We start from the raw sequence: 288,358 nt of genomic DNA, 5'->3' as shown, positions 1-288,358 counted from the left end.
AACTGTATTTTCTGATCAGTAGCTGCAGCAGTAGAGCTCCAGAAGATGAAGAAACTACAAATATATTTAAATATATGTATTTTTAAATTAAAAAAAATTAAATATATATATTTAAAACAAATGCTCCTGAGGTAATCATGAATTGAAACTAGAGACAATGAAACACAAAGTGTTATAACTTGAAATATATCTGCAAGGTTTTGTGCAACATCTTATAAAAACCAAAACTCTTTTCCTCTCTGTTATTTATATTCCACGTGGTACCAAAAGTGAGGGAGAAGAATTTGGTCCCATAAAGCCAGAAAGGCAAAATAACAAATCCTCTTACCTGCATCCTTGTCTCTCCAGAAAAATCAGACCAAAGGACCAAATATATTTATAAAATGTTTATTTTTTCAATAATGTATTAGAAATGCTTTAAAAAAAAAAAGCATTTTCCTCTGGAAAGAAGAAAATCTAAAAGTTGACTCAATTCAGAGGGAAACATGAGTCACTCAGCATCACCAAATCTACATTAATTGGGACCTTTTAGTACTTAGCTCTACTGGGAGCCATCAAACACATTTGCTACTCATAATCCACAAGAAAAATCCAGTGAAAGGAGGTACAAAGAAAGGGAAATGAGAATAGATAAATAAATAGATAAATAGATAAATCTGCCCCAGAGCAATGAATTAGCCCCAGATCCAGAAAACCAAGTTGCAATTTAGGATAACACCAAGGAGTAAAGGGTTGCCTTGAACTCCCTGTTCCAGGAGGTGTAACAGGTCCTGGGAATTGCAAATACGCCAGGCTAAAATAATTTAGACTCTTAATAGAGATAAGAATTATTTGCTTTGCTTTTGACTTCAATCTTGTCATAAAATCCTGACACTGAATACTGCCCCAGCAATGCCTGGAGCTGGGGACAAGGACAAACAAGTAAAACAACAAAAATAAACCTCCACAATGTATCATTTCAATAGAAAATGGAACAAAAGAGAGCAAAAACTACAAGTTGCTGTGATAGAGGTAAACATTTGCTGCAGTAAATTGCTGGGGCTTTCAGAGCAGCAATTTTCAGGCTACAGAAGGACAATGTCACATCCTTTCAGATACAAGTGTTGGAGAAAAAGGCTTTTCTTGCCAAGCAGAGAAATGTTTTGTTTGAGAGGCAGGAGAGGCATCCCCAGCCCTCAGCCACGACCTGACATTGCTCTGGGAGATTGCTCTGAATGTAGCTCTGCACTCACAGCCAGAGCCAGTCCTGCCTTTAATTATTTGTTTTTCCATCTCCCACACCCAGGAAAGAACATCGCTGAGAATCCAGCCTGAAAAAGTATTTACATCTCAAAGGTGCAATTTTTTTAAAAAAAATACTTTCAAGAAAACTTCCCCATTATTTCACATTTGGTTTCCAAAATGTTGCATTTTCTGCCTCCTCTATCCACAGCTGAGTCTTCTTTATTTACATGTGTAAAAAAACTGAGACAAACACCTCGGTGGCTATTCAGATATTATGAGGAGGAGAATTTACCTCCCAATCCCCAATTTAGTAATTTAGTCATTCTTGAGGCCTGACCAAAGCTCTTAAAAGTAAAGAAATACCATTAATAAGTTGTTTAAGAGTTTAAGAGTAACATTTCACTGTCAATGGTGTCAAAGCCTTAGGTACTGAGAGCCTTACACTAAGGAAAGAAATTCTGATGGCCATAATTTTACTCAAAACTCCAGGAAATTTTGAGCTCTGCTTTCACCTGGCTCCCAAACATTTGAACTCCTCTAACTCAATATTGACTCTTTAAACCAAAGCCTGAAGTTTTGTTTCTCACTCCTGTTCTGAAATTCATGGAAATTACAGCAAATCAACACTTTTTTTTTTAATTTTGACTGATATCCAAGAAAAGCTAAACGCACAGAGAATATTTCTACAGCGTATTTTGAATTTTTTTTTTCCAAACTAGTTGCTGAATATGCAGTGAAGAGATAAAAGTTTATTAATAAGCTTAATAAAACTGCTTTCTAACTCAAAAAGTCAGAATCTTATAATGCCCATCTTTCATGGCACTTTGATCAGAGAAAAACAATTCTCTCACACTTTCTTAATTTAAAAAATGTTGTGTTTTAAGTGAAAGACTTGCAGAATAAACTTTCTTATTGGGTAGTTCCTGATGCCTTGAAATTACTGTCCTAATTCAAGAGACTACACAGCACTTCTTAATTTTATGGGGTTACTGTTGTCACAAGAGGAAAAAACCCTTTCTTCCCCAGGCTAAATAACAACTTCAACAATACATGATATGATATAATAATAATATACATAATGATATAATAGATAACATACAACAATTGTTCCTGTTTGAAGGATTCCAGGTTGTTCATTCCTTGCTCTGTTTCTGCAGACTTTGCTAAAGCCACATAAAATTGTTGGTATTTCATAATATTTACTTATTTAATATAATAAATATTTATAGTATTTTCTATTCCATTTACTTTATATACGCATATATATAGATATGTATTATATATTTTTGCTGTAATATTTACTATTTAATATTTACTGCCACTAAGAGTAAGCTGGACCACCTAAATAACTTTATTTATGAGCGTAGAAACAATTTTAATTTTTGTAATTCTTCTATTCTTCTTTCCCTTAAGACCCTTTTATCATGTGTGATAATAATCTGCACATTAAGAGACCAAAATATTCAGCTCATGCACCCAACACATAGTTAGGAATTCTGTCTCAGGAACTGTAATAATTAAAGTTGGAAGTTCTTGCTTGTCTTATCTCAGCTGACAAATATTGAATTCCTCATTTCCCTGGTCTTTAACTTCAGATACGTGGGAAATAAATGAAGAAATAAACCTTTTTCTAATTTAAACATTAAGGATATTGTGGAGAGTGCATTGATTGCACTGTGGCAGTAATTAAAAATTACATTGTTTAGGGTAAGCCATCACAAAACAGACGTGGGTTTAAAAAAAACGAGTTTAACTCACTTTGTAGGGCCAATGCACAGTGAAGTTCTCACCCCATTGTTCGAGGTAAAATGCAGAGAAATCACGGGCCAAGCATCACCCTTTCTTCTCTAGCTCGAATGGATCAATAGGGAAAAAGAAAAGGCCATTTTCAATGAGTCTGGCTCAATGTAATTCTGAGGCAAACCCAACCTTTTCTCCTTCACATTCACTATCCAGGACTGCCATATTTGTCTTTTCCTTTTTCAAATCATGCCTTATTCTACTATTATTTTAGCATTAACTGTGACATTTGATCATATTATAAGCCTCTTTTTTTCCATTTATGCTGATAAAACGTTGCAAAAGCAGAGGAATTATGTACCTTTAGTAATGAGAGCTGGCTCTCCTCAGCAGAACATCACCCCATTGCAACCTTTAATACAAAATCAGTGTATTTTGGGTTCTGATTGGAACTCTTAATAGAGCTTAAAACATAGCCAACAAAACAAGGTAACAAAATTTAAAGAAAAAGCAAAGCCCAACAAAATACACACTAAGGAATTTTCAAAACCTGTGATTTTTGCCTATAGTCCAGCAAAACTGGAAAAGTAGTGGCAAATGACACTTGTTCTTACTCTCTGAGATATAATCTTCCATATTATTTGTGGTTTAAGCTGTTTGACAGCTGAAGAGCCAAGAAAAAGATTCCTGGGCAGGTACTAGTGTGCTACAATGTTTGGAGAGGAGTAGGGATTGTGTTTCTAAAGTAATCACAGGACTCACAGATTGCACTATTCCGGTATTTTTATTTTTTTTTAGGTGTTTTTTTCATTAAGATATTTAATGCTCTCTGCACTTATTGAGAGGAATTTCAAAGAAACACAAAGTAGAATTGGTAAAAGCGCCCTGTTACTGATGAAGTGCAGCAGTGAGCAACGCTTTGTGAAGGTTCAGTCTGATTTTTATTCTGTGCAGAAGACACAAAAGGTCAAAATGGATTGCCTGGAGGCATATCAGCAGCACAAATTGTGTGCCTTCTGTTGCCTAGACATCACAGGGCTTCCCAAGTTAGTCTGCCTAAGAACAGAGCACCTCCTCTGGTTTAAAAACCCACACCATGGCATTATTGGCCCAACAATCAGAGGAAGAGGATAAATTGCAGCTTTTCCCTCCATATTCTACTGGTTTCTAGTGGTGGTCATGAGCACTGGCAAACTCTCCCAAGATGTGACCCAGTTCAATGCTGGGAGCTCAAAGATTTTTTAGTTTGTTGTTCTGTGCAGTATCTGTGTTAGAACACCTGGATTTTAGGATTGCTGTGTCTAACACTACATTGAAATCACAGAGCTAAAGCACTACTGCACTCTTTCTCTGAAATTAAATTTATTTAGTGAGGACACAGACCAGAGGAAATTGGAACTGCTGGTTATGGAGCCAGTCCACAATACTTTTTAACATCTCATCCTCATTGAAGAAAAGACGTAGTCATGTGGAATTAATGCCCGGCATTAATAACAATGTGGATTTGTAAAAGGGAAGATGCAGGAGAAAGGATCTCCATTCATTTCCTTTTATAATGTCTTCAGTTTGGAAGTGTGGTATTTTTTTATTTCAGTGATAAATCTAGAAACACTTAAGCTATTACAAAGAATTACATCCTATTGATGAAATGCTGCAGAGCTGTTCTATTGCAGTCTAATGGGAAAAAGACACAGTGAACAATAAGAAATTATATCAAGACAAACATCTTAATTAGCTAGATTCTATTATAATTCTATTGTAAATTTTGTAGCACTATTACAAACTGTTTCATTTAACATAGGAATTCAAAATACAGTTATCCAGTATCTGCTACAATAATTCAAAATGTAGAACCCTGATCCTATTCCTTTTTAAGTCTCACTGACTGTAGAAAGAACCCAGTATGAAAATCAGCTTTGATTATTCTTTGTACCTTTACCTCTGGGAGATGAGGAATAGCTGGGAACCTGCCATGCATAACAAAAGTTACCTCCCATTCACCTCATTTCCCTACTTCACTTTGTCCCATCCCTTAACAATCAGCAATAAAAATCTGTGGAAAATGGGAATATCTTAAGCACTAAATTTTTGAGATTTTCTGGAGCTGTTCCTTTGAGCAATCTCTATCTCTGCCTGTCTCTTGGCCAAAAGTTTTATAGACTTGTTTCCATGCCTGAATTTTGTTAAAATTTCCAGTATTCAGAAATGCCCATAATACTGAGCAGCTGGAAGAGGAGGGAGAAACAGCTCATTATGTAAAAAATTTATAAAGAACAGGAGGAGTTTCCTGGTCCCCAATAATAAAGGAAAATAACAGCTGCATTTTATTTCCAATTTCTAAACCTTTTAATAAGAGGTGAACAAGTCACCTTTTTATAAAAATGATGAAAAGTTTGGTTTTCTTCTTTGTTTTGTTTTGGTTTTTTTTGTGAAGGATTTTCATTATTCTTTTTTATATTTCTTTACAATTATTTTTTTCAAACCTTATTTTGCATTCTGTCCTATTACTTCTAGACCAAAAATTCCAACAAGCCAAAATACCTGAAGCAAACCAGCTGGCAGGAACACTACATTTGCCTTTTTTCCCTTTGAACTCCATTTCTGATATCATACAAGCAACAGAAAGGATAATCTCCATAAGAATGTGTTTTACATCCAACCCAGTTCAGCAGTTTGTTGATAAGTATTTAATGCAAGCTGACTGATCTGCCAAGGAAAAGACTGAACAGCAAAAGTATTGCAAAGTCTGGCTCCTCTCTCACCCTAAACTGTGCTGCTTAAGCACATTTATTCCAATTAAAATCCTTGCAGATATCTGGGAATCTGATTTTAATTCACTGATTTTTTTTTTAATTCTTGGTAAAAAAAGATCTCTCTCTGGGATCCACTGCTGCCACCTGTGCTCCCCAAGGTGACCAGAGACTGCTTCTGAACTTAAAACAAATGAGATTTCACTTTTTGTGTGTGCATGTGCCCCACAAAGATTTCTTAATTTTTTTTTTCTCTTTTCCTTAAAAACATTAATTTTTAATCTCAGAAGTGAATGTCAAAGTAAGTGATTGAAAGGCCACAATACAGAATATGTGATGCTGTTAAAATGCATTTTTGCTTTAAAATCTCTGTTCAAAACTAATATTTAACGATTATTTGCTTCATTAACATATTAATTCTTACTAAATGTATGTTATGCATATATAGAAATCTGAAGTTGCATTTTGGAGCCTTGTCCCTGTGGCAGGGAAGGTTTCCATGCACACACAACCTGTGACATGTCAGGCCTCAAATATTGGGAAAAAACTGGTCCAAGATCTGTAACAAAACCTGCCCAGGGTGCCACTTCCAGATTCCTTCTGCATCATTTCTATTCATATTTAATGGCTTCAGCACCTTAGGATTTGGTAAATAATTCTGTTACTTGTAGGTAGAGAAATGATGACCCCTATTGCTCTTTGGTTAAAGAGAGTTCATCTCAGCTTCTTGTGACACAGAGATGCCTCAGAGTTGAATTTTTCTCTTTATGCTGATGATCAATAGAGAGAACACTCACAGCTGGGAGAGGAAAACCTGTGATCTTGGAGTGACCTCCAGCAAGAAAAAAAACCAACAAAAAACACCAAAAAAAACCCCCAAAAAACAAAACAAAAAGCCAAAAACAAACAAACAAACAAAAACAAAAAACAAAAAGAGAGAGAAGAAATTAAAGTTGATCATATCACCAAACTCAGTGATAAAGTCAGCTTGGATCTCAGAGGTGCAGCTCTGAGGTTTGGGAAGGCAGCTCAGCCCCTGCCAGAGCCAGGGAACACATTTCTGGGAGAGCTTGGCATGGCAGGGAATTCCAGGGAAAATCCAGAGAAGCAAAGCACACACTGGGAAAGGAACACAAAATAGCCCTCCTTTATATTGAAAAAAAAATATCTTAATACAGAAAAACCAAGAAACAGCACATGGCTGAGAGGATAAATACAACCTAAACAGGGAATTCACCACTGGAATGGAGGTTGGATGGGGAAGATCAAGGAATGAGTGCCTCATTCACACAATATCTCCTTTTATTCTCTGAAAATATTGACAGATTGCCTTGTTGGAAGCAGATATTTCCCCCCTGTGATAAACACAAAAGTAAGAAAGGCATGCATTGCAACAATTTCATTTTCAGCTACCAAAAAGCCCCAGGGAAACACTGAAAGGTCCAAAAGACAGCAGCAACACTGAATTCCTGTGCTTTGTTTTAATTGTGGGGTCTCTATATCTAAGCAGGACCACCGGCTGTAAAAACAGATTTGGGGTTAGGAGTTTAAAGAGATTTTTTGGTATTTTTTTGTAAAATGTAAAACTCTATAAAAATTACTTTTTTTCCTGAGTTCTACTAATTTTCCATATGAAATACAGAATGTGCTGGAAAGCCCAAGCATACATCAAACCAAATTTTAACCTTTCTTATCTATCTACAACACTTTTGGTTTTTTTTTTGAGAGGTGCTGTCATTTTAACATTCTTAGAAACATCAAATACTGGTTTGATACTTTTGTTAGGATTGTTTTATTCAACAACATTATTATCCAGGCAGTGATGTACAGAAATCAATGCCACAAAGTGGAGGTGTTAAACAGGAAATTGTCAGATCAAACAGAATATTTCATTACCTTTCCCAGATGCATGTTTTTGTTTTGTTTTTAATCTGCTCCACTAATGACCAAAAATATCAGAATCACAGTCTGTGGCTTGAATTTTAAACTACAATTATCAAAGAGTGCTTTCTTGAACATCATTATTTTCCTGTACTTTGTAGGAATTTGCAGCCTGTCACGTCCTTGGATTAAGTATTTCCCAATATGCAAGGTGAATCCAAGAAATACTATTAAGGTAAATAAAATAAACCCAGAATTTTCTTTGTCTTTAAGAGGATTTTGACATCATCCATCCATTTCTGCTGCAATCTTTCTGCCTTCAGAACTGAAGAGAATATACGCTCAAAAGCTCTGGAAAATTTACCTGTAAACAGGTTCATGAGGAAATAAATATCTGATTTCTCTGCCCAAAAATTGAAGTCCAAAGCAAAGTAAAACTCCTGACCTCTGGAAATGTGAGGTGGTAAGAGGTAGTGGAAGCCAAACCTCCAGTGAAATGAAAGTCCCAGCCCTGTTTAACCACAGCTGTAATTTTGTGAACTGATATTTTTACACCCAGAAACAGAACAGAATAAGGGCAAAATAAAGGGAAGATGCATTCAGAGACTCAATCTGTGTTAGTTTTTACTGCCTTAAATGTAAATAGAAGAAAGAGCACTCAAAATTTCCTTGGAGAGGAAAAAAAATAAATGAAGATATAGAAGACATGAGGCCTTCTAGGTTATTTTTGCTCACTAGCTAACTAAAAGCCAGCCTTAGTGAAAGTTTTTCCCCTAGAAAGTACCAATTACAAGAGAGAAACTACAGTTACTTTCAAGCCACAGCACTCTAGAACTCTTGGCTCCTACATATTAACATTTCTTAGAAATTCTATTGCATTTTTTAACTTTTCAGGGAGTTTAAATGTCTAAGTTAGATTATATGAATAATGTAGGATTGTTAAATTGTCCTTCTCTCTATACTGACTGGAGAGGAAATCTAAATGAATTACACATCAGTGATTTATCTAGAGACCACGGTCTGAATACCCAACCACTTTAAGTACTACTTTGGTTCATAAAGATGTGAGAATGTCTGGTTTTAGTCTGTTAGGCCATGGAGAACTAGATCCTGAGCAAATTCTGCCTTATTTTCACCACAAAAACAGAGAGCTCAGTGAAAGCTTGTGCATGTTTAAATCTGACCTCCTTTGGCTGCTCCACTTCTCAAATATTTACTTACAGAGCACAACACCCACGTGCCCTCAAGCTGGGAGAGCACACTAAGGAAATAACCAGCCATAAATTCCACATGCACACTGTTTTTATCAGGGGAAGTAGAGGAGCAGTGCAGAATTAGCCAGAATAACTGGCCCGGGTGATGGAAGGCAAGGCACTGAGGTGGGGCTGTGTGTGTGCAGCTGGCAGGGGCTACTGCAAGGAAGCATCAGAACTTTTTAGAGAAATGGTGATAAAGTCCTGGAATTTTCTGCCTAATGAGGTGGTGGAGTCACCATCCCTGAATGTGTTTAAAAAAACAGTGGATGTGGCACTCAGTGCCGTGGTTTAGTTGGGGTGTCAGGGATGGGTTGGAGTCGATCTTAAAGGTCTTTTCCAGCCTGGTGCTTCTGTTCTGAAGTGGCAGAGAGCCTCAGAGCAGGGGCTGACAGATCTCTGCCCTGCAGCCCAAGACACCAAGCAGATGCACTTTTGATGTGCCATCAGATTCTCTTTTGCATTTACTCATTGGAAATCAAAGCATTGACACAGGGGATGAAAAATTGCTGGATCTGTTCTAGCACAGGGGTTCTTTGATCAGAGGCTACACTTAAAATAAAATCAATTTCTTTATTGTGCCTCAGTGCACTTATTGGATCCAAAAATCTCTAGCTGGATGCTTTGCCAGCTGCCACAAGCAGTGTTGGATCCTCGTTTGCACCTTGATTAGATTTTCTCTGGACATTGGCATGGAATCACTGACTATGAAAATAGCTGCTGTAATCTAAATTTGCAAAGGTGGTAAATCTGGTGTCTATGAAACAGCACAGAGCCACAAGAATTCCTCAGCCTGCTTTGCTAGGTCTGTACAAATTCAAGAATTAATGTTCTTACCACCTCCTGGCCTGTAATGGTCAAAGACTGGAGTTTTAGAAGAATGCATTGTGAGGAAAGTTTTCCAGTGCTCCACAAAGATAACACCTAAAAATGGGAAGCACTTCTGGAAGTCACAAATTATTAAAATTTTCTATTAACAGATATGGCTTAAAGTAGACAAGATCTACAGGTGGAAATGCTGTCTGCCCTTCAAGAGACACTAATTCCTGCCTTGTCCTTCAGCCAAGGTGGTTCAATATTAATGACAAAATAATCATAATAGTATTTGAAAATTCCAGCTTTAAGTTTTAATTTCGATTCTTATCCAAAACCTGCTTATTTTAACAACATCAGGAAAAATCAGGATGCAACATTTAAATTAAAAAGAGAAATTAAAATCACTAACTGCAGCTTCCCCCCTCCACTGCCCTAGTCATGGCATTGGGATGTAGAGTGGGATGTAAAATTATTGGGAAGGTTTGATTTGTTTTCCCCTCAACTTCTGTGAGCAAAACACAAGCTGTGATTCTTGATCCTCTCCTTACACTGGTTGTGTTCTCAGTAATAATGGCTCTTGCTGTGCTAAATATAAGAAATGTTTAGCAGTGCAGTCTCCTCAATACTGGGCAGCGAGTAAAAGTTTTACCTGTGATATGCAAAAATCCCAAAGTGAGGCAACGCCTCCTGGTTTATCTTTTTGTGTTCAAACTCAGGACATTTTTCTGTTTTAGCTCCAATTGCTCAGGAGTGCTGTACGAGTTCCAAAGGAGCAGAGCTGTGCTGAGGGCCCAGCAGCAGCCGCGGCCTGTGGGCAAGCTGGGACCTGGAGCCCACAATAAACAGCACTGAGGACTCAGACAGCTCAATTCTGACATTCACCTCCTCCAAGAGAAAAACAAACAGACATCATTTACTCTGCAAGCAAAGAGAGCCACAAGCAACAGCTGTACAGCTCAGAAAAAGAACTCCTGCCTTGCTGCTTTCCACTCCTTGGGAGCCTCCCACAGCCCGAAGGGCTGCTGGGCACACACCAGGAGTTGGGCTTCCCCTCTGAGTGGAATGCCATTTTTATCATTCCCCCACCATAGATATTCTCTCAGATTATTTACCAAATTCAGAGGGGTTATTTGAAGCTCTGAGATCTACATGGGGTCAAGGAAGGAGACACTTGCATTACCATTTATGCATTCCAGTTTTGTGTTGTGCTAACACAGTGTCCAAAGCACAGCACAGAGGTCAGCCAAACCTTTTCCCCCTAAATCAAGGTCTCCCCTTTGATTCTTCTCTCCCTTCACACACTGAATTCAAGATTTCAGTATCCAAGTACTCCTAGTTGTAGGAGGTACAACCAGTTTTATCTGTATCCTTGGTCCCTCGCTCTTTTAATCTTTTTTTTTTCTCCTCCAGATCTGTGACTCAGGAGAGTCCTTTCATTAAGCAGTGCTTAGATGTAGGTGGCTTAGTGCTTAACAAGTAAATTCATGGTGGTGGTGTGATCTGTACCACTGATCAATAAAAGAACAAGTGAATCTTTATTAATAAACCCCTGTGCATCTCTGAAAGTACTTCAAACCAGGATCAAACTGTAGGGTATTGACAATACCAGCATATCCCACTCTGTCAGACACTGAACTGAGCTCAAAAGTGACCTGACTTCAATATCACGGGTTCCAGCAAGATTACAGCATTAACATCCTAATTTTTACTTACTTCAAACTCGCATTGAATTGCTGTTGCACGGAAAAGATCAATATACATAACTGGTAGAACAGTTTTAAGGAAATTATACTTCTTATTTTAATAACTACCTGATGCTTGTTACAGGGAAGTTCCACAGAAGGCTTTGAATTAAGAAGGGACCTTAAAGATCACCTTGTTTCAAGCCCCTGCCATGGGCAGGGACACCATCCACTTCCAAGAGACCAGGTTGCTCCAAACCCCACCCAAAAGTGCTGTTTCTTCCTTTTTCTCACTCTTTCCCCCTCCTGAGAATAATTTCATCACCATTCCAGTGCTTCTGGGTCACACCAGCCAAACCTGAAGTGTTTTTAGCTACGAGCATACACAGCCCTGCTGTGCAAATATTGCATTCACAGATCCCTTTGCTTCTGTACTTCTACTGCTTTCAGCTCTGCTTTATGGTCATGGTGCTCAGAGAGAGACAAGAAAGGCAGGAATCCTGCTACATTTAACTCTAAACTCCACAGAAATTATTGTTTTCCTGACTAACTTACTTGATATAAAGAGGCAGAAGCGATGAGCTACTGTAGCCAGCACATTATAATTAACAAAATATTTTACTTTTTTAGGATGCTGTGTCTGAATGGCAAGAAAAAATATAAATTCAGAAGCTTGTCCCCTTTAATCCTGACTGGAATCTAAGTTCTAAATTGACACAGGCTTATAAAGTCAGCAGACAAAAGGCCAAACACTGACTGCACTTGCAACAGGAAAATAAAGACAATAAATTCAATGTCTGAATCCAAGTGTAATTGTATTCAGTGGTGGCATTAATAAGTCATGTAATAGGGTGTTTAGAAAATGTAAGAGGATTTGAGACTACATCCAAATATTTAATATCAATTTTAATCCAGATGGCAAACAACACATTTATAAGAATAAAACTAAACTGATGCTCAGGGTGCAGGCACCCTCAGATGAGTTCCAGCTGTTCGGCTGCTGCAGTTTTGTGCTCATTTGGAACACTCCTGCCTATGAAGAACATGGACCACGAGGATTTTTACTGTCAGGTAGGTGCTGCAAATTTCTGTGAGGATGTTTAAAGTGTCATAATCTAAAAGGAAATACGGCCACAAACACATGGAACACATGCACTAACAGCCCAACTGCAGGGAAGTGAAGTGACAAATATCATTGCTGACTTAATTCATTAGGTTTTTCTATTGCAAATTCCACTTGTGTCGTGAATCAGAGCCATGCACAAGGTTCAACTTCCTAAACAGTCCAAGCACTCTCCTGTTCCTAAGTCAGGGCTAAAAAAGCCTTTAATCATTTATGAGGAACAGAGCAGCTCTAACAGGGGAAGCTGTTAGCAAGAATCCCTGTTCATCCTGAAATAAGCAAAAGCAAAGTGTTTGTGAAACCCTCCTGGGAAATGCTCAAGTTCGAGGTGAAGGAGTGAGTTACACGTGAGATACTCAAGAGGAATGCAAGAATATTCACCACAAATAGCAGTAAATTAAAAATACCCATCATCCAAGCTGCCAGCTGCTGTTCAGAAAATATTTATCTTTGCCACTATCAGTGACTTTCAGAAGCAAATCGTATTATTAGACTTAGCAAAAAAAAAAAAAAATGCAGTTCAGTGATGTTAAATAAATTAGATAACAGTAATGAAAGAACTCTCTCTTATCCCATAATTGTTTACATTTAATAATTGTCAAGGCTCGTACAAACTACCAGATAATCTTTACTTGCAGAATGTCCAACCCTCCACAGTATTTTAAGTATTCAGAAGGTTATACACCTGACAGAAACTTGCAAAAATACTCCTGTCTTTAGAGGGAGCACAAGGTCATCTTCTTGAAATATTGTATCTTCAGTGATTGTGAAATTATAATCTATAAATACATAAATAAATGCATTAGGAAGGCATGGTGCTTTTTAAGGACCAGTTTTTAGTCTTTCAGGAAGCTTTGACATTGAAGCTTTCATGACAACCTGGTGTAAAGCACATGTAAATAACATCTTATCTGTAATCAGTATTATTTTATTGTTTAACTCTTCACCTTGCCTTCTATTCCATTCAGAACATGCATGTCCCCAGGGAAAAGGCTTTGATAGATAAAAGTAATTTTTAATTTCTCCAGGCAAAGCAACCTTTGGACAAAGTGAAAATGGCACAAGCAATGTTATATTTTGGTAAATACTATAATCTTATTCACAATGAAAATATCCTTTCAAGAACAATTCAGATCAAAGTTAATATAAAGATTACTGCACCAGCTCCAGGTAGCCTGAGACACAAAAAGAAGAAATGTGTCACTAAACTAGAAATGAAACATTTGTAAATGTTCCAAAAACTAGCAAGCAATAGGTACATTATTTGTGTATTATAGACACAGAACACGTGTACAGAATAAACAGAATTTTTCTAAAAGCTGCAATTCTTAAAATCTGGGGTTGACCCAACCTGGCTTTTATATATGAAGGTGTCATATATGAATCTTTAATTATTAGTAAGACCATCAACAGAAACAATTGCAGGCAGCCCAGGATAATAATAATAATTGCAGGAACTCGTGTGTGTGCAGGGCAAGGAGAAGACCCAGGAGCCCTCTGGGGAAGGGAATGCACCTGAGCTGGGCTGAGCTGCCTGGGACACTCTGGCCAAGCTCTCGTCCTTCCAACACTGCTGGAAACAATTTGGGTTTGATGTGGAGGCAAAAAATTGAGTTTTATATGGAGACAGCACAGGCCAGAGTCACTCAGCCCCTGCTCAACAGATGGTGTTGACACACCATATTATGAGAACATGCTCACAAAGCCAGAGCAGATGCTAGCCCTGAGCAGGAGTTTCTGCCATCCCCTTTCTCCTGTATATGTTTCTCCAAAGTCTATAAACTGTTTAAATATCAGCATTCACATCCAGAAAAAACAGTATTTTCATACCCAGATCTAACCCTCCTCAGACATAGAGATATTTTTATTAAAGATGTTTTGAATATTTTGATACATCTAATTGAAAACATCACAGTTTTCTCCTTGTTGTTCCTTTACCTTGGCAAGTTTTTCCCCTCCTAATCTTAGCACGAGTTCTGTAAATCAAGAACAGCTGCCCTACAGCAAGTGAATCACACAAGTAAAAGTAGAATTAAAAAACCCCTCAAGATTTAGTTGTGTGGTTTGGGTTATTTTAAGCAAGACCGTGAATAATTCAGTTTTACACATTGTTCAAATAAGGAAAAACAACACAAAACAGCTGAAAAAAATCTAAAATTCATCTGAAAAAAAAAAAACAAACTATGCTCTTCTACTTGAAACACTTTCAGCAGCATTATGTAAGGACACAAATGTTTATTTGGTTTTAGATTTAAAAGACTATCATCATCATCATCTCGAGAGCATGTAGAGAAGCAAACAAAAAGAAATCTCAGTTCTTTAATGCCTGCATTATGCATTTTAGAATCACAGAGGAGGCAGGAGATCTACCAATATCTAATTCTTAAAGAAATAATAGGAAAGCAATGAGGCTCGATGGTTTCAGTAGATATAAACCAACAAGCTCTACAGATAGAAATGGTGTTGCTGTCTTGGTTTTTAACCATTTGGTTTGTAGGTAAATATTTCTGCTGCAAATACAGAGGGAAAGTGGAGCAGGAGAGGACAGGAGCTTCCTCAGCTTCACCCATGCAGCACATCATCAGTGCTGTGGGGAGACACTCATCCCCACTCCTCATCCTCAGCCACATTCATCAACCATCCTCATTTTTATCATTTTTGAGGTGTAAGCCGTTTTTTGGACACACAGCAGGAGATTTGTTTGCATGAGAAAGGTGATGGTGGTTCAGTAATTGCAAAATCCTCTCTGGCAAGAAAAGCTGAGAGCTGGTTGTGGTAACAAGGTTACAGCAAACACCACATCCAGCTCTCTTCCTGGGTAACTCCAGCTAATTCCTGGCTCCTTCCATGGGAATTGTGTGTGCCCAGCTCCTCCTCACAGTTCCCATATGTCTGGCAGCTCTGGTGAGCAGAAGCCACAGAATCCTCTTAGCACTCAACATGATCAGCATCACTTAAATTGTTTCTTTCTGAGACACTGGGGAAGTTCAGCAGCTAAAATGTAATATCACAGGCAGATTCATAGTGGGAGTCCTGCAGTTACTTAGATTCTGAAAAATTCTACAGTGCCCTTTCTTTTCCAAATGATTCTCAGACTTGGCTCTGCACGTTCTGGCCATACCTGTCATAATTCAGTGAGTTACAGCACAGTAGGTCTTATGCATAAAAACCTCACTTATAGACATTTTCTGCTGTGCAGAGTTTGGTTTTGTGATCTAGACACTTCTTTTACACACAATTTACATGAAAAATAGCAGTTATTTTTGATGTTATTTATATTACAGCTCCCACCTACTGCAATTTTTTTGTCCCAACTCACCTGTAAACTAGGATTTTTTCCCCACATAAAATCCTAAGATTCCCTCTCTGGGATGCCTGTTCCTACTGGCCATCATTTTAATGATATATAATAGTAACCTGTCTTGAGAGAAGGGTCCCTAATGATATATAACACTAAAATAGCTTCTCACAGCACACTGATGACAGGTTGCAACCATCCATCACCAGAGGAGCAGTCAGCGAGATGAGGAGTTCAGGGGATACACGTGAGCAGAGCACAGCCACAAAGAAAATATCAGACAGAACCACAAAGCTGGTTCTGGTGCTTCTGCCTGTCTGTGGCTGAAGGCATCCCCAGAGCTTCAAACATCCCAAGAATTCTGGAACAGGCCTAAGTGACAGATTATTGCTGATTTAAAAAAAAAGCCCAGCAACCAAAATATTTCCTTTTAGTAGCTGCAATGAGTTAATTCTCTTCTGTTCCTATTGCAACTTTCACTCCCCAGCACACAGAACACATTTTCAAGTGCAGGAGTTCTGAAGTGCTCAGGTTTTGTGCAGGGAGGTAAAGAGAGAGCTTCTAGCCAATTCCATATTCAAACTGAACCAGAGCAAGGAAAACGACCATGGTGCAGACTGAAAACGTAAAATAAGAACTTCCATGGCACACATGAGAAGCCTGAAGCTTCTTGCAGAAGGAATTAGAGGAATTCTGCAGAATGTGAAGCAGAGTTCTCACCTGATTGTTTTACCTTCTGCCATTAGTAAGAGTATGCAAATTTCTGCAGTACCACAGGAAAGGTGAGAAGTGATAAATACATCAGCAAGAAAAAGGAATTAAAAAAATGTGCTATTTATGTTGTGAACATTTATAGACAAGCTCAAAGGTGCTATACATGCAGATATTTAAACTTGAAGAGACTCATAAAAACAGATGATATGATCTTATCTCCTAAAAATCCTGGGAAAATCCTGGGATCTCACACTACTTTGTTTCAATAGTAAATATTCCTATTACAGTATCTGGCTTTCCCCATGGTGCACCTCCACATTTCAAAAAAGAGCAAATATCTTAATTACTTGCAAACAGAGAAATCAAAAGCTCATCATTTCACTGAATCAGGAGAGCATTATTTAGACATCTCCAAAGAGAATTTAGTTTATGTTTTGTTTTTTTGATTAAGAGCTATTTGTCTTCACGTGGCATGGACTTCCTCTACTGACAGTCAAAGTAGCTTGAACAGCAAACATTTTTCTCTCCTTTTTTTCTCTTTGGGACCAGAAGGAGAAAAGGAAATCAACAAATCTACAAGACACAATTGACCCAATTCTGTGATTATCAGAGTGATTTTTTTTTTGCCAAGCCATTCTTACTTAAATGATAATGATCCCTTTATGTGATTTTCTGCTCTAGTTGCATAATGAAATTTGGTGTTGATATGACTCTTCCTACATAGATCTGATTTCAGAAGAAAACTTTAAGGACTTAAAAGTGGTTTCTTTTTCAAAGAAAATCATCATTCACCATTCTCTCTGAAGCTAAAGACCTGCAAGTAACTCAACTAAAATTAGTTTTTATTGAAGAAAGGAAGATATTTAGATACCTTTCTCACACTGATACTTTCCACCACCTTCATAAGCTTGCACTAGGCAAACAATTATGATGAAATTTGAGATATCATTTCAAATTAAAAACCAATTATCAGTGAAGATCAACATCTTGCTACTAGAATATTCCACTTTGTGCTCATTTCTTGAAAGCATTTGATTTTGCTACAACAAAAGCACAGGATATTGTCTTTTATGTAGGAAATTATTTTCTTCTGGTTAATCTTCTCTCTGTGTCTCTTTATTGTTCTTCTACTTAAAGGATGACTCCACTTATAAGCTGCTTTATTCTCATTTTTATAACTCTCTCTCTATATATATTTAACATATATATGTTTAACAGTACACTGTTCCAGATGTATTAGTGAGTCACTGACAGAAGGAGCAATCAATTCTGATTTAAATTCTTTTTCTTTCCTTTCTTCATCCAACAGCCTTTAATCTATGATGCCATAATTTTGAGCAACTAAAAATATCTGATATTTCAGGTATTTCAGCAATGTCACAGCATTTTGAAGAAGATGGGATTATTGGAATTTCAGGAGGCCAAGGGCACTCCAAGGCTTTCCATATAGTTTTCAAAACTTCTACATGAAGCACACACTAATGGAACTTGAATTTTTTTCTTTGTGAATCACTCTGCATTCCAGGAACCTAACAGGAATTTCAAGCTTTTTAAATATCATGAAGAATCTTGCCAAATATGCATTATAAATTAGGCAAAGGATCTTTCAGACTTGTCAAAGAATTACAGCTCGTCCACTTTTTCCTTCTTCCCAGGTCTGTGGCCGTATCAGAAACCTAGATTTCCTGAAGTGTTCAGATCTGTGAGTAATTATTTGTTGTCCTTCCCAGGGGATTTGGCCTTTGGTGAGTTAAATCTCATTTATGACTATTGTGAAACATAGAAACATAATGAAAAGCTGTTCTTTATCAGCCAAGTATCATTTTTCTGTGGATGACCATAATATTTTGCCTCATAAAACCAAACCCAAACATATTTTAGGAAATTCATAAAACATATCTTACTCAAAAGCCATTTTACACCCAAATCACATAAACAGAATTATTTCAAAACCTATTAACACAAAGGACATTTTGTTAAAATAAATTTTGTTTATAGAAGATCTCTTAAAGTGTGGAAGCATTTAGAGAGAGAACCAAGAAAGACCGTGTACATAAGAAAATAATTGTTCAGCTGACTGGTTTTATGACTGCGAATCTTGTTTAAATTGACTTATTAACTATAATTTATTAAAACCAGCTGCAAGCTGACCTCACACCAAGAGCAGCCTTCAGTCAAATAAGAGTCTCTGTATGGACAATTTCTGCTCCTCTTGAAGCAAAAACCAGGCAGAATCAAAAAAATGTGGCTATGGCTAATTGATTGACAATTTTTTTTTTCTCCACTAGACCCAAAGCAAAGAGCTCTCATCCAGCCCCCAATTCATTTGGGGTACTAAATGAATAAATAATAAAGAGTACAAACTGTTCTGAGGTAGTGCAGCCACACTTCAGAATAGAGTGACAAGTTGAAAACCTTATTGTGGTTCCCATATCTCCACATTCCCAGTGCAGCTTTGCTGTGGATAAACAAGTTTATTTTCCTAAACAGAGGAAGAAACATTTAATCCCACATTTTCCACCCCCCCACCTTTGGGAACACCCAAAAGGACAATTAAGCTGCCTATTCACAGCACACCAGTGTCAAATTAAAAATACACTCCACAGTTACAAAAGGCTGTTTATGGTCTACCAGGTTATTTTTGATTTATACCACTGTGGCCACATTCCAGCTCAGACAAATTACTTCCACCTACCAACACCACCAAGCATATTTTTCCCACAGGGCACAGCACTATAAACACTTGACCTCTAAATTTGACAGTATTTGCACTGCTCGTTGTTATCTTCCAGGAGGAAGCTTGGCTGTCTTTGCTCCTTTTCTACCACCCATTTAACAAAAAGGGAAATATATTAAAATATCTGGTTTTTTGTGTTTTTTTTTTTTTTTAATTCTGCAAACATGAATAAAAGTGAAGGAGTTTCGTAGTTAGATGAAGTAAAAATTCAGATAATTTAAATGTTTGCAGAAAAATATTACATATTTTTATACAAATTACATAGCCCAAGTACAACTCAGATTTCATGCAAACGTTTGTTTCACTTCTGTTCATGTCTGGCCTAGAGTTCAACCTGAATATTTCACAGCAGAATCTGGTTCTGGAGCCCAAGATGATTACCTTGGCACTGCCATATTTCCATTCTCTTTAATAGGACAGCTTAAAAGATGGAAAAATTGGAAGTTCTAAAGCTGCAAAGTCTTTGGTTTAGACTCAGATTTTGACAGTGTTCAAGGTGTGTTTTATTTTGCTGGACTGGTTTGTTTGATAAGGATATCCCTCAGCACAGAAAAGTCCCTTTATTTAATAGCCACTGCACCTGGCAGAAGGGACGTAGAGAATCAGCCTCTAAGCTGCTGGGTAACTTCTCATTTCAGCCAGAAGAAAAATAGGAATTAGAGATATTATATACTATGTAGACACAATGAGAAAAATCACATGATAAAAAAGGATGGTTTATTAGGAGCTGGGATTTGGGATGTTAACATGTGAAATATATACAATGAAAGCTCTCAGTTACCATCCTCCTCAGAAAGACTTGTAACATTTCATCTCTGGGGAGGGTTTGCTTTGATTATTATAATAATATTATGTTGTGCAAATAGAGTTTGATATAGAAGGTAAAGACCACAGTATCTGCAAAGGATAATTTCCATAATGTTCTCAGGGCTTGGATTTTTTTTCCCCTCCTTTCTTCATTCACATGACACACTACCATAAATATTGCACAAAACCGATAACACTATATTTTCTAAATTATTGAAATGAAACTTTGCAGAAAGAACATAGACATTCCTGAGGAAATAGCTACTTATTAATTCCTAATACATTTAACCTACCTCCATTTACAGCAGACACTTAAGCACATCTGTGATGAAAACCTCCAGCAAGGCTGTTAGTTCAGTGCCAGTTCAGTTTAAATTGGGCTGGGGAGGGGTGTGAAGGAAGCAGCACACACTCCTCAATCCTCATCTCAGAGGCAGTGAAGCCACAGTTCCTCCACAACCTTCTCTTGTCCGACTTCCTAATTGTCAAAATAAAGTGAAATTAAATGTAAAGGGAGGAATTATGCCCTGCCTGTGATGTAGGCACAGCTGGCAGGGGCTTTGGTGGCATCTGCTTCCAACCAGAACTTGTGCCACGGGCAGACCGTGGCTTCCAGAGCACTCCAGTGTGGCTCTGCTTCCCTGTCCTCACAAACCATAATCCACATGAAGGAGTTACAGAAACGAGCCTCATCTGCAGCAGTTCATTATAAATAACTCCTTTATAACTTCTGCCTTGCTGGAGCACACGAATCCCCCAAATGCAGCGAGCAGCTCGGGGAATGGGTGAGCTGCAGACGACTCTCAGCAGTAATTTCTGTGATTGCTAACCTGGATCACAATCAGACACCAGGAGCAGCAGGGCCTGAAACAATTTCCCATCTATTACCTGGGCATTGTAGCAATTCTATCACATGGACAGGATGCACGGCAGGAAAATGAGAATATGCTTAATCAACCTATTTTCATTTCCTGCACAAAACATTTAGCTTCAAATACTCACAAGAGCTCAAGCTAAAAGGCTGGTTTGCTGAAATCATCTAGAGTGGTAAATAATTTCCAAATCTACTCCTTTCCACCTCATGGTGCTTTTCTCTCACACTTTTTTAGGCAAAGATTTTTCCATTTTACCATTGGAGGAAACCACTCTTTTTCTACTTTGATGTACTGATGTTCCCAATAAGTGTTATTTTCATAAAAACCTTTGTCTTTAACTCCATGGTGGAACTCAGAGGTGGTGAGGAGGAAACAGAGGCCCATACCCAGAGATCCCAGGCTTGCAGAGTTTACTTCCATTCCTTCTTGATGAGAGCAATAGCAATAATGCTTTAGCAGCATTAGCTAATTTGATAGTATCTCTGAATTTGGGGTTTATCTTACATTAAGCACTGCTTTCCATTTGTTTAAGTTTTGCTTAATTTAAAAAATTTAAATTTTAAATTTAATTTTCAAATATTTTAAATTCCACATTAGAGTCTCACAGTAAGTCAGATCAGGTCAATCAGCCACTAAACCACTAAAGAGGGATTCTCTGGGACACTCCTGGTAATTCCTGCCAGGAGCCAGACACACAGAACTAAATATCTCTAAAGGGTGGAAATTACTCTGAATACATTTTGGGGGCATATGGGGATTTTCCTGTAGAGTTATGGCAGAATTTCCTGTGCTTCCCACTACCCATGGGAATAATGCTGCACATAGAGCTGATACAGAAGGATACCATAGAAGGGAGAGATAAATGATTGCTGCAATATCAATTAATGCAAAAGGACATTAATTAATCAATGTTTTTCCCACCACCAGGCAGCTGCACTTTTCCTCTGTGGATTCCCCACTGGCCAAGGACCAGGAATTCCTGTTAGGTTTTCTCCCACTGGAATGATAAATAACTCATCTGTTGTTCTTCCCTCGTCCCTCCAGCCCTGGTAACGTTTCCTAATGTGACTCCCAATAATTCTTTGAGATTTCTGCAAAGGGAGAGAACCCAGAGGATGTGCAGGAAAACACCCTGAACACACAAGGGCTGGGCCCAGCCCAAAGAGTGGATATTTGCATTCCCCAAGTAGGAAGAAAGCAACAACATCAGGCTAAAATTATAAAAATCAAATATTCCTTGCTGAGCGCGTGCAAGACAAGCTCAAACTGAGCACTGTGGTATTAGAGAGAAATTCCAGCTAAGAAATGCACATTAACATTATTTCTTCTTTTTCTTTCTCTTTCCTTCTTTTTCTCTCTTGGTGTCCCCTTCTGAAAGTGCAAAGTGGAATTTGTGTGTGTTTGATGGTTTTTGATCTCCAACTCCATGACAACATGAAAACTCTCTCTGAACATTGAAATATTCCACTTTAGTAGCTGGATCCAAATCTGAATACATATCTATGGCTTGGCCCCCTGCTGCTTAAAGTAATTTTCTCTCAGATCAAATTGTGAACCCCAGAAATAGAAGTATTTATATTGAAAGAGAACTGAATATTTACAAAGATATTGTTACAAACCAGAAAATTATGATATAAATATGACTACACTGTATAAACCAGATAAAATCTACACAATTTTTTCTTTAAAGAAACCCAAAATTATTTTGTTTCTGAAGTACACTTTAAAAGAATTTCAATAGCATTGTATTTTCAGACCTTATTGTTAAAGGATCCAAGGAAAGTTTTTCCCTAGTATTTTCTTTATAAAAGCTGTATTTCAGACAAAGTAAGCTTGGATCATTTAAAGTCCCCACAAGGGACAGATACTTTGTGAATGGTATTTTGAATAGTTTTGATATCCCAGTTTTTGAGTTTTTGAGATCCCTGTGTGGCTTTATTTTCTGGACAATTCAGTTATTCTCTCATGCTCTGACCTTATTATGATATTGTTTTTCCCTTCTCTTCCCTGTTCTGTGAGAGAACTCTCTATAAATTTGATATAAATATAGTTCACATACAATATCTATAACTTAGTAACTTCACAAGGCATAAAAATAGCAATTTCTTTTCCTTCACTCCTCAGTTCTTATTTTTGCACAGTATTATCCATACACTACGAATTCCCCTACAGCAAACTTAAAAAACCCCGACCAAACTGCAACAGCAAATAAACCAGCCCTGAAAATCCATTCTATCCACATCTACTATAGGTTAATTTTTTTGTTTCCTGGGTTGGTTTGTGCCCTTTCATGCAATATATCAATTTAAATGCAGATGGCCAAGGAGAAAATCTATTTCTCCTCATGCTGCTCATGTGCCCAGGATGTTGAGATGGATGTGCCAAGTGGAAGGTTCCTTCTTTGCCAAGGGACACATCCCCCAGAGCAGGGTGCTCAGAGCTCCATCCAAGCTGCCCTTAACCACAGGTCTCAAATGCTTCTCTTGTGTGCAGATTGCTGGCACAAAACCAGGGTTCTGCAGCACCTTGGGGATGGTGGGTACCCCACTGCCACGCACGTGCTCAGGGCAGAGCTGCAGTGCCACGGCTGAGTCTGGACACTGCATTTCTCTGGGGGAATTCAATTAGTTCCCTGGCTCTCTTTTTTGGCAAAAGTCAGCTCAGTGTCCTGAGGAGTTTGTCAGAACTCCTTGATCTGCACACCTCGCTCGGTCACTCCTTGGTGTAACTCATCTTGGTGCCATGATGGACAGAGGGGGCTGAATGTGCTAAAAACCCAGGGGACATACACAGAGAGCTCTCCAGAAACCCTAAATATCTATTTTCAGTGATCTCAGAGAGTTGTGAGCAAAGCTGCTTATAGGACTGCATTGTTCTACAGCCAAGAGGTCAAACAAAGCTTGAAGAATTCCATGAGTCTGGATGGGATATCTTCTCACAACCTTGTCCTGCTGGTTTTGCCACTAGCAGAGTGGATTTACCTCTTCACAAAGCCCTGACAATAAAAGGCAGCAGGGCTGAATACAAGTGACACTGTTGGATCTATTGTGAGCGCATTAGTATTTTCAGCAGGTCTCTCCTATGTGAGGAGGAAGATGACAACAACCCCAAGGCATTAACAGTCTAAATTAGACAGACAATGTGGCTGAAAAATTGAATATCTTACATAAAACAGGGGAGGTCAAAACTCAGCATGGTGATGATAAGTTATCTTACTTGGCTGGTAGACTTCATGGAAGAAATAAGTTTATGTATGGGCTGCCTACTCTAATTCTGAATTCTCAGAGCTTAGGAATGATTGTTTATCTGCTAACAGCCTGCAGGGATTTGGTAAAATAGCTACAGCATAAAACTGAAAAATAATTGAAATAAATAAAGTGCTACCTGGCACCATCCTTGTTTATTCTGTGCATCTGATATTAACATTCAGATGTCTTGTGCTGGTAATACATAATAAGAAATGAAAATGTCATAAAATCAATACCTTCTAACAGCAGAGGGAAATGTCACAAATTATCTCATTCTCATTATAGTTTTCAGACAGTAATTTCACAAGCCTCCAAGGGATTAGGAAAGCTGAGCATATTTTTGCTCTACCCTCAGATGTCAGTTTTATTGTACATGATCTAGGCAGCGAAGGTTCTCTGCTCTAGAAGTTAGAAATCAATTGTTTTGCCAATGAGATTCTTTTGCAAGGCTGTTAGCTGCCTTTGTAAGTGTGAAACTACCAAATTCCGTGTCCCTGCTTAAATTACTTTGCAATACAAAATTACTCTCCAAGCCCTGATGTGGCACAGACTCCTGCTGGGTGCACATATGGAACCCAGAGCTGCCTTCTTAATAAATAAAGTTTGCACTTTCTGAAGAAAAGAGATTTATGAAATCTGCTCTATATATTTAATTACTATCCCATGTTTTACTAGGAGGGGTTTTTTTAATGAGGGAATAAAGTCTGCTTGACCCTGCCTAGATAAGAATGAGCCAGGAGGAATGGGTCTGCCATAATCCCAGTGGTGGCATTTGCAAATCTCGTATGAGGGATGCTCCAGGTAGATCGAGGTGAACCTCAGACCTGTGGTGCCATCTGTGCACATTTCACCAAGCTGATTCACCCCACTGCTGATCCTAATCCTCTGCAAACGTGGCAGCCTGCACTCGAACTGCTCTGGAGAGCAGGCAGCCACAAACCACCGTGACCTGCAGGGTCTGCTCTCACCCACCACGGGCAGGGCCAGGGGTGCATCACTCGGCTCTCCTCGTCCATCAGATGAGGCTGTTCCTGCCACAGCAGCCAGAACCACGAGACGGTTTCACAGAACACCCCCAGTTCCCATGAGGATCCGAGTCCATCCCCTGACCCTGCACAGGACACCCCAGGAGTCTCTGGGAGTGCTGCCCAAACCCTTCTGGGACTCTGCCAGGCTCACTGTTCTGAATTTACATCACCTCAGGAAATCCTAGAAAGGAGCTTTTGTAGGAGTCAAATGGGTATTTTGGGAACACCACTCACACCAAGGTTTCTTGAACCCAGGAAGGTGAACCATACCAATAAAAACCCCCCAAAACCCAAACAGCAAACACCACACAAACCCCCAGCGGCAGCGACAGAAGAGCCAGGCTTTGGGGACAGCTCCAAAAACAAACTGTCATTGCAGTGGTCTGGAAAAGGATAACACCTTCTGCCTAAACCTGAGATGTCTCTCGTTATGAAACCTCTCCAGTTTTGACAGAGATTGCAAAGCAGGAAGTTTCACCAATAACAATGTTATCCCCTACCTCCTCATCAAAATGTAAAGCATTGTACAATAGCTAAAGGAATATCACTGGGACAGATATGGAAAGGCTGTGGCTTGTAATGGAATCTCTTGCCTAACAAAACTTTAACCAGAGAATTTAGTACTTATTAGATTGTAGGACTCTGGAAGTTCAGATGGTTACGTGGTGTTAAAAAAAAAAAGGAAAAAAAAGTGGCTGGGATCAAAGACTGTCTGCAAGAGAAAGGCTCAATGTGTTTCTACAGAGATAATTCACAATTTATCTGAGACCTCTAAGTACCTCTGAAGCTCAACACAGCATATCATTCCTTTGAAAAGCTCAGTTTTCAAATAAAGCCTGTATTAATAAAATATACATTAGATTATATAATTTAAAAAAATAAACATTGATGCGTTTTGGAAACTGGAGCCAAATTCAATACCAGGTCCTTACTGTGCATTATCCATTTATTACAAAGGCTCTGAACTTTAACTATGAAAGAGTAGCAAAGGTCAATTAATTAAATAATGTTCCAGTATTTAATATAGCCATTTGTCAGCACAGAATATTGTGGAAACAAATTCTAGTCTCAGTCCAGCCACTCTAAGGCCCTAAGATGAAAAACATCATAGTCAATACCTTGGACTTCAAATATGAGAATAAAGAATAAACTCTCCCCCTGCACTCAAAGAGCTGAGATTCCCCAACCCCAAAATAAAAAAATAAAACAACCCTTTTTTCCAATAACAGATGTGAAAAATATATTTAGCAATCCTTTCTGAGATTGTGCATTTTGAATGCACAAAAGAGAAACATGTTAGATAAACATAGACAACTGTAGGAGAGAGGAGAATGGCTCACAGGATGAATATCAGATGAAAATGACAGCTGTTACAATTAAATTCAGTATTTATGTTTTCCTAGTTGAAAATGACAACTTATTTACAAACAGAACTCTCTCACCATCTGAGGAAATAAAACAACTACTTTTTTTTTTCTTTAAAATAAAAATTGTAAAAAAAGCTGCTTTCAATTTTAGATTCTTCCTTGTTTTTACTAGTTTCAGATCACTCTCTTCTGTTTTAATTTCCACATAAGTTCTTTGCAGGCTGGTGTGTTTGCAAGGATTTATGTGTCACTACACATAAAAAAGGTCAACAGGTGCATTCCACTCCAGCCCTGTGCTTTTTTCCCCCTGAGAGATGAGTGTGTGTTATTGAAATAACCCAGGAGGGAACCCAGCTGGTGGTGCTGAATTTTGGTGTGTCCTATTGAGCATTTCACCCATCAAAACCTTCCTGGGGAGTGGCACAGAGCAGAACAGGACACATTCCTCTGTCTCATCATGGATATCTCCCAGATGCAGGTGGGTGAAATCCAGATCAGCCCAGAGTTTTGCCCCTGGCTTTAAATTTCACATGCTCTTCTTGCCCTCAATTTCTGCTGCTGGAGAATTCAGTCCTGTTGATGTGATTAGAGGGATATGGCACATAACAGAGCTGGCTTGCACTACAAGGACATTTTTATGCCATAAATTCCTTCAGAGTGTGGCAGAGCTACCTCAGGGCAAAGCTGTTCCATCCTTCAGGACTGCTGGATTTTTTAAAAATATTATTTTTTTTTTCCTTTAATCTCAAGGTTTGGGTTGCTTGGGGATTTTTTTTTCCTTTCAGGCACTTGGCAATGCATCAGCTCCAGAAATCACACCATTTTTCTGACCTTTAGACTCTAAACTAAGTAAAGTTTGAATCTCTTGGTTTTCTCATTTCTCTGTATTAGTTTCTTTCCCTTCTTTTGATTCTATTAGAGCTATTAGAGTTTTCCTTTCACACTATAACCCCTGGATTTATCAAATTAAATGCTATTTGGAGGGCTTGGGATTTGAGTTCTGAATCTTGTTGTTGTATTCCAGCTGAAAGCTCAGTTATGAATCATTAGGAATCACTTATGTCTTAATGATGTCAAGCAATTAATGAACAAAAAGATACAGCACAACATTCGAGTAGATGCACACAGTAATAAGGAAAATGTGCTTTCCTCCAAGTAGGAGGACTTGATAGCCCAGAAGTGACTTTGAATAAGCTTGTCATTGTTTCCACTGATTTTGTTTTTGAATATGACTTCTGCTAGACATTAAAACACGTAATTAGTGTTTATTTTCAATGTGACTGACACCTGTAGAACACGGACAGACTGGCTGTGCAATTATGTCAACACTGTGCAATGACCTTGAATTTTGAGAGAGCCAGCTGCCAGAAAAAGAAACCTTTAATTTCATTGACTCATTAAATTAAAATCATTTTTAGCAAAAATAATCATGGGTGAATTGCCATATGTTCTTGAAACTTAGGAGACTGGGGAGATTTTTAAATAATCAGGCTGCAGAGCTGTTCTTTTGAACTAAAATGTTTTCAGCATTTCTATTTCAGCTACATTTACAATCCAGTTGAACATAAAGTTCTGGAACAGCAGGCAAAACTAAGTAAAGAAATGAATGATGCTGGGAGTTGCATGCTGTTCACCAAGAGAAATAAGTGAGAAGTCTGTAGATGAATAAAATATTAAAATACTAATGTAAATCTGTAAGAAAAACTTAACAGATTGCAGAAATAATTTTTTTACTTTTATACTGACGATGTTTCCCTGAATTTAATGTAATGAAAGTTTTAGAGTTGTTGAATATGATTCAAGATGGAAAGATGAGCAACAGAATCTGCTTGGAGAGTACAAAAATCTTGGTTGGAAGAAAATCCAGATGAACAGGGGCACCATCTGTTCTCTCCCAATTGTTCCTACATTCATCACTACACAAATTATGGCCACTGAGGCACAGACACACCAATCACAGCGCTGGGAAAAATGAGGCACCTTTGATCCCAACCAGAATGTTTCTCTGTGCACAAATCCTCCCTTGAGCCTCCTGGAACACATAAAGAGACTCATGGGATTTAAGAAGGCTGTAACATTATTTGTGCATTTCTATCAAAGTGAGTTCAGACTGCAATTTAATGAAATTATAAAAAATTGATGACACTTAGATAACAAAAACTGAAAATCTTAACCCAGGAATAGACTTTTGAGATAAAAAGAGTTATATCAAATAGACAAAGACTTTCAGGAAGTTCAGCATTTTCTTCTGCTTTTATTGCCCACTGAGTTATTCTTTCCTTAGCATTAATTTGTATCATAAGCAACTACATTGTACCAACTGCTAGGACTCATCCATCCCTGTTTTGAGTTCTGTATTCAAACCTTGGTTTTTGCCTCATCCAAAGACAATTAGTGATCCATAATTAGCAAAGTTTCCTGAAAACCTGTCACACTGCTCTTCTAAAATGAGGCGACTTCTTAGATGTTAAATGTGGCATCACTAGAGATGTTTTATGGAAAACTTAAATCTGGATCCTACATTCACTCCTAATCAGGATCATTTCTGACCACAACCTCTCTCTGAACTGTATTTTCTGGGGATTGTTTCTGCTCTTATTCCAAGGCATTGCCTTGAAGGAGAAGCAGCAGCGAGATGTGTTTGGCACTTCCCAAAGAACAGCCCCAGTGCCCCCCTGGCACAGACCCCCCAGCTGAGCAGGGCTCCAGGGGAAGGGGCTGCTTTTGTTCCATTAAAAACCCCCTGATTTGAGGGGGCTCAGCTTTTCCAGGCTGGGTTTGCACACCCATTGTTCATTTGGAGGGAATCTCTACCCCCATTGAGCATTTCTTTATGATCACTAGAGGTTTTCCTGAGAGCACTGCAAGTCCTGTTGCTGGCTGATTTCTGATAAAATAAAAGTGCAGTGAGCTGCATTGGGAAAAAAAAGAATAGGTGATAAAGAAAATAGTATGTTTCATTAGATGGTAAGAAGATATGTCAGCTTCAAAGATGAAACCAAGATCATTATGTGAGCTTCTTTTGTTAAATAAAAGATGCTTAGAAGAACAGATATGGAAATCAGGATTTAAAAGTAGATAGGATAAAAATCTGGTAATTTGATACAGAAATATATTATATAAAACTCTATATTATTTATTTCTTTAAAAATTCAAACTGGGTAAATGGAATATTTGGGGAAAATAAATTGTGCCTTCTAGATTGAAGTCCATGTGCAAACTATTGGCCTGAGCTTCTTTGATCTACCTTCACCCTCAGCCAGCACCTTTTATTTTAGTCAGGAGTTATCAGCTTCAGCTATATTGCTGTATGGATTTCTTAATTTCTTTTTCAAAAACAAAAATTGCCTACACAGATATTTGCAAAATACAATTGACAGCTGACCTATCGACAGCTGCTTCTCTCATTGTGTTGGGAAGTTCCTGGCAGAGAGAGTGACTAAGGAAAGTGATGCCTGAACATAAGGAAGGTCAGCAAATCCACACAGTTCTTTCAATGAAAATCAAATAAGTCTTACTAGGAGTTAATGAAAACCATGTATGTTGTATATGTACATCTCTATACATGCAAATATACAGGTAAAATATTAAATAATAGATGAAAGCAACACCTGGCACTGAAGTGATTCATTTAAGAGAAACTTGTATGAATTTGTTTTGAAAAGGAAATATAAAATTGATATTTAAAATTCCAACAGTATTCAGAACTCCAGGATAAGCCAGAGCTCTGTCCCTCCTGCACAGGGAAGGGAAGGTAGGAATTAGCCACACTGACAAAAACAACCAATATTTTTTTTTTTTCCTGCTGAGCTCTGTATGAGCTGGAAGGATGAGAGTGTCCCCAATTAATTTTGCCCTTCTTTCCCTGACAGAAGGTCCCGTGCTCTCATTCCAGCTGATCAGCTGCTTAATGTTCTGCATCAGAACCTGGAGCTGCCATCAGCACCATGGAGGGCCTCAAATAGCTTTGGTCAATCAATGTAAAACATGACCAAATATTAATTACTGCAGTTAGCCTGCCTAAAATGTACAAAGCTCAGAGGAAGAAAATTGTATTTTGCTATTATTATTGATGTGCTGGTTTAGAGCTCTCAAAGGCTAACTCAGTGATTTTTAGAACCAGATTGAATTCTTGAACACCACATCATTTAAAATATGCCAGATTTCTCTCTTTGGAAACTGGATTCACCTAAAATAAAAACCTACAGGTGTGCCCTCAATACCTTTAAAATTATTTCTAAACGCATCTTGAAAATCAAGTTATAGCACACCAGATTTCCTGCTAGAAGAAATCCAAACTAAACCCCAGAACTGCAACAAAAATCAGAACAAGCCTGTAGACAGATAAGGTTCAGTAGAGCAAAACTTAATCTAAAGAAGTATCTGTTTACCCTGACAGTTTCTTTCTTCTCTTGCTGTTTTTTTTCTCCTATTTTTCTATTATTTTAGAAACTATCTTCCTCAGTCTTGTCAGAAAAACCACTCCTATCAAAGCAGTATTTCTATGCCTGCATATTCCTGTGTAGTTATATTTGGTACCTCTCCATATGACAGCTTGTGTTTCATCATTATTAAAAGTGTAATAAGAATTGTCAATGGTTTGTTAATTAGTTGTTGCTGAAATTCAGTATGGCATTTTATTTTATTTGAGATTCACACCTCTCAAACTCAGATTCTGCACCGAGTTTGGCAAATGGGAAAACAAGATCACCTCTTCTCACCTTTGCACTAATTATCTTCTGTTTAATACCATCTAATCCGCAGGAAGGTTTTTAACAGTTTCCTGTTTTATTTGGTGTCAGGTACAGGTAATTAGGAGTATAATTGTACCTTGATTTCTTTTCCATGTTGGCCCAAACTTCCAGGGAAAACACATACAAAAGAATGTTATTGAAACCAGGCAATTTCTGCTGGGTTGTGATGACCTGGGTAACCTTCCCAAATTATTCAGAACTTGGGATCTGATGGATATGGCTGAATGCAAGCAAAGATTAAGGGGAAAAACTGAATGTGAAGTGCTGATAAAATGCAAAATCTGAATGGCCAAAGGATCCTTTCCCTCTGATGCAAGATCTGTAAGGGCAAATTTTGTGAATTTTTCTTGAATTGAGGAAGAAAAAAGAAGGTGAAGCAGCTGGAACTATTCTTTGTGCCAGCAAACTCCTAAATACCACCCACTTCAGCAAGGACAATTCACTCTGTTACCTCTGAATAATCCACATTAGAGCTGTAATACAGAAAAATCCACAGTATGCAACAAAAGCAGCAGAACTACGTTTGAAACCTTTATCTAAACGTGCCAGGGATTTCACAAAATTGAAAAAAAAACATAATTTTTAAAAAGGGGTTTCTTACTGGTTGGGAAATATTGACAGAAATAGTGATAATTTTAAAATAATTTGTCCCTTCAAGAAAAAAAAAAAAAACAACAAAAACAATCACCAAAAATAAGTTAGGCTTATTCTGTTTTTTGGGCTTAACTGGGTAGATAATGTAGGTTGCAAAAATAAAAAGCAAGCTGAAATCCATGTTCAACACAAATCCCCATGAGGGAAAAATAAAAAAAAAAAAAGCCATAAAAGAGCTTAAAGCATGTAAAGTGTGACTTAGTCTGCTTTTAGGTATTTTAATTGTAAAACCTTGCTCAGCAGCTCTCTAGACATCTGAAGTTCATAAGTCATTTTCCTAGGAAATTACAGTTTTTCCCCTGCAAATACATAAATAAACCTGAGCCTGGAGCAGACTTGGCTCCTCGGTTTTTGCCAAATCCTTGGCGTGGCTGTTCCTGACTCAGTGAAGGAGCAGTGGCTGCACTTCAGCCACAGATTTTGTGTCTGAATTTGTTAAACCTGTCCTCCAGCTGAGTTTGAGCTGGATCTCCATCCCCAGCCCAGCCGGGGAAGAGTCGAAGGTGAAGATTTCAAAGGAAAGGGAAAGCGCGAAAAGCTCTCACAATTTCTGCTCTCGCACACGCGCCTTCCCACCGGGCTGGAAAACATCCCTGCAGCCCAAGAGAGCAAAACTGCTGCCACAAACGATGTGAACTGTGTCTGGGGAGAGGAGAGAGGTGTTTTTTCATCTCAGCTGGTGAGTGTTCTCATCTCTGGCTGAAAAGAGAAGCAGAAAAGGAAGAGACCGTGCTATGACACAGTCCGAGATGTTGCGTTCCACACGTGGCTTTGGAAATATTGAAGGAATTCAAGCACAGACTCCTGGCATCCTGCACATATTTCAGGCATGCTTAGTTTGCAGACAGGAGTTAGAAACCCATGGGATGGGTGAAATGGAGAATTCCCTTGACTCTTGTAATCTGTTAACTCTTGCCCTTGTAAATTGACAGAAAATTTTATCAGGGGCCGATAGTTTATTAAAAGTTAGCTAGTCCACAGTCTAATAGCCAAGAGGAATCACTGGGCAAACTGAGTTTCTGTGCTTTTCAGAAGGCAAAGAAAATAAAATCACTTCTCATAAACAATTCAGCAAGAACAGAACATTTTCCTGTTGCCTCAAGTTACCCACTGAACAAAACCACACTCTGTGACTTCTTTAACACATCTCAATTCTGGTGTTTGCCTTCAGAAAACAGATTAGATGCATGCATATTTTTCAGAAGCTGAATCTTGTTATCATTTTTATAAGGTCACATACTGAACACAGGAAATTGAAAACCCTGTGGAGGAAAATATTCTTGCAGGTGTGCTGATTCTAATGTAGGTTTTGTTTGGTTCTTTTTTTTGTTTGTTATTTCAGAATTGATTCGACTTTCTCTTAATACTTTATTCTTGAAAATATAACCTTTTTCTTTGGAGTTGTTGATATTTGAGTTGCTTGATAACTTACAAACCACACTCAGATTTGTTGCATCTGATGTTCAGATTCAAATAGAGAGAATTTTATCTAACTCTGAGCCCTGTAATGCCTCTGATACAACAATATCTCCACTGCTAAAGCTGGATGAGACTCAGGATTACAATTTTTCTCCAAAAAGCTTGTCAAAAGACAAAGAATATTTTAATATGTTTTGCTTTAGATTTATTGTTTCACTGCTTTTTTTCCTCTTCATGATTTCAAAAATTACTCTGACAGAACTTCAGTTTTCTGCAAAATGGGCTTGCTATATATATATATATATATATATATATATATATATATATATATATTACAAAACTATTTACATTCATTTATAGCCACTGAGGAGACTTGATAAGTGTCTTTCACTTACAACCAAGAACCATGCATTTCTCCCAAAATTGCAGTGGTTGCTTGGATATTTTTGTTAGCCATATTTCAGCCATGTTATTTGAAGTATCCCAGCTAAACTGGTGACCCTAATGTGATTGAACTTGTATGAGTTACCAGAGACAGAACACAGTTCTTAACAACAAAAAAATATAGACAAATAAATATCATAATTAAATGTTTCTAACTTTTAATGGAGTGCTTGCTTTTCCTTTTATAAATGCAAATTAATTTCTTTCTGGAATGGGATAACATCTTTTCATCTTGGGATCAGGCCTGGAGAGTGAGGGTCTGATACCATTTTCCAGCACCTAAAGGGAACTGAACACATCCTATATCCCTTTCTAACAACACAAAAATTACTCAGCCTAATTTAATGTCCATTTCTTACCCCCTCCATAACTGTGCAAGGAGCGTGAACTAACAGAAAGGGGATTTATAATGGATGATAAAGTTATGATCAATACTAATGCAAAATTTAACATCTGATTTAAAACTGTTTGATAGAATGCAAAAAAAGGTGAATAATACATGAAGTTCCTCCTCCATGAGTGCTGCTTCACACCCTTGAAGATGTAAAATGTGTTCATTTAAAACATAACCCACAAGAACTGCAAAGATTTTAGCCTTAAAGAGTTTAGCTAAAGTGAGAAACCAGCCAGCCCAGAAGCAGAGTTAAAAGGAATTAGAATCCCACACAGAAAGGAAATGTGTTTATGCTCTTCCATGAGAAACCTTTGGTTTTAAATACATAGAATTGGGACTGAGCACAGGAATCCTGCTCTTCTGCAGGTTCTGAAATTATTAATGAGCTGCAGGACTCAGTCTGTTATTGAATTAATTATAATTAATCAAATTTGCCTGACTCCATTGAAAGGCAACCAATATCTGGATGGGCACAGTTGTTTTTCTCTTTGATGTGCAGTTTGGGTTTTCTACTCCTTTGGGACATTCAGCTGACCCAGTCCTAGTCATCTAACCATTAGATAGTTATTTTTAGGCATTTTCTCTAGTTACTGGAGAGACAAAATCCTCTCTAGAAGCCAGGTTTGCTCCCTGCATTAGGTTATTAATTTTGGACCCTCTGGAGTGAGCTCTCTTCTAGATTTTCATCAGTCCTACATGAGCTATTAAGAAGGAGCTTAGACAAGTCTCAGACTAGTTCAGGTGATTTGTATGAGGTGAGAAAATACAACACCAGAGTGTTAGACATGTGAAACAAATAGAATTTGTCAAGGTATTTTAAACAAAACCTTTTCTCACACTTTAATTTTAAAATAAACTGTATTCAGTATAAATCCCACAACATTCATATAATAATTGGATAATTCCAGCATTTTTTTCCTCTCCCTTTTCACAGTCCTTTATGAACATCAATCATTTGAAACACAGGAAGCAAAAATAAAACAAAAGAGACAAAAAGGGAACTGGTCTTGATTTAGACACTGCCTTGGAGAAAGTTCTTCAGAGTCACAGACTGCCAGAAAATACATCCTGTAAGTGGTTTTTCAGGTTAGACAGAGTGAGTCCATTTTATCCTTTCAATATAATGCTATTTCTTCCAATAATGATAGCTGCAGCAATTTTTATCTTCCATCCTGTTATTGAGGGAGGATTAAGATATTTCTAATGTCATACAAGTACTCTTCGGGAAAGAGTGATGGTTATTAAAGAGTAGTGCTCTAAAATTAGTTGATTCAAAGGTGTCAGGATCCACATTTAACAGACAAGTTTAGCAGGCAAGGACTGGGGGATGCTGAGGTGATGCTGCTCCAGACATCCCCTCAAATGGAAGCAATTTTCTTTGAGGACAGAAAAAAGAAATCATTATGGAACAAAAATACCACAGAATATTGACCTTCAGCTCTCTGTCAGCTTTGGCTGATTGGAAGAATGTAGTCCAGGAAAGGCTTAACAAAATCTTACATTCCATATTCTTTACCACAGGGAAGACAGTGGAGTGACAATTTCACCATTTTGCCAGTTTTTGCAGCTGCAATCCCTTGGGTTTTTGGTTTTTTTTTTTGTATGGAAATGGAGAGGCCTTATTTTTAATTTTTTCTTTTGTTTTATTGTGATAAAGTGAAAGCTGGTGCATCTTCCTGAAAGGGGACAACATTACAAAGAGCTAAAAATTAAGTTTGTGGTACTTCAGATGCTAAATAAATGACATTCGTATGGCTCCAATGAACACTGAGCTTTCTGCCAGCGCCACCATTCAGCTTTTATTAATGTCAGTCAATTTTTGGAAAGCTGCTGAGAAATTCAATTGTCTTCTGGAAGCTGGGAGGTGCATCTTGTAGAGGTGAGAACGCCAAGGTTGCTGTCAACACGCTCTGGAAGCACATTTTGAAGGACGTGCTCAGCCTGGGGACAGAGGGCAGAGCTGCTGCCTTTCTTTCCATGGCTCAAAATGTGGATCAGGAGGGCAGGAGCACTCCTGGCACATCCCCTGCTAAGCTGGAAACCAGCAGGGGACAGGGAGAGGTGTGAGCTGCTCAGTCTGGTGCTCTGAGTGAGGGACCCTCGAGAATTCCCAGGGGCTGCTTTGTTTTCATGGACAGATTTGATTGTAGGAGAGCACAAGGGAGAGCCCCTGGTGCTCAAGGGAAGGGTTTGTCACACGGATTTAAGTGCTTTGGGCTGAGCCTTGACATTTCCAGAGAGGTACAGTTCTCCTGGAGCTCGGTGTCTTGGCTCAGGACTGGACTCTGCACTGATATCGGTTTTATGGATACAAACCCTGCTGCCCCAGAGCAGCTCCAGTGTGATCTTCACACACCCCACCACACAGTTCACATTTACAACAAAGTGTTATCAACAGCCCTGAGAAACACAGCAACCCCCCACCAGGTCATACACAACTTCTAATCACACAACAGCACCCAAAGATTCACAGGAGCTTCTGTTTCATGGGCACAGAATAATGGAATATCAACAGTCACAGTAGAAATGTGTGCATAATGATGTTTTATCTTTTGTGTACAGCAAGGCTTCATTCATTATCTCTCCACAAACATTTCTGATTATACAGCCTGACTAACGCATTCCTCCAGCAATGCTGCAAGAGATTTGCATGCAGAAGTGTGTTTCTTGCAGAAAGAGAATCTCTCAGGCTTTTTCAAAAGCAAAAGACTCACTTCAATTCACTAGAAGAAGCTAACTCAGGTTTAATAAACACTTAGATACCTGAGCACCAGGTTCAGTTCAAGTTCTCTGTAGCTACAGCCTGAAATATTTATAGCTCATATTCAGAATTTTCCCCACATTTATATCCTGCTCTTTGAAAGATGTTTGCATTTTCAAAGAAAACAGTACTACCTGTGTTGAAGATCTATTCAACACATAAAAGAGTAAATTTCCCAAGCTGCTGCTAGAAATATGACTGAGAGAAGAACAAGTACATTCTGGAAATCTAAAGAGGCAAATTTTCATAGAACTATTCAAGAAGCAAAATGAGTGACTAGAATTATATATATATATGTATTTTTTTTTTTTTACAGAGGTAATCTTTGCAAGCTTTCCTTAGCTACAAATGAAATAGCAGAATACCAAGACCAACAGAGGTATATAGGATTAAATAATGTATCTCTAGTTTTATTAAAACCAGATTTTTTTAAATGTTGCCCAGACAAATTGAACATATGAATCCATGCTAACAGTTTCTCACTTGTAAAGCTTTAGCTGTTATACCTTGAGATTTGCAATGCAAACTTGGACTTTCAAAGCAGCACAGAGATGATTAAAAATAAAAACAATAAACACAAACCAAGATTTTCCCTCTCCTACCCTTCATTGACCAAATTTGCTCTGTAGTGACTTCCTGAGATGGAATCAACACAAGGGTGGAACTCTGATCACACACAAGCAATTCTGACAGGTACAAGGCCTTGCCTTTCTCCATCTCTCATTTCCCCTCTCTTCTGCCCAGCACTCATTTGATTTCCCCACGTCCTGTGTTAATCACAGCTTTTCACTGCACTTTGTTTCTTTTACCCTTCCAACCACACAAGTCTGTAAATACCATCATTTCCCCATTGTTCCTGCAATTTGATCAAAAGCATTGATCCCACGAGCCAAAAATTCAATCTGATCAGATCCTTTTATTCCTCCTCTACTGAAATCAACTCCTATCACTCCAGAGCTCCTCAATTTCTCCCAGAAATTTTGTCTTTTTTCCAGCTAAATTGGCATTTACTACTTTTTTCCTGATGTTCAAACAGCCACATGACACATGAAATTGGCTAATAAATAGTATTTGAACTGATGCTAAATAGGGGAGAGAACACCTTGTACAAACATCTGTTTTCTGTAGTTTTTCGATGAATTTGAATTTTGATGAATTTTTCGATGAATATTTTGTCACATTACAGTAATGGGAAACATGAAAAATCAAATATTTTCCTTACTAGGACAGTTGTAGAAGTGGGCTTGATGATTTTTTCCCCCATCTCCATGTATAATGTACTGCATTTTGCATTTAATGTAAACTAAATTTTTAAAGAAATTATAGTTTTTATGGAATTGCAGCTTCTTATTAATCAAATTAATTTGTCAATCCCCTTCCACTAAGCAGTGTTTGCTAATCAGTGCAAGTGAACTCGGTCACATTGTATGTTAAACTTGAAAAAGTGAATGCTTTCAAAACAATATTTGATTTAGTAAGGAGAATCCCCATGAACCCACCAAGACATTTCCTGTGTACTCACAACTCCAAGATAAAAGGATTAGGAACTAGAATCTAAAGGAATGAAAGGAAACCTTCCATGAAAGGATATTTTATAAGATGTGCACATCACCCTCAGCCTGGCAGACCTTGTCCTTCACCTGCTCAGGAGGGTTGAGGGCCGGACCCCACAGATTCCCCTCTAAGGAGGAAAGTCCCTTTCAAGGGCTGCCTGTGCTGGGGGACCATTCATTATCCTTTTTCTCTCCCTGCTCTCCTGCTGGAGGACAAGTTGAAGGAGAGCAGGAGGCTTCAGAGAGCTCCCTGCTCCCTCCCAAAGCTGTTTCCTTTGTTCCCTCACTCATCCTGCTCCTCCATCCCCTCCAGGGAGGAGCCAGGAGCTGCAGGAGCTGATGTCCCTAATTTCATCAGACACTTCTCACTGACACTCAGAGCTTCCCTTCCCAGTTGTGCAATGAGAAGGGTTGGTGGAGCTCACAGGACCAGTAAGATTCTCTAGAGGGACTGATTTACATATATATAAATATATGTTCTTAACAAACCCAAAATTTCACAGTCTACACTAAAATATAAATAAAATCAGTGCCACAGAGTACTCATGAATTGTGTTATTAAAGACACATAGCTAAGTAACATATTTACTCATTCTTCTAACGAGAGTAAAATTGAGATTTACTGCATGGATCCTACATGCAAAACTCTCATATAGCCTCAAAATAGCCTTTTCTAAACAAATGCTAAGAACATTTTAACAGCAATAACTATAAAGAAGTTCAATCCACTTTGAATCCCAATTCCATTTCCACCCTAATTTATCTTTCTTCATCTATTTCTTTCTCCTTCATGCTCCTTCATAGCTTCATGCTATTCCCTAAAAGAGGAAAACCCAGAAATCCTAAAAACCTTAAAAGTCAGAAAAACAACCAAATAAAAACATACAAGTGCACCCAGCTGGAAATTTTCAGGTTTAAAAGACAAAAAAAAAAAAAAAACCAAAAATTAACTTTCTGTTTTCCTCTAGAATTAATCTATCAGGATAAACACAGAGAGGTCCTGCCTAGTCAGTCCTAGCAGAGAACACTCACTCAGACTTAAGAAATCCTCAGTAAAAAAATACATCTTGATTAAACCAGAGTCTTAAAAGACATGGAAATGTCCATTCTCTTGTAAAACAGGGTTTCTACAGCACAAAATTCCTTAATTTTAAATAGGAATAAGAGCTCTAGATCAAGATATATTATAAAGAAATACCTGGGAAAGGACCACTGGAAATTTGCTTACCCACACTGGAGCTGCAGGAAATATTCCCCACACCACTCCCTCTCCTTGAGGGATTTTTATGGGATTTGAGCAGGTATTTGGGGTTCATACTCAGGTGAGGGGAATATTCTTGTATTGTTGTAAAACAAATGCAATCACAGAGATTGTGAGAGTCTGGAGCTCCCAGAAACTGCAACCTAATAATGCTTGAATTTAACATTAATTATTTCAAATTAAGTGTTAAAATAATATTACATTGACAAAAAGGTGTCCCAGTGAAATTAAAAGAAAACCTGCATGGAGTTACTTTGAATATTGTCAATAATAAAAGGGATTTCTCAAAAAACCTTCCTAAGCCATCTAACCACCTTAGCTAACTTAATTATTGGAGCAGATGTGGAGAAAAGTTATTAGAAAAAAGAAAAGAGAGCACTTTAGATGGGTCTTTTTTCTCTTCTTTTTTCTTGCTCTTTTTTTAAAATCTAGAATTTTTTAGCTCTACAAATTAATTTAGATGGTAGAAGGTTTTTAATTTCTTTGACAATATTATCTAAATGAAACAGATCAATATCTTAAAAATGAAATTAAATGAAATGAAATAAAATAAAATAAAATAAATAAAATAAAATAAATAAAATTATTTTCCAGCCATCTCTGCCTTGCTGTGAGTAGGTGTCTCAGAATTTGCTGCAAGCTTTCCACTCTCAAATGAAATATTTAGTTTTAGGGTTTGTACTGTCAAGCATCAGATCTCGTGGTAAAATTCCTTATGAGAGAAATAATCTGGATCCCTTTTGACAAGGAGCAAACAGCCCAGACACAGAACATGGTATCACATCCCAAAGGGATGACAAACTTATTCTCTGTGTATTTCTCTTTTAAATTTATTTCTATCAAGAATTCCAATTTCCAAATCATTTATCTGAATAGAAAAGTTAATAAAAAAACAACATAAAGTAAAATCAATATGAAAAAAAACCCTTTCTAAAAAATCACCCAAAAAAAAAAAAGCTGTATAATTTTATATTGTGTTTAGTACCTTTTGTAGGCCAGAGCAAAGCAATGGAAGATGTTCTGGGGGGAAAAACAACGGTGTGAATAAAACATGTTGAATATGAGAAAAGGCCATGGAGCCTGAAGAGGATTGGCCTCCCTGTGCTGCTGCTCCCCCAGGATGGTTCCTCTGCTCACTGCCCGCCCCAGCCCCGAGCAGGGCACGGCTCAGATCTCCTCAAATTCTCATTCCTCTGCTCCAGTTCGCGCCCCATCCCTCGGGTTTGCAGCCTGGTTACCCAGGCCAAGGGGGCTCATTTCACACACGCTGCTCAGCCTTTGATAAACTTCAGTTGGCTTCTTGTTTTCCATCCAGATCTACTGCAAGTTCATCTTTCCCTGCTCTTCCCTCTCAGGTTTATCCCTCTGCTCGAAGAATTCTTCGAAAGCTGCTCTTTCTTGGGGTCATAATGGACCTTGACTCCTCTTCAGTTTTCCTTAGGTGCTGCTGGAATTAAAACTGGAATAATCCCACTGTCTGTGATAGGAAATTGTGGATTATATTCAGTGTATTCCCCAGTGCCTGCAGGTTCATGCAGTCAAAGCACTGGCTTTTGGCAGATCTATTACAAGAAAAGAAACATTTCCCCATCTCCATGGCAGAGATTGCTCTCTTCTGGGTGAGCACATACTACTGCAGCTTCTTCATTTTATAATAACTCATTTGTAGAGCTAAGTCTGAAATGGTCAAAACATTACATGTAAATATAAGGGAGATACATAAAATTACTTTTCCCTCTCTGCTTCAGCTGGGAATTTCATGCCAATCTCCTGCTGGCCAATATCCTCCCACAGATTGCATTTGTGGTAAAGTGGATCTTATATTTCCACAGCTGCAATAAATTGGTTTTGTCCAAGCCATTTTCTATATCTTTAAACTCTCCCAAAACATCCCAACCAACTGCATCTGTGGTTTTCCCTTGCAACTTAAAATAATAATAATAATAATAGTAATAAAAATATGAGTAACAGCTTGAACTAAAAAAAGAACCGAATTTTAATCTAAACAGGTGTTTTTTGAATTATAAACTGTGAAAGAAAACTTAGCAATGTAATTAAATCCACATTATCCAATTTCATGCCAATTAATACTATGAAGTCGAATTGTTTCTTAATCTACTTTGAAGGGTTGTTTTGATATTCAAATTGCCACTACAGAAAAAATGTGGGTGTTTACTAAGATATCAAGTGGACTTCTGCTGAGCTACCAGAACCCAGAGGCATCTTGTGATTGTGCATGTGGAATACTCAGCATTTTGTAGGGAGCTTGGATTCCTCAAAGCATTTCTCAGCTGATGAGACTGTAATGAAAATAATAAATATTTAGAGCATGCATATAGGAAGAATTTTTATAAATATAGCCCAGTGATTAAAGGCAAGATGTTTGTACTTCTTTGACAGCTGAAACTTCCTGCTCTGTGTGCAGCCTTTGGAAGTCAGATGTGGCTGTAATAACAGTCATTGGTTTATTTTAGAAATAGTAGTGGCTAAATAGGCTGCAATACCAGTTTAGTCACATTTTTAAATGTGGATTTTGACTTAACAAAAATGTCTTCAAAGAGAAATAACTGGATAAAATTTGTGAAGGGCAGAAAGAAGATTTTATGGCCTTTGGCTCTATTACATTAAACTTTCTAATAATAAACAGAATGCAGGGAGTTGTCCTGTGCAGCCACAAGCACCCAGGGTACCAAAGGGATGGGCTGCAGGAGCCCTGACCTCCTTTAAAGCTCAGCTATCCTTAACTTTTTAAATGATTGAATTGTTCACCTTCCAGCATCTTGAAAATTCTGTGGAATAAACAAATTGCTTTAAAGCTGCAGCACCCACCACGGACCTGGGAGGGCTTTGCACAAGTACTCAACACCAGCACACATTTTCTTTGTGCAGGAAATTCTGTGTGCATTACAAAAACCCAGCAATTTTAATTCTTAAAATTTGATTTTTTAATTTTTTTTTCCTACAGGAGAAGTAAATTTTCAGTTTTAAAAATGAATGATGCTGCAAGAGTGAGATCCATCATCTGGGTAAACTACATCTGACCAAGATTAACTTCTGATTTAATTTAAGATTTGCAGCTTGAGACAAGTGCAATACCCTTATCTGCAGTACTGTAGTATATCCAGTACTTTTATTAAGGAATTCAGTCAACTCAACACCTCCTAAAAAGTAAACTAAAATTTCCATTCTCAGCTGGGGTATGTATCAGGAAAGCAAACATCCTTGCCTGTATAATTTGACTTTTTGTTCCTTATGTTTCAAGTCTCAAAGGTTATTCAAATTCTATTTATCTTCAGAATACCCATCTAGATAGGTAAAATAGAAATGTTTAATTTATTGTGCTGTCATTTCATTACAGTACCAAAGCTGACAGTACTGGAGGAGCACAAGTCTGGAGCAGACGAGCAAGTAGGAAAAATAAAGATTTATTGCTTTAACCCAAGTTAGAGTTATAAGGTTAAAAGGAGAATAATGGAGAATGAGGAGAGCCACAGAATGAGGAAAAAGTTACATGGTAAGTTTTCAGAATGCTTTGAAGGTGATGCTGTCATTCCTACTGTTCTTTTTTGTCGTGTGACCGAGGGCACAGGGAATGTCAGGCCACACCTTTGAAATCACAGGATCCAGATGCTGCTCAGGACACTTCTGATGCCTAAATTCTCAGAGGAAAACCAGTTTACTCCTGATTTAAAGCTCTCTCTCAAGATGCTTCTTTTTACAGCTGTAATGAAATTAACCACAATCCCTATTTTTTTTTAAAAACATTTTGCTTGAAAGCCAAAAAAACCCCTCCATGCTGATAAAAGGCACTGCTAGCACAAGGGCTGCCACAGGAGAAACTCATCATGGACAGGAAATGAAATGAAGAGGGACAGAGGGATATTCCACATTCCAGGATGGACCTGATAGTCCATAATTAGCCCATTGCAGTGGCAATTAAGCCACCATCTCTGATGTAATTTATGGCCCCTTGAGTATTGAACTCCTCCTTGGATTTATAGAGACAGCTCAGCTCTGTCCTAAACTAGATTCAGGTTTACCTCTGCATTTTCTTGCCGATTTTTGACCTCAACAGAGTTGAAAATACTGTCCCAGTGATTGTGGGATGCTCAGCAGGCTCTGGAAATCACCCAGGTGCCACTGAATGAAATGGGAGCTGTGTGGACACATTTCCACCGAGGCACTTAGGGAGCTGCAGAGAACATCTTTGGAGTGGGAGCAAGATGCCCAAATGCCTTGTATAACTCAGCTGGAGGCATCTTTCATAGCTGTGGGCTCCCAGCTACATCAAAGCAGTCTGGCAAAATTTACTGCCTGGTGAGCAACATCCACCCCTCAGATAAGGTGAGTTGTTTTAAATTTCACATCTCTGTGAAGTGGATTGGGAGGGGGGGAGCTTCAGGTGGGCTGGGCCAGGTGCAGGTGGAGGCTGTGGGCACCAAATCCTCCTGGTTAAGCCCAGGGACAGGAGCCCCTCTCCTGAGCCACCCCCAGAGCAGCGTCAGCATCTTCCACATTTCACCTCCCTCCCTCCCATCCCAAGGTTTAATGGCTCTACATGACCTATGTTTCAACAGGAAAAAATAAAAGGAGCTTCTGAGAAATAAACAAGTGAAGATCTACAGCGCATTGTCTGGAATGAGATAAATTTCATTGAGTTTAGCAGAATTACAGCGCTGCAGAGACCGGGGGAATATATCCAAACGTACTGCAGGTTACATTATAAAAGCTGGATTTAAAATTCTTCAGAGATGAAACTGTTCCTACTTAGTGAATAGCAGCTGCTCTAAATTAATCTATATTGATTAAATTTCCTCTTGCTTCACAAAAAAAAATATTCAAAGAAATGCTTTTAATTTAGAACATCACTGTAACATCTCAATTGAAACAATTGCCAGATGAAAGCAACTGCATGATGTCAGCAAATATTATCACCTCCCTAAATCACACTGAAATTAGTCCTCTAGAAACCCAAATGTTCTCTCTCCATCACTTCCTCTGGTGGCTCTCGATGTTCTCTGATCTCTGTCTCCAAAGCCAGGCCCATTTTTGGTTGTGTTATCCCTGTGGAACACAGCCCTTCCAGCCCTCGTCTTCCCACTTCCCACACCCTGTCCTTCCTCTGCTTGCTCTTTGTAAGCTTCAAAAGAAGGCTCCAGATGAGTTGTGCCCACCCTGAATAGTGAAATGGATTATTCAGGACACAATCACAGTATCCCTGCAGGTAAAGGATGGATTTCCTGCACACCCTGAGCTGGAAATGGCTCTAAAAGGCCCCAGCACCTGGATCTGAGCTGGATCTGAGCTGGCACGGTCACACACAGCATGCAGGGACTGTTTGCATCTGAGCTGCTGGACAAAACAACCAGCAAAACAACCCTAGGAGTAGATTTATCTTATTTAACATAAGATCTTATTTAAGTTTATTTAAGATCTTATCTTATTTAAGATTAAGATAAGATCTTATTTATCTTTTTTAAAAGTGGTTTTAACAACTTGAACAAAAAGAGTGTCAGCACAGAAATTATTTTGACTGCGGTCCAATTAGAAGCTAACAGGTATTGCTTATACATTCAATTATAATTTCTATTTTTGATGGCTTCAAAGGTGTTTTGGGCTTATTATGTTTGATTTTTAAAGAGATCTGCTCACCTGAGTAAAGCAAAGAGGATTTGGCTGCTCATTTCTTAGGCCCTCAGAATGGAATTGCAGCAAGAAGAGTTTTCATCCTACAAAACAGAGACATTTTCATCTAGAACTGATTTATCCTCTTTTTATAGTCACATTCATACGCTTTTGTTTACACATAATATAGCACTTTGAAATTAAAAATGTTGATTATTCTCATTTTGCATTCAGATGTTCTTAATGTTTTATTTTGCAGTATCTTGGGCGAGTTGATGTATATATTCTGAATGCGAAATAAATAAACGAGCAGACTTGCAGAATTTTCTTTTTATTGCTTTTTGCTTTTATTTGTTTATATTTTGTTGTGTATAATTCTGTATATTTGACATCAAACTGTACTTGATATCTCTTTGAAGCTTTAATTGTCAGCTTTTTTTTTTTCCCCTCCAGTTTTTCTGTACCTCATATAGAGTTCATTTTTCTAAACCAGGAACTCCCACTTGCCAAATTTAATATTGTTTTCTAGAAACATAAAATCATGTCCCAGTTACCCCCTTTCAACAATATACAGCTCTATTTTCCTATCATCTGCAATAAAACAGTGAGAGATAACACATAAATAACTATATTAACACTAAGCACGTTCATTAAGTGCCTCATTCTGAAAATGTGTTACAGCTGGCCACTTATACTTGGCTGGAAATCAAATAATACAGGACCAGCAGAAAATAAATAGATGACTCTGATATGATACTTGGATGAATTATCCCAGGCTAATTTTTGGACTATTCCCATGCCTGAGATGAGAGAGGCAAAGCCCTCACTCACTGAGCTCAGCCCCAAAAGCCTCGTTCCTGGTGCTTAAGTCAGGTGTAGAGTGCAGAGTATTAAAAATATTGTGGAAAATGGTGCGACAGGTGAAGAATTGCACAATCAAGCTGGACAATGGCAGCAGTTTTTGTACATCCTGGGACATCTCTGTTACATACTGCAGGTATCCCTTTCAGCTTGTAGCTGAATTTTCTAGCTAAAACCAAACGCTGACAAAACCTTTTTTAACCCTGCTCTGTCACTTGCGCTGTTGGAGCAGCAGTGAAAATCACTCCTCTCTGTGGCAATTTGGAGCTTATTTACCCAAGACTTCACAGCTCAATGCACTATGGTTTTGTTTCAAAACTAAGAAAGCTTTGTAATGATTTTCCAGTTTAAGAGACTTAGGGTAGAATAAGAATGTTTAAAGAGGGGGATAAATTCCAGAGGAACAGGTGGAAGAAAAATTATCTAGAGGCTTCCAAGCCTGTGATTGTAATATTTAGTTTTCTTATTTCTGACTTAGTTTGCAGGTGCAATACAGTCAATACTGTTCTTATATCACTATTTTTTAACTCTTTTTTATTTTTCAAATCCCAATCTCCATGTTTTATATTTAAGCAGTTCTGTTTTCACTTCTGCCTTTCAGCTTACAGTGCTGTAGATCCTTCTTGGCCTCCTTATTAGTTAAATTGAACAATTTCTTAATTACTTCTTTGTTCTTTCAGAAAGCAACATAGCTCCAATGCTGGAGTGGACCCTAAACTCTGAAGCTGAAGCATCAGATACAGATTATTCTCACATTTTAACCTTTGTGCACTATGTAGTGCCATCTAATTGATGTTTTCATAGGTCTAGATTTATTTATAGCTTTCATGTATTGCATGATTAGCAAGTTGGGGCCTCATTTTTTATTCATTTTACTCTAATTTTAGTACAATTAATTTCATTGGCATCAATGGTGTTACTTCCTCACATATCAATATTAGATGCTGTATTATTAATGCATACATAAATATTGCAGGGATTATTTAATGCATCCAGGGCCAATTTCAGATATGTGCTTCTCATTTGCATGAGAGAAAAATCACTCCTCAAGTGTTTTCAGCATCTCTGTTTTTATTGCTTTAAGGTGAAAAGATTTTGTTGTGCTTGTGAGTTTATTTGTCTCATTAAAATAATCACTTGGTATAAAAAAAAAAAAAACCCAAAAACAAACCACCTCAAAACTGTATTTCTTAATGGGCTGAATTCACATAAACAATTTGCTTCATTAGACATACCTGTTACTAGATCACTGCAGATATTAAACCATCTAAATCAATTTCTTAAGAAATTCCACATCATATCCTCTTTCAAAGGTTAGTGCTTGACTAAATTACCAATCTGAGAGCACGAGGCTGAGGGGTAGATTCTAATAACACACAAATGCTTCTGCACTCTGTTGCTCTATCAATTTGAGTCTCCAAGGCTGTGGCACTTTTTTATCTGATTGCCTTTATTTACTGTATTCATGTAAATACATAATCAGGGCAGGTCTGCTGGTTGCAAGAAAAAGCTTTATATTTATGTTTTGTATAGAAATTCTACCCCAAAAATAAAGGCATATAAATAGGCTTTCAATCTCTGTTGTGATATTTATACACACTTATCTTTCTTTGCTTTCATACCTCTAATTAGTTGTAGTAATCTTACTTTCAGTAAGTAGACAAGTGATAATTATAAGAATTCATAACTTGATTCTAATCTAACATTTGTCAGTTTTACACCAGGTTTCATCACTGACATACCCAGCATTAATTCAGGAAACCAAGATCAGGAATTTGTTACTTTATCTACATTGTAATCTCAACTCCCACATTAAAAAAAAAAATAAAAATTATAAATATTTCTTTGAACTAAAGAGATGTGAAATCATCTCCCCTGTTTTAGAATAACATCATTGCTCACTTTGTTGTTCAATATTAGTTATGCTGAGTATAATTAATGAGCTTTCAGTGTCTCCAGGAGAAGATCCCCTCTGTGATGTCTGTTCCTGTAAATTATCCAGTGCCAGGAAAAGCTGCCTAGCCTTGAAGTCAAGTGGCATGGCCTGCTCATAAAAGTCTTTCTCCCCACCACTCCTCTATGCATGATCATATTCAAACTGCTTTTTAGGATCAACCTCTGGTGCTAATTCACAATTGTTCACATGAGGTTTATTTTGAGGCTCTTGGTGCAGGTCACTGCAGAGCAGGCAGCGAGTTCCAGTCAGCTGAACCCAGCCTGGCAGCTTTTTTTATTTATCAACATAAATATCAACTGCAAACCAAAAATACAGGTGAAAAACTCAATGGGAGCCACAGAAATATGTCAGAAATAGCCCATAACTACATCAAAGGAATTCCACTGAGTTCATTCTAGTCCAGCCCTAAGGATGACACAGTTTCATTTTCCAGAAAATTGAGAACTTCCCTTTTTATTTCTTCTTTCTCACCCCACATTTGTCCCTGTGTGGTTAAATTGTCTTTGGCCCCTTCTGAATACCCCTGTATAAAGCAACAAAAAGTCAAAATTAGATCCAAAGTCACTTCTTTCTCAGAGGGAACCTTATACATTAAGACCTATCAAGGATGTTGAAAAAGTTGCTTGGTTTGCAAGGTCCCATCTCTTTTCCTTTCCATTTTGGCTGTGCAGATGCTCCTCAGGGCTTGTGTCATCCTTGTGGGGAGAGGCGATGGGCAGGTCACAGAGCTCTGCTTCTGAGATCTGTCAGGCTCTACTTGTCAAATTTCATCCTGGGATTGTGCCTTCCAACTCTGCCTTTTTGCTTTGTGCTCTTGTGAGTACAAGTGCTTTGTCTTCTGTCTGCAAAATTCAAACCTCTTTAAAAAAAAAAAAAAAAAAGAAGAGAAAGAAAAAGAAAAAGAAAGAAAAGAAATAAGGTTCCCATTTTCCTCCTACCACCACTGATTTAGCATGTCATGAAGGGTTATTTTTTCTCACCTTTGGAAGAAGGCTGAATGACCAGAGATGAAGGAAAAGTCATTAATTCTTAAAGGCCAATCACCCTCTGGCAATTCCATCATTTATTGCTCTTCCTTATTTCTCTCTATTCTCTCTTTTGTGTGGTTTCTTCTCTTGCTTCTTTAACTCTTTTCCTGTCCATTATTTGGGTTTTAAAAAAAACCCCAAAACAAACCCAACATGTTTATACAAAGCTCTCTGGCTCCTGTAAAATACAAATCTATGGTTTGCACAGACTAAAATCATGGAAATTGTATTATTTCACTTGCAGGAAATTGAGTTTTGTATCAGAGCTGTCGGTGCAAAGGCTGCTGCTTTTTTGAGCCACAGCAAGGAAGTGAACATCCTAAAAATGTGACACTCCTTAAACATCCTTTCCTGGAGGAATGGCATCATCTGCTTTGGTGTCCTGCTGGTCTCATTCCCCTTGGCGAGGGCATTGCTGCTCAATAAACGAGCTGGGGGAAGGGGGCACAGGGGCTGCTGCCCTGGCAGGGCCTGGCCCTCACTGATGTGGGACAAAAAGGGGATGCAGCAGCCAGGACCTGCCAGCCAGGTCTGCTCTGTGCCCCCGACAGCCACAGGGGTGCTGGGCCAACAGCTGGGCTCAGTGGTCTTAGAGGTCTTTTCCAAATTTGATTCTATTTAAGTCTAATAATTCTCTGGTTACTCTATGCTAATAAGGTCACTGATTAGCTAAAGAATCCCATTTATGCTAATCCAGGAGGACTTGGTTATTCCTTTCCCACTCTCCTATCACTGCAATCATTAATTGATTAATTCATCCCAGGATTGCCATGCTCTTGATTTAGATAAACCAGGGAAGTCTCTTTAACTTTCTTCCTCCTTTCCTCCACAGCAAAGACTATGGGATCCAAAGCCTGTTCTCCTCAACTTTTTTATCCTAAACTGAAATGTCACAGGGCCCCAGCAGAGTGGAATCTGTGCTTTCAGATGGGTGCTCACAGTATTGGTTTTATCACTACTTTGCAAAGCTCCAACGGGGTCACATGTAGTGGGATTAAGCGGTGGCAGCACATTTAATCTGTTTTTTGAGCAATTTTTCTGAACTTTCTTTAGCCCCTTCACAGCCAGCACAAACTCACGTGGACTGGTGGGGTTTTTTCATGGATGGGTTCTCATCCTCTTCCACGGGGTTTGTGTCCCAGATTTGTGCTGATATCCAGTGGCTCCACCTGCTCTGGGAAGTTCCTGCTCTTCACTGAGGTGGCAGAGGAATAATTTCAGTGTTCTCTGAGCAAACACTGGCTCCTGATCAGGAAAAGCTCCTGTTCCTCCCCCCTCTGGACACAGCTCCCGTACCTGGGAGTGAGTCAAAGCCATTTCTGGGGCAATTCCACACTCCCTGCCTTCTGAAGGAACAAACACCTCAAACCTCTTCCTGCTCTAATGAAATGCACACAGCCAGGCAATTACAACACTTGGTTAAACAACCCACTGAAGGCAGCTTTTATTAAGCAAATCTTAATGCTGAAAGCAGATACTAAAGGGAATTAAATATTTCCTTTAACAGAATTCCATTTAACAATTTCCCCCCATTAGTTACCATAAGACAGTTCAAGTGTGCTAACTAAAGTGATTTATATTTTTACTTCAGGATCTTCTAATTATTTATCCTCTATTGTAAATTTATAAACTTCTTACTGATATTAACATTCTATCCATAAAGTTTTAACCACTCAGTCCCAACTCCTATTTAGTACTGAAAACACTTCCAAAGGACTTTTTTAGATGTTTAATGAGCTACTGCAATATAAAAGGTATTTAGTAGGAAAATATTTAGTGTTTTCAACTCCCCCTGTTGAAAACATTAAACCACTACAGGTTTAAGAATTCGGAATAATAAATACAATATTCCCCTCTTCTATGTTTCCACAATAAGGAATTCAGTCCATATCAGCTCTCAGAGCACATACAAATCTATCATAACTGAAAAATACCTCATTTGTTCAACCTGTCAGCTGAACAAGAAGCTTTATGAAACCATTCTCTAATTGTTATTGTTTAATCTATTAAAACTGCTGTGTCAAGGTGCTTCTTTTTTCCCTCAACAATGAGAAACTCTGAAATATTGATACCTTGGTTACTCCTCAGTGGGTTGGCTTTCAGGGAAACTCTTGGTATTTCTTCTGTTATTAATTTTTGAAACAGGAGGACTATTAATTATGCATTCCTTTTATATCAGAATATGAATTTAACACTATTTTTTGGTAAAAAAGTAAAAACTGGCAGACAAATAACTCATAAATGACACTAATGAGTGCTGGGAGATGGAGTGGAAAGGCTTTAAATGTGTCCCATTATTTAGCAGGATAATTAAGAGCACAGCTCTACCATGGCATTTTATTACAGAAATAGATAAGATCCCATCTTATTGCAAGCAGGTGTTGTAATGAAGCAAAGTGAGATCATTTTTATGATGTTCTTCTGGTCCAAAAAAAGATTGCAAATTTATGTTATGCTTCCTAAATTTGCAAAAGGAACCACACAGATCTTTGGAAACAAAGGGAACAGAAAATAAAATGTGCAAAACCTCTTATTCAGGTGACCCACACAGGAAAAATAACATTTATTCTCCCTAAATCTTACAAAGGAATTTTGACTTCTCACAGATAATGGTTGGTATAACTGATTTCAAATGGAATTTACTGTACACAAATGGCGTCACAATTCCATATAAACTATACATTAGACCTGTTAAAAACAGGGTTTCTGCTATTTTGATTCCTTATGAAGGTGGAATCCTCCATAAACACCAACACCAAACTTTCCTGACATGTTTGAAATAATTTCATGCTTTTTTTCATTAGTATTTAATATCAAGTGTTGCAAAATACAAATAACCCCACATTAATCTACAAAAGGTCTGGAATTAAATTGAGACTGTATTTAAAGTGTTGTAACTGGAAGAAGATTTTGGGTACTGTTCACTGATTATAAACTTCAAGCATGTACACAGAGCTCACAGGGTAGAAAAATACAATATTTGATTACCCAGACTACAAGCTGTGCTTCTTTCATCTATCATTGTGCAAAAACATTCCAGTGAAACTGAGAAGCTGAATGTTTTTGGAGGTTGGGTTTTTCTATCTTAAAATGAAGATGAAAAGACGCTTCAGGTTAAAATAAATGGATATAGATATGACAGAATGCGATTTCTGACTTTCAAATATAACATCTTGGAGAAAGTTGTCCAGGGAAAAGAAAGCCTTTGTGTCCAGAAAATTTTCCAATTCCTTTTTTATGAATAAACACTACTTTGTGTGGCATAGAGATGCTAAACATCATCTTTCCCTGGTAGCCACCAACATCTCTTAGAACAGATTAAAGTTTCAAGGTCATTCTTAGCAATTAATCAAAAATAAACCTGTCTCAGCCTGGAGACACTAAACAAGGTCCACGAGATTTATGCCAACAGTTTGGGCTAAAATTAAGCAGAAATACAAATGGTTTCATCTGATTCCAGCTCTGTGCAGTGAAAGCACTTTGAACCTGGTGGTGGCAACAATTTTACAAATCCCTTTGGGGAAGCAGAACCTGTACTTGTTATCAATTTATAGGGTTTGTGATTTTCCACTTCTGCTGCTGAATCCTCCAGGGTCAGCAACTATTGATGGGCAGGCAGAAAGATTGTGTAGGGTACCAAAATCAGTAATAACTGTACAAATGGCTGGATATCATCAAACCCCAGAACACTTTCTGAACCTGCCAAGCACAAATTCAGAGGTTCCTGATGGTTTCCTCTTTTTTCTCTTCCCCTTTATGCACAGAGTTTGAGATTCGTTACACTTGAAATCTGAGGAAGTTAGGTGGTGAGATGAAAAAAGGAGCGAGATACAGAACGAAAGAAGTGTGGAAATTGAAATTTAAAGCATAGCTAATGTCATTTGGCTGATTTTGCTGCAAACCTATGGGGGAAAGGCAAAAAAAAAAAAGAAGAGTAAAGTTCTGCAATATGTAAGAAACTGCTTCTTGAGATGGTCTTGATTTTCTACTCCCCTGCATGGTGAACACTCTGTAGTTGAAAGAGTTGGAAATTAATCACCTTTATATGGAGATTAAAGAGGAAGTGATGAGGCGTGATAACCTACAACTTCTTCTGCTTCTTTTTATAGCTGGGGAAATCTCTGCTACAAAGGCTGCAGAGATGGGGGGAGTTCCAGTGGATCGAACGCTTCCCCTTTCATCTCACATTTCAAACAGATATTCTGGTGTCAGATTTGCCCACTTCTTCCTCTTACACTCACTGTAAATTATTGTTTCTGATTGTCAGCTTAGCTTTTATTAATGTTCTACAGGGAAAGCTGCCAGTGGCTTGACTATTTCAGATGTGGAACAGACCTGGCACTGAATTGGGATGGAAAAGGCTCAATAATTTTGTTAAGTATGGAAAAGTTTTGGTCCTTTTGAAATCATTTTACACTTTATGCCTCTTTACAGACTGAACTTCTCCGAGTCATTTCAGTGTGGCAGATGCTGGTCTAGGAGATATTATAATAGAGGAATTTTAAATTTATTTCCTTTTTTTGGAGCAAAGACTCACTTGGAGCCCGTGGAGAGAGCACAGAGGAACAGTTATTTCCAATTCTGACTGTGATGACAATTGACAATTGCCATAATCTCATAAATAAATAATCTCCCTGCCTTTGTCTCAGCCCATGAGATTCTGATTTTTCCTTTTCTCCCCCTGTCCTGCTGGGGAGGAAGACCAGGAGCTGCCCAAGGTCAGCCCACCACACCTTCCCTCTCTTGACTGCCCTGCCGTGGCAAAATGTTTCATTTTGATAAATTCACATTGCTTTCAAACCATAACCTCATTTTTTAATTGATAGATCCCAATGAACTCTTGTTTTCAGCTGTTTAGTGCATGCAGATCCTCAGACCATAAGGAGAAGCTTTTATCTGTTGAGGGTGAGAGAGAACCCAGGACCAGAGCTCTTAATTCTGCTCTCACTGCACAAAAACATCAACCTTCTGTTTAAATCTTAGGAGTATCATGAAATACATGTGTTTAACACCGCAGATTTAGGGTGAGTTTTAAAGACCTTACACCCTTAATTGCTATTATAATATAAATTTGGCTTGCCATGCCATTTGAAAACTTGAAACTCTAATAACTGAGGAGAAATTTTATTGTTTATTTGCAGTTAATTTCTTGCTTCATACTTTATTGCACACCGTCCTCTCTCTGTATCCATTAAACTTGTAGTGAGCCACAGAGAAAATACCAATTTTTGTCTGTGGGGAATAAAGTAGTCTCAAATTTTACACTTATTAAATTACCACATATCCTATGTGGTCATTCATTCTTAAAGTAATACTTAGCAATAATGACTTTTTACTAATAAACACCTAATGATTGCCTGAATTAGAAAATTATCCAAATTATCCAGCCTTGGTAGTACAGTAAATTTTCTGGAAGGCATTAACTATTTAAAGGATCAAAGCATAATAGAAAACTGAGTGGTGGTTTGTGCAATCCCTGCTTTTTTATGAAAACTCCTTGCAGTAATAAGAGTGGACTAAATTTTCTTAATTTCCTATAGGAAGAGTATTATGGTTCTCAATTTGCCAGGTTTGTGTAAATTACTGAGAATGATTCGCTGCATAATTTGTACTTAATTTCTTTGATTGCAAAAGAGTTTTACCTTTGTTTTCTTATTCATAGTTTGAATTCTTCCAGTTCTTCTGAGATCAAGTCAAACTATACCAGAGTTACAAGTCAGGATGGGTATGATTCTATATACTGGAATATTAGAAAGATATATATAAATATGCATGTCACAAACAAGGAAAAGAAGGAAGAGAACAATCCTATACTTCTGTATACTGTCACTACTTTTAAATAAAAAACAGGTATTTTTTGAGGGAATCAAACAGAGCTGACTCCCACTGTTACCTAACATTAAGGGCCAATCCATTAGCAGGTTCCTCAGCTGTGGCTCATTTCAAACTTCTTTTCCTGCACACCCTCCTTCCACATCAGTGCCATTATTCCAGCTGATTTATGCACTGAGGAGACTTCATCAGCTCAGATTAATGCCCAGCTCCTGGGGGACACGAGAGGCAGCTCCTGGCTCTGTGCATTTCGGAGAGCCAGCAAAGGTGACGTGACAGAGATGGAATCTCTGGACTTCAGCACACTTTTTATCCCATGGGCAGGAGTAGAGGAAGAGAACACACAGAAAAAAACTCAGGTCCTAAACTCACAGGAGTAAATCTGGGTTTTCCTTGGTTTCACCTTAATGAGAATTGAAATTCCTAGCCTGTACGAATAAAGGGGGTAATTTCTCCTGTTGCCTCTGAAATCTGCAATGAGCAGAAATGCAGCTCTGGGGAGTCTGAGGGTTCTCAAGGATGTTCTGTTGCATTGTCCAGGTGCAGCAAACCAATCACCTGATATATTACAGCACTGCCAAGCCTTCCCTCACAGCTATCAATAGTGCTTCGCCAGATGGCACAGCTCTGTAAAAATAGGTTTTTTTTTTTTAAAGCAACCCTGATTTCAATGCTGAGTAACTCAACCAACTCAATAAGTTAATGAGAAGTTACAATAAAGACTGATGAAGATGTTAGCATTGCTGTAATCACCACACCTCATGGAAATTTTGCTTTTCAATGACTCCTCTAAAAGGTCTGTGAGAACTCTGGCAAGGTTCTTGATGAAAATAATATGATAGGAACAATCTATGACTGATACAAATACCTGATTCAGTAACTCTGCAAATTGCTTCAGTAGAGATAAAACATATTTTGATGAATCTCTAAAGATATTTCAGAAATATTCCCCAACTATTGTAGTGGAAATGTTCTTTCAGCGCACAAAAGACAGGGCATTTGTATATTAAAAAAAATCAATATTTATCCATAATTAAGAAGACAGCAAGTGATCATGTTCTGGTTCAAAATGGAATTGTGAAATCATGCTCATTTATATCCTTGTTAATTTTTTAACCCTAATTTTACATTATTTTTCTCTATAGCTGGCAGAACTCTTGTGTACAAAAATGGCAAATAACATCTTCTGTAATACTCTATTTCTGCAACACTCTATTTCAGAGGCTCCTAGTTAGGTTTGGAGGATATAAATCAGTGCCATCAATGGGTTAAAAAAGAGTTAGTGATGGAACCAGCAGGAATATATTTGAAAACATTGAATTTCATTCTTTGGCTTCCCTGTCACGAGGGTGACCGTCTGGAAGTGTTTTAGGCAAATTCATATTTTACTACAACACCAACAGAACCTGCTGACAGAGTTCAGTGTTTCTAACAGCTTTGAACTTTGTTCTTATGTTTAGATTTCAGTACATTAACATCTTTGAGGTTAATGGATTGCCAAAATAAAATGCTAAATTTGGTCATATTCAGTCTGAGGTTGTTAATTCTGCATTGAATTGCTCCCTCTTCACCCATGTTCCAGAACAGAGCTTCTCTCTACAAGTAACCCCCTCATCACTCTAGTCCAAGATGCCAGAAATTATATATTTTACACAGAAATCCCCCACATTTTCTTGAATTCTTTCAAGTTTTAGTACAATGTCTGTGTTTACAACAAATTTAATAAACAGCCTGATTTATTTTTATTTTCTCCAGTTTCCAAAGATGCCTGACCATACCTTTCATCTGCAGAATTCCCTCTGGAATAACAAGTCACCAGTGAAGAGCCTCCACCACATCTCCTCGCTGCTGTTCCATTCTGTGTCATTCTCATGTGCATTTCTTGGATAATTCCTTTTCCCCCACTCTGTCCTGAGGATTCTCATTTCCACTTTTTCTCAGGGGGTTCCTTTCCATTACTATCTTTAAGAAATCTGTTCAGTACAGACAAGCAGATGCTTTGTGATTGCCATAATTATGTGTGCAAAGCTCATTTTCCACTTTGTCCAGGTTTCTTTACTCTAGACTGTATTTTAGTCTTTTTCCAGAATACTCAGTATTTTCCCCATCCAGCAGTGGGAAGGGATTTGCTTCCAGCTGTTATTTTTCTCTGATTAGTCACTCCACACCTTCTAACTCTTGATTAATGAGAACTGTTTCACTATCACCCTTTTCAATAAACCATGAAAAGCTAAATATAAGCAACAAAATAGAAAACTTTGCAATATTTATTAGTGAGACAAAAAACTTTCACTCTCTGCTGTATATATATATATATTTGACCATCACACAACACCTTAGGAAAAGATTGTGTATTTAATTGTATATTTTAATATATTTTATAGAAACCAGGGCTTGTAAGAAAGTTGACAGCTGTAAGATGATCACCCCAAGATGATGACAAAATGAGAAAAAGCAACCATAGCTTGGGTGAATTTAACCACAACTAAAAGGAACCGAAGGACTCTTGAGAAGAAAATATGGCCACAATTATTTTTAAGCACTGCATTTTTTTGTGATTTGAGTAAGACAGAGTGTTTGGAAGATGGAGTTTTATGTGATCCCCTACTGGGAATAGTCCCATGCAAAGCTGCCCAGTGCTTTGTGAAGTGTATGCACAGGGTGACAGCTTACAGCTACATTTAAGGGAGAAAATGTCAACTTAAGCTTAAATGCTTTAAAGCTCATTACTTACAAGATTTTTGTGTGATACATCCTTAGCTGAGATCAATGGAAATTGAAAGTTCCCTCATTACAGAAGAGGAATTGCTCTTGGTACATTATTTTTCATTAAAATCTCCCTAAACTGGAGTGTGTATCCTTCCCAACAGCCTTGCCAGAATATTTATGACACCCCAGTTGAGCTGTGGTTATTGTTATTTTTTTGCCCATGACTTGTGTTGAGAATTAAAAATGAGGAGTTTCCACTCTCCCATGACTATTTTTGGGGAATTCTGTTCAGAGTTCAGTAATTCCAACTGTATGAAAAACTATAAGACAATTTGAGGGTGTTCCTAAAATTACTGATGGTTCACCTGAAGTTTTACAGGAAGGGAGGTGACACATCAGGGCAGTGCAGGGTACCAGAAAGTTGCATTATGTATGGATTTCCACCAGGAAAGCCCATGGAACAGAAATGCTGCAGTCCCCAAGCCTGAAGTGCTGATCTCTTCTCCCATTCCCAACAGACTGGGAGATGGTGACACTGGGTCAACTTATATTTTTATATGTGCTAAAGAAGAGGATTATAAGTGTGTCTGGGCCACTGCATAGACGTTTTTATAAATTAAAAAGTCTGTGAGTATGAAGTGTTCTTCCTGCTTGACAGCACAATATTCTTTTTGGGATCCGCTAAATGAATTTTCTCACCTTCTCTGTTGCTAAAATAAACTGCTCTTTACACCTACTACACACTTTCCACTCCTCTTAGTTTCTCACTGTGCTGTGGTTCTCCCCCAGCCTGGATCAGAGCCTTTCCTCACACTCCCTCCTCTCTGGGGTTGTGGTTTCACCAAGCACAGGGCACCACCAACCCTTGGAGTCTGTAATTCCATGTGGATCAAATGTTGATTCCAACATTTCCTGCCATTAGGAGAGAGAATTTCCCTGTTTGTGTTACCTAATAACTCTGACCTGTCAGCACTTGCTGCCATCAGGAGTAAATTCTGTTTGCACTCACTCCTACCCCTGGTAAGTCTGGAGCAGCACAGAGCACAGGAGCTCAGCCATGGAGAGATCATTCACAGAGATCAGCCAAAATCAGCTTTCATGGCAATATTTACCCACAACACCTACCCATACATTCCATGGGAATATTTATCCATATAATCCTGATCCCTTGGGCTGCTCTGTGAACTCAGGTCCTTGCAGTGGGGTCTGCTGAGGTTCCCCTGGGTTATGGCCTTGGTGATGGCAGACAGAATTTGAGTGCCTGAGAAACAGGAGCTGCTCCATCCCACGCCCATTCCCAAGGATTTTCCATGTTCTCCCAGGATGGGACTTTACCGTGCTGCAAGCTTGGAAATTGGGAGCAAACCAGAGCAGCCCCCATATTCCTCAATCTATCAATATTAGGACTAAAATGCAAATCAAATCCAACTGCTCTCTGTATTTTATTTTATTTGTTACAGATGTAGGAATTCACAATTGGTTTGAAGTTGGTTATTGGATCATTCTTGTCTTCTGCCTTTCACAGTTCTCAGCTATTTTCATGAGGCACAAAGTATCTCTAGAACATGAGATAGATAAGTGCAATATCCTGCACTTGGATGGAGACCTAAATGAAAAAAACTAAAAAAAAAAAGGTTTAATAAAATAATGATGTCAGGAAGCAGACACTGAAGTAGATAAAGATATAAGGAAGTGAAAACTTCTATTCTAAAACTTCAATTCTTCTTCTTCTAAACTAAATTTTGCTGCCAAAGACAACATAAAATGTAACTGGACTCTAAAAGTTTTGTGTCTTGGTCCAGATTTTCCGTCAATGCTCTGAAGAGAATCATTTAGATCAGCTTGTTTGTAATCTGTTCCTCATTTTTTCCCCAAAAATTTCATCAAACAGTACCTATAACTTCCTCTAAAACCCAGAAGATTTTGGTGATATTCAGCATCTCAAATTCTAGCTGAGGTCTGAAAGATCTCACAGTCCCCTGGATATCGTGATAAGCTCTTTTGGTGATTTGAAAATCTATGTTATGAATAAAATTTAAATTTAATACAGCAAATCTTAAAATTGAAACTTTAATACAGAATTGTACTGAGTGTCACACTGTGTTGCCTTCTCAACACTGGCTACTTCATCCCAAAAAGTGATTTCTGCATAAAAAGTGAATCAATTTTAGATATCCTGTAGAATTGTGTGTTTCATTTATCTATAGACATAACTTTGATGATTTGCTTTTCAAAAAGACAACAGAACTAAAATACAACAGAAATTAAAATACACATCAATTGCACAAATATCTTTGGGAAGACCAGAGTGCAACAAAGTGCTTTATCTTATTCTCATTTTACACAGAAACATAAATAGCTGAAAACTGAATAAACTGAGTTTCAGACACACAAGACCAGCATGAATTAATTCTACAAATATGTTTTCATGAGCAATAAATTCAAAACATTTCATTACCCAGTTCTGATTTTTGAGGCTCTGTCATTGTGTGTTGGGTGGTTCAGGGAAGAGTTTTATCATCTTAACATTCTGTACATTTTTCTAAGACCAAATTTTACAAAGCGTATAAGAAAATTCCAGAGCACCAAACAAATACATGTAAATACCTTTTAAAACTATTTTGAAATAATTATATTTGAAATTATATTTTCATCTTGAACATTTAAAGAAGCTATTATTGGTCAAAATATTGTATTGAATTTCAATGGGAAGAGTCTATTTAGAGAAGAACAACATAAAAGTTTTGAAGCAAATGGTATTTTTCAAACTCTCTCTGAGTTTCAATACTCACCTTATTAAATCTCACATTAAGAGTTCAATTTCAGTAAATCTATTTTTTTTTTTAATAATTAAAAGCAGTAGCTTTAATGGAAACTAATTTGAATTTCTAAAAATAACTGTTTCCATGAAATGACTATCAATCAATCAATCCCTGGGAGAGATGAGCCCTACTTTGTCCTGATAGCATTTCTGGGTTTGTGGCATCCTCAGCTGGCTGACTTTGTTTCCTTAAAGAGCTGCTGGTCAATTATGGAAAACCTTTTAAAACTGATATTTTCAGTATATTGGCCTCTCCAAAAGGCACCCTGTTCAAAGAGTGGTTTTCACGTGCCTGATTTTATTCAGCAGCATATTTACACAGAATCCCTAAAGCCTGGACACAATGGTCTGCTCCGAATTATTAACATTACACTGGCATCTTCTGCTTTCAAAGATCACAGATAACCTCATTTCTAGAAAATTCTTAAAATGGAATCTCTACAGATAAAGTCTGGATACAATATTCAAACAAAAACTGGACTGTGTACCTACAATAATGGATTATTTGTCTTTCCTGTTAGAGATTCCTGTGGAATGCAAGGAAATTTATATTTATATATATTATAAATATAAATTATAAAAATTAATTATTATAATTATAATAATATCATTAAAATTATAATTATAAAAATTATAATTAAATTAATTTTTATATAAACATATATTATAAAGATAATATAATATAAATATTTATATATTTATATAAAATATATATTATAAAGATAATATAATATAAATATATTGTATAAATAATAAATTTATATATAATATAAAATTTTACATAAATATATAATAGATGTAATATAAATTATTTATTATAAAATATACAATAATAATATTATATAATGTAATATAATATAATATAATGTAATGTAATGTAATGTAATGTAATATAATATAATATAATATAATGTAATGTAATATAATGTAATATAATATAATATAATATAATATAATATAATATAATATAATATAATACGATATAATATAATATAATACGATATAATATAATATAATATAATATAATATAATATAATATAATATAATATAATATAATATAATATAATATAATATAATGTAATGTAATATAATATAATATAATATAAATGATTTTTAATTTCCACAAAAACACCTCCAAGTCACAGCTGGCCAATGTGATGGTGAGGGCACTGGAGGAGCTCACTGAGTGATGCTCAGAGAGAGCTGGACCAGGCAGGAAAATCCACCAGGATGCTCAGGGTACCTGAGCCAACCACCTGCAGAGGGTGAAAAGGGTTCCAGCTCTCCCCAGGTTTGATTGCTGCTGTAAATGGAGCTCATCTCATCGATATTCATATCTGAAAATTTAATGGAAGTTAAAACAAGAAAAAGGAGGAAACCTTCCTTTCAGACTTGTTCTGGATCTGGGTATTAATTACCTGCTGGAGGCAAGAGGAATTCACATTACTGCCTTCATTTCACTGCTTAAGTTTCAGGAGAGGGAAGAGTTTGACCTTGTCTGGGGCAAAAGGGGGTGACCTCAGTGAGTAATTTGATATTTTACAGCTGGATTTACACAGAGCAATGTCTGAGGCAAATCAGAATGGTGATTTCATACCCAAATGGACCGAGAAAAGCTGAGGAGAGAGTCACAGACTGAGCTATAAAACTGGGGAATTCACTTTATAGGTGGGTGCTGAGTTAGGTGAAGTTCTGACTGATCCATCCCTGAGTCACCAAGGTCACCACAGGCTTCAGCTTGGCTTCAGAATAGAGCTGCACAGTGAAAACAAAGATTTCCTGCAACTGCCTAAAACTCTTTTGTGTCAAAAATCTTCAAAAAATCACATTAAGGGTCTTCAAGATCACATTAAGGGTCCTCAAAATGTAAGATTCTCCCACCAGATGACATTAGATGTGATTAGTTGCAAGTCCCAAACATGTCTGTATCAGAGGCAGCTGCAAGAAAATACTAAAGGTCAAAATATCTGTACAGTGGGGATAAGACAGGGTATTTTTGCTTCTCAAATTCAACTTCTGGACATGGTCCTTGGTGAATCTAAATAAATTGTTGTTGAATTTCTCAGAAATAAGAAAAAATAAAAGGAGAATAATCAGACACAGCTAGAGATGGAATGCTGTACATTAATGCTGTAATCCCAAAAGTTATTAAAGTCTCTTAGCAATGGAGTCAGTCTGCTCCATCCTTTTATAAGTGTGTACTAACTGTGTCTTGCTACAGACAAGACTATTATGTTTCAAATGCACAATATTTATTCTAATCAACATCAGCAGCCAGACATTATTAAAGTGTTCTAGATTTAAACTGAATTAATTTGCTTAAAGCATCTTTTCCAAACAAAATATGGTTAAAATGAGTATTTGGCTTTGGGCTCTGTGTTTGGAAGGCTGCCAGAGACAGTAAAAAGGATTTCAGAATTTTCCATTTCATTTCCCTACCTCTAAACAGTATTTAAGGCCAGCTTCAAAATAAGGCATGAGATTTTGAGGGAAACTAATTTACTTTTATTTTTTAATTACGTTAAATCAAGGGCATACCTATTATTTCGGGCTTTCAAATAGTCTTTAGGGTCATTAAATAGCTTAATTACAAGGCAAGGGTTGCTGAGGACGCTCTTGACTAAGAACAGACGTGTTTGGAGTGAGGAAAAGGTTGTGGCTTTATGACCTGTAAGTGCTGAGATGGGATCGAGCCCAGCAAAGCTCAGCTGAGAGCAGCTCTGGAGCCTGAGCACAGCTCAGCAGATGCCACAGAAACACAAACCCACTGAGACCACCCCTAAAATCCCAATCCCACCATCAATCCCTGGGAAGCCTGGCTGGATCAGCTCTCTGATGCACAGAGCTCATTTTTTGTGCAGAAAGACAATCTGTGCTTGCTGAGGAATTTCCACCTGATTTGGACCAAGTTGGTTGTTGGGGCTCAGAGGTGGAATGCTTCCTTATATTCCTTATTTTCTCCTCTGATCCTGGAAAAGTTCAGCACATTCCTCCCCAGAGGAACGCAGCTCTTTTGTTTTCCCTGTGAGGAGCAGGGTGGAAGCTCCAGAGATATCAGTCCAGACAATTCCCACAATCTACACACATTAAAAGCCAAATGAGGCCATAAATAATGCATGTGACGCTAACTCCCCCATGCTTGGATGTGTGTATCTTGTAAGATCTGCTGCTGCATTTCACATACAAATGAATATTAGCCAGTTTCACAGGACAAATTGGGATATATCCCTGATGCCATCTCCAAGAGCATTATCAAACTCCAGCTTATTATAATGGGATTCACCTTAAGAAAAAGGAAAAGAATAAAAGAAAAATCTTGTTCCTGGCAGTTCCATTTATTACAATCGTTTCTGCTCCTGTCTCTGGTGGCTAGACACCTCATGTAGTTACTTTGCATAATGCCAGCAAGATTCTAATAATAATAATAATAATATTAATTTATTCACGTTAAGTAACATACTTCTGGTTCTATAATAATCAGGTGGTATCAGATAGTAGGTGTTAAACCTGGGAAAATTTTCATGTAACAGCAATATTAGCTGTTACTGTCATGTATAGAATAAGCTTTGGCTCATTATGACTCTGCTGCGAGTAAAAAGATGTCAGGTTCTTGTTTTAGAGAAAAAAAAGCTTCAGAATGAATTTATTACCTGATGCTGCAGTCAACAGCTGTGAAAGGACAGAGAATCCCAAAGTTTCACTTATAAAACAACCAAGTTTACTCAAAGAATAGAGCAAAAAATTGGATCTTGGAGTTGCTCTTCCAAATTCTTCTCTGTCAGGAGATCTGTCCTCTCGTTTTCCCTCCCTGTCTTTTCCTAAAGACACAAGGAATTAAAAATGGCAAAGAAACTGAAGGGAAATTTGTCTTCATTTCATGTGCACGGTGGTGGCTTGGGGACATCCTGAATGGTGCCACCAGAGCCAAACCCCACAGATTTCTCTCACTGCCTCCTTGTTCAGCTCTCGTGAGTGTGTAAAAAGCCTGTACAGGGCAGCTCTGCTGGGGATTTTGCTCTAAACCGAAGCAATAAAGCAAAGGAAATATTAATATTAATGTAATATTAATGCTGAAGGTGTGAGTCAAAGTCTGGCAAGTAAAGAACTCGTCACTGGTAAAGGTATTTATGTGGTACATGATGGGCTTCTTCTGGACAAGATCAAGGAAAGGTTTTTGGCTTCTGAGAGTAATTTGGTTGATTTGTGTGGGATTTCAGAGTGGAGCAGAGAAATGGCAGATTTCCTGATTTTAACACATAAAGGTTGGCAAGGTTAAGAGCGAGAGGGAGGTGAGAGTGAATGAGTTCCATAAATACACATTTCTCTTAGATTTTCAGCCCTAATTTTGTTTGGGGTTATTTAGTAAGTATTCGGTACCCAATAATCAACCCAATGCACACAGTGAAAGGGTCATTCTAAAAATCAGACAAAAGATCTCTCTCCTGATTTACAGGACACCACAAAAATTCATTTCTCCCTCTGTAATAATACATTATCCACCTGCAGGGAAGATGTCCTCACATAATCAGAGCAATTGACTGATGAACACCAGTAAATATGCATTTCCTAGAGACAAGATCCCTCTTGTCTTTTCCCTGGCCTCTCCTGGTAATAGCAATAACTCCATGTACTTGAACAAAGCTGAAATGAAACTATTTCAAGGAGATAATTAGTTGCTCTGTATTACTTTTAGGAGATCATTAGAGACCTTTAATATCCTCCAGAACAAAAATGCAATGAATTCTCTCTAAGGAAAACCCACATTGCTCCCAAGAACTGTTTGCAGTGGTAAAATATCCAAACCATCCCTTTTTTTCAGCAATTAAAAGGTGGATGAAACTTTGCAAATTAAAAACAGGGGGAGTTTCCATGGTCTGGCAGATTCCTGTGATAACTTCCAGACCATTTACACACTTCAGATTTAAATAAAACATGAGTTACAACCCAACACCTGAGCACACATGGAATTTATTCTATACAAAACGAGAGCTAAGAAGGCCTTTTGGAGATGTAGATCTCAGTGAACAATTGCTAATATGTAGTTACACAATATTATTTACATAGTGCAGAGAACTTTGCTGCAAGGTAAAAGACTATATAAGAAAAACAGATAGGTGGAAGATTTAGTAACTCATTGGACTTCTATTTTTCAGAGTCCAAAGTTTCTTGCTAAAAACACTATTCTTCTTGCTTTCAGGGAAAGAAAAAATCCTTCTTTACTTCTTAAATAAGATAGCCAGAAAAACAGATGAGGAATGGGATAGAGGGGAAAAAAAAGCACTATTAAATGGATGCATTCTTCCTTCTATAAAAGTTAGAAGGAATAAATTAAATAACCCAGAAGATTATCCAAGCAGAGAAAAGCCAAAGGGAAAATTGTCCTGTAGGGATTGATGTCACACAGTGGTAAGAGCAGACTTGCCCAGAGAAGGATCTGTTCACACACACATGAGATCACAGCTGTGCTTCCCTCGTCACCTGCTGCTCACAGATATTATTCCATTTACAAGAAATTTCAGCTGAGGAACACCAGGATGATAAATTTATTATGCAAGAGTTTTTATTTAATGCATAAACCTACTTGTATTCGCCAACGGAAGGAATATGTTCCTGTCCTTTTAAACAAGCAGCTAAAACCCTAAAAGAGGAGTCACTACAATAAAAATATCTTGCAAATCCTCTCTAGCATGAACCTCTCTCACCTGCTCCATGGCTATTTCAGTGTCTATTAATTCCCATTCATTTTTTAAAGACAATTACTTCACCCTTCTGTCTGTTCAAACACGGGGTTGGGACATTTGTGAGAATGAAACAGGAATTATCAAGAGAAATGTAGCAGAAGAAAATCCTAAATCTGCTGCTGTGTTTTCTTTACTGGTTCAGTAATGCTGGTGGTGAGAGGGAATTGAAACAGTTTGGGGGGAGACCTTGGAGGGACCCCAAATGAAACAGAGCTCCTGTCTGAAAGCTTTTTGGCATGGGAAGGTACAGAGGAATGAAGAGGTTCTCAGAAATATGATTTTTTAGAAAGTAAAAGATAAATATTGAGTAAAGCAGTGCCAGAAATCAAAAGTAGAGTCATTATTTTAGTAAGAGCTATGCAGTGTAAAAGGAAAAAAAGAAGATGCAAGTTTAAACACCAAATAGTTTTGTGTTTCTACTGCCTGGTTCTCTCTCTCCAGTTCATTCTTTTATTTTTGGAACAAACAGGCATCTTTTTATATTTATCATTCTCCTTAGACTTACTGAGTCCCATGAATCAAAGCAGCAAAAAATTTTTAAGGTGACGAGAATCTGTGAATGTGTAACACAAAGCTGCCTAATAGGAATCAAAGAGGAAAACTTCCTTTTCCAAAAAAAAAAGTCTCAAAACTTCGATATAACTGTCTCTTAATGAAAATAACAGGCTCTCCTTTTGATTCCTCACCACAGCACCTTCAGTTGTAAAAGTCAAAGATTTCATGTGTGGAACCACTTCCAAACACTGCTGAGAGCTCCCTGGCCCTAAGGATGGAGCTGATCCCACCCATCCATGGCAGGAAAAGCTCCTGGTGATCCAGGAGGCCACAGCCAGCACCCCACACCAGCAGTGCTCACTCTTCATTGATACCTGCCCAGAAATCTGATGGAACACGCCAAGGATAGCCCAGAATTGGCTCAGTGTGGAGCTGGGTGAGAATCCCAAGGTAACACTGCCCAGCTCTCCCTGATGCCTTCAGTTTGAGCTTTCACATCCTCCAGGTTCTGCACTGCACTGGTTCCTAGCTCTGAGCTTCAGATAAAGTGTCAGCCAGTTCTCTCCCAGCTCAGGCACACACAACAATCCTTTCCCAGCCCAGAACCGAGGACAAAAAGCACAACCAGCCCCGGATTGAGGAGAGCAACCTGGGAGGATGGGACTGCATCACCTGAGGCTGGAACTGCACAATTCACCCCAAGGTGGAAATGGACCAAAACTTACAAAAGTGTGAAACTCGTGAGCCCTGGCCAGGCTCTTGCACTGCCCAAGGTGCAGCCTTTGAAGGGCTTTTTAATCAATTTTAATCCTTTAACTCCATCCAGCCTCTGCTCTGGTAGCTTCCCAAGGCATCAATCCAGCTGGGAGAACAAAGTGCATTCCCAGCACAGTTTAGTGGACCTGCTCACCCTCTACTTTTTAAAAATGCTTTAAACTAAACTACATTTCAGCTGTTTAAGCCTAATAAAAATACAGCACTAGTAATTTATTAGCTGTCACTTCCCTGTAAATAATTCTCACAAAAAAAGTCAAATTTAAGATTCTCTGCAAATAAATCCTTTCTGGCTTGATGGTCTTATTACTTTAAAATTTAAATGACATATTCAGAGACATTCAGTGCTGTACACCTTGGATCCAAGGAAATGGAAATCAAATGCAGTGATTAAAAAAAACTCCAATAGAAAACAGGGCCCAGCTGTCAATAGTTTTCAATAGGGATTTGCATCAAGCCACTTTAAACTCTCATAATTCTTCAAGCACTTTGTTATAAATCAGATCAAAATGTAATCCTAGTCAAGTCCCCTTTTCCTCTAACATTTGATGTGTCTGTGGGATGAATCTCAGAAATTATTTACAGAAACACTCCACAAGTGTGAGACTAAAGGTAGAAAGAGTTCACTAAACCTGCCAAAGACCATCCACCTGAGGTGGGTCACCTCTGCAGCCACGAGGTTTTCTCTTGGTAGAAGAGGAAAGGTTTTGTTAGAAGCTATTCGATGAGAATGAACTCTGTAGGTTGTCAGATCACTTCTCGCAGCTTTTACCAGACTATAAATGGGTTTGTGTGACCTGATTTGGATTCTGGGGTGGTGAAAAGAAAAAGATTTCCAATGCCAGGCCACGCTGTGGGGTTCGTCTGATTTCCCAGACTGGTTTAGGGAGAAGCTCTGGTGAGAGCTTGCGAGGGCTAGGAGAATGTTTTATGGTTTTGACTTAACTCCTGCAGCCAGAATCCCCAGAATAGACTGGCTCTGTGTTATCATTTTTAATAAAATCAGTGAGAATCTGCAGAAAACAAGTGAGAACTGTGTTGCTGTCCAGAAAAACTGTAAATTTAGGAGAGAAAAAACCCAAACCTGACCCGAATCACATTTGTTCACTTCAAGCAACAGAGCTGGGTGGGGAATGATGCTCCTGGCACCACTCCAGGTGCACGTCCACAACAGATTTGCATCTGTCATATATCAGTGGAACAGCAAATGAGGATTGTGTACATTTATCTGAGATATCTCTATGGTACCATAAAGGCACAGCTTGAGAAGAAGCATCTTTTTAAATCATGAGGGAGTTAGTTTATTCTTGTGTAAAGAAGAGTCTCTCGTTCTACCCCTACCTCAGCAGTCATTGCAGTAAAAGCACATCCTAAAATATTCCTTGCATCTCTGTAGGTTTCTTGAAATAAGAGGATTCTTTAGCACGAGGCAATATATCCTTTGGAAATGAAGTCAGCTTTAGATATGAGATAGTGGGGCCTGATGGGACGAGTTTCATCAGTTCAGAGTCCTATTTATTCCTCCTGAAATATGATGCCACCAGGTACTGCACCTGCTCCTTGCATGTTGATAAACTGTTTAGCATTGCGTGTGTAGGCAGGAATATTTACTATTTCTGGGGGTAGGAAAATAGGAGGAGGCAAGCAGGATGTTCAACTAACAGCAGCTTCTTTGTGGAATCTCAGTATCTTCCAAATGCAGGGCCTTTGTTGTACCAAAATCACATGTTGAGCAGGTGATCTTTCTGGGCTTCAGTTCAAGAAGCTTCTTCAAGTAAATTGGTAGGTATTTCTGTTAATATAATTAAGACAAAAGAGATGCAAAGTTATCCCTCACTGCAGCCTCGAAATTCTTTCTCCATTCCATTTTGGCAAAATCCCCACTTCCTTCTGGTAGGAGACCAAGCTTGGAGAGTGAAGATAGCTTATTCTGCATGCACATCTGTGGAGGGAGGCAAAGAATTCTTCAGTTCAGGTGGATAAATTGTCAACTTTCATGTTTGACAGATCATTTAACGCCCAGTGAAACAACCACTGTGGCTATTCCTTGCTGCTAAATATATCAGCAAATGCTGTCTGTGGCAGAGAGGCAGCAGAGAAACACACACAGTGTGGGCAGATGTCCACAGTGCATTAAAAAGAAATCTGTGTCCTCTTAGATTTAAGGAAACAACTGTATTTACATGATTTACTGTAATTTACCTGATCTTCAGCAGGTTCTATCTGAATAAAGCTCATATAATAACAGATGCATATCTATTCTTTTTCATGCTTTAAGAGTCCATTTAGCTGTTGAATGAAGGGAAAGAGCACTTAGAGGAGCAGTCACTGATGACAGACTATTGTTAAAAAGCCATCATATATTCAGATCCATCTGGTGCTATCCTGGGAGCAGCGTGTTTCAAACTAATAAAAGTACTGCAGAGGTAGGAAAATCAGCTCAGGTAATATATAAAAAAAAAAAAAAGAAAAAAAAGGATGTTTATTTTATATACAGAAGAATTATGTTGTTTTATGTCACAAAAAACACTTTTACAAACACCATTTTGGTAAAATGATCTTGATTCCAAAAGGCTGCAGTCACATCCAGATTCATATTACCAATTGCCTAAATATTCCATAAAAAATGATTACAAAAATATCTGCTAGACAATGATCAGACATTTCTGAAAGGTGAGAATAAGCCTGAAATATGTTTTCACATTTCTGAAATGTAAGGCAATAATAAAAGTGATATAAACATGGAGTTAGTCATATTATTAGGACAATGAATACATTAAAAATATTCTGACTGGTTATAATCATTTATTCATCCTATCATCTGTTAAATACTGCTTAACTTTTTAACACTTCCTTAGCCCCTTCAAGTGCAGCATTAGAAAGGAATCCCAGTAGATATTGAGAGGAATGATGGATTTGTCTTTCCAAACAAGCTGTGGGTTTGCTGGTAGATCAAACAAGCACTGAGAGATAAAAGAAACAATGGGAAGGATTCCACCGATTGATGAATGGAAAAAAGATATTTGCCTTTACAGGCAAACTGTAGGTTTGCTGGTAAATGAAACTGGATATTGAAAGATGAAAGAAACAATGGGGAAACACCAGAATTCCATAAGAATTAAAAGTTAAGAGGGAGGGTTCTACATTAGAGGGGAATTTTAGGTATCAGACATTCCAGGAAGTCTGTACCTCTCAAGTACCTCAGCCAGTGGAAAGAGAGAGGGACATGTGGCCAGGAAATTGGGATAAAAAGGAGGCTGCGTCCTCCAAACATTTGAGAGACCCCAGGGGAATGTCCCATGGCCTCTCCCTTTATTCAAATAAGGGACTCCTCTGTCTCCCTTTTGGACATAAATCTCTGCTGTTTGTGGAATAATTTTCCTGACAATATGAGTATGGCCAGGAATTGTTCCCTGGGAGGGTGGGCAGGCCCTGGCACAGGTGCCCAGAGCAGCTGGGGCTGCCCCTGGATCCCTGGCAGTGCCCAAGGCCAGGCTGGATGGGGCTCTGATCATCCTGGGACAGTGGGAGGTGTCCCTGCCATGGCAGGGGTGGAATGGGATGATCCTTAAGGTCTCTTCCATCCCAAACCATTCTATGGTAATTTTAACCATTCTTATAAATCACTTCAAAAAAGCTTTTTGCCCAGCTCCAAGTTTTCCCAGCCATAAGCACTTATTCCCCTCCGTGAAGAGAAGCAATCATGGGGAAAACACACAGCAAAATGTGAACCCAGCCGTGTAAAGCTTTGTTTTCCTGGAGTTTGTTTGAATGGTTTATATTTAATTGATGAATCCCAGGGTGTGTGTCTGAATGACTTTCAGCTCCCCAGGGCCTCAATCAGCGCAGTGCAGACACACAAACCACGGGTGGGCTTCCTCACACTGCTCTGCTGATGGAGCTTCCCTCTTCATCTTAAATGACCACCTGAGCTGAATGTGATAGACATTTTTATCTGGGAGCTGATGCAGGCTTTGGCCTTTTCTGAGCCAGGCTGGCAGTCTCCTCCCTGTGCATCACACACAAAGACCAAAAGTTCAAAGTGTAATTTTTATTTATTTGGTTTCCTTTTTTTTTTTCTTTTCTACACTGATTAAGGACAGGTTCATATCTGATCTCCAAGAAAGAGAAATTCTGTACATGAAATATACAATATAAATGTCAAAGGTTACAGATGTTTGCTGCCAAGACATATGGATGGTAGAAAAAAAGCAAAATTGCATTAACACATTTTATATGTAACTCTTCCTTTTAAATATGGTCTTATTACAAAATACACCAGGGCATTTGTGTTAGACACTGAGACATATGGCTGGTACAAAAATATAAATCCATTAGCAGATCTTGTATGCAATTCCACTCTTTTCAAATGATCTCAGACCTGCAAACAAGCTATCTTTCCTTTATTCCTTTCAGAGCAGTGATCAGAGGGACAGGAGATTCATTAATACACACATTAACATCAACAGGCAGGGAATGCAATCAGCAGTGTCATGGCTCAGGTGTTTTGTGAGTGCAGCTGTAGGATCAATTCATATCACACTAATATAAATTGCAATGAAGCTTTCCACTGGATTTTCCTGTTATTTGAGTGTTAAACCTGTTTTGTCACAGATCTGTGAAGGACACTGACAATAGTAAACCAACCTTCATTATCATCATCATCATCTTCTCCTCCCCTTTTTTTTTTTTTAATCACTAATCAAGCTGTCATGGCCTATTTGCTGCAGAATGGATTCTTTACAGTCAGAGCTGTGCAAAAGGCATCTGACAGAAATATTAACTACTTGGGATTTTCTAATAGAGCCTCAGGTAATGAGTCAGCAGTGACACCCTCCATCCCCCCAAAAAACAACATCAAAAACCAGGGAAGAAAATATTACATCCTTATTAGTTATACAGAGAGCATTCTTAAAGCAAAATGATAAAAAAATGTCTTTAACTGACTTCAGAGTGTAATCACACAATTTTGTGCTTAGAAAAATATTGAATATTTCTGGCCTAGTAGATTTTGTGCTGGTTTTTATGCTTGCTTTTACTTGCTGTTGGACTGAATGCTATTTAATATAATCATAAATTAATAAAGGGAACCCAGTTATTTAAGATGAGATCTAAGTATGTAGATTCTAGGGAAGAAAAACATTAGAAAGATCCACATTTGGTGTCATTGCTATTATATTTATATCACAATTTAGCAAAACCATCAAATCTTTCCAGAAAAAGTGTTTTCTGTGATAAAACCTTTTCCCCCCTCCAGTCTAACTTTTCATCTGCAGTCCAAAATTTCAGCTACTCTTGGTGGTAGTTCCAACTGGAATTGGCACTAAACTTGCCTCCAGTACTTAAAGAAATATCTTAAGTTTCACTTGGTGAGAAAACTCCTATCAAAGTGCCTGAGCACCCTTGAAGTTTAAATGACCTCATTTACACACATCTTGTTCTGACAGAATTATATATTATCATTCTGTCCCATGGGGAGAAAGTAGCTCACAATTTTGTCACTTGTGTATATCAAATTAGCATACCAAAGGTTTACTCACAACGTGAAAACAGCCTCCTGTGTTTCTAGACCCTTCTGTTGAATGCAAAGCGTCTCCATAAATTGTTTCCTGTAGCCAGACATTTACCTGGCAATGAATCCACAGTTTAAAATTCTTGAGGCATGAGCTGTCTTGAGTGACTACCTTGGCACGTGGCACCTAAGAGTTCACAAATCTAAAAATTCAGAATTCCCTTTAGTGTCAAAGGAAAATTCAGACATCCTTGGAATGACTGAGCTGAGGAAATTCAGAAGTGTTTTCATGACTGCTAATCAGAGATCTGGACTGGGAGAAGCCTGCACTGAGCTGAACCAAAACATGGCTCAGAAAATCTCAAAGAAATGCAATTTTTGCAGGAACTCAGCAGTAATAAGGATTATAGAAGGAAGGCCCGTGTGTTTGGCAGCAGGGATTTAAGGGGATCAGATGGACACTGCAGCATCCCTGGCTCCAATCTCCTCTGACAAACAGAGAACTTCAGCAGGGCAATGCAGGGAGCAAAACTCTGCACGCTGCTCAGGCAGCAAGAAAAACAAGTGCTAGCACAGAAATGCTGCAGAAGGTGAGAGAGACTGGAGGCATTCCAAGAAATCTTTTGAGAACACACTGGTAAGAAGTAGGAAGAGCACTAACTCCAACACAAAAGGTTTTGTGAGCTGTGAAGTTTCCTTAACAGAGATAAAGCAGTAGAGAAAACCAAGGAGCAGCACCCAAACCTGACCATCAGCTGGGGAAGGTGAACAAATGGCCTGCATTTCTTTGGGATCTCAGAGGAGGAAGTCTGCAGGAATTTCAGGTTCACAATGCCACGTATCAGCACCATCTGTGGGGGGAGATTCCCAACCTCAGAACAGTTTTTGATCACTGCAATCAAGCTCCAGCATCCAAATTAGGGCCTTCTCCAAGCCGCTTTTCACACTCTAAGCACCATGGAAGGTTCTGGAAGTTCCTTCTGGGCAGAGGTTGTGTTGATATTCAAATGATATTAACAGCACAAAACCAAGAGACTAAAATCCACAACCAGATACGATGGTCTGTATTATTGAAGATATATGGAAATCATTCTTGCCTTTTCTTGTTCTTACCAATAAATTCACGACCAGCTGGGCCAAAAAAGTATCCTCAGAATACAGGAAATCCATTGGTGAATTTCCAATGAGGTTTCTCTCAAACTTTTTGCCTCCATTCTTCAGAAAAAGGGGCGTTATCTGCTATAATGTCAGACACAAGGTTCTAAAAGTTTCTTTAAGATCAGAGAGACAAGAGGCAAACTGAAAAACCCAGCTGAAGAGGCGGCTGTGTGCTCTGTGCTGCTGGAGCTGCTCTCTCCCATGGCCCTGGGTAATTGGTGCCCACTCTGCACACACAGCTTGGGACCAGTCAGGAGCAAAAATCACCCAGGGAATGAGAGCATGGAAAAGCTGGATGCCCCTCTGCTGAGGGGAGGGAGTAGAGAGCATAAGCCTCAGCTCATAATTAATCAATTTTCACTATTTCCTATTACTTCATCATTTTCTTCACTCTTCTTTTCCCCCAGTAACTATTAGCAGAGGTATTAAGTGAAGAAACATTAAGCTAAATTGACCTTACACTAATTAAAATAATCTTTTTATTAATGCACAGACTTAGGGGACAAACCCTGTATTTCAATGTAAAAGGTATTGGACAAAAATCTGCAAAACTGTCTTGAAGGTAACTTCAATGGTAACAGTCACTTTAAGGAAGATGTAGCACTCTAAATACAGGAGAAATCCACATTTGGGTGAGGAGGGTTTAGCCTAAATTCTTAAAAATGTGGCATAGCAATGTGTTGGCTATTTCACAGCAGCAATTCCAGAAACACAAGGGCATGTGAGAATCTGCAGAAATGCTCTCTGGTTTGCCACAACACTTCCAGTGAACGATAAAGGAGATGTCAGGTACTCCCAACACTTAATGTGTGTTTTCTCCCACTGGGGTGCAGCTGGGAGGGAGAAGAACTCCTTCCTTTCACCTCTGGAACTCTCTGACAGACAGACTCATTCCTCCAGGCTCTTCTGGAGAATATTTCCCAATTGTTGGGTTAAAATGCCCCACTCACAGCTTCAGCCCTCCCCAGGATTTGCCTTTGCCTGTTTTTGTCTCCAGATCTCAAACTGGAGTGTCTGAGTCTCAGCTGGGAAGTCTGGGTTTGCTTTATGTTTGTTATTTAAGTCAAATTATCTCCTAAGGGTATTATTACTTGCCTCATCTCTCTTGAGTCAGACTCAAGAGTGATACAAGACAAGATTTTTTCCATGTTTATGGAATTTTTGAGGAATATGCATTTTCCTTCCATAGGGTAGATGAAGCTCTGCACAAAATCCAGATCCTTTTCTCCTGTTATTCTCTCAGAGAGGCACTGGAGGGTACTCGTGGATGTACCTTTGGAGTTTTTAGGTAAAAGTTGGAATAGAATGGCTCATCTTCCTATCCATGAAATAAGAAAATATGTTCCTTTGGGGGTAAAGGAAAAAAAAACAACTACAACTTGGTTTCCATGAAAACAGTCCCCACAGCTTAGTGCTTTGGCATCAGTGAATGACATTCTTATATGTGAAATTAAAATCAATTCTTATAAAGTGCATGTATTGAATTAAAATGATCCTTCAAAGGAGCTGTCTGCTTCCCCAGCAGGATGTGAAATAAGAATTTGTCTTTGAGCATAAGAGATTTTGAGCTCGACCATCTCAGCTGGCACTCTTGCTATGGTAAAGTCAAATTTAATTTTTTTTTTTCTTCTGAATTATAAAATTACTTTTGACTTTTTATTTTTTGTTTAATGCATTGCTGAGAGTGTGATTACAAATGAAAATATATGAATGAGAAAGGAGAGGTAAAGGAATGCAATAAAACCCTGAAATAGCAGCATGTGAACTGTGGCCATATCCATCACCATCACCAATATTTCTTCATAAATGTGGGGTTTGCATCCTTCAGGACAAGTCTGGCACCACCTTTGCCAGCTCAGAGTGATCATTTTCTCTTCTGAGAAAGGAGAGAAGTAAAAGGTTGGACAGTAGCAATGCTGGCCAGGCTTTCAGAAAGGATTAATGTATTAAAAACATTATTTGTTTATTAAAAAGTCAAATTGTGTCTCTTCTCTAGCCACAAATTCTGCCCAACATTTGTCTCAATGTTTTTAGCATAAAAAAACATCTAATAATGCATAACATGACAGAACTCAGACTCCAGGAAGAGCTGCTAGCATGAAATAAAGGGTAAGAAATCATTTTCCTTTAACCAGAAACATTTGGTTGTGTATTAAATATGAATCAAATATAAAATCTATTCTCAATTACAGATCAAATCCTAGATGAGGTTATTAATGTGCATATGGTATTGTTATAGTAATATTTTGGGGTATAAATAATAGAAAAGCAATAATTCAGCGCAGGCTGAAATGATGAAAACACTTTCCAAATCCTGTAAAAAGGCACCACAAGTTCCCCACAGGATCTGCTTTACACAGATTCCTCACGTTCAGACTCCTTCCAGGCTATCCTGAGTCACAGGAGATCATCTGCAGTCCTGTTGGGGGAGGATATTGCCAAATAATTCTTCTTTCTTCTGCCTGCACTCATTGAGAGCCTCAGCGTTCCTGGCTCTTTCTGCAGAGCTGGGTTTCAGAATTTCAAGCAGCTCTGCAGCTCCAGCAGGGTGGTCTCCAGTCTGCAGCACTCAGCACCCCCAGAGAAGATTTTAGGAGGAAGAGCTGGATTAGTTTCTGCAGAGAGAGCAGAACAAAATCCCTCCCACTGCCGGAGATTCTCTGCTCTGGTTCCCTCGATATCTTCCCGACTTTATTTTCCTCAGCACTGTCATGCCCAAGGAAGTGGCACTGGACTGCACTTCCCCAGATGGAATAATAATAATAATAATAATATTAATAATAATAGTTTCATCAAGGAATAACCTCATTATCTGAAAAACACTGCAGCAAGCTTTAGTGGACTTACCACGCCAACACATTTTTTAAAGGCTCTGCAGTAACATATCTGGGTTTAAAATGAATTGACTTTGATACCATGTAACCAAGGAAACACTGTCAAAAATAGATAAAATCATGCTTGATCCAAAACACCTAAAGTTCAGGGGTTTTGTTTTGAATAATCATATTTATCCACATGCCTTCAATACAGGCAATTCAGAATAAAAGCAGTGCAGCAACAAATGCAAAGTGCTGGCACCTTTCTGGTGATCCAGAAGAGAGGGAACACAGCTCATGCCACAAACACAAATTCTGCTTAATCTGGATTATTCTCTGGCCACTCTGGGAAGTGTAAAAAGCAGGAAATACCCTGACAACAACTAAAATTAAGTCACTTTTGGGGATAAACTTTTCCTTGGGAGGGCTCCTGGGTTGATCCTTTGCTCAGGGAGGGGTGAAGCTTCCAGGGATGGAGCCTTTACATCAGCTCTGGGTTTTACATGTGTGAACATCAGATTTATTTTAATGTTTGCATAACAAGAATTTAAAATGTAACTATAAAAAGGCTTCTCTCTTCTCCTGGACGTTCCAAGGCTTTCCACCTCCTTAGGTCATGGATAATGGATCTGCTTTGATTTAGCATAAATAAAAAAACAAGTCACCAGTGTGGGGTCACTGACTACAGAAAGAAATTTCAAAAATCTTTTAAGGAAAAAGGAACACTATTTAGGAGAAAGGCACTCCAAAAATCTGATTTAACAACAATATCAGTACACAGGACTCAGGATCACCTAATACTTCTCAAGGTAACATTTTAAAAGTCCAATCTTAAAGAATTTTTTTACCTTAACATTGGTAATTATTAGGTAACAATGAAATCAAATAAATATATAATAGCTTAAATATTTTTACCATAAATATGCAAGCAAATAAAAGAAGCATGGCTTCTAAGCAATGATTAAATGTAGAGCTGTTTCCTCTGTGCAGAAATAGGTGAAATATGTTTTAGAAGACGTTAAGAATTTTTAACACAACACCCTGTATTAAAACCTTCCTGCAAGCTGCCAAAATTAAAAGATGAATTATATTATATTTTATATTATATTTTTTATAATATTTCAGGGAAAATGAGGCATTGCCCCAGACCAAGGACAACATAGTCCTAGATGGGAACAACTTGTCACTTGAGCCCTTGGAACTCATTCTTTGCTATTTAGGGCAAAGAAGTCTGCAGAGAAGATTCTGACTTGTCCCAGGCCAATAAATAATTAAAAAAATCTCCTTTTTTCCTGAAGTGATTCCAGCAGTGGCCTTTGGAGCTCTTCAGCAGTGCATGAAGTTGTTTCCAGGAAAGGGAAAAAGTTTTGAGGTTTGCCAGATATAGAAGCAGGTTTGTTAGCAAAGGTCAATGCAAGTCTAATCACTACTTAATTATTTTAATCTCTTCATTGAAAGTGAAAACAAAGGGAGGATTTTTACCTTCTATAAAATGCTCATTAAAGGCTCATAAATAATTTAATCCAAAGAAGTTGAGTTTACAAACTGTTGCAGACGTAATAATGGAAATGAAAGAACAGATATTGCTTCTTTTGCTCCCTCAAATGCAGTAACAGCATTTGGGTGGTATTTATATTTATTTTTAGTATTTATAACTAATATCATAGTTACAAAAATGTGTGGGCAGAAGTTTTCTCCATTTCAGTTCCCAGTGTTTAGTTTCTGAATTCATAAAAGCAAATTCTGAAAAAAATATCACAACTTTGTAGCTGTTTGAAACTTCAAATATTTTTCTCTAAAGTTCATATACGCAAGGCAGATCTTATTCAATTTTCCTTCTCTCAGAAAATTCTGATAATTTCCTCATCCCTGCTTCTGCATGTGATTTGAATTTTTCTAAAAAATGATTAAGCTACCACCTTTAAATATCCATAATTTAATATCCCTATTCTCATATTAGAAAACTGTGTAGTGCAATAGCAGCCATGACAAGGACAAATATTTTATAAATAATTGCAAATGCATATTTTCCACAAGTTAGAAACCAATTTACCCCTGGATATTTACAGGTGATGTTATCCCTCTTATTTCTTCCCTGTGAGCACGGGTTGAAATTCATTAAAGAAAATACAGGATCTGTTCTTAAAATTGGAGTTAAGGATGGAAGAAATGTATCCAAATTATGGTTTTCATTCTTTTGTCCATTCTAGTCCATCACGTTCCCCTGTATTTCTGTAACTCGCAGCAAGCCAAGAACAATATTTCATAAGACAGGAAGCACATCACACAATATTTTAAACAATATTGCTCTTTTCTCACACTCAGCTGATGTCCAGACACATTCAGGAGGGCTGGCAGGGCTAATCTCCTTTTCTAGGTGCAGTACCATGGGCATATTAATAGTTTAGTCTTTTTTTAGTTTTAAAGTGATTAAAAATAAACAGGAATATGTTCAAAAAGTCAAAGAATTCTTTTTTTTTTCCACACTTAAAAGCAATTATCCAGCTTTTCATTAAGGCTGCTGTGGGATTGAGATGCAGGCTGGAAACTTTTGTCTCTGATTTCCCAGTGCTGCTGAATTTCAAGCAGTTCCAGTGGATGTTCTGAGCCAGCCCTGGCAGTGGTGGCAGAGGAAATTCTGCAGTATCAGATTTCTGCAGCAATCAATGGCAGAGCACTGGCAGAATCTACCCTAAGGTACTTTTCTTACCCAGCAGAATAATTAAAGGTGCATTTTTAAAGCACTAACACAGGACAATGGTTTCTGGAATTATAAAATTACTGCAATCAGCGTATTTAATTAACCCTCTCCTGTTTCCCATTTTGCTCCGTCTTTTGTTTTCATTAAGTGCTATCCTGACCTTTCAGTCTGTAAAAATCAACAAAAGGCATTTCCTTTTTTATTAAAAGATTGATTGCAGGAGGCCTGGGACCACAATGAAAAGGTGAAATTACCCATGCTCAAAAGCCATCGAGTTTGTTAGACAACCACTGCCATTTGGCCCAGTAATGATGGCAATGATGACCTGATGTGCAGATTCAGCAAAGCAAAATAAGCTAAAGATACACAAATATATGATGCTGTAATTCAGAAACAAATGCACACACCGTGAGAAAAAAATTCAATAATTCTATTTAGACATGAACATCCAGCTGGAAAAAGCTACTAAAGGAAAGATTATAGGGAGCTGTTCTAGTCCTGCCTGAGAGGGCACGGAAAAATGTTTCAATGTACAGAATTAAGGGTGCCAAAAGACCTAAATTCAAATGTATTTTCAAAGCCACAGCAGAGGCAAAGCTTTATGGCAACCTCCTCTCATGGGATGTTACTGATCAATTGAGAAGATCCCAGAACTTGTTCCTACCCCTGATTCTGAAAATAGTACAGTGCAATGAATCCAATAAAATCACAATTTGAGTCATCATAAATTGTCCATTGTCCTGAATTGATACAAGGTTAGGCCTTTCAGAGCTTTTAAATAATTATTTATACAGGGACTTACCAACAGTTGGTCTATGAGAAGCATGATTTGACTTTGAATCTTATTTGTGATACCCTCTTGTCCTTTACTCCAACTGATCTCCATGCTGTTTATGAAAGCCAGCTGAAAAACCACCAAACCAATTTAATTATCAGTACAGGCTATGACCAGCTGCTGTTGAGGGTCAGAAGCACTTGAATAGCACGAGCTTGATTTCATATCATTTTTCTTTTATTTCTGAATGTCTAAAACACTCTAAGCTTGTCTCTAATCATAAATAAAATGAAAAGGAAGGAAGTGGTCCTTAATACAACCATCCTTAGTTTAATTCTTCTTATTAATCTGCCTTACTGGTTGTGGCATGCACTTGTTCTAGGCAGTGAAGCTTTAATAGCCCTGTTGCTTTTACCATCATCCATACACAGCCTGTCGATCAATGGCAATTATTACTTAATGAACACGTAATGATGGGTGAGCCCAGGGAGAAGGGAACAAATAAATTACTCATTAGAGTCCTGAGTGGGAGCTGCCACTGGCTCCTGCCAGTGCAGCTTTGTTTAGCCAACATCTTCAGGAGCAATCAGCATCAGCAGTGCTGCAGAGCACTGGGAATCCTCAGTGACCTGGAGGATATTCAGCTTCAACAGGAGATGTACACAAACGTGTTTCCAGCTTCATTGAAAATTCTCCTCTAAGCACTTCTTAAAAAAATTAAAAGAAGGCTCACAAAGCGTTCTGTTGTCTCCTGATTTTCTAAACTGCTTTGTTTTCTTCTTCTTTGTTTTTTTTTAACTCCTCAAATATCAGCAAAGCTGCATTCTTGTTCCAGTTGAAATAATAAAATAACAAATGAATTATAAAATGAATAAAATGAAATAATAAAGCCTCTCCAGAAACTTTAGTGTGGAATCCAGTGACTAAGCATGATTTTAACAGTGCTCTGTATTCATAGGCCTGAGCAGGAAGGATTCACAGTGACACCGATCTATATCATCCAGTAAAACAGGTTCTACGTTTCACAGAAATGATGCAGGTATTTGCCTTTGTGATGTTAATTCCTGCTCACTGAGCTCTGAAGTAAAATATTTTGCACCTTAGTGGCAATTACCAAAAGCTCTAGTCTTGTTTCCACATCAATTCCTCATTTTTCCCTTTTTTAGATAATCCTGCCAAAATTAAAGTGATGTGAGAAAGGAAATCAACAGCTGATAATCCACTGGAAATCAAATCAAATACTTCTAGGAACAAAACCATTAATTGGAATGTGAAGAGGTGTATTGACTTTAAATTCTGTAGAGGTAAAATGGCTCCAGTGTCCTCCTTCTTCAGCTGATGTTTGGCTTTTTCAAATAACAGTCACAATAGCAAAATTTAAATGAAGTTATTTAAAACTTCAGGATCAAAGTGGGATTTCCTCATAAGATGCCATCATTTCCATGAGATGGAAACAGGCTAGCACCACTGGAGCAATGAATTTTCAAGTTTCTTTCTAAGGAAAGATCATTCTCAAGTCAGTTTCTGTGCAGTTCTCCACATCCTTTATGTTAACAACCCTTGATTTACAAAGAGATCTTCCTAAAACTTTCACTTAAGAAAGCTCAGTTTGCTTTAACATACAGTTTAGCAACTAAACTAATGAAATTAGTTCTAGTTTTGTGATGAAAATGGTTTTTTAGTATTTCTAAAAAAAAAATGCTTCCAGAAGAGAGTAAAGCTTCTAGAAACTCCCTGGGCAAATTTAAATAAGGGTAAATCCAGTAAAAAGTGCAGAGTAAGGGTAACTTCCTCATTCATGGGAGACTTATTTTCTGTGTTATGTATTCATCTGTTTGCTTTCAGCCTCGAAAGAAATATTTCTACAAATTTAAGAGCACATTTTGAGTATTCAAAGTCTCCTCCTAATTTGATGTGGTGTTTGCAGGCATAAAAACCTGTTGGACATTCAAGTAACAAATTAACTGTAAAGCTCTGGATAAACCCACTCAGTGTTTTCAAACACATCATTAAAGGAATTAATTCTGGGGGGAGAAAAAAATGAAAACCCCACAGATTTCTAAACCTTTTCTGCCTTTGAGTAATAAGGAGGGGGAAAAAGAAAAGGAAAGAAAAGAATTGTTTCAAGTCAAAGCAGGTAACTGTTCCAGGACATTGCCACACTGGAAGAGAATTTCAATACTTAATTTTAATTTCTATCAACAGAGAAAACTCATAATCATTCTTATCTCCTAAAATAGCTTGTTAAACATGAAAAAAGCTTATTGCTGAAATAGGCTGTATCTGGGCAGGAATCATAAGCAGAAACGTGTTTTAATTACCTTTTTCCAATATCTTCAGCCAAATGTTAATTTTAATGAGAAGAAAAACTTGGATTTTTTTTTTTTTTTCCTTTTGATTTCCTGTGGATTTTGTTTGTTGTTTTGTGTCAAGCAGGCAAAAAGAGTTTTGGAGATGAATTTGCCCATCAGGACAACACAGAACAGTTTCAAAGTTGAGGTGTTCCTTTTCAGAAAGTCATTTCCAGCTCATACAAAGAAATGCAGAGAAAGCCACCTGAATTCAGTGTCAGAAATTCTGGGTGATGAACACTTCATAACTGATGTGCTCCAAACCATAACAACCACTGGAAAAAATGGATTCTTTAAGTCTTTCCACAGTAAAGTATTGACTCTATCATCCTTGAGGACACTTGCACTTACCTAACAGCAAAATTTAAACTGAGTTTGACAGATGGTGTTTACCAAGCTTTTTTTTACCCCTTCAGAAAAACAAACCAACAGAAAACAGCTCCCAGCACAAGTATCTGTGTCTAGGAGAGGCATGGATATCATCCCACCTTTGACTGAGACACCGAGGTTGTGAATGAGCCCTTGATTCAGTGCCAACTGTAAACATTGGTGCTCAGAAAAGCAAAATATTTATCAGTTAAGATCCAGGATGACAAATTATTCACAAACTCGAGAAGAACTCCATTTTGTTTTCTGAGTGGCTGAAACCAAAACAAACACCTTACAAATAACGAGCACAGAGAAAGGAGAGTAATGCTCACAATCCAGTACCGAAACATGCAAGAAGAAAACTCCAGCAGAAATAATACCACTTATCAAAACTTTATCCATGTCAAAATACTGGGAGGAAATCCTCAAAATTACATATGATATCTAAAAGATCCTGCTCAGACTGTTCAGCCCAAACACTCAGGATGCCCACTGGCATTACCCTGTGCATTTCTGAGGGACAAGAAGCACATGCTGCTGAGGGTGGACATATTTGAAATATTACAGCATTAAAAGTTTGTTATTCCCTCTTAATTGTTGGAAGTTTGAAGCCAGTGGTGCTGAAAGAAGCCAGAAGAACAAGGCTAATTTAGTTCTGCCTCGTCAGATTTTGATACTTCTGTACCCCAGATAGCCTTAAAGTGATTATTATCTGAGCCCTCCTCAGCTGACATTAGCAGGCTGATCAGAAAGACTGCACTTGAGTAGAACTAAACTCTTTCTTTTTCAAAAATTATCTAATACTCGTGATTTCTCTTGCTTTTCTGTAATTTTTTTTTTTAGTGTCTGATGCTATTATGCTAAGATGAAGCAGAATTTTGATGAAGAGCAATAGAAAAATTAAATTAGCACATTTCAAAGCCTTTGTAAGGCAGTCTCAGAGAAAGACAAAAAATGCCAAATGAGTGAAAAGTCTCATATTAATATGGAGATTTTGATAGATTTTGAAAAACATATCTGAGTACCAGCAAATATCTTTTACTGTCTTTTTTTCCATTCATATTCCCCAGTTCCTTCCCCCCTTACCTAAACATGTTCTTTTAGGATTGTAAAAAGTTGCCAAATGATTTTTTTACCAATACACCTTTGGAGATTTTCTTGTGTTTTTGAAAGAAAAACAGAAAATGGGGGGAAAAAAATAAAATTAATTCTTTAAATAGTCAAGGACAAAGAAGAGAAACTATGTTTAACCAAAGCTGTCTCAAAATCAAGGCAGGGCACTAAAAATGCCAGCCAGTTACATATGCTCCACGGCTCCCTACTATATAAATCCTCAGCACTGCTGTATTCCTTTCCTGGTGGATGTAGAAGTATTAGCTGCAATTTGTCACTGCGTTATGTCAGGGAGGGAAGGTTTGCTCTTAAAATGCCACTTGGAGAGTAAACAGCAGCCTGCAGAGCAGGATTTGTTTATATCACTTTGGGTACAATGAATAACACACTTAGAAAGATATATTGAATATGAAACATGGAAGTGTAAAAGTTGTGACTTGTGTTAAATATTCACTGCCATTGCTGCCAGAACTGGGATATGCAGCTCGTGTATTTCAGGCAAAGCCAGCACAGGTCACTGCTGTATATCCCAGCTGAAGCCTTCTGTGCTTTGCTGCTTCTCCTTTTCCCTCCTCTCCATCCATCCGACGTTTCTGTGCTCTGCCCAGGAGTCACCACACCTTGGCCAAGAGTTCGCTGGCTTCCCTGGATTCCTGTGGGATGGGTGGGTGTTATCCACAGGGCTGTTATCCACAGGGCTGTTATCCACAGGTACAGACACCCCCACACCCCAAGGACTGAGCCCCCCGGGCTGCTGAAAGCGAGAATTCTGCACAGACATTGAGTTCCATTAACACCGTCTGCTCTCCACCCACACAAAGCAGAAAACCCCCAAACACTGAATGTTAAGCTGCCTGTAAGTAACACGAGAATGAAAATATTCAAGAGACACAAAGAGCATTTTCCCTCTAAGAAAATGAGAAATCACACAATGTATCTTCCAGTGCACATCACAAGCATCCTGGGACACGATGGAGACATCTCTGGAAGCACCAGAGTGGAAGAAGTTCCTCTAATGAAGCAGTAAAACTACAGCTGTACCACACCACAGTCAATAATTACTGGCATCTAAGGCTACAGGGGAATTCACTATAGATTCATATATATGTGAGGAAAAGCTATTTAATCCATAGAAACTTAATGGCTGCACTGACCTTTCCTCACTGCTGCCTCACCTTCACAGGCTGCTGCAGGTGCTCATGGCTGGGAGCAGCTGCTCCCACACCTTCCCTGCATTTAAAGAGGCTCCAGGAGCACCCTCTGACCCCAGCATCACCTGGGGGCAGCTGCAGCCCCCTCCCCTTCCCTTGGAGCCCGTGGGATTGTTCTTCATGCTGGAGAACGCAAAGTTCAAAGTGTGAAATCTGCCCCTAAGTTGGGTGTGCTCCCAGGGTGATGCTGGGATGCAGCCGAAAGCTTCAGTCAGGTGTTGGGAAATGTTCCTGCGTGCTGGAGCTCAGATTGCAGAGGGCCAGGGGAAGAGAAATGAGGGATACAATACAAGAATAAAGCATCTTTAACATTATAGACTGTGTTGGACAATGTGTCACTCCTTGAAACCACAGCTCTGGCTTCTCCCTGCCCATTCCCCGCTCTGAGGAGACTGGAATTTGTTGCTGTTGCATCTTTACAACACACAGTCCCTCCCTGAGAGGCTGGGAGGCTGCACAGCACTTTTAAGTGTATAAATCACATGAAAACCTCTGAAATATTATTATTGGTTGGCAAATGACTTAAAGCAGAAAGGCAGTAGGTTAAGATTAGATGTTAGGATGAAATCAGTCCCTGTGAGGGAGGTGAGGTCCTGGCACAGGGTGCTCAGAGAAGCTGTGGCTGCTCCTGGATCCCTGGAAGTGTCCAAGGACTGGGCTTGGAGCAGCCTGGGATGGTGGAAGTTTTCTCTGCCCATGGCAGGGGGTGGCACTGGACGATCTCTGAGGTCCCTTCCAGCCAAGGCCATTCTATGATAAATCTAAATACTACTATAGAGAAGAGTTATTTCTTTATCTAATGTAAATTCTGTTTTACAGGGCTTTACAGTGCATGAAAAGAGATGCAGATTTTGTTTCAAATTTAGTCATGTGTCCACCTGCAAGAATTAATTTTAGTGAGTCATTTGGCAAAGACTAATTGAGCTGATCTACATTATACAAGAGCAAAGACCTAATGGAGTCTAAGACGTGTTGTTGTGTATATTATCACATAAAACATCTCACAGACAGATAATTCTTTAATGGGATTTAAATGTTCAGGTTTTAGAGCCACTGGTTAGAGCTCAGCAAAGGCACTGCAGCATGCAAATCCCCAGAATCTCTGGTTTCCCAGCACTGTTCCACTCATGGGTTCTGCACAAGATTGATTGGGTGCCTTGATTCTCCCAGGCAAAAATACAAACCCAGTCCAAGCTCAGTGGAGTTAAGATTTAATAGAGAAGGGTCTTGTTGAATGCAAATGTAGCTCACAGATAGATTCTAAGGTCTGGCTGTACCTCTGCTGCTCCAGCCAAGGTTGTTATTTGATTAAATTTCTATCAATTTCCTGGCTGTGCTCAGGGTGTGACAGTCCAGGAGAATCCAGGGAGGTGTGGGGAATCTGGGGGGATCCAGGGGGAGCAGGAGGAGCTGCCTAATGACTCCTACAAAAACACTCCTCTGCTGTTCTCCACTAAGAGATAAATGAATCACGAGACACGAGCAGATCGAGGCGCCTTGTGCAAACTTACTTGTACCACGTTAGAAACAGATATTTGACAATTCATCATTTCACAAAGCAAAATAGGCAGCTAAGGAACTTATTTTGAAGTCTGTTAAGGGTTCCAAAAAGCTCAGAAAACACTGGGTGCTGTGCCCAGGGTTTTCTAAAAATATAGTGGATGACACAGAATCCATAAATGCTGAAGCTGGAAGGAACTTGTGGAAATCATCTTCTCCCACCCAGGGTCATTTAGGTGCTAGACCACAGGTAAGATATTCAGCACATTGTTAGATACTTGAATAATTTTTTTAAAAAGCTATGATAAGTAAGTTGGAGAGGTTTCATGCTTAAATTAAACATTGTTTTTCAGGTATAAGGCCAACCATGAGACTAGGTAGTGTGACTAAAGATATATTCCATATTAATATTCCACAATACTGGGGCTCATCCTTATGACAAAGATTTTAATGTGAACAGAAAAAAAAAGTCCAATTAAATCATCATTATAAGAGTGTTTTAATTAAGTCAGTTCCTTTGTTTAAGACTAAATGTCTGAGTTTTAAGACATTTTTTTTTAAATATAAACCTTGATCTAATTATCTGTTATTTTTACACTTCCTGGATTTATTTTACATAAATGCAATTTACCTAAATGGTTCTGTGCCAAACATTTAGTTTGTTTGGTTTTTTTTCCTTTGTTTTGATGCAATATAAACACTTGAAGGAAGAATTTCTTAACCTTTTCTAACTGAATCCATGCTGTACCAAAATGTCCCAGCGTGGCTCTGACTGCCTATTCTTAAGGCATATACTGAAACCAGTTCCAGAAGAGATGAGGCTGGAAATTTCCCTCTCCCAAATCCAGGAATCCTCCCACAGGAGCTGCCCAGAGCCTGTGTGGCTGCTCCCAACCCTCCAACCTGGGCAGGGCTTTCCTGAGGTTGTAGCTCCAGCTCACAATCCAAACCCACTGGAGCCCTGTAATGGTATTTTAGAGCCTCAGACAAATTTATCCAAATGAAAGACTGAACAGTCCCCATGACCTGAGCACTTTTAAGCTTTCTTCCATTCACTGCTCTGCCCAGGTCAGGTCTCACCTCCTGGTTTAACAGAATGCACCCAGCATGGGAGATGATGAGGCTGTAGTGTCAGGCAGCACGAGGAGCCTGAGCGGCAGAACAGAGCCTTTCAACTCCAGTCTGGCTGCTATTAAAATCAAACCAAAAAATGAGAGGCTTTCATCCTCATTCAGCCCAGAGTACCGGCTTAAAATAGAATCTAATTTTGGCTGGTATCAAATATTTTAACATTAAAGGTTCTATTAATACCATTCAATAATATATGCCTTTTTAACGTAGAACACATAGGTCAATTTTTGATTAAGATTAAAACTTCTCCATGAGAAATGACTTCATTCTGCCCCCTGATTAATAGATCAGTCTATTTTTCATATGTTTAAATAAATAAGTATGAGAGTGTATCAAAGAGGCGAGCCTAACTAGGCAGGCTATGAAAATATCACGCTCAGGGAAGTCCATCAAACTTAAGCTGCAATTCCAGCACTGCTGCTCCTGCATTTCTGCAGCAATGCAGAAACAGGGGCACAGATCCTTCTGTGTGGAAGGAAACATTGCTCTGTCAAGCTTTCCATTCACAGCTTTAATAGCACGGCTACAATTTCTCCTTACAAGAAAATCACCACCATGCAGCTCCACATCTATCATTTCATGGTGTTCTTCCCATTTTTGATTCAGCATTTATGAGCTTGCTTTTAGCTAGGAGTTTATTATTATCCATTTATAGGAAGCCAACAAACTAGTAAATTATGTATTTGAAAGCCCTGCTGGCTGACATTTTTAAAGTTCATTGGATTTTTTTTTTTTCCTTTTGCAGAGTAGAAATTTGTAGCAAACACTCAAGATCTGATAACTGATTCCCATTTAGATGTCATTGAGACATAAGTGCAATGTATTTTCATTAATATTTCATCGTGTAAGTGTTCCTTGCTCTGACATTGCCATCTTGTAGTTATTTGTCCCCCATCTAAAGAGCAACTTGTAATCAGATCGGGATATTGGACTTCATTATCTGTCACCACACATTCTTAGCACAGAGAATGTTATTAAGTTATAATTGCCTCTGTTTTTCCCTTACGGGAAGATGAAGAACAATAGGCAACAATCCATGGACTCATTAAGGAGCAAAAAAGCCCAGGTTGACAACAGGCATAAAACTGCCAAATACATCAAGGTGGAGTCAAAACTTATACTCCACTTGTGGTGGTTTTTTGTGTGATGGGCCCGAGATGTTTAAGGAACTCATGGAAGAGCAGCTGCACGGTGCTGAAACCATGACACCACTAAACACAGCCCACACTTAACTTAAAAATGAAGACAAGCTGCTTTTTGAAGGTAGCACAACATTTTGTGATTGATTTGTGATTTTATATCAAAATACCGTGGTTTTTATAACCAAATGTGACAACACAAGATGGACATTAATTGAACAGCCACAAGTAAATGCCTTTTAAAATACAAATATAAAAATTCTTGGTTTTGCTTTTGAAATTGATGTCAGCCTAAGAAATAGAAAATAAATGGCAGTACCAGGAATTTTCAGTGAGATTACTTCAATATGTTATGTAAGAAATTGTTTAAACAACAAGTCCCTGAACTGTTTCAACAATTGGAAGCATAACTTGTAGGTGCAGATGTACATCTTTTCCTCCACAAGATGAAGTTCTGGTCTGTGTTACATCAGGGTAAATTACATAATCCAGAGTTAAATGAGAAAGAAGAATCCCACTTTAAATAACTGAAATGGAAAGTAACACTTAAGAAGGTTTCTCAGTAAAAAGTTTCTGATTATGTACCATTAAGAATTTTATAGGCAAAGAAAGAGAAGCTGTCACACTTCATCATAGCTGGGGCTGACTGTCCATTAGAGTTGCCAGTGAAGCAGCAATTTGGTAGCAGTTAAAGGAAATTTTGAAGCTCAGTAACAGGCACTGCACATCTTCCATGTTTTCCAATTCAATATTCAGGATAATTTAAAGATGTTGATGCTGCAGGAGCTGAGGCGGAGCCCAGGTGAGCATCCAGCAGCATCCTCCCATCGTGAGCAGTGCAGAACCCACTGGGTCTCCAGGGGCAAACTGGGTCCATATCCTGTCTCTCCTCTTCCTTCCCCCACCAAATCAGGTTGCTCCCTCTGTGGAGAGGAAGAAGATGTCATAAAACAAGTTATGTTGATGCTTTGCCATCAGGAAATTTTAAATTTGCCATACAAATCCTGCACAGTTCCTGGATGGCTTCCTTAAGTCTTCAGAGAGGTACCCAGCCCCTAAATATATTGTATTATATTTCTACTTTATAGTGTGCTATAGATTTCTTGTATTAGCAATAACTAACTGCATTGTGAAAGTTATTGAGGGAACAGCTGCAGAATTTGAATCCTGTGTGGGAATGAAGTGGTGCTTCTGGCACAGGGGAAGGAATAAAAAGTGTTTGGGGCCTCAGGGAAGTTTCTGTGAAAGAACAACACTAAAATTATTTCAGTTGTTACCTTTAGGTTTCAGTCCCAAGCCCAAGCTTTGCTGCTGTGAAGTAATGCTCCACATTGTCTGCAGGCTCCAACTGCTCCTTCTCTGAGGCTATATTTGCTCTGTTCTGATTTTCCCACCCCCCAAGGATCTGTACTAGATACTGCACAAATAGCTGGGAAGGTTTGGGCTGGATGGCCCCTGGTAGAACACACTTAATCAGACATGGACAGGAAATATCATGTCAAGTTTCTCCTTTACATTTATCATCACCACAGCAGGATCATCCACACTGAGGCTCAGGTGACAAATGCCCACAAATACCTGTAAGGTAAAAAAAAATCTGTGATAAGCAGGGACACAAAACTGGTAGTTGAGCCATGTTGGGGATGCCAGAAGCAAATAGAAAAATTTACTGTATTTCATAGAAAACAAATGGTGTTCAGATGTAATTGTCATGAGGGCTGATATTACATTTGAACATAGAGTTTAAATCACAGCCCACCCTGCTGAAATACATGGCATGATCAATAGTGAAGCAGAGTCAGCAAGAAGGAAATAATGATTACATCCACACAGGCTGAAACTCAGATTTTCCTCTGTGCATGGGGCTACAGCATCTCCATTCTGCTACCACATATTGAAAAAAGAAATATTCACCAGTAGTCAGAGTGCTTTGTTCTGTCATCAATAACCTCTGTCCACAATTACAGTCCAGTCAGTGGATTGCATTCATAGGTCACACTGGTGTGTAAAATCACTTGTAGGTGTAAGAGATAAAAGGATGAAAAGTCATCTTTCTTAAGACATCTTGTACAACTACATAAATAATAATATAAATATAACTAAAACTAAAAAATATCTAAAGCAATTCTTAAAATGAAAACTTTTGACGGCTATTTCTGTGTACAGTACCTTTCTTACAGCTCATTTCTTCCTCTTCCTTTTTAAAAGATCCTTATTTTGATAGGGACATCAGAGAGGACCTGAGACTCTCAGCTTTTATCAAGTCATTTTCTGCATGCCCATCCAGAGTTTCTCAAAAGGTGCAGAGTCCTTTAGATGGTGATTGTACAGCAGCTGGTTAATGGTGTTGTGTTCTTTATTGGTACCATTCGCTCTTCCATCAAGTTCTGTTCAGAAAAGAAGAAAGCAGATCCAATTTACCACTTTGAACCATTTCTAATACCAGTGTTCAGACATTTTAGATAACCTTTTTTTCTCTTTGAGAAGGGACATAACAATCATTGGTTCAGCTGGAGCTGAGCCACCTTCATAATTATAAGACAAAACATCACAAACCAATTGGCATTTCAGTGTAGCAAAATCCCAATTCTGGCATTCTGGAATGTTTCCTATGAAATTGGATACAATACTTCTGGGATCGGTTTATTAAATTTGTCCCACATAGACTCTGACCTTTCAAAACACAGAAAAGATCACGTGGCAAATCACTCTCAGGAGTGACTTTTATTTGGCTCTGACCTCTCCCTGTGACCTTGGGAGAAATGTTTTATGTACAGACAGCAGAGCAGCTCTATTTCTTTTATTCTTTGAAATGGGAGAAACAATCATTTTTGAATATTCATACAGCTCTCTTTAAATATATATGCAGAGCAGACTATTGCATGAGACTTCTATAATCCTTGATCATTTACCATACAGGTCAGTGGAAAACATCCATAATTTAGATCCAATTTCCATCTTTGCAAGCCCAGAGAACACAACTTCTGACAATGACTTCTATTAAAAATGGTAGAATATGAGATGCTATTGTTCATTTATAGGGCAGCAATTCTGCATGGAACTATTTTGTTGGAATTCTACGTTTATAACTTCTGCTGCCCTTCTCTTTAAATGCATTAATTTTATCAGGTGTTACAAATGGACCCGACAGCCTGCTGTGGTTAAGGCTGTACAGTTATTTGTGTAGCTTCTTGTAATGGTTAAATTTTAATTATTACAGCTGGAATTACCTTCTAGAAATCTCTCCCATGATTTTTGAAAGGCTGGGCTGATCTGTTTGCAGCAAGGAAACAGTAATTCTGAGCTGACTATATCGGGACATATGCAAGGTTTTCCCTTGGCCCTTGGTTTGAAACAGAACTGGAAAGTTGATGGGATGAATTGTAGTGCAGTGAAAGAGATTCCTGAATCTGCCCTTATGAAAAGGTATTTTTACATTTTACATGGGTAAACCCCTAAAAATCACCAATTGTACAATTGCTAATCTTTCCTTTGGAGTTCACTGGAAACCTTTCAAACTCTTTCTGTGCTGAGCAGGAGCCAGAAGCCATCACAGGCCCATGAGACATGCAAGGCAGAAGATAAATGGGTACACACATATACCAAGGGAATAGAAATAAATAATTTTTATATATCTTAATTTTCTTGCAATGATGTTAGAAAACCAAGTGTATTAATGAATAATATCAACAGGAAAAAGCAAACCTTAGGAAGAAAAGAAAGCATACTGGTTGTTTTGGTGCAAGAACTGAAAAGAAGTTGTAAATTCACAAGACAGTGTCAGAAATTATAATTTATTCCAGGTATCAGAAGGCACCAGCAAACAAATTCACTGACAAATTAAACACAGGTGTCAAACAAAATCCTTGTATTACTTTGTCATCCTGAGAGACAAAAGTTTTTTTAATATAAGCAAAATGTTCTGAAGATATTTTTGATACATTGACCACTGAACACCCACTTGCCTCTGCTAAGGTGGACATGTACAGAATGCAGCCATGAGGAAAGAACTGGAAAGAAGCCACTCAAGGGTGAAGATCAGTAAAATTCAGCTATTTTTATTGTGTCTGGGGCTTTGCCACCCAAATTTATGGAGAGCTTTGAGTCCCACCATCCGTCATAGACAAATTCTGCAAAGACAGAAGATGGAACTGTGTGTTCCAGCACAGAACATAATTCTTTTTCCTTGCACAGAGCTATTTTTGCTTTTTTCCCTTTCATTATAATGATGATAATCTGTAGCTCCTTATCCCCATGTCTTCAAACCTGATTTTTAAAAGCTCCTTAACATGACATTGTTACACAGACACACAGACTCACCCCTCTTTCAGTGCATCTGTTCCAGCCAAAACACGAGCCACACACATGCCAGAAGCTCCCAAATAATCTCATTAATACATGTGAGTGTTCTCCTGTGCCTTTATGTACATCTGTGCTTCAGCCCAGATCAGACATTGCCTAGCAATGCTGCCAGGGTCAGGCTTTATTTTTCCTCACCAAAATTGTCATGCTGAGAACAGCACAGGCTGCAGACTGATCCAGGCAATCACATCTGATTCCTGAGCTGCTGGTCATGAGGAATCACAGTAGACATTTGTTTGATGGATAAATCCAAATATATTGGGAAAATGCACACTGTGAGCACGTTTCATTTGACTGTTTCCATCAGAGTCGGTGCCTTTTAATTAGGGGATGCCTGAACAAACACAGCAATGTTTGCTGGAGCTGATGGAAAAGATGGCTCGACATAAAGTACAATACTGCATCGAGTAACGTTAGTGAAAAGCAAACATCCCAGTCTCTCTCTGCCCCTGCACTCAGCTGGAAGATGGAATTGTGACTGCCACAATCTCTCTCTTCAAGGAGAGAAGGAGAATTGGAGTGGGACCTCCTGAGCCCACAGAGCTCAGCTCTGCCTCTGCCTTTGCTGATGTGGACTCCCCAGTTTAGCTCAGCCTTGGCTCCAACCCACCTACACGCAAGGCTGAGATGGGAAGGATGTCCTACTAAATACTGTGCTGATTGACATTCCTAGCTGCTTCTATGTGGAAGCTGCAGATAAGTACATCCTTCAAAACTCAACCTGAAGCAGACACAGCAAGGTGAGAAAAGATGTGAGAGTGGTGGATCCCTTGGACTTTGGGAACTACAGTACAAGCTGGCTTTAAATCAAGATATCATGTCAGATGGTGCTCATTTTTCTAAGCCTTCTGCTCTCTAGGCTGTTGGATTTGCAATTTACTTTCTATTATTACTTTTTTATTAGGAAAACTTAAATCCTGTTGAGAAGAGCTTATTTAGGTTGAGCTGTCGCTTTTAGCTTCAGAACATTAAGTCCTGACAAATGCTTCTTTTGAAGTCTGACACCTGTTTGTTTGGCATTTCCCACTTTCAGGAACTCACTAGACTATAATAATACTCAGCACAGCAGAAGTAAAGAGAATGAATTAAAGCAGAAATGCTTTCAGACGTGAAAGAGCAGTACAATAGCACATCCCTTTGCTCAGTAGTTCCGAGAGGACCTCAGATGATCTCAGCTTTAAGCTGTAGGGTTTCTTTTTGCAATGGGATTCTAATGCCCATGAAACAACTCAGAGTAGCAGCCCTAGAGACCAGAAAATTCTCTCTTAAAACATCTACAAAACAGCAGGAGAAACTGAGTTTCTTTGCAGACTCTTTTAGAAGTTGAGAGAAATGTTCTTATTATCAGACCAAATACCAGGTATCTGCTCCTTTTGTAATTGAAGTGTTGGAGGAGAATGGTTCATAAATACTCAGAGATGGGACTCTGATAGATTTTCTTTTACATTTGGCTTCATGAGGATTTTGATGGGAAGTTCCTTCAAATAATGATTTACCAGTTTGGGGGGAGTCTACATTTAGAAGAGAATCTGTAGCCCACTTAAATCAATTAAGGAAACTCTCTTGAACTCTCCCTAAGCTTAGAGCTGACCCACAGGGCATGAATCAAAACTTCTTTACCTCTGCCATGTACTTAGCCACCACATCTATTGTTTTTATTTTATTCACCAGAGTTTCAGGTCAGAATTTGCAAGTGAAATTGAGTAATATGGTCTTTAGGAAGTGGGTGCTTGAATTAATTCCTTTAAAAAAATCCACCTCATCTGGATATTTCAAAATCTGCTTTTAATCTTACAAAATGGATTCAACGCAGACAATATTTATTTTTTTTCCTATGGCCAACAACACATTCAATTTTTTTTGTGCAAGATTCACCATGATGGAATATATATTCAATCATGTTCTGAAAACTGCAGGAATCTTAAACAAAACCAGCTAGATTTACCTCATTAAAGAGATGACAAAAAATCCTTTCAAAACTAGATTACAGGGAGCACTGCAATGATTCTCTAATTCTATACTAAAAAAGTGGCTAAAATATATAAAATCTATTTAGAATAGTTTTACACTACAGCAAACTTTCTGATCAAACTGACTATCCTTCAGGAGTGTATTTTTCCAACAATTTTAAGCAGTGCTTGCACCTACTGGGGATAGAGCTCTATCCTTTTTAAGAGCACTCAGCACATCCTTTATAACACTGGTTTCATCTTTTCCCAAATTTGCTAATCTGAAATATCCCATACAAAGCTCTGCTTTAGAATGGCATTCTGGTGAAAATTCATCTCCGACACTTGAGGAGATTCTGTAAATAAGATTAAAGAGCAAATGGATTTATGAAAAGGATGTACAAGTACTCAGGTGCAGAGCTGGGCTCCCCAGCCGACTGTTCCAGAGAAAACACAACTCCTCGTGTCAAGAGCAGCCTTTGCATGGCAGATCCTTTAGTTACACCTCGTTAACCAGCCAGGTTGTGCAGAAGGAAATGGGAAATATCCCTTTTCCCTGCGCAGCTTTACCACAAAGGTGGCGGATGGAGAATGGGGCCATGCCCTGCCCCTTGGCCTTGCTCCCCCTGGGTGCAAATCTGAGTGGGGGTCATTGCTGGGGGAAAAATGGGTGTATTTTCACTTATGGGACCCCAAACACATCCCCTGTGAGCCTGTTGGTGCCTCAGGGGGCTCCATGTGACAGATTTCCATCTGAAGATTCCTGCTCCATCACCTCTGAGCAAGAACTTGTCAGCCAGCAGTTTTTGTGCCTGTATATTTCTACCCATGGAAAGGTCACATTTATTTATGTGGGTAGATGTGAAAAGTAGTTCTTTTGTGGTTGGTAGTGAGCAAATTTTAAAAGATAGTGATTAGAATATTATACAAACATATACACAGATATATACACATTTAAAGATAGATAGATAGATAGATAGATAGATAGATAGATAGATAGATAGATAGATACATTTATAAGCTAAATATCAGTTCTTCTAAACTATAGATATCTGGAAGCTTTATGTAATTAAAATATATAATTATCTACCTGCAAACTATGACTTGTTGCAACTGCCTTGCTGCAGGCAGGGCTGTAAGGCCAATTTTATTATACAGGTGGGTGCTTCACCTTATATTTAACATTGGCAGGTTTTAACTGGTGGGCTTAAATTTACATTGCTGGACAAAGGACTTAAAGCAAATTACACCTCTTAATTAACTGAATGATCCATATTGCATTTCATGCCTGAACAAATATAATTGAAACAATTGAAATCATATTACCAACGCAGAAAATAATCAAACTACTGGCTTAACTCTTGGTAAACACTGGTCACTTTTCTGATATTGCAACAGAAATGGAACACCAGCAGTGCTGTAAAGCATTAACATCAGTGTTGGTGGATTTACAGCCCTAAGTACTATCCTGTTTTCAGCTCTGTATTTTCCAAAAAGACAGGCCCAAAATCATACTCAAGGCAAACAGCAATTATAACGAATAGAGACATTTCTCATACTCCAGCCCTTACCAGAAGTCTTTAGAATACAAAATTAGTAACCAAACATTAATCTTTTCTAGAGATAAAATAATCATGACTTAAAAAAACATAATCTAAAGACATACGAGTAATTATGTTATTTTATATTTCACAGGTTCAGACTTCACACTCATGGCTGAAGGCAGTGAGTTACTCACACAATCCCAGAATGGTTTGGGATGAAAGGACCTTAAAGGTCATCTCTCCTCCCCTGCCACGGGCAGGGACAGCTCCCACTGTCCCAGGCTGCTCCAAACCCCATCAAACCCAGCCTTGGGCACTTCAGGGATCCAGGGACAGCCACAGCTGCTCTGGGAACCTGTACCAGGGCCTCACAGGGGAGAATTTCTTTCTAATATCTATTGTAAACCTGCCCTCTGTCAGCTTAAGGTCATTTCCCCCATCCTTTATCCCAAGTCCCTCTCCAGCTCTCCAGGAGCCCCTTTTGGCACTGGAAGGTGCTGAGGTCTCCCCAGAGCTTTCTCTTCTCCAGGCCCTCATCACAAACTTTTCTTTGACTGTGCCAAGCTGACTCCAGGCTCTGCAGAGCTCCTGGGGCTTCCAGCAAGGAGCCGAGTGACTCCTGCAGTCCCTCAACAGGAGCTGGAGCTGCAGTTTGGGCACCAAGTGACTCCTGCAGTCCCTCAACAGGAGCTGGAGCTGCAGTTTGGGCACCAAGTGACTCCTGCAGTCCCTCAGCAGGAGCTGGAGCTGCAGTTTGGGGTGAGAAGCTGCTTAGCTGTGTGTGGCTGTTGTGGGAAGCACTGGATTCTGCTGAATTCCTGAGGACACTCTAAATACCATCATTTACCAATGACTTGGCAATGACTTGGACTGCTTCCCATGGAAGAGAAGAGGCCCAGAACATGGGGATAAATGGCTTTTCCCCAGGGCTTGAGGAGGCTGCAGGTGGACAGACAGCTGAGAGGAACATCAGAGCTGGAGCTTGGTGACCCTCAAAGGGCAGGGGAGACAGAACAACACAAGCTCGAGGCAAAGACCTTGAGGCACTGAATAAGAGGAGAGGTGAAAAGCAGAGAAAGACAGCTGGGATGTGAGAGAGCATTTGGGGGGATGGTTACCACAAAGAGCCATATCAGCTAGCAGGGAGTGGGATGTATTTTAATACTTTTGGAGCTGACACCATCTGTGAGGGCTAATGGACAAGTCAGAAGGGGACTCAAATAGTAGCAATGCCTTTATCTCCTGTGACAAGTTTGAAGAATTTTTTATAGATAAACATGTAATTTCTGAATTTTTTGTACATTATTTCTCAAGAATTTAAGTCTACACAACATCTAAATAGGCTACTCTTCATATGTATTATTCATGTTTACAGTTTTATGTATCAATACTTCAGCGTATACGAGTTGTAGAATTAACAATATTAACTCTGCAGAGGACAGATAGAAGGGCTAATAGAAGGGCTACACAAAAATTCAGCAAAAAATCCATTTTGCATTAAAGAAGGTTTCAAATATTTCACTTGTTAAATACCATTCTATTAATGAATGGGAATTATCACAATATATCAAAAGGGAAACTTAAAAAAATGCATTGTATGAAACTATTTGTGAAATCTAAATCAACATCATCCAAAAGAAACCACAGCAGTTCAAATCAATTGATCCTAAAGTAGTTTAAAATCAGTGTCATACTTTGCCTAACATGATCATTCTGCTGATTTTTAGTTCTATTGCAGTATTTCAATGACATATAACTAGAACTGAGTATTTTGTAGTGAATAATTTATTTCACCAATTTTTCCTCTTTTTTTTTCCCCTCTTTTTTTCCTGTGACATATCCATGAATAAACAGATCACAGTTTTGTTTATTCCTAATTCAAAGTTCTCTGACAGTCCCTCCTCTACCAGCTTCCTTTAATAGTGCTTCCATGTACATTCCAGATTTTGAATGTGAGGAGGGTTGGCATCAGAGCTCTGTAGTTTCCCTGTGCGTGGTCATAGCCCATTGTTTCTATTCCCCAGCTGGACTCTTCTGAAGTAATAGGGTGTGAATGTTCATGGAGAATAAATTAGACTTGGCTTTTTTTGTGATCCTGAATGTAAAACCAACTCTCTCTGTGCATTGGCACCAATAAAATGCAGAAGAAACTCCACAAAAAGCTGACACACAAAAGGCATGAGCGCAGCTGAAAGGAATGAATTTAAAAATTCATATGAATATTCACAGGATTTTTTTTTTCCAATGTGTTCTCCAATTAGATGGTAGGAAAACAACTTTTTCTCTTAGTGGATTCAACTTTGGGCTGTTAACCTGCTCCTGATGAGGCCACTGGGAACATTTTAGTGGTTGAAATGAAGGACAAGCTCGGGTCTCTTGTCATTCATGAGTTCAGTCAGTCTTTTTCTGGCCCCAAGCCTACAGGCATCTCTTTTCTGTACCAGAGCTGTGAAGCTTTTTGGAGGACTCAAGCTGAATGGCAAAGGCTGTTTCCTCACGGAGAGGAGGAGGGGAACACCCTTCCTGGTGTGAACTAACACTGAGGCAGCATTTTGCTGCTGCAGAAGCATCAATCAGTTAAGGCTGTGATTCTGGCAGCTCTGAGTTAGGTGTGAAGCACAGATTTCCCCACTGCACACCGGGAGGCTGAAATCCACGCCTGGCATCGGCAGAGGAGGCTCTCCCCATTCCCCACATCCATCACTACCCAGGAGAACAGAGGCAGCCTTAGACTATTTTAACAGCCATCCCTCTTTTGATAGATGTCTAAGAAATTACAGGATTAAAAAAGTCAAAATGATACCAAGAGAGGTCTATGCTGCTGAATATAACATACCCTGAGCACAAAGTGAGTTTAAAGTATCACAGCTGGGGTAAAAATTGAAGTCAGAAGTTCCACAAGCAGAAGTGATGCTTAAGGCCGTTTTGCATTTGTACATTTGGAGCACGTGGTTTCCTAATCTACTCCCAAGAAATGTTTGGGGATTTTATTAACATAAAACAAGATAGTGAGAACAAATTTGATATCAATTAACATACTAATTAAATGTCACTTAGTAGTTTTAGCAATTACTTGATATTTAATTAACCACTTGGGTACCTTGGGACATCCAGATTATTGTACATGTAATCAGAGGGCAATTCTTCTGACCCTGTGGGTATATGCTGCATGTCAAGACAATCTGGAGATAACAACAAAAATAACTTTCTGCACTGTGACCCCAGGTATGTGGAGCTGCTGTGAACCCAGGAGATTAATTGACTCATTTGAAAGAACTAAGTATAAGTTAAAAAGCTTAAGCGTACCTCAAGTGATTAGGGACCTACATGAACAACATGAACAACCTACAAAATATCAATTATTTTCATTCGAGACACATTTTAAATTCACACTGGAATATCTTCTTGGCATTTATGTAACTTGTATCTCCCTTCAGGAACTTTTTTTTTTGGTGAAGAGTTACAAGGAGATTTACAATTACTTAGAGAGGGTAAGTTTGCACCTGACATCTTCTGGACCATATTCACACAGAGGAACACATTTTGCATAATGGAGATTTCCTGGTGAGCCATTTCTGTGTGGTTTGAGGGGGAAAAAAGTCTTTGCCACTCACAAAACAGGGATGATCTGTGTGTTGATCTCTTCTAGGGGTGGGTGTTGTTCCTCCTGCTGCTTCTGGAGCAGTGTCATGCTGCCAAATTGCACCACGCTGCCACTGACTCGCCGTGACAACCTGTAACCGTGTCACACTGCAGAATCAAGGATTCCCTCTCTTTCATATCTCCCATTTCTCTAAATGGATGTTAACTCATAACTCTCATTTCTGGTCTCGTGCTTGTAAACCCAGCAACCTTCCCACTGCTTTTGGTTGTCTTCTCTATCAATATTTATGCTTCCATTTGTGCCTGTGTATGTCAATATGGAGAACCTGGGCAAAGGAACTTTTCTTTGTAGCTCTTTCCCATTTACCATAGAAGAAAACAAAACTTCTCTCATCTATAAAAGAAACTTTGCTATCTGTGTGTTTTCAGTTATTTTTTTCAGTTCTTGGCTCTGTCTTGTTCCTATACTGATTAAAGCTTTTCATTCATGATGCACCTTCAGATCTCTCTCAAATCAGTGACCCATCCCTCCCACTCCACCAGAGCCAATCTAAGTCTCTAATGGTCTCTTTGAAGTAGAAATAGAGAAGGAATCCTCCTTCCTCCTCCCTGTTCACCTAAGAGCCCCCTTCCATAGCTACTGACACACCATTTATTAAAATCTTTCCCCCTTTTGCTTTTTTGTCTCTGTCTCCCTTGGTTCTCCTAAAAAACCTCTAATTTATCCTTCAGATGTTATTTATCAGACTTCTTTCATTTATGGATGGCAACTGCATGGATTTCTTTCAAGTTCCTCTGGGGCCCTGTCTTGACATAACCCATACCAAGGAGATTGACAACTTGAATATTTCAACCTTTAAAAGGATTTTCTTACCATTTTAAGTGCATGAAGTGAGCTGATCTCATTCACAGTTTACAAAGGATGTTCATGTCTTAACTGTAGTTTCTTAGAGTAGATTTCTAGGAAACAGAGAGGGTGGTTTGGCATTATCTGAGCTCAATTCCACCCCACTGGAATTTAAAAAGAATATAATATAACCAAATCATTGGAATTTTTGTTCAGTGTGACCATATCCATATAAATGAAGTTCTGGGGTTAAAAAAACTTCAGGTAATTCAGTCTGTAGTTTTTGGACTTAAAGTTCCACAGTGCAGCACAAGTTAACTAAATGTTTTGAGGTTTTAAGTATAAATTATTGTCTTTTATTAATCTAGTTTTTTAATGTAAAGATTGTAAAAAGCAAATTCCAAAATACAGATTTTTAAGCTATGCTTGTTTCAAATTTAAATTTGCTTTGTTTGTACCCCAGTCTTGGTTCATCCTGAGCACAGGAGCAATGTTTTATGACATGGCAGGAAATGCCCTGAGCAGGAGGCTCATTTATTTACATCTTAATAATATCAGTGAAGTGCAGAATGAAGAGAACAAACTTGAATGAACTAATTAAGAAGCTATCCATTGTTTACCCTGATTTGGTTTAATTTGTTTTATTTCCCCTTGAGGGAATCCTGACACCGCTGCTGTGAGTGACCAAAGCACTGCTGAACTGTCCTCTTGGGAGGATATTTAAATTAAATGGTTTACATCAAAGCCATGTCTGCTCTCCATCATCAAATAGGAGATATTGGAAGCTTGAAAAATCCTGTAATAGCCCTAAGTTATATTGCACTTTAGCAACTGAAAATGATGTATTTCTTCAAAGAAGATAATTTGGGAACGTATTTTCCCACTATTTTCAATGTTGGGAAATATAAGCAAATTCAGAAATTAGAAACAAAAATATAAGTAGGAGAAAACAGCAATTTAGGTAAAAGAACCCAAACACCCCATTCTGACATTGCACTTTTGGCCATTGCATTTCAAATTGCTTTACAAACAAGATCATTGTGACAGGTGACAATTTTCTTGCATGGTTCTGTTGGCACAAGCACAGACCTGGGAGCACAGTCAATCTTTAAAAATTTCTGTTCTGTGATGCAAACGTTTCCACCAGTATTTGTCAAAAATTTCTGGTCACTCAAACTTTATCCCTATTTTATTTTTCACATGCCATGTCACCAAAACTTTAAACCCTGTATTCAGCATCTTCAGCCATTTTCACATATCTCAAAAGTATTCATTTTAAAAATTGGATATTTACTTCATGAATTGAAAAAAAAAAAAATCTTTTCCACAATTTAGGGATGTTTTTACCAGATATACTTTACCCTCAAAACAATATTTATAGTTAATAATATAAATCTAATGATTATTTATCTGAATATCTCTCTATATTGCTTAAACCTGCATTTATCAATATGCTTATGCTGTAATGATATGCTGGGAAAGAAAAAAAAATACATTAAAATTACCATAGGGGTTGAGGATTTTTGTCTGGAAGAAAGAAAAATTAGTCTTTATTCAAAAAAGACGCAGTTACAAAAGGATTAATTTTGGATCAGAACATATCATGAATTAGATATTTTTCTGTCCCAGCTGAGAGCAGTAATTGGAAAATCACAGCTTACACAAAAAAATAATTATTTTCTTATGATCTGCCTTTCTTTCATGAAGTCTTGCATCTCCATCACTCAGTTACAATCTGAGAGATTAGGGACTCAATATACACTAGATTAAAGGTCACCTATTATGACAGACAGGATTTAATTGCAATATTGACATAAATTCCTTATGAACCATAGGCTTAGAGCTGCTTGTACACATCCAGCATACTAAAAAGGGATGGAATATTCATTACTTGCACTATGGGAAAAAGCCTAGCAGGAGCCTAAAACCAGAGAGAACCTCCTTTTTTAAAAGAAGAAAATTAGTAAATGTTGGTGGTTTAAAAATTGCAGATTAAATCTTATTCCATTACAGAGTGTAAAAGTTAGCTTGATTGCACTGCTGTAAGAACTTCCTAAGGGAAATTAAACTTGATAATCTCAAGGTGTTTCCCAGAAGACACCGTGCATTCGCTAATGTTCATTATAGTCTGCAGAATACCAGCTAGAATTTCAAGTGAAGACTCCTAAGGTTTAATCAATATAGACATTCTGAATTGTTCACAGTATCAAGGCCTGATCATGAAACAAAGATGCAGAGAGAAGGAAGCCACGGTGCTTTAGGAGTTTTTTTTTTTCTGTATTAACTGGTGGGTTCACAGCAAAAGGTGAACAGTGACAGCCAAATCTCCAAAACAATTTTGGTCTCAATGTCATCAGTGCTTCCCTGGGCCTCAGGGACTTTGACAGCTCTGCCTGCTTTCAGTGAATAATTCTTAAAACCAGGTAGCAAATACTTTGGAGATTACTTGTTACAAGATTTAAAACTGATACATTACTTTTAAAAACAATCAAGAATTTAACTATTGAAAAAAAACCATACTTTAAATATTTCCTTTAGAAGATCATAGAGAATATGAAGATTTCAGTGGGAAAAAAAACCCCAATAAACAATGAAAAATTAGCTGTCTACTAACTCTCCACATTTTAAAGCAAGAAATAAAGGAATATAAAGCCTAAATCCATATTGGTGCTTGTTATCATCTGGTGATATAGTCATAAAGAGCAAAGGACAGAAATGGCACATTAACAGTTCAAAGCACAAAGAGAATGAATCTTCAATTGTGATTAAATGACTTTGCAGCATCTGTGGGGTCTTTAGACACGAGAAATTGCCAAATTGCCAATTGCAAAAATAATCCAGTGGGTTTTGGAGCTGGTAAGGAAAAGCTGCCTAAGAACAAATGATTTTAGCTGAACTGACTCTCTTAAATCTTCAGTAACCTGGACAAAGATCAAGAGGGGTTTTAGGGCTAAGGGAAGGACCTGGAATTTCAATCAAAGTGTGTCTGGAAACATTTTTTGAGTGAGCCAGGACAGGATTTATGGTTCTTGTCCATCTGGTGCTGGCTAAGTGGCATCCATTCAGCACAGAAGAGAAATGTTGCCTTCTGATTTCACATGGGTACATATGTCTTCCCATCCCTTTGATATACAAGGGATACTCAAGCCTGAAAATTCAAACAGCTCTATCAATAAGAGCCTAGGAGATGGATATACATGAAATAAAAATTCTGAAGAGCATTGTGGTAAAAAAAATTGTATTTCAGAGCCATTAACTTTTTGAGATAACTGCAGGGTTCATCCTATTTCAAAAAATTATTTATTTTTTCTGCCATGGAACACGGTTCTGATCTTTCCCTGACTCCTTAAGGAGGATCTGGAAGGTGAATTTTGGGTTTCAGACCATGAGGATAATCTTCACTGCCTTCTGATGTGCTGGAAATAAAAGGGGTCCCTCCATTTTGTGCTTGGGTACTTTTCCTGGATGCTTAAATGGAATTGAATAAAGTCAGTTTTAATGACTACATTACTCCCATTTTCTGAAGGAGTCATTTAGTAATTTTCATTTTAATTTAGGTAAAATATCTAACAAGACTTAAAATGTATATTAAAACTTTATTATATTTGGATGAAGCTGATGTTAGGAATTTCCAAGACCTAGTCCTTGCTTGTCCTTTTCCTCTGACTTTGGATTAGAAAATTATGACTTGGATAATTAAGAAGTCTGAGCTACTTCAGAAAAGAAAGTATAAAATGTTCTGCTGAATCTTTCCGAGACAGCACAATTGGAACTGGGGGTCATTGTGCTCAAGAGAAAATAAATTCTGCTGAGCTGGACTCAAGAATAAGAAAAAGAAAATGAGTAACTGATGCTGAGGATCAGGAGGTAAACGTAGTTCTTGAACAGAGAAAGAGTTTTTTGTGTCTGTGAGAAGAGCCCACCTCATGTGGCATTTGGATTCCTTTGTCTGCTTCTCATGAATGCTGACCAACATTTTAACTGCTACTATGAGAAGATAGACCTTAAATGTGTGTGGTGTGCACATCAAAACCAATACAACAAAATTTTTAAAGAAAATATTTAGTCTCTATGAATTAAAAAAGACCCACACCTCCTTTATTGAATTGTTCAATATCTTAGTTCTATTCTTTATTCTAGTCAAATGTACAAAATAATAAATTTCAGAGTTAATATCAGCCTCTTCCTTAGCTCATTTTCCATGTACTGATTCCATAGCTCATTTGTAAATGTGACCTGATTTGACATCCTGATGGAAATTACTGTTAAACAGATTAAAAAGGATGTGGTAACCTTATTTCTGTATTTGTCTCCTTTTCTTCTTTCCACTGCATGCAGGACATTATCTAACCATACCCTAGCACATTATCTTGCTTCTTACATTGGGAATGCAAACTCAGATTATAAATGGTGACAGAATGTTTAAAATATGAATGCAGTGAATTCTAAGCTCGCTTTATGATGAATAGCTTAGACATGGTCTTAGAGACTCTACATGAGTTACTGACTTAGGCAATTACTCTTTTTAATCACTTTTAAGAATTGCTTGATGACTTAAAAAGCAATATAAACCTAAGTACCTCAGTCAACCAACACCCCATTGTGGATTCCAAAAGTACTGAGGGATCAATTACAAGAGTATAGGTATGAAATCTAAAATCAATAACAGAATTAGCTTGTTGAAAATGAATGTTTTGCTCCATTTCCTTTCCAGATGATGCTGTCAATACAATCTATGTAAAATAAAGCACCATAAATTTGGCAACCACTGGAATCTGTGATCTCCATTATCTCTACTGCATTGGGCTTGCAAGGTTTTGGTAGCAGGGGAGCTCATAAATTTCAGAATGTTTGGTTTCAGTCTTTTTTCCAGCTAGAAGTTCCAAGACTAAAACATTTAAAATTTAGCTAACTGTAGGTATACTCTGATGTTCCTTTGACCAGTTCATCCCAAGTAATGGGAGGAAGTTCTGGTGTTCTGTAAATCTCAGTGGAGAGGAAGTATTATCAACTGTGTCAAGTTCTGGAGTCTGTTACAGAAAAAAAGACATGGACTTTTTTATTTTTCAGTCAAAAAAATGAAACTATAAATATATTTAGATAAACTCTTTATGTGTTTGTTATAAAACTGTATTTATAAAAATGTACCACATAGACAAATACTATTTATATAGACACGTATATAAATACACTTATATTTACTTCTGTGTAAATGTGTTTAAATTTAAATATGTTATTTAAGATTTGCCTTGGAGGAGTTTTGCTAAAATAGCTTTGTCATCACATCTTTGACTCCTTCAGCACAGTGCATGTCTCTGGCAGAGCTGGGATTTGACTCTAAATAAGAAGCTGACTTCCTTCCAGTTGGCAAGTAGATGAAGGAATAAATAATTCACATTGTGTTTCCTTCATGTTTGTTGATATTCCTGTCATTAGAGCTCGTAAGTTTCTTTGAAGATTTTTTAAATATAAAACTTTAAACAAAGTTTCCATCTTTGACTGCCCAGTTGGAACCCAAGTCACTTTTTCAGGAGCTGATCATCACTGCCAGGCAATGTGGGAGGTACTCTGAGAGAGCACCTAGAGCTGAGAAAATGGGACTGGGTGAGTGGGCAGAATTAAAAATGTGGTTTTGGTAGCAAACAGAGACAGGTGAGATCAGAATGAGGATATCTCAACAACAATTTGTGATCAGAACACTCTGAAAAAGTCTTGCAGAACTGAAAATGGGTTAAATCTGCTGAGAATTTTCTGTCAGCTTGTGTGTTAGCAGTCCACAAATGCTTTCTGCCTTAAACACTAACCCAGTAATTACTTCCAAAGCAAGATCACAGGGGAGCCTGTCTCCAAGAATAAACAGTACTTACAGAGTAAGGAGGGCTGAAATCAATGCTGAGATTTGCATTGCCATCTTGAACTTTTACCTCCTCAGACATGTAGAACTTCAGGTTTAGCAAGCACATCCAATATTCATTTCTGAATAAAATAAATAATTTCTTCCTTCAGGGAAGGTGAAATAAATGGGTCAATGCCAAGCACACTCTCCACACAAATATTTCTTATAGAGGAGGAACATTTGTTGTTGGACTTCAGGGTTAACTGGAAACATTTTTAGTAATAGGATTGGTAAAAACATATTTAAAATTGGTAACAAGTAAGAAAAATGAAACCAAAAGCCACCCTAGACTAAGTCTCTTACCATTAGCCTGGGAGGGAAAAAAAGGGAGTTGTTTTTTTCAGTACCCAACAAGTTGTGATTTATAACCTGCCTGTACAAGAGCATGGGAAACCACTCTGAAAGCAGCAAACCTTTCCCATTTCAAGGTACATTGAAGAAACAGTGGAGAGAAAGGAATTATTACATAAAAAATATTGACTATTATGGAAAAAAAACAACTTTTGAGTATTTTTACCTGGGCTGATGTAAATTTGTAACATTTCATGGAGTTCCACTGGTTTAAGATGAGTGGTCAAAGTGAACTAGCACAACAAAAACAGTAGAAGCATTAATATTTTCACCTTTACTAGGAAGAAAAGAAAAAAACTATTAAAAATATACATGTCTAGGACTACTCATTTTACCAATTTAATCTCATAAATAACATTAAGCAATGGATCTACACGGTGATTGAGGGAAGGAATTGAGGAATTGATTTGACCCTTGGAAAATTCTATTGGTATTGGCATATCTAAATCCATCTCTCTGCAAGTCTGGCACTCCAGACACAAAATGACCATTGTGAGTGATTTCCTGACTTCAACTCCAGAGGATGTTGCTTTTGAACAGATTAAAAATAACACATCAGTTTTCACAAGGAAGCAATCCAGAGCCATTCTGGGGCCTTTGGACCAACAGGCACAGCTCATTTCCCCCCAGCTGAGCCCTCTGTGCCAAAGCTGGGCAGTCCCACCACGCCTGCCTGCTGGAGGAGGGCTCCTTCCCGCATGGGTTAATCCCCAAACTGCTCAAGCGTGGTTGAGTGGCTGCCACTCAGGTCCCAATGAGTGGAAAACCTGACAGATTTAACAATGCAGCAGCAGGAAGGGAGAACTCACGGGCTCCTGTGGATGCAGCCTTCACGCCCAACAGGCCAGCACAGGCGCAGAGATTTTAGGGATACCCTAAAAATTCTAGGGATTTCTCCAGGCCTTGGATCCAGTGTGGACCACCACCTGTCAGAAGAAGGTTTTAGATGTGAAGGTGAAACTCCAAATATCTGTTATCCAGGTTAGATAGGCCTAGAGGGGAAAAACAACCCTCATTATCCTGCTGCAGCGAGTGCAGGCCATGGTAATTATTATGACTGACATATCATAATTCAATAACTTCCTTTCTACATAAAATCAACCCTGCACCGTACAAAACCATCAGTGGGACTTACAAATGATTCCAAACTGTAAAAAAGCTTCAGTGCTGATCTAATTAGGCTCTGCTTCTCCCAGCTCTGGGAAGTGCAGAACAATCAGAGCACAGCAGGCACCAGCTCTGGATCTCCTCCCTCAGCGTGGCCCCGCACGCTCCGATGGACGGGGAGATCACCCTGGAGCAGCAGTGCAGCAGCTCCTCTGCCTCTCAAAGAGAAAATCTGCTTTTAGGCCATTCTGTCTGCTTTGTGCCCGACTAGAACAACCCAAAGCAGCTGTAGGTGTGGCCTGGAGAGGTGGAGGAAGGGTCCAGAAGAAGCTCAGAAGCTGCGATTGATGCACTAAAGGTTGCGGGTGGGATGTGTCACCTGTGTGCCCTGGAAGCCAGGAGGGACATCCATGTCCTGGGGGACACCAGGAACAGCAGCACGGCTTGGGAAGGGGAGGGGGTTGTCCTCAGCTGGGGAGGCCTCACCTCGAGGGCTGGGGGAAATTTTGAGCACCAAATTAAGAAAGAGATATAAAGCTGTGGGAGAGCATCCAAAGGAGGGCAGAGAGGATGGTGAAGGGCTGTGAGGGGAAGTGTGTGAGGAGCAGCTGAGGGTGCTGGGCTTGTTCAGCTGGAGAACAGGAGACTGAGAGAAGACTCACCACAATCACAACTCCCTCCTGAGGGGGAGAGGAGGGGCAGACACCAATCTCTGCTCTCTGTGACCAGGGACAGGACCCAAGGGAATGGCCTGAAGTTGTGTCTGGGGAGGTTTAGGTTCTTCTCCCACAGGGTGTTTGTGGGTGTTTGTTCCCGCCAGGGAATGGGCACAGCACCAAAGCTGCCAGAGCTCCAGGAGTGTTTGTACAACACTCTCACATGATGGGATTCCTGGAGTGTCCTGTGCCAAGAGCTGGACTCGATGGTTCTGGTGGGTCCCTTCCACCACAGGGTATTTTGTGATTCTATGAAGATCAGAGGATAGAGCTGGAAATCCCAGCTGTGCTCTGTGGAGGAGAGAAAAGTATTAAATCAGTACAAGCCATAAAGAGAAAGAGTAGAGGCAGAATGCAGAGCAAAGGGTCACTGAGACAAAGCTCACATGACAAAGAAATTGGAAGAATTAGGCCCAGAACAAGGGGCAGACAAATCACAAGGAGTGAAATGAGAGAATGGAAAAAATCTCTCTGGGGTAAAGGAAAGGCGACTTACACAGTGAAGAGACAGCGAAGAAAAGAAAAATGAAAGAGCAAAAATGAATGAGTAGAACAGAAGTTACAGTTTTGCAGATTTTCATCCAGAAAAAAAAAAGGGGAGAAAAAGCAGAGAGATTAATAAAAGGAATGAGACAGTGGGGATGAAGGGAAGGACATGAAAGCAACATAAACCAGCACAAGGCACAAATGCTGGAAGAAACAAACACTCTCTCATTTATTCATACCTCTATATTTTATGTTATCTTCCTAGCAAGCATCCCAGAACTCTATAGATAACTTATTTTTGGGGGATGGAAGGGTGTGGAGCAGGGAATGGGCTGGCAGCATGGTGGTGATGGTGGATTTACTTCAGCCCTTCTTCTAGAATTTCTGGACATATATTTATTGGAATTACTCAAGGTAGTGATTCACACTTTTTTCAGAAATATCAATACTTTACATGTTATTAAGGTTAAGTTATTAAGTTATGTGAATTTTTTCCTTAACTAAAAAACAAACTATGTTAAACCAGGACAAGAATAGAGAGAAAAATTTTTTAAAAACCCCCAACAAAACCAAACAAATGTGAGAAAATTCAAAGAGTTGTGAGGAAGGGATTGGTGTCATTTGTCAGGTCTTACCAGCTGACTGGAAATATTCAGCACCTGTAGATCACCAAACACTTTTTGCTATCTGAATGACATGTGAAACAGAACAGGGGTGTGATTTATCTTTCCTGAATATTGTATTAACACCTGAGTAACACTGCCTGGTGACATAACTATAGAGGGAGATGAAAAAAAGGCATCCATTTAAAAATAATCTAAACTAATTCTCATATTGTTTAGATATTTTGTTGGAATTTTTAAGGCTCTGGAGAAACATTTTCAGTTCTCACTTTTACCCCTTTTCCTTTTACCAGTTTCTTTCTATCAGAATGATTTGTCAGAAAAAGAGAAAGTTCTGTGGAAGCAAGGGCAGCACATCAGAAGATTTTATATCTTACTGTTAATCACTCTGACAGATGGACTTATAAACCCAGGGACCATTTTGATGAAAACCAGAGGTTAAAAATGCTATTAGCTTGTCCAGCAATGGATGCAATATCTACTTGCATCCATTGATATTAATTTTGGGTTCATATTTATGCTTATTTCTACCTGTCCATTTCCAGGGCAGTTCTAGAACACCCAGAGCACGGCTCACAGGTTGTTGTGTCACCCAGTATCACATCTTGGGCTTTTATTGGATTTTTTTTTTTTCCTTCAGCAAGTATTTGCTCTTGATGCTTAATTCAAAAGCTTCTTGATTCTGTGCTGAGAATAAAAATACTGAATTGGTTCTCCAATTAGCAAACATTTTCAGCTGCAAAACTATCAAATCAATACCATATCCTCAGCAATCATTTTACTTACAAAAGCGTGATTTTTTTTTTTTCCAAGAGCTCTCAATGCCCATTTCTTGGCTAATTAGCTGCCTGTCTGCCTTATCCAAGTGGCAGAGTTTAATTCCAAAATTAAAGGCTGGAAAAACCCATGAAAAAGACCTCCAAAAGCAAATGACTTGCATTCAAACAAAAATAAATAATCAGTGTGGCCCTTTCTCCTATGAAAGATTTCTTGTGCAAATCAAAATTCAACGATTAGGAAAATTTTGGAGGACATTGCTCTAGTGATGTTCTGCTCTTTCATACTGTTTAGCCTCACTTTGCCTCCCCTGAAGCACCTTGAATGAAGGCAATGAATAGCAGCAATTATGTTAAAGTATAAGTACTGTGCTTGTTTATAGCTACAAGAAAAGGCTGCTCAGCCACAGCTGCCTCAGCAAACGTTCTTACAGATTTTGACAGAGTTCTTAGTCACTCCATCAGTTGGAAAGCAACTTGCTTTACTTGAATGAGGAGATTCTATCCTTTTGTTCTTCAGCAGTCCTGGTGCAGTGGCCAGTTGTTATTTTTACTCTGCAAGGAGCACAACAGAGCGAGAACAGTAGTTAAGTCCTCAGATGATGGTTAAATTAATTGCTTCTAATGTCACATTTTGCAGTTTCCAGCTCGGTTTGATTGAATGAAGGGTTCTAACCCCACATTTTCACCCTGCCTGTGCACTGGTTGAGGATGGACTGCATGAATTCATGTCAGGGCAATCCATTAAGGATTCCTAAATGCATGGATATGCACAGAAATACAAGCCAGGGAGCAGCAATGGTCTGGGAGAGTAATAGAGGGAATAGCCACAGCGAGATTGCTCTGTGTCTGCTGATAGCATATCAAAGGGCTGCCTGAACAGATTGTGCTGTCTGGCCAAGAACTTCCTGAGGCTTTTTAGATAACTTAGTGCACTACTCCGTGTTTTTGGCAGAATGATCCCTTCTACAGTAACGAGCTGTGTTTAGAAGGTAGCCTCTGGTTTTTTTTCAGGGATAAAATAAAGCAGCAGCTCTATTTGTATCATTGGATTCTTTCAGTTTTGCAGTAGTTTTTTTTCCCCCAGTCTTGGTTACCAATACGAATAACTTGGTCCACATTTACAGCGGCAGTTAAGCATCCAGCTTGGTGATGGATGATATTTTCAAAAGTGAATTACATGGATAATGCACTAAATTCAGAATAAGCTCACTGGCCTAAACATGGGGTTTCTGATGATCCTGTCAGCATTTATCTGTATCTTTGCATGCCTAAACATCTCTGTTCATCTAATCTTTCATTTAGGCTTTACTAGGAGCAGAAAATTCATTCCTCTGCAACTTTTCTGTGTTATCTCAAGGATGCAGTGAAATGTCCAACACAATCTGAGAAACACACATAGCAAGCAGCAGGGAATTCAACAAACCTTACTCTGTAGGCTACCTCATTTAGGCACATTACTATCACTGGGCTAGAACATTGTATTTTTTAGCTCATGCATCTTTTCCTGCTCAGGAAGAAAACAAGCAGGAAAACTTACAGTAAAACATGGGAAGGGGGTTGGAACTGAATGATCTTTAGGGTTCCTCCAGACCCAAATCTCTGATTTTGTGATTTGAATTTTTCCTCTTTTTTTGGTTATAAAAATACACTCTTTTACCTTATTGGAAAATGACCATATATCACCACATATATGAACATAATCATATTGTGATTCCATCACAGCATAAGTAATTTTCCCTGCCCAAAGACACGTAAATGGACACCTAGAAGTTCTGTATGTTTATTTTACTGAAACAACAGCATTTTGTAAAACATGGGTCGAAATCCCAGAGCCACAATCTGCACTTTCTTAGATGTCTGAACCAGGGGGAAGGGCAAGTTGCTTTCTTAGTAGGAAGATGATTAATGAATTCTTGACAGTAATAAAGAAGCAGACATCTTGGAAATATTATTATGGATCACATATCATTTCAAACAGCAAGTCTGCCTCCCTAAAACATTTTATTTGTTATATTGTGCAAATCGATTGTAATTTGCTACTGGCTTATTTTCAAATATGTTTCTTCGTTGCTGCCTTGGTAAATAATAAATCACACTAACTATTGCTTCAAAATTGAGTGTTCCAATTTAGTTATGAATGGTGAAAGTAGAGGTACTTCAGGATATAAAATCTTTTAGCAGTTCATAGAAAAATAGCTTCTTAAGGATAATCACATCAAAAATCATTAGAGACAGGCTAGACCATACTGGTGCCCGTGCCTCTGTGGCTGAAGGCAGCCTGGAAAACACTGACAAGGTTATGCTAAATGAAATATTTTCTTCATATTTGTCTTCAGACATAAATCAGAAATGTATATAGATATTTGCTTCTTCCAGATTACCAATTTGTGGTTTGTATAACAAAAAAGATTTGTTTCTCATGCTCAGTATGGACAAGTCATGCTTCTCATATATGAAATAAACCTGAGAACAAAAATGATAAAATGATTTTACAAAGGAACAAAAATGATTCTATAAAGTTAGTAGACATTGACGGGTCAAGTACATCTCTGAAATCTAATGGATAATTTGTATTAAGATGCACTATTCATTTTTGTTTTCTTGCCTGGTTTTTCCTGATCTTAACTTCAAGACTCAACAAACATTTATGCATTCAAAACACAGAGTCATTGAGAATTTTTATATGATTCCCAGAGAAAATATGCATTATTTCTTAAGTGTTAGATTTCTCTTTTAAGCTACTTATCCTTTTCTTTGTTTAATTGTTTCTTTGATTTTTTCCTTTTTTCCATTTTCTTAACTGAAATATTTTTGATAAATATCACCTAAACCCAAAAGCAAAACTCTTGTAACTATTGAGATGGACTATCTAGTGGCTAGCATTAGATGTAGTACTTATTTATTTATAAATTATAGAAACCTATTTTGTTTTTTTCTGTTATTTGCTAAAACAATCAATTCTTCTTTTATTCAAAGTAAGTCCTGCTTATTCTTTGGTTTTCCTGAAGGAATTCATAATCTCTCTGCTCATGCATCCCAGATGATTTGGATGTGTTATCTCACTCCACACTGAGACACACACTTTACTAGAGAAAAATAAAGATAAAATATAGATTAGGAGGAGTCAGGAACTCATCTCTACTCTCTGTGAGGAGTTTACTGGACTCTTCCTTCTGCATGTTCAATCAGCCCACATGAAGGAATTCTGCAATTAAAGATATCCATGTAAAACATGGATAAAATAAGGAATTTTCCACAAAATAGAGAATCCTCCATAAAGTAAGGAACAAACCAAGCTATATTAAATGGCTGCTCATCAAATTCAATTTTTAACCAAATAGGAACATATTCCTGATTTTTTTTTTCCCATGTGTCCACCTTTATCTTTTAATTTTTTATATTTTTATTTCCTGTTAAAGCCTCATATTAGAAATGTTCAAGAAGAAAATATGGAAACGGCACTTGGGGGTAAAAAAAAAATAGATAAAAAATAGACTTACAGATACATAATCACTACTCTGTGATCTGTTGTGCTCCTGACATACATTAGGAAGATCCCTTGGAGAATTCTGTCTCCATTCATTATATCCCAAAAGAGTCTGGTTTCACTGACCTTGCTCTCAGTACAGTTCCTTGTGTCCTACTGATTTAAGGAGTTTTATATAATGAGTAGCTCAAAAGGGGTGAAATTAGCCCAGAGAGCCATAATGTATAAAATGTTCTTTGCTCAACACTAATTAGTTTACTTGACTTTCGTCTGGTAGGTCTGGTCTCCAAGGTACAGAGAGTGCTTTTGATTTCACATGCCATAACATCAGACACTTAAGTTCTTTAGTTTCATATCGTGTTCTGGGGGTGGTAATTTTGCTTAAATAAAATCTTACTTCAGCAAATAAAAATGAATTTTTGTCAGACTTACCAAAAAAAAAAAAAAAATAAAAAAAAGAAGCAGCTCTTTTAACTGGGGACTTGGGGAAATAGATGATGAATTAGACTTTTTGATAACTGAAGATTAATATTAGTCTGCTTCCAATCAAAAACTTCAGCACTCGAATACTGAACACTTGAATAGGGATGCTCGTTGACACAGCCTCCAAGACAATACACCAAAATAGATACAGCTGCTGAAGTGGAAGTCGCTTTCAGCCAATGAATTTCCTGCTTGTCAGATTTGTATGCGTGTTTGAATGTGAGAGTAATGAAATAACATTATAGATTTCAGAACCAGGGCAGCCTTTATTCAGATAAGGTTATAAGCAAATATGGTTTAGAATGAGTGCCTGCTGAAGTAATAGAATCCATTCCCTGCTTATTCTCAGGAGTTTAACTGTTTGCTGCAACATTTAAACATGCACAGAAATGCAGAAATGCACTTTGAGGTCACACACAAAGAGTTTTGCACCTTGGGCAAATGAAACTGCTGAGGTCACAGGAGCCATCCTCAGACAGCTCAGTGTGAGTCTGTAGAGACTTAACCCTTACTTCCCTTTCGAAAAACAAAAAGTGTTTCCTTTCATATGGGTATTTTTCACATCTTAAAGCCAGTCAATAGTAAACAAAATTAACTGAAAATTAATTGTCAAATCACGATGAGACCCAAAGGTTATTTCTCAAGATAATTGGCATACAACAGTGGGGCCAGACTGTCACACAAACTGATGGATCAACACTACACATTTATAACTCTAAAACTGGACACTTCCAATGTAAAGCAGGCAAAATTTTCAAAATCTCTTCACTCTGATGCAGATTTAAAATAATTAAATTATACTAAACAATAGCTTTGAGTTTTGAAACATTTTCAGTTGCTAAACCCTTCAGAGGGTTAATGTAAATGCCACTCTGTAAAGCTAACGCCTCTCATCCGGAGAAAATTCTCCTGTCAGAGCAGCATTTGCAGGATAAACTTTTTGAAAAGCCTTTGACACATCAATGAAAACTCTTGTAGGACCAGTATCACCAGAAATGTCAGCAAAGCAGTTAAGTGGAGAGAGAGAGGGATAACAGCAATGAGCTGCTCCCACTCACACCAAGCACAAAGCGAGCAAAGAACCATGTGCCTGAAGGAAATGGAGCAGTATCTTGCACTGGATCTGATGGAAATCTTCCAGTTGCAAATGCAAACTATAATAGGTTATTAAAATATTAAAGATAAAAGCAACCTTAGGTTATTGGGGTTTGGAAGTCTAGCTTTCTTTTCTTTTTTCAAATCAGGAAAAAAGAATTTTGAGCAATTCAAAAGAAATGGGTTGGCAGTAGAGATTAAATTAAAATGAATAGCATGACCATGACAGAATTAAAAATATGTTCGATAGAGCTACTGAAGATATTTATTCCATTACCATTTCAGTCTTCTAAGGAAGTCTTTTAGTTTACTCTCAAAGGGCTGAGCTTGTGACCAAAATATTCAAAGCAAGGACCAGAAGTGCCCTGAAGAGAATTGAAGTCAGGGGATAATTTTTCTGAAGAACACGAGTAAACAGGCAAAGTGGAACAGCCGCATTCTGGGAATAATTATTGCCTCTAGTATATGAAGTTATTCAGCACCAGGCTATTCAGCAGTAATTATACCACCCCTGGGCAAGGATGATTTAGTGCAGCACACTGGTGAAAGCTGCATAATTAAGACAATGGGATCTGGCTCCTATTGAACACACCTTTCCAAATGTTCACTTGGTCCAGTTGGCATGAGCCATGCTGGGCTGGGCTGGATGGGAAGGTGAGCAGTGTGGTTTGTGCTACAATGGCCCCAGTGCCACAGCATTTAGCACTCTGCAGCCAGAAGGTCAAACTGCTCTCATTTAACTCTGTGCAAGCCAGCCAGCTCACTCACAATTGCATGTGTCTAATTAAAAGCTGCATGGGGGCTGCTGGGCCACCCTCTGATGTTAATACTTAATGCAGGTTAGCACATTTTGTTCTGGCTATGTTGAAATCAGGCAGAACAAAACCATGTGTAGGCTCTAAAATCAGCTATAATGCCCCATATGCTTGAATGGGAAAAAAAAATAGAATTGTTTAACAGAAAGAAAAAAATTAACAGAAAGAAGAAACACTTTGGTGTAATAGATTAATTGATTCCTGCAATGTGAACTGTCTATTGACTGTTGTTTCTTTTTCTCTGTTGCTCACATTGTGGGATTTGTAGGAATGGAATGGCTACCACATTGACACAAAACCACTCCGATTCCCTTTCTATCCACATTTCTTACACAATAGAAAATCAGGATATAAAGAGATACGAATCTGTTCCATTAGCCCTAGAAAGCACCACAATAAGAACAGCCAATGCAGCCATATCTGAGTTCACACCTTCCACAGAACCCAGGGAAATTCTCCCCGTGGGGCTCCTGCTTTGTCCCCGTGCCTCAGCCGTCTCTGGGAGCACTTCACACCACCCAGGGATTTGAGAGGCACCTGATGCAAGGCCATCTTCCAAACCATCCTACTCGGGGATCTTTGCTGTGGCAGGAATTCTTTCCTGAAGCCTCATCCCCACACATGGAAGATGATCAGCAAACATCTGACAGAGCCAGCGGAATCTGGAGCGCCTCCAGCCTCGGGATCTGGCTGCCTGCCCCGGCTGCTTGGCTCTCTCCCTGACAGCTCCCAGGACTTGCTTTACAAGCAGGAGCAGTGGCAGTTTGGAAAAGCCTCCAGGGGAGGTCATGGGGGGATTGGCTTGGCTCCTCCACGTCGTTTGTCTTGTCTGAAATTAATTTTGAGGAAGCCGTTCAGCATTGCTCAGGAATGAGATTCTGCATTAGCGGCAGCCATCCGTTTTCCTGCTCAGGGTAAGGGAATGGAATGCAACATTCAAATGCCAGGATTTGTGTCACTCTGGGGAAACATGTTCTGAGCAATTTGATTTTTTTTAACACTTCTCAGTTATCCTGTTTGATACAGCCATCACAAAGAATGAAAGCCTCCAGCTCAGCGGAGTAAAAATAAATACATCTAAGTTTTAAGAGGTTAGAATAAATTAAGGAAAACTTAACATTTCTTTTTCTTTTGTCTTAAAAGTAAAATCAATAAGATGCTAAATTTAAGTGTTTTTACAATCTTTTACTAGTTACCTCTCAGAATTTGAAGATCTTTCAGTAAAAAGAGTTGCCATTACTACTATTTTTGCATCTCTTGCTGTTTTGCAGCAATGTACCTCTGACTTACATTTGAAGAACACTAAAGGTATTTTGACTAAGCTTATTTATGAAGTCACTGACTTAAATTAAATTCCTCAAGGTTAAGCCAAGTTCAGAGATGACCTATAATCCCACAGCCCTCCAGACATCATCTTCTATGAATTTTTTTGTTACCAGGACCAGCTCAGAATCAAACTGGGATTTTACCCATCTTTCACTGTTACCTTACCTCAATTTTATCAATCATTTATTGTGTATTCCTTTTGTCATTTTTTTTTTTCCATTGCTTATCTCTTCTGGCCCATTGCAATTGGTGGTAGGTTGCCTTCAATGTTTTATTTTTTATTATAATTTTTATTCCTGTGAAAGAAAATAGATTTTCCTGGGGAAAAATAATAAAACTGGAAAAAAATATTTCAGCATCCAAATCATTAAATATTGGGAACCTTTGTCAGCTAGAAGCTTTTCCATTCACATGCTGTTTTTACAAATAACTATTTTTCACCCTGATTCAGGATGGAATTAAGAGCTTGGAAATTTTCCTAAAAGGAATTAAACAAACTCTAGGGGAGTGACTGTGTGTCTGCACCAGGGGAGGCTGGGGAAGCACTCAGATGATGCTGCAGTCACATCTCCAAGTCACAGGAGGAATAACCCTCCATCATTTCCTTCCCTCCTTCCCTCTCCCCATCCCAACCTCCTCCTCCCATCCACGCAGAGGGACTCGGATGGAGCCAGCAGTTCCCAAAGCGGGCAGCGCTGGAGCAGAGCTGCAGGAAGGTGCACTCTGTGCCTGGATTTCCTTTAAACACCACCCTAAAGCAGGATGCTCGTTTGGGAGCCCACCTAGCAGGGCTGCAGGAAAGCCAGGGATAGGAGTTGTTCTGATTCTGAGAGCTGAACCAGAACTGGATCACAACACAGAGGTGTCCCAAGAGCCACCAGGATATCCTGGGCAGTGCAGCCCGTGCTGGAAGCAGTCTCTGGTGTAGAGGCCAGGGAGGTGAGAAGGGCTGTTCTGAGCTCTATTTGGCACTCATGAATGTGCTCAGCACCGAGAGAAAAACATCACATGTTGACTGAAAAAGTCAGAAGTCACTTAAGGACACTGACTTTGTGCAGTGAACAAAATAACAGACTTGGTTCTTTCATCACTCTTTGACTTCACTGATGAGTCAAAAATCCAGCTCTCATTTTTAGCTGGTTGAAAACAAACTGCATAAGATACTGAAAAAGCTTCCAGAATTTACATCTGTTGCCACAAACACAGATTAGATTCTGCCTCTGGGTGACCAGCCATAAGTTCTTCATGATTTGCTGCACATGGGAGAATTTCAGCATAGGCCCACACACCCAGTCTCTAAAGCATTTTTGAATTTTTAGGTCTCTAAGCCTGCTCATGCTTCTCTGCAAGCACCTGTTAATTTGAAAAGCTGCAGAATATAAAACAAAACAAAACTAAAAGGAAAGGGAAAAAAAAAAAAAAACCAGCTGGTTATGGCACTGGGGACAACAACAGGCCTGAGCTGAAGAAGCAATCTTTATCTTGGGGAAAGGCAGCAATACTTTCAGCACATGCAGAAGCAGTGGTTTTCCTGCTGTAATGCACACTTTGGACTGGCTCTTCTGGTCTCATTTTTAGCTCTGAGACTAATGATCCTTGTTGCTAAGTCACATCAGTGCAACGCTGTGAAAGTCCCATCTAAACGAATGAGTCTATATTGGCACACACAATTTTCATCTATGTTCCAAGGAATTATTCTGATCTGCAAACTTAAATTAAAGCTCATTCCTGGTCTTTTAGCAAGGCATATTTCTCTGGGAGTTTATGCTCTAAGTAACACTTACTGTCATTGCTCTCTCCTCTCTTGGAAAACAACGGATGTTTAAAATTAATTCAAAAAGCTGTGGGAATGTGCAATAAATTCACAACTTCAGGCTATGGCATATGTAGTGACACTATGTATTCAAGCACCAACTATAATCAATATTTGTGATTTATATGCTGTAATTTAATGACCTCCTCCATACTTATCTTCAAAGATTAATATAATTTTGACTCCAAAGCGACTCCCAACAGCCTCTGTGTGCAGCAGTTTGTATCAGGAGGGCTTTTCTTGCCACGAGTTACATGGCAAATCTGGACATGTTTCTCATCACCGTGATGCAGATTATTGCAGCGGGTTGCATGCTGGAGATGAGAGTGTTTACAGGGAATCACAGAGATGTGGTGTGTCCTCCCCCAGAGGCACAAAGCTGCAGGCTGAACTGCTGGGAAGCCTCGCTGGCTCCCAGCTGCAGAGGAAAAAGGAGGGGAGAAGGGGCAGGTTCCAAGAGCAGAACACAAACTCTTCTGTGCTCCCTCCCAGGGACACCAGAGGGACACCAGAGGGACACCAGGAGCTGGGCCTTTCGTGTAGAGCCTGCCCTGATGGAAGCTGTCAAGTGCTCAGGTCCAGCACCAAAAGCAACAGGACACACTCAGCCTCTATCAAGGACCATGGGGAATCTTCTCTGGGAACTTCACATCCCACAAAGATCTCTGCTTTAGCAGACATTTACAATTTCCTTTCAATTTTCATTACAAGTCTCCAGCGCATTTTTTACCATTTTCTGTTGAGCTTTTACATATTTGTTCTATCTTTTTCTTTTTCTTTTTTTTTTCCTCTCAATATCAAGGACCTACAATATCAAATTACCCCACAAGGATGTCAAAGCTCCTGCCTTAAAATTAAATCCTGTCCTACCCCAATGTGAGCTAGAGTATTTCCTGAAACCTCAGCAGACACAGTCAAAATTAAGTGTTCACTCAGGAAAAAGAGAAGTAGCCAAGCACCTGACTTTATAATGACTTTAACTACAACAATAGCTATTTGAATACCACATGCTCTGGTTTTATTTTGCCAGTGAAGAATGTTTTGGCTTACAAAGGAATCTGAAGACTGTTCTGCTGTGGAGAGAGAGAAAAAGAGGGAGAGAAGTAAATACTAAAGATAGAAGAATAAAAATCCTTTGAAGGGGAATTGAGTTCTTGCCTACTGCTTAAGAAAAATGCACTATAAAGCAGCTATTGATTTTTCATTCAACAGCACTGAATGTTTTATTGAAAAGGAGCAATGTTCAGTAATTTGAATTTTCAATTAAGGTAGCACATTCCTTGGACACATTTACTACTGCACTCCAGTGACATTTATTTGACTTTTAAAATCCCTCTACTATTGTATTCGTGTTTGTATAGATCAAACTCCCAATACAGAAAGTGCTCGGATTATAACACTGCTGATTATAGACATGTCTGCAAGGCTCTGTGGACAATCTAATGACTTTATTTATAGGTAGGACAATGTGCAGCCAGACACAGCTGAAGTGAAATATGGCACCAGGAGAGAGATTAAGCAGTTCTGCATTTCAGCTGGGATATATTTACATTTTATTTGCCTTTATGGACAGTATATAGATGCAGTGAATTTAGTTACTTTAAAAAGTTTACATTTTGGAGGATTGGGGAATCTTCACTGGTTATAAAACTCATCGGATACTTACACATATAAATTTTCAGCTGTAAGATAGACTGCACTATTTTTGGACTATAAATAAGTAATGGTGGCTCGTACTGGATTCCCTTCTGGAGAAAATCTGGCTGGTAACCTGCCAGCTTTCATGGAGAGCTCGAGCTCCATGTGGTCAATTGACAAACTTTATAATTCTAGAAATAGATTTAATCTCTCCTAATCATAGGTGCTTCTTGTTCAAAAACCCCATCTACTCCTGCTAAGAGAAGGACTTGGGTATTTTACTAACCATGGGAGGCACACCTTGGAGTCATCAGGAAATTATTTCATCCAAATTACAGCAGAGGTTGAACAAATCCCCACCACTTTATGGTGTGCTGTGCTTCAAATCTTGTTCCTTGCTCTTAAAATCTTGATATGAGCAAAAGGAGCACACCTGGTATACAAAGCCAAGAAATTACTCTTATTATATCCAAAGTCTAGGTCCACAGATTTAGTCCAGTTGCAGTGATGAAATTATATCTCAAAAAGAATTAGGCTAAAATATCAAATATTTGAAAATCAAGGATTTTCTGTGCTGTTGTGTCTACCCTTGCCTATATTTTATTTCTTCTTGCCCCTGGAACTACTTGAGGCTATTTTGGAGGAGAAGTGGAGCTCCTCAATCCCTTCACAAACCGAGCCAGCCCAATATATTGCAGTGCTTGAGGTGCCTTTTTCCTCTGGGTGACCCTTTAATGAGGATGGACTCACAGCTGTACTCAGTGAAGTGCTCCCAGCCCTGCCACCATCTGACTGAGATTTCCTCTTACAGCTAATGAGGTTCTGCTCCCACTTAATCTCTAAATATGGCACAGTTCATGCTTTTTAGTTTGCTTAATGACACACTATTAACAAAGGCATGACCTGAACAGCTACTTGCATTTATTGTCTTTTCTTCCCCCACCCACTTTTTAAAATTGTGCTGAGGTAATTTAATTTTTGAGATCATAAGCTGTTGTTTTGTTTGACAAGTTGGATATAATCATCCAACACTGCCATGAAGGCGCTCACCAAGGTCAATGCATAAGCCAGTAATTTATCTGAAACCTTTATCATGATATCGAAATGGCTTTGCTACTTTTTCAAGTTATTCTTATTGCCTTATTGACAGAGCAGGATGATAACCCATACTGAAGAAAGGTTGAGTCCTCTGTAATTATGTGTATTTTCAAGCAATTTCAAGTTACTGAAAGCACAGAACTATGCTTAACTCTAACTTTGTTGAACAGTAACTATGCTGAACAGAACTACTCAATATCTTGTTTTTCCAATGAGAAATGGCCCCAAAATAGGTACAGCAACTCATGCCTTTATGAAAACAAATTATAATTGGCATAAGCACAAGAACCAAGAGTTTCCGTTGGAGTTAATGAAACCACAATGCAATTCTCTGCTCTAAATCATTAACTGGCAATCTTGGTGCAAATGAGATTTTTGTGGTTTTGTGTGTGTGTAGGACTCAGATGTTAGACAGCAGAGAATTAACTCTGCATCATTATTTTAAATTGAAACCAAACAAGAAAACAAATGTCAATTCCCTTTAATTTCAAGAACAAGAAACCTTGTTTGCATGAGTGAAATCAGATCCTATTGATTTTTAATGGGATTTGAGTGTTTTTTCTCTTCAGGCTTGATTTGGTTTGATAATTTTTAAAGTATGGGTTATGATTTTTGCTTCTAACAGACATCAAGCTGTCCAAAGTCTAGTTATAGCTTTCTGTTCACAGATCTCTGCTCCTTACTTTGAACCAGATTTTTCAAAGGAGCGAAACACCTAAACTATGGTGGTTTGGATGTTCTTTTTGTCTTCTCCTCTTTAGGCTGACCAGACCCAACCAGCACAGCCTGGAGAGGACCTTGTGTTCTCCTGCCACTCCCTCTGAGGGGACACTGATCCTTCATCTTCACCTTAACAAGAGCTGGTCCCTGTGTGAATCTCTAAGGGATGCTCCAAAGAAGGAGCTGGCAGATGAAGGGTGAACTCCTGGCATAACCTTTGGTCCAGATAATTTTCTGTCCTCATCCATCAGAGAGCAAAACAAATTTCAAGCATGCTTTTCGATGTTCACAACCATGTTTCAACCTCCTTACAAAACAATTTTCACTTCCTACTCTCTATTTCTTTCCAAACAGGAAATGCAACACTGAAACCTACCCAAACCAAACAAAGGGAAAACTAAAAATCAGTAGAACAGAAAACTGTCAAGCTTTAGATATCAAACTTAAGAATTACATGCATTCCATATGCTTACAAATGATCTTCATTAGCACCTAATTACAGTTTAGTTCAATTATTCAGATGATCAACAGCATTGATTTTTATCAGCAGATTAACCCTCATATAAAGTACTATGAAAATTTACAAGATTGCAGTTGACAATTCAAGTTATTTTCAAGTACTTTGTTCTCTGGGAAACTGACGAACAAATAAATAAACAAATAAATAGGAGAAAATTTTTCTTTCCTGCTTAGGAAAGAAAGGTTTTCACTGAAAGAAGGAACGAAGACAGTACATAATAGCATGATTTGGCCTGCATAATTTAAGTGTGAATTTGAGACTGCAGAGCCTCATTAAGCTTCAGAGATTTCAGAGGGGGTTCTACAAATGTAGAATGAGAGCTCTTTCTAAACAGAACTCAAACCATGGCTGCAGAAAGCTGGAATGACCATAAATGACAAATGACTAAAGACAAAGACAAATGAGGACATGCATGGAGCTCTGGATTCCTGTATCTTATGGTTGAATACTTCTCATCCTGATAAATCTTCTCTTCATCAATTTTAATGCTGGGAAGGTTTGAGAACAAGAGATGAACCTGGCCTGACGTTTACCTTTCTGAACTACTACAACTTTTACAAAATTCCTTGGTGACTTTTCTTGCTTGAACTGTACAAGATGAAGCCAGAGATATTGGCTGATAAATAAGCTAAGTTTAAAAATCAATATTAAAGATCAAAATTTTACCATTATGAAGAAAAATGTCAGATTATTCAGTGCAGCTAAAAGCCTCTTTGTACATCTATGGACAGTTAATAAAGAGGTCCTGAATTTGCCTGAAAGAAAGTTTTAAGTTTTGATGGATAATGATAGAGACTCCTCATGCATAATATAAATATGTATACTCTTCTTCATATATACCCATAAACCCAGAATTACAAATAACTATCTTTGATGTTCATTCTTACCTCCCAATGGCAGTAGTGAGTTTTTTACTCCATCTGCAGACACTGAAAGTTAAAAATTCATTACTTCTGTGGAACTAGAGAAAAGTGGATGCAAGCATTTAATCCAAGTGAACATTATTGTTACATATTGATCCTGATCTAGTCCTGATCCCTCTACTGTGTTCAGATTATTCTCTCTGGAATGAGACTATTGATATTGAGCATGCAGAATGGAATGAATCAAAATATTTGAATCCTCCTTTAAATTCCACATTTATTTACAACTTCACTTGGGAGACGACAGAATCAAACCCAGGTCCTTTCCCAGCTCCCTTAGCCTTCCTTTCCTCACAAGAGATGTGGTCCAGCCCCTTCATCCTCTTTATCAACCTTCTCTGGATCCTCTCCAGGACCTCCAGGTCCCCTTGTCCTGGGGAGCCCAGAACTGGGCACAGCACTCCAGATGTGCCCCACAGGGCTGAGCAGAGGGGCAGAATGCCTTCCCTGACCTGCTGGGAATGCTCTGCCCGCTGCAGCCAGCGTGTTCAGGTGCTTAAAGCATCTCTCACACAAGAGCTCCTGCAATACAAGAAGGTGAAATATAAAAAAAATCTATTTAAAAACTAAAAAAAGCAACTTATTTAAGACAAGAGTGTTCAAGCAGAGGAGCAAATTGCCCACAGATGTCTTGAAGGTTCCTTAAAGATATCCAAAATCCATCTGGACAAATTGCAGGGACGTGCTCTGGTTGCCCTGCTCTGGGCAGGGAGAGGAGGCTGTACATCCTGTGATCCCTGTGCCAGCCTCTGAGACTCTCTGATTGAGCTTTTATTGCCAGGGTTATGGGAATGTCCTGTGTAAAGCCCATGAAACATGTCCTTAAATCCTCTCCTGTTTTAGGGGCCAACCTTCATCTTCGAGTTTTATTTCCAGTTGAGTGCTAATGAGAAAACCACTAGTGGGAAGCAGCACTTGCTGTTAGATCTATTAAACATGATTAAAAGAAAGAGGCTGGAGTGCAATTAAGGTAAATATTTCATTGGGTTTTATTAATCTGCAGAGATTGTATCCAAAGCAGACACACTGGGGTCTGAGGATCATTGTCTTCAATCCCATGAGAATGGGGCTCTGGGCTATGGCTGGAACAACAGACATTATTACTTGAACATTTTTCAGTCTTTTTGTTACTACCATTACACAAAAAAAATCCAAGTTTGAAGGAAAAGGTAATAAGCAGCATTCTGATTCATAAAGAACAGAATTAGGCAATACAGATATTTGAAAGCATAAAATTTATCCTATTCTCTGTTTAAAAAAGACAGCATGCATAATAATGGACAGACACTGAAGTGTTAAATTCTTTTGGAGACAGTAGACAACTTGTTAATTTCTGAAAGTGGCAGAAACTGAATGCTTAAAAAATGAAAGACTGTTTTCTGTAACACAAGGTCTTTTAATTTAGATCATATGTCAATAAACTCCTGTTTTTCCATTTTGGCCTGCTTTTATTGCCTGCTTTCTTATCTAACAGCTTGAGGAAATAACAATTTGTGTCACAGATTTACCTCTCATTCTCTCTGACCATTTTCTCATTCAGATGTATTTTCTATTTCATTACCTTGCCTCCAATTCACTAAAAATAGAATGGAAATATGCAAGAAGTGATATTCAAAAATCAAAATATGATATACTATATACATTTGTGGTAGCACAATGGCAGTGGTAAACTGCAGTGGCAAGATAAGTACACTTCTTTTCTTGTAGCTTCTTTTATGTAAAAAATGTAAGAGCTGAGATCCTTAAGTGAGTGTCTCCACAAATCAGGTGTTTGAAGTATCACACCACCTCCCACTCAAGTCATGAGAAAAAAAAAATAAATTCAGAGAGAATTGGCAAGAGATGTAAAAACTTTAACCCTTACTGGGAAAAAAAAATATAAAAAAATGAGGGTTTGTATTCACTGGTCTAACATCTTCAACAATTGAGATTTTAGGAACTGATGATCACTGGCCATTCCTGCTGTTTCTCTAGAAATGTCTGTAAGAAATTTGCTAATTCCTGTGGAACAGCAAAAATTAGCCAAGAAACCAGGGATTAATAGGAAGTACAAAACTGGGTGTTAATTCTATTGTCAGCTTGGAAAAGCAAACTTTGGAAAAAGTCCTCTAATGTTCCATTGGAGGAAAAAAAAACCCTACATAAGGTAAGATACAGATTAAGATGCAGATCAAACCAATCTTCACCTCTCAGCCGTGCGTTATTTGAAGTTGAGGCTGGTTTCAAGAAGCTGCCTTGATCTTAGGGCCTCATAATCAAATGCATTGTCTGGTGCTGGAATGAAACCAATCTGCTTTGAAAGGCCTTTGCTTCATCCCTCCAAAAGCACGAGAAAAAAAGTATACAGGGAAAAAAAGTCTGATCTGATCTTCATCTCTAAGTTCAGAGCAAAGATATTTTAAAGAAAGTCACTTGTACCTTGCTGCGTGCTGACACAGAACTCAGAGGCAAAATACAGAATGGATTTCAAATTAAATGTGGAATTAAATAACCTTTGTGCATCTGTAGGAAACAGTGCATGTGACAGAGGAGAACTTGAATTCTTGAATTTCAGGTCATGGCTTATTCAGGTGTTTTAGTGGCATTATCACACAGTGGCTCTGCCTGGTGACCACTGCCCTGCTCTGGCTGTGAATCTCAAATATTTCACCTTCTTTTTGAAATACATACAAAAATAAAAAAAAATATAAAATAATTGAGAGGACTGGACATTATTTAAATATGATGATAACAAGCATATTTGTTAACATCATTATGATCTGTTTTTCCTCAATTCAACAGCAAATTCTCTGTCAGTCTTTCACATCCATTTTTCAGCCACCAGCACCACATTGACACATATAAAACCCTTTCTAGCCCTTCTAAACTATTTTTCAGCCACACTTGATTTTCTTCACAGTTTAGTGATATTTCTCTACACACCAACATGCACAAGTATTTAAAAAATAATAAATAAAAAAAAATCCAGGAAAAAATGCACTTAGTGATGAGTACAGCCTTTAGTTCTGTTTGCATTTAACACTTCATTCCCTGGATTCAACTTTCAGTGAAATGAGAAACTTTCATGCATTTATTTGGGGATCACTCACACTGATCACTCACCATGCACACCCTGGTGTCTGGATGAATTGTCACTCATGACTGAAATTAGACATTTTATAGATAAGACAGACCTGATCTCTAAAAAAAGGAAAAAAGACCCCACATGAAAGTGATAGTCAGTGAAGCATAACCTAAAACGTCTCTATGAAGCATTACCTTCCTCTGCCATCCCTGACACCACTCTTCATAAAATAACTTAATTAAGAATCAGATTTAAACATTGAATAGGAACACATCGCTGCTGCCAATACTTTAAAGCAGTGATAGCAGAGGATTTGCTGGAGCTGTGACATGCTCAGGTCCAGGTCCCTGTTCTGATGACCCTCAGTAGAGAAGGATCTGAGCAGCAGGGCCTTGCTGCAGAAAACATTGTAATCTTACAACGTGAACAAGATCTTTAGGACCAGAACCATGGACTTCAATCCCTTGTACCTCAGAGCTGCTCTCCCCAGTTTATTAAAAATTCAAACTCCAGCTGTGGACTTGCCTTTGTAATGCACTGTCAGGGCACCACCCAGAGGACAGAAGGATGGCAGAGCAGATTCCAAATGACATCTTCCCCAAATAAAACTCTTTAATTACCTGCCTAATCACTTCCAACCACCTTCCCTAGATCTCTCATCCACCGTTTTTTTGTAACATCTTTGTGTAATCTAATGGAAGAGGAACATCTTTGAAATGTCAACTTTTATTCTTTGATTTCTCAGAGAAAATTTCTTTTCTGGGTAGTCCTCACTTATTTTTTTCTACAATCTGTGCATGATCCAATGAGAAAATAAGAAAAAATATGCATTAATTCTTTGAAAGAGAAGATAAAAATCCTGCATTTGCACAATGGATACATAAGTCCCTTCCACTGTTCAACAATGGAAGAATGCATCTATTCCCTGATTCCATTTCTGTACAAACCCACATCTACCAGCTGGCCCAAACAGATCCAAATCACATCCACCACGTGTGAAATTTTTAAACCATTTGATCACAAAGATTCAAACAGGGAAGGAAATGGATGAAACAAAATATTGTAATACACATTGCATTAAAAAAACCAACTCTTTTGATACAACAGTCTATACATTATCAATATTCCTACCATAGATGTTGCTTCAAATAGCTCACCACCATATTAAACAGAACATAATTTCTACTCTACTGATGTAAATTAAAAACCTTTTTGTTGTTTCAGGACCTCATTTTTAACCTCACAGGGAAACACTATTATTTACTACGAAAAAAACCAAAAAAGCTGTAAACACTCCCTAAAGTCTGCTCCAAAAGCAAACTCTAATGACTGTGCCAAGTGGATTTTGTAATAAGACTGAGCTCAGACTACAGCCTTTTCAAATCCAAACATAAATTCAGCAAATCTCTGGAAACACAGTGACTTTGAGTCAAATAGTTTAAAACTGCCCAACAGATTAGAAATGTTATCAAGGAGGAGACAGCAGAAATCTCATAACCTTTGTTTCCATAGGAAGCAAAGATGAAAGCCAATTGCCTCAACTCCTCCAAATCTTTGATGACACCAAAAATCAGTTTTTTTCTGTGGATGAACCAATTGTGATACTCAGTTCTTCTCAGCACATGAGCCTGCCACTCACCAGAATTCTGCTGATTAGCAGTGAGGACGCATTTCAACCAATTCAGTTCCCAAAGACATTTCAGTGGGAAAAAAGTAACCAACAAACCCCTCAGGAGCTCAAAGTGGACACAAAGGAAACTCAAATACATCTGAACACTGAGAGCTTGCAGTCTAGATAAACAACATATGCTCCATGGCCAATAATATTTTTTTGTAAAAAGAAGCAAACAGTTTTCAGTTTACAGGTTTAATTAAAACCAGCCAGAGCATTTCACATTCTGATATAGAAAATCATGAAAAGAAATTAAGAACACAAACAGTGCTAGTTCCTCATCTAAATTGTTTTATTTGTGTTTCATAATCACTGATTCATTTCTATACATTTTACTTTTTCTTTGCCTTATGCATTTTCTAAAATGGAGTTACAGCAGCCCTTCCTTATCTTAAAACAAATAAACATCTTGTCAGCAATTTCACATGATTCTCTTAATGTCTACACAAAGCATCATGCAAAAAAATAAAAATCCCCTGTATAACCTAGGCTTACACACTATTTCTGATTTCATGTTGGAGGGTGCAATACAACTCAGTCTAAAGAGAGAAAGCATTATTTGTGAGAGGTACAAATTTAGGTGACTCCTCATATTCATACCTAAGTGTCTGCACAACACTTTGCAACCTAGACTGTTATTATAGAGATATATTAGACATTTTTATTCGGCATACCTTTAAAACAATCACTCTTTTTCTCTTGGAGAATGGTGTAGAAAACCTTCAGGGTGTTTATACTGTCACTGTTCATTCCTCTACAAATAGGAATCATTACTTATACCTTTAAATTCATTTTAAATACACATCTATGTATAAATGAGTAGAAAAAGCTCAATGTAGAATCACAGAAGCTACATGAAATTGCTGAACTTGTGTTAAGTATGTTTCTAAGTGTAGTCTATTCATTTCTAACACGCTTTAGTCCCTGGGGTACCTCTTTGAGCCCTTGTTTTAGTCCACATACCTCGTGGCAGCCTCTTGATGCCTGGTTTTAAGCACTTATTGCCTGTAAATTTCCTTCTGCAATAAATAAAAACAATCTCTTGGGCTAATTCAACCTAGCCAGGGTCAAAGCCCTTTAGGTATCTGACCTTTTTTGAATTTATAATCCCAGAGTTGCAAACCAAAGCGATACATTGGGGATGTGCAGCAGACAGAAAGTTAACTTTAAATATCTTACTTTGCCAAACTTAAATACTGGAATAAACTCACCATGTAAATATGATAATGAGTAAATTCTAACATATTCAGTCAAACATCTACGGAATGTTTTGTGTCTTTCTTAATTAGTTACAGTTACATGTGCTGCTGTCTCTCATTAACTTTGTAATTCCTGGGCATGCATAGGTGGGTGCCTCACTAAATATCCTTTGATTAACGCACAGCACTCATATAATATATGCTAATTCCTATTTGCTAGGAAGTTAATTATGAAACTTTGATAATCTGTTTTGATAAATTTAGTTCAGTGGAAAATACGTGTTCCTAGAACAGAATCGTGTTAAGTTTGTTTTGCTTTTGATTTTTTAAGGCAGTTACCTGCTACCTGTTGGGATTCATCCTTTGCCTGCAGAACAGGCAGAGCCAAGTTCAGAGGAAGATTTGCTGTGGTTTAAGCCCAGGTGGCAACTGAGCACCCCAGAGCTCCTCACTCCACCCCAGAGGGATGGCGAGGACAGTCAGAAGTAAAACTTGTGGGTTGAGATAAGAACAGTTTAATAATTGAAACAAAGCAGAATATTCTAACATACTAAATATTAATGAGGATAATAAAAACAAGCAGTTCTCATCACACCCTGACAAGTGCCAGACTCTGTCCCAAACCCAGAGTGGCTCCACTCCTGGGTAAGTCCCTGGTTTATGCACTGGGCACGTGTTTTATGGTGTGGAATATTCCTTTGGCCAGGTTGGGTCACCTGTCCCAGCTCTGCTCCCTCACACCTCCTTTTGGTACCTCCTCACTGGCAGAACATGAGACACAGAAAAGTTCTTGATTTAGGACAAACAAGAAGCCAAACATCTGAGTGTTAACATCATTCTCACACTGAACCCAAACACAGAGCTGTGCCAGCTGCTGAAATGAGACTGGCTCCACCCCAGCCCAAACAAGGACACAATTCTTCATTCTTCCCATTCCCACCCAACTCTTCCCATTATGCTTTTGCTAAACCCCTCTGGCATAGGGAAAAAATCTTAAGAGACATGGCAACAGTGGTAACATTTTCCTGTTGGGGCTGAGGTCTTCTGGAATTGTTCTTCTTGTGGAATTTAGGTTTCCACTTTCCTTTCTTGGTTGGTATCTCTGATTTCCCTCCCTGTCTCCAAATCTAATTGTACACAAGCACATCTAAAGTTTGTCTGCTGCAATTTGTTTTTTATTTTCTCTTCTCTGGCAGTACCACAAAGAGTAACACTATTCCAAATTCATTATGACAATACACTTATTGCTTAAGAAATTAATTTGAATTCAACTCACAGCAACACACTGTAAATTGTAAAACTCATCTTAGATATAAAATTAATTTTACATAGGCATACAGAAAAATGATTGTCAGTAGATAGCAATGTGAAGCTATACCTGTATTTAAGCAAAGTTAATCTCTTGTACAAACAAAATGCTGCTTGCTTATTCAGTTTCCTTTAGCTAAATTCCTAAACTTCTAAGGACTTCAAAGAACTACACAGAAGCGAGATAAAGAGCTTATCTGCATAATTTTTATGCTAATTCACAGAAGGTGTCTTGACTAAAAGGATGTCTACATGCACACTAAGGACTCGCTAATTCCCTTCCCCTAAACCCTAAGTTATTATAGGCAAATTTAATTGGAATATATCTGACTCTGCTTCCACAGAGAACCTGGCTCTGGGTCCTGCTGCGAGCTGGTGACTCCCAGGCTGACCTGGCACTTTTTTTGGGATATCTGGAGTTTTTGAGCCAGGCTGCTACCACAGTGCACGTGAAATACAAATGCTCACTCACTCCTTCAAGAACATCCAGCTCAGAGTCCTGCCCAGCAGCACGAGATTAGGAGGTCAAATACCATCAATTGCTGCTCATCATCCTAAAATCTGAAACTATTCATTTTCTCACCAAATCCTCCCTTTTCCAGCCCTACATTCCCACATCTCCTGTAATATTAGTCACTTTTTCTTAGGCTAGAAACAAGTGAAATCACAACATTAAACATCATTGACATTGCCGTTTCCACAAAATATTTATAACTTTGCAAACCTTTCTGTTCACGGAGTTCAAAGACAAATTGAAATGATTTACGTTTACAAAAGAGGTAGAGGTTTCCCAGGGAATTTAAATTGTTTTTATTAGTATGATTTTATCACCTATTTAAAAATATTTATCATTTTTGATTCTATTTCTGCCAGTAATAAAGCACCAGTTATTTAAAAAGAGCCTCATGTGCACCATACACACTGATAGACCATTCTCAACCTAATCCAAAAATAGTAGCACCACCATTTTAAATGCTTTTAGACAAATTACATGCTGCAGCCTGAAGAAATAAGTAGTTTTTATAAATGAAGTTTTTTTATCCCGTGCTCCTTGTTGTGTTTTTTGGTTTTAACTGTTTACTCTGTGTGCTGGTTTGCTAAATGTGAGTGTGCAAATGCATTCTTATTATTAGATAGGTGAATGTTTGAATAGTAGTTCAGCAAAAAGATCATTGCTGCCACAAAGAAATCCTACAACTATCTTCACAGACTTTTTGTACAGAAATAAACTAACTGTGCTTTTTTTATTTAACAAATATGGTACAGTTCCAATTCACCTCCACAACAGCAGGAGGATTTTCACTTTAGAAAAGGGAAGGCACACAATGCAAAGAAACATAATTATTTTTAAGGTATAAAACAAGGCCTGAAAGGTCACTGCTTTCTATTTAATGCTAATTCTTGCTGGAATGCCATTGATTTATATGCACAGGAAATAACTCATTATGATGCATCAGCAGGGCAGCCACTGATAGTAAAAGGTTTTAAAATCTTAGAAAATTCAGGGACTTAGAAAGAAATCTAGGTTTGGCAAGCCCAGGAAAAGTAAGCCCTAGGAAATGTTAGGCCTTGTGCTTGCTAAAGAACAGGTGAAACTGCACCTGTGTAATCAATCTATGATAAATGATAGAATTGTTAGATGTGATCAGATATAATTATTGTTTAAAGAACATGAGGAACAATGTTAGGGGGTTGAGGAGGATCATGATAAATCCATGCTTGGGTAAAAACAATGCTTACAATAGAACAATGTAAGTTTAATAATTAATATGTAAGATATATAACGATAGAGTATAAAACATGTTCAGCTCAAAACCAAGACAGGTCAGATTTGGGTCTGTGTACCCCTGACACCCAGAGCTCTTAATAAAGCACCTTCATATAATCATTGATTATGTGTGTTCCTGAATGCTAACACCACCACTGGCTCATCAGGAGCTGCAGTGCCAGGACAAGGAAGGATGGCTGAGTGCTGACACAGAGCAGGTCCAGAGAAGGTGTCAGGAGGAAATTCCTCCCTGGGAGGGTGATGAGCAGAATTTTCCCAGAGAAGCTGTAGCTGTCCCAACCCCTGGAAGTGTCCAAAGCCAGCTTGGAGCAACCTGGGCTAGTGGAAGGTGTGCCCATGGCACAGGTGGAACTGGATGGGCTTTAAGGTCTCTTCCAACCCAAACCATTCTGTGCTGGAACATCCTCCACTGCTAATCATTTCCTCTGACTGGTGAAAAATTTCCTTCTTCTCTCACTTTCTTTCTCTGTAAATATACACAGCCAGATTTTCCAGGATTCACTTTGAAGCAGCCCTCCAAAAGCAGGAATTGTTTTAAAACCATGATGGTCTATAGGTTTATTAGGAGCTCTGTCAGAGGAACTGCTGAATCAAACCCAGCTGCAGATTCTGGCTAAGTCAAGCAGAACGTGAAGGTTGGTAACAACCTATGCACCAATGGTAAATGAGTGTGTTCCCACAGGTCTGGCATAATAATAGAAGTGAATAATTCATATCATGTGGGAGCAGACAATTATAATGCATCTGGAAAAGCAAAATATGCAAAATAAGCTTTGTTTTATTCTCTTAATTTCTTCCCTTCTGCTTTTTCTCAGTGATTCCCTTTCTGCCCTTTGCAAACTCTCCTCGCTTTGTGTCAATTTACACAATTACATGAATTTGAGCATGTAGTGAATGCACTTTCTTCTGATTTGTTTCCATCCAGTCAAGATGATCATTAAGGTCCCTCCCAACCCAAACCCTTCTGTGATTTGAATATTCTCTCCTACCACTTTCCCCCTTGTGGAAAGAGGGGCAACTGGAATAGCACAGGCCAGAGTGAAGGAGCTGAAGGCAGCAGCCCTTTGTGCTGGGAAACATTCAATTTTTATTTCCAACTTGATCCAAAATGGGAGCCTCTGAAGGAAGGTGCTAGGATGTGGAATTGAAATTATTCCAAATCCAGTCTGCAGCATTGCTCAGAACTGACACTGGCAACAGCAGCTTCTTAAAATATTTGCAGATTCTGTCCAGGGGATCTTTCAGAATAGAGCACAAAGTCACATTAAGTAATAATTGCAGCCAGATTCTGAGCTGTACTGGGGCATAGAGACTGTCATTCATAGCTAAATTACACGTTCTGTTTGGGAGCCTTTTTTTAGATTCCTGACGCACACAATCGAGTGCAACTGATGAATTTTGTCTAACAGTTTATCCTTTAGCATTGACACTGCAGCTCCTAATCACACACAAAGTGTGGTGGAGTTCTGATACTGCTCTTTTGAAAGTCAAAGGAAGTTTTAGCAGCGCTCTCAACAGCATTTCAGCCTTACTTTGCTGTTTGCCCCTGCACAATGCACACAGGAGCCGAGCCTCGAGTTGCAGCCGTAACCAAAATTCTGGCACAGCACTCCATGGAAATAGCAATTTAACCACGTTTTACTGATGACCTCCAAAAGTTAATTTCAAGCCTAGTATGAAAATGACGAGCACTCACTAAACTCTACCTGTTCATTGGGAGACTAAAGAATGAAAAAAAGTATTTGGAGCTGGCAAATGTTATTTTCCCTTAAACAGCCTGGTATAACACGCAGTTCTAAAACCTTTTGCAGAAATAACATCTTAGCAGACCCTGGTGTAGAAACAATTTTAACAGGAATAATTAACAGAGGTGAGGAGAGCTATCCAGCAGCAACCAGCGATGTCACCCTTACCCTCAAACTATTTTTTTCCTGACCATTAAGCTACAAAAATAAACCAAACTTACTCCTCAGCTCTTAAAAGGCATCACAAAAATCTACATTGTTGCTGCCAACTGTCAGGCACCGCTAACATCACTTTTTTAAAACATGTTTTTCTAATATGGCCCTTGAATCTCCAGGATAAATCTCAAAGAAATGAAAGAGCTCTGCTGGCGAGCTGAAGTCGTGTCTTTGAAGGAGCTCTGTAGGATAAAGACTTTCAGTGTCCCAGCATTAGAGACAAACCCCATTTAGCTCTGCTGGACTGACAGTGCTCTAATTTCATTGACTCCAGAGCTACTAATGAGCTGCTGTCACAGAGGGGGAAAATAAACACCTGCTAAACACAGAGAGACTCTTCTCTGCAGCTGTATTTCCTTACAGGGCATTATGGTATCGACCAGACTGATGGAGCCGTTCCCTCCTTGGGAAGAACTGAAACAGGAGATATGGCCCCATAAAGGAGCCTGTGATTAGCCCTGATAAATCCTTCCTGATGGCCTGGAAGTTGGTTTGATGGGATCATCCAATTTCCAGTGAGCGATGTCCGCGCTGCAAAAAAAATCCGGCTGAGAGCTGGGCCCTGTGTTTGGCTCTCTCAGCCAGAGACAATGGATCAGGGAACAGCCATGGGAATAAAACAAGTCTCTTAACTCCAGAGTAAAGTCAGGAAAATAACATCTTTCTTAGTTTGCAGACAGACCAGAAAGGAAAAGAAATGAAATAAATACATATATATTTGAGCCAAAGAAAAACAGTTCTTTTCTGCTGACAAACAACCCAAAATGCTTTAATTAAATAATGAAGTATCTACTGTTCCTTTGATAATTAACCTTTTTTGCATCCTAAATTACTCCATATTTTAGCTAAAGAGTAATTATTTTGACTGCAACTATGTACTGAATTTAACTTACAGAGCTAAAATTATTAATCTCCATAATTAATCTATTTAGGGACCAATTTCCTGAAATGTGATGAATGCTTTGGATTTTACCTTAGTGATGTTTCATCTTCACAGGGTTTTCTCCTGCATGAGCTGGATGCCTTGGAAAGGCCTGTGGAGCTGCCAGCCTTGTTCTGTGTTATTTGAATAAAAACCACTTCACTCCTGAGTCTTTCAGCTAAACATGCAAAGAGGGGAAGTTTCAGAGGAGAAAGTACAAGTGACTGATTTATCTGGGTAGCAGCTTTCTCACAATGTTTTGACAGAAGCGTTCTCAGAAATGTCTATTTTTAGTCACACATTTTGCGATCAATTTCTTTGTAAACTAAATAAAAATCAAGAAACTGCACAGATACCTCAGAAAAAGGAGGAGGAAAAGCCACAGGATGATTTCTCTGCCTGAGGGAAGCAGGCATAACTATAGTTATGAGGGAAGCAGTTATAACTATAACTATATTCTAATATATTCTATATATACATTCTATAACTATATTCTAATATAATATATAGTATATTATTTATTTTTCTATTTCTAGTTCTAATATAACTATTTCCTAATCTATGTATAAGATTATACATATTTTTATAACTAATAGAAGGGAGCTTTACAGATTGAGGGGGAGCCACAGGAACTTTTTAAAGGTGGGTAGAAGTGAAAAGTTGAATTCAGACATAGAAAATAGATGTCTCCTTCTCCTGTAGTCCATAACATTAAATGTGATTGTGGGAACCTTTAGTATTAAAATAAAACAGAGTATTTGTATTTTATTTACAAAAAAATAAAATATTTTTATTAAAAAACCTCTATTGAGATTGCCAGCCTTAGACACATATATGGGCAATTCTTCTGACTTGCACTGTTCTGTGAGGGTATGATCTCTTTTTTTCTTTTATTTCTCTAAGTTTATGTAGGCATAATTTTAATAGTTTATTTTTCTCTTCTTTTGAACAAAGCATAGTAGCTTGCTAAATATTTATATTTTATGGAAAATGAATGTTCAACAAGCAAGAAGCACAAAAAGAGGAACTTTAGGTGTCTGTCTGGCATGTGTTTATCTGAAAATGAGCTGTCCTCTGGCCCAGCTCACAGCTGCAGGCTGCAAACAAGGTATCAAATTCAGCTTTTTAAACAGATCTTGTGCCAAAATGCAAAGCCAAAACCTCAGGTTTATTTAGCCACCACCACCACCATCTAAAATAGAACTGACTGGTTAGCTGAGCCCTCCTGGGTGCCACAGAGACAGAAGTGCTGCAGGTTGGGTTTCAGAGCTCCACAGGTAAAATGTCAATTCACTGCCAGAGGTGGCTTTGCAAACTGGGATGAGTCAGGGTCTGCTCAAAGCAACAGGGAAATCACCAGGGCTCAGCCTCTCAGAGCAGGCTGAGGAACCACTGAGGACAGGATTCTGATTTCTCACAGAATTATGGCCTCTGCCATGGGTGCAGAGACACTCATCCCATTCACACAGAACCTCAGCAAAATATCTGAAAATATCTCACTGTAATGCCCAGTGCTAATTTCAATCTGAATTTAGGATTATAAAATTACAATAGCAGAAGGTAATTAACCAACCAAAGGAGATTTCTACTTTTGCATCATAATCTTATTAACTCTGCCTAAAAATATTTTGACCCATTATCAGAGAGAATTAATACTACCACATCTAACACAGCAAACGAACTCCCCTTTTCTAACAGTTCTCCTCTCCTGTGGACAAATGCTGGCATTAACTCACCACAATTTACAATAACTTCTGCCTTTAAATCAAAACTTGACCATAAAATCATTTGAAATCCATGTGCACAGAAGTCCTACAATTACATCAACATTTTCCTAGGCATAGGGACAATAATTTCATCTTGGGCAGAGAAGGTGACCGCTTGTGTTGGTTTGGAAATATTAAATAAACATTCAGCAAAAGAAAGTTCTTACACCTACCTTACATGTGGCTACCCACAGCAAACACACCAGCAGAATTTCAGGGGAGAGTTTTATGTGTTTAACTCTGAAAAGTTATTTTTTCCTTTTTCTTTTGAAATTTTGGATGATCAGTTAAAGCCTAAATGCTTTAGTAAGGAATACCTCGAGTTGCCCCTGGACTCGAGTTGACCTGAGGCTCAGAGAAACTCAAATATTCACTCAGGACCCAGAGTCTGAGCAGGCAGCAATATCAAACCTCTTTATCTAATCATCCGCTATTATTCACTGCTGCATTCTATTTCCTTCAAAACTCAGACATTCTAAAAGAAAAACCTCAAGGCTCCCATATGCTGCCCACCCTCCCTCAACACATTTTGGGTTTGTGTTTGTGGTTTGGATTTTTTGGGGGGTTTTTTGTTTTGTTTTGTTTTTTTTTTTTTGTTTTTTTTTTTTTGTAAATTGAAAACCACAGGAAATAAACGAACTTCACATGCAAAAAATAAATTCAGATATCATGAAAAGTCCAACTAAATAAAAAAAGTCTAGAAAACTCAGAGCTGCTACTGCATTCATCCTCAGAGTCCCTGTTGTGGCAGAGCTCTGAAGGAGTCTCCAAACAGCGTGAGATTTTATAGACCATATGATCTGCAATATTTACCATGCATAATGGAAATAGATAAGGCAAAGCAAACAGCTTGAATTTTGTATTTTCTTGCTTTTTATTTAGTCTAGGTTGTTAGCAGCATGTGAATGTATATTTGGGAGCCTCTGTGTTTGTGTGTGTGTGTGCCTATGTGTGAATATATAGGTAAAACAAACACACAGAGTCATTTCACTGGATGTCTCACCCATCAGAAAGAATTTTTTCTGAGCTTAGAATTCCTAAAATTTCTCAGAAAAAAAAGGCATTGTTTATTTTGGTCAGAATTGGAATAAAACCACATTATGCCTTTTTTTTTGGTGTGTCCTCTTGCTGTCCCTACTCTGTTCTGCTTCTTTGCAGAGCTCTTGAGTTTTAACAACAAATGTCAACACCTACCACCAGAATATTTGACCATTGTTTTATAAGTTGAAAATGCACTGCTACAAAGTGTTAAGCACGTGAGACTAAATGGGAAATGCCTTGGCTAACTGCACTCTTTTTTATTTGGCAGTGCACACAGGAGCAGGGAACAGAGGCTCGCAGGAATTTTTAAGCAGAAGAAACATCTGTGTTGCAGTGAAAATGTAAAGGCACACATCTGAAAGCAATTCCTCTGCAAATAAAAATAGGTGCACAAGTCCTAGGTCATATTGCCAACATCTGGCTTGCTTGGCTGCACCTATATTTGAAACCCCTGATAGAAGTGGGAGCAGAGAATAAATATGTGAGCAATTCAGTATATCAAGACCTACCTGCTCTCCCTGTTTTGAGAGTAACAGGGTCATTTAATTTTCTTTCATTATTTAAATTTTATCTCTGGAAGTTTGTGCCCTCAAGCTTTCCCCTTGCAATCACTGCTCACTTGTATTTATTCTATATCCACCACCCAGTCTGCTTGAAACCTGCTCCCACCAATTTTTACAGTTCCACATTTATCTACAGTTTTCTGGCAAAACAGTTGCATGAAGATCTTATTGCCATCAATAAGCTCGGGCTTTTCACAGTTGGAGCTTTTATTTCTTTATTTCAGTTTGATTTTTTTTTGTGATTTGGTGTTCTTTTTCCTTTCTTTAATGTTTAGGGTTAGTCCTGAGTTTATTATAACATATGTAAATTTGCTTATTTTTAGAAAATGTCCTTTAACACTCTGGGTTCACTGTCAGAGTCTGTAGTGCTAATAGCTGTGTTAATAAAATTATTATCTACAGTGAAGAAATTGCTTTCCATACATAGAAATGTAATGAGATGGAAATTTTCAGGAACTGAACTGATTCTCAGCAGTGCTTTGGTAGACTCTCATAACATCTGCCCGTGTGCAGGCTGGAAATACTCAATGCTAGGAGAGATGGCATTAAATTAACTCTGCTTTTGTGTCCCACACACACGTGCTCCTCCCCTTAATAAATTAACTTGTTTAGCTAAATGCTAAGGAATCTTTCTGCTTGCTGATCAGATCTTTCTTCAGGCAAATCAGGTTCAGGAGCACTGCAGGGTCAGGCTTTTTTGTTGGTGTTATCTCCCTGGAGGAACGAAGCACTGAGTTCAGTTGTCCATTTCATCCCTTCACCAGAGACTGTGAGATCCTCCTGCCCTTATTAGCCTGACAGGAGGAATTTATTTAGCATTTTTTGTATTATCCCCCACTCACATGGAAAAAAAACCACATTGTCCTTGCTTTGCTTAGACCCCCTTTCCTGCCCAGAGAGGATTCCTGCCCCACCAATGCCTGAGCAGGGGACTCAGGAGCACTTGGGGATGTAAATTGGGATACCTGGAGCTGCTTTCTTTCACTCTGCTTTTTTCCCTCAGTCCAAACAAGTGCTCTTCCCCAGGAAGTGCAGGAGAACTGACCAGCTTTGTTATGCAAAAATTAAGAATAAAAATTCTCATCTCGTGTGTGTTCAGCCATACACAACATCCACATAGAAAAATGCAAAGGCTGCAGGACAGGCACTAAGCTGCCTTTTGAGACTTGCTTTTATTATCAAATCAGTGGGAATTAGGGAAGACAAAACTGAGTTTTTCAGGAAAGCACAGACATCAAGAGAATATACAGAATTTTGTTTTTACCCTTGCTGGGCGAGTAATTCATAACCTGCATATAAGTTCATTTTAATTTCATTTCTGTGTATCACAGAGAGAAGCAAAGCTGTCCCCTGCCTTGTTTCTGTGTGCCACCTTCATCAAGCTTCCATATATTAAACCTGTCCTTGCTTTTTTCCTGGCTGCTCCTCTCATCTCTTCTCCAGACTCCATCTCCTGACATTCACGATTAAGGAACTCTCCATTCAAAGCAAAAGTAAGTGACTTTATCATTTGATTGTAGATCCTAAGGAGCAAAGCCTCTAACAGATTAAATATTTAATCCTCTGATCTGCCCTGCTGGCAACTGCCCTATCTATTTTATAAAGCAGGTTGACAAAAGAATTATGGGGCCTGGGATTTGTGTAATGAGGCAACATTAAACCTTGCTCTCCTCTGTGCCAAAAAAGCAGAATCACGTTTTTCTGACACACAATATTAATGCAAACTCCCTAAGAATGCTTCTTGGGACTGAACTGAACACAGATGCTATTGCAAACAATATCACCTGATGGTTTTAGCAGGGCAGGTGAAACCAAATGACTGAAAATACTCAGAATCAGCCATAAATGAGTTCTTAAGAAGTGAGCAAGTCCATCAGACAGGAGGAGGAGTCCGGGCTGTGCAGAGCAGATCGATGTCTCTCAGGGTGGGGAAAGGAAATCTGGTTACAGGAGAAGGTCGAGCTTGGTATCGGGTGGGGGAATCAGGAAACTGCAACCCAATCTACAGAACCCATCTGGGGAAGTTACCAGAATAATCTATGAAGCACTTTGAGCACACCTTGGCAAGGTTTTAACAAGAAAAAAATAAAGTAGCACCTATTCACAACGTTGGGTTTATCTGTAGATAAATGGATTTTTATATTCTTAGATAAACTCAGTGTCACCAAACTGGGGCCACTCAGTTTAAGAAGGATGAGCAGAGCACTGGAAAAGTTTCAGCTATAGCCACCATAAAAATGTGAAAAGAACTCTAGGCTCTTTGATCAAGCACATATAAGCATAAAAACAATCTTCCAGTATTCAAAGTGCCACCAGTAACAGGTCTGTGACTGACTGTACCTTATATCAACCTTATTAAACTACACACACCAGCTTTATTTGCACCAGGGTTACCTGCTGGGGAAACCTTGGTGATTCTGAGCCTTGGTAAACCTTAGAATAAGTTACACAGGAAAAAAAACCAAAACAAACTAAAGCTACAACATTTAATTGATTTTTTTTTTGGCAAAACAGCATATTGACATCTTTCAGAAATTATTTAAATATAGTAGATCATCCTACCCTCTGTCTCTGACAGAGTAGTTACATTTTCCTGGACAATTCCAACTTAAAATTTTGGTGGATTCTCCAATAATTCTCTCAAAACAATGTCCTTGGGCAAGGATGTGACAAGTATTTAACACAAGCTCAAACCATTGCTCCACACAGTTAAAAATTTCAGAGAATTCTAAGGGGAAACCCCTGCCTCTCAAGCAGATTAAGGAATCTCTGCAAGGGATTATCACTCCTCATTTGAACATTAAAAATGCTACATTACACACTGGCACATTCGCAGCAGACAAGTAATCCTTTGCCTTCCTGAGGTATTTGCAGGAATTCTTCATTCTTTGTTAAAAAGAATCAATACCAAAATGTGATGGAAATCTAAATTAGCACCTCTAATTTAGAAATGAAGCCAACCCATCGAAATTCACTAAGGAACAGAATTTCCTGCCTTTAAAAACTGGTATGGAGCTGTTTAAAAACCCTGAGCTATTTAGAACTGATGGTCCAGGTGGAAACATCAACTTAACTTCATTGAAATTTTCAGCCAAAGATGGAAAGGCTAATGATCAAATCTGCTTCTCTCTTTGAAAAACAAACCAAAACAAACAAACAATAGCTTTTAGTCAGAGAGGGAGTTGATTGCAAACCAGTCCCAAGAAGTAATTCCTGCTTGGTTTACTGTGGTTAAAGAGCTGTCACTTGCCAATTTATGCATCCAATCTGCTCTATATTGCAGAAGTGACCAACAAAATAATCAGAAGTGACCAACGAAATAATCAGGAAATTTATTTGAATTTTCACCTTTTCCCTGTGCCTCCAGCACCCAGGCCAGGCACAATCTGCTGTCATTCCTTTGAAATCTTTTATCTCCTTTCATATTTACCAGGGTCAAACAGACTGAGCAGCGATTTTCTATTCAGGCTGGGGAACCTTCCAAGGTGCCTCAAAAATTCTTCCTCAGGGTGTAACAGAAGAGAAAACCCATAATAACACAGAGAGCAGAAAAAGAGAAATATTTAATATTAGAGGTGCTCTTCATGAACCCATCCACTGATGATGGTCTGACATCAAAGAATGTCGCTTTTCCTGCTGACATTTAAGTCTAAAAGCCCGGTCACAACTGGATTCACCACATCCTTAACAAACACACAAAATTTATATTTACCCATTGGACTTGCAGCATACCTCATTATGCAATCTTAAAAGTCCTGCAGTGCACTGCAGTGGGTCAAAAAATATTCACCTTGCCCAGCTAAAATGTCATATTTCAAATTTTAGAGGGTGTTTTCTGTTCTCATAAACATATTTTTATAATAATATCATCATTATAACTGTCTATATCCTTCCCAGTACTTCAAAATACTGTGCTGTTGTCAGAAATTTAGTCAGTTCAGGATATATCTGTGCTGGGATGCACAAGGTGTTGAAATGCCACAGTGATACATACTGGAGTGAATTTATTTCAATTAATTTTGATGTGGTTTTGAGGTCCATTAACAATTACTGCACATCCTCTTGCCCACACTCCAGTCTCATTCCAACCTGGTTGTTTCTCTGTGGGGATGAACAACGTGTTTATCCCCTCCAGTGCTAGAAAACAGGCAATGAAAAACCCAGAGAGAAGCTGATATGGATTTCTTCTTGGACTGAAAATATAAAGATTGCTCCAGCTCCCATCGCGCGTTAGTCCTTCTGTATCCACGGAATTCTGTCCAAGATGGGCGCCAAGCCTCACCTGTGCTTTCAAATTCAGATAATCCTATTAAACTGCATCCATTTGGGCTGCAAAATAAAAATTCCATCAGAGGAGCAGGATGAGAGTTGTCAGAGGTGGCCAGGGCGAAGCTGGGGCTGCTGTTGGAGGAGGAGAAGCTCATCGGAGCTCGGCAGAGCCAGCACTCACCGACAAATCCCCAAATCACCCAAACCCCGCTCTGCCCCTTCCACCAGAGCTCTGCGCCTTCCCTCGTCCTCCAGACTCTGCCTTCTCTCACAGAGCTGGTCTCTGTCACGCAGCTGAAAGCTGGAGTGGCTCTTTGGGGACACTTTGGTGACCTCCTAATGCCTGAGCCTGGTGTGGCCACAGTCTGGAGCGTTGGCCGCCTCCTCTGGGGCCACGGGGACTCATCCATGTCCCACTCTGGTCACAGACTGCTCCTGGCCAGAGCTGCTTCAAACAGACACACTGCCACGAAAAAACAGCTCCAGTTATTTCCCTCTCACGTCTTTTCCCTCAGCCCTGATCAGCCCAGAGCAATCTCTGGGTGGTTGTTCCACCCACGGTTACAGCTCACTGAGATGTGCAGTGACAAATTCGGGTGGGTAAGAGCACAGAGCAGCCTGGAGCTATCCTTAATCCAGACATGCTCATGGCTGCAGGAATTCCTTAATAACTGCAAATTCTGCTGTTCATACAGTTAAGATTACGGACAGCTTTTGTTAGAATGTTCTGGCAAGCCTTGTCCATGGGCAGAGCCACATTCAGCGTCATCCCAAACTGGCTCAGTTTCTCTTTGTGCCCTTCAGCTCAGTCCAGCTGTTCCTGAAATCCAAAGGCATTTCCAGACCTTGTACAGGGTCAGGTGCATCCATAAGGAGCACAGTGACAGCACATGGAGTGGCAAAGGCAGATTAGAGAGGACTACAGGACATGATGGGAAATAAATTCAAACCCATAGGAAAAAATGGATAAGAGAGCTTCACACAGGCTTTTGTTTCACAGGTAATCACCTAATTTGCTTCCTGAGATCTATTTTACATATGCAGTTATGGTGTTTTTCTCAATGAAAGGTTTCCAATAAGTCATGAAAAGTTCAGTATTTTACGACTTTTATTAGGCTTTAATTTAACCGAATGCCTCTCTGCACCCTCCTAATGGCTGGAGGGAAATGAGGGGATCTGTTATAACCTGTAACACACCTAATTCTTCTCTTTCCAATCCATCATCTTTAATTTTGCAATAAAAGTAATCAGAGGTGTATTTTTTGAAGGGCTGCATTGTTCTCTGGTGCCTGCAAACAGGGATAACCTTGGGGAAAGCTCTGAGCACACTCTGGATGTGCTTTGCAAGAGTGGCTCTGTTAAGTGGCTTCTTTGTCAGACCCAGCACAAAATACTCTGGCCTGGTATTTTACTCTGGCTTGAAGACCTTCTTCTTTGTGAATACAGATGGCTGGGTTGTGAAATTTAATTTAAATTATATGGCTTTCTAAACTAAATGGTAATCCATAAAGAAACAAACATTCAATCCTCAGCTGAGGATTTATCAAGCAAATGCTGTTCAAACTGTATATGAACTAATAAAACTCTGAGCTGCTCTCTTTAATTTATTTCATTTTGCTTGTGAAATCCATTTTACATTACACAGGTTACATAAGTGACTACTAATGAAAAAAAAAAGCCATTTCACAATTGAAACTAAGCCAGGGTCTTTTTTAAAAGATTCGTGTGTGCAGTGCTGCAAAATGCAAATGGGGCAACAAAGTGTTCCCGTCATGTTTCGGTGTGATTTTTAACAAATGGCTTTAAACAATCACAGAAAACAACTGAATGCTGCAAAATACACAAATTCAGGAGAACATCTGCTTGGAACCTCAGCGTGCAGTTGTGATCACATCAGTGTGAAAATCTCTCACTGTTTCAAGGGGAAGCTGAATTTGATTGAAAAGGCTCATATTCTTGACTGAACGCTTAGTAACTTTCTCCAGGTAGTATAAAGGAAAAGAGAAATGTTTTCCAAAAAGAAAGCAGAATACATTGGTGTGATTTGCATGTTTCATTAAAAATCTGTCTCATAAACTTAAAAGAGAACACCAGAATTTTGTCACAAAGTTATTCACTGGGTTTCAAAGCTAATTATTTTTTTTTTTTTTTGCTTTGGATATACACAAATATTAACTGAAGGCAGTTGAAAATTGGAAACCAACAGAGGTTTGGGGAAAAGTAACCTGACAGAATCTATGGCTGATCTGGAAAAATCAAAGACTAAATATATTTAAGAATATTCTTGGGTTGAAATCTGCTCTGCTTTGGAACTATAAATACACTACTTGTATAAGCATTTCTATTTGTTTTTATAAATATTATGGTGTTGCCTTCCTAACTAGGCTGTAAAGTAACCATATTACTTTCAAAAAATGGTGTTATATATTCTCAAACCTTAAAAAATGTGAATTTTTATTTTAGATTATTCTTGAGACTTAACACCTTTTTTGGTGCTATCTTGTTGAGCATTTGTTTTAATGCTAAGAATCATGCAGCTAATTAAATAACTTTTGTCTTAGCCTTTAATTTTCTTCCTCATAGAAAAATCAAAATAAATTCACCTTGCCAATATCCGAGCCTCAATAGCAGCAAATTAAAATGGGAGTATTTCACTTGACAAATTTAATCCATCCATCTGTTGTAAACTTTTCTGTCAAAAACCCCAAAAATATACCTGCTGTTTTCCTTATAACCAAGCACAGAGCAAAACCTGTGATGTGAAAATGAGCAGAAGATGACATTTGCCTGCTGGTCTAATGTGTATTAGGGTTTGACACTTGCCTGTCTTCCCTGGCAGCTCGGAAGTTATCTGGATTTGTTCAAAGATATTGCCACACTCTCAAACAGACAACATGTTTCTCTCTTTATCACATCTGACACACAGTGCTAGGCAATAAGAGGAAGAAAAATACTGCAGCTATTTTCAAATCTACTTAAATATCACTGCTTGCATTTCTGCCCAAAAGGGATGACAAGGTGAATTAATTTGCTGGGGTTTGGAAGCACCAAGCATCCCCTGGTACTTGACTGGAGTATCATGTATACTGTTCTGTAGGGAATTTGAGAGTGGCACAAGTTTGCCACGTGAGTCACCAAATGGATGTCAGAGTGCAGCAATTTTTTCTAACACCAGGCCTCGTTTTCCACACAAATGTTCACGATGGTGAATTTCTGGTGAGTTTCTACTGGTGGGTTTGTAAGGAGAAGGGGATCCCAACTCCTGCTCTGCAGATTTCAAGCCCACCCAAGGTGCCTTCAGGAGGGGTCATCCCTAACCCCTCCAACCTCCTCAGACACTGCTGAAACACCACTGCAGAGGGAACAGATCCACCACTCTGACAGCAAAAAATAAACTAAAAAGAAAAAGAAATATATTAAAAAAATAAAATAAAAGCAGAAAAATAAAGCTGTGACTGCAAGGGCTGTGAATCCCACAGCCATGGGATGTGCCACCCTTCCCTCCCCCTGGAGTTCTGCAATTCACAGGGCTTTGCCCTGTTAACTCCCTGAAACGTGGGACTGAGAAATGAAAGATATTGGGTGAGACACGGAAATCACCTGCCAAGGGAATTGTGCTGATCTGTGCCATTTACACCTCCACAGTTCCTTCTGCATGCCCTCCTCCCATTCTGCTTGGCTTCCTGATTTCAGCCCGTGGATGCTGGGAGCTGGGCACTCCAGCACACAATTTTTGGTTTGTAGAACTCATAAGAGAATAAGCTCCATAATTCTGTTAAAAAATGAGTATTTTTCTGAGGTCACATTTAATTTGGTACCTTCTTGCCTTTTAAACAACAAAAAGAACCTGATTAAAAGAAAAGGTCAAGTTCCAGTCTTCACATAAGTCTTGGCAACTGAGTGAAATAATCATAAATCTGCAAGAAAACAAAGAAAGAAAACACTGAAACCATCTGCTCCTGGGGGTGGTAGAGTAAGGAAATTCTATTTTCAACAGTGTATGGAAGACCAGCACCATTCAATAAGATAACATGAAATTCCTGGATCCCTGGAGCTCCTTAGAAAGGCTCTACTGAGAAACCTTTCTCTATTGCTTAAAATGTCACAATATTTTATATTTATATATATGTATTCATATAAAAATGGTGTTCTTTTCCATTGTCCTTAAGCTCAAAAAGCACAAAAACTTTTAATGTTAACAAAAATCATAAGTAACCCAGCCTGCCATAATTCAGTAGAACTGCTTTTCTGGCAAAATAAAACTATTTTAAGAGTGTTGGCAATGTAAAGCAATGACAATTACACCAGCAGCAATCAATGACCATTTTTATATGCAGCTTCAGCCTCCTTTGATAGTGAAGGTTCCTGATTTGATATTATTAAAATAACATTAACTATCCCTGCCTAGGTGTATTTCACACTTCACACACATTTACTGGAGAATCTGAGCAGCTTATAAAGTCATTTATAACTTAACTTCTCTGCGAGACACAAAATCTCTCTTAACCCCATTCCCACTCAGAGGACTGAGGGACGTGGAGGATAATTCACTTTCCAATTTCACACCCAAAATTGTTTCCCAGAGAAGGTGCAGGGGAGGCAAGCAGAAGCCTCAGGTTGGTTCCACCCTCACTGACCACCCTTCCTCACAGACCTGCCACTGAGATCATGAAAATTTGAAATATACTTCAAAATGTACTGTTGGCTTTTCAGAATTCTTATGCAAGGCTGGCATGAGAGGACACGAATTAGGACTGTTCCTTTGTCCTGTTTCTTATTCCTTTGGATATTTTTATTTGAATTAATTTCACAGTACAGCAATATTTTGAGGCCCATAATAAAGTGTTTGAACAGCTGTCACCTGCTCATTGATGTTTGTGAGATGCAATTATGGGTAGGTATTTTGACAAACAGACATTACAAGGAGTGGTTCAATAACAGGGCCTTGTTCTCTCTTTATGCCTTAAATGAGTCTTCCCAGCTCCCCAGTTTTAGCTGAGCTCCAGATTCATATCCAAAGTAATCTTAGTACAGGTTAGGTTCTGACTCCAGTTATAATTTGGACAGGGGTGGTGGAAATAAATGTACATATACATATGAAAGGTATTAATAGCAAATATTTGCCAAGGAGATTTGAAGAAAACAGAATTAGTGGCAAATACTCGTGGAACAGAAGTACAGGCTCTTAAGGATGTTCAAACTCAGAATCACACAAACAATTTTTCTCATCACCGTGGAACAATAGGGACAAACCTTTGGGATGTAATCCTTTCCCTTTGCCCTCTCTGATCACTTATTCAGCATGATGGGGTGATCTATCTTCTCCTTTCCTGAGTAATATTCCTCCCACTGTCACGTTCTGTTCTGCAGGATGATCTGTGAGCATGGCTTGTCAAATGGGCATTTATTATTCACCAGCAGTGCTGGCAGAATGGGAACCCCATCTCTCCTCATTCTCAATTAGTCTTTACCTTGCAAAGCTTTGACAGAAACTTTTATCCTATGGAAAAAAGTTTTATTTAATCTCCAGACTTTTAGCACTTGACAAATCCCCCCACCTCAAAATTGTGTTCAGAATAGACTTAGAAGCATTTGTCCTGCAGAATGTTTAGCTTTCCACTGAACAGAAAGTCAGGCAGTTGTCCTGCTTCACTGTCTGCCTGTGGATGTTAAGGACAAGAGACATGTGAGGATCACCTGGTGTCACCTGCTGTAAAGCAAGAGAAAAAAATATTGCCCATTTGTTCCTTGTAAACTCAATATGTCTCCTTCGACTAAAACATATCAAACAGCTAATGATGAAACACTCCAGAATAAAACCAAATACTTTAGCAGATATGGCTGAGAATATATGAGAAGCCAACATAACTCTCCTCCTACAGTCTTATTAAAGTTGTCTGTTATAGACAAGTGAAATGAGGGGATATAATTCCAGGAGTATAAATAGTCCTTCTGCTCTTACATCAATATTTCATGCTATTCATGGAGAATCAGGAAGGTATTATTAATTGCTTCTAGCAACACAGGTAAATTAAAGGCTGAGCTATTAACAACATTAAAACTTAAATATTAATTCCGAGAAGCCACAAGATGTGCTAATGTCAGAGCTGAAAGTGGAAATGTTAAAAAAAGAAAGGAGGTGTTGGCTTGTTTAGAAGCGAGGGCTGCGCTGTGGTTTCAGGCACAGCCTTGAACAAAAGGCTCTGTGGAAATGCAGCAGCCCAGAAGCAGCTGTGGGAGGCCTGGCAGAGCTGTGGAATGAGCTGTCTGTGCTCTTTGGGCACACAGGCACAGAGCAGGCACCGTGCTCCTGCTGCCAGGGCTGCTGTGCCCCGTGGGCAGGGACAGAGCCCCAGGGAGCCCCTGCAGTGAGCTGTGCCAGCTCTGCCCATTGACGGTGTGTGATGCACACCTGCCTCCAAAGGTGGCCCCAAAATGGCACTAAAGGGATGTACTGGTTTATATCCTTTCATAGCACCAGCAAAAACAGAGAATCCCAGACTGGTTTGGGTTGGAAGGACCTTAAAGCCCATCCAGCGCCACCCTGGGACATCTCCCACTGTCCCAGGCTGCTCCAGCCCCATCCAGCCTGGCCTTGGGCACTGCCAGGGATCCAGGGACAGCCACAGCTGCTCTGGGAACCCTGGGCCAGTAACCTCCCCTGCCAGGTCAGACTCCTGGGACAACCTTTCCTCAGCCTTGTCCACATTCGTGGGTGAACTGAGTGAAATAATCCTTATTTCATGTTTGGGTGCCAATGTCCATCTCTGGGTATCCGTGGAGCACTCAGCTCTGTCTTTAGCACAACGTGCTTGGAAGTGTGAACCAGCTCACATCACACACTTTAGAGCCTGCTTGGAAATGGACTTATAAACCCTGCAGGAAATGAAGCAGAACCAAAGTGATTCTCTTTGCTTTTGCAGTGACTCACACCATGGCAGATACAGCACGACAACTCAGCAGCGTTGTTTGCAGCAGACTGAGGTACTAATGGAAAACTGAAACAATTGGCAGATAAGAATTATTAAGTATTTGTGTAGCTCTGTGACTCTCCTAGAGTGCCTGCCACAGCTACAGCTGAGTGCTAAATGCACATTGTTTAAAAGTAATCTTGGGCAGAATTAACTGCCTTTAAGTTTGTTAATTATCTTTATACTTGAAACAGTTGAACAGCTGATGACACAGCAACATGTTCATGGTGTGGCTAAAACTTCTGTGTTTTAACAGAACAGAGGCCAATGGGAACTTTTTATTTTATTATAATATATAATTTTACGTCTAATTAATATTTGGGATAAAACCCTTTGCATCTTCAAGGAGCACCAGCCTCACTTCCTATCTAGTCCAGATTTTGCCACTTCTCCTTAAGATAACTAGGTTTACTCTGAAAATGAGCTTTTTTCTACAGCAAGCCTGAACCACAAGAGATATTTAATATGATTATGGAACATTTGGCCAGCTTTATGAAACAAACAAACAAAAAGTGTGCTGGGAAAGAAGGATTGAAGTGTTACCTGTTCCACACATTCTCCCCACCCTCATCTTCCATCCAGGCAATGCAGTCTGGACACCTGCACTCACTACAGGCTACACTGATGATTAGATCAGAATTACCATTAGACCAGAATTACCCAATGAAGTGTCCAGGCACAAAAATAACACATGGACTCAACAGCCACAGGTATTCCATGAACACAGGAATAGTGGGTCATTAGAAAAAACAAACAAACAAAAAAAAAAAATGACCTAAGAATAACACAGGAGAAATGGAAAACTCACCCTGTGTGCACACATCTAATTTCAAATGAATATTTAATTTCCTAATAAATATTTCAAAGTATTAGCAACTGATGGATTTCTGATTTTTGTCAGTATACAAACTGCTTTTGACTCATACATGGTAAGTAGGTTTTTTTATAGGTTAGATGAAGGTTTATTTTGTAGAGGAGGGGCTATGTGTTGATATTATTCATGGGTACATGCATGCAGGGGGACAAACCACAAGAAAATAAGCACTGAGCCAGATGCCAGACACGTGGATTTCATCACCTGAGCTTCAGCAGGGTTCCATGAACATTATTCAAAATAAAACATGCTTTATGGTTGCCTCAAAAGCATTCCAGAGGAAAAGACAAACTTGTGCTTCCTGGAGAGATTTGTGGAGCCTTTTCTGGGTTTCTGTGTGTCCATATCTCTGATCAGAGAGCAGCTGATCAAAGTTAATGATAGATTAATCACGTGCTCTCCAAGATACATTTCCAGGTGAAAAATGACTGCCCCTTCATTCCCAGCTACTCAAAATGAGCTATTGAGTTGATATTCCAGCAAAGCAACCTCTGGAACAGCAACCAAGGTGAGATATATCAAAGTAGGTAAAAAAGACAAGGGGAAAAAAAAGAAATTTGATCCCTGTCCAAAGTAAATAAAAACCAAAGGCCTACAGTGACAAGGGGAAAAATAAATCAGATTGACATCTTATAGTGGAGTACAATTTTCTTGTAATATGTCTGTTTAAGCTAAGACTATGACAAAACTGAAATGTTTATATGAAATCATGCAACTGTCACCAAGCTGTTCATTTTGATGGAAAGAACACACAGTGCCTTTCATTCTTATATTTTCTAAACAGACTATTTCCTTTTTTCAACTTGCCCCTTTTTTCCACTGCCAAAGTTCCCATCAGACTGCAACAGAATTTTTTTTTTAAAAGCTGTCAATTTTAATTGCAGCACCCTTTCACCCTTTGTTTTTTGTAATCCCTTGATTTTTTTTCCTAATGAAGCAATTAGTCCCTGCTGAGGTCAGTCGTAGTTGCTTGCAGAGAGTTTTCTGGAATGTTCTCAAGCAGGTACAGAGAGAGAGGGTCATTGTCAGCTAAAGAGATACTGAAATAAACATCATCTCCCACTGGTGCCAGGGGAATCCTTGCACACAACAAGCAAAGACCCTACACCAGGTTTAATTTACCAGTAGCTTTTATAAAGCTCCTTTTCAAGATTCTTAATTACAGAGTGGCAATTAGACAATATCCACAGTTGCCTGTCCACTGTCATATATCAGTGTACCTCAAAAACCTGTTTGTATTACCAAAGTTGTCTAAATTAACTGAAGTAATTAAAATTTGTTTCTAATCCCCCTTTTTTTTTTTTTTCCCGAATACATTCTGCCACACAAAAACAAAAGATGCTGCAGAAATCATCTTCTGAAAGACAAATGTAAAACCACCAGAACCACGTTGGAGAAGGAAAATAATTATTTGGAAAAGTTTAACAAATTAATTTCTTGAGGTTAATTTATTCCATTTGCAACAATCCAGAAAACAATTATGATGCAAAATCTTCACTAAGGTCTGTAGATTTTACAGGAGAGTAGGCAGGGTAGAAAAAAAATAATGAAATAATGACAAATGTTACATACGAAACACTGACAAACTGGTCCCATTTGCTACATTTCAACAGGGAAGTAAAATGAAATATTTTAGCTTTGACTGCAGGGACAGAAATGTTCAGAGTACAGAGTTAATGCGAATTCTGCTTAGGAAATTCCTGCTGAGACTCCCATGAATTACCCACAAATTCAAGGAAGGAGCTGTGAGCAGCCTGGGCTAGTGGGGGATGTCCCTGCCCATGGCAGGGCTTGGAACCAGGCAGTTTTTGAGGTTCTTTCCAACCCAGAGCACCCTTGGATTCCATAATTCTGTGAAGTTCACCAGAACAACAGAAATGTCCCTATGGCATCACATTTCTACAGCCAGACAGGACAAATGAAAACTCAACTGCTGCTTCTCAAACTCTTCACCCTTTTTGATCTCTAAAACAAGGGTAAAATAAGTCTCAGACCAGGCCATTTTTGGTGTAAAAGGCAGAGTTGAAGCACATCCACACCCAGCCTCACAAGCCACCCTTCTTTAGGTATTTTAGGAATTGCTGTCATTTCCCATGGCACAGCACAACCTGCCAGCCCATGGCAGCTTCTGCCAAGGACTCTGCCCCTCAGAACAGCAAATTCAGACCACACTGAGCCCACAGGCATGAGATCAGTGCACAATCCCAATGCCTTGGATATGTGTCCACAGCCACCCCTATGAACTGCCCCTAACTCTGGCAGCAGACAATTCATTCAGGGGCTTTGCTTGCAGGATCCCAGAGAGTTCTGCTACTGCTGAAATTTTGGTGAGCAGTGCTTGTCAGCTAATACAAGTTACATCAAAAAAGAGCAATATACATGGATTTTTTTTCTTTACTGTTGATATTTTTTGCATGTATGGCTGCTTTTCTAAGCCTCTGTTTTAATTTAAAAGCCATCTGACAACTCTGTTGCTTGTGCTCTGTGTCATTCTCACCCACAGGATAAGTGCCAACAATAAACACCTGTAACAACCATTCTTTTTCAGCTCAACATTTTCAGGCACCAAGAGAGGTTGTGGAAAATAACTTTTTGCTGAATTAAAGGTTCACAATGTTTTTGAGTAGTTGCCCTAACACTGAAAGATCTGTTGGCAATAAGCACCTGTGACTGATACTGGCTCTCAAAAAGAGATCCATGCTTTAGCTCTTCATACCTACCAAGATTTTTTTTCCTCTTTAACCACTCTGTCCATCTTTAGTCATCTGAAAAGTATTCCTGTCAGGTGAGGTAAGGTCAGAAAGTTGTTCTAGCTCTTTCTGAGAATCAATTGAGTACCATCACCCCTGCCAGCCCTGGGAGATACCTTTGCTTCAGGTCTGACAAACTGCTCCTCAGTTTCCAGCTTGCCTCCTCCAGGCTAGATTTCTCTCTTCCTAACATTTTCTGTATTAAAAACCCCCCAGGTAACTTGCTTCCTGTCTAATGACTACTTGAGAGGATTCATAGTTACAGAAAATCAATGTTTTAAATAGTATTGAACAATGCTCTCAGAATCTCAAGGTGACTGGTTCAATCTTCCCTGATTAAACATGACACAGTATCATCAAAGTAAGCTGCAAAGTTGTTCTTTGCCTGGTTTTTTATGCCCTTTCAGTCACAGCCTCATATCAGTTTGACCAAGACCTCTGAGCTGCAAGAAGACAATCACAACGCATTTTAAAAGAGTGGAAAGAATCAAATGTGTTCAGAGTCTGAGGATTAGCTGTAAGATCCAAAATACTTCCAAACCACTCAAGCATTCTGGAAGAAATCTATTTGAAAGTACAAAGTGTGCAGTAAGATATAACATCCATCTCCTCAGCACCAAGCTGTGTGGTATTTTCCTGCAATCTACACTCTCCAGTTAACCAAAGGCTGAAGGGAGGAGCCAGGACTCCTTCTCTTGAGTGAGTTTCTTTGCCTTCAGGCTGCAGGACAGAGCAGGAGGCAGCAAAGCTGGTCTGGTATCTTTTCCTCTCTTGTGCAGTGAATCCTCACACACAGCCTTTGTGGGATGATTTTAGAAGCTGCCAGTAGCAAATGTCAACCCCTGCAGGCAGAGTAAGGATTGTTGTGGGGTTTGCAGATGCTGCTCACCAAGAGCAGGGTGCACTCACAGCTTTGTCTCTGTTCTTTGTGCTCAGAGGACAGCAAAAAACCTCCCTGAGTCCCTGCACAGAAATGGCATTACTGCATTTTCTCAAGAAAAAGTTCTGATCTCCAATATCAGGTGGACACGAGTGTCTTCAGATAACTTAACCAGCCCTGGATTTTTTGGTTATCATTCCATGGCATGACTTTTCACTGGCCAGCTGGCAAAGGACTGCAGATTTCTCCCCAAGAATATAAATACCAACAGCTAAAGAACCGAGACATTTTATTTAATAGAATGCTCTGCATCTAAGCATCAATGTCTTATTTTCTAGACACATTTCCTAAGGTAATATGGCTGCTTTTAAGCCATTACACTGTCACTGCACTGATTATTTGAATTAAAGAAAAACAACTTTTTCAAATAAAAATGACAGGCTGACAAGTTCACTGCTGATAAATTGTATCTTGAAAAATCAACATGAAAGCAGCTGCAGTCATAGGACAGACCTTTTGGATTCAAACTTCTGAGTTCTGCAGTTACAGCAACGTGTCTCAAATGCCTGAGGTAAAGAGAGATTTCTCTGGCCAGCATGGAGAACTTGTGTGATGCAATGAACATTTATGAATTCAGTTACATCCTACAGCTTTATTGAAAGCAATGTCTATAACCTTCAAAAGCTCTGAGTAAGAGAGATGTGAAATAATCTGGGAGGAGGTTCTACATTAGAGCAACATCCCAAAATTTAAAAGAACCTAAATATATTTAATTTAGTATTGTAAGATCCTATAACTCTTCCATGGGCATCTTTTATCTTCTCCTATTGATCTGAGCTCAAGCTTGGGAAACAAATGGGAACAAATTTATCCCTGGTGCAATCCTATTATCTGCAGATAAATTTGGGCTAGTTTGTTAATCTCATTCCTACCTCTGCTTTTTTCCCCCTAAATAAATTCTAAAATAATCACTTTTGCTGTTCAATATTCCATCATGCAATAGAAATGTTTTAGAACTTATTTTCTTGATGGGCATGGATGCAAAGGACTTTAAAACAGTATGCAGCTCTCTAAGTATTAATTCCATGTATGCATAGAGGCAAAGGTATAATTTTCGTATTTTAAACTCTTCTCCTATAAAAGGCCTTTGTGACAAGGCTTTTAAAGTCTTATGGCAAATCTGAAGGAATATATTTTTTACTTTCTTTTCAAACATATCTGGAATTTAGCTTCTCTTTCCTCTTCATCTGGAGCACAGATGAACCTCAGTCAGTCTCAGGTTTCCCTTAAGACACCTCTGTCCATTTTTCCAGGTGATTCTTTCTAGGATCCTTTCTATATTTGCACCTCTTTTGCCTTGGGCTCCTTTATTAAATCTGATAAACCTTTTTAGAGGTGGTGTCCCATGGACTTTTACCAGCACTATTTTGTATCTGAAACATTTTTAATCTCTCCAAACTGGTTTATCCAATGTGTTTATTGTTTAACACTTCAGGAAAAACTGTCTAAAAAGTTTTTTAGAGCAAAGTTCAGGAATGTGACAGGAGTAACACAAATGATCCCATCTCCCACCTATTTCAGAACCACACAAGTCTTCACTAATGGCAGATATTTCCCAGAAAAATGTGTATACACACACACATATAATGCACTCCATCCTTTCCTCTATATATAACCATCATTTAGAAACCATCCAGCACGAAAATATGTGGTCTACATAGGAAGAAAACTTCCAGGCACTACAAAAATGCAAATAAATTGCAAGCCACACAAGCTAATGTGAATAAATACAAATTGTCATGAAAACTCTGTGAGTGATAAAAACTTAGATAACCTTCTCTGCTTAAAAATCTCTTTCAACTGTAATTTATTATAAAAACATATCGGTTGGCAAAAAATATACCAAGTTCCTTGCTTTGGCATAGTAAACGTCACATGGACAATATGTAATGTTTGGCAGAATGCAAAAGTTTCCTAATCCTTTATGTCTACCCAGAAGAGGATCTTTTTTATCTTATTTGGCATCACTAATTAAAGTTATAGTGCCCCAGACTCCAAGGAAGTTTAAATTATTAATATACTCTGATTACTTTTTTCCATTTTTTTTTACAACACCCTCCTTTAGGAATTCTCCTAATACAAAAACTGGTTTAGATTTAAATTTTTTTAAACACTTTGCCCTAAAAGTTTTTTCACCTCAGTGAGTCAATTGAAATGCTGAGGACTCTAAGGGGGTTCTTTCTCTTTTGCAAGGCTGAGCATCTTCAGCATTTAGTAATAACTCTCTTAAAAACCTATTTATCTAGAAGAGATCATGAATTTACTAAATCCAGACCAGACAATGCTTTAAAGTAGCACTTTCTAAAACACCTGCTGAAAAAAGAGGAGTGAAATGTAATGGTTTAAAACATTTTATCTGCTTCTTCTATCCTGTAGTGTTACTGTCTCCCATCAGAATCTAAACACTGAGCAAAGAAAAAATTTTCTCCCTTCTATTTTGATTCATTCCAGGACACTGAAAATCAATTAATTCCAAATAAAAGACCAAAGAACTGGTTGCAGTGTGCAGGTACCAGTTACTAGATTGATGAAGAGCCAGACCTATTGCTTCAAAGGAAGCAAAAAAATGCTGAAATCAAAGGTGAACTGCACTTATTTGTCCTTGGCTACGGAATGAAACCAGAAAAGGTCATAAACATGTAATGGCATTTGCCTACAGTACACTGGATTTTGAGCACTGGCCTTAGAGAAGGCTCAAGTCACCTGGCTAAGAATATCAGCCCAGAAGTTCCTTGCAGCACAGTCTTGGTGCTGCACACTCACAAGATAAAATAGTATTTGTGAGCAGTCTGAACTGGATTTATCATTACAACAATGTTGGTCAACATTACAATTATCTCATCTGGTTGGTTTCTGAGTAGGAATTCAGTGTAGATGTTGACTTTGAGACAGGGATTTGTAATGGAGGCCCTTTGGGCAAAGGACAGAAAGAAAATGCTGAAAAATATTTATCATATTTTAGTATAAAAAGCATATTGTTATTTGTAATTTGTATATATATCATTTGATAAAATAGCTATTGAAACACATTATAAATCTTGGACTAAGGTTTGTTTTTGCTGTAGGTAGAGCATGTCACTTCATTGGGAATCTGGCAACTGAATAAAGCATTTTCCCATCCAATATTTGCATTACTGCTACAATAAGCAAAGAACACTAACCAGAACAGCCCTATTGAAAACGAGGTGTGAGTGATGACTGGTGCTCAACACACACCACAAGAAAAGAATTCACTCTGGACCAGACATAAACCCAGCACTCCAAACAATCTTCCTGAGTGATGTGGATAAACACCCAGGGTGAGAGTGATGGAAACACTGAGGAGAAGCAGCCCAGAACTGGAGAGCAGAGCTGCACTTTCCTCACCACATTCCCCACAAAATCCCTGCAGGAGCTGCCACCCTTTCACTCAGCACATCCTCCTGGGCAGCACCTAAAAGGCTTGCACAGAAATTCTCTAGAACACCAAGCAGGGTCTGTGCCTGCCAGTGAAGGATCACCCCAACAAATGATTGATTAAAACCTAGCAGACACACCATAAATGAGGTGTAATTTATCAGGACACAGTGACAGAGTCTTTGCTTTCTTAAAGCTCATCTTCTATTCACTCTTCTAACTTGCTTTTGGCTAAAGCAATTTCTTGAGTTCATCTTCAGCCAAGTGTCATCTGTTCTCTCCCATAATCGTTACCCTTCTCGCTAATTAGTAAGGTTTAGCTTCCTCCTGTTACACACTTAATTAACTTCTCCACCTTTGCAAAAGCAATTTCCCCTGAACGAATTGCTATCATGACTGTTTCATACAATGAACTACTTCTAAGTGTAGTCTCCAAACGAAGCAACGCTGCTCAGGCGGGCTCTGAGAGGTGCAGAGGACTTTCTGAAAGTGAGCTGACTCCCCAGGGATGGCAAAGATAACCAACAAGAGGAAAAACTCAATAGGAAAACACTTCTTCACTGTCCCACCACCAGGAGGAACAGGCTGAGGAGAGAAAGAGATGAATAATAGCTATTGTGTGTGGCAAATGCTATTCTCTAGCATTCATACAGGGCCTGCCTGTTCTTTTAATGGTTTTGGCTGCACAATAACAGCGAGGGTAACCGAGCTCAAAGCTTCATTTGTCACCTGCTTCCTGTGAACAGGAACGTACCAATAACAGCACTTCTGCTGAAAGGCTGGACTTGATAGGCAAGACACAAAAAAAATGAGGTGGCAACACAGCAATAGATAAAGATAAATCAAGTAGTCACAGCTTAAATGAATGGCAATCACTGAGCAGAGCAGAGCATCAGCCCCTGGATTTCCTCCCCCTCCAAGACATGCTGCCTATCAGGACATTCCTTCTTATGGAATTTAGGGCAAATATCAAGTCAGGTTGTCCTATCAGTCACCTCTCATAAATGTAAACCAGAGGAAAATCAAGTGTGTTCTATTGATACAAATTTAAACAATGGTTTATGGGCTCGCAATGTCTGGCCCTGATTCTCTGTGATGTGTTCAAACTCCTACTTAAATGGCAAAAAATAGACATAGATTTATATGAGTTTGTTTGTAGGACTATGCCCAGTTTCCTTCATTGCTGGCACCAAAAGCAGGAAGCCACTAAAATCAGAGGATGTCAAGATCATAAATGCCATCTCTGAAATCAGAGGATGTCCAGATCATAAATGCCATCTCTGAAATCAGAGGATGTCCAGATCATAAATGCCATCTCTGAAATCAGAGGATGTCCAGATCATAAATGCCATCTCTGAAATCAGAGGATGTCCAGATCATAAATGCCATCTCTGAAATCAGAGGATGTCCAGATCATAAATGCCATCTCTGAAATCAGAGGATGTCCAGATCATAAATGCCATGGCTTCAGTACCAGCAGGTCGGAAAGGCACCGAGTGTCCCTCCCTGCCACTTGTGCTGTAAGGAAAGCACTCATGGAAAATGGCAGAGGTTTTTAAATGCTGAGTCTATTTGGAGGAAGTATCATAGACAAATCTTTACCTTTTCCTTCCCCCCAGCCAGGACTGTGGATTTGGTTTGTGTCACACTCATCCACCTCCTGCCTGGGGACAATTTAATGCTCACAGTTTAGAGTAAACGGAGAAGCATGATATCCTAATAGCAAGTGTCCTCTCCACAGGTATTAGGAGCAAATAATTCATGCAAGACCTCCTCAGATGCACATATTAGATCATCATTATGTTTATTTTTCATTATTAGCACCTGTCATTATTCAGATGAGTTGGAAAACTATTGCTTCACAGAGTAGAAATGCTCATTGTGAGGAGAGCATCAAAATGTTAAGTGCCTGAAAGATTTTTATTTTTTTTTTTAATTAATAATTATCTGTTCCTTGTTTCCTTTTCTTCCAATTTGATGTTTCTGGCCTGTTTTGTTGCTCCAATATCCATTTTTCTCTGGCCATTTGTGAAAAGCAAGGAGTGGAGTGAGTGATGCACACAGACACCAGGTAAAAATGCAGGTGGTACTTACACCAGCAACATACAGAGTGTAATTACAACAGAAGTTATGAAAACAGTGATTATTTCACTCTTCTCATGGTCCTGCTGCCTCTTTTTTCAAAAATTCTACAAAAACAGAGACTCATCTAAGTGTCTTCTCCCTGCTTTCTGTCTGGGAAAATTGCTGTCATCTGTGACTGTCTACCCTCCTAATCTCCTCAAGAATCAAATAAGCTTTTCTTGGCTTTATATAACAAAAGGGAGAGCAATGCAGCATTTTTCAGATGATAGTGTATTAAGATTTTCAATAATTGAGGACTGAAAATCTTCCAACATCAAAAGCAGGACCTGTTATTTATCATGATTGATTCATACAGAAACTAAGACATCTAAATCCAAGGAGATGAACGGTGCCTGGGGAGATCACACAAAACCCCTGGGGTTCATATATACAAAAATATTCCCTTTTGGTTTCCAAATATTACCAAACTTCAAATAGGTTTAAGCTGTGAATGTACTGCAGGATGTATCAAATATATTCTTTATAATCTCCCTGGTCACTGTCAGAGGCAGAATTTTGGGGCCATTCTCCTGCTCTTACTGGAGTTACACATCAAGATTTAGTGTCTTTATCTTGGAAATTGTTGGAATTAAAAAAAAGAAGTGTTTTCAGTGGAAGTACTCTGGTTCATCAGCAAATGGTGAATTTTATAGTTTCTAAACAGTATAAATTTAAATTTAGGCTAGCCATGCAGAGAAGTTTTAATAAACTCTGGAAAGAGGTGTCCTCTGTGCCATTCTCACTCTGGGAATTAGGAACTGTAATCCCCTCTCCCAACTCCTACCTGCAGATTGTGTTTGGTTGGGAATCCCATTTTATGGGGTAACTGCACATCCAGAAAAGGAACCATGCATTTAAACTGCCCAATGTCACCACAACATTTGTCCCTTTTCCCTTAAAAGCTGTTGGCTGATCTGTGACATCTCACATGACACAAAAAACCCAGGACGGACAAGTCAAGACACACATTCGGCTTTTCAGCCTCCGTGTAACTGCAAATGCCACAAATCAAGATTCCCATCAGAAAATGAGTTTGGAGGTTTCAGGAAAGGAATCTCTGCCATGAACATCAGGATAATAATTCTTGCATCCCTTCTCCTGTGGCACAGAGCTCTAACAGGGAGGAGGTTGAGTCAGGGAGATCAGAAGACAACTGGAATATTTTATATGGCAGCTGAATGCAAGCTTCTGGTCAGGTTAGCTGCAAATAATTGTATTCTAACAACTTTTAGTTAAGGCAAGCAAAGTGTACCATTTTCAACAAATAGTCATTTTAAAAAAACCCTTTTATCTCTACAGACATTTTCTCCTGTTTGTGCTTTGGTTCATCCTTATTATTACTGATTTTCTAAAGCCTTGACAGGTAGAAATCACCTTGGTAAAAACCTAAACCTGGCAGAGTTTTTCTTCCTGCAGTGCCAGCCATTATATCAATAATTAACAACCCCCATATTTAATGAAAATAGAGGTAGAAGCTCAGTAAAGGCAAATGTAAAACAAAATTTACAAACACAAATGCCTTATTATTCTATTCTAGTTGTCTTTTATCCAGACACCAGGAAAAAGGGAAGAAAAAGGTGGCACTTATGAAGGTCAGGTTTCTTTAAAAAAATTATGAGAATTCAAATAACCTTTTTTTTTCCCTTTTAATTAAAAAGATACATTAGGACACAAAGCTAGAAATCTACAGGTTTAATTAATCACACTGAGTTTAGCTAATGATCTTTTACAACTCACTTCAGCTCCCAGAGTGTCCCACAGCAAGCAAGAGGACTTTAATAAGATCCATATGGATCTTGAGATCACCACTGAAGTTGTTCCAGAACATTATCAGAGACACAGATGGGATTTCTAGGAGATGTTACAAAAGCCTTTCCTTCTGCAAATATCCCCTAGGGCATTTCCCAGCTGCAAGGATTATTCAGTGAAACGTCAGCGAGAGCTGGTCAAGCAGCAAATGCAGGGATTTGGGAATGTCCCCCTCCCCTTCCCAAATAAAAACATAAATGGTGCTATGGCTCACGGTGCCATGTCACCTCTTCCTGGCAAATATTCATATCCACAGAGATTTTCATATATTCCAAAGTCTTGCTGGGATCTCCCTCTGAGAACTGGCCCTGCACTGTTTCTCCTGTTTCTTATTCCAGGAATTGATCCATTTCTCTCTCCAATCATTAAATACAAGCAGCACAGGGCCATCAATTTGATGGCAGCTGGATGGCACAGAAATAGATCCAGTGGCAAGGAATCCTCTTCCCAGTGACAGAGAACCATTTCTCTGGTCAATATTTGGTAATTCTCTGTATATATCACAAAGAGCTCGTTTGTCAAGATGCTGGAAAATTCTCCATTTAACATACAAGGAAAGAGTTATTTGTGAACAACTTGCTAAGAGCTCCTTCCTTATCACCTGCCAGAAGAGAGATAGAACTGAAAATTTAGATTCTCTTTCTGTGTACTAAATTGCACAGCTGTAAGAATTTTTACAATTCATCTCCCAGAAAATGGTGAGAAAATTGTACCCAATCAGGCACCACATACAGGAATGGGGAAGAAAGAAAAAAAAACATATATAAAAAAAAAATTCCCCAAACAGATACCTACATGATTTGACTGAAAACCAGAGCAGCTTCTTCAAATTTATTACATTTGTCTTTGAGGACTGTTATTTGTAGGTCTCCTCTTCTTTGCTGCATGACTGAACATTCAAGAGTGAGACCTTTAGACTCAAACATGACTTAACCTGATAAATTTCTAACTCAATTTACAGCAACGTCATGCATATACTAAACCCCATCCAACATTAATATTTAATGAAGAAATAAACCTGCCACAAGAATAAATTTACAACACATTTAGAGCACGGCATTTTAGAGGTGTCTGTCGAGTAGGTTTTGCTGTCGAGACAAGGTTTTAAACTGCCAATAGTTTAAAAGTAGTAATTTTTCATTGCATTTCATTCGTAAGCTCTGCTCCTTTTAAGAGACTCTGGGCTGTCAAGGTTAATTGAACCCTCAGGGCCCTCAGGATGACTGCACTCGTTGGGGCTCTGCTGGCTCCAGGCTCAGCTCCCTGATTCCTTTGCTCTAAATCTTGTCTCCAATGATCTTCTTCATAAATATCATTTCAACTTTAATCTCAACAATTATGATCTGCTGATCTAATTCTCTGATTTAGCCCTGTGTCTTTCTGGCCAGACTAAAATCTCTGTCTCTCTGGCATCTCACGATCAGCTTAAAGCACCAAGCTCAAATAAATAAGGAGCAGAGGCATAGGCAGATGGAATTTTCCTCCTGTCTAGACAGCATGACCTCCACCTGTGAGTGACACACTCACTAAAACTCCACATCCCAACTTTCTGCCAGCAAACACATTTCAGAGTGCTCCTCACAACAGCCCCAGAGGTTTTCCGGAGCTCCTGCCCCGTGTCCACCCATGACCAAGGTCTGGTGACTTCTTTCTCCCTGGGCCTTCTTTTGGGAGCAGATCAGCAAAAAACAACACATTTTCAGGCCAGCATTGAAACCTCCCTCACCAGCCCCAGGGGGATTTTTGCCCTGATTGAAATCCTGTGGTCACAAAACTCTTCGGTTTTACTAAAGCCCAGAGCTTTTATTCAGAGGTCGGAAGAAGCATCAAGGCAAAAAGAGATAAAGAACAAACAAGCTTTGCTTGTACTTAGTCTCATCTAATTTTATGCTTCACTACAAACAAAATTAGCTACATCTCCCTGCTAAATTAGTCTAGCACCTCTAAACCAGCTTTAGTCTCCAAACAAGTGCAGGTGCTTTAGTGTCTTTAGAGGACAGATTCTCCCTTAGGAAAACTGACTATAACAGAACTTTGTCTCTCCTTCTGAAAGAGAGCTTTCCAAAATTTAACTTATCCAGTTTCCTGTTGGAATTCTAGTACAAAGAACAAATGTAAGAAAGGAACAAATTCTCCAGTATTTTTTTATTTAGCAGAATAAATTCCAAAAGCTGATGGATTATATCCGATGGCTTCTTTTTCCAGGGCTCAGGTATTCAGCCTCCTAAGGCAGGATGATTGCTGATGTCCTTAAAAAGGGCACATTTGCTCTCAAATTAAAATTTTATATAAATAAATTCTACTTCAGAAAGAGTCATGGAAAGAACATTCTAGCTTGAGAACTGAACTGGAAAGGGGAAAAGGAAACCCAGAATGACAGAGTCATTAGAGGCCTTTCCATGGACATGAGTGAGCTCAAGTGGGAGCCTAAAGCAGCAATCTCTACAACTTAAATTAATCACTCACAATCACTCCCATTAAGTCAAAATAATAAGAGCAGCTTCTAAATTCAGAAATAGTCAAGTGCCTTATCAAAATGTGTGAAAAATCAATGAAACTAACCCAAAGGAGAAACCTCCATGTTCACTTTCCTTGCCTTTACATATTTACCCTTTTCAGCAGTCTACAGAAGATTTTAATTTATGTGCTATTTGAAACTCAGGTAATGTTGTGATTGATGGACTGGTGGGGTGGCAAAGTCACAGATTTGCCAGCTTGATAAAGTTGGGGGAAAACCACATACTAAAAAATCTGTAAAACTCACTTTAGGAAGTGAGTGATGCCAGACTGCACTTTCACCTCTGTGGGTTCTGGTGGCTCAAGAACAGAAATGCAAATTAAACCCTTCCAGGCAAGCCAGCACATGGCCCAGCTGCATCTTTGTGCCATTTGCTTTTTCAAATGGGTGATGCACGACCACCAATTTGCTTTAATGCTTTTAATCATGCCCTTCCTAAAGCTGCAGCATCCTTGCAGAAGCAATTGAATCTTTGGATTGTAGAAGAATAATTCTCAGAATATGGATTGCCTTGGGTCCACTTTCCCCTCAGGTAATCCTTGTCTCCCAAGGGATCAGCTATGTTTTGGAGATGTCACCGTACAAAGTGCCCAAATTTCAGTATTTCTTCACTTTTCTCAAATATTCATATTGTTTTAATCTTTTTCTTACACTGAGAACCATTCCAGCTAGCTCTGAGAGAAATGTATTTCTCTCTACTTCAACTTTTCCTGATGAAAGCACTCCCTTCCTTTTCCCTGAGGAAGTAGTCACTGGAACTGAGCAGGATATTTATTTTCATGCAGGAAAGTATCAGCATATCTGTTTAGAAAGCAGTTTCTTCCACTCTGCTTTGTGTCAGGATGGGAGTGCTAACTGCATCTCAATTACTAAACCCCAGTATGGAAGATTCATGCAGCCTCCTGCACCTAGAAAAGCTATAATAATTAACTCCTCAATAAAGCCATAATTAATTATTGACAATTTAATGTCCCTACTTTTAACCTTAAAAAACAGGCAGGAATTGCTGGCTGTCATCTCTTCTTTAGCACTGACAGGTGCAGCACAGGTGTTTTCAGTCAGGTCACCCCAACTCCATCAGCCACTTACACCCTCCATTCACACTGCAGCAGCATCTTTCCCTCCAGAATCCTGATGGATTCTTCATTTGAATAATTTATGTCTGAGTTTTATAATAGAAACTCATCATTTAGTAAAATGAGCTACTAAACAGACCCTAGAAGTGCATCAGCTCCAGCATTTCCCCCAGTAACGTGTTTCTCTGCTGCTGATAAAAACCCAGCTCTGTGATATCCAATATTAAATTGTAGCCACTAAATTGGATGTTCATCTACACCCTTTTCTGAGCTTTTCTTCTACAGCCACTTTGTGTTTTGAGTCTATCTATTAATTTATAAGGTGTCTGCTGTTGTAGATAGCTGTTAAATAGTTAATGGGGATCTACTGCACTTTGTCCAGCAGCAGAACTGCAGCCTGCCTAATAAAACCCTCCTGCAGTAAGTAATGATTCTCTCTCCTTTCACACCTCTCACACTGAATTCACAGTTGTATAGTTAAATATTTCACAGTGTACAGAAGAAAAAGGCTGTATAGCCTCTCCATGTAAATTACTTTTATACCACAAGGCTTCAGAAAGTCTCCAGGCTGAGTAGTTCTACCCAAGTATGTATTTCAAGTATATATGTTCAAATATTTTAAAATAAAAGTAAAAAATAACTTCTCAACACCAAGGCAGTGTGTTGGCTGAGTTAAAATGATCTTTCCTGAGCACAGGTACAGCTACTGCAGGTGTGCAGCCCAATGCCCAAGGAAAGCCTTGAACTGATCCAGCTTTAATTGGCGCCTGGAAGTTCCCTCCAAGAAAAAATCTTTCCATTGTGAAAAGTTGTTGCAGGAGCTGCTGCTCATGGGCAGTGAGAGAAACTCGATGTGGAAAGGTTTCTCCTACTGCCACAATGGCCTTATTAGGGATTACTGGGACCAAACTTAATTAGCAGAACAGTAATTTTACAGGACAGCAGAGAACACAGGAGATCCAAGAGCCACAGGAGTGAAAGGTACAAAGCAGGTTCACCCTCTTTCTCGGCTCTGTAATGTCCATTTCTGCCACCACAGAGCACACTGACCTCCCCAGCCCCACAGAAAAACCACCAAAATCTACTTTCCAACGTTGTCTGAGAGAAGAAACACAGATTTACAATTAGGATTCAATGAGTTTAAGGAGTTTCCATCAATCAAAACCTACCTTTTTTTATGAATATACATAAACTACTTATTTTATTGCTTTTCTGTCATAAAATTTGAACTACCTTCAAATGAATGTAGCTAGCACTTGAAGAAGAACAGGCAAAATTTTGTGAAAGTACAGACCATGAGCTTTTAAGAATTTTCCATGACATTTGCATTACAGAAAACTCATAAATGATCAAACACTTCATATGATTGAAAGGTCTTTGCACAGCTCAAAATTCACGAAGGAAAACAACAGAAATTTTGTTTCACAACTCAAAATCCCAAGTCTCAAATTGTAAATATTTGTTAATGGCCCCAATATTTTGTTTCAGAAGTACTCATTCAGTGGCTATCATGAGTGCTACATCTGATTTTAAGTTCCAGTTCCTGTGTGCATCACTAGATGGCACATGCCCAACTTGGTGAACTGGTTTGATGCAGAAAAGATCTTTGCAAAGCCTCTTCTGCAGCTAAGGAGTACCAGGGAAGTTAAGACACTGCTTTGCAATCTGCTAATTATCTGTCTATTCAATCCCTTATTTAGCATAAATGGTTTCAGAGCAGATATGAAAACAAGGATGTCCAAAACAAGGAAGAGCTCTTATTATTTAAATGCAGCTGGGGAAAAAAAAAATTTATAAGATGTCTCTGCAATTTGCTTATAATTTCTGAGCCAGCCTTCTTGTCCTGATTGTGTATGTGTGCTTGAAGTACTTTAAGTGGTTGAAATGCAGAATGATTCACAAACTAACATTCTGTTTTATCTTTATTTCGGGAAATACATTTGATCTGTTGAAAGCCTTGGTTAGATAGAAGAGGTTATAGAGCCTTCTTTTTATTATCATAGATATATTCTGCCTTTCAAATGGAAGGCAAAGTAGGCAAGTGAAGGCTTTCATTTAGTCAGAGCTTGGGCTGGAGCAGATAAAAGCATTTGGGGCTGAGTATAACCCTGTTATTACACATCATCTATGAGCAGTCCTGATGTTCCTGCTTACCAAACAAGCCTTTTAAAACATAAGATACATTTTGTGATGAATGCCTAGCAATAGACAAAATCCTTTGAAATGAATGCTTAATTTCTCACTTCCAGCTATTTTCCTCTGAATGTTTCTGGCTCCTTCCAGAGATTGGCTCTGTCAGGAGGCACAGGGGGACAGGGACTATCCATGACCCTCACCCCCTCCCCAGAGCAGTCTCTCAGCATCAGCCCATCCCCATCAGCCTTCCCAACACCAACAAGCCCTGAGGTTTTCCACCAGCCCTAAACTTTGCTATTCAGCACAGAGATTTGATTTTACCCTTCATCCAATGTGCACCAGGGCACGAGAGCTGCCCACGTGGTGAGCTGACAGCTCCAGGTGCCAAACCCCTCTCCTTCCACGAATCCAACAGCAGCAGAGCTGCAGGATGGGATTCCCACCCTCTCCCTTCCCACCTTGATCCAGCTGCAGCGTCAGCACAACAACCATGCAGTGACCACACTGAAAAAATCAGATTTCAGGGCAGTTTGAGTGTCCAGCACGCTGCATGCTTCAGTCACAGGCAGAGCACAAGCAGAAATATCCTTCCACATGGCACAACCCTGCTGGAAAAATGTGCAGCTACAAATCTTTGGAGGAGCTGTTATAGATTCCTTGGAGGGCATATTGCTGAGATTTCTTTATTGAAGTCACAAGTTTCCTTTTGCTTGCACATATTCCCTAACACTTCCTGAAGTTTGTCACCTTCGGGCTTTCAGTGAACTCTTATTAAAATGAATTTGGCAACTCGTGCCTTTGATTTAATTCCTTTTATTTGTTCATGGGCATCTAGAAACAAAGAGTGTGACACGAAAAAATAACAAAAAAAATATAAAAAAATAAGATAACTTTTTTTTTGCATTCTACCCACTCACCCTCCCCCAAAATCTAATGTGCAACATCAGAGCAGCTTTTTAGTGCTTTGAGAACTCCCCATACCCTCTGAAACTGGAAATAAAGTCAATTTCTGAGAAACTGAACCAGAATACAGCCTCTATCTGTATAAAATTAAACAATTTTTAAACAGTTCTTGCAATGTAAAACAGATTATGGAGGGTATGGAAGTGCTCTTCAATTCATCACACATTGCATGGGTCAGACTATATCCAAGTTGAATTATTTATGGTCATAAAGGAGCACTGTCCTGCTTCGATCACTGGGGAACCACTACAGCTGCACAGGTGGTCTGTGAGTTTTAGTCTTTGAAATTAGATTATTTCCTTGTATTTTAGGGATGAAACAGAGAGGGCATCAAGCAGAGCCTGAGGAGGAACGTTTGCCTACCTCATATGAGCTGAAAATGGGGAGGTAGAGGTCAGGCTCCGTTTTCTCACCCCTGGCACCTTTGGGACCCCGTGCCCTGCTGCAGGGGATGGCAGATGTTGTTTTGGGTATCAGGCACTGCACAACACTCACAACCCTCAGTTCCAAGGGTTTGCTGGCTCCTTCCACAGTCCCCTTGGAGCCTCTTGAAATCCAGCCCAGTGCTCCTGGAAAGGATCCTGGGTACGAGGCACACGCGGCTGTCTATCTCCTTCTGACTTGAGGAAATAAAATCGCTCAAGTGGGAGCAGGGGAGTGAGGTTCATAAAAAAGGAATCAAGAGGGAAGGCAAACTCTGCAGTCACACAGAAGAGCCTGTGAGAGGAGAGGATGGCCTGGCAGAGGAGAGGATGCCAAACTGGTTAAATGGACTTAGCAAAGCTCTTCTGAGGGAATTCCCCTTGGGCCAAGCAGCCACTGCAGTCTCTTGTATGACAAAAATCAGCTGGCAAGAGCAAACCCCTGGATGTGGCTGTGCTTGCCCAGCAAGAGGCAAAAAGGTGTTTTGGATGGGCTGGGATTGATATTCATTGGAGCCTCAAACAGATCCCTGGGCAGACAAGCAATGACAGCTCCTCCTGTTTCTGCCTGGGGCAGCTCTTGAGCAGCACCAGAACGGTGGCCTGGATTCACCAGGAAATTTAGGACAGCAAATTCTCTTAATCTTCACTTTGCCATCTACTGCCAGCTAAATATTTACTGGGCTGGAGGGCTCCAGGGAGTAGCAATCTAATCTTGTTACTCTCTCTCCAAACTATTTGTAAATCCACCAAACTCCCCTCATTATCACCCAGCTGCCAGCCTGATAACGCCCCTGGCAGAGGTCAGGGTTTTGATAGCAGTAGTACATTAAACATCAAACCTAAAAATACATTAATTTTAAATGCAATTTGAGGCTGCTTTGAACTAATTCTTTGAACAAGCTTGTTTCACAGAGGAAATTAATGAAAAGTTAAAGGCCAAAACAAAAAGCTACAGGAGAGGCTTGCTATTTTCATTAATAAGTAAAATAAATACTCTGAAAAAGACTTTCTTCATTTTTATTGCTCTCAGTGCATTAAAAAAGGCTTCTCACCTGACACACAAAAGCCCCAGTAGCACTAAATGCTCAGAAAATGTACTCATTTTGGGCAAACCTGCAGGATGACATATTTACATTCATGTTAGGGGATGCAAACAAAGAAAACTCAATTCCAGCAACATCAGATGCAAAGTTAAATGCCAAGAAAAATTATTCCAAGAGAAATAACACATTAAAGAAAACATAAAATTGTCATTTCAGTTGTGCAGATGATTCAGTCTACATTAGTTTGTTTTAAAATTCATGTAATGGGTAAAACATCTGCATCCTCTGAGCCCCTGCCTCCATTATTTTCATGAGTCAGAAGAGCTGTGAGGGAAAGAACCAGGATCAGAAGGAAATCTTGTCCAAAATGAGGCTCATTCACAGAAGTCAAAATGCTGTTCCACATTCCTGCTTATGTCATCCACATCCTGTGGAGCTCAGTTTTAATGGCACAATTTTCTATGGCACGGTATAAAACCTACTGATATTATTTTCTGGACTTTGCTGAGGAAATTGAGGTAATGAGGAGAAAACCATGGAAAGGATGCAGAGGAAATAGATGTCAGGAGATGTATTCATGACCATTATGAAGAGAGGTGCACATCATTCTGTTCCTGTGACTGAGCTACGAGAGAAATCCAATTTCCCCAGATTTCATTGTGTAAACCAGATGAACAGAAAATAAATTTGTTCTAAAATAAATCAACTTTTCCATACTGAAGGAAAATCAAATTCAGAGCCCAAAATCAAGATTCAAAAAGCCTATAACAGAAATAATGAAAAATGGGCAGACATAATCAAAATAAAGCTTTGACTCATTTTGTTGCCACAGCTGTAAAGACATCTTTTAAAGCTTGTCCTCTTCTGCAGACCACAAAAAGGAAGGTGCCAGCCTTTGCATGCTACCAGTGGCTTGTTTTTCCTTAAGTGTTTGTTGTGCCTTGCCAGCCTAATGAATTATGTTTATAAAGGTTAATTAGCTTTCTCCTCTAATTCTACTCGAATGCAAAACTATTGCATCTCAAACAAATCAGGAAATATACACCCAATTATTATTCTAAATGCAAGTCAGTGGAATATTCCAAATATCTTCTTTTTCCCAGCAGACAGGCTGGAATGTTTTAACCCTTTCCTGCAGAACTGCTCCAGTGCCATCCAGGCACAATCGCTGGAAGACAGAAATTCTGATTTCCAGGATGACCAGCTGGGCTCAGCCCTGCCTGAAAAAGCCTCAAAAAGCTTCAGATGTTACATTTTGTGCAAAGAAATGTGAGTACCCATGGCCAGTATATTTATATTATATAAATATAAATATAATATATAAATATTATTTACATATAAATAATATCTAAATATATTATATAATATATTTTATATTATACGATGTATATTCCATATACATCGTAAAAAATAAATTAGGAGGTTCAGAATTGTTCCTTATTTAAAGACAAAGACTCTGAGCAGAAACTCCTCTTGTAAACCAACACAGGCTGGCCAGAGTGTGGGAACAGCCAGAACAGGGGTGGAATAAATGTTTTCAAGGAAAGCTAGAACACAGTATTGCAAAGATTAGAGTTCAAGTTAAAACCACTAATTGAAAGCATTAACCACTCTAAAATATTGAATTTTAGCAGTAATCTCTATTCTGGAGGATTATACTTTCAGTCTTTATAGAACAGCATGGAAAATCCAACTTTTTGCTGGTGTTATTTCATACAATAAATTGTCTTTCTTCTATATTTTTAATTTTCTACATTTTTATCAGTGATATGCAGAAGTGTAGGAAGAATAGAACTAAAATTACTTGATGTAGTGGGCAAATGGAGTGATTGTTTTTTTTCTGCTGCTCCTGTTCCTTAATATTGCTTAAAGTTCTACTCATATTTTCAGCTCCACCCACCTAAAATCAACAGGTATCATCAAGGAAGTCAGGATAAATAATCTAGACTTCTCTCAGATACCAAAAGAGTTTTTACCTCACAACACATAAATTACAAATAAGCATAATCAGTTATTTGGCATAAAATGCAAATAATCTGTTCCATTACTGTAGAAGTATCTTAATCAAGACTCTAAAATTAATGCAATGATTCAGAAAACACATTACTGTTCAAACAAAAATATTAGGCATCTGTGTTTCCTAAATATGTTCTGCTAATTTATCAGCAGCAGCTCCTTCCCCAGAGGCTCATGGTACACAAATTTCCATGTTTTGGTCTCTGGTTTGAAACCACCCTCTCAATTTCCACAGGGCTGCAATTTTTCTACTCCACTCTTAACTTGACATAATCAGACCCAAAGAGATGCACAGAGTTTTCCCACAGCTCAGGAGCTGGTGGAAAAATGCATGTTCTTACACACATAGCTCATCTCCTGGATTTTCCAGTGTCTTGCAACACAGTTTAAAGAAATGTTAATACAAGCTTTATTGTGATATGCATAATTCATGCATCATTTATTTGGATGCTGCTTGATATTCCTGCAGGTTGGAGCCTTCCATGCTCTGTGTTTGAAGAGATGAGATCAGAACATGAACGCTACTAAACTTGCATTAGGGAAAATAAATAAATACATTCAGAGGTGATTGGGGGCTCAGCCAAAGAGTTCTGCTCCGTGGGCCCTCTCAGAGTCAAAATCCATTAAAAAAAAATCATCAGGTGAGAAATGGTAATTTTAATATATCATTTTTTGACCTCATGACATGAAAAAAAAGATACATCAGTATTGTAGTTACACTAAGCAATTTAAGCAGCCCTTTGCAAGGGTCTGAAACACAAATATTAAGTTAATATTAAGCTAATTTTAATCTTTGCAGAATTCCTCACAAATTTTTGATTTCTTTCATGTTTCTATTTACAGCAGGGTGTAAACGAAACCTACAGTATATAAATTTATATCTTTAGTATTCATCACAGAATATGTACAAACTTACAGGCTGTAAGATCAACTGATCTGCAGATTTCAGCTTTTTTCCCCATCTTTTCTGCCCATTTAACAGCTTGGAAGAATGCTGATTTGGATTTGCATTTTATTTAACACAATGATATATTTCTTTTTATAATTCTGTATCGACAAGACACTTTGCTACAGTACTCCCAATCATGTAGTATCCTACAATAAAAGGTGTAAAAGGATTCTCAGTACTTACAACCAATAGTAATTTAGGCATGGATTGGAGTTTTAATTGCTTTCTTTGGCTAATTTTCATCATATTGACAATTTGAGCTGTCTTAGTCTACTTATACTGTTCTGTAATATAATTTTGTTCCTTATTGACACAAATACCCTATAGCCAATTTAGCCAGCCTTTAGGCAGATTTAAGCCTTACTCAAATTTAATGATCTAAAAACACACAAAATCTTGAACCAGCAACTAAACAAAAAACACAGCAGGGGAAATATCTCAGTATGGTGAGATTACATGTAATTTTTGTGACTTTTAAAGCCATCCAACTCTGGCAGCATGGATTTATATGATGGATAAACAGGGAAATGAATGCCCTCGTTGAGCCAAACTCATTCTCAGGGCTGCAGCCTTGCAGCACAGGGCATGGATTGGAGTTCTCTGACTCACCAGGAAAACAGAAGGTGTGAGACAGGCACAGCAAGTTCTCACTCCTTGGTCACCATGGGTGGACACAGGATCCTGGGGTCTAAACAAATCTGATTTTGCCCAGCACACTTTTTCTGTTACTTTTCTCAGAGGATGTTGCTTTTATTGAATAATATTCATTAGTTATAGAAACAATCTGAGAAAAAAAAGAAAAGTAGAAAAATATATTTGAGGGACATCCTGCAGCAATGAATGAACTCATCTCCTTTGGGATGGCTGGGAGTGAGATTTTGTCTCTGTGAAACTCTCAGACCCTGCTGACCCTAGAAAGAGGTAAAATTCCTAATTCAATCATTGGCTTTACAGATATTTTCATGTTTCAGTCTCTGGATGATATGGGGGAGATTTTTTACTGCTGGTGCTTGAGCTATCCAAAAGTGGGCACAAGTTCCAGCTGCTGGAAATGCAGATTTCACTGGGGCCTGACTGCCTGAGTCAGCACACAAAGCAAACTGGATGGGAATGGAATGGATGGCACAGAGAATATCCTGGATATCCTGGATATCCACAGAGCTGGAAGGGACCCTGGCATCCTCAAAGGGCAGCTCCTGCTCAGCCCAAGGCTCCCACCAGCTCTCTGACAGCATTGTCCAAAAACTTCTTCAGTTCTGGCAGGAGAGATACACAGAGGAGATACTCAGAAGAAAACTTTGTCAGAAAGGGCATTGTAACCTTCTTCTGGATTAGAAAGGAGAAAAAATAATTCTGACGTTAAGTGTTTATTTACCTCTAATAACAAGGCAGCTAATCTTTTCAGATTAGCAGAACCTGTTTATAAACCTCCTCAAAACTAAGGAGCTTTGAGCTCCAGGCTTTGTTTGGGATATAACTCTGTGTACGATGAATTAATAATTCAAGTCCCTAAACAAAGCACCCCCAGCATTCATCACTGCTCAACAAACAAAACATTGGCTCGCCAAGCCAGGGCAGCCTGAAATGCAAATCACCAGGGGAGAATGAGCACAAGACATCCCTCTGCTCTCAGAAGGGAGCTGGCTGGAGCTGTGAGGAGAGAGGCAGCTGAGATTTTTATTTTGGTTTTATGTTAAAGCACCACAGCAAAGCTGGAAGGACTTGTGAAAGATAATCCATCTTGGTGAGGCAGCTCTGCTGAGTTACTGCACTTGGGACATCCTCTGACGTGTTCCTGGAGGGCACAAACATATTCTGGAGGAATCTCAGCACTTTACTCCATGGACTCCCAAACATCAGATTCGTGTACAATTGCTCTCAGAGGAGAAAAAATAAAAAGAAACCAGCACCTTCCTTTACAACTTATTTTTACAAACTGCCTGAGAAAACCTACGGTTAACCAAATCTGCTTCTGCTTCATTTTTTTGGGGATATTGATCAAGAGAAGCCACCTTTCCTTGTGTGGTGACAGGACACACAATGAAATGTCAGGAATTTGTAGCTGACATCATCCTGCACCTGAATATAATGAGATTGGAAAAGGAGATTGGCACGTCAAGACAAATGTGTTGTGGTAGTTTAATTAATAAAGTACTTTTTCTGTATGTGTGTGAGAAAGAAATGGAAGGAGCAAGCGGGCAGGAGTAGGTAATGCTTCCACAAATAATGTGGGTTCAAGAATCGTTAGATTTTACAAAAGATATTTTCTCAGTAAAATAATAAGTAGTCTGACAGGAGTAATTCTTCTAGCCTCAATTATTCATAAAACAGCTTAGCCTCTACTTTATTAAGTGTTTTATAAAACTATAAACATTTACAGAAATCACATCACTATATTTTAATGTATTTTTAAATAAAATTTAACCAAATTTTAGCCCTCTCTACTTCATAAACATGGTGGGGGGGAATCCCTGCTTAGAGGACTAATTTACAATTCTTTAATTACATTTACAGAGCACATGGCATATTTTAAAATACTAAGATTATTTTTTTTAAAGCATATCTAGCTAGTGGCTAGGGTTATTAAACAAACAACTACAAGCATTGCAATTCATGCAGAATAAAGTACAGCTCTCTTCATTGATGCTCTTAAAACACAAAGCAATGGAAGCTTTAGAATCTAAATAGATCTTTGGGTTTTTTTATGGGTTCAGTTTTTAAAGTATTATTATTTAAGGGAAAATAACAATTTTCTCTGGAATAAAACTGTATTTTGACTTCTGAGGCAATGTGGTGATCCATAAGGAGTTAAAAGATGAGTTTTACCTATATTATGTTTTATCTATCGAAGGACAGTTGTTTAAGGTCTGGTAGATAACACCACCCATGTGAGAGTAGCTGGTGTTGTGCAATTCAGGCACCAAATTCCAGTTATAACCTAAGAACTCACAGTGCCAGGAACTGGATTTAGAGGAAGACTTCCATAATCTCTCATCCTTCTCCCCATTAGATCACAGGGACAAAAAGGACAAGAGAACAAAAGCCTTTAGGACAGAAGTTAGAAAAATACACAGGAAAATTACCATTTTATTTATCCTCTTTTTCCTCAGCTCTTTCCATTTTTCTGACTCCATTAAGGAGTTTTTACCTCTGTCAGCACAGCATTAATGTACAAATATTAATCCTTCCTACAAGTGCTTTTCTTAGTCATTCACAGAAATTTTCACTATGCATAAACTAGAAGTAAAGTTATTTCAGTTGAAAGCATATACAAAAGAAAAAAAAAACCCAACAATGTGAGTGTTCCAAATATTTTCTCTTTCCCCCCCCTTCAAAATGCATCAAAATTCAACTTTTCCTTCTTTTACAACAAGCCCTGCCACATCCCCTGTCCCCCTGACACTTCTGGCCATGAAGGAATCTTCTCATTTTTGCAGCCAGGTGACAAAAGCTCTGCAGCTTTATCTAACCCAGATAAACAAACCCCTGCCACGAGTTAGCTCCTATCTGATAACAAACTCAGTGATAAGGCTGCAATCAATTCTCATCAAATCTCTCTCTAAGGTGGTTTTCAGAACCTGTGACACTCCATGGCAGAGTGCAGTCGTGCTGACTTTGAAAAGTTGGTTTAAACTGCTGGCCATTGAAATCTGATGTTATTAAATATTCAGGGTTTTTATCTTCTATTCAAATTTAAATTAATTGTTTTCTCAGGTACAGGCTTCTGTACACCAGAGGAATATTCTCTGCAATAATTTTCTGAATTTTATAGAAGAAAAAGAATAAACCTATAATTATTTTTCTTTTTTTCAGATCATAGAATACCCTGAGTTGGGAGAGACCCACAAGAACCATTGAAGTCCAACTCCCTGCACAGGAACCCCCTCTTTGCATGAAAATATCCAAATATTTAATTTTGGCAGGCTTGGGGCTGTGGCCCCTTCCCTGGGGAGCCTGTTCCAGCTCCTGACCAGGTAGATGGACCTAAATTCCACAACACCTTGAGTTTCTGCAGCTCTCTGTGCTTTCACAGAGCTTCTCACGGTGTTTGTGATGAAGCAGAGCCCAGCTGGGTTCCTTCAGCTCTGAACCATTCCCAGATTTGCTGCTCTGGGTTCCTCGTGGTGCCTTCCAGGGTTCTCCCAGGTGGGAGGATCTTTGTGGCTTTGTGGGAACCTCTGGGACCCTTTCATGGAGAGCTGTCCCAGACAGCAGGGACCAAATGATCCTGTGACTGTGGCACTGTGGTGCTCCTGCTGTCCTCTCCTGCTGACCCTTTTCTGGTGGGACACCAAACTCTAGCCACGTGTCTTCAAGGAGAAATGCAAGCTTGAAAGATGATTTAACTGCACTCAGATAATTTAGAATTATTTATGAGAGAGTTAGAGGAGAAGAAGTTCACACTAGAACCCAGGATGAAATACTTATTTCATTACAACACTTAGGAAAAAACACCCCTGCCGTCAACAAAGGTCCAGCAATAGCAATAAAATCTGCATATGATTTATACCTAAATTGAAAATCACAATATGTTTTGAAATTCTCATATGTACATAATTCCTTATTCATTAAAGGATAACAAAACTTTTACTGTGCAATTTAGAACTAATTTATATCTCAGTGACAGAGGTTTGATTAAGAGATACCACTGATACTAAAGCACTAGGACCAGCTTCTGGTTCAGATATAATGCAATTTACAGGCATATTTTTATCTCAGGCAAGGAAAGGCCTTAGAAGAAGATACTGAAACAATTAATTGTAGGGGCAATTCTGTATTTCTTGTAGGTAGGGCAGCCACTCAGGACATAAAGAGAAACACAAAATTTCTGCCCTGCTTGGCTGAGTCTGTTATAAGGACATGAGTTCTGAAGAACAAGTGGTTTCAGCTCCAGGTACCTCAGCACGAAAACTGAACTATTTTACTTAGAAAGCTTTAAAAGCAACCCCCATCTTTACAAATAGAACACTACTGGTACTTAATTTTAAGTCCATGGTAATTTAGTTAGAAAGAACTCACTTTCTGAGTTTAAATCCACAGTTATTAAGAAAGAATCCCATGGGTAATCATACCTGTGATACCTTCAGAATGTAATGCAGGTTCCTCTTATCACTAAACAGTTACTGATGATGTAAAACAGACACAAACATCTAAATCAGGTTTCCTCCTCCTCTACTGCCCTAAAGCACCCAGCCAGAAGCTGCTTAAACCTGTGATACCTAAACTGGCAAAAGAGTTTTTATTTTAAAAAAGAAACACATGTTCCTTCAACTGACCTGAGGGAAATTACCAACAGAATGGGAACACTCACAACTGATGATTTTAAATTTTGTTACAAAAGCTGTTAAAAAGACAGTGTGGAAGATGAAATGTGGTTATTTAGGACAAAAGGAAGAAAAAAATGAGGACCCCCAGAGTAGGTAGGGAAGAGAGTTATTCCTATTAAACCCATTAATCACAGACACCCTGCTCCCATGGAGGTCAGTGTTGGAGCTCCATCCATTCCTGGAGCAATCCCTAGGACTAGGTTACCTTTCCAATTTCACAGTTCAGGACCTTCCTGAAAAAATTTCCCTCATTATTTGAATTAAATAGTGGCTCTAAGTCATTCACTTGGTTATCCCTTATATATTATACAGAGCAACAAACAGGAATCTAATGGTTTTCTTATTGAGAAGACAATGGCCTAATTGTTTGAAGACATAAATTGTCCAAAGACCTAATGAAACCTAAATGGATTTCACATTCTTACTCCAGCCCCAGTAGACAGAACCTCAAGAAATGTTAAAGAAGCACATATTGTTTTAAAATCTCAATGTAATACATTAATTTCTAAAATAAAACTGGATAAAAAATAGGGGTATCTCAGAATAAAACAAACAGAATAATTGAAAGTTTGTGTAATTGCTCACAAAAATCTCCAGTTTGGGAGCAATTTTCTGTGTCAGATACAGGGACCAGATTTGTCAATAAATCAAGAAATCGCGACAGAATTATAATTTTCATGAGCCAGATTCTCCTCAGTCATGGAAAAATATTAATTCTGACAAAGACCCAGTAAAATGTTGTTTTGTGGTTGACAACAGTAAATAAAAGATCTGGACCAGAATATTCACCTTATTTCTTGACAGCAGGGAACAATAATCTACCAAGAGTAATGAAATCCATTTTCTCTGCAAAACACGTATCCATTCTCCATTTGAATTAATGGAACATAAAACTAAAAATTGTGATCCCAAGCAGTAGATTGGAAAGAAAATACAATTTTAACTGTGGTTTCAAGAATAATGGTCATCCAAAACGAACAGCAATACCTTGGGTCTTAGTTCTGTGCTAAGAAATGAAAATCTCTGCATATGTGATCGTGAGTTAAGGTTAGAATTGCTTTATGGAGGAGAATCTTGACTTTGCTGCTTCACAGGTCCCTTAATGTGAATGTTTCAGCAGTCCTGAGGAGAGGGCAGAGTCAGCAGGTCTCCAGCCTCATCCCATCCACATTCTGGCAGGCAAAAATCAATGAGATTTGTCTGCCAGCTTCTCCATCCTCATTCCCATTTGCTGCTGACTGCAGCCTCTCCCCGAAGCCTACCGCACCTGGGACTGCCTGAAAAATTTGTGCTCCTCCGGTTTACAAATCACTTAAAGCACTGCAGTGAAAGGAAGAGAAGTTCTCCTTCCTGGCCATCCCAGAACCGAGACCTTGTGCTCAGGGAGAGACCCTTGGAGAGGTTTTGTGGCTCCATCTGCCCTTGCTCTGCTGACAGGACTCCCAGCCAGGAGGGCTGCAGCTCTCTGGCCAGCTTGGAGCTCTGGGATGAGGCTGATCAGCTCTGGAAGAAGAGAATCCTGCAAGTTTTACACTGCAATTTTGCTGTAATCATTTCTCAAATCCCCTCAAGAAAATGTACATTTACATACATGTGTACAGCTAGACACAGGTGTGCCTTAGTACATTTTTAAAGCCATAGATGATTAATAAGCTTGAAAATGGCCTGAACATAAACTTATTGATGCAAGACTTCTCTAGTGATCATAACACCTTGTTTCCCTGCAAAAAAAAAAAAAAACCCAAAGAAATAATTTCAGGCAGCACAAATTTTCTTTGGATTTTGTACTAATTTGAATAATTTGCTACTAACAACATCTGTGTGGTGTTTCACAGCCAATACAATAGGTGCCCTACATTGTTTCATATGAAGTTAGAGAATTGTTTGCCAACTATTTTTCATGCATTCATTAAATTATTCATTTCTTTTAAGGGATTTATCTATTTATTCTCCACCTGTCTAAAGGGGAGAACTGAATGAGCAACCATTGTTCTGCAAGGATTTTGGGGTCTGTAATTACATCTAATCATTAGACTAAGTTTGCTGTTATTTGAAACTGCTTACTGTGCCCCAAAACTAAGACTGGACATAAATCTGATCTTAAATCATCATTTTTTACACCATTATCTCATTTTACACCAGCTGAATAGCTTCAAACTGAAAGAGGGTTGGTTTAAATGAGATATTGAGAAGAAACTCTTCCCTGGGAGGGTGGCAGACAAAAATCTGGGTGCCCAGAGCAGCTGTGGCTGCCCCAGGATCCCTGGAAGTGCCCAAGGCCAGGCTGGATGGGGCTTGGAGCAAACTGGGACAGTGGGAGGTGACCCTGCCATGGCAGAAGTGGAATGGGAGGATCTTGAAGACCCTTCCCAACTCAAACAAATTTGTGATTCCATCCCTGTGATTTTATAATTCTGTGATTATTTCTCAAGGTGCTCCCCATAGTTTCCATCTTTTATGACCTTATCAGTACTGCCTTCCACCTGAGTAAATACTTCTCATTTCTGCTGGTAATGTTGTTCTAGTCTGAAATAATCCCAATTATCCCATTGCATAAGACCCCCAGCTCCAGACAAATTAGGCATAAGGAAACAAGGATTCTCTAAGACATTAAAAGTTGCAACTGAATTTTCCTCTGGAGAGGCTTGAAAACAGAAATATTGCAAACTAACTCTTGGCATTTCAGGATGTTCACGGCTGTGCTCAGTTTTAACAAGATTTAGCAAATTCTCTCTCTTCAGTCAGGAAACTCAGCTGAAAAACTCTGTATCTATCTTTCAGGTAGCTGAATAATTCCCTAATTCCTCCATGTAACTCAGGTAACAAACAAAAAGATTGCAGCAGCATGAAAACTTTAAAGCTTATAATATACAAATAGCAGTATTGTGTTAGATGTGTTTCTGTCACCAGATTTCCTAGGGATAAATTGACAATAAATTACCTTTTTATTATTATTTTGGGGTGCTGCTGCAGTTTGTCTTTCCCAAAACCTAATTAGGCTTATGCATCATACACCACTCAAAATTGTTCCATCTAGCCTGGAGTTAGTCTGATTTGTTCCATTCCAGGGTGAGTATTTTCCTTCTAATACTTCTCCTGGGAATCTTTAAGCAAGAAAGTCATCATTTCCATTAGGATTGCTTCATTGTACTACTCACCCCAAATGCTGGGTGTTAGTATATTCCTGTATATCGTTGCTATGTGTTCTGAAAAAAAAAAAAAATGGAAAATAATAACAATAAAATCTCATTACCACTGGAAAACACATGAGGGTTTTTTCAACTAATGCATCAATTCTGACAAATTTGTTACTTATGAACAAGTTCAAATCATTTATATCAAAACTGAGACAAATCAAGGTCTGAAAAAAACCATAACAAAACAGAGAATGCTTTGTTATTTAAACAAAAACACAAATATATAGTATTGTATACATAGTACACCTGAATGAATTATAACTCTTTCAAGGTCTGTTTGGAACATTTTAGAGAACACAGCTGACAATCAAATCCAATTGCTTTGGATTAACAATTCGGTGGCTTGGGTTTTGGTTTTTAAGCAGAAAACCTCCATCTCTGTCTTGCTTACTTAGGTAAGAGGATATATTTGTGCAAATTACATTTTATTCCATGCATTTGATAAGGGTGCAGCTTTACTGCTTGGCATTTCTGTGATGTAGAAGGCAGACACCAGAAATCCAAAGAGGTTATTCCCTTCCCTTCCCTTCCCTTCCCTTCCCTTCCCTTCCCTTCCCTTCCCTTCCCTTCCCTTCCCTTCCCTTCCCTTCCCTTCCCTTCCCTTCCCTTCCCTTCCCTTCCCTTCCCTTCCCTTCCCTTCCCTTCCCTTCCCTTCCCTTCCCTTCCCTTCCCTTCCCTTCCCTTCCCTTCCCTTCCCTTCCCTTCCCTTCCCGTACCTTACCTTCCCTTCCCTTCCCCCACCTTCCCTTCCCTCTCTGGACATTCCCTTCCCTTCCCCTCCCTTCCCTTCCCTTCCCTTCCTTCCCTTCCCTTCCCTTCCCTTCCCTTCCCTTCCCTTCCCTTCCCTTCCCTTCCCTTCCCTTCCCTTCCCTTCCCTTCCCTTCCCTTCCCTTCCCTTCCCTTCCCATTATTTCCCATTATTTCCCATTATTTCCCATTATTTCATTTCCCATTTCCCAAACTGGGAATGATTTTTGGTAACTGTGACCAGATATTATTAATCCTTCTGCTCATTGTAATGATGCAATAACGAAGAACTAATGTGTTATTAATGAGGAGGTAATGCTCTATGTACTTCACAGAAATTCCATTACAATTGGCCAATCAATGTTTTACCACTGTTTTAAATTGTTAATTTGTTTTTAAGAGTAAATGTAACATAAGTTAACAAATGTTGTTTTAAGTAAGGCTGAGGCCAGCGATTTTCCAATGACCTTCCTGGATTTTTTGGAAAGCTTTGCCAACTCATTCAGTTACAAAGTGAGAAGGCAGAGTGGTTTCAAAACAATTATAAAAGCTGCCAATAAATTTCATTCAACTCTTCTTACTTAAACACAAGGTCAGCAAGGAAAAAAAAAAGATTCATTTTGAAGTCCATTACACCAGCTTTCCATTTAAGGGGCTCTAAACCATAAAAACAAGCTTTGGATTAATATGGGCAACTTGAGATCTCCCCAAAAAGTTTGAATATTGAAGAAATTGTTCTTTCTACTGAAATGCAGTTCTTCTAAAGGAGTCTAAAATCGGGTACCCAAATTCAGTGCTATACTATTATTATTATTATTATTATTATTATTATTATTATTATTATTATTATTATTATTATTTTGCTATTCCTGTGGAATTTTCCTGTTCATTTCAAGTGATTATTTCTGCTTTTCTCTGCTCTTGATGGTGCCTGTGGCCAGGAGATGTAGTTAGAGCTCCTCTGCTGATCCCAGGTCCTCTCCTCATGACTTGGGTTCAGGCTGACCTCGAATATTGTGCAAAAATTCTATAATTTCAGTGGAATTTCGTTGTTTTGGGCAAAATTTTCAAGAATTTAAGGTTCAGTGAACCCAGAAATGCAAATATACACATTGAGACAATTCTGTTTCCATGAAATCTGAAGATTCTGTGTCTGTTCCATGCAGAAAACAAAAATACTCCTCAAAAGTGGGTGAAGAGAGGAAAAATCTGAGGAAAATATTTTCCTCCATTTCATTCTTCTTTTGAATTCCACATTTAACCCAAGAAAAATGTTACTCTAATCTTAGGATAAATTCTCCAGGGCTCCTCCACGGGAAATTCCAGTGAGCCAAACTGGTTTGCCCCCATAAAGCTTGTTGTATTGTCACTGATAAAATAATCTTGGGGAGTATTCACACAGATATTTTGAGCTTTAAATCACCAAGGGGCCAATTAAACTGTTTCTAAACTCTTTGGAAGCTGGGTTTCTGTCACCTTTCTAGGCAAAATGGAAGACTGAGTGTTTATTTTAATTTCTCAATTTTTAATGACTGAATGTAGATATTTTAGCTTAGTTTTATCTCCACTTAAGTAATGAATTTTGAAAAGAATAGATTTAAAGTGCTTGAGCACTTGAGAGGGAGTTCTTTCTATTAACTTTAACTAGAGTGATAAGGTTTTTTTTGGGGTAATGTTGTGATCTAAATTGTCTCTCAAAAGAAAATGACAGTCTTTTAAGTTTGATTTTCTAACAAATCTTACAAGCATTCTACATAATAATATTCTGCTCAAGAAACCTACATTTGTCTCTCTCATAAAGCAGATGTAAGATTTTACTACCACACTAAAATTCTTCCTTATAACAGTATACTAAAACTGCCCAAAAAACACTTTGGAATTTGGTGTTCAAAACACACAGGCAGATCCTTCACTGGATGTAATGGGGGCTGTAAATTTAAGTCCTGAACCTTATAAAAAATTTGATGCACACATTTCTGTTAAGCAATTTGGTTTGTAAAGAAAGAAAAACCCCCCCAAACCCACAGACATTTTACACTCATATCCTCAGTGTAAAATGAACCAATTTCTCCTATATGCCTGAGAAGTATTTGCATATTATATAGGTAGAAAAATATCTCTCATGAAATCACTAAACCTAGAAAACTTCCTCTAGTGGTGTTTTATTGTTCTGATACTTTTCTCCAGGAAGGAAAAAGCAATGCATGCAAACTGCCAAACATGCAGCCCCTTTAAAACTACTTCCCTTAAAAGAGGTGCAAGTGAAAAATAATTTTGTTTGGGCACATGCAAGCATTGATTTCAGTCTCCAGGCAATGCAGTGCTCTGAGAATTTGTCACAATTCAATTTACATCCACAAGTAGCAGAGGATCAGCACAGCATCTCTCAGCTGGCAGGACTCAGACAAAAAAAATCCCAGTCTGCCTGACACCAGCACTGCAGGACATGGCTTGGCAGCGAGATTTGGTTCCCACTCAGTGGCTAAAGGATGATGCTGATAGAAAAGGGGCATTAAAATTGTGCCTCACCCCACTGCCAGTCACAGCTGTAGAAAGGTTTGTTCTGCCCTTCCCTATGAAATTAAAATTCTAATCTTAGTGGGATAAATATATCCATTTTTTGGGGGGTTGAATTAATGTCTTACCTACACACCACCAAAAGCCCCAAGAAATAAAGGTGAAAGATGCAGTGAAGGGTCTCACACTGCTCTCATCAAATCCCATTGTGCAGGGCCATGAACATCCCCAATCTACAGCACCCACTGCACACCCCTCTGAGCACATTTCTCACAAAACCACTGTTCCCACCAGTCAAAACACCTTCACTTTCATGAACCACATGATAATGTTATTTTAAAGGCTCTCACATCTTTCATTTCCTCGTGTTTAATGGTGACACGATTTGAGTGCTGTTCCCACTCCTGAGGTGCGGGAGCAGCCCCGGTGCCATTGCAGAGCTGTGTGACACCAGCAATATCTGCAATATTTTCCTTTTCTAAGCAAAATCCATTGAAACCAATGACACAGACATCCTAAAAATTCCAAAGGGACTTTGCTTCATAAAAATAATCCATCATTCCCTCCCTGCCCAGCAGTTGCCAGAGCAGGGCTCTGATCACACAAAGCAGGGAGCAGCCAGCCCTTCCCAGCACTGCCGAGGGTTTGGACACAGTTCCACCTCATCCCACTCTCTTCAGCCACTCCTTCCCAGCCAGTTCCAATCTGCTGCAGGGTTTTTGCTGGAAGAGGGAAGGCAGAAATGGATTTTCAGTTCCTTTCCTTGCACAAGATCTGGGATCAGGGAGAGCTGAGGAGGAAAGGGGTGAAGAGGAACCCATCCACCCTGCCCACGTTCTGTGTCCCAGCTCCCAGAAGCTTCCTCATTGTTTCAAGGACATTTGTGCAAGTGAAAGCAAGAGCAAAGGAACTGTGAAAAATGAAAACAGAATATGCAGTTAATTTGCCAAACGTGGTCAAATGAGTATTTAGGGTTATGATTTTCAACCTGTTTCTAGAAGCACAATTGAACACCTCCAGACTAGAACTGCAGTTTGATTTTTTTTTTTATATTTTCTCAAAATATAAAGTTAGCCAGATTCCCTAAAAGAACTTCCCCCATCAGAATTGCAGCAGGAATAATAGAAAATGATCAGCATTCTTGACATCAGATAATTTAAAATCCTGGAGACTTAATATGATTTCCTACCCCTATTAGGTAAAGCTGTATTAAATCCCTGTTTAACAGCCTGTGTTATTCTCAGCCTGTACCGACCTAAAAAACAATTCCAGCATTTTACAGGAAACAGACCCTAAACCCACTATTTTGCTCTGGTAGCTGTGGTCATTTTTTATACTTATTTTGCATTCAGGTTGCTACAAAAAGGAATACAGAATGGAAATCAGGCCTGTTGCATACATTTTAAACACTAAATCTGACTTTTAGAAAACCAAGGTTATGTTTTTCTTCTTATATTAAAATCCAACTGCATTAAAAAGTTTCCAAGGTTTCAGCAACACCAAAATTACGACTAATTTATGAAAACTGTGTTAGTGCCTGCAAACCTTTGTTGTAAATTATGCATGCGAGCATGGAAATGCTAATGAAAAGAGGATTTCATTTACAAATGATTAGTACAAATTCAGCAGTCACTATAGTTATGCCACTCTAATTTATTTTCTTGTAGAACATGCTGTTTGCCAGGTTTGGGCTATTTATTTCTACACTGTCCAACATCAACTTTTCAGACTTTAATGTCACATTACCTTTTTTATCCAAAGAAATGTTCATTTTCTTTCCAGGTCTTGGTAAAATGAAGTCTTCAGGTTCAAAGGTAAGTCTTTTGATTAAAACATTTGTAGGAAGGCTGCAATAAAAGTGATGCCCTTTTACACACAAGAAATTGCTGAAATTACTGTGGTTTCTACTGCTGTGTTGAAGAAAATGCATATAATCACCTTCACCACAGCTTATAAAAATTTTTCCACTCAGCACACAATTTTTAGTTATTTTTAAGAAATTCCCTTACTACAAACATTAGGATTTTGGTAGGGATTAGACCTTTCTAGAAAAAAAAAATAAATTAAAAAACAAAAAAACCTCAGTGAGTCACCATTCCAAAACCATTCTGCAGGCCTTTAAAGGAGAAGAATCCACAGTGAAAGGGTAAATTATTATTTCTTCCCAAAGATCCATGTTGGCTGGAAAATCAATAATGCCTTATATTAAATATATCCAAATGGAAATGAAAACATGGGTTCTAGAGAGTCATAAACACATATTGTAGAAATCCCTTCAAGGTTTATTATTAAATAGAGAAAATGGATCTTTGCAGTGGTGGTGATGTTCTGTGGATGGTGTTTGAAGCATTCTTCTACAAGGGAATTTGCTACTTTCTGCTAAATCCTTTAAAATATTCCAGGCTGGGAAGTTTCAGCCCTGAGATCCTGTGTTTAGAGGCAAAAGGAGACTTTTGTCCTCATTTCTGTGGCTTTTTAGAAGTTGGGCAGAAGGCTCACTTCTGCAGAAGCAGAAGCAGAAGTTTGGTCAAGTCAATAAAAATATTTGCAAGCCTGGAAAGCCTGAAAAATTATACAACTGGTCCTATAATTCTGGCCTGAAAAACAGGCCACACAACCTTACAAAACCAGCCTGTGAGCAGACTGCTAAAAAATACTAAAGTTACGGAAAACAGACTTTAGGCCTTGATCAGACAATGATTCTGATCCCACGATCTACCCTAAGCAAATACATCCATAATGTGCAGTGCACATTTGCCTTTGACAGCTTTATTTGTTCATTAAACATTTATGTTAGATGGCTTTTAGCATCCCAGTCCATGATATTCATCTAAACTTGGCTAGAAAATTAGCAGCTTAAGTAGTCCCATATTTTATCATATTAACCTCTCTTTGCATTTTTACTGAGCAGTCGGGATAAAAACTGGCCTAAATCACACATTTCAGGATGGAATTTTAAGAATGGTGTTTTTGCTAACATTAATTGTTTGGGATTTTATTTTTTATATGATGTGGTACAGCTCTTTTCTCTGCTAACTTGGTAACAGCAAATTGATTGCAATCACTCAGCCTAAAATGGGATTTCTTTTATAAGCAAATCAAGAACACAACTATTGGGAAAGGTTTAGCTATCAAATTAACATTGTAACCTGCTTGGAGACTATTTCCTACCAAACAGTATGTGGAAAGATTTCCAGGAAACTCATGCTATATATAGGACTTTAAATAGCATTTAAAAACAATTATTCATACACTTGTAATTTCTTGTTCTATTAGCTAAATGCATCTCCTTCAAATCCAGCTGAGTGAAGGAGCAGGGATGAAGGGAGAGAGAGAAGTATTTCCTATAATTTGATGATCAGAATAGGCTGTGATCTTAAATATAGCAATTAAATATCTTAAATATAGCATTTAAAGACTTTTTAATTTAAAATTATATATTATATGAAACAGTATCAAGGAATTATTCAATTCAATTATTTGAGGGTTTACATGCAAGGTGTGCTTGAAAACAAGAAAAACCCCAAATGGATCTGCACACTGTCCAAAAAAGGATGAGAACTGTGGAATCTGTGGGATCTTCTACCAGCTTTTATTCCAAGGGCATCCTCCTCTCCTTCAATGACATTGTGAAAACTTGCCAAACATTTCAAATTAAATGGGATTTGCTGATCATTTTAAATGTCTTTAAGCTTAATCTAGTGATATATTTGCATTCAAACAATGCACATCTGAAGAAACAAAATTGGTGCCAGACATGGAAATTTCCAAAGGCACAATGTGCACAAGATATTTTCTGATTTTTTTTTTATTTTGTTTAAAATCTTTTCTGCTTGTGAATTGGCTGTTCTGTGAGGCACCAATCACCAGTATCTCACTGTATCACAAGGCAGTAAATACCTGTTTTTCAGGGAAATAGTTCTTTTCCCCAGCAGCCAACAAGGGAAGATAAGAGCAGGGGGATGCACAAGAAGCAAAGCCTGAACACCCTTCTGGCTGGCCAGGCACAGAACTTCATCGTGCTCACAATCTCCAAACTGATGGCTCAGAAACCTCCCAGAGAAATATTAAGAAAACAAATTATGAGAAGGTTAATAGAGAAAATGTGAAAGCTTGAATGCAGTAATAATTACTGCTCCAGCAGAGCACAGCATCAGTCAGCTGTCAGTCTTTCTTACCGCTCTTTTCTCTAGAAATCTGCATTTTCATTTCGGTCTTATATACCCATACAATCTTTTGCTGTCGCTTGCTAAGAAAACAGAAGTAATCAGGTCCTATCCACATGAAACAATGATTTGTCTTCCAGGACAATTCATCTGCTTTGGCTCCCTGCAAATCAAATCCACTGAAGTTGTGAAGGCTTCCATAATGACACAGACGAGCTGAAAATTTGGTTGTGATGTCAGTAATTTCACACAAAATTGACAGTAACTTGATAAGGTGCTGCCTTTATTAGATCTGTCCCATCGTTAGCAGAAGCTGCCTCTGAGACAAGTCCACATCTCACAACATCCCCATGGCTGTGCTCTCACCTGCCTAGCCTCCCATCAGTCACTTCATTTTATTCTTCAACTAGCTTAAACATTTTGATGCACAATTTTCTTGTTGGGAAGAAGATAATAATATTATCTAAGGGCAAAGCCCACTCCTGATGTGCACATGCTGTAAAGCAGCTGTGGTGGGGACAGCTGTCAGGACAAGCTGGGAAAGAGGAGCAGGGCAGGAATAACTGATGTGATGTGTCAGGGGCTGGATGTGCTATGGTCAGCCAGAGCATCATCCCAGTCCTGAGTTCTCACTTTAAATATCCTTTATGGGAAGCAGAAATGAAGACGTGGGGGAATAGCAGCAATGAAAGTGATGGATGTACAGCACACATCTCCTGTGTTTGTGCACCTTCAGGTTTTCTGCCCTTACTTTGTCATCTGTCAAATCTTTTGCTGTGAAGAAACTTTAATCTAAGCTAGCAGACACAAAGGTTCCACCCCTCAATGTGTCATCAAATTTTGGGCGAGCACAAAATATTCACATTCATCTAAAGCAGAACAGAGTTACCTTTGCTGGTGAAGGATTTGGTAAATGCTTTTTTGAAGGGAGGGATCCAGAAGAGCTGTTACATTAAAATGAGACATTAAAAGCCTTCAGGAATCCCAGCCTGGATTAGTGAGCATGACTTGACTGAAGAGTGCAAGACTGAACAAGCTGTAGTAGAAACAGCTGCAAGATTGACAGAAAAGACATTTTTCCTCCTTTTCTTCTCCCCCAGCCACCACACACCTCCTTCTGTGGGAAGTGGCCTCTGTGACAGGATGCAGATGGATGATTGGCAGTGCACAATGCAAATGCCAGGTTGGCATTTCAAAAAACTGATGGGATTCTGAGGAAGCTTGTAAATCCTCACAGAGATACTGATAAGATTGTTCCTCACCTTATTGGTATAAAAAAAAGGCATTCAGAATGACAGAACAGGGGGATGAATGAAATGTAAACACTCTAGACAGGTATTGTGGCCCAACTTTGCCTAGATTTCTCATACTTCAGCTCTGGCATGTTTAATATTGCACTTCTCCAGTGGAGCTTAACTTCTTCAGCACCAAGGCAGACAGAACAGCATTTTTGATGCTATCTGATTGATTCTCATAAAACTTGCTACTCAACATACACAGTTAATCTGAATTTCTGCTGCTGATGTGTGACTGCCAGAGAAATCACCTTCTCCAGTTCTGCATCAGTTCCTGAGGTGCTGCTGCCTTCACTCCTGTCAGAGAAAACTTCTCTGAAGTACAAGTTCAGTGATTTAACTGGGGCAACAGTGCAGCTGCTTCTCCTCAGTTCTTCATCTGTGTACACATTTCATCCACAGCTGCAAATTGCACATGGAATTTAGGGGAGAAAAGAGCCTTTTAGTAAAAGCCAGTCTCATTCCTCTCATTTTTCTAAGTAGGGTTGTGATCAAATCTCCATTGCCTATTGCAAGAACCAGGGGAAGCCTCTTTAGCTTCTATAATGAGACATGATTTTATTAAAGACTTTACTAAAGACTTGACTAAAAAAGACTTGGATGAGAGTGCAGTGCAATGTCTGATCCAAATTTCAATATCTATACCCAACTGTCAATAAACACCCAGGAAAAAAGAGATGCAGCCCTGTTTCTGTTAATCTGATTACCACAAAACCCTCCATCATTTTCCCATCTGGTTTTTCTAGTGCTGGTTCTCCACCAGGAAGGCCTTTGAAATTAACACTTTTTTGGAAGGAAAAAATCCAAATGAGAATAGAGGAGGTGTCAGATTTCTTTGGTGACCACCAGAGCAGAGGTGAGGAGGGTTGGCACTGGGGCAGGTTAGAATTTAGGGGACACCCAAAAAGTGCAAGGACCTTTAATTGAGAGCTTTGTAAAGGGGTCCAGCAAGATGCTAATCAATTCTATCCCATAGATAAACCCAACACAATATATAGTTATCTCAAAACTGTATCATGACATTATTAGAGAGGAAAAAAAATAAGATTACTTTAAGATTTTTTGTCCTTAAGACACTTTTTTTTTTCTTTTTAGCACCTGAGTTTAATGGAATAGAGAAAAGAAATTGACTACTAAAAGAAGTTTCACAGCTTCTCTGCTCCATAAGAAAACCTAATGAACTTGAATTTTAATCTTACTTTTTCATTAAAAAAATGTTTTTAATGTTTAATTTTTGCTTTTTCATACTAAATGACTGAAAGAGCCTAAAAAATTAGCCTAGCCTAAATTGGGAGCAATCACCATGTTTTATTAACTGTGAGGATCATCTTCTGAAGAGCAATCACAAAACTATTGAATATTTTACTTTTCTCATCTGTGATCTTTTCTTCTGTCTCATTAGAAAACAACCCAGTGAATAAATCTTTCAGTGCCCAATTCTGTGTATTCAGCTCCCATTAAACACATTGTAAGAGATCTCAGCATCTCAAAAGGACTGACTTCTCATCTGCCTCATCTCTCCCGCAGTCTTCAGCACCAAGTTCCTCCCAACCCACCTAATAAATTCCCAAGTTTTTCCCAGTTTGATGCCCATCATTGTTTTTTTTTTCCTGAGCTCTTTATATCACCCAGCCCTGAGTGACTGATACACATAATTGAACTAAAGGTAGCTGATTGTCTGATACACAGGTTGATAGATATTTCCTGGAACTCCAAATTAAGTAAACAACCAGAAAACAGATTTTCCCCAGGAAAAGAGAGGTAGTTGCAATTTTCCACTGAAAATGCTGTGGATTTTTCCTTGGGAAAATGGGAATGCTGCAGTTGCTCTTAGCAGGGAAAATTCAGAGCCTTAAAAATTCTGTTCTATATTTTTTTATTAGGGGAGAATTTAGGTATTATTGTACTAATGCTTATCACTCTGACAGCAGCACAAATCCTTTTGTTATTTCATTTTTCCTCTCTCCTCAGCTTCCACAGGAGTTTGATAACTGATTAGCCCCTGGGCTCTTTTGTAATTTGTGGTAGCAAGGAAGCATGGCTCCAGGAGCTGTGTAATCCCATTGTCTGTGCCACACGAGTTGGGATTACACGGAATCCCATTTTCTCCGATCACAGCAGGTGCCAGGAGAGGTACACAACGTTCCAAACAGAAAATTGTGGCTACAGAAGATGTTCTCTGATAATACCTGGCAGAGGTCTGTGTTTGATGTTCCCCTGGTTTGGGGCAGAACCTCCTGGGAGTCACAGGTCTCTTCAGAAACAAGTGCTTTTGATCAAGCTACAAACACCTGGACTGAAGTTCCCTTAGCTTCAATAATTCACCACGGCTCTGTCGCCCTTTGCTGCCAGGGACTCTCTTTGTCCTGTACCAGGGCCCTCACAAATGGCAAAGGATTGATCATTTCTGCTCATAAACCCCAAATTTCCACCCAGCAAAAATCCCCACCTGGCCTGAGAGCACTCTGCTGGTTCTCACATTTCTGTGTGACACTGGGAAACAGGAGCTCAGAGACTCCCTCAGATCTACAAATGTTCCTCTGATTCGGTTTCCAGATCAGGAAAACCAACCATTTGAGTGAGGTGATTTGTTGTGTGGAAGGTCTGCTCCTTTTCTGAAGCAGCCTGTGAAGCAATTCTGATGGCGTTCTGTAAAAAAACATGAATATATCTTCATATTAAATAGAAAAAAAATAATACCAGTTCTCTATCTTAGCAGAAAAGTAGGAAAATGTATTTCAGGCTAAAGAAGAGAAAATAAAGAAACATTAAGCTCTGGAGATCCTATTAGGATTGGTTCAGAGTTTTGCTTAATTTTGTCTTTAGTTTTCATCATGGGAATGAATTCCATGGGAAAATGATAGGAATTGTTGTTCTGACATCTAATGATGACTGCCTCTGGTTTTGGTACAAATGAGTTGTCTCCTGCATGCAGAAAATACCACAAACATAACAAACATTTGAAATACATTTCTGCCATTTTGGTGGGTGAGTTGTCTTTTAAGAGAGCTTTTTAAAAAGAGAGACGATTCCATGTACTCCAGTTTAAAGTAGATTTAGAGCTGCAATTTGCAGATTGCCAAAGTTCATTAGCCTGATGCCTAATTAACATATGGCCCTGTACCTCTGAGGGAGGATGAGCCAAAGAAAGGGCTGGAAGAACAAAGCCAAAAGATCTGAAGCTGATTCATTGTGTACAAATAAACCAGCCAAAAAACCTGAAACCTGGCTATTGAGAAAGATACAGACTCTGGTAATAGTACAAGAATCTGAAAGAGGTGAGATATCTCTGTTCCTTTTGAAAATAAATCTTGGTCTAACGTGCTCTGTGTGGCAGTGCAGAGTCCAAATCCTGGTTACTCGCTCTTATTCTGGCGGTTTTGGGAGGAGAAGCAGCTGTGCAGAGCCATAATTGCCAACACACCTCCCTGTAAAGCATGTCCCAACCTTGCAGGGCAGCACCATGTTATAAATGCAAAGGCAGATTTGGGTTAAATAAAAAAACAATTTATTATAAAACAATTTTTATAAAAAAATAAACAATGAGGAAAAACCACAATAAAACAAACAGCGCAGCGCTGGGTGGACAGGGGTCTATACCCAAAGGTATAGGTGTTCCCAAATCCACGAAGGAGGGTAGACTGTCCGGGGTTTTTATAGGGATTTTTAGCCTTGAGGCCAAATTCCAGGCAGGCACCATTCACCAACGGTCCTTGATTGTTGTATGAATTGATTTCCTGGCGTTGGAGAATAGAGTCAAATGGACGTCCGGACAGAGTCTCCTCATATGTAAAGAAGTTCTAGGTGTTTCTTGATTTCATTGTGGTTCAGGCCATCTGGATGGGATGGTTGGATCCGGGTTGGAGCTGATGGATATCTCAGCTGGACTTTTTCCTTTTGTCTACCTGATGGCTTCCCCCAACGGTGGCCTGCAAGGCGGGGTGTTCAGGTCCGGTGATGAGTATCTCGTCGGAGCCTTTCCTTGTTAGCTTGATGATTCATGTCCTGTCTATTCTTTTCCGTTGATGGGCGCCGAGCCTGTCCCTGTCAGCCTGATGATCCTTGTCCTGTCTATTCTTTTCCGTTGATGGGCGCCGGCTAGGATCGTTATCCTTTGAGTGGGAATTCGCGACTAGATCTGGGAAGGGCTTGTGTGCCATACTGTACTTTATATTTTATATCATTATTGTTATATACATTTATTTAGATTTCTACGAATTTTTACAAGTTCATTTCTCACAACCACTTCACTGAAATCACTTTCTCATGCCATTCCTGCCCCTGCCTTTCACTTCCAATGGTTTGTGGCTTCTTTCTCCACAGATACCCTTAGCCCTGCCTTTATTTTCAGCTTTAAAAATATCACTTTCATTTATACTGAAGGGCTGAGATTATATTTAGCTTTTGTAAACAATGAGTTTAGACGAGAGTAAAGCTTGTTTGCTAAAATATCTTCCCAGATTTCTGTATATCTCATGGGTTTTAGGATGAACAGAGAGCAGAATCTGCTCACCAGGTCCACCAGCCTAAAGCTGAGCAGCTCTTACCCTCTCAAACTATCCTGTCCCTGTCTCCCTTCCTTTTGCAGGTGCCTGGAGATAACAAGGCCTTGCTTATCTCTTGACACTTTGATCACCTGGGTGATCTGAAGATCATTCTGCTTAGTCTAATTAGGCCTTTTCTCCTTCTTACCACAAAGGGGGGAGTGGGAGCAACGGGAGGGGAACTCAGAAGGGAAAACCCTTCAGCCTTCACACAGATACCCAGGCACAAAGCAGGGAAAAGCAGAGACTTCCACTCACAAGTGAGATTTGTCTGCTGAAGGCACACTGGATCTGCCACCCCATCCATGCCCTGTCCTTGGGAAAGCACACCACGGGCTGAACTTGCTATTTATCATTCATTGATTGGTATAAAAAATTATTGCAGGTTAAAGGGGGTAGAGAGATGTGAGATAAAATAGGAAGTGAAGCAAAAATAGAAAAAACTTAACATCTGTCAAAGGTGTGGGAATATTTATAGATCCTAATGTAAATATCCACTCTAAAGCCAACTTTCATTGTCATAAATCATCATATTTTGCCCAGAGATGCTACACAACTGCAGGTAGGAAGCAGCAGATCTTTGTGGAGCTGGATGACACAGCTCCAGCTCCCTCCCAATTAAGAATGGAAGGGAATCTCTCCATCAGGCACTCCAGCCATTAAGATGCAATTCACACCAAGCACGTCTCTGAGAAGTTTGCAGTCTGTGAAAGCAAAGGTGAAGGTCAAGGAGTAAGCCACAGAAACCTTGGCTACCTGCAGAGTCTGCAATCAAGATGTGTGGAGTTGATACATTCTCATATTATTCCCTGAAATGATGTCTTTTCTTCCCATAAACGTGGTCACTGCATTGCTGATCACCAGGGCTTTGTAGAACATCTCTGAGTTGATTTATAAAACCCATGTTCTCAAGCCAGCTCATCAGGGAATTGAAGCAGCTAAGATGTTGATAATCACTAGACCTGAAGCAGATCTGACAGCCAAAATACCAGTCTTTCTCAAAAAACTTTTTTCTCAGAGGTATTTGCTATAAACAACTTTGGCTCATCTGTAGTCAAAAGCAGTGCTGGTATTTTTTGTCTGGATATCACATTCCCTTGCTAAGCCCCCTGCCCATCACTCCCTTCTGGCTTTTCTGGCAAAGCTAGAAAAGATTCTTGCCTGCCCAATAAATTATCAATTATATTTCCCAGTTAAAAATTAGTCAGTCACAAGGTGATTTTCATGAATGTTCAGCAGAAAAATCCTTTTTTCTGCTAGAAGTTTTTTCTTTGTACAGTGCCTTGTTTTGGCACATAAACATTGTCACCCCCATTAAATATAAAAAGGTTTAAATAATCATCTGAGCACAATTTTTGTTTGAATAGAGCTTTGATCCTGAAGAACCAAACAACTCAGATGAGTCACAGGAGACTGCTAATTCCAGCCACACAATGATAAGGAAACCTTTGCAGGGAGGGCAGATCACACAAGACTTTGAGGGAGCAGCTTCCCCCACTGGTGGTCACAAGCACACGGATTTTGGATCACTGACAGAAGAGGTGCAAACAAAACTACCTCTGAAAAAAAACCCAAGAAATAGCCAAAAACTAAAGAAATGCATGCATGAATAAATAAATGAATCTGCCTTCATGCCTGGGGTCAGGCTGAGGCTGGCAGGAGAAGAGCAGCAGCTCCAGGTGTGCTCAGGAGGGGAGCACAGGCTTCCAGTCCACAACAACCACATTCAATCAAACCCTGAGGCATTTGTTTTCTCTCAAACCAACTTGTTTTTCAGAAGGACTCAGCTTCTCATTCACTGGAGCAGCTTAGGTTCTATTCCCTTCCAAACTCCAGGACCTGGGCATCTGGTTTTTACTCAGAACCTTTTTGCTAAATAATTCCACTGATTTCAGCAAGCCCGGGTCAGAGCAGGAATAAACAAACGAGAAAATCTCCGTGTAGAGAGCCTGGTTCTGTAGAGCAACAGAGCACTTCAGTCCCAGCAGAGCCATTCCTGCCCTGGACCCCTGAACAAAGGGAAATCAGCTCCCATTAACTCATTTTGTTTGTTGCCCTTTGCCATTGGTTTGAAATTCTGCAAGTCACACTGCTTTTGATACTGGTCCAGCTCCTCTCACAATACTCATTTTCAACTTGTCTCTTCACAGGAGGGCTGGGAGGGAAGGCAGCAGGTTCTTTTTATTCTACATGCTACCTTGCTCCTGCCAGTCTTGTTACCACTAATGATCTTAAATACTTTTTCCAGCATTTAATCAGGTATAGCATTTAATTGGGTAATCACCTGCTGAAGTAAAAATAATGTTTCTAAGCAATCCATCTGCCTTTGCAATACAGCAAAAAACAGGTTTGAGCAGGTAGGTGCAAATGCAGGGCTTGTATTTTGATAATCAGCTGATTTGAATGGGAGTTGAGGGAAGAGATTTGCTTCAAAATAAACCTTCCCCCTCTGCTGCCTGTTCTGCTAGAGATCAGAGAGGAATCTGGGGAGCTGCCTCCTGAGTAAGAGATTAAAAAACCCCACATTTCTTGGTGTTTCCATTCTTCCACCCCAGGAAGCAGCAATGTTTAATTCTCAGAACATTTGGTGACTCTGTACAGCCCATTCTCACGGCAACTTGGTCTCACTGAACACGGCAAAGGTGGCCGAAACAAAACAGCAAAAAAAACATCTGGATTATTGCAGACAGGCAGAGCACCTTTGAAGCCTAAAATAATTTTTCAAAAGCTCTAAAGAAGGTTTGTGCACATGATAAAATGGGCACAACTACTTTATAATACACAACAAAGGCACGTTTAGTGTGAGGTAAAAATTTCCCCTGTGTGCTACTGAACTGGTAGGAAATAGGACAAGCCTGTTAGGGGGACTAAAAATTGACAGAGAAACTCTATAGCATTCCATAGGAACCCCTGGTATTTAATATATTCATGAGCTACTTGAAAAGAATGAAGGGAAAAATAAGGTGACAAAATTTGCTTGAAGCAGAGAACAGCTGAGACTTCTTCAGGATGGGTAAGAACACAGCTGAGGGGACATGGGATGAGTGAGTGTATATTGATAATTCACCACACCTTGCAGCACGAGATCCAGAGGGATGAGAGCATGTGGCAGCAGCTTGAACATAAAGAGCAAAGACGTAAATCAAAATTGTCCTTCAAAACTCAGAATTAAAATGATGGAATACCTTCCAAAAGGACAGGTTGGATGTTAATAGGCAGAAAGATTAAAAACCTCTTAGACAAACGGAAGAGAACTCCCTCAAGTGCTGTTAGGCAAAGTGGTGTGGGTATAATATTCTGGGGAAGAAAACTGCAGACAAAAATCTGAAAAGCCATACCTAGAGAAATCTCTGTCTGTTTGCTCTGCTCTAACACTTTTCCTGCAAACATTTGCTGCTGCCTGTTGTGTCTGCTGATTTCTCCAGGGTCAGCTGGACTCTTGGACTGAGCTGTTGCTGACAGCCCTCTGCTCTCAGAGCCCTCTGCCCTTTGCGCGTAATTACGGGAGTTTCACCTCGGAGCGCACAGACATCGAACGGAGCACTTTTCCATCTTCCCTCGCAGCCACTCTGCTCAAAAAAGGGAGCCTGGAGCTACTGATCCTCTGTTGTGCTTGCAACGAGAACCAGAAAAGAGAGAAGAAAGGAGAAATCTAATGATAGTCAAGGGATACTGTGTAAGCCTTTCCAAAATGTAGAGAAAAGGAGAAGGCATCACGTAAACAAAGGAAAAATAAAGACCTGAAGCCATAAAACGAACAAACAAACAACTCCCCTCCCATTCAACCAGCAAAAAACCAGCCCAGCCCACACCCAGAACACTTATCTGTTGGGTATAAAGAAATCTATTGCTAAAAGAAGGGTTTTAAAAGCAGCCTAAGTCTGGGCTATATTCCCACCATTCCTTGATTAAGAGCAACACTCAAGGATAACGAGTGGGCTTGTGTTGTACATGGCCTTGTAAATAAAGTATGAGGGAGATAAACTAACTTTTACAACTTTGCTGGGAAAGCTGGGAAATTAATGGAAACCACCTTGGCCCCAAGATAGCTTCTCCCAAATAACAGAGTAAATCAATTTACATAAAAGCCCCTCGCTGCTATTGTTAGCCTCCTTCCAGAGCTCCTGCTTCCTTGTTTAAAGTTAGCCTGCACCTCCAAACCACAGCGCAATTTCTGTCCAATCTTTCCTCACTTTCCAGCACCATTAAGCCCCTCCAGGATGTGTTTTACCACCCTGCTCATCCAAAGCTCCCACAGCAGCCTCATGTATCACCCCACACCTCGAGGCGTGTGTTAATTGACCAATAAAACACACCTGCAGCATATTAATGTTCTAATAAAACACTCTCCAGATTCCGTAAATTTTGTGTTATCAGTTCTCCATCAATTATTTACTAAGAGCCAGCATAATAAATTATCTGCTGAGCAAGGTGCAATAACACGAGGACAAAACAGCGCAAAATACATTTTATCACCTCCTCGCTGCAGTTCCAGTCTTTGTGGCACGCTGCATATTTATAAGTGCTTGATGTAAGATTGAACCCTTCAGCTCTACATCTTCATCCTCAGTTCACCAGGAGACTGCTTTGCTGAAATTAACAAAAACCAGGGTTTCTCATATTATTTACTTGCATCAGGTTCCTTTAATCCTCGTGTTGGTGATTCATTTCTGCAAAGAATCCATGGGTTCATCCTCTGGGAGTCCCCCTTAGCTGACTCTGTACTTGTGCTGGTTAACAGAAATATTTCTAATAAGACACTGTAAGTCCTTTCAGGACTAATTTTTTTATTATTTTTTAAATTACAATAAAGAATATTTAGAGTATCTCCAAATACAATTAGCACATATCTAAAATGAGAATGTTCCATCCCCACAAAATTAAGAATCAGCATGGGCTTCAATGATCTTGTCAGTTTTCAACCTACTTATGTTGAAAATACTTTGGATTTCTAATAAATATTATACAGATACAGCAACAGCCAGATAGAAAATAGATAAAGGCTTGGAATAATCTCTAAAACATTACTTTTAAACAATTTCTTATTCTATTCTCCAAGGGGAAGTTAGAATTCATGCTGCTAGTTTGCAGACTTAGATGATTAAAGCACAGCAGATCCCCCTTTTTTTCCTCAGTGTTCTTATTTATTGCTACCTTTACAAGATAAATGTTTCATGAAGTTGAAAAGAATTAAAATCAAAACTTACAGAAGTGACTGAAGTGAAAGAGGAAGGAGAATCAACAAATGCATGAGATTAAAGATTTTTCTGTTGCCTCTTGTTCAAGGAATGGTTCTGAAGATGGCAAATGAAGGATGCAGAAAAAGGGAAAGAGCTTAAGGTAAGGAGAAGTTAAAGGGGAGAAAATGATCATCATTGATACTGTCAATTAATTGTGGACATCCACCTGAGAGCTCTCAGTAGTTCTAAGAGCAGGTAAAAATCATGGTATTATTCATAATTCCTGATGGAAAAGGGAATGTTCATCTCCATCCCTTCAATCCATATATAATAATAACATTGTTCAAACCACTAAAGTGTGTCATAAAATAAAATAAAATACAGGAATGGTTGCACTGCAAGCATAAGAGGAAGAAAAGCTTTTATTTTCTAGTGGCTATTCAAAATGTACCTTTAGGGTCACATTTTTATCTCTAATTTACTCAATGCCTCAGTTCTGTGTGATGGAAATTATTTTTATTGAAATTTTGCATCTGCAAAAATCTACCCCTCTCACGTGGATCACTCAGACCTGAGAAAGTGAAGAGGGAAAGTTACACTCGTCACCACACACAGAAATCAGGATGTGTTGTATCCTCAACAGTCTGAGGGAATTTATCACACAGCAGAAATTGCATTAAATCAGGAAGAGTGAACTGTTCTTTCTCGTACAAGAGAGGTTGGAAACCAAATCCTCTGCCTAAATATTAATCAGTTTGAGGTTGCACATGTAAATTATCCCCCCAGATGTCTCCAGGAAGCAGAGATGCTCGAGAAGGTAAAGCTTCCTTGTGTAGAAATAGGAAGGAAGGGGATGATCTGCAAAGTCTCACAGATATTTTAATTTGGTGTTGGTGCAAAATGTTCAAATAGGCACAAAAAAACCCTTCCATGATGACAATATTCAGAGTGTTTTCTGAAATGTCAGAAGTGAACATTAAATATATCAACAATATTTCAGTGTAACTATGCAAAACTGGCAGAGCATTCAAAGAATGCCTCGAGAAGAAGGAAACCAAATGTTCTACTTTCATCAAAACAAGACAATAACTCATTTCAAAAGTGTAATTTCGAGGAGAAGCAACAAATGCTCAGAAAACAATATTATGGGTTTTGTAAAATATGCGGGATATTTTCTGCAAAATCTAAAAATTATAATTTCCTCAGTAAAGGATCAAATTACCATTTTCATTCAGAGTAATAACAAAGAGCTTCAATATTGCATGTCAAAACAAACTTACTTTGCACATTCAACCTAATTTTATTTCCTTGTTTGTTTGGATTTTTCCCTTGAATATTGAAAATGCACCTATGAAACTTGTCACTTTTTATACTGCATACAAAATATAGAACCCAAAACAAATCCAGTCCTGCTGTGAGTTACGGGATTACACACTGAGCCTAAAATTATTAAAGATTTAACAATAGTGCAATTAGTAATTATAATTTTGAATAGTATTTTAATAGTATCATCCAGCAGGTTATTGGTTAGAGTTTCATTATGAGAAATAATCCTGAAGAAGTGATTATGGCTACTAACATAATTCTGAAAATCACCTGGAAGGACGAAGATTATTTCCTCACATCTTCCTGATTTGCTATTTTTCTATGATTTTAAGTCAAACTGAAAAAAAACACCCTAATTTGTGATTAATTTTGTAGCATTTCAGTAATGAAGTTTATATGGGAATGGAAACTGAGCAGACCAGGGCTGCCTCTTTTGTGACATTTCAATCTGGTCTAAAAATAAAGATTTTAAGTGTGAAATGCTTCAGAGAACTTGCCCATGAAAGCATTTATTTTCCTATTAATATTTTTAACTTCATGCTTTCAATGTGCCAAGAATAACAATTTTACCTGAAAATAAATAATGACCTAAATGATAGGATATGGGTTTCCAGATCCACATTTTACCCTATCAGAGAGCAATCACTCTGCAAATTAACTTATAGGTAAATTAATTATGCTGCCTTATATCTTCCATAAAGGTCCTAATTCAAAGAATTTTATGTTTTCTTTCTATTTATTTGTGAGTGAGAGTTAATTGTTAAGAATTAACAGTTCTATTTACTTAAAATTCTCTCAGATAAATCAAAGTGAAATGGGAAAAGAGAACTTTGAAATCAACAGCTGCAAAATCATTTGTTCATTTTCAGATTATGAGGAAGATGAAGTTTGCAAGATTTGAGCTGCTCCTCTTCTGGCAATCTCAGTCACTTTTGTGATATCCAAAGTACAGCAGGTAAAGCCTCTTTAAGTACATTTTTGTCTCTCCCAAATGTAGATTTTTCTTTCTTTTTCCTTTATTTTTTTTTTATTATTATATCTGTGCTGTTTCCTTGGAAGATGCTCATATTCTTTGAATCAAATTCTTTTGTTTCCCCCCTCACACCTTTTATTTTTTTTTCCTTTTGCTTTAGTATGAGGAATTTTGATCCATTAGGAACAAAAGGCCCAGATTATAACAGAATAAGATATTTATTTGCTCTGACTTGGCATAAAGTGAAGCATGTGAAATTAAATCCTGCATTAACATGAGAGCAAGACACGTCTCAGCACGGATTTAAACACAGTGCATCTCGTATTTCTTTTGTTGTCAAATCCTTTTAAAATGGCATTTTAGGACAGCAAATTTTAATAGGATAAAATGATACAAAAGAAAGAACATTTAAAATTAGAACAATGGAACTCTAGGAAAAAGTCTGTGCACCACATAAAGCTATTTGACTTCTGGCTAATATTTATCTATTATTTCCATGGGTTGCAGAAAGAAGCAAGTTATGAATTAATAATGGGATGATTATTTCCACAAAAAACACATGTAGGAAGCTGGAAAAGCACAAAACCTTTTCTACATTCTGCCTGAGTCAATATTCCCTTCCTCCAGACACTTCAAGAGCGTTTCAATGGTAATGGACATCAGCACAGCACAGGACCGAGCACCAAAACCAACCACGAGCAAAACTGCTAGGGAGAAATTCACAACAACATCCATTCAAATTCAACAGCACATCTGTTCCCATTGAAAACTTCTGAAATATTGATTAATTCTTTCTGTTTGCTCTTTCACATCCCAGAAATGGAGCTCTTTCCCCTTGACAACTGACCACGCTTTTGTGCTGAGCTGCCACACTTTGGAGGGGAAGAGCTTTGCCTGTGGCAAGAACCCTTCAAAGAGCATTTGAACCTCACCTGGATAACCCCCCTGGGCAGGATGAGAAGGAAATCACATTTTCCACAGCTCTGTGTGCATCATACATATGTACATAAGTACAAAATGCACCTGTAAATCTGAATTAACTCCAGGAAGAGTGGCTATGAGTGCTGACACCTGACTGGAGCTCTCTGGATGTTAAGAATCTGTTCTGAGTTAGTTGTCATCTGTGGAGAGAAGAAAGCACCTGGAAATAATGTCTGGGGTGAAATGAACACCCACAGGAGGAGCTCACATGGTGCCATGAGTGAGTCCAGACGACAAACCTCCCCCTGAGATGGGTTAAGAACCCAGCTGAAACGAAAGCCAGAGCTGCTGCCCCCAATGGCATCCCATGACCAACATGTATCTTTTGATTAAACTCAAGATAAACTTGTACTTTTCATTTAAAATTCAGTTTAAAACCCAACAGCTTTATTATTCTACAATGATAAATCAGTTATTTTCGTGTTTGATGCCAAGTCAACTTTATATCAGGTAAGAAATTTTGGAATACGTTAGTATATATATTTGTACTTATAGATATATTATATATATAGTAGAAATATATATATATAGATATATATAGTAGTACTTCTGTTGCCATCCTGCTGGCTGCAAGTTTCACAGAATAATTCTGTGCAGGGCATAGGAACTGGGAATGACAAATTAAATTATCATGCTTTAGGAAGCCAAAGGTTGAATTCATATTTGAAGTGAGAATTGAATAGATACATAAATAAATAAGAAGCAGACTAATAATCAGCTACTCAAGAAAAACAAATAGGAAATAAACACATCAGCTATTTAACAATGAAAATAAGAGTTTGTGGGGAAAACGGAAAGCTGAGTGCAGGGGCAGTGGTTGTGGTACAGCCACAGTTCTGGGGCCAGGCAGAGCTGCTGAAGGCCTGGCAGGGAAGCAGCAGAGAGGGACCAGGCAGTACTTGGCCTCACAGAGCCAGCACAGACCCAGAACACAGCAAACTCTTCACCCATGTCAAAATCTCACAGCATTTGAGAGGAAATAATCTGGTTTTCTGATGCCTCCGCAAAAGCTCGAGCCGCCAGAAGACTGCTGTGCTGGAGGCTCCGTTAAGCTGGGTCTATATTTACTGCTGGATATTTTTTACTGGTTAAAAATGTTATGTCATGCAAACATCTCTATGAATTATATTCTCTCAGCCTCAAATTTAAAAAAAAATCCTCTTAAACAACATTCCCATTGGCTTTCCTTGACTGGATGAAATGCCACCCTAAAAAACTCTGGTGGGACTTCAGTCCATGACTCTTCTGTCTGGTCTGGCCAGGAAGCTTTGGAATCAAATTCCAACTTTATTAAGGTTCAAAGGAGAAAATACAACTAAAAATACTGCACCAGTATGATGGAATGAGTAATTTTCTGTGCTGGCACAGTGGCACATTCCTTCAGAGCAGAACTGCACTGCACAGGCTGTGGAATTATGGAGCTCCCCTCACTGCATCCTGAGAAAGAACCCAGACTTGTAAGAATCATCTGGCCCTTAATCTTGCTTATATTTCCTCCCTGTGAGCAAATGGAGAGAGTGGGATTTTCTCTCTGCATTCACGTACTGGTAAAAGCTATAATTAAAACGGATTTTGAGGATTTCTGCTCAGTGCAAGTGGCTGTAATTCAGCACACCCTTAAATCTGAGACATTCCAGAGTTCAGTCAATAAAACAGCTCCTGGCAAGCAGCAGGAACCTGCATTCCCAGCTCAGTGAGCTGTCAGTAAGAAATGGAGGTTATTAGATGCCTCTGTTATTAGAGATTACACGAGTGGCAGAGAAAATGACATCCAATTCATGTTGTACCTCAACTCTGATATTCCCCTCTCTGCAATCCTTGTGAACAACGTACAGATAAAAATTCAGTTGGCTTGGAAGACAAAATAAGGATTGTATGTGAGCAATATTAATGGTACCTAAGAAAATGGTGAGAAGAGAAACCTATTTCCCAAGACTTCAGTATGATTCTTTAATATCACATTTCATTTTTAATATAGCACTTACATTATTCTGAATCAGATTACTGCACCATATCTACTTTTAAGGCTTCCAAAAGGAAAAAGCTAGAGAAGCCATTTTTCCAGTCTGCTCTACTTTTTGGGATGTAGAAACATTTACTGAGCAAAAACAAAAAGAGATTTCTCTGTATTCCCATGTAGTGTGACCTCCACAGTCTCCTAGATTCCTTTTTGAAGGCAGTAGGTAGAATGACTATTCATAAAATTTAATGAAAACACATTGTTAAAAAAAAAGAAAAAACAGGAATTATTGAGCCTTCTTCTGGCCAATGCCCTTCTCCCATCTTATTTTTCTGAAACATCATTCTCTGGAAACCTCATCAAAACTTTATATACTATGGCAGAAAGAGGCAAAAACCAATCCAAAACCCATTTAAAATGCACTCCACCTTTTTTTGGGTGTTTATAAATAATCAACACGTGGCATCCCCCGCTTCAGTGTTCTAGGCCACGAGGTGAGTGGATTTTTAAAGGCAAGTATTTACACTGAGGGCAGGTGTAATGCTGAAGGTTAAAAAGAACAATTCCAGGAATGTTTTCTTTGGGAACTGCTAAATTCAAAACCTGAAGCTCTTACTGAGCTTTCTGATGCAAGAACTGACACCCAGGTGTAAACCTGAATGTTGTTTTCCAAGTTAGGAGCCAAATTCAATGTGGGGAGGAGAGAGGAAAGGGAATTTTCTCTTTAAATGTAGTACCTGTTTCATAATTCCAGCACTGCCTCCATCTGAAACATCTGAGTTTGATAATGATAAAGTAAACTGCACTGAATGTGCTATGGAATTAATAATAACTGTTCTCTAAAAAAAAAAAAGGGAGGTTATGGGATTTATAAGTCCTGGATGTAAATATCTGTCAAAAAAAATTAAAAAAAAAATAAAAAAAAAGCAGCAGATGTTGCCATCAAAAAAGAATAATTTGGCTGTTTCACATGACATCAATCAAAAACTTTTTTAAATATGCCAAAAGTAAACAGTAGTCATACATTACAAACCAATACCAGGGTAATGCATGGTGGATGTGTAAAAGATGACAAACTGTGAGGGGAAGGTTCAGTTCTGGCCTTTCCTGCATGCTTTTGGAAAGGAACAAAACACCAGAAATAATTGAGATTCTCTCTTGTATGAGTATAGGGGGGGCTGGGGCACTACTCTGATTTTTGCCTCGCTCCCCAGCCCGTGGCTTTGACAAAACTGTGAAGATTTTGATATTAGAAAGAGCAGACAGACATAAAACATCACAGAGGAAAAATAAAAATCTAATGGAAAAGGAAATAAAATAAGTGACTCTATCTGCCTGGGGAAAATTATTGAATTAACATACATATATAAAGAATTTGGATCATGAGGAATGGTGTTTGTGGTTATTTTTGGAACCTCTCATCCTGTTATAAATATGGCTATGCTTAATTAAGTTTGAAAACACACTTATAAGGAGAAGATGAAAAAACTGCAGTTATTGCCCATAATAAATTATTTTAGATGCCTAAAACTTGTAGGACCAACACAAAATTATGGTATCAGAAATTTTTTGAGCAATGATTTGCAAAGAGAAAGTGAGGAGTTATATGGTAATAATCAAAAAAACATTGTAAAGGGCATAATGCATACAGTAAAAAAGAAATGAGTAACATATATTTGTGGGAGAAGAATGTTGTGGAAAGAGAATAAACTGAAGGAAAGTTTTATCTCTTCCAAGTTAAATATATTTTTATTCTCTGACAGAACAGCATAACAATAATTAGAGATCACCACCTTCCTGCAGCCAGGTTGTATCTGATATTAACATGTGTACTCATTATAATCAAAATCCAGCCAAGTTCTAAAGTTCTTCAGCCTCACTGATAAGTGACTTTCTACTTTGTTAGAACTTCTAAATCAGCATTAAGAGTAGACACACAATTAAGTTACATGATTGGCCATTAAGAAAACAAACTTGCTTTTTGTGACCTACTCAGACGAAAAGAACTCGAGACTAAACCAGTAAACCCCAATAAAAAAGGTTTCAAATCAATCAGAAACTTATTAATTAAATTATTGAAATTATTATTAATTACTTGTTATTATTAACAGACGCAATGAACTGGCAACAGATGGTGTGATAGAGTGAAAAAGAGATTAATTTCATACATTCACTTTTGGCAGTCCTGCTGCCCAACCAGCCCATCTGTGGCACATTAGGAACGTTCAAAGCTGTACCATACATATTGCAGAGATGATACAAATTACTGGACTCGCTGCTTTTCCAGTCCAAAACCCATTCATCCCTCACCATGGCAGAATTTTAAACAAAGAAGTTTTTTATCCTACACGTTCTGCCCTCTACTCTGCCTCTGTTTCAGTGGCACTGCAGAGATTCTCCAGGATTTCTGCAGGATTTCATGGGAGCTGATCTCTCCAGGGTGAGAGTGACCCCAGGCTCTTGCTCACCGCTCCTTCTCCACTGCTAACAGGAGGAATTTAAATGTACAAGCTGGAAATCATCTCCACTTTCCTTTTCCCAAGCGAAAATTCCTAACCTGCTTACAGAAAACAGAGAAGGGGATGAGTGTCATCCTCCCTGATAATTCTGACAATTTTGGTTCATGACAGCATTTAAAAATTGGACATTTGTTTTATTTTTCTTCTGCTTTGTAAGTGATTTTGTAAAGAGCAGCATTTCATCCAGCCAATCCATCTCCATAACTCTCTTCCTCTCTGCTACAAATGTGTATATTATACACACAAGATTTCATCCCTGTTTACCTTTTCTTAGTGCATTTTTAATGTTAGAAATTTAATGGACCCTCCCCCCACACACACACCTGTATAACAGGATTTGGAGCACAAATATGCTCAGAAATCTAGATTTCCATAGAATGGGTTCATCGATGTAATGTGATCATTTTAGGGGAAATTTTAATTGACTGGGTTAAAGACTAATGACATCTGCTTCCAGTGAAATAGTCTGGGTTTTTTTAGTGCAAGTCTGTATTCTAAATTGTCCTAGATAGTTTGTCCTAGATAACATACACAAATCCATCTGCCATGGCCATCAGAGGACTTAAAATTGCAACGTGTAAGAACAAGGAATGAGGAGCTGGATTTCAGTGTCCCAAAACATGCGAGTCACAAACCCATGGGGATATTCTTCTGCCCCTCCTCGTTGTTCTTTCCACCCAGGAGGAGAGGAAGGAATGGGCTTTAACATTTAACAGAGCACATGATCATCCTGTGACTCTGGAATTTACTGCTGTATTTCTTATGTGACTCTTAGAAATGCTTTCACAGAAATGTCCAAGCAACATTTCTAACTGCTCAGTCTTTCTAAACAACAGGCGGAATAAACCCCACGTCACTTTTTTCACCCTCCAGTCTCTTCTCTCTACACCACATCTTTCCTCCATGGTTTTCTACTCCTCCCTCTTTGCTCAGTTCTAAAGGCTTGGCAGAGCAGCTCTCACAAGTCCTCTGTGAGTTCCTACCAGGAAGGCCAAACAGACAATCACCTGAGGCAAGGTCGAGTGAGAGCCTAAAAGGATGAATTTCCACCCTTCCCACCTCAGCAGAGGGTTTTTTTGTAGGATGTTGTAGGATGTAACAGCTGAAACAGAAACTACTCTCACCTGCTTTGTTCTCTTCCCTCTGCTTCGTGTACATTTAGCTTGGCACTAAAAGGTTTCAAACCAAACAAAGAAACCCCAGTCCTTTATTTCTCCATTGGAAGAGTCAATTTTGCAACCATTCCTCCTGTCAAAGTGGGACAAAGGAAGAGAATTAAGAAGTTTCGTACTCAGTCCATACAAAAGATTGCCTGAGTTGAAGGAAGGGAGATGCTATTAAAGTGTAAATTCTAACACAGAAGTCCTAATATTTTAGCAGCTTTTGTTTTATTTATCTTTAATAAAATATATTTTACATGAACATTTTTTTGCCGTGTAACTGTACTGGATAAGGTAGTTGTTAACTTGCTTATCAGAATATTTATGTTGTCTATTATTTTAAAATGGACAGATTTTTAAGTGTTTTATTTGTTCTCAGTTTATAAGACAGCAGACAGAAATTCCATGGTACATCTGTCTGTTCTCTTATTTTCACTGTTAAGGAAAACCTGAAGATATAAGAGCCAAGAAAACAATTGAAAAAAACAAAGGTTTTAATTCTGTCTGTACTATTTCTTGCTACTAACTAGATATCAAACAGAAAAATACAAGAATTTAACAAGGCATTAATTTCAAATATACTGGACAGTGAATTCCTTTTTTAAAACAGTTAAATACCCAAACTGAACATGCGAGGTTGATCGAGCACTTTCTAAAAGTCATGAGTTCTCAGGTAAATATAGTTTGTTTCCTGCAGGAAAGGAGCCCCTAAAAGCACTGGTTGTGAGCAGGTGACTGCTCTGGCAGGCTGATCCTCCTTTTATTTTCAGAGCATTTCCAAGAAAAAAGCATTTTTCCTGAATTTCCTACTGGGACAGGTACATATGGTAAATATAATCAAATATATCTTGAATTTTATTGAGAACTGTGTCCAAGAAAAACAATTCTGCCATGAAAGTGAAATATCTTTCACCCACTTTGATTAAGAGAATCAAAACAAAATCTCACGTAGCAGAATTTTGGGTCCAACCCTAATTTCTCTTTGGATCTAAACAAAAAGAAAATATAGTCTAAGCTTTTGTTCTTTTTTGTTAAACTTTAAAACAATACTATTTTGCAGGTTAAAGTGAATTGCAAAATGCTTTGAAATGAAACAGCAATACCAGACTAAAAGCACAATTCTTCCACTGTGTGCTTTCAATTTCCTTCTTCCTTCATTTCTGACTGAACCCGTGTCTTGAATTCAGTTTGAACTCACAGATTCTTTTGATTCCCTTCAAACTTCCTTTTGTTTGCAAATTATATGCCCCAAATATAAAATATACCCACTCACAGACTGTGTTTCTCACCAAGGAATTAACTCCTTGTTCAGGGAAGCATTAATGGCCTTCAGTTATTTCTCTGTAGCACTCTTTTTTTTTAACTACCCATCTCAAGAGCCCAGCAACTCCTGAAAGGCACAGGGACACCCTCTATCAGCCATTTCCACCTCCTCCTCCTCCTTCCACTCTTCCTCCATGGATTCTTTTCATGCTTCAGAACATCTCAGTTCCTGGAAACAGCCACAGCAAGGCCAGGCAGCAAAGTTTAATTCCCAGACACGGAAAAATATCACAAATAACCACAAGGACAATTTGCTTTCCCAAAGAGAATAAGTCACATTAGTTACAGCTTTTTTTGACTGCTGGTTCCAGCCCTGACACTTCAGCATTAGTAAACCACTGGTATTTCAGTGCCATAAAAGTAGTTCACAAACAGCTAGAGGTTTGCTCATTTTGCCAGTAATCTTTTTTGAAGTCCTATTTCTAATGCTCAATTTCTCAGTAATCTTCTTTTCCAAACTTCTACCTGGCTGGGAGAGTGCCATACAAGCAGCAAGCACCTACAGCAATTCTTGGAATCAAAGGAATGAAGTAATAAATATGCAGCAACAAAAACTGCTTAGTCAAAATCTGAGATCACAAAGGTGTGAAACTTGGGAGGCCTTTTCAGACTTTTCCTGCTCAGCTGGTTCCCTCCATGGCTCAAAATAAGGTGACACCACATCATTGTCCCTGTCCTGCCTGGCCACTGGCCTTTAACTCCTCTGGTAACATCACTGCTTCTTGGTTTATAACCCCAAATATCTACTTTGTCAGTAATTCTACAGCACCTGTCTGTAAGATTTCTGTTCTAATTTCCGTATAAGTTTAATAACCAAAAAGATGTCAAGCTGACCACCAAGCCACTCAGAGCCCTCTGTGCCAGCTAGTCACAAAATGGTGTTTTGGTGATTTATTCGTTTGCTCCCTATATCAAAACTTATTTTCATTATCATATCAAGTTTCTGTTCCCTGTTGGCTCTACAGTCATCAAGGAAACTGAATCTAAGCTAAATGAGTGATTGGATTTGACACAGCTGTCCTAATCCGTTATATTGACATTAGTATTTTAGGTGAGAGATCCTTAGGATAGCGAGTGATCTGAGCAGACTTGTCTCCCTTAGATAAGCTCAATTTTGCCCATATAGATGAACCTGTGCAGGGTTTTTTCATGTTCCATCCTAAGGCAGCTGAGTATTTTGGCTGTAGATTGTACCTATTCTTACACAGATGAATAAGGAATTCACAATTCACTTTACAATGGAGGAAACCAGTTTAGTGTTAGAGACACCAGCTGGTTCTGGAGGATGTATTGTTAAGGCAAGGCTGATAATTTTGCAGCACTACCAGTAGGGAAAGTATTTTTAATAAGTAATTTAAAGTACTTTGAGTCTTATCCTAATGGAGATAAAAGGTCCAGAGAGAGCTCAGCACCTCCTGCAAAGTTTTCCCAGTTTTCCCTTCTTTTTGCTCCCTCTAAGGTTGGTTTTACAGCTTAGGATGGCACAAGGTGATGAGTGAGCTAGACAGAGAGCAGGGTCTGGGGGCTCAAAGTTTGGGACAGGGAGTTTGCAGGGCTTTAGTCACTGCCCAGAGTGTCTGGCTCATTAAGAATTTGTTTTTTGAGAGCTTGAACAGGTTTGAAGGAAATTTATTCAATAATCTCTAAACACCCCCCATGGAGAACTTGTCAAGCTTCCCTCTTAGTCTTAGCTCAATGTTCATTGCCATACATTCCACTTGCAATTCTTCCCACATGCTAGTATACTTTCTTTATCCCCCTTCAAACTCCTCATTTTTTTTCTTTTTTTTTCTTTATCACTCTAATTTCTACCCTAATTTTTAGAGCACAGACCTGGTTAGGCACTGAGATATTCACTTATCTTAAAACTAAGGAAATAAAAGTTCCAAAGACACAAATGGATTTTATACCTATGGTTCTTCCGCCTTTGAAAGGGTTCCAAAAAAACCTCAGAGTGATGATTAGAGAAATTACTATGGAAAAAGTTTGCTAATTCAAGGGAAACCAAAATAATTTCAAAAGGAAGAAGTACACCAATTGACTTCTTGTATTTTGAGTGTAGAGCTCATTATTGGCCCTGCTGCAGAACCCTGCTCTATAGTGATGTGAGGCTACTGTGGGATATAAAATCAGGAATTCTGTTTCTATCTCCAGCATCCAGTGTCTGCAGGGTCCCACACAAGCCCTGTGAAACATGAAAGCAAAAATGTGCATTATGAGCACCTGAAAAGGAGCAGTGGCTTGGTGGGATCTTTGCTGTTTGTATAAGCATTTAAAAGAGAGAGGCAACACTCAGATTTTATTCCTTTCCTCATATATGCTGTTCTCCCTCATCAAACACTTCAAAAAATTGAAACTGTCTTCTAATATAAATGTCTCCTACTGGGAAGCTGCTTTTTCTAAATGTGTTCAAAACAGATCATTAGCAAGTTTGCCGAAGGAAAACCTATGTTAAGCTTCAAGATTTTATTTCCCAGGAAAATACGTTTTACCCTCTCATTCTCAGCTGGCATAAAAAAAAAGCCCTTTTCTTTTTTTTGTTCCACTTCCCTCCCCCCAAAATAAGTTTAAAAAAAAAAAAGTGAGAACAACCAAGATCAAGCAACAAACTTGTTAAAATTCTCAACTCAGACTAGAGACATCCTCCATTGACTTCTAGGCGGGGACAGAATTTTCCTGGAGTTTTCCAAGACAGGCTACACCACGACATTCCTGAACTGAGCCTTGACAACTGCAGGGCTTGAACACTCTAAATTTGTTGCTTTAGAACACCAGCAAAATGGCAAAAGATAAATATTGACAAATAACTCTAAACTGGAGACCATGAGCCATTAACATTTCTTTGTTGTTTGATAGGAATGACCAGGGGCACATATTATAGAAAAATTAAAATTTGCATCTTCAGGCCTTTTTCCTGTTCTTTCCTATTTAGCACAAATTGACTTATTCCCTTGGCACATAAAATAAATATTTTTTGTATAATAAAAAAAACTGGTTTCATATTTCATGTGAGGTGTTTTTGCAGGTTTTTTTTCTGTTGGTTTGGGGTTTTGTTTCATTTGCCCAGCCACCCCCCCAAAAAAAATAATCTTAAATCAATCATAAATATACCAATGAAGTACAGGAATGAAGTGCTCTTTCACTCCTGACTTTGGTGACATGAAGTTTAAGGCTAGGGTTGTTTCGGTGAAGTTAGACTGAAAGTTATCCTGATCTCCTTTAAAGCACAAAAGAAATGAAGTTGCTATCAGTTTTAGAGTTGTACACAGACATTTATTTGATTCACACATCCAAGGTAGTCTTTTCTTGTGACAGATGGATTCAAACTCTAAACATTCTATTATTCTGAGATGGCCCTTGGTATTGTGCAGCAGGCTGCACTTACAGCATCTATTACCACAAGATGCCTTTAACAAAATACATCCATCAAGAAAAAAGTGACAGATCTGCACCAAAGGATTCCCAGGATGAGAATATGAGAAGCATCTTTATTCGAACAATATTTGTTAGGTTCCTTGAAATATTTTTCTCTTCTTAAATATCTGTTTTATATAAACAGGCTTTGTGTTTTCATGGGTACTCCTGCATCCCTTTGTAAAAGTAAGTCCTCTGATCTTATAAATTATCTGCTACTTGGTAGATTATTGTATGATGTCTTTACAGTTATTCTAATTCTCTGACCCCTTCTTACAGTCACAGAATCCCAGAATGGTCTGTGTTTGAAGGGATCTGAAAGCCCAACTCATTCCAAACCCTTCCACAGGCAGGGACACCTTCCACTGTCCCAGGCTGATCAGAGCCCCGTCCAGCCTGGCCTTGGACACTTCCAGGGATCCAGGGGCAGCCACAGCTTCTCTGGGCACCCTGTGCCAGGACCTCAGCACCCTCACAGGGCAGGATTGTTTTTTCCTAAATCTAATCTAAACCTCCTCTTTCTCAGTTTGAAACACAAGACAGCAATGCAGACACTAAAGGCTATGGATTAAATTTTCTGTTGTGCCTTTGCCACTTGTGGTCTGCAAAGCCTCAGTTAATCCTGTTTCTCTTGGGAATTTGTGTAGGAGTTGTGTGATCTGGCAGTTATATAATCTGGCAGCTCCATTAACAAATAAATAAGATGCTATGCCCAGTTTAGTGTAAGATATAAGTTTTTCACTTCCAAGTATCAAGATGATCAGAACTGAGGAGGAATCAGGATGGTTTGAAAGCCACAAGGAAAGCAAGGGAAGACACAAAAGTAACCCATCCTCACTGGATTCCTTCATGTCCCAGTGAGTTACCTGTGACTCTCTGTTTCTGACCAGTTTGGTTCCTTGCTCATTTTTATACCTGTAACAATCTTTATCTTGCATCCATTCTTGTCTGTCAAATACCAACCCCCAAATTAGTGTCTTTCCTCAGCCATCTCCCTCTCAGAAGCCTCAGAAGCATCTCAGCTCCCTGATATGCAGCAGAGGAGGGCAAACAACACATTGTGTGACATCCTGGCAACCAGCGCTGCTCTCTTCAAAAGGAGCTGTCCAAGCTCGCTGTCTTTGCAAGTGACTGCTCAAACCAGAGATAAAAATGAGAATGAAGTCTGATGTGAATATTAAAGGGACATTACCTGGTTGATAACATTTCTTATTGAACAGGTGGCTTTGGCAGACAAATTGGTGTCAGGTTCAGGGATTGCTTGGACCAATCTGAATGATACTCAGAGGCCAACAGAATCCAGTGAGGCTCAAGCTGTGCTGAGAAAATTGGTGTCCAAGCATCCATATGCACTGTGTGTGTCCAGGAGGACACAATGAAGAACTTCAGATAAGGATCATCAACACAGGAGCTCCCAAGAATGTTTTCCCTTTGTTTCCATAAGTCATTCTCACAGACAGAGGAGATGGGATACGTCAGACAAGTCAGAAAAAGAGTTAGTAACTGGAACTTTGGTTAAGATCTGAGTCTACCTTACAAAATCCATGTGAAAGTCTATGCTACACCCAGGCAAGAAGCAAAAACAAGTTTCTGGCTTTTCAGATCCCAGTTCTCAAAGTTACAGTCAAGTCTTTCCCATGTTCTGCCCATCTGTCTAATGGGCTCTCAGCCTAGCCAGCACTGGAATGGAGTCAGTGTCATTATCCCCTCGCTGTAATTGGCATGGCAGGATGGAGCAGCATGTACAGCCTTCTCCTGGTGGGAGAGAAAGAGGGAAGAGAAACTGAAGCAAGTCAGCCAGATGTCACAGAGACCCTGAGAAGTGTGCTGGGATCCAGAGGAGGAGTGTACAAGCTGTCTGCTTCTGCACAGGAGCTGTTTCTTCCCATCCTCCACTGGCTTTGCTTTCTCCAATGCACATGACTTTGTTCTTCATGGTGGTTTTGCACTCCTGACAAAAGGTGGTGCATTTTAGTGGCTATGAGCATGAAACATTCCACTGGTGATCACCCTTTCCTTGTCCTACACACTGATGTTGGCACGAGATTGTGAGGGAACAAGAATCCTACCACAGCTGCAAGAGAAAACAGTTCATACTTGGTCTTTAGACCAAAGAAACTGGTCCAAGAAACGAGGAGGAGGAGATTAATTCAGTTTTGTGGGATGTAGTGTGATATGGTCCTGATCTGCATCAGAGCTTCGAAAGCTGAGTGACTGTGGTTGAATCAAACCATTTGCTAAATTGGATGAATCTTTGGGTGCCTTTCTGCTTTGATCTGTGACAACCACCTGGCTAAACCCACAACTCTCTCAGGCCTGGTTTTTACCTTTCTCCCACTCCTTGATATCCAGGGAGGTCAGAGTCCAGTTTCCAGGCAGCACTGAGAGGTAGGACACCACTACAGCAGACCATAAAAAAACCCAGCAGCACCCCCAAACAAAACAAAAGAAGAAATTCTATCTTCCTTGATAGTTTTATATGAAACACTGCTTTTGGTTTCTTCCACTTTCAGATTCCAGCTCTAGTGCATAACAGCGAGAGTTTGTTTCATATCTCAGCAGAGGTGCAACCCACAAACACTCAAATAATTCCAGAGTCCTGAATCAGAATTTGCAGTGTTTCCACCAGCGTTTCTCCAGAATCAAAGCTGAAAGGGAATTAAATAGGTTCCAGATGGAGTGGACTTCAGCTAAAGAGGAAAAGTCAGAAGCTTAACCATATGATAGACCTAGAGGCAACTCCAAAGCTGCCAGGAGCTGCCTTTGGAGTCTGCCAAGGAGACAGATGCTCATGCCAACAGTGCAGAGATTGGCACCATTTATATCACATCAGCTCTCCTGCTGTCACGATGCCACAGAGCAAAGCACCAAGTCAGACAGTTAATATTTAGGAAAGAGCAATCACACTGCATGCATTTAGATCATATATCCAGGAACAGTTTTCATATTCTCTTTACCCTTTTGGATCTTAAGAATGAAAGCGTGGTCTTATCTTCCTGTGTTCCTGTAAAGCTCTTAATGAAAACTTCATGCGCACATCAAAGCATAAATTAAAACTAAACCTTTAATTTTTGTACCAGTGCAAAACTTCAAGATAAGTAGTGATTATATAAGCGATATTACTGTGGAAATTAAATCTTCCACTTATAAATGAATTACTCACAAAATGCAGGAATGTGTTGGGGTTTTTTCCCCCCTTTATTTTCACTTTACAAATCCTGAATAAAAAGTGCAAAACCGAAGAGATATAAACACACAATTCTTACCTGAAAACTGTTTTCCTTTTAGTGGATTCACACATTGCTCCTAACTTCATGCTCTGCCACTTGGAACATCTTTGTGTCTGAAAATAAATTATGCTCTGTGTGGAGCATCCAGTCTAACCTTAGGCATCCAGCAACAGACAACTGTACAGATGTATGACAGCAAATATTCACATTGCACGCTGGGACATGGCACTCAAACAAGAGCAAACTCTTGCATGGAGTTTTGGACACCAGCTGGTTCAAGCAAGCCTTGTTAGAGATCACTGTGCTGAGACTTCAGGCTTGATCGTGCCGTCTGTTGAAAGCTCACAGCTTCATGGATTTCTCTGAATATACCTAATCATCATCTAAATCCAGCATTAGAGCAAAAGTTCTAAACAAAGTAGGGTGCAAATGGATGGAAATCACTGTCCCAGCACAGAGTAAACAATGACTTCAAAACCAGAGCACTGCAGCTCTGAAATACTTCCACATCAGAAGGATTAACTTTGTTCTTTACGGAGCCTTGCACCATGAAGTGTGTTAAAATCTACCTCTCCCTGATTGAGAGCCCGAATAAACATTGACAATTATTTAACAGCTGTTTAGGCAGCGTGTTTACATATCCTGGGGACTGTGCCATCCAAATATTGTGATTTCATTAAGGAGCTTTGCCCTCAAGAAGCTCAGGGATTGACTCCGCAGGGCCCCAGAGCAATGTGATAATTTTCCTGCTGTGCTACCTGGCTTTCACAAGGGGTTGATCTCAGGCAACCTTGCAGATGGTTTATGACTGCACAAGTCCTCAGCAAGATGGCAAAACAGTGTGGTCCTGAGGAAAAAACATAAAAATGAATGTACTACCCCTCTGTCAGACACTGCACTAACAGCAACAGCTCAGGGTTGTTTATCTGAGCCCTTTCTGATGCATTTCTTTGGCTTTTTTTTCCCTTTACTACCAAACATTCATTAAAAATCCTATGTTCTGCATGCATCAGAAAAATCAGCATCTTCACACCAACGTGTGTGTGGAATGCTGACATTCCCTTCACATGCCATGGGAAAAAATAAAACCAGGTTTGCTGCCAAGTTCTCCATCTCTTCCCACAGAACTAGCTGAACCTAACCTGCTAACTTCCTAAAAAGCTCTAGCTAAGCATCTGCATCCCACTTCCCTCCTGGCCAAACATTTTGCTCTTAAATCCCTGTACACTCCTGAGGCTCTTTTGATGGCATTTCAGAGATGATTTCAGCTCCTGGGGCAGATCAGCTCTCAGGGTGAAGTGTGACTGGAGAGCTGCGCCAGCTGGAGCCAGATAAGGCCTTTGCTGGATTTATCCACATTTGGGAGAGGCAAAGGAATGGTTTCCTTTGAAAGAGCTGGGCTCAAGCATTGGTGAGGTCAGATAATCCTGAGCAAGGCAAGTAGCCCACACTGTAAATGTATCAGTGGTTTAATAGCAAGAAAATTGACTTCACTGCAGAACAAGAGCCTTCAGTCTGAGGTGCTTGGAGAACAGCTTTTTGCTTTTTAAAGGTCATCTGATTTATCCTGCCAGGCTGTAAACTCAGAAAGTGAGAAGTTGTGTGAAGGAAACACCACAGCCTGCTCTGAGATTAAGGAAGTGAAATGACGATAAAAACCAAGCCAGCCCCGAGTCTCATTTCTCACTGTCCCATGCTGGTCATGATCTTCACTTCCAGCTGGAATTCCTGCACTCCCATCAGCTGCAGAGGATGGAACTTTGGATGCTCGTGAGTTATTTCCCAGAGCTGATAATTCTCTGCAGGGCTTCTCTTCTCACCGTGTCACCTCCAAAACCAGCGATGTGGGAGCTCCAGATCATATCTCTGCACTCACAGTAAAAGGTTTGTGCAAGGTTTGTCTGGTTATTTTCCTTTGCCCTGAGGAACAGGACTGGTGCAACACCCAGCCTGCTGAACCCATGGCTGGGAGCTCTTGACAGGTTCTGGAGCCGGTTCTGCAGCTGGTTCTGCAGCTGGTTCTAGAGCACGTTCTAGATCAGGTTCTAGACTGGGTTCTAGATCAGGCTCTAGACTGGGTTCTAGAGCGGGTTCTAGATCAGGTTCTAGATCAGGTTCTAGAGCGGTTCTAGGTCGGGTTCTGGAGCTGGTTCTGGAGCCAGTCCTGGAGCAGGTTCTGGAGCCCATGGCCAGCTCCAGGAGCGGTGTCCTGGTTTAACACAGAGCTCGTGTGGTGTCACCTGAGGCAGACCCAACGTGGGAAATGTTCCCAGCAAAGCACAGGCCTGCACCCTGATCATTTTTGACTTCAGCACCACTGTGAAAATAGAAGCCATTTTGTCCTCTCAGCAGAAATTTTGTGGCCACTGAAAGAATTGTGTTTGGGATTAATATTTCTGGGATGAATAGCTCTCACCTGCAAGCACGGATCTCACTTCAGACCCCACACACATCTCACTTTATATTAAAATATATACTCAGCCTCAGCACTCAGATTTCTTCCCCTCAAGATACTCATTACAGCATGTGCACCATTCTGAATGCAAAAAGTATTTAAATCAAATCTATATTTTGCAAACACTGTAAATGTGTAAAATCTGTTTTTAATTACATATGCATAACATATTTGAAAAGAATGTAACATTATATTTGCTTAATCCAATCAATTTATATTCAGCTCCTTTAATGTGGCAGAAGTTATAAATGAGTGGATTTAATCGCTCCAGAGTGCACATTTCCATTCTTTACAAATGGTACTGTCCTTAAAAACCACAATACTTTCTACAGCACTAAATATGAAACTAATAGTCCTCTTTGCTAAGATTAACATCTGCTTTCTTCACGAAAGCAAAGTAAAAAGCTTATTTGTGTTTCAGGAATTGTGTCTTTCTGCTCTCAGTCACACCAGTGAAAGGAGACATTTGGCTGTTGCTCCATGGAAAGCAACTTCCTTATGTCTCACATCTAATTCTAAATTACACAGCATTTAAAAAATGCAATTAATACCAAAAACACCCCCAAAACATGTGAAAAGCAGAGAGGATGCTCTTCATGATACCTTTGGAACGGGACAGATCGCAACGTCATGGAAATTCTAAAAAGAAAAGATAATAAAGAGGCAATTCAGGTACTTCTGTTTTTCTTTTTTTTTTTCTGATTGCAAGGCTAAGAAGGCATTAAATAAGACTGATTTAAATATAAAACAAATGATTTTTTTTTCCTTTCCATCTTATATCAGTTTTCCTGTGGAACTAATTGCCATATGATCCTGTGTAAGACCAGCCAGAAATAAAAGTACATGTTTGTTCAAATGGGATAGAAAATCTTAATGGAATGAACTGCAATTGTGTAATTTGATATAAACTCCTGCCAAAAGATGTAAACCATCAGTCTGACTATGAGAGATTCCCATAAGAGTTATTTTTTGTGCTATACAGCATATTTATTCTGAAATGCAAGGAACTGCCCACTGCCAGACAAAGGACTGAAAGAGATGCATTTCTAGTGGAATGATTATGTTAATTTAAACTGATTTTTGGTGGTAGTAAGTGGAAGAGTCACTCAAAGTCACAACACCCTTTTTTTTCAGCCTTTACATAATTCACAAATAATTTTCCTTTAGTCAATAAATGAAGTATTTCACTTTCAACAGTCCTTCCAGTCTTTAAAAAAACCTCACATTTCAGCCTGATCTATATTTGACAATACCAAAAGAGGGAGCTTAACAGAGGGGTTTGCCCAGTTTCATTAATGAACCCTTCATCAGGTTCATTAAGTTTAGCAGCTTTGATCCAAAGTCTGTGTTTCATGAACAAACCTTTTCAATAAGCACCTGGGCCAGAGAAAAAAATACCTGGGGGAAGGGGGGAAAAAAACACCTGGGGGCAGGGGAAAAAAAAGAACATCTGGAGGCAGGGGAAAACAAGAACATCTGGAGGCAGGGGAAAACAAGAACATCTGGAGGCAGAGAATAAACATCTCCAGTGCTGTGCCACAGCCTCTCCTCTCTCCCAGTCACCACCTGGGCAAGGCTGGCTGGCTCCAGGCACCTCCTTGCTCCTGTGCCCAGCTCTCTGAGCAGGCTTTGGGCACTCTGGGCAGACAGGCTCGTGGAAAGTTCCTCCTGAATTAGTGCCCACAGATAAACCCTTGAGGGCACTCAAATCCGAGAGGCAAACAAGTCCCAAAAAGTGAATTTAGCTTTATGGCCATTCCTACCTTCCTTCTTCTTCCCATCATCACACAGATAAACAAAAGCAAAAAATCCCCTCTGGCAGAGGTAGAGCCCAGTTCCCTGAGCTCTGTCCTTTCTGCACAAGCAGCCCCAAAGGATGAGGAGAGGGAGCCAGGCTGAGCACACACAGCCCTTCCCTGCGGGCACTCTCAGCCACAAAGCATTTCCAGCCCAGAAACCTCTGAGAGCTCTCCTGAGCACGAACCTGGGCTCTTCTGAGGCACCACAAACGGAGCCAGAAACCAGAAATGGGAGCTCCTGCAGCTCCTGAGATGACAGGGCTGGAAAGCATTTGAGTAGCACTGAATCCTCGCCAAACTCTGGCCCCTGCCTAAGAGAGCAGAGGGAATCAAGTCGGTCCTGCTGGCTGGAGAAGTCTGTCTGGTGTCTCATTAATTCATGTTCTCATTGCAATGCACCTGCAGAACTGTGTCCTCAGGCAGACCAAGAGCCCCCGTTCTGCTGTGAATAAATCAGAATAAACCAGGTTCCCCAGATCTGCTTTTGTGCAATTATAACGCAGGACCTCTAAATTACAGACAATTTTCTCTAGACTTCGATTGCTGCTGCCCAAGAAGAGGTTTAAACAGCACCACAGTGCACATGTAATATAAATAAATTAACATATTTAGAAGAACAAAGCCTTTAGAGGAGCTAATAGTTTAAAATACATATTTGAGTAAGATATGTACTGCAGCAAAAACTTGTAGTCTGCCATTACTGATGTGGAAGGTAATTCAAATTGAAGGGTAGCTCTGCTGTTTTACAGTGCAAATTCTACACAAGTAACTATAAAGTTTCAGCTGCCAAACTATTTGTACAACAAGATAATTTTTTTAGGAAATCCTAGGAAGCCAAAAGGAAAAAAAAAAAAGGAAGAAACTCAGACTGTTTAATCAAAATATGAAACTCCCAGTAGGAGAAGAAAACTTCAACCTTCCAGATATAAAACATATTACAAAGCATTCACACTTGAGCAATTGATAGGATGGGTTAGAGAGACTGCCATGCAGTCAGCAGAATGGGTAACCTTGGGGGAAAAGAAGTATATGAGATTTCTGTCCCTCGAGGTATTCATTTGCTGAGGCTGGAGGAGCAAAGATGCAGAGCTTCACACCATTAAGGCTACCAAAAAAAAAAAAAGTGATTAGTTCATATGAAAAGTTTGCAGTCTGTATTTCCTTATGAATTTTCAAAAGGAAAAATCTTATTTTTAATAGAAAATGCCAGATTGTTTTATTTTAATCGAGGTGCTGCTGCGCTCTGTTAGAAATCATGACTGATCTTTTCATTTGTAAGGTACAACATGGTTTTTCAACAGACATTGGCAATTCTTTAGGGCCCAATCCAAAGACAAAAGCTTTTCTGTTGCCTCCACAGGTTTTGTGTTAGGCCTTTAGTAAACTGAAATGAAACCAAATCCCAGAACACTCACACACTTTGCCATTTATCAAACAGCCAACGAAAACTGCAGCAGCAATCAGAGTCCCTCAAATGAACCAAAATGTTTTCTGATGTCACATGCTGGCAGCTGTATGACTGAAGGAGGATTTTTGTTTTTAATCTCAAATATCTGATAGTACATTTTAAAATTTAGATAAAATTCCCATTCTCCAAATAAAGTTAAATTCTAGGTATTGGAGATATTCTCCTGCCACGCTGATGCACAGATCATTTCCACTTCACTCTTGTAGGATTCTTGTCACCCACCTTTGATGGAAGAGGGGGAAGTAAGGTAAGAATTTAAGAACAGATGCAAACCACAAGCAGGTCCCTGTGGGAAAGCCTGAACACTTGAAGGAAGAAATATGCAAAGACATGAAAATTTTCTCCATTTGAAGATAAAATTAGGATTTAGGAATGAAGATCAGGTGCTACTCAGTCAGGATTCCTAAACCTGCATTAGGAGTTAAAACTTTGAAAAGAATCCTGTTTCAACTTTTAATTAGGGATGATTCCACTGCTCACCTGTGTTTGAAACTCATTAGATAAAATATTTAATACTGCCCAAAGACAGAAAATGAAAGATTATTGATATTACAGCTAAGTGGGACAGAAGTTATACACATTCCCACATCAGCCAGTCTGTATAGGATTCAAATCACTGAAGTTGTCCTTAATGTTATTAGGAAACATGTAATAGAATAGTAAATACCTGCCCCTAAACAAAGATTTTCCTTATTTTGGTTTTCAACACTTTTAAAATTGTATTTGCTTAAAAGCATGAAGCTATTTGGATTCTCACAAGAGTAAAAATCTCTTCATCTAGAATAATTTTAGAAAGCTGATAGAAACTTCTTAATAGTTTTTGTCTGCTCATATCTTCATTTTTACTCTAATAAAAATATTTAACCAAAGAAATTCAATAATTGCACACAGTACCCACCCTAGAGAAAAACAAATATCACCACATTTCTGTGGTACAGTATTTGTAAGATCAATTAAGATTAAAATTTAGGTTGAAATGCTACCAGCTAATTTTTTTCTCCCCACACTCTCCGATTTCTACATTTTAATTAAAGTCCTTTTGCCATCCTTTAAAGACAAAGCCTGGGAGAAGCTATTCTGAGTTTATGAATCCAAAATAATGAAATAATGTCTTTTCTTGTTTTAAAGCCTGCTTGATCTCTGGGGATTGAAAAGGAAAATCAGCGGGCCTTTACGGCACGGCTCTCAAAAGGAGACACGGAAAGTGAGGGATCAGATGCTTGGGAACTGGAGCTCTGCCAGGGAAACATCCATGTGGATCTCCAGATAATCCCTGAATGCCAGGAAAGGTCTCCTTTGATTGGAAATCCGACGGTTTCAGACGCTTCCCTCGCGCCCTGGAGCTGCGATAATAAGAGAGAAATCAGAACAAGTTTCCTGTGCAAAACACGTTCTGCTTCGGCCAGGACATCACAACGCTCATCAGAGTTCTCCTCACGAGCCAGAGAATTCACCTTGCTGTGAGAATTAGCTGTCCCTGGAAAGGGCACATGGCATGGGGGCAGGAAAGGTTCAGCTCTGCTAAAATATGAGGGAAATACGTTCAGGTTCTACAGCAAGGAGTTTGGCTCCTGCAGCTGTTTGCATCATGGGAAAATATCAGTTCAGTTTGGAATTAATAAGTCTTAAGTGGCAGAGCAAATGCATTGTTCATTTCTGTAAGGGCAAACAGGCCCAGTCCTGTTTCTACACTTCAGCCTCACAAGAGCATCAGAGGAATTTGGGAGCTCACAGAATCCCTGGAAATCCTGGAAAGGATGAGGATATTTGAGGGGATCTTTGGCATTGCTGTTCATCCTGATCAAATCTATTAGTGGACATTTTTTAAGAGCTCTAATGTTCAAGCTGCCAGCTTAAGTACCTTGTATTTATGTATTTATTTAATGCCTCGTAACACTGGGCCTTGCAGATGTTTTACAGCTGCTCAGGAGGGCAGAGAGATGATTTCCCACCTCTTGGAGAACTCCTAATTTCCAGAAGGAACAATCCATTTACAAGAGAACACTTCCATGCTTGCATTTTAATCTGAATATCCTGTCCTTTGCCACACAGACCTCTGTCCACACATACAGATGTCCCAGAGGTGGAGGCAGTAACAAAGACTGTTTGCATCTCAGGCATTTTTTTGAGATTATAGGAGTAAAAATGCAACACCCTGCTTCAAACAAAGAGTTTAAATGTGATTAAGTGGCAAATTATGAATGTACCACCATACAGGTGATATTGTCTAAAATTCAGCCCTTTTAGAGATCATATTTGAAAAATTAAGTCTCTGCTAACTCTAGCTGACTAAGCTTATACTTTTGTTTTGGTTTACGTTTTAGATTCAGATGAGGTGTGTCAAATATGATTCAACTTTTTTTAAAAATCCAATCATTTTTGTTAGAAATGAATCCAATTTGTTTATTAATCTCTCAAATATGTCAAATGGATTTTTAATTGAGAAGTAATTGCGTTTTGCCTTATACAGCCTTTGTTGATTTCATAAGCTTATCATCAATCCTGTGGTGATTTCTCACCTGATAAAGAAATAATGTTATCTAATTAATCACATTGTGTAATAACAAATCTCCTATTTAGAGGTACAATAATTAGATTTGGAAAATGCTAGGAAAACAAGAAAATTATTCCCCAAGGTAGAGGGATTGTAGGTTCTACTTGAAAGGAAGACACGCAGTTTGCAAAGTTGATTAATTAGTTTTAAGAGGATCTCAAAAAAGCTCGGTGCTTTGAAGTCTGCAATCAGTTTGAGAAAGAAAATATATCTGTGCTACAAAGATACCTTGCACCAACTTTCAAAATATTATCTGTGGCAAAACACAGCACTTGCTTTGCTATATGAAAAACCTGTTTTCACTTTTGGAGACACAGTATGATAAATTTTGGCAAGCTGAGTGATTTCCTGTCTCTGATGCATTTGGCAAGGCAGAAATGCTAAATAAGAAGCTTGCCTTGAATTTGCATCCCCCCCCTCCACAGTTTCAGCTGCAGCAGCTGAGAGGAAAGGAGATGCTGGTGCAAGTGAGAAGTCTTTTTGGACAAGAGCCTGTAATGAATCACACTTAAAATATGTGGTCACTCTCCTCCATGTGCATATTTTTATCATTCCTATTAGATAGTAAAAAAAAAAAAATTAAAATCTCTATAGAGCTCATTTTGAAACCTGTGGCAGAGATGAATAGAGAGTTTAAACGAATGATTTGAAGCTGACAACCTCAGCAAACTGTGGTTCAGAGCAACTGTGGAAACACAGCTGTGGCATCATGCTGAAAATATCCCCCCATCTGAACATATGTACAAACCTCTAGGAGGAACGATGTCCTGGGGGGAAAAGACAGCAAAAGAACACTGAATTCTGACAGGGTATCTGAAAAGTCTTTTCAGTATAGAAGATCAAGAATCCTCCTCTGAAAAAGCAAAAATAGAGTCACACACAGAGTAGTTGCTGATTTCACAAAGCTTCTATTTCCCCTTTCTAAGGGCACAATTTGAATAAACAAAACTTTTCTGCCTAAATAAATCAAATAAAATACTAAATGTACATGAAGAAGCATTTCAAGGTTTCGAATAAGTATCTGGAAGAGCAACAGAACATCATGGATCAACAGTTTTCTATCATTTGCCTATTGGAAAAGGTCTTTGATAAAAGGAGTCCTTATTTTGCCCAGCAGCTGGCCTATGAGTTGAGCTATTCAGCAGTAAGCACATGGAAAGAAAATGAGATTGCAGATTATTTTTACTCTTTAATAACTTTTCAAAGATCTACCCTTCTCCCTAATATGTCATACAGTTAATTGAAGAATAATAAGCAGCAGCCTGAATTCCTTAGACTGTTATTAATTTCATTATGCCCTGCTGCTGGTTAGAAATCTGCCTTTTTTGAAAAAAAATCTCCAATTTTTGTTTTAGTTCTTCAACTCTTTCAGTGCAAGGCCCATCAGCCCAAGCTGATCCTCCCTCACGAAGCAGGATCCTGTTTTTAGGGAGCACAGCAGGGATGTACCCTCTATATGCTGTACCTCTGGAATTTCACAGCCTGCCAAAGTTTCCTTGCCTGGTCTCAGGATTAATCCCAGCAGGAATTCCACAGGTGTTCCTCATGCCACCATGGAAATGTCCTCTACTGAAAACAGTTTTCATCATCTGCCAAACGTCAAACAACAGAAAACAGACATAGGAGAGAATTCAAATTATACAAATGCTCAAGTCAGCCCAGCCCTCCATCTCCACACTACATCTGGGTGCTTCATTTTTACATTAATGAAGCTCTAGAACTAATTATTTCATCCAAGAACTCATCATGTTTTTCCACAATCCATTTCTGACTGTTGAACCCTAACCATAATCTTCCAACCTCTTCCATTCCAGGGGCAAACTCCTTAGGACAATCATGGAATTGAGAAAATCAAAGAATAAATTTGCTTTTTATGCATTATAACTTATCTGTATTTAAAGTCCTAATGTATCAATTCTCTAAACAAAGCTGGCCTTTAACAAAACTTTTCTTCTCCTTTTCAGCAGAGTTTTAAAGAAAATAATCTTTTCTCTACTTGTCACCAAGAGAGTTTATCTGTGAAATATTTATTCCGTTTCTTCCTGATTATTTCACAATCCCTAAAAAGAAGTATTCATGCAACATTATTTCAGTTAATGTAATCTGCAAATTCCTGCTATATTTCATTCCACCAAGTAAACATTCCTTGACTTTCTCTCTCGTGTCACACACTCCAGCAGCTGTGTCCTTGATGGAGCTGGATAGAAATTACTTATGATATGTTAGCATTCATCATATCTGCTAATTTTAAACTTTCCCTTCTCAATTCAAACAACTCTGCATTCAGCTATTGCTGATACCCATTTATTGGCAAATACAGTAGCCCCTGGCAGCTGGCAGTGGGAATTATACCTATTTATCCTAGGAGTGAACCAGCACTGCAGAATGTAGGGCTGGGTAAAAGCAGGCAGAGATGACAGAGGTGACAGTCAGAACTGCGATAAGGGCTCAAAAATCCGTGACAATTTATCAATTCCTGGTGCTTTTAGTCAGCAGAGTCTTAATAAACTTGTTTTTCTAAACTTAGAAAAAGGAGACAAAAAAAAGTCTCACATCCTCCATGTACCCAGTTAATCCTGGTGTTCCTGCTGCTCAATATCAAGGTTTGTACCTTAAACACTCTCAGAAACCTCCCACCCTCTCTGCTTTAATCACAGGCGCTGCTCTCACCCCTCAGCTGCAATTATTGAACATCAGATTTGAGGGAGAGCATCGTCCCCATCCAGGGCTGGAGTCTGCTCCAGGTTCTCCTGTGTGCTGACACCTCTTTTAATAATAAATAGGGAACATTTCTTGTTTCCTAAATGTTTAATATGGACTGACTGCTCAAAGGTGTTGCCTTGTAAAACCATTTGCTTTCACATATTTCAGTGTTTAAAAAAATGCTTATTTTAATATTTGAGTAAGGATGTAATGAAAATTCCTGAGCTTGGCCACAGATGCACCTGCAAAAGCTCATCAAAGTATTGAAGGCTCCAAAGTCATTTATTTTACCAGCATGGCACAGGGTAGGGAGGTTTGCTTATGTGCATGGGGAGCTCTCCCCACATTCAGTGAAAGGACAGACAGAAGTTCTGGAGATACATGTTATTATTTTCTAAACCAATTAAATTCAGAATAACTGGACAAGGTTTGTATTTTAGAATTAGTGCAGATCGCTTTTCCAAACTTGCAGTGGATGTTATTTCTAGGAAATTGGCTCATTGCAATCAGAAATTATTACACATATCCACAGAGAAGAACATACTCATTTAGATAATGTTTGGAGATAGATTTACTTTATTCTGATCAGAAATCAAGCCCACTAAGCAAATCCCAAACCACACCAGACCTCACTTCCTTCTCTCCACAGCCCAGCTTCAAATTTTCACCCATTATGTGCTTTACATTCTAGAAATGTACATTTACACTCTCACTCTCCTCTAAAGGGTAGAGGATGCTTTGGGGTTTGTTTCCCTTTTGTAATAACTTTGTTCCAGGCAGTCAGGAATCTCTTAACACCCTTTTTCCAGCAGAGCCCTTGCAATATGCAGGAATTACAGATTTCATGGCAGGGAAACAAACTCGAACCCACACAACACCCAAACCCCACAGAAAGGAGTTTCTCCTCCATCTCTGGAATATTTCCTTTCTGTTTCTCCCTAGATAAATGAATGCTAATCCAACCCTAATAGAGAATTTAACATGTGTGGAGAACAAATTATGGATTGATTTACCCAATTATTCATTGAGCGCTAATTAAAACCAAGTTTTCCTGTTTAATTCCTGGTCTCTGATGACAAGAGATGAAGACAAGGCTGTTTCTCCAGAGCTGACAAGACAAGCTCTGACTCTGTGAAAGCTCTCACAGACCCCCTGCTTTCGATTTTCCTCCCAAATTATGCTGCAAGAAGCACTTCTGCAATGCCTTGGGAAAAAATAAAATAAAAGAAGTGAACATCTGCTGATATTGATTGTGAGAATCTGAAACTTTATGAAACCATAGATGGGATGCATTTGACGAGCATTTTTCTGGAACATTTTCAGACTTAAGCAAACAACATCTGTTAATATTGATTTTTGGGTTACACTGAAGCTTTCAGAAGAATTACAATCAGTGGGTGATTGAAAAGTGTTGTGATAAATGTTGGAAGACCAAATAGGAAACAAAGGTTTGAAGGGTCTGTTTCTCTTTAGCATCATTAATAATCAATGATCCCTCCCCTTTAGAAGAAAATAAAAATAAAGGGAAAAAAACAACATTAGCTTTATTTCACACACTAAAAGATGAGAGAAGAAAATTAACATTTATGAAAGTTGGTGAGAATGTCTGAGGCAAAATGTTTCAGTTCTGCAGTTAACACAAACATTTCCAAATCCACATTATTATAGAGAATAACCGAATAAATCCACAGAATAGAAATCAACATGACAGATTGAGAAGTCTGTTTAGAAAAAAGAAAACAAGTTTAAAAAAAATAAACAAATATTTCCCTGATAGTCTACAGCTTACCTTTTGAATCACAAATGAAGCAAAGTAGTACATTCACAAACTGGGACAAGAAGGTTTCAAATTCCCTTCTCTGGTAAATGTTCCAGATGGGGTTTGCTGATGCCAAAGGTGTTTTTGTGTTTGAATTTTATAATTTTCCTATTCAAGGGGCATTTTTCTTTAAAAAGTGAACTTTTGGAGGCATGATCCATTTACCCACCATTCTTTTTTTTTTAGTAAATGATCCATTTCAATTAAATTGCACACTGAAATATCAATATATTATTATTTCTTGTCTCAATGTTATAGCTCTTTGTAAACTCCAGCTCTCCTGCAGCAACTGGACAGTCAAATATATTGCATTTTATGCAATGTTGGTAATATACAAAACATTATGGCACAGAAAATATATTGGGAAGTTGATCAGTTGTGTACAATTAATAAAAAAGAACATGAGTTTTAAGAAACTCTTTCCAGTTGCATCTGAACTTGCCAGTTTTTAAACAGAGTTAAATTCCCTTCCAGTGACAAAGGCAAGGATCCCATGGAACAATGGATTCTTCTGCCTGCCCCCTACATCCCTTCCAGTCCCAGATTAGCCCTGGATATGAGCATTAATAATAAAGATATTAATGCATTGAATGAAGAGGTCATACAACTCACATCTGCTTTCAGGCTTTGGCAAAAGGAATCCGAGCACCTGTCTGAGCAAGAAAGTCATTTATTCACAGAAAATATTGCAGGGGACACAGCGTTCTGTTTTATAAATGTACTCTTTCAGATTTACTCTGCTCCTCTGTCCTACAGAAATTCTGTTTGTACTTGAGGGATTTCTTGAAGTCAAATCCCAAGCATATGGAGGGAGCAGTCTGTTCTATTTATCTTTCACAGCATGTGGGGCACCACCAGCCAGTCCTGGGTCGTGCTGGGGAATCTGAGCAAGACATGGGCAACGCTGGTCGTCAGAAAGAATCACTTGACAGCCCCTTGTGCTCCCTTCAGTGGAGAGCATCTGTTTGTAAAGCACCAAACTACCAGGAAAAAAATGCAGGATTTCTCCTTGCTGAGGTTTTCTGTGATTCTTTGATTTCCCTGTATCTATACTCATATATATGCATATATAGATATATAGATAAATATATAAATATTGATACACGAGCAGGCACTCTCTGTGTGTATTCAAATATGGCCATCTTGTCACAATCAGACTTCTCCAAGTCCTGACCACTTTATTATATCTAATTCATAACTCCTTAATTGTTTAGAACTTAATTATCCCCAGACAGGACCTAATAGAGAACAAGATTCACCAACCCTTATTGTGTTACCAAAGAGCCTCATACCAGGACTTACAGACACTCATAGGAGAGAAAAAAATTGAAAATGTTGTGGGGAAAACTTCATTGCATCCTCCAAAGACATTTTGAAGGGTTAATTTGTGTAAAAAATCAGAACTAAGGTCCTGCATTGAATGCTGGAAGATTCTGAGGAAACAGAAGCACAGAGCATGCAAGAAATGAAATAAAAAAGAAATGGCAGCTCCTAAATATTTGTGGAAATGTTTCCATGGATCACAGTTCAGAGCACCTCTGGCCACAGCCCAGGCTGATTCTGAGGATCTGAATCAGAGTCAACACAGCACCCACCATCCTTCTGCTCTTCAGTCTGGAACCAAACAGAATTCCTCTTTCATGGGCCTCACTTCACAATGCAACTCTTGCACCAGTTAAGGGCTTTCATTTGGAGAGAGATGTAGTGAAAACCATAGACATGAAAATTTATAAAAAGACAGCACCTTTCCTCACAACAGCATTTTCCCCCTGTTACACAGTGAGAACACAAGGAGAGCAGGAATATCCCAAAGAGAGAAAAAACAGGCTGAAAATTCCCACCCACTGGCTAAAGCCCAATGCACTGCAGTGTCCTCTAAATATTACATATATATATATATATATATGCTCATATTTATATACACCTCTATCTATATGAACCCACATAAATGTGCATCCCTATAAATATTTGCACACACGTTTTCAGACAAGAGAAACACCCCGTGGTGTGGAACAAAAATGAAATGGGAGAATCAAGTGAACATTTTTGTGCCTTCCCTGTCATCCTTGGCTCCAAGCAGAGTGACCTATTGGTCCAGACACCATGAAAATTGAAGGATACAGCCATGGAAAACAAAAGCATTCCCTGTCTGATCTTCTGCTTCTAACACATGGGATTCATGCATTTTACAAAGCAGAATTAATAATAATCAGTGTCTTAGAGCCGGGGCTGCCTTTTTAAGCTAAAGTTCATGTGATTCAAAGCTGACCTTCAGAATTTCTCATTCTGTATTTCCACTGTGGATCTTATCTCAAGGAAAGGACATTTCCTCAGCAGAAAACTGAATCAAACTGAAGCCAAGAAGAATGCCTGTTTACTTAAACTGCTGCAAGATTTTTAATTACATTTGTTTAACCCTTTATGGAAATGAACCGAATGATGTGACCTAAAAAAATGGGACTTCAAAAGTTTTGTGCACTTTGTATTAAAGGGCTTCCTCTTTGGCTCAAGGAAAGTTGGGAGCCTCATTTTATAAGGCTTAGAGAGTAATTAAAATACTTCTTGTAACTACTTTTATGTTTTCTAGCTGCTCAAAGAGATTAAATAAAGACACTGAGTAGCTGGTAGAAACCTTTTACCATCAGCACTGGGAATGTTCCACCACTTGCCTTTTCCAAAAGCCATGCACAAACTCCTTTTTCCCTCAGATAGGCCTGAATTCTCTTCAGAGCAATGTGTTTTGGGGTTTTTTTTCCCCCTTAAATTATTATTACAAAAACACTAAGTTACATAACCATTCCTTCTGAGCGCTCCACACTTAGGCATATTTTGAAAGCTTTAGCAATCATTAATTGTACCTAATTTCATATAACAAAATACAAACATTGCTTGACCTGCTCTCAAATTTGTACAAAATTGGCCATCCCCTGAAAAGAAGTTATGTTTTCTTGACATCAAGAGTATTTAGCTGGGTAGAGGGGAGTGTGTAATTGAATTTATCCCATAATATTTTAATGTTTTGAATTATTTTCTTTTAATGAAGAAACAAGTAGCATCAGGCTGCCATTTATTTACTGAGTGCCCAAACACCCAGAGCAAAAATTAATGGGGTAAGAAGGAAAGAATGATCTTGTCCAGAGAGGGAAGTCAGCTTTAATTCCTTCTGTCCAGTAAGGATTAATTTTGGGATTCCCATTTTCCTTAGAAAATACCCAAAACTTAAAGAGTTCTGAACTTTCTGGCCTTGACAAGTGGCAATCTCCATTCAAATCACTTTTCTAGAAGTGCTTAATAACTGCTGAGGTTGAAACATTTGATGATGTGGTTATCAATATTAGTTAGGGGATAAACTAAAGGGAAAAGGTCAAAATGGTCAGAAAAGGTCAAGAAACTCCTTTGACTGTTGTGGAATGAAAAAGTCCTACTTTATTTTATTCTAAGCTTGTTTTAGTTGAATTTATTAGATCATATAGTACAATCAAAGAGAAGATAAATCATTATCTAAATTACTGCTGCTGCCATCTTTTAATCAAAGGTTTTCTCTTGCTCACCTGAAACTTCTCTCAGAGAATGTTGGAATTAGTGAGTCTGTCCTGCCTGGCAGATGAGAAATGCTGGAAATTCAGTTCCTCCCCAGACAGAACCCTGGTCCTTTGCATGCATTTGCCCAAAAGTCAAGCAGGAGAAATGCAAGTGGCATTTAGATTCCTGCTGAGGGCACTGTGTTATCTGTCACCGAGATTAATCCAGCCCACACAGGGCATGGTGGTGCCTGGCACCTGAGATTTATGGAGAGTGCTTAATGAAGATATACACTGCCTTTAACTGCTCCTGGACACTTCCCCTGCTCTGCTTTCTGCTTTCCCAACAGCTTGGCAATTATTTGAAACTGATACAACTTTCAGGGGAAAAAAAAAAAATTAAATTAAAATTAAAAAATATTGAGCCCTTTTTGTCCATTCCAAATATTTATTTTCCATGACTGCTGACATCTGCATGCTAAGTGTAGATATCCACGGTATAGCTTTTAATTCCACAGAATCTCCCTCTATACTCTCTTTAATTTTATTGTAAAAAAATCCTCACTGATTAAGATCCTGTTTTCAGCTGGGGGACATCTGGCAGCCTGCAGCAAGAGGACTCTGTAGCCTCACTGTTATCATTTCCCTGCAGCTCCTTGGTGTCACTGGGCAGAGTTCTACTGAGCTGTGCCAAAACCAGCCCAGAGATGTCCTGAAATAACAGCACATTTCCCACTGGAAAGTGTCTGGCTGTTTCATGGACTCGGAAAACATGGAATAGCTTCTACCTTGAGTTCAGCATACATGGAAGAGGTAAAGGTATAAAAAGTCTCTTTGTGAGATGTGCTCTGCCTAAGAAAGCCTCAAAGTGCTAAATGATAAAACACTGCTCATTAATATCCTTTGCTAAATATGCTAAGTAATTCTCATCAAATGGAAAAAAAATTCCACTCAGTAGAACTGCAATCCATTGCTTCAGGTTCACTGCAATTTCAGGCATGTGACACTTTACACATTCTTATTTCCATGTTACATGCCGATAAGAAATAAAATCTTTCTTGAAACTCATAAAAATCAACAGAGAAATGTGTTAATCCACTGGTGTCTCTATTGCAACTGTGGAAGGCAGAAACAACTTTGGAAAAGTACAGCAAGTATGAACTCCATAAAATAATAATTAAATAAAAGAATAATACTGTGCTATTCTCTAGCTTCAGCTGAATTAAAGTTCTCAGATGCTTTATGAACATTTTGTGTGTGTCTTACAATACCCTTGATTTCTCTCATTTTTCTGCTGAATAACAAATAAAGGGGGCCAACATTATTTCCAGAGGTTTACATTTAGGTACTCTCTAAGTGACCTGGGTTTTAAAAGTGTGGGACTGCAGAGGGGTGCTGAGCACAGGTCTAGGCAACTTAACCTAATTTTAAATTATTCAGACAGTTTTCAAGTCATTAAATCATATTTTAAAAAAGCTCATTGCGGCCTCCTAGTTGTTCTCAATACACCCATTCTCCTCTCTAAATACAGATTTCCTTTCAAAATGTCTTTTCTCAACATTTCATCAAAGTGTGATTGTGACGAGACCCAAATAAAGCGATTTGATCAAATATTTTTCTAATCATGTCTTGTGCTATCACATCTTTCTTTCCCAACTGCTCATCCAGTGTTATTGTAATTTCCAGCGATGCATTGCCCAGGTAAACTCATTTCTCCTGAATTATTTTCCCACTAAAACACCCTGATCTGGGAAGAACTGGGGTTGAGAGCTCCTTTTGAGTATGTTGTTAATTCTGTAATGTGCCAAGTTTACCATCCCCGTCCCAAACCCTTTAACTGCCGTGATTGTATTTTGAAATCGGAGGTATCGGATCAACTTCCAATCAAATCTTTTATCCTTTCCCTCTTCCTGATTATCCTTGACTGCTGAACTTGGACTTATTTTTTTCTTTTTTTGCTGTCGGTAAGTAAGCATTTGCAAATGACAAATCACTTAAGAAATGTAAAGAGATGATAAGCAAGGGGCAGTGTCAGTTCTAACAGAGAAACAGAAGCAGATGCAAATCAACCAAACACAGAGCAGCTCCAAGAAAAGCCTTTGTTGTACCTGGGTGACACCTGAATTTTATCTGAAATTTATCAGCTGTCACAACGTGCTTTAGGATTTGAACCCTGTATTTTTCTGACCACAAAAAAACCCTTCCAGGCTGGTTTTCATCTCCTTTTCTAAGTGATGAGCATATAATGAATATTTTTCAAAGCATTTGGAAAAAAAAACTACACTTACAGACAACAGCAAATTGTGTCCTTTCCAACCCAGAACCTTCTTAAAGCCTTTCCTGTTGCTTTTGTGCTTTAAGGGAGTTATGGTCCTTTCTATAAAAAAGAATGAAAATTAACGTTCTTATTATTGAACTTGCCTAATAAAAGATTTATTTTATTCAGTGTTATGAAAATGGCAAAGTTTTGTTAATTGTAGTATGTCTGAAAAACAGCTTTGCCAGATTTTTTTTTAAAAAGAATTTGATAATTGACATGGAATCCTATTTCCCTTTAACTTGTCAATGCTCCTCTCTTTAATGAAATTATTGCTTTCAAATATCAGGAACATTTTTATCAAAACATAACATATAGAAATTGTGAAAAGAATAAAGCCTGATATATTTCTGAGTATGATATCAATCAGCAAGAATTTCTTATTATTTCTCTGAAATTTAGAATTAAATTTACCTGTGTATCATCTGCTTAATTTTAATTTTAATTTTATTAATGACAATGTTATTTTTCAGAATCTGGCATATTATATTTTTAATATAGATGAAAAAATGGGTGTTTTACTTTACATCATGATGCATTTGACTGATTTGTCTAGGCTGTGCTTTGGTTCAGTTTATTTTTTAACATAAAATGGCATTTTGAAAACTAATAAATGTGATAATTTGAGGTGCTTAGTCACATTTAAAAATCCCTCGGTGCCATATTAACATTGTAACAATCCATAAAACAGATTTTAGGTTTTAGGAGAGAAATTGCATTTTAATTAATGGTTGAATAAACCTAAAAGAGAGATGGAGGGGAAGAGATTCCCTTCTTCAAGGATCTCTCAAGCTGCACTTTTTTCCCTTCCAGTTTGAACTTTGTATTTCTTAGTTTTTCTACTCAAGCTTTGTCTCTCATGCCATATTACCAGAATCAGTTAAATCTGGAAAATTGCCAGTCATTAAAACTGTCTGAATGTGTAAGTGTCAGAGGACAGACGAGAAGGAAACAAAGATCAGAGTGGATGAGAAAAATTTTATGAGATTTGTGGCATGAAGTCTTGTAATATTTTATATTACATTGTTACTTTGAATTTTCTTTTATGTTGCTTTAACTCCTGCTTTTGCCAAAAGTCCAGAATTGGTAGGAAAACTCTGTCAGCCAAATCATTCATTATCTACCAAACCCAGCAATTAACAGGGGTAATTAATTCCCCACTGAATGCTTTAAGTAGGAGGGGAACATATGGAGCTGGTATCTCCTATTTCAAATATTGATCCACTCACTGAGCCTATCTATAAGTAAATACTTATGTAGAAACTATAAGCATTATCTGTATACCAGCTGTAATTCCTCCAGAAAAAGCAATATATTTTCCCTTGCAAAAAGGCAGGAACATAATCAAACATAAAATTCAAGCTCTTGGGTCATTGATGCAAAATAATAAGACTTTGGAGAAAACAAATCTGAGGAATTATCAAAACTGCTCTTTATATTTTCCTGCAGGGTATTTCTTGTCAGCCATGAGTTCTTATTAAAAATCACTTTTAAAATTATTATATTTGAGTATTCGCTTATAATTTATCATCTTGTTCCTGGAGATGCATGATTAATGAAAGGAAACTGAAAGGTAATTGAAAAGTACTAATAAAATTTTATATATTGGATCTGTTATTTTTAATTTTCCGGAGGATCATCGGAAAGCCCCTTATCACTTAAATGGAGTCTCTTTAAATGACCACAAGATGAATGTTATGGGCTTCAGCCTCTATCAGAGATTTCAAAAGGAGCAGGGCCTTGCACATGTACAGGTCCTGTCAGGTATCTTTCCTGCTGCTGTCTTTTGCCTTTTATTTGTTCTCAGTCTTTCCTCAATGCAAGATTAAAACCCCAAACCCCTTTTTCTGTGAACTGCAATACCTGGCTCATTTAACATGAAAAACCAAAAGGATTTGGAAGCAGCTCTCTTTATCCTTTAAAGCAAATTAACTTTTTAGTTGATGTTCACTTGTACCAGTTAGTTTTACTCAGACAGATCAATCCTGTCTCATTCCTGCAGATTTCTGTGTGCAGAGCATGCAGAAGTGGAGGGGATGCACGAGAGCAAGAGAGAGGTTAAGCTGTGGTTCCTCCCTTGTTTCCAGCCTGAATGGCTGGAAGAATCCTTTGGAGACACCACAAAGATAACACTCTTGTTTTTTGTGATTTTTTAACAGTGTCTCCCTTTGGAAGCCCATCAGCTCCATGGATGACGAGCGATGGCTAAGGAGAGCAGGCAGAGATGAGCAGCTGGCTCCCTGATATTCAATGCTGGCTCCAAAGGCAGCCCAGCAAAGGGAAAGGGATCCAGAACAAAGAGAGACACACTGGTTTGACTGGCAAAACACACATCAAAGCATGTCCTGGCTCCAAAAAGGAACTGTTTCATCAGCAGCTTCAAGGACAATGACCATTTGCATCCTGAGCCTCAACCGAGCTCTCTGTGCTCCATCAAAGGCCTTGGGATCTGAATGCTCGGGGATTTTGTATTATCAGTTAATTAATTATGTGTTAATGCTCCAGTCTGAGTCAGAAATGCTCCATGTTTGCTCACAGGAACAACTTTCCTTAATCTGTGTTGTTCAGAGATCTTTTCCTGTAATTGCCACATCAATGGCTTTGGTGGCCAGACACAGCCCTGGTGGAGAAGCAAATCTGTTCTAATTAGGGCTCCAGGAGGGAGCAGCAGTATGGAGTCAGTGCCTTTTCTCCCCTTGCTTTATATACACATTCTATAATTATACAGATGCTGGGCAAGAATAGCTCAACCAGCATTGATAAATCCTTCCGTTTATTCCAGCTGAATTATTTCCATTTTAATTTTAGCACCACCATGTGTGAAGCCTCAATAGCTGAAAAAACTTTCTTCTGAAACCTTATTTGTCCCGTGGCTCTTCTAAAATCTGGGGTCGATATTTAGAATTAGCTTCATATTTCCAGGGTTTGAAATGTGCTCGTGTGACTTGTGCAATCAAGATGCAATTTCACACAAGCTACTGCAAACTAATAATGAGGTTCTCAGTGATGTGAAGATTCAACTGTCACTTCAAAGCTTTCATTTCCGAGCTATTCCATTCATTAGGGGGAAAAAAAAAAGCACATTTGGAGCAATGTTTGTAAGCTGAACGATGAAGTATCCTGAGGGATCTGAGCAAAAGCAGTTAAGAAAGAATCCATCTCCAGAAGAACTTGTGTGTTTGCCACGAAGGCGCAGCAATGCCGATCTCTAATATATTTTTACTTCCACAATTAACATGACACAGCTCTGCACAGCTTATTATCATTAGATTTCAAAGCACTTTACAATGTCTACTGTCATCAGCCATCAAAACCACAGCCCTAATTGTTCATTACTAGGGGCTGTTATGTTTATGTGGTGCCTTGGCAGTGGAATTTTTTCCACATAGTGTTTGTGGCCACATTCATCCCACTTAATGACACCAGGCAATAAAATATGGTCCTGTATATTGTTAAAATAATCCAGGAAATGCTTCAATTCCAATTTGCATTGTCCCAAATAATTCTCAAACCCAGGAGCTGGAGTTTTCCAGTGATTATTTCCCAAAGTCCTTTCAGGCCTGTTTGGTCAGGTAGGGGCTTGGTCACAGAATCACAGAAGAAATGAGCTCGGAAAAGATCTCTGTGATCATCAGGTCCAACCTGTTCACTATGACAATTTATCTCAGTATCTGGGAATAAAAAATTAATAGTGTCTTTTCCATTAGCCTGGTAGTCCATATTTAAAAACTGAAATCAGTAGTTTGTCCTTTTATATAGAAATTGTTGTTTCTCTGAAGGTTTTGGTTAAAGGGTAATTTGGTCACTACTCAGGTCTACTCTATTTTCCTCTTTTAAATTAAATGCTAGATGAAAATGTGTTATCAAGAAAATGAGGTTTCAAGATTACATCCTGAAAAAGATTGTGTAGAAACTTGTTTTGTTTTCTTGTAGTTTTTCTAGGCACACCCTGTTTGTCAGAGGTTTTCATGATTTAGGAAATTACAAAGAGTTGAGGGAGTATTTCCGGAATTTAACAAACCCTGAGTTCTGCTGGGTGGGCAGAGGGAGCTCAGTCCCTTTTCACATCCCAGGTTCTGGGTTACGTGGCCTCAGATTTTCTTACAGAAATTGGTTTACAGAGCCTTCCCAGAGCAACCTCAACCCCCACGATTCTCACTGCCTCATTCCTTATTTTCTACAAAACAAAACACCAGAGGCCTCTCACTGAATTAATCTTACTGATTAAAAAACTCTCTGGAAAGAGGGAACACGAGCGGCTGATTTTATCAGATTTTGGGTACAAAACTTAATTCTTTGTTTGCTGAGTACCCTGACTATGAACTATTTGATGAGAAGAATGTAACTTTCTGCCCCTTTTATCTCCTTTGATTTCCTTACAAATGCTCAGACACAAAGCAATCCACTACATAGCTAATGAGATGTTTGCTAATTTGGAAAAAATGGTATTAAGAGAAAATTTAGGAAGCAGAAGCAAACTGAAAATGGAATTTCATTTGACATCACTTTTCTCCCAAAGGCCTTTTTCTTCCTCTTCAGCACTCTGAAGTGACAGAATTAAACTTCCTTTCAAAATAGTACTTAAGTTTTAAAGGAAATGAATCTTTAACAATAATTTAAACATCTAGAACAACACAATGAGAAATCCTGAATAAGATCAAAATCATAAAGAGCACCTGTGGATTTATTTTCTTTTTCTGGTTTCAAGCACCATTTTTACTTTGTGGCATTGATCCTCAAAATAACTCCTGCTAACACGTGGTTCTGAGTTGAATGAACTCAGATCATCTGCTTTGATTTCAATATTGATTCTTTGTAATGTATGAGAACAGCTGCCTTTTTGAATTCCTTTCCATCCTCCTTATTACCAAAAGCATCATCATTTTATCTCTGGGATTTGGTGCTTAAATAGCATTTCAACTATACCATCTAATGAACTCAGTCAGAAGAGATTCATTCTCTGACATCTGAGGAAAACACAATCCAGATTTCCAAACACTGACTTAACAAAACATGACATCAGGAAGTTGCTTTATATTATCTTAGGGAAAATTGCCTATCTCTTAACCTGGAGCCAGATTATATAATTACATTGATAAAGGAGTTGAAAAGGTGATAAAAATTTCACCTAACCAGAAAAAGGCTTTAAAATAAGCTGGAAAACACAATTATTTTCCATTACAGTTCAAGAAAGAGCTGATGCTTTCAATAGATTAAGAGACAGAATCAGCTTCCCTTGCACTGGGACTCTCCCAGAAAACAGTGAATTATGAGGATAATACTGGAACATCCACTTTTCAGCTCAGATTTATATCTTTTGTAAAGGAATTGTTTAAGTTACGCTGGTGTCCAAGATTCCCAGAGCTCAGAGACTCACAAACATCTTCATCTGAAAACTGCAGCTCCAGTTTTCTCCTCTCTTACAGGGTAGGGCTTGATGGCTTTTCAACAGGTCTGCTGAGATATGTCCCACCCATGAATGGTGATATATAAAAATAAATAATAATTTAAAATATCCAATATTTTATTCATAGAAAAAAGAGGAGTGGGTCAGAGATGTGCCTTTGCTTCATCTACCTTGAGATAAAACTCTAAATATTGTATAACATGTAGGATTTTCATATAAACCAGCAAGATGACAGGAGGACAGGGGTCCTTGACGCTTCTGTCTTTCCAAAAGCATCACCTCAAGCCACCTAAATCCACTTGGCTTGTTCTGATACAAACCTGAGAGGGTTTTTTCCAAGTGAAAAAAAGGTCCAAGTGACTTTCCCTTGCCTGTCCTCTCTCCAGACACAGCTTTGCTGTACCTGTGGGACTTTACCTCAGTAGAACACTCCTGAGGCAGGACACAAGTGGAAAATGCTGTTGGTATATCGATATATTACTCAGGCCAGATGTTGCCCTCTGATGTGTATCCCTCCTTCAAAATTGCATCACTCTGGAAGCAGCTGAAGTGACATTGAAAATTCTAGTTATTTCAGAATAAAAATATCCAAATAGGCAATTTCCACTGAAGTTACTATAGAAACTGTGAGAGTGGGGAAATTAATTCTAGCTCTCTAACAAGAGTCAAGAATAACCACTTTCCATTACATATGCATAACCATAAAACTATGTTAGCTCATATAAAATAATAATTATGAAAATTATTTTTTCATGAAGAGGATTTTTATTTTTAAAAGAACCATGAGCAAGCAAGACAAACCAAACTTTGAAAAATACTCTGTGCAGAGAGCCAGTTATCTCAAATAAAATTTTGAGAAATGTAATGGTTTTGAAAACTCTCAGGTTTTCAAAAAAACCTCTGTGCTGAGGCCTGACAGCACATTTTTTTAGTGATACTTCTGCTTTTTTTCCAGAAATATTCCAGCAAACACCAAGGATTGATAATCCTTGCATTCCTCCATGGGCCACGCTCATCCCAATGCACACGAGGGCCATTTCCAGAGCCCTGAGTAAGTAAGAAATGCATCACCAGACCCTCAGCTGGCAGATTTTCTGTCACTCGAGTGCCCCACGCAGGTTTTGGGTATTTTGGGTACAGCCCCAGGGGCTGGGGGCTCTGCAGGGTGTGGGATGTTTAGAGCAAACCTTGTGCTTTTTATTTTCCTTTCATTTTTACTTTGCTGCCCGAGTGCTTTCTCTCTGAAAAGAGGAAAAGGCATCCACAGAAACTGTCTGCAAATCCTCACAGCTTAATTGCTTTCATCTGGGGCCTTGTTATTAAATTTAATAGACATTGGGGTGTTCTCTGCTGAGACCTTTAATGTGTTAGGGGCTTTAGAGATCTCTGAAGAAAAATTGAACTTATGGAGAGCAAGTCAATGGTCCACTAACTAAGGCAAATCATGCACCTGCTAAAGAACATCTTCCTTCCAATATTACACCACAGTATTTGGGCCCTAAAGGAGCAGGCATGACAGGGCCAATTTAAACCTTTTAGTCTTGCTGTGATTATAAGATGATGTCCAGCTTGAATATACCTATTATTCCTTGGAAAGTGACATAGAGGGATTCTTTCTTTTCAGAGTTATGTATTTCTAACAAACAGACATGTTCATGATTTAAAGTCTGGGGGTTTAGAGAAAGGAAATAATTCCTGCAGGCAGGCCCACAGCTGAGATTCCTGTTTATGGTGTCAGTGATTTCCCTATGCATGTGAAGGTATGTCAGGATTTCCTGTCACATTTCATCCTTTATAATCTGGATTTCAACACGCATTTTGGTTTTCTGGTATCTTTATCTATCCCAAATCAACCCCTAAATATTTAAAAATTAAGGAGAAACCCTGGTGTTTTGAGATTAACAGATTGATTTCCAACCCAATGGAATGAGGTCAAGCTCAGTTATGGAGCTTTGAAAGTTTATCCATAGCAAAAGTTTTGAGTTTTAGAGTAATAAACTCTTCTGCCTGGCAGGAATTACTAGATGAATCGTGCTGTGCTCTGTAGTAAAAGAACATACCAAAATATCCATTTTTTTCATCATTTTAGCCAAAGAGTTGATTTGTTTACATAATTGAATAAGAATAGAGTTGAAAAGGTTAAACCAAAAACCACTAGCACAAGGAGAAAACTTGGGTTTGGAATGAAGAGCTGGTTTTCAGATGAGAGGAAGAAGCAGATGGAAAGCTGATGAGGCAAGGATATGGCAGCCTGGGAGTTTATCAAGCCATGCAGGTGGCAAAGCAAAGTGGGCTTAATTCAGAGAGATACTGAGAAATTCTTGAGACTGAGTTCCCTGAAATCCCCTCCAAATGAAATATAACAGCAGACAATCAATCTGCACAATTGTCAAATTGCTTTTTGACAGTAAATATCATAGCAGAACTTTTCTAGAAGATTTTGGGAAGCTGGATTTCTTTAGAGCCCATTGGTGACAGCTTTTGAAAACTCCATGGGAAGGAGGCTTGGGTTTGACACTTCAGAGAGTTAATCTGAATTCTATTTTAATAGCCCTGATGTGGAAATATCATAATATCTCCTTGTAGAAGCAAAAATCATTTATAAGACTAAAATTTTGATAAAAGCTTCTAGACAGTCTTAGATGATACAGAGGAAATAAAGCTGTTGAGGACCTTTTCATTTAGAAAGAAAAGGCATTAGTGTGAAATACTTTAGATGCCAGGGACTGTCATCTTTAGAGAAAACAAGATTTTATCAGAATGATCCTGTCTCAAAAGTCTGTGAACTCCCACATAAAATAGCTGTCAATGCTCAGCCATTTCCCATGACCTTCCCCAACTTCCCTCATCTACTTTTGCCTTCCCACACCTTTACAAGTGGCAGCCTGTGACCTCCCAGACCACAGGAAGAGTGGTTTGGACTTTTGTTAGCTTTTCTCCTCACGGCTACCGATAAGGTCAAGCAAGTTTAGAGAGTCTTAAGTGTGCCATAAAATTGACTATGCAGAGAGCATCAATCTCTGCGTGCAGGATGATCTCTTGTCTGTACAGCAATGAGTGACAGGCCTCCTGTGGAAGGCTGCAAAGAAATGGGAATGCTGAGGAGAAACCTGTGGAATGTTAATGGGAATGAAAGTAGTTTAGATGTGATTAAAAGGAAAAAAAAAAAAAAAAGTGTTATATGGGAAATAAAAAAGAAGATTTGGAAAAAATGACTTTTGGATTTTTATGGTCAGATTCTTAACTTGACACTTATGGGAAAACCATGCAAAAAAACAAAATAATGCTTATGCTTATTTTTAAATATTTCGTGAAAACTTCAAATTCTACTGAAGCCAATGGGTGCTGAAGGTACTGAGGGATGTTTTCTAAAACTGAGAGGGTGAAAGGCACAGACTGGAATCCATTCCATCAGCTCTTTGATCCTTGCTGACAGCCTGCCCACTGAGACAAAATTATTTTTGCTTAGTTTTATTTTCAAAGTAACAGGAAGCTGAACTTTTTTTTTTTATTGTTTTTCTTTGTTTTGTTTTGGTTTTGTTTTTGTTTTGTTTTGTTTTTGTGGCAGGGTGAATTCTTCTTTTCTAATTTTCACTTTCTTCTTAACACATCCTGAACTAGGAAAGTGGTTCTGGGATTTACATCTCTTGGGGAATACGTATTCATTAGTAGCTTAACTGCAATGCTAGCACAGTGGAAACAGCTGCATTTCAGCTCTCCCTCAAGAATTGTGTTGTCTTTTGTCCTAGGAGGCTAAGAAACTACAGAGAAAAACAAGTGAGAAGTGTTACAGAAAGATTCTAGCGAAATTGCATACAAATGGAAAAGATTTCTATCAAAAACGACCACTGTGAAATACATCTTTAAAATATGACTCAGTCCTTAAACAGAATAAACATCAATTTGCCAGTTGTCATGTGTTTTAGAGCCATTTGTGCCATTTATTCTGAAGCAGCATCCCATTTATTTTCCTGACCTGCTGTGAGAAAGGGTTTGAGATGTTACTGCCACAGTTGAAATATGTTGCTGTATTCAGTGAAGAGATTCAGCACTGTGCTGCACATAATAAGCTTCACCACTCATCTGACAATTAGTCATGTTGACACATTTTTATAAATTAGACCAAGCGATCATTTTCAGATGAGACATTTTCCCTGCAGAAGGAATCCTTCAGCTTTGCAGGGCGCTCTCAAAGTCAGGCATTTACCACGGTGGAAAGCAATCTCTGCTATGGAAAAGGGAAAGGTGCCTTTTGAAGATGCCAAAAGGAAAATGAAATGTGAACTAAATTTATGGTGGCAACAAAAACCCATTTTCTTCAAGTGAAGCGACGTTTCACATCGCCTAACACTTCTTCTGGGCTAATTGTTCAAGTTCTATATATCAGAGTATAACCAGAGGTAAAACAAAGCAAAACAAATTCCACTAATGAGTGTGGTCCAGATTCTCAGAGGGCACAAACCAGCTTAGTTACACCGAATACCAGAGCCAGGCAGCCCTTTCAGAGGTGCAGCTGGTGCTGCAGAGCCTGAGAAAGAACTAGAAAGTGACAGAATAATATTTCTCCTTCTGCACGTCTGTTTTGACTGATGGATTTCTGATGAATTTCCATTAAATATGAAATACTGAGCTAGGTACATATTTTTAACTGCCTGGTAGTTAATTTTACAGTTTGGAGCCGAAGACCCGGAGCTCTTCAGTGAAGGATGCAACTACAGCTAAGTAATCTGTCTGGTTAATTATTCCTCTCCTAAACACTGATAAATACAAGTTTGAGAAAGCACCCCAGGCATCTTTTTAAGCAAATACTTTCCATATTTATGTATTTATATACCCAGTCTGACAGAAACTACAAATTACTACAGAACACCACATTATGTAGAGGACTATATTTTCTGTGTGGAAAGAATTCGGTTCCTACAGTCTGAAAACGTTTAGAAAATTACACATTCCCACATCTGGAGACTTTGTATTTGTGAAGGTCAAGGCACAGATGTTTCACTCATATGTTCTGCAGCAGAAAGCAGTCACACCTGTCAGCAGTGCAGAGCTGTGCTCCTGTTCCAGAGAGGATCCCAGCAGGTCCCCTTTGCCAGGGGCTGTCTGTCTTCAAGTCTCCCCCACCACACAGCAATGTTCCAAAAAGCTCTGGCTGCTCTCTAGCGAGCGGTGATGGTGATGGATTCACTCTCCCCAGCCCACTCCATTCTGCCCTGACCTTGTGCTTTGCTGGAATCGCTGCAGAATTTTCTTCCTTTCTTTCTTGCCGCTTTCCAGCAGCACCCAGACTTTGCTGTGAATTCTGCAAGGCAGAGAGGAGCCCTGAGAGCAGGGAACTCCACCTCACTTCAGCTTACACACCTCATTTACATCACCAGTTCTTTAATGGCATTAAAGACAGCTGAGCCTTCAGCTTTCACTGCAGTGTCACCTGGGCTTAAATTTTCTTGTAAAACTTGCAAATTCTTGTTATTAACTTCCAATCTTTTGTTCTAACTCTTACATCCCATCCCAGAATAATGAATTCTGCTCCCCAGGCAGCCCTCCTAGCCAGTTTTATAAGTCTATCAACATGCTCGGGTATATTTAAACAGCCTGGAGCGTGACAAACTGTGCAAAATGATCAAAGAACTTCAAAGTGTCATAGCACCTCACAAGTCAGATCTGTGCAAAGGTATCAATTCTTACTTTGCAAATATTTGCAAGTAAAAAAAGAGATTTCCATGAATTTGTCAGAGGGCAGGAAAATGTCACTTCTCCCAGTAAATACAGTTTTTCATTATGACAGCAGTAAAAATATAGAGTGGTGTATAGGTACGCCAAGTTCTGCATACCTTGTAAAAATGAATGAGAACATTATAGCAAAATCACAGGAAAATAATTATGGAAATGACATGATTTTAGTGGGGCTTTTGTTTAATTTTTTTTTTTTTTTACTTTTTTCACACACTTTTTTGTGTACTTGGACATCAACTGAAATAGGTTGGTCACTACTGATACAGATTAGGAAAGAGCTCTTTATAATGTTCCATACATTTGTGATGTGGAACCTTTCAGCAACATGGCTTCTAAACTGAGGAAGATACATTATTTAAAATATACTATGGTAATTATCTTTTTTATTGATGCTAGTTTTGAACTGAAACCTCTTTTTTTTGTTTTTATTTTATTTTTATTTTTTTTTAATTTGAGCTTATTTTTACCTCTTTAGTTCACTACCTGTGAAGAAATTAAAGGAAATAATTTGAAAACTTCATAAGATACACTTTATGAAAAAAAAAACAAAACATTTAGTGCTCAATCAGAGATAGAACCTTTATCAAAAAACTAGTGCAGAAAAACTAAAATTATTACTCAGAAATAGTCCCTTAAAATTTTCTTATATACCCACAGTTCTTTAAGTATCAGAGCCACTCTAACACAGAAAACCAAACACTTATTTAAGTCCTCAGCCTCCCAAAAAAATCAATGTCTACAGTATTTGATGTCCAAGGATTTGCTTATGTTTGTTGCCAACAACTCTTTGAAAACTGCTCTGTCTATATGTGTTTGTGTGCACCTCAGTGTGTTCATTTCCTAGGTCCCCAGACTAAATATTTTCAGACTATTTTTACAGCAGACACGCTGTTTCTCTGAGAGACCAGAAGCAAAAATGACTGTGGGTTTATCCACTGAGGGAATCTTACCTGCATGAAAGAGCAGCACTTTTTTCCCTTCTATTTTCCATTTAAAACAAAGCCCAACATGCATAATGAAGATGTTGAGTTTCTGACAGATTGGAAAGAACACAGGGAGCAGTCCTGTGAGCCCCAGAGGTAAGCAGAACAATTTCATAGGAGATTTCAATTTGGATGTGCATTGTGAGTCATTTCAACACTGACAGAGATTTAATGTCAACATCAGTTGATTCAGTACTGACATCATCTCTGAATATCACCTGCTCTCCTTTGGGAAGAGCAACTCAGCCTCCAAATTTACTCCAGACTGATTTTTATTACATGAAAACAGTCACTGAATTATTGTCAATATAATTAGAAAAAGCCCCCATGTTAATCCTCACGGTGGATTTCAGGCTAATTCACTGAAGAGAAGAAAGCAGACATTAGCTAAAAATTCCTCTGGCTACACATCTCTGCCAGGAATTCTCACACTAATAAGCAAATCAGTTCTAAAGATTTCTTTATTCTCCCATCTTTCTAGCCTTTTCCTCCTCCCCTGTGGCTACTTTAGGCATACAGGTCATCATTCTGGCCACTTTAGATCAGATTGTCTTCAGTTTCTGATTTTCCACCCTGAATTCCTCCAGTTTTAAACAAAATTAGCTCCCCCAAACTACCTTGCATTCGAGAAGCTGCTCAGTTCCAGCAGAAGGGATGATGTGCTATGAGTGTGAAAGTGTTACTTTCTCCTTAGGCCCAGCAGTCCTGGGGCAGATGCCAGAATTAGAGTGGCTTTCAAGTGGAGTTTACAAAATCAGGCTGGTTCCAAGGCGGTGTTTACTGCTCCATAATTTCATCTAATCCCCACAGCTACTGACATAAACTAATTGCATGTACACATATGATCCCATTACGAGTGGTGCAATCCAGATGGTGCCAATCTGGGATTGCAAACAGAGTTCCAGTGCTGTCAAAGGCATGCCAGCCTTCTCTGCTGCATTTACATCTCTATTCCTCCTCTGTCACAGGCAGCTCCTGCTCAGCTGCTCGGGCGGCACAGTAAAGCCAGGGAGTCAAAGTCCCCATGGAGAACATCCTCCAAAAGGTGTCCCCAGAGACTTTGAAAACACCAATGGCTGAAAAGCTTTAGATTTTCTTTTAAATCGTTCTATCCTTACGATTACCATGGCTAATACCATCGCTATTTATTATTAATTCAGCAAGCCTTCAGAATTGCTGTGATTAGCAATAACCTGCTTGCCATGGAACCTGAAAGCTCAGCTACAAGAGGACAACTCATACCTGAAAGAACATCTGGTGTGTCCTTATTTAAGCTCAGATTGGATATGCAAACTAACCATCCACATATCATGTGGATTTTTCCTTTGTCATCTCACCAGCTAAATAACTAGTGAGTTAAAATATACCTAAAATATACCTAAAACACAAAAACCACCCCCAAAGCCCCAACCAAACCAAACAAAAAAATATCACTTGCTCTTTGTTTTGAGGCAAATGGATATGGGAATTACCAAGTGATGTTTGTCCTTCCATAAAAAGGAGTAGGTTCTAAATTTATTAATTTAATAGAATACTGGTGGATACTAATGGAAGAATCTTTTGTGTTTGCATGGTCATGCTGCATGGGTATGCTCAGGTCCTGGACACACAGTGAAGATTAATTATTAAGTTTGGGAAACTGTGTTCAAAGAGTGCCAGCAAGCACATCATCTCCTAAAATGTGCTACTTGTTTGTGATATATTTAAAGCCATTTCTTTTGATTTTTGAGTCTCCTCTCACTTTTCAATTTCATTGACCCTTGAGATGTTACCCTGATCAACATCAGCTGCACTTTAAGTGAAGATGAGTCTGCTTCTAGCAAGTACTCATAGCACTTTTCACTTTCTTTCTGCTCTCATGCACTTCAGAGCAAATCTGAAGTCAACTGAAAGGCCACTAGCCTGGCTCGTGTGAATTCAGTTCAGAATTCAATATTCAGAATATTGCCCAGCTCAATTTTGTTGTTGTTGTTATTTATTCAGCCCTGGAAAACAGCAAACCCAAAATGCACAGCTGATATGAACAGCCTGAATCTGTGGAGATCTGAAGGGTCCCAGAATTCAGGGCTGTAAATCAGCCTGGTGGAACCAGTGGTCACACAGCAAGGGCTGAAGGCACTGAGTGATTCTTACATCAATCCTGATTCTTTGCATGTTAAAATACAAGTGCAGCTGATTTTATGATTGTTATTATTGCTCTTCATATTATTAAACAAACAGTTCAAAATTACTGTATTCAGTTTGAATTGCTTCTCACAAAATCACTAACAGAAATCCTTTCTGAACATGCAAGAGGCACTTCAGTATTTCATGAAGTGTTAAATTGGCAAAACAACAACACGAGTTCATTACTGCAGATTCTTTCCAGATGGAACCATAAATGTTCTGTACTTCACTGAGTGCCCGTGGTACAAAGCAGGAGTTGAGCATTCTGACCACTTTTTGAGGAGTGATATTTCTCATAATGATCATTTATTTTCGAAATGAAGACACTAATTGAAAACAGAGCAGGAAAGGGAAGATTCCAGAACAGCTCTGATTTATTTGGGGCTGGTTTTCAGCTCCCAGGCTGGAGTTTTTCTCCACAGGGGGAGACTCGAGCTGAGCCCGTCCCAACACACCTGAGCCCACGGGAGGGAACTGCAGCACCAAAAGCCAATTGTGCCTCCCCAGTGCAATGAGATTTCCAATGGCAACCCAAAGAACAATATTCTGGGAAATTTAAACTGATGATTGCATGCACAATGCCGAAATCAAGTGATTTTAAGTTTTACAGTTGTGTCTGAGAGAAACTACTGAATGCTCTTAATTTTGCTCCCCCTATGGCAGTTCCCTTTTTATTAATCTTTATATTTACATACCCTTAGAATTTAAAATATGTTTATTTGTTTATTTCAAAACATGAGTCTAGTTCAGTCTTATCCCAATGTAAATCAAGAATAATTCCAGTGGTGTAACTCAAACATGAACAGTACATACATATAAATATTTAAAATTTAATCAGTTGTATAATATTTAAAATATAATCGGTTTTATCTCTCCACTGTTCTTTGCCTAAAGAAATAGTCACACCAAAACTTTCAAATGCATTTAAAGTTGATATTGATATATTTTTGTCTTCATTTTGAATAGACTTTGCCTCAAAGCAGAATCATTTCATTAATCTAGACCATTTCATCCTGTGGACTTGCTTTGTTCCCACTGTTGCACTGGAAATTCCAATCAATCTGTTCATCCATTCCACCTGAGCTGTTCTTTAAACAAATAAATTAGATTGACTTGTCCCCTTGAATACGTCAGCATTTTGATAATATTTGTTTCTAGTCAGAAATTATTATTTTTAATGATCTTTTCAAATGCCTGAAAGAGGTTGCTCCTTTTTCTTGGAATTCCAGGTGTAAAAATAAATATGGAAATAACGATGGAGGAAAATAACAACACATTAATCATCTGCTTCAGAAAGGCTGTGATATTTTCAGAGGAGCATCCAGTAGGGAATGATGTTCACTGGTCCCCAGAGTTTATCTGAACAAACTCCTTGGACAGTGTTAATCCCAATTTCATCTCAGTTCACTTCCATGTCAGGAACCTCATCTCACTCCTTCATGCAGTGAACTACTCCTATTTCACAAACACATCAATTTCTCTTTTGTTAAATCTCTGCTTGTGTATTTCACAGCTCAAAATGAAAATTTCCCTAAATTCCAATCAAGAAACTCGTTGCAGTAAAATGATATTTGCCCTAATTAAAAAAAAATAAACACTATTTACAATGGGATGAGATTAACTTTGTGTGAAAAGTGGCTTTTATACATTTACTTTGACTTTCGCTTTTGTATTGAAATTAAAAAATAAGAGGAGCTCTTAAAATTCTTTATTGAGCTACTTTTTTAGAAATTAAAATAAGCTCTGTGGTACTATCTTGTGCTACTACAGTAGCTACAGCTTTCCTCTCACACCACCCCTGCTCATATGATTCTGGAACGTCTGTAATGGCACTATAAAACTTGGCTGTGTTCATAAGACACTTTAATAAGTCTTTCATCCCAAAGAAATGATGAAAATTTTATTGCTCTTGACAGAGCTGATAGACAGGGTGTAAAGTCCTAATTTTGTGATATCTTCAGGATAAATTCTGAAACCATAGTGCTGTTGAGGATCCTACATGATCCAATACTCTGGCATTAAATAGGGTGAGAGAAGAAACAAACTCCACAGTGGTAATGAACTCCCATAAATACCCACAGTATTTAAATACTCCAGTCCTTGGGCATCCCACCAAAATTCTCCTCAGACTCAGAACCAATGAATCTGCCATCAGGTGAGCAGAAAAAGTTGATTTATATGAATATATAAATTTCCATAAACCAGTCCAAAAGTTAAAGTCTTCAAAAGCAGAACCATTCAGAGCCCTCAGACTCCTCTGGAAACATCAGCAGTAGCAGCTGAGACCTATCTGAAATCACAGATAGTGATCTGAATGAATATGCTTTATATCAACATGTTAGGAAGGAAATTAAATATATCCCTTTACAGGCTCACTATTCAGAAACGTCATATATTTAACACTATTTCTTCAGAATATGAGGACAGAAAGCCCCAAAACTATATGTTTGTTCAATTTTGGTTGTATGGATGTCTGTACTTATCTCTGTGTTCATTAAGTATCAGCCAGACAAAGCAATATCCCTACATAATAAGGGAGAATGGCCCAGCAGATTGAACATGTGCTTTAAAACTGTTGCCTCCAGTAGATCAACTGCTTTATTTATGGATTTTTGTGTCAGGTTTTACACCAGCCTTGCTGGAGAAGTTCCTTAACCCATTTGCCTACATCTCTCTAACAGCAATAATGTCAAGCTCCCTCTTTCTTCTGGAGTCTGATAAAGAGCAATGAGTTACTGTTTTGAAAAGGCTCCAAGGAGAAAACTACTCCACAGTCATTAAACTGTGCTCTCAGAGATATTCGACCTCCAGAGGGAATGATGGAAAAATTACCTTTTTTCTGCCCTGTATCTTTGTGTTAAATCAGGTTTCTGGCTTTTTTATACCATCTAAAAATTATTGTTTTTTAGCAGAGCCTGACACAACTGGGCAGATTACCCAATAAACACACACTGCAAAATCACCAACAGAGAGAAACAACTCCTCCAACGATGCCACATTTATTTGCAAGAGGTGGGAAAGAACAGAGGATTTTTCAGATCTACACACCAAAACAATTCCCACCATTGGGTAACTTCATGCCCATAACTTGGGAGCACAAAGTCCACTGATGCTGTTTCAGAAATGAATATGCAGTATTAATGACTGTACATTGGATTCTCTTATGGAATCATCTCCACTCTTATGGAATCCCCTCCACTCTGTCACCTCAGAGCACAAATATTTTAATAAATATTTTTAATAAACAATGTTTTCAGTCTAATAAAACGGTTTCTTTAAGTAGGCCACAGAGATATCTTCTCTTTAAAATCAAGCACAAGCATTTCCCAGGTCTACTTGAATCCCATTCCCCAATCTCACAAACCCAGCAGGAACTGTCCTTGAACACCTGCACTGCCTGCAGACACCCAGAGCGCATTCAGAGCTTTTGTGAGACACTTGGAAATGCTTATATAGAGATTCAGCTTGTTGAATGACCTTGTTTTGCATACCAGTAAATATGAATTTATCTCAGGTTTCCTAGTAGATGTATCTTACCACTGTATAGTCCTTGAAATGTTTGAAATTCCTTTATGCTCTCTCAGATTACTCTCAATAAATTGACAAGCCCCAATGCTTTCTAAGCCACTGTAAAGAGAGTGACAACCAACACAATCTGAAGGCAGATAAAAGGGGATTTTTGATGGGCCTGAAACTCATGAGCAAGGCAGAGAATAAATCTGTTTCTTGTAAGTTACTCTCTTAAAGGGAAAAAAAAAAAATCTGGAGTGCATTTCATCTAGGACCTGTCAAAATAATAGCTCGGTGATGTGAATTCAGAACATGAAAGTGCTCGATTAGCAATCAACAAGAGACAAGAGATACACCAATCTTTTCTAGCAGAGTTTTCTTATCAGACACATTTGTTTTACTTCATGAGATTGTTCTAAATGCATAAAATTTACATACATATGGCTGCATTGTTAATTCCTACTACGAAACTCTTTGGAAGAGTTTTCATTTTCTGCTTAGGAAGGAGCTTCCCAGCTGAGAAATGCAAGTGAAGGATGTTGGGTACATCAGTACAGTTGTACAAAATATGGCTTAGTTTCTGTCCTCACAATAATGAGCAAGTATAGGAATTGAAGATATTTGTAACCACAAATTAGGAAGAGTAAATTACAAATACTGACAGCATGAGTAAATTATTGCAGAAGTCACCTAATTAACTTTTTTTAATTCCATCATCAGATATTTGATTATAGACTTTCTTTGTGAAACACAAAGTTTTTTCCCTTCTTTTCTCCTTTTACATATTAGCAAAGTAGTCTAGAAAAAACACTGATTTGCAATAGGTTAAAAATGAGGTTTCTATTGCTTATATGAACACAAGCAATTATGAAATACCTACTCAGATGTGAATTTCCTAAGAAAATATATCTTGCCATAACTTCCAGATATCTGTCTTGAAGGAACAAAATTACAGCTAATAGTTAAATTTATCTAAAGTAAAAATTCTGTGAAAGAGGTCACAGAATAAAAGCATTTTCACTCAACAACATTTGGGAGAAAATATTCTTCATTCCTTATCCAGGTGAAATTACATTGCCCTAAATTAAATTCAGGATCAGAGGAATCCCAGAGTTATCAAAATCATGAGCTTCCCTTTATTTTCACAGTGAAATTAATCAGAGCAATTATTTTCACTCATTGAAGTAGAATTTGGCTTATTAGAAAATGCCAAAGTGATGCCTCCTTGTGCTATGATCAAAAGCAGTAATTATTATCAGGTAAATCTGTGTCTCAGACCTGCTCAAATATTGAAATTCCATCTGGAAGTCTGCTAAGGAAATGAAGAGACATCATCTAAGTCACCTGCATATGAAAAAACTGATATTTATGGGCAGCCACAGCTTTTCTGGGCAACCTGTGCCAGGGCCTCAGCACCCTTACAGAGAAGAATTTCTTCCTTATATCCAACCAAGATTTACCTTCTTTCACTTTAAAACTGTTGCTCCTTGAACTGTCACTACAGGCCTTGGCAAAAAAGTCCTTGCCCATCTTTTTTTTATAAGCCCCATTTTTAAACTGGATGATAAGACTGAGACAAATCAGCTGAACATTTATTTCCCAAGACACAAAAATGAATGAACGGGGCAACAGGAAAAGGTGTGCATGAAGGGAAACTTCTCAGATATTCTAATGGCTCTAATTTTAAAAGCTGCCATCAAATCTTGATGGATTGTGAAAGTGTGTCTCGTTAGATAAATTATAGGCATGACACTTTGGAGATCAAGAATGTGCCTTAATTTATTAAACAGTGCCTAAGTGCAAGCTCTGTGGCTCAGCATTGAAGTGTGTTAATAAGTTCAGCTCACGGTGTGCAGAGGGGGTGAGGATGTATCCAGCAGTGGGAGCTCTATTTTGTGAATCTTTATCCACAAAGATTTAGTGTTTCTTTTAAGGACATCATCCACATGCCTAATGTTATGTGCAAAACATACAGCAGGGACTCAGAGAGATCAGCAACAGGAGGTTCAGGATGGATATTTATTTAGATATATAAAGATGCTGAATGCTTCTGTAATGAATTTGGTATTGCATGCAGCACTTAATGTTCAGCCCTCACTCTGCCAGTATTAAATTTTTTGTCTGAATAATGAAAAAAATAGATTTATTTTATCCTTAATCTATTCATTTCTTGGTGCTGGAGTTTAAAAAGAATTGTTTTGCTCTTCTGTGCAAAAAATAAATTATGATTTTTTTTTTTAAGATGTATTACTCTGGTTTTACATCTTACTATAAATCTAAAAATGACAATACGTGTCCCAAGGCAAAGAAATTTGCAAATCTGTGAATCTTTTCATCACAACCAGAACTTGGCCAAACTGCTGGATTCTGTTTTCCTCTCTGCTGAGAATGGGATCACCTAAGTTGCACTTTCCTTCTCACCACCTTGCATAAAGCTGACACAGAAACTCTGAGAAAACTTTCCAAGATCTTCCCAAAGTGGATTCTTGTCCAGCTGCCTTTATTGACATTTTTATTGTTTTTTTCCACTCTTGCAGCAAGAGCTATTTCCAAATATTCTCAAAACTCATTTCCCAGTAAATCTAAAACTGCTGCTTTGCCAGTGCAGAAATATCCACTCTGCACTGAGCCTGCTCTTGTCCTTACCAGCAGTTCCAGAGAATGTGTGAGGAGAAAGAGGGGAAGCACAAGCAAAAATCCCTCTTTGCACCTCTGATAAATTTCATTTATGTGAAATTTACCTGCATTACCTGGCAGGGATCTCCTTCCCCACCCCCGCCCTGCTATTCAAGGGAACAGAAAGGTACAAGAACTAATTGGGATTCAGAGCAAATTGTGGTGGGAACTCAACAATGTAACCTAGAGAAAGAAATGGAATCTGCAGAGAGAAAACCAGGACTGAGATTTTCAATAACAATTTTTAAGGCTGCATGTGTGAGTCCCGTGAATTTCACAACAAGGAAAATACACAAAGCCAGGCACTGCCCTAAAAACCAAGCTGAATCAATTGGTTCTTCTCTGGCTGGAGGGCTGACTTTACTTGTGATTGCCCTTAATTTTTATAAAATAACACATTTTAGTTTTGGAAGGTTAGAGTTCAGAATCAGTATTGTAGTAAACCTGAAATGAAAGATGTTCAGTTCTATTTGCAGGGTAAGACAGAGGGTTAAGTCCCTTTCAAAAGTAAATTCACAGCAAAGCCTCTTCTATTTTTCTTTCCTACAGCTTGAGAAAGGCCATATTCTGAGCTGGATTGTATAAGGCAGGCAGTACTTTACCCTTTTGTGTGTGAGATGGAAAAATTTCTATCCACTCTTCCCCTGCAAATGGGCAGAGACAGAGCAGAGAGCGGCTGATGGATTTGATATGCCTCAGTCAGAGGCTGGGCCAGCTCCCAGAGGTGACAACTGCAGCTCTCAACAAACTTCCAGCAGAGAGAAAAGCAGACAGAAACTCTGACAGCTCACACTTCAAGGAGAGCTCCCAGGAAACTTTAGCCCAGACAAAAGGAAATATCCACGGGAATGTGGGTTGAGACGCGGCAGCTGCGGGTTTCACAAGCCGGAGCTTTCCTGCAATTATCAGACACATGAAACAAGGAGACACCAGCTCTGGTTCATTTCTGATTTGTCTGAGGTACCCCACACCGCCCTGAGTGAAAGTCAGAAATAACTGCACATATCTCCCCCTTTTTGAAGGAATCATTGTGGATCCAGGATGTAAATTTGGGATGATTTTGCTCCCCTGCAGCTCCCCTGAGGGAAACACAGCCCCTGACTTTTCAGTAAGGAAGGAAAATAGACATTCTCTTTGGAGATGTTCCTCAGGAGCTTTCGTTCTGGATTTGGGGCATAATTTTATCAATCCCATAAAATTTGGGATTCTCTCTGAGGTTCTGAATGTTCAGCCATTCATCAGTTGCATACAGCAAGACACATTCCCCAAACTCATCTCTTTATTTATGAAAATAAAACTCATTTTCACTACGAGACCATAAAAGCAGATGAAGATTTTCACTATCACTGATTTTCCAATGATGAATTCATTTTCCTGTATCATTTTCTTCTAACTGATGAATTATAAGTGTCAATTTGGTAAGCTTTCCTTTTTTTTTTTTAAGTACTTGAATTACATTTCTACATAATAATACATCCTTCCAAATAGTGCTTCTACAAAGACAGGAAAGTAAATTACACAAATACTGCCCATCTATCATCTGGAAATATTAAATAAATATGCTGTTTAAATTAATGTGTATCTCATGTACTCTCTAAAAACACTGAGTCTATGAACCAGTATTCATTTAAATCACTATACATTTTCCATTATGACATTTTATGGGAGGGGATTCAATAAAGGAAGATTTAGACAAATTGTGCTAAAATCACATTTTTAATAAAAAAATTAAAAAGCATTTTATGTTTAAGAATCATTGCAGGATATGTGAATTGGCATTCACATGGAAAGGTTTTAGGTGGGTATAAGACGAGCATTCTCTTGAATGATCAAAATTTTATGCATTTCATATATTCTAACACCCATCAGGATGCTAATTACTGAGGATTTTCTAACCCCAAATAAGTCAGACAGCCAAGTCACATGATCCTTGTTTTTACCAAAGAAGCAGATTTGGGTCAAACATCTATGGATCTAAAAATCCACATTAAGTGCATAGGCAATTTAGGACAACAAATCCTGCAGACAGGAGGGAGAAAGAAATCTCTGCTTCCATGAGACAATTCAGTTCATCTGGCAAAAAAAAGGTGAGAGAAATAACACAAGTGCAGCACTAATGGGGAACCACAGAGGGAATTCCTAAAAACATATACATAAACTATATATTCCATATACTTAAACTCTCTGCAAAGCATGAATCACTAAAGAAATGTATCCAGATGCTCACTGGAAATGTGAAATATAGAGATTTCCCTCCTGAACAACGTGTGGGTGACACAAAACTCAATTCCTGCATTACCATTAGCCAGCAAAATCCTTTTCAGGGCTAGAAGAGAAACTGGAAAACTGTCACACATCAGGTTTGCTGGGAACAAGGTTGATTCAATATTTCTCCAGCACAGGCCTTTGTCTCTCACAAGGGACAGCAGAGCACTGTGTAACACTTTTATTCCTGCCAGTTTTTCCTGCAGGTGCATATTGTCAATCTACTTCCATTTCCTCTATTGCTCTCCCCAAAGAATCCACCTTTATTGGCTCTAAAAGCAAGTGACAGATTTTCCCCTAACTGAACAGTCTCAGGCACTTTCTTTATAAATAAGTTATTTTGGGGATGTTTCTGTGTGTGATAAACTGGAAAAAGGCTGTCTAATCTGTGGTGAGGCAGGAGCTCCAGTCTCCAGGAGTTTTCCTTGAGGAATTTGGGTGTTTTCCCAAATTTCTTCTGTATTTTCCTATCCAGTGGAAAGCTATGGGGGTGCTGGTGCAAGCAGGAGCAAGGTTCATGAAGGCTGATAAAAGTTACAGCAGAGGTGAGACATTTCCAGAAATATCCAGGAGAGTAAACACCAAAGGAAACAAAACTACCCTCCTGGCCAATGTTGAAAACACTGATTTTCCAACCAATTCCATATAGGATCTAATTTTATTCAACTTAACACAACAGATACTGTATTCTCTGAATCCACTTTCTGGAATATACTGAATGTAATAGATACTGATTCTATAGCTCAAAATAATGCAAATTTCCTGCAAATAAACACCTCTTTCAAAACTGAGTATAGCTTGACACAGGAAAAGCTTTTTGGGTGCATCCTGAGCTTTTTGAGTGTAGAGACAGGATTACAGCACCAAAGCCTGAGCTGGGATAGGTGAAGCACTAAACTGCAGTCATAACATGGTAAAATACAGTCAGCAAACACAATAAAGACATCCCCAGGATCAAAAGTAGTATTTTACCTCTTATAACTACTGGAACCAGCTAAAAATATATAGATTGTCAGTCTATACTGTTAAAAAAATAATCAAGTGAACATTCCTCACTACTGCAACTCCCTGGAACAAGCTCTGAGTTTCCTTGTAAATGTATTAGCAAAACAAGATTTCCTCTAAATGTTTTACTACTAATTCTTTATTCAACAGAAAATCAGACTCTGAAACAAAGCTATCCCCCTCAAAATATTTTTAGAGAATGAATATTGTTCTAAAAAATAACAATTAAACTTCTCACTTCATTTGCCAAGTGTATATGCAAAATGTGCTCTAAAATACTGTTACTGCAGGTAAGATTAAATCAAACAAGCAAAAAGATAACCCGGAATTCTTTGATCTGAAACATACAGAACCATAAAATGTTTGGACACGATAAAAATTTGACATTGTGGATAAGCTTCACATCTTTTATTCTTTTTCATAAAGAAGTGTCAAACAACTATATAAAAATAATAGATCAAATAAACATAGACACTGTTGTACACAGAGCATAAAACCTTAAAAAACACTGAATAATTCAAGGGAACTCCAGCAACACTTGTAATTTACAACCCTTGCAATTTTTCATAAAGCAATACCTTTCCTAATTCTCATCTCTTTTCTTGCCGGTGCCTCGGGAAAGGGAAAAGCAAAAATGGAAACCATAACTACCAATATTAAAGTGTTTGCTTTTAGTATCAGTGTAGTAAATATGCCATTACTCTTAGATGGTAATGCAATATGCAAACACTATTTGTCCCAGATCGCTACAGTAAACAAAATTTTCAGGGACTATAATATTTTTCTCTCCTGCTATTTGCAAGATTATTTTGCAAAAATAAAAAAAAAAAAAAAAATAAGTTCTAATTTTTGAATTCCTTCCCAAAACAAGGTACTGGGAAAACAGCATCACACACAGAATAAGAATTTGTATTTCATCTTGGGAAAGTGCTCAGGTTTTCAGCAATGTCTTTAGCCTGGGTGTAGCTGGGTTTTTTAATTCTGCATTAACTTGAGGATCTTCCTGACAGGACTTTTGTCCTAAGGAAATCAAAGATGTCACTGCTGCCTCTGATCTGATCTGGCAGCAGCTGTGTCACTTTAAAATATACAAATTTTCCTTGTCTTTCCCCCTAATTGATATCCCCATACCCAAGAGTTTATGCACAGGGGAAAGAAGAGCTCAGGAAAATCAGAGATGCTCAAAGTGACCAAATTGAGAGTTCTGTTTCACAACTTGGAGAAGGAAACCTCACATCTTCATCTCACTTCCTGTACACGTGTTTGGTGTGGTCATACTCACACTACTGTTTGCTTGGTTTTATTTTTGTTTTCCATCTTTATATTTGTTTTCAGAAGTTTTAATATGCAACAACCATAAAAGAGTTCTTCAAGATGAAATTAACTTGAAACAGGAGTCTACATGTAGAAACCAATGTGCAATTATGTAAAAAATCTCCTAATTTGTTTTACACCAATTTAGAAAAAAAAAATCCCAACTAAAAAAAAAACAAAACAAAACAAAACAAAACTTGATTTTTGGACTCCATGCCAAAAAATACCCTGCTTTGCAAAATGATAAAAGAGTGCCATGAGTTAACAAAGCAATTCCACCATTCTGAACCTGCTTAGCCGCTCAACCTGAAGTACAGAATACACAAAATATTCTTATTTTTGGTTAACTACACAAAGAGCAGACAAATAGTGGAGCTGCAGATCTTCAAAAACCCCACAGCATTAAGTCAAAAAATGCCTAAACTAGTGGAAGATTCAACAGAAGTTTCTTTCCAATTTACCTATTTTATCAAAGGAAACACCAGATTATTTGATAGAATTTTAAGACTTTTGAAGCATTTCCACCTGTTTTCACACCTTCCTACGATTTGTGCAGATAAAAATAAACACCACAAAAAGAAAAGACAGACTAATCTTTGCATGTCCAATAAATCATTTCCCTCAATAAATCCATTTCTCTCAATAAAATGTAATTAATAATTCCAGTTTCTCCAGTGCAGTTTTTCTGGAAGTTTTTGGTTTTTTTTGTTTTATTGAACACAAAACCTTAATGCTGATGAGCAATTCCTTAGAGGAATAAAAACTGGGGGAATATTTCAAAAAAAGCCTCTTCACCTGTCCCCTGTAGCCTTGAAAACTAAAACCTGATATGTTTTCACAGTTTTAGTTACTTTCCCATGAAAATATAAGTTGTTTATCACACTCCTTCTAAGAAATGTCTTTTGATGGAGTTTCTCATGACCAGTGTGCTTGGGAAAGTGGTAATTAATTATCCAATCCCTGCTCATTGTTGAGAACCTGTAAATATTGGAGTCAGAGAATGAAAGTTGTTTCTTTCCTGTTGTAACACTGAGAGGTGTTCATGTGAATCATTTCGTGTCCTTTAGTGACAGTACCCCATGTCACACCTGGCTTGATTCCTTTTAATATTGATGTGAACTTCTTCCCATCCAGTATTAAATGTTGGTGTGGATACAGCTGGTGTGCAGCACAACGAGGCCACCTCAGAGCTCTGGACTAGAGATTAAAATTGCATATTAAATATTACACATTAAATATTTTATATGACATATTACATAGTAAATATTACATATTTAACATTACATATTTAATATTACACATTAAACATTACACATTAAATATTACATATTAAATATTACATATTAAGTATTACACATCAAATATCATATATTAAATATAGATTAAATATTACATAATAAATATTACATATTAAATATTACATATTTAATATTACATATTAAATATTGCATATTAAATATTGCACATTAAATATGAAATATTACCTATTAAGTATTATATATTAAATATTGCACAGTAAATATTACATATTTAATATTACATATTTAATATCACATATTAAATGTTGCACATTAAATATTACACATTAAATATTACATATTAAATATTACATATTATGTATTACATATTAAATATTACATATTAAATATTGCACAGTAAATATTACATATTTAATATTACATATTTAATATTACATATTAAATATTGTACATTAAGTATTACACATTAAATATTACATATTAAATATTACATATTAAGTATTACATATTAAATATTATATATTAAATATTACATATTAAATATTACACAGTAAATATTACATATTTAATATTACATATTTAATATCACATATTAAGTATTGCACATTAAGTATTACACATTAAATATTACATATTAAATATTGCACATTAAATATTACACATTAAATATTACATATTAAAGATTACACATTAAATATTACATATTTAATATTGCATATCAAATATTATATATTAAATATTTCAGATTAATATGTAATATTAAAAAACCTCCCTGTTCCCTCAGCCAGAGCAGTTCTCCCATTGATAACCCAGTTCCCCCCTCCCTCCCAGCCCTCAATCCCTGCATTTGTTGGATTTGCAGGGATTTTTCCTCCCGTGTCAGCGGCACCTGGCATCCTCTGGGACCGTGCACGATTCGATGGCACGAGGGAATTGCGATTGTCTCCTGCTCCAGTGGGCCATGAACCCAGGAGTTCCTGAGCAAGCCTTGGCACAGCAGCAAAGCAGCTGCTGGGCCCCATTGTTGTGGAGAATGTGCATTTTGACAACTACTAATCATGTATTTACTCTGAACACTGAATAATCTTATACATTTATTATTCTCTGAATGTATTTACCCAACGAGTAGTGGCAGCTCTAAATGAGTTTCTTGTGTCCTGGAAAGAAAACACGAGCAGCAATTAATTAGTTTATTGCTATTTAGCAGGAATTTGTTTATTTATTTCCCCCAGCCATTCATCAGATGCATCAAATACAGAATTGAAGGTAGATTTTTGTGGTATTTATGGTTATAAGGTTTCTGGCAAAATTCCTTCTGAACTATTCTATATACCTATATATGTATATATTCTATATTCTATATATGTACTTTTATGAATGCTGTACCTCAGTTATGTTTGAGAAGAGATATCTAATTTTGTCCTGAATTAAAAAGAACAAAAGAATGGATAGAGCAAGTAAAACAAACTGGTTCAAGCTGGTGGTTGTCTATGCTGTGTTAAAAACTAAACAAAACACAAAGAAAGCAGAGAGGTGAAACTGAGTTGTGGTCTGTACAAAGACAGAAAGCAAGGAGTTATTTAACTTTTTCAGACTTTTGAGGCTGTAAGGACTCAGGCCAGTGTGGGTGAGGCAGGATAGATCATCAGACACAGCAATCCTCAGCACATCACTTGATTAACAATTGCTCTTTTTGCCTCAGAAACCTTCTTTTACAGAAAGTAGAAGGTTCAGCGACAGATTCTGAGTGACCACACACAACCATGAAAAAAGTACAACTGCACTGATGATGATGATGATGATGGATGATCATTAATTATGAATTTAATTCATTAGAAACACATGGGGATACAGCCCTGGAATTCATTTAAATCCCAAATGGAGCATGGGGACATAAAACCCACGGGCAGGTTCATAGCAGGGTAGAGTGTGGGGCTGCTGGTCCCACAGCAGAGCTCCTGGAAGGACACTGGAAGTTATTTTAACCACTGCTAATGGCAATTATTCCTTATAAATCAGCTAAATGAGAGAAGCAAGGAGGTACAAACCTGAGCTGCCTTAGGACAAGCCTGGGGAGATGAGACTTAAAGGGAAGAGGGAATCATTGAGAGCTAAGCACAGTTCAAACTAAAAGGTGCCCAGACAGGCCTTGGAGCAAAATGTTGAATTAAAAACTTATTAAAGCAATTATGAATGACTTAAAAAATTACTTTTTTAAAATGTTGTGCTACAGCATCAAAATAATTAATTTTGTTTGCTTATTTTTAGCCCCAAATCCTTTCAGTCACTCTGACTTTCCCTTCTGTCTGTAGCTGGAATGCTGCTCTCCCCTGCAATTTAAACAGAAAAGCACTTAATCTTCTTTTGGGACTAACAAAAACGTTTTCTTGAAACGACTATAATGATTTGTGGTGAAATAGTTGATTTAACTCATCATCGAAACGTTTGGATTTGCAACTCAACCTAAATTTTACTTTCCATTTTATTGCCCATAGTCTCAGGAGCAAACAGATAATATTGTAAGGGCAAGCTGTATGGATTCAGAATAGTTTCTTTTTCTCTTAAAACTACCTATGATGCTTATTGTAATTTTTGCTCCTTTGGCTGCTTCTCCAACCTCCAATTAAAGGCTGGAACAATTTATTGAATTGTGAGGTCACTAATTGAATAGATATATAGACAGTTGAAAGCACCAGGATTCTCTACAGGGTTTGTTTATCAGTGTCTAAATCTTGGTTTACAGCTTGCTACCCTCCTAAATATACAACAATTTATTTAAGGATTTATGTACAATGTTTGTTTACCATGGCAACTGCTATATCAACTTGACATACACAGGAGTAATTTTATTCAGATATATTTACCTCTTAGGATTAATCCATATTTTATGGTTCTTAAAGAGAAATAACAACAAATTCTCAATATGTGTTTCAACTTCAGTGTAAGAGGCACTTGGCTGTTTTCTTGCATAATTAATATGACTGAAGGTGTCTGCCAACCACAGAAGTGGTCAAACAGCCAATTAAATCAGCTGGGGGGAAAATCATGGGAACCTTTGGATATTACTTGGCCTGTGGGCTTTCCTTTAGCAGTTTTTTATTTTACTTTTCAAATTCATACCCTGGCGTAGTTTTAAAAAACCCAATTTTTAGGAATGCAAAAAGATCTATATCCCTGCAAAAATACAAGGATGGGCTGGATGGGGCTGGGATCAGCCTGGGACAGCGGAAGGTGGCAGTGGCCCCTGGCAGGGGTCTGGAGCTAGATGGACTTTGAGGTCCCTTCCAACCCACTCTGTGATTCTGTGTTTCTGTGTTCTAACCTCCCTCAGAAATTACCCCTCTGGAAGAACCTAGTCTACATCTGAACACAGCCTGAGCCCAGAGTGGCAGAGAACTGGGAACTCAAACCCCATTTCCCGATCTCTGCACTCAGATCTGATGTTGGAAAGAGGGAGGAGGCACAACTGATGGGATAAGCCATTGCACATTCAGAGAATGGAAATGCTGGGCCGTGCCCTTGGCTGCTGGAGAGGCAGGAGCCACATCTTTCCTCATCTGCATCCATAGAAATGGTCAGAACCGCCAATTCCCATGCTAGGTCTGCGTACATGGATCATGGGCAAAGTAAAAAGCAGAATTTCACTCGTGTAGGTCACAGAAATATAAAACCCCTGCTCAGAAACTCAAAGGGTAATTGGTGACCTCCTCCTGCTGGACCTGCTTCACTGAATGCCACTGACATCTGATTTACCAGTGAAATCACAAAACACAGCCCTGCAAGTGCCAAAATGAAGGCAGACCCCGGAAGGAGTTTGAAGGGTTAAAGAGAATAATAACTACAGCACGAGTGGAAAGGAAACTGGATATAATAGGGTCTGTAATTAAAGAAAGCAAGAAATAATTCAAGACTGCAGCATCATGAGAGTACAGTACCAGGAGAGATTAGAGGCAGCAAGAAATAGCCTGGTCATGAAGTATTGTATACACTGTTGAGTTTTCAACAGGGAATAATTCACTTCTGTGATTCAACTCTTTCTCCCTCATCACAGCCAGAAACCGCCCTGAGTTAAACAGAGGATGAAATTAAGAGATTCTGTGAATTCCTCAATATATTCTGTACCAGCAGCCTTACTCCAGTCCCTCCTGCAGTAAATGAGTAATAATAATGATAATAGTCGTAATTAATATTAAACTCTTAGTGAAGGTTTATTATCTTCAATTTCCATTAAGTAATTAATGAATTCATTAAGATTGCTAGTGTAAAAGCAAGCAAGTTACATAGAGACACACCCTGCAGGTCCAACATTTAATAATCTATTTTAACAGTAGTGAAAAATTAACATTTATTTCTTAATATGGTAATGATCTAGTCCTACAGTTATGCAAAACACAGCTGAAGAACACTTATTTTTGGAGTTCTTTTCAGAACTTGCTGTTGGGTTGTACAATCTCAGCTGGGAAGGCCTGCACAGGAATATTTGTGCTTGCTTGAGATAAAAGTCTGCCCTGCAAATCCACACTGGTGAACCCACAAATTCTGTAAGACAAAAGATGGACAGGGGTCTATCTGTTCCACACAGTCCCAGTCATCCCAATCCATTTTCTGCATCCAGCAGAGCAAATCCTGCAATTCCATGGATATAAAACCAGAGCAGTCACAAAGAGGGCACAAGAAACAAGGAAAGCCACAAAACCATGTCCACATGTGCCAGCTGCACCTGAAACAGGCTCCAATACCTGACATTTCATGCCAATATTCTGTTTTGCGCTATTAAATTCACTTTTATTTTGAAAGGGATGGGTCATCTTTACCCAGGAAAACAGCTGGATATATTATTGATATTATTTGCACACTGAGTGGAATTTTATCTTTTCTGGGAAGACTGAAATGTGTGTGAAGTTCAGAATTCACGGTGACTTTTCATTTTTCTTTTTTTTTTTTTGCAGAGCACTAAAGTGATTATTCTAATGAGCCATGCTATTTTCTGCCTGAACATTTCTCATTTTTTAATTGGCAAGAATGAATTCTTTAGATCCGATTTCAGAACTTTCACTTCCGTTTTGTTATATTTATGTTTCAAATACAACATTTGCTTTCATTTCATATCTTGATTGATGAAGACAGTAAAAAAGATGAGCTGTGCTTTTTCTTATTTCACATTTAAGATTTTTGCAAGGTCACAGCTTTCTCTTCTTCGTGCTAGCGAAATGCAAAACTTCCACAAATGAGTCAAACTAGTACTGCTGAAAAGAGAGGAAAAAGTAAATACATCCTCAACAACCACAGCAGAACGAAAACAAACAAATAAAGGTATTTTCTGAAGGTTGCACCTCACTTGCTCATTTTTTTCACCCAGTTTCCCAAGCAGGATGCAGAGAAGTTTTGCTTTGCAGGTTGGTTCCTTGCCTGAGCATCTCAGCTCTGGAGGGGCACGGAGCTTGTAGCAGGCAGTGTTTTAGGGCTGTGTTCCTAATTAAGTGAACAGGTGGCTCCAGCCAGCAGGAACTACTGAGCAAACAAACCCAGGGAGAGCTGGGACTTGTTGGAGCAGATGGTGTGGTCTTTGTACCTCTTTAATGAAGACTGTGCCTGAGCTCTCTGCTGGCTTTAATCGAACGCTTTCCTCGTCGTTTGTGCAACCGCGCTCACACCAAAATAAAACAAAATTATTTCTGGATTAGAAAAGGAAACGCATTCTCTGCACCCTTCAAATGTGTTTGAGCATAGCCTGATGTGCTCAGGTGTATCCTGAGTGCCAAAATTCAGGTAGAAGGTCAGGGCACACCCAGCACTATTCTCTGTACCCACTTCCACACTATAAACTGATTTATTACTTGCATCATGCCAGCAATCACCTTGTAAAACTTTGCACAGATATAACATCTTTAAAGAGCAGGTAGACATTAATAGATTTTTAACATTCCCTTGCCAGCCTCCTGTTTTGAAAGTAATCTATCAATGATTTGGAATACATTTATTAAATTATTACCTTTCCTTTATAGATTTATGTCAGCGTAGTCCAAATCAGAGTTCACATTAGGAATGGGAAAATTTGTTCCAATTTTTTTCAGTGAGGATCGTGATTCTATTTTGCATCATCCCATTTACTTAGGAGAGGGTGATCAGAAAGAGAAGGAGTTTTATAAAAAGAATTCCAATGGGAAAATGACCATTCCATCTTGAGTGGGGATTAGAGATAAAAATAGGGAATAGAACAGGGGAAATTTTCAATACAAATTCAGTAATCAAAATCAGAAATTCCAATAATTTTCACTTTTGTACCATCCTGTATTATAGTGGGGAGCTCATTAACTTATAAAATACTCACACACAGATTTACATTCAAAATTTCCTAAAATTCATCCATATGTAGAACAGTTCAAATGCCTTCCAAGGGTGAAGTGCAATCTGGTTTTCCTACACCAGGCACAGCTGAGGTTCACCTGGGGGCTGAAACTCCCCCTGGGGCTGGGGCTGTTTCTGGGGAGCAAATTCAGCCTTCCAGAGTTTTGGGAATATTGTTGGGAAGCTCCACAGGAGCAGGGATGCAGGAAAAGTAGCCCAGGGAGTGGAGAGGAAAGGAAAACAACCCAAAAAGTGTGGGCACCATCAGGATAAAGAAGCACCGTGAGCGTCGTGGATGGAACCTGATCATTTCCTAACTTGCATTTTGTGGTTCAAATTTATTTATTTTTTCCACCTCAGAAACATTATGAGAACACATTTCAATCTGATCCATAAATCCCCACATTTTCAAAAAAGAGAGAAAATTAAGCAGTGACTTCAAAGTTTTGTAGTTGGTAATTATTTATTTTCAGATATTTCATTCTATGATTAAGGTAATTAATATCCATAGTGGCCAGGTGCCATTTCTCTCTAAATGCATAGAAAAATGATTTTGGTTTTATCAAATGGTGCAGATATTTGGAAGGATGAGAGATTGAGACAGCAGCTGAGGATGCCAGGTATTTTTATTACATCTTTGTTCCTATTATTTTAATTTTTACATATACTAACATGCTGTGTTGTAGTTTGACTAGATGACTTAGGTTTAAATAATGGACACTCATAGAAACAGAAATGATGGATGGACCAGAAAATAAAAGTGGAAATACTATTTTAATACTCTACTTTAACTCCAGCACTTTTACCACGCCTGCTACACTGTTGCTATGATATCACTTGGTAATTAATTGGAAATCCCATTACACCTTATTTTTGTGCAAAAAATCAATTGATAAGGAAAAAATAAGATGCAGTGTGGCCCCTTCTGTAGAGAAATACTCCAATATGTAATAATTTGGCTGGAATACTGCAAGAATCGTGGCACACACAGCTCATTATTCTTACTATTCATATCACTGAACTTGTCTTGCTAGCTCTATTTATTTTTCACTGGAGTAATTCTGTGGGGAACTTCAAAGCAATTAGTTCAGGAGCACATGTTAAAGGGTGAAGGGTTTCAATGTTGCAGCAATGTAAGATAACTATAGATCACAAAATCTGTCATGGAATAATGCAATCAAGAACAAAGCAAATTGAAGCTTTGTTTTCAGAAGATAAGAATGCAATGGAATGCATCAGTAGCTCCCCTTGCTTCTTGTGCTGTCTACCTAAATGAGACTCCCTGCTTGCATATTTCAAAGTCATTGGTTAATTATCCTGGAGCAAAACTGCATTTTGGGTGCTCTGATTTGAACATAATGATGTGACTATAATTCGAACAAATTGGAAATATTCAAAGTTGAATACTTGATTTCAGATATAATCCAGTAATTAAAAACATAACAAATCGTTTAGCAGGAATGCTGCCATTGTCTCTGAGGCAAACTGCTAATTGCAGGGCCCACATCTCCCCCATATTTGCAAAATTAAGATCCAGTGGCAAAAATAATGAGCTAAAAGATATTTTTTTCCAGGCTTTTAAACCATGCAGACAATACTGAGTCAGAAAGGAACAAGATGGATTAAACAGGCATCACTTGCAGTGTCAATTTAATTTTTCCTGTGCACTCCCTTTACAAGACAAAATAATGTGCCAATGCAGAAAATTACACAGATAATAAGTATAGTAAATAAAGGGAGATCATCAAACACAGTATGAATGCTGAGGAATATTTATTTTAAAAATATGCTGTTGGTATCATCCTGATAATTTATTATAGAGTCTTTTTGCTGTCCATTCACCCAATTAGGAGCTATTTTTTGGTAGTTTTGGTAGTGTGAATGAATGATATTTCCCCTTAAGAGAGGGCCATGGTTCTGGATGCCATTCAGGCATTTACAAACACTTGTAGGAGCTCTCCCTGAGGCAGCTGCTCCCAGGAACTCGAGGTTAATACCACTGAACGTTCTTTCACTGGCAGAGCAAGCATCCCTGTGAAAAGGACCTGCCCCAAGCATGCTGCAAGCGGATTGAAAATAAATACATATTCAGCAGTTCTGCTCAGTTCAGCAGTGACCAAAGAAAGAGGATGAAGGATGGGAACGTTTTACAGGTCAAATCTGCGATGTGAGAACTCAAATGAAAGCCACCTTTCCTAATTCCTTGTTCCATCAGCAGTCTGTTTGATCACAGAGGGAAACCTGTGCTTCCACACGTGGCACTTTGCCTCCAGAGCTTGTTCCAGTATTTATTTTTCGACCCCTCCTGCTACAGGGAGAGTATAAAATCCATATTTCTTTGAAATGCAACATGGTGTTTATATAGGAAAAATATTATTTCCTGTTGGCAGGGATGTTCACATCTGTGAGTGTTTTTGCCTCCTAGCAGCTCAAAATCTGCTGCTCTGGTGAGACCAGACTTAACATTCTAATAACAAGCACTGACATCTGCTGAGGTTTTAAGCACAGACTGAAGTTACTTTAGAGGAATGAGTTGTTTGTACAGATAATGATCCACAGACTTTGTGTGAATCCACTGATGCTGACTGACCCATCCCCATTTATCCTTCCTCAAAATCTCAGTGTTTATTTCCTTGATGTACACACCAAACCTCTCCTTGAAGTCCCCAGCAAGTTCCTGTAAGTGCTGAGTGACATAAAGGCACTAAATAATTAAATATTAAATATAAGCACTGCTTTCTGCTTGTCATATTTGACGAGACACATTCACCAGCCTCTGCCTTACCTTATTTTTGCCATTGTGACACAATTTTGCAAACTGGTGAAATGCCCATGATAATACTTTTTCTCAGGATAGTTAAACACACCAATTGGTAATTAGCAATTAACATCTGTGTTTTGTTCAAACACTTCTCTCCTGTAAATATTCTTTAAAAGCTGAACTTTTGCTAGAGAAGAGAGCAGAAGGATGTTCCCTTTGGCTGGGAATTGGACTCTGTATTGCCCAGCAGCTCTTTCTTCCAATACAAAAGGCGGTGTTGTAGCACAATAGTTCAAGGCTACAGCATTTCTGAAACAGCACTACTTGAAAATGGCATAAATATTCCTTTATTTATCTATCTAGAAAAAAAAAATCAGAATAAACACAGGTATGTTATCAACAGAAGACTTGGAGAAGGAATTATAAACAGAGGAGTGGCACAGCTGATTTCCAGGACAGCACTGGATTTAGCTCTGTTATTCCAGATAATTCACACTATGTGGATCTTCAGATTGATAGACTGAGGTGGTTGGAGAAAGTCTAAAGGCATCAGGAAATGAAGAAAAAAAGTAGTTCTAACACATGAATCCCTCAATTATTTAGCACTCTCAGGCATTAATCATTTTGTTAATTCCAGATTAAATACTGCTCATTTGACTCCACTACTGTCCATAGGAAAAAAGTGAATTTCAGTATGCTGGTGAATAATTCTTAAAAAGATAAATACCATGCTAAGATAAAGGACAGAATGGAGTGAATGGAAAAACTACCCAAAGTAAGAAATATGAAAATAATTATATCATTAAAAGTCCGTCACAAGAACACCAATCAAAAAGCAAATCTGGCATTAAATTATTGTATGCAGTGCACACAAAATAAGGATATTTGTAGCCAGGATCTGGCTCAAAAATAAGAAGGCTGACTGTTCAAAAAAAAAAATTGGAATGTCTCAGTTTCTCTTATTTTTTTTTTCTCCACCTAAGCATTACTATTTGTTATTTATTTTTCTTGTTTAGGTAGTTGTACTGAAGTTTTAAACTCATATGCACTGGAATCCTAAAAGTTCAGAGTCCTGCTATTCTTAACACACCATGACACGTGGTAGTTCATTTTTCTTTTCCTTTCTTTGTGTTGCACTTCAACATGATGCCTCTCGGGAGGTTATTGAAATTATTGTTCATGCCTTGAATGTCTGGTTAAACAGAAATCTGTGATTCAAATTATTAAGTAAAATGAAAGGAGAAAAGATGACAACATAAAGGGTCTTATTTTTAATTCTCTTTGCAAATCTCAGCAGTTAAAAGCCAGATGAATAGAAATCAGTTAAGGTTCATTACTGCTGCAATCCGTCCAGAGAAAGGGGAAGAGAGAAGCTCTGGTACATTAACTTTTACACTTGTGACCTGGTAAATAATGTTCTAGTTAGAGCTATGACTTCTTTCAACCCACTGCTCATATAATTTCTATAATAATATATTAATTTTTGACACTGCTAAGTGCTGCTAAAGGCATATCTGAAGGCTATCAAATCGAGAGCATTCTTTTGAAAACCACAGATGTACATTCAAAATGTTTAGCCGCCACGCGACTCTTTAAATAAACGAGAAAACGATGCCGTCTGTCAAATCTACGGCGCTCCAGATGAAACCCCGAATTTCTAACGAGTCTGACGCAGCTGACACGATTCCATTTCCTCGTCACACATGGCAGGGAGTGGATTTCCAGCTCGCTGGGATCGTTTAACCAGTGGCTGTGTGCTTGGGATGCAGGAGCTGAGCCTGTCACCTGAACAGACAGCACAGGCGAGGGCTGGAGTGAGGGAGGGACTTTGACTTTGGAATTGTCGCCACAAAAGGATTTCTGTCGTGTCCTAGCTCTGTGTCACTCGCAAGAAAGAATGAATTTTAATTAATTCAAATGCGGTAAATGATATCACAAAAATAGAGCTGCTTTGTTTTACTGATTGAATTATATTTTAACGATTAAAAATTCCTTCCCTGTGGGTGTTACGATAAAAAAGATTCTCTTTTGATGAATGTGCAGGTTGGCTTGGGAGAAGCCTAAAATGGTGAATGCAGAGAAACTGTCAAAAAAACGGGACCTTTTACTCTTGTTTAACCAGTAGCTGTAAGCTGCACAGCGGGTAAGCCAATAACTGCAATATGATTTAAAAAGGCAATTAGATGTTAAAAATCACTGCCCACCTCATCTGCCAAAGGTAGGTGTCAGATGGAGGCAAAAATTAATTTCCATTGATAACAAAGTCATGAAAACATCTCAGTTGCAAGACTTAAAAAATATTTCCAGTAGGTAGGAGTCCAAACCAGAATGATGGGGCTTTCTCCAGTGCAAGACAGAGAACTTCAAATTCTCTTATGGAAAAATAAAACAGTCAAGATAATCAAAGATAATCAAGGAATATTGACGATGCCTTCTAGATTCTTCTTCTTCCTCTCATTTTAATATTTTACCAATACAAGTTACAATGCTCCCCTCCTCACCCCCAGAGGAATTTGTCTCGAAGCACGCTGTGAATCTCTCCAGCCTGACCTTGTCACTCCTCATCCTTGCTTTGCTCTCTTCCTCTAAGTACAAAAGTTGGCCTTGCAACTTTTGTGACACAATTTTGGGCAGCCTGATGCCCTCCTTGCCAGACCACACAAACCCCACTCTCCACATTTAATGTCTCTCCACTATTTAATGTCTCTCCACTTTCCAATACCCTTCATGGTCTCAGGGTCTCAAACTCAAACATGATGTTCCAGATACCACCAGCAATACTTTGCCCAGCTGGGAATAATTCTGCTTTGATGCAGGGTATCAGATAATTGATTACTTTATCTGGGTGTAAATTCCTCACCTACACACCTTATTCAGACCCAAAGTAAGCAACCTGCACACGGATTTGGTGTTTCCATAGCAAAAACATGAGTTTTTCTCAGTTCCTGAGGGGCTTTCTGTGCCTCTCTCTGAATCTCTGAGACCAAGCCCTGAGAAACCTCTTCCCCATTACAAAGGTCCAAACCAGAAACAAGTCAGAACAAAGACAGACTGCACCTAATCCTATTAATGTCGTGCAAAATCAATCTCCTAAAGCTTTCTAGGGCTTGTGAACAAGCAGTCAAGACGCCTCTGGTGATGGACAGAAATTGCAGGGTTTCCTCCTGATTTCGTAGCCATTTCTTATTTTCATTCTCTTTGCTTTTGCTGAAAACTGATTGACTGTAAAAGATCTGCTCCAATGTCAGTCTCCTGTTAACAGCTGGGAAGTCACTTTGTCTTACTTGCAGCCACGAGGAAACACGAGATAATCACCCTGTGACAGCCAGACCCAGCAGACAGGAAGAGAAGCAAATCTCCTTTTGTTACTCTGCTCTGCCCCTTGGATTTCCAAACAGTGAAAGGAAGAACATTCCCTTTCAATTCCCTTAGTGGCTGGATAGCCAGTAGGAAAGCTCATTTTCAGCTCATAAAGCATATTTTCAGGATAAAGATTGAGTTTTTCCCTTCTCTGCTACTAAAAGTACAATCTACAATTTCCACTGATCTCTCCCATTTTACGGGAAATAGTCTCCTCACTTTCTTAGCTGAGGATCTCACAGTACAGCTGGGCTAGACAAGAGTACTCCAGACTGTGGAATTCACCAGGAGAAAGCTGTATGAAGAGGTAATGCTGTGACACAAAAATCTGGAGGTGAGCAGCATTAATATAATGTATTTTAGCTGCTAGCTTCCATAAACCCTCGAACATAATTCAGAATTTCTACTGGAAATGGATTTTGTAACTAGAATCGCAGGGAAGGAAGCATAAAGAAGACAATCTCCTTTCCCTTCATTGCCTCTGAACTGTTCCTTGTTTCCATAGGTGCTGCTTCTCATTTAACAGAGACATTAGCATAGAAATAATCTGCATCAAATCTGTCTCACAGCTCTGCTCAGTCCCAGGAGGTTTGGCTGCCTAACTATATCAGGATCACAAGCAATTTGAGTCATTATATTTTAGATTCAGATTAGCTGTAGAAAATACAACCTAATTTCTATTAGCAGATAAACATTATCAAAATATGATTCCCCTCATATTCACGTAATATTGAGAGCTTTCCACTGCAGTTCATTCAAAGAGCCAGAAAAAAAGGAATTAAAGAAGTCACTAACACCAGTAGTTTTGTAATAAAACTTTCATGTCCAAGTCAGACCAACTAGCTACAATTTCACATTCTACATGGCCTGTTACCTGTAAAGAAACAGCTAAATATAGCTTTTCTCAAGCATGCCAATAAATCACAGGTAATTACTCAGAACTCTATTAACAAAACAAAGCCAAACAAAACCAAAATATTCTGCACTGGAAGCACTGTTTTGCAACTCCCACCATCTCAGAATCTATTATGAGGTCATAGTTTTAGCCACTAAAAAAATAATACAAGTTTGGCCAAGATCATCATAAAACCAGCAATAAATCTGAAATTTTATATAAAGAAAGGGCAGGTTAAGGATACTTTGCCACCCACAGTAGTTACTTGTTGAAGCCTTCAATGTTTATGAATTTCTGCAAACCTTAAAGTAATAAGTCAGTCAGGCAGACACAGTGTTCCAGAGCCATGAACCAGTCAGTAGGAAAAAAAAATAACCAGTAATGAGCATGATGTATTGGTGAGAGCAGATACTCCTAGATCCTTTATTTAGTTCTACCAGCAATTAATATGTGACCTTGAACAAATCAGACAGCTAAAAAAAACAGTTTAAGGCACCATTTTCATACTGGACCATAGGTAAAAATATAGTCTAAATCTCACACATTTTCGAATGCAAATAGGTTTATTCAGGTTCTCTTGCATTTGTATGTTATTTCTTTAAATATTTTTTTAAAAGAAAATAAGAAATACAGATTCCACACGGAGCTTCCACACCTACTTCCATGGAATTTTGTTTTTAGCTCCTTTGAAAAGGTGTCAAACCAACATTTTAATGCTACAATATTTATTTCAGTGGTGTTTATTGTGGTGGTGCTCTCACAGTGCTGTAGAGCAGAGGATTTGCAGGACTCAGAGGTGGAGCCTGAGCACCTCAAAGTCCTCTGCAGCTGCCTGATGTCCTCTGTGTGCAGAGCTGAAGAGCAGAAGGCAGGCCAGCAGGTCTCTGTCCTGAGCAACTCCAGGAAGGCAGGACACAGCAATCCAAGGTGATTTCACCATCACAAGGACACAGAGCTGTGAGTCCAGGACAGGATCAGGGCCAGGCACAGTGGCCAGGACTGTTCACAACCCAGGGGTCACCACAGGGTGGGGGCAAGCCAGGATTCCACCAGGATGAGCCTGGGCATGGCTTTTGTGCCTCTTTCACACAGCTCCTGCCCTGGGACTCAGCCCACTAAACTCGGGTTTAGCCAGCTGGACTCCCAGCAGGACCACGGCCTCCAGGGGCAGAAAAAAGAGAGTTCAGTGCTCCTCCACCAAAAGACAGAGGGTCACAGAGGAGCATGGCAGTGCCACCAATAGCTGCCACCCCCTGGAGCAGCATCTCAGGAGTTAATCCCACTCTGGGATTAACCTGAGCTGGCCTCACCTGAGTGCTGAAGCAGAAGGAACCTGGGTCAAGCATCCCTTCCTACAGCTGCATCCTTGCAGGGCAGGAGACTGAACCCAAAATCCCACAGCTACCAACAAAGCTGCTGTAATCTGACCATTCCTGGTCAGATCTGAGCTCCTCAGCTCTGGATTTCAATTCTCTTTTCAGAATCCAGACTTCAATTCCATTTGTTCAGCTTTGGAAGATTTAGAAATCCCAGTCACGCTGGGTGGGTTCCTCAATAAATGTTCTCCAGGAGATCCCAAACTCTGGGTGAAGAGTCCATACGGACACAAAGCAGCATGTTCAGAATAATATTGTTATTTTACAGTCCCACTGTGATCAGAGCTTCAGAAATTCTCTTTGTGGCTTCCAAAGAGGAGTCAGTAAGGTCACCACATGCAGATAAAATTAGTTAGCATCACCATAATTAGTCCAGAGACAGCCCTCTCAGAGGGATTAAACAATCTCTCTTCCAGCTCCTACTCCTGATTTTCCCTTAAGCCCTTTCTGACAACAGAGAAACCTTTTGAGCCTTCCATGGCTACATTTCCTCATCTACAACAGAGAAAAAAATATAAAAACCAGACAAGACCACAGCAGCTTTCTCAGAGTGCTATTGTGTCCATGCTTGTGTAACACAATATGATTTTTTTTTTTTGGCACAACACAATTTGTTTGATTTTTTTTTTCTTGCAAAGCTCTATGAGGAGGCATTAAGCTGACATTGATTAAAAGTTACAGAATTCAGTTATATTTAGAACTTAAAAACAGCCCAAGGCCAGTTCTAGGAAGACAAAACATCATTTTCTAATTCATTTTAATGGAAACACTTTCAAATTTTATTTTACTAAAGAGGAATGGAATTTGGAAGTTTTTTACAGAGTTTTAGAATGAAAAAATCACTTTTGTAAATACAGTTAATCTGAACAAGTTTTCTACAACATCATCATTTTTTGTACTATCCTCTTTCATAATTACCTGCCAATGTTTAAGAAAAACATATTTCCCCAAGATTTTCATTTTAAAACTATTTCAAAACCCAAAAGAGAAAAATGTTGTGAAATCAAACATAAATAACTATCAGAAGTTTTTACTTTAAAACAGGAATTCCCAAATGACTGTTACAAAAACAGAGAAAATAGAATTTTCTCAACTCAGCCAATCTGTCCCAAAAAAAGAGAAAAAAATAGGACAAGAATGTTAAAAAACCCCAAACAAATAACAAAAATCTTAGAATTATTTACTAGATGATGGTCATTGAAGAGATAACCTATTTAGGATAAAATAATTACTAACCTGATTCAGATATTACTTTCTTTTCAAACCATTTAAATCTGTTTATTTTGATATTGTTATCAATCCAGTCTTGTACAAAGCAAACCACATTTACTTTTTTTTTTACTTGGATATCTAAATATTTAGATATAATTAGAAATGAAAGAAATGTGAACAAGGATTCTTAGTCCCTCTTTCTCTCCTAGAGTGGAGGTGGTGGTGAATTTTTATGGTTTTTTTTCCTGATAAGGTTTTTTCTACAAGAAATTGGTTTACCCATTAAAGTTTGTTTTTATCATGGGTGTTCATGCAATTGTATGAATGATTTGTACATTAAAAAACCACTCCTGTTTCCATGTACAACAATTTTTCAGCTTTGCCCACGCTCATCCATCCGTGGACAGATGCAATACTGTGTGGCTTATTTGATCAAGCATACCAAATTGAAAGTATTAAATAAAATCAGTTTTGATATATTCACTCATGCCTCTCCTGTGACAGCCATTTTGAAACAAGATAAATGGTGAGAAAAATGTGATTTTTTTTTTTTTTTAAACCTGTTAAATTATGCTGCAAACTTCACTTAGGGCCCCCCAAACCCCTTCAGATACCTTGACAGCACAGCAGCATGGCCTCAGCTAAGCAAGCACTCAGCATTTCAGGTTTGAAATAAAATATTCAAAAGTCTTTTAACACAATACATGTGTAAAATGAGTGCCATAAGTAAAACTAAGAGGGTGATCAGATCCTTTTTTTTTTTTTTTCTTTACAGAAGCATCACAGCAATATTAATTTCAAATAATTTACCCAAAGCAGCAGAGGACTGCTGGAACTTCCAAGCACTTAGGAAGTTTTTAAAGGCTCATGTGATGATCTCTAGTGATGCTACAGCACATTCCTGTAATTAGTTGTACTGAATCACTTCCATGGTAATCATAAACATGTGTATAACCATTTATAAAGCTTTGGGATGAGAGCTTAAAGGACATCCACATCTCTCAGCCGAGCTCTTGACTTTGATACACTCATTGTATCTACAGCACACAGCACATTTTCCCTATTAAAATGTTATTTTTCAGGATTCCTGCACCACATACTTCATTACAGCTAATTAAAACATTCAAGCTATCTAAACCTCCAAAAATAACTTATTGTTTCCTCATCTTTATGTAAAGTGGATGTTTTTGATAGCCCAGCTTTGAGAAGAAGGTGTTCATAGCAATCTGACTTAAGCCCCACTTCAAATAACCAGGCTGACATGGAATACCTCCGGTGCTTCCTTATTTTCCAATTAGATTTTCTCACCCTGAACTTAATAAAAGTTTGTGCAACCTATTTCAGTGGGGTCTTTTCAGGGTTCCAGTTTGCCATTGCCTCTCAGATGGAAAAGGAACAATTCAAGCTGGTTCAAACACGTTTCAGAAGTGGGGTGTCAGCTGAATTAGAGCCTGCCTGTAATGAGCTGAAGGATAATCACTGACTCCCATTCATTCCTTCACACTGGAAACATTTATCCTGGAACTTTCTCTTAAATGAAACTTTGCAATCCAGCAGCAATATCTGGCAGCTGAATGACAGAATTGTTCAGTTCTGTCTTGTTCATTAGAATCTGGATTTTTTTTTTTTTCTCCTTTTTAAAGAAAGGACGTCTTATGATTAAAATATCATTATAAATGAGATGGTAACATGTCATGTGGAAAATTGAGATTCTTTGGTTCTGGTGAGCTGCCTCCCAGCCTGAGGGGTTTTCACTTACTTGACAGGCCCTCCTGTCTCACCAGTTTACATATTTAATTTTGCATTAACTGTTTTCATGTAGACTTTTTATTGTTTAATGTGCTCCAAGACACAAAATGCGCTTGTTGTCTGCTTGCTTTTATTATCATGCAGTCATATGTATCTATGATCTTATACAGAGTTCTATATACAGTAAAATATTTTTGAATGAAGACATTAAAATCTAGAGACACTGCAAAAAGACTTTATTTTCTTGAATGATTAAAATGTAAAGGAGCTGCACAAGCATTAGAATTTTATTTTTGGGGCCTGCCTTGTTCTTGAATGCCAGGTTTCACCTGCCACACTGAACAGTTTCATTAGTGCACCATTTTTTTTCAGTTCTTTCATGATTTTAACATAGATTAGATTGACAGTAACCACATTTTTCCTTCAGGACAAAAATATATGTTTTCCTATTATATTTTGAAGGGATAACATCAATGGTTGACCTCAATTTTGGCAGACTATTCTACTAACTGCACTCCTATTATATTTGCCAATCAGTTAAAGCACTTCTGTCAGACCCAAGTACTTTACCTCTATCAGCTGTGATCAAAGGGGGTCAGGTCCTCTAATTTTAGAAGGGTTTTTTTTATTTCTTTCTCTCCCAGGAAGATATCAAAAGACCACGTTTTAGTGACTGATAGTCACGAGACAAATTCATACTCCATTGTGCAACCCAAAGGAATATCTCAGTGCAAAAAGGGAGAGAGAGCAGCAGCAACACTTCTGGGATATCCACTCAGCACGAGAGATAAAGAAATTTCCTGACTGTTTCTACCTTTTTCTAATCATAATTGTCTAATGGCACAATGAGTCATGGAGCCCAAGCTCCAAGTCAGCAGCCAAAAACAAATCTCCCTGAAGCCAGAGAATGTTACCTATTAATGTCAGGGTAAATCAGGTCCTTGGTGACTTTTCCTTAGCCAGACTTTACTAAGGTTGTTAATTAAATGAATGTATGAAGGTCCCTAATTTTGTTTCAGGGAGATATATTTGGGTGAAGATGGTATTTCTCCATTTATTGAGCAGAGAAAACTAGGAAATAAATGAGGAGAGCGGGAATCAGACCCCTTATGGCTTTGAATATAGCAAATATTAAATTCTTTCTTAATGCAAGGACGCTGCTCTTAGTTCCAGGAAAGCTTCATTTCAGCCAGGTACTGAGGGACAGGAGTTAAACCTGCCTGTGTTTGGCAAAATGCTTCACTGATGAATAGGAAGGCATTAAAGGCAATGAGGTAAGCAGTGCTATCACAGAATTCATCTGAAGAAACTGAAATAGCCATCACAACTCGAAAGACTGAGGAATCCACATTTCTCAGAGATGCTTGCAAATGATCCATAATTTAAAATGGGGAAGGAAAAGTATTGAACCTTGTTTGTGTATTACTTAAGAGGATAAATTAATGGGATAAATTATTCATTCTGAAGTATTCACTGTGCTTTACTAATTGTGACAGCAAACAGTGCAGGGATTTTGTACATTTCAGTGTCACATAAAGATGTGAGGACATGCTTGGAGACGCTCTGCAGGCCAAAGTGAATGGCAAGAGAGATAATGAAAGATGTTTCCATAGCTTTTCAAAGTTGCTAAGATACTGTCAGGTAGCGTAGCACATCTTGGACAGCCACAATATCCAAGACCGTGTTCTAAATATTCATTTCCTGTAGCTTTGCTTTCATTTTTCGCTTCCCTTTCTTTTGCCTTTCCTTTTTTTTTTCTTTTTTTTTTTTTTTAAGTTCCCTAGTAATTGCAAACCTCTTCAGGTAAAACATCCCCATCTGACAGGAAGAAATATTTATGTTTGGGATTCACTATGTTCACTTGGCAGTGGAGGAGTTTTTTACAGCTTTTCTGACTAATAAAAAGCAACACAAATATAAAGAGGAAATTATCTGCAAAAACATGACTTGTAGCAAAGCAGGCAGCTGAGATGATGTATGTTTACCACTTCCCATCCAGTAGGGAAAGTGCCAGGAGATGGAGCCTTCTGTGACTCTCATACCTGGATTTTTATAGCAGCAGAACCCCTCAGTTCTGCAGCTGTAGAATTGAAAAAGAGCATTGAGGGCATTTCCATTAGACACAAATGAGAAGGTAGAATAATGTGAAATAAAACAGCTTTGCAGATGTGACATAAAAATAATAATCTCAAATAAACAGTTCTGAGCTCTCTACCCGACTGAAGTTTATGCAACAGAGCAGTTTGAGTAAGAGGGAATCAGCTAATATAACAATACAACATAATATATATATATAATAATAGTGGATATTGAATAATTTAGGTGTTTAATCCTCACAACAGTAGTATTCAGACACCCAGACACAAAGGCTTCACCACTTTTAACTAATAGCATCTCATCAGTGAGTACACATCTCACAGCAAACAGTCCCCAAATTCAAATTAAAACCTGAAATACCTATAAATATTGAAAAAAATCACTTCAGCTTTGATTGCCTTTGACACAAAGCTGGATGGAAAAATTCTCTTCAGCCTTGCTTTGGGTGTCCACTTTTTGCTACAGAGATACATTTCAACCCCACACTTAGCAATGGCTGGCTCTTTGAAAGGAGAATGACAAATGCCAGCTGAACTTTTCTCTTAAAACTTAACAACCAAGATCAAAGACTAATTCAATTAATTCTAATCTCTAAAGTTATTAGATCTGGAGGCTTTATTATTAACATTTTTTAGGCTTTTAATCCTTTATACAATGACTTATGCAGGGACGTAATATCCCAAATGATAATCACCCTGTTGCGAATTCTAATAAATTTTTATCTGGCAGAAATCATATACAAAGCTGTCAGTTCAGCTCCTTCTCTGTAGGAAAGAAAGGAAAAATCCTGCACGTGATGGAAACAAGGGGTGATAAAGACTACAGATATCAGTGCACAATCATTTATTCAGAGATCAGGAATTGTTTCCAAGCAGATGTGGGGGCAGTTCTTGGCACTGAGCACGATCTTTCAAGCAACTCAGAGTAAAAAAGGGATATAAAGCATTCCAAGGACTGTGAAATGCAAAAATAGCTCTCAGCTGCCTTTACACTGTCTGGAGTCATGAGAGGCGAGCCCTGACCCCACAGAAGTCAACAGAATTGCTGTCATTGCTGGTAGCAGGACCAAGCTTTATCACTGTTTTTATTAATAATTCATTCTTTAGAATGACTCTATGTGTATTTCAGCAGTGGCTTTGATTTTTCCATTGAAGTGAAAAGATGATAAAGATTTGGAGAATGTTACCAGTTCTGATATTAGGATAAAACTGGTTGAGAAAAAAACAGACCATGCTCACATGATTTCCTACTCTGCTTAGCTACTAGCTCAATTCCACTTAAACTTTTAATTAATACAGTGTTAGAAAAAGAGAAAGACATAATGAAAACTTTTGTTTTATGCAGAAAAAGGAAGCATTTACAAAAGTGTCAGAGACTGACCCAGAAGGATCACAATTGAGGTTTATAATTAAAGATCATGATATCATAACCCTTCCTACCTGAGATGCTCTAAGACAGCACTCTGAGAGTAGCCAATTAAATGGAATGGAATTTCATGACATTTACATGGAACATTATATGATATTATATAAAAATATGATTCTAACATGATACTAATAATAGCAGGCCATCATCTACTCATTTCTTAAGTTCTGTGCAGCCATTTTTTACCTTTTTAGCAAAAATTCTCCTGTATCCTCCGAACTATTTCTCAGCTGAGAGTATTTGTGCCCTTCCTCAGCCAAGTCAAGGTAGATCATAACAATGCTGGGCACATCTGAGCTAATTTTAATGCAGCCTGCACAGATTAATTTTTTCAGCCATGATTTTGTAGCATGAAATGTTGTGAAGTCCTGGCACAGGGTGTCCAGAGCAGCTGTGGCTGCCCCTGGATCCCTGGAAGTGTCCAAGGCCAGGCTGGATGGGGCTGGAGCAGCCTGGGACAGTGGGAGGTGTCCCTGCCGTGGCAGGGGATGGGCACTGGGTGAGTTTTAAGGTCCCTCTCAACCCCAAGCATTGTGTGATTTCTGTGATGTGGTGAAATAGAGCCCAGCAGAGCTGACACCACTGGGCTGTGCCACGCTGAGATCTCTGCACTCACAATCAGTGCTGCCAGTCCTGGTGGCTATTACACCACCACAGAGAACAAAACATGGCACAATTCCTACTTTTGAGTCTGTTTGCATGGCAGGGCTCAGTCCTGAGCTCTCAACAGAATGACTCCCTCTGTGACATTATTCTGCTAGTTGCAAAACACAGCATTATTCCATTATTGGATGAAATGGATTGACCTGGATAAGAAGAAAACCCTGTTCAGTTGCCAGCCTCTCAAAGCAATGAAAAATCTGTCAGGGGTCATTTCTAGTGAAACTGAAAACCAATCAGCTTCTAAGCTTTCAGAACAAGAGATCAATTCATGCAACAAGTCCACTCCCTTGCTGGATTTGTGAAGAAAACAGCCCAAGGCTGATGGAAGATGTACCTTGAGCTGGATGTTGATGATCCTGATGAGTCCCTTCCAGCCCAGAATATTCTGTGATTCTGATTCTGACTTGACAAATTTCACAAGAATCTTCATTATTTCCTTGCATCAGAATTCTTCTTTATAAAGCATCACAAACAACTTTCAAATTTTAGAATGCAAAAATTGCTATTAGAACGAGTGACAATTTGCACGAGAATTATTAGAATATCAGGTTAACCAATGATTATATTTTAGACAATTTGAAATATACTGAACATCTGTTAAATATCTGACCCCAGTGTATTGATTTTGACATTTTGGCAGTCAAGTGTCAGTCCACCAGACTGATGCAGTTAAATTGCATCTGGAATATTGCATACACTGTTAATGAATGTAGGAATGGAGGCTTAGGAATTATGTTTCTAATTGTGAATTCGTTTCACTCTGACTTCACAGCTCATGCTTCAGATAGATGCTGGAAAGGATTTCTCAGAAATGAGAAGAAACTGATGACAAGTTCTAGACATTGCCACAAACTCTGAGCTTGATGTGATGACACACTAATATTCTCATTCTCCTGGAGAGAATACACACTTCAGAATTTTAAAAGTCACTTGCTTCAACAACCTGATGCTGCTGGAAATATCCCAACCCAAACCAACCCAGATGGAAACAGCTCATGACCTCAGAAACCGGGGGAAGGATGCAGGGAGAAGTTTGCTGTGGTCTCATCTGTACTAAAGGACATCTAAGTGTCATTTAATGTCATTTCAATGACACCTAAGTATTAATAAAGTCTAACAACTCTTTTGCTATTATAAAGGAATTTCTTAAGGAAAATTTCAATAGCTCAAAGTTTCAATTATTTTGGAGGCAACAGAGACGACACCAAACTCCTCTGAGTCTGCTCAAGCACTCGAGCACCTGCACACCCAGGCAGAATGAAGCTCCTCAGAGGTGTCTGCATGAACTGTGGGGCAGAGCAATGAATTCCCTCCTCACATTCACCTCCAAACCAGGCTGTGATATTGAGATGTTATTGCTGCTTCTAAGCTCTCTGAAAGCTGAGTCTTAATGTCCACAGCTTGAGTTGCTTAAACACCCCAGTCTATAAAGTAATTTTGGACAGATTGCTAATCCTCTTTTAATTATGGAAGTAATATGGCAAAGACAAAATTAGACACATTTTATTTGGGATGTTAAATATCAATAATGCTGGTGAATAGAGCAAAGAATTATTGATTAACTGTCAAGGGTAGTTGGTAAATGGTCTGTGTGCTTAATCAATGAGTGAGTATCCTGAAGAGAGTGATTCTTAAAGCACTAGAGATTGATAGCCTTCTGTTTTATTTTCAACTTGCTATTTGCAGTGCATGGTGCAAAGTATCTTTGTCACTGGCCTGAACATAAAACTCGTTTTTGTGGATATATTATGTACTTATAGCTGGCAACAACCATTTCACACTTGCAAATTAAACCAATGCCTGTCAAGTGACTGAGAGTCATGTTGATTTCAGTGAACCCAGAGAGATCTGGTAAACTGTCAGGAGGAGTTTGGCTAAATGTTAACAGAGTTCAAAAGGAGAATAGAAAACATCAGTTCTAGTGAATTCCACAAAGTAATCTGTGTCAGGTACACTTGAAGGGAAAAAAAAGAGAGAGAAACAGTATTAAACCCCCAAAGAACCCTGCCCAAACCTTCTGCACAATTTTTGGCTGAAGTAGGTGTGTGGAAGGCTCCTCTAAAGACCAATCCCTGCCTAATGGGTCATAATTTTAATAAAATAGAAAAGTCCTTCTACTCCATTGGACTAAGTATGGATTGGCAGACGAGAACCACAAAGCCTCACTCTCTTTTCCCATGCATTTAACCAGAATCTCTTCATTAAGCTCAGCACTGTCCAACACTACTTTGCTTAATTTCAAAGCATCTTACACAAATCTCAAATTTTCTTCAGTTTTCAACACCAACTTCACGTCTGGCCCACACCACTGTGAGCTGCACCTGCACACAGCAGGAAACTCCTGACCACTGCAAGCATTTTCACATCCAGTTGAGTTGTACAGCAGAACACATCCTGTTGAGATGTACAACAGAACAATCCATTTGAGATGTACAACAGAACAATCCATTTGAGATGTACAACAGAACACATCCAGTTCATGTGTACAACAGAACATTCCATTTGAGATGTACAACAGAACAATCTATT

This window comes from Pseudopodoces humilis, chromosome 15 (assembly GCF_049639895.1).
Source record: "Pseudopodoces humilis isolate 2021_Gansu_Grassland_sample_001 chromosome 15, ASM4963989v1, whole genome shotgun sequence".
Lineage (NCBI taxonomy): Eukaryota > Metazoa > Chordata > Aves > Passeriformes > Paridae > Pseudopodoces > Pseudopodoces humilis.
This window is presented reverse-complemented; position numbering follows the sequence as displayed.